This window comes from Heloderma suspectum, chromosome 1 (assembly GCF_057233095.1).
Source record: "Heloderma suspectum isolate Gila_16-S chromosome 1, 16-S_ref, whole genome shotgun sequence".
Taxonomy (NCBI): Eukaryota; Metazoa; Chordata; class Lepidosauria; order Squamata; family Helodermatidae; genus Heloderma; species Heloderma suspectum.
In genome coordinates, this window is record NC_139458.1 from 409,233,153 (window position 1) to 409,478,275 (window position 245,123).

A 245,123-nucleotide genomic window follows, 5' to 3' on the forward strand; every position below is an offset into this window, starting at 1 on the left:
TTTGTTTCAGGTGTATGTGACTAAAACTGCACTTAAAGCAGAAAAATATTTGGGTTGAATGCAACTACTATGTTAGACCAATTTACTGAAGTTGCATTGCTCCTGTAATATTTGTGCAACTATTCAGTTATCTTGAACATAAGGGAATATTGGGTGATGGATTAGTTTTGTAACAAAACATGTAGTATGGCGCCATCTACTGGGTCATTTAGAAAACATAAAAATAAAAATATTCACATTTCAGGATGTTGTCTCATACAGCCAATAATGCCAAAAAACCACAACCCACCTTTCCAACTGGGTTACCTTTGAGGTACATGAAACTGGCACACAGTCATAACACACCACTTCACAACTGGAACTGCTACCTTGATATTCATCGGTGTTGTTGTTCAGTCGTTCAGTTGTGTCCGACTCTTCATGACCCCATGGACCATAGCACGCCAGGCCTTCCTGTCCTCCGCTCTCTCCCGGAGTGTGCTCAAGTTTATATGCATTGCATCAGTGATGCTATCTAGCCATCTCATTCTCTGCAGTCCCCTGCTCCTTTTGCCTTCAATCTTTCCCAGCATCAGGGTCTTTTCCAGTGGCTTTTCTCTTCACATTAGGTGGCCAAAATATTGGAGCTTCAGCTTCAGTATCTGTCCTTCCAATGAGCAGTCAGGGTTGATTTCCTTTAGGATTGACTGATTTGACCTCCTTGCAGTCCAGGGGACTCGTAAGAGTCTTCACCAGCACCACAGTTCGAAAGCATCGATTCTTTGGCGCTCGGCCTTCCTTATAGTCCAGCTCTCACAGCCATACGTTGCTACTGGGAAAACCATAGCTTTGATTATACGAACCTTTGTCGGCAAGGTGATGTCTCTGCTTCTTACTACGCTGTCTAGGTTTGCCATAGCTTTCCTCCCAAGGAGCAAGCATCTTTTAATTTCATGGCTACAGTCACTGTCTGCGTTGATCTTGGAGCCCAAGAAAATAAAATCTGTCACTGCTTCCATTTCTTCCCCTTCTATATGCCAGGAAGTGATGGGGTCAGATGCCATGATCTTAGTTTCTTTAATGCTGAGTTTCAAACCAGCTTTTGCACTCTCCACTTTCACCCTCAACAAGAGGCTCTTTAGATCCTCTTCACTTTCTGCCATTAGGGTGGTATCGTCTGCGTATCTGACGTTGTTGATCATTCTCCTGGCAATCTTAATTCCGACCTGTGATTCATCCAACCCAGCGTTTCTCATGACGTACTCTGCATATAAATTAAATAAGTAGGGCGACAATATACAGCCTTGTCATACTCCTTTTCCAATTTTGAACCAATCGGTTGTTCCATGTCCGGTTCTTACTGTTGCTTCTTGACTTTCATACAGGTTTCTCAGGAGACAGGTAAGGTGGTCTGGTACTCCCATCTCTTTCAGAATTTGCCACAGTTTGTTGTGATCCACACAATCAAAGGCTTTAGCGTAGTCAATGAAGCAGAAATAGACATTTTTCTGGAAGTCTCTTGCTTTCTCCATGATCCAGCGAATGTTGGCGATTTGATCTCTAGTTCCTCTACCTCTTCGAAACCCAGCTTGTACTTCCGGTAGTTCTCGGTTCGCATACTGCTGAAGCCTAGCTTGTGGGATTTTGAGCATCACCTTGCTGGCATGTGAAATGAGCGCAATTGTACGGTAGTTTGAACACTCTTTGGCATTGCCCTTCTTTGGAATTGGAATGTAAACTGACCTTTTCCAGTCTTGTGGCCACTGTTGAGTGTTCCAAATTTGTTGGCATATTGAGTGCAGCACTTTTAGCAGCATCATCTTTTAGGATCTTAAATAGCTCAGCTGGAATACTGTCATCTCCTCTAGCTTTGTTGTTAGTAATGCTTCCTAAGGCCCACTTGACTTCACTCTCGAGGATGTCCGGCTCAAGTTCAGTGACCGCACTATCATGGCTATCATGGACATTCAGATCTTTCCTGTATAGTTCTTCTGTGTATTCTTTCCACCTCTTCTTAATCTCATCTGCTTCTGTTAGGTCCCTGCCTTCTTTGTCCTTTATCATGCCCGTCTTTGCACAAAACATTCCCTTGAGATCTCCGATTTTCTTGAAAAGATCTCTAGTCTTTCCCATTCTATTGTTTTCCTCGATTTCTTTGCATTGTTCATTTAAGAAGGCCTTCTTGTCTCTCCTTGCTATTCTCTGGAACTCTGCATTCAGTTGGATATATCTTCCCCTTTCTCCCTTGCTTTTCGCTTCTTCTTTCCTCAGCTACTTGTAAAGCCTCATCAGATAGCCACTTTGCTTTCTTGCATTTCTTTTTCTTTGAGATGGATTTCGTTGCTGCCTCCTGAACCATGTTACGGACCTCCGTCCATAGTTCCTCAGGCACTCTATCAGGTCTAATCCCTGAAATCTATTCCTCACCTCCACTGTATATAAGGGATATGATTTAGGTCATACCTGAATGGTTTAGTAGTTTTCCCTACGTTCTTTAATTTAAGCTGAAATTTTGCAACAAGAAGCTCATGATCTGAGCCACAGTCAGCTCCAGGTCTTGTTTTTACTGACTGTATAGATCTTCTCCATCTTTGGCTACAAAGTACATATCAATCTGATTTCGATATTGACCATCTGGTGATGTCCATGTGTAGTCGCCTCTTGTGCTGTTGGAAAAGAGTGTTTGCTATGATCAGCGTGTTCTCTTGGCAAAACTCTGTTAGCCTTTGTCCTGCTTCATTTTGTACACCAAGGCCATGCTTGCCTGTTATCCCGGTGATTGCTTGACTTCCTTCTTTAGCTTTCCAATCCCCTATGATGAAGAGGACATCTTTTTTTGGTGTTAGTTCTAGAAGGTGTTGTAGGTCTTCATAGAACTGATCAACCTCAGCTTCTTCAGCAACAGTGGTTGGGGCATAGACTTGAATTACTGTGATGCTGGATGGTTTGCTTTGGATTCGTACTGAGATCATTCATTCTATCGTTTTTGAGATTGTACCCCAGTACTGCTTTTCCCACCCTTTTGTTGACTATGAGTGCTACTCCATTTCTTCTAAGGAATTCTTGCCCACAGTAGTAGACATAATGGTCATCTGAATTACATTTGCCCATGCTTGTCCATTTTAGTTCGCTGATTCCCAAGATGTCGATGTTCAATCTTGCCATCTCATGTTTGACCACTTCCAGCTTACCTTTGATCTTACATTTCAGGTTCCTAAACAATATTGTTCTTTACAGCATCGGACTTTCTGATTCCAGATTTAGTCATAGGTAGAGTAGACCCACTGATATCAGTGGGACTTAGTCATTTCATTACTAACTTAGTTCCAATTAACTGGAATGGGTCTATGCTAAATATAACTGACTAAACATGGATTCAACCCTACATCTCTCATAAAAAAGAATTTTATTTCATGCTACACTTCTTGGCTATCAGGAAAAAAATCCCTCATTTGTTATATGTTTCTTAACAGATGTGAAAAATATTTTCATAGGCAATATACCTTGGTACAATACATTTAATGTAAAAGTAATAGCAAAGTACATTATGAAAATTATTAAGAGGTTGCAGTCAACCATGGTTCATATCTAAAGAAAATTTCTAACATGCAGGTCCTGCTGAATAATGTTTAGGATGGGAGCCTTATTTTGGCAGTCCCTCTGGTAAAGTAATACTGAGCTGTTTCATTGCTGGCAAGTAAATAGTAGCCTTACTTGCTGAATGGTTCTGGAAAAAGGCATGTTTTATTTTAAGCATTGTGATTTTCACTTAAAGTTAATAGCAAACTAAGCTTTTGTGCTGAAAGCATACAAATGATAGCATTCTAATATTGAATTGGTTAAGGTGCAAGGGTAAAGTAGTTACATGTGGAAAAGCTGGTATTTGTGGCTACAAAGGGAACAATGCTTCCCAAAAACCCAGCCCCTATATTCAACCATGATTAAAAACAGAAGTAAGTTATGAACTCTCAGTCCAGCATGGCAATGGTAAAGGCCAGCATTACTTATTTTAGGGTTCTTTTAAAACTCTTGACACACAATTAGGTACATCTGTTTGTGCATAGATCCTGGTACACAATGAAAAAAGCAGTATGAAGTAAAGGATTGTGACATCAGCGAACAGGAAGAACAACTTATAAAGTAAAATCAGCATATTAAATCAGCAGGTGGCCAGCACCTGGTGCATGGAAAGAAACAGTTTGACAGTTTACTTCCTACAGTAGCTGCAACAAAACCTTGCTGGGTCTGATTGAAAATGAGTGCTTTCACAGATGCAGTCTTCCACATTATATTTGATGAAGATTCAAGTATGAAGAAGTATGTAGTACTTGTTGCTATAATTCCTTGCACATGTATGATGCACAAAGTAAATGCACCAGTTTGTGTGTTCACAGTGTGGTTAAGCTGCAACCAGCAGTGAGCAAATGGTCAGTAGTTGTGTTTTCAAGTTTTTCTCGTTTCTTGGAAAGTATCATTTCCGGCTCCAAGCAAGCTTAATATCTTAAAGCAAACTGATATTCTTTCATTCTGAATAGCTAACTTTGTGAATTCTACAGACTGGGAAAATTCTGGAGTTGGAGACATGTCTTTAAAAAGGTGTGTCACAAGTTTGGCTTGATCAGATGCTAAGGTTGCCAACTGATGCAGTTTTTCTTGATCACACGGACTGATGCGAGTCACTGGTATGAGCAAGAGGAGATGCTTACTGAGTTGACGCACCTTCGTTAATTTCTCAGCCCAAAAATTCACTTGTCCTTTGTCAAAGAGGTAGTCATTTCCTATCTTCAGAAAAAGAAAAACAATAATAAGTGTATTGACAGTGGTATGTGATAAACAACCCTATGCAAGATTGTTCATATGATGTACTAGAAACCCCCACTCCCAAACTTCAGTAACTGCGCAATCATATGTAAACTTACTTGGAAGCAAGTCCCACCGTGTTCAATGGGACTTACTCCTTGATGAGTGTGTATCAGATTGTATCCTAAGAAAGTCAAATCAATACTATATACATATATTCTTGTACTAGATAAATCTGAGCAGTATGACAAGTTTTTGTGGAAAATGTAGAAGTGTGTGTATATGAACATGAATTCTTCACACAATGATGAACGTGCCTTGTATGTATTTTTGTGGCAATGAAGAAATGACATGTGGAGAAACCATGTGTGAAGCACCCCTAAGAGGGAGGTGATTGGAAGCCATGAGATGGGGACATTTAGTCTGACAAAACGCAGTGGCTCACAGCTTTCTATCACTTGTACGTTGTTAAACATACTCAAATAGTGCTAGTGGAACTCCACTAAATCTTTCTATTGCACAAGCAGTTGAACAAATGTAACTTTAGTTGGATTCTTTTCTTGCACATAGTTTGGCACTTTTTTCCATTAGCACAACGTCATTTGTGCTAGTGGAATGACACAATTGGATACTGCCCTTAACCATGAAGAGTAGATACTTTTTCTTTTTGTTTGTGTGTATGTTTGCTTGTTTAAGAAAAAAAGTAAAGAATCCCAAGATTAGATTCTCCTATGTCTCTGCAAGATTTCAGAATCTGAATAAAACACTACATCATGGACTATTACGAAAGCAAACAGTTGTGACTGTTTGCATGAGCAAGGGTAACTAAGGCTGAGAAAACAGTATTCTCTATCCCTCCACCATTAAATCAATGTTTTTATGGGATACGGGACCAATGAAATTTATGTATTATGTATGAGTGCACAAGGGTCAAATAACTGAAAACTGCTTTGTAGTGTTCTGGTAATGTAAGTTTCATGATTATATATTTATTCTAACATTTATATCCTTTTGTTAAAATACACGCCCAGGATGGCTTATATAAGACCCTATGCATTATTTACCCTTCTGACATTAAAAAAAATGTTTTAATGACTGTTGATGAGGGATATGCATGAAGAATGCTCCATAAAGACAACCCATTCAACATTCTGGAAGGCCTGTCACCATTCTCCAGAATCTGTTCATGCTAAAATGAAAATCTCCCTGGAAATGTTGCATACAAGCTGAACTCTTTAAATAATGGACATCAAATAGTGGCCCAAAACATTAGAATATGCCTGCTTTAGACACGCAGACTCAGCTTGGCCTCCAGTGTAATGCTCTTGTATTTTACACTCGTATGTGATCAGCACTATTATTTAGTGTATCAGCCTTCCCCAACTTGGTGCCCTCCAGATGTGCTGACTTGTTGTTCAGTCATTAAGTCGTGTCCGACTCTTCGTGACCCCATGGACCATAGCACGCCAGGCCTTCCTGTCCTGCGCTCTCTCCCGCAGCATGCTCAAGTTCATATTCATTGCATCGGTGATGCTATCTAGCCATCTCATCCTCTGCCGTCCCCTTCTCCTTTTGCCTTCAGTCTTTCCCAGCATCAGGGTCTTTTCCAGTGATTTTTCTCTTCGCATTAGGTGGCCAAAATATTTGAGCTTCAGCTTCTGTATCTGTCCCTCCAATGAGCAGTCAGGGTTGACTCCCATAATTCCCAGTCAGCATGGCCATTCATGAAGCATTTGGAGTGGATTTTTTTAATATGAAAGTTACAGCAGTAGTTGGTAGTACTTCTACAGCTGTAGTAGCACAGCGGCAGTAATAGGTCAGCAGAGAACTAGTAGGTCAAACAATGCTACTAACGCAGCCTTTCCGAACCTTGTGCCCTCCAGATGTTTTGGACTATAACTCCCAGGATTCCTAACCACTGGCCATGATAACTGGGGCTGATGGGAGTTGAAGTCCACAACATCTGGAGGACACCAAGCTGGGAGAAGACTGGTTACCAACCCATAGGCCTATGATTTATTTAACAATATTTATGAATCGCTTATATTAAAGAAATTTCTAAGCGATGTATAGAGGACAAGATTACCTTCCTCGGAATGCCTCTTGGAAAAGATGTTTTTAGTAGATGCTGAAAACTCAAACTATTATAAGTTTCACAGTACATTTCCAGGGTTCATATAAAAGATGATCACTCAGAAGTGCAAAGCTACCACCAGTTTACGTCCTAGTGGTGTTTCTATTGGTGGACCTATTAAAATGAAGCTAAGTTAAAAGACATATGGATTTTAACCTCCAGATATCCTAAATTGCAGGGCATTGCATACTTTGCCCTGTTGGAGCGCCTTGGATTATTTGAGTAACACAATGTTCATCCACTCACTAAGATGTTGGTGCAGAGGGGAACTTTGGGGCTTCTATCCTGGCTTGTTAACCCCCCCATTTCCCATAACATCTGGACCAGGAAACTATGGTTTAGCAAGTCAGGATAGAAATGCCAGTCAGGACAGAAGCACCAAAACCAGAGGCAGAATTCAACTATGACTGCCCAAGTGCGGCCAGCCCTGCTGATTCTTGGTGCTTCTGGGGGCAACCCAAAATGTGCAGAAATGCTCATTTTTGGAATGGGGCAGGCTGGTGGAGCTTGCATAAGGGAGCTCTGCTGACCTGCCCTGCTCCAAAAACAAGTGTTTCTGCCCATTTGGAGGCTTGCCCCCAGAAGCGATAAATCCCTGATGCACAAGTGCTGGGTGCTGCTTGCACAATGGAATTGGCAGGGCTGGCCGGTTCCACTGTGATTCAATTCGTGATTCAATTTGTACTACATTAATGCAAAAATGCATTAATTAAATGCAAAACATTTTTAATATACACATTTGCTCTATACCAATTAAATTTTCTAAAAGAATGGCTCTATGTAGTTGGGTAAGAAATCCTGTAAAAGGTCCACTGATTGCACTGGGAACACAACATTCTAACTGTAGACAAATACTGGTTAGTTGAGTTACCAAGGCTGTAGTCTCTAAATCTTGTAAATCATCTTTTTCTAGCAACCACTCTACTAAGATCGAGACCCCAGGACTGGTCTGCTCCCACTGCTTTAGCAGTTCACACAGTATGGAAAATGTTAAATCCAAAGCCATTGGTGCGTTTACTACATGGAAGTCAAGCTCTGCAAAGAGAAAACAAAAGTGGGTAGTGAAATATATGCCTACACACATGTACTCTGCAAAAAAGGCACAGATTACAACTATTAGGTTATGCAAATTAAATAGGCATTGATATATTTAGATGTTATATTATTCTACTTCCATTACTGACATTTTAAAATAGTTTAGACCTTATTGGCAAGAAATAGACTGGTCAGTTGTTTGGCTTTTTGTGGGGTGGCCAAGATCATCTTAACTTTCAACACTTTGCTTAGTTTTCAGAGATAGGACTTGAACCCCACTCTCAAGAGTCTAACAACTTGGAGGACAAACCTGGACAAAAGTTGGGGTTGATTGCAGTATGTCTCATGACATTCAAATGCTTCCTACACATGTGCATTTCAGCACATACAGGCAAAAATCACATGGATTATTTTCCAATTTAAAATCAGGAAATCAACCATACAGTCTCTGCTTATGTGCGCAGTATTGTACATGGATAGGCAGAATCTGAACATTCCATCCCTGTGTATATATGTCGGCTCAGCAAAGAGAGGCTAAGGCAGTATCCCTCACTCCTGTCCATCTTTTGGGCCAGACCAAGGGCCGGGGGTGAGACATCCAGTCAAAAGAAAGGAAGAAGTGGTCTAAGACATGTAAAAAAATAACCACATTTCAGCAATACGTAATTTCAATGCTGACCTTTCACCCTCATTCTCAAGATTCATATGGCTCTATTTGCAACTATAATTTTGCAAATTACACTTTTCAGAGTTAATTTTATTTATTATGGGACTGCTCTTTAATAATATTCTAAGGGCGGTGTACAATACAATTTGTGACCTGCATCCATAATGCCATAATTAAATATTTTTAAAAAACTTTTTTTTCCGATTATGTTTCTAAATTGTCTTACATTAAGTTACAGAATTACAAGCACTGGGCTTCTAGAGATCGTATGTTACTCGGATCTTATTCTTTTTCTTCACACTCCCTCCATAGATGTTAAACACTAGGTGGCTTTGTCTTCTTTTTTTTTAAGTGCATTGTCTGATAAATAATGTTAAGCTCAAAATTTTCTAGTTGGTTTTGGATGTATAAAAATGACCATTATAGACCCACCTATTTGATTAATCTTCATTTTTTCTAAGCTTAGACACGCCTTCATAACTATCTGTTTTTAGATGATACCATTGCCCATGATTGATGACCGATACCTTTGCACTCTTCTAGTGCAATGTAGATGTCTCTGGAATTGCTGAGATAGATCTCCCACACTACATTTTATTGTGTCCTGTCTATTTGGAACTTTTTAGATAGTATTTTATTGGGACTACAGGCAAAAACTATCCCAGAAAATATATGTTATCTATTGTCAGGTGTTGTGACTTACAGGCAGGCCCGATGTGAGGGGTTGGCATTGATGGGCACCTGCCAAGGGCCGAGAGGCTCATCCCTGAACCTGCTGCAGCTGCCACCATCCTCCTCCTTTTCATTGACCTTCTAGCCAGCTGTGCTAGCAAAAGGAAGCACGTGGGTGAGCCTGTAGCCCCATAGTTGTCGGGGCCTTGTAGGCTATAGCTAGGCTTTAATTAGAAGTAGTCTGGAAGGATGTGGGCCTATTTAGTCTCTGGAATGTCAGAATCTGTGTGAGCTGATCTCTGTCATTGTTCTCAGAACAGAGCCGGGGCAGTCACCTGACTTCCTGTCAACCTGCTGGTCTGGCCTTGGCAGGCAGGGAGGTTGGAAGCTGTCTGTGAGAACCTGACAGAGGTGGGGTGGAGTTTGCAGAAGGGTCACCCAGGTTGAAGCGTCACTGTTGGAGGGCTGAGCAGTGATGCCCTGTTTAGATAGGGGCCTCACTGAAAGGGTAAAGGCCCTTGTCTGTCAAGGGATTTGGAGAGGGTGTCTTACAGTCACACCTTCCCTTTTAAGCAAAGAGCTTTTGCTAGGAACATCTCATCTTCATTGCCTGAGGCCTTCTCTGTTTGGATCCATCATCGTCTGGGCTTTTGGAGGCACTCTGCACATGGACTGGAACTCTGGATTATTAAAGACTTGCCATGAAAAGTACTGTGAGGCTTTTCTTAGACTTGAACTCTCAATGCTGTGGATTGTGTGTGTGTCATCAGCTCAGTGTACTGGCAGGCTGGTTTTGATCTACGACTTTTGGATTTCCTCTGCCTGGACGCGTGCAGTGTGGAGTTAACAATGCGAAAGCAGTGGCACGGAACTCCCTGCGTGTCTGGGTTTACCCTTCCTTTGATCTTGATAGGCCTTGACCATGTAGCCTGGAGTTATCAACAATTCAAAGCTGGACTCTCTATGGGTGTGGTTCATTTAGGCCCTTCAAGAAATAATCCCTTGATTGCCTGATGGGTTCATTCCAGCAATCATTCCCTTTCCATGTCCAGGGTTGGAACCCCATGAAAGGATTCCCAAGAATCCAGAGTCCCTTCCCTTGTGCTCAGAACCATGGAGAATGACAATGGGGAAACCACGTTGATGAGGATTTCAGTCACAGTAGTAGTGTTTAGCTTTGGACTGTTCTGGAATTACATAGAGCCTATTGCTACTGACCATCAGCTATATGATTTCTGAAGAGTGTAACCATTAAGCTTTTGCCATGGGATTTCCTGCAATAAAGAAATTGCACTGATTTGGGTCACCTGTGTCAGACTGCCTGAGTGTGTGTGCTGAAGGGAATCAGGAAAACTGACAACAGTGCCCCATTAAAAAAAAAACACATTTTGAGTAGCAGTGATCTGAACTAATCAGATACTATCTTTGGGGAAGAAATGGCCAATGAAGGCACAGGGTGCTCCTGTGCCCACACTGGCCATGTGCCCCCACCCCTAAACAGCATCTGAGCAGTTCAGATCGCTGCTACTCAAAACAAAGGTAAAAAGAACATCTTTTTAATATTGTGCTCTGCAGGGCCTGTAGACTTGGCCAGCTGGGCAAGAAGTTGCTGTCTCCCCCACTCTCACTGCCCCTCCCCCAGCAGGTAAAAAAAAAAGTGTTGGCTGGCAGGGTGTGGGCAGTATGGAGGGGTGGGAGCAGTGGGCCCATTGGCAGCACTATGCTGAGGCCCCACTGGAGTCTGGCGCTGGCCTTGCTTCCAGGGTGTCCTCTCTTCTACTAGCTGCTGCAAGGATCCATGCAAAACTGTTTTAAATTGTTTTAAATTGTATTGTTATTGATCTGATTTATTTATGATTTTATTATTTATGTTCACTTGATCTTTGTTTTACTGCTTGTTAGGCTCTTTTGACTCTGATTTTTATTTATGGTGTTTATAGCTGTATCATTTCTAGTAACCGTATTTGCAAATGTAACTTCTTGTATTATATATTTCTGAGTGTCACTGAAGTTTGACATAGGCCATGGCTTCTAAGCGATAAAAGTTTGAGTAACAATACAATTCCTTAAACATTTGTTTTCTATTGAAGGCTTAAGATTAGATGATGTAATGATGATGAAGATGATGATGTTATAAGAATTTAAGCCACAAAGTAAAAAAAAGAAAAAGTCAATTTGTCCCATGAAAATAAAAGCACCAACTGACTAACAGATAATGGCACAAAATGATATCCCAGGAATGACCAGTATGCAGTATATGCAGCACATTCACCTCCACTTCGCATGAGTGGGTAACACCAACCAAGCTGGTGCCCTCCAAATGCTTTGGACTTTAACTCTCATCAGCCCCAGCCAGCATGGCCAATGGTCAGGATTGCTGGGAATTGTAGCCCCAAACATCTGGAGGGCAGCAGGTTGGGGAAGACTGCATTATTGTGATGTCCGAAACCAGGATCCTAGTTTGTTGCTCTCGAACAAGCCAGGATTTGTAAGCCAATAACAAACTTGGGTTGTTTCTAGCTTAGAAATCCTCGCTTGTTTAGGAACAACAAACTAGGATCCTGGGTTCAGACATCAAGATAAGCTATCCCTTCCTGGTTAGTTTTACTTGCTTGCACGAATGAGCTGCATGTGCCAACACACTGTTCATTCACAGTAAGCCTGGAATCCTGACTTGGGCTTATATGCAGAATATACCCAATGCAGAATTTTTTTAAAAGATCAACACTTAATCGGTCTGTGAAGGAGAAATTATATTGGATTGTTTAAAATAAATGATTAAATGTCTTGGTTATCAGATTCTAGAGCCATATAGCATGAATTCCAATGTGCAAAAATGTCAGTCAGGTGTTGATCTTACTTAATCAAGCTATTTAATTTGTTAAATAGAAGGCAACTTTTGTTTCTTCAACCAGCAATTACATGAAAAGTTTAAGGATGCATACCACACACTTCAATTAAAAACAATGGAAGATAAAAAATTTTAAAGAAGGTATTTTAAGCTTCAGGAAGAATGTTTTTATCAAAGGTAGGAACTGCAGTGTTTTGAGTCATCTTTGTTAATCCATTTAATGTAGAACAAGACCTCCCACACACGCATTCATACACCAGAAGACTTTTGATCATGCCAGATGTAAATATTTCTTTTGGTAGACTATTATGTGCCTTAAAAAATACACAACCATTTTCTTTTTAATTTTTTTCCCCCAAGGAGAATTGTAAGAACATTACCAACAGGCTATTATCAATTTACTGAAGAGCCAAATATAAACACTAAGAAAACATAATATATAACCCGCAGTTTTGAGAATGGGATCTAGTTAATGCAAACGAAGAAATTCTACAGTTCTGTTTACTAATGTTAGCTTATAAGAAGAACTGTCAAATCATAAATTAATCTTAGCACAAAGAATAGTGTTCAGGGCAGACAAACATGTTGTATCGAATGGAATTAGAGACGAATAATGAGGCCAACTATTTCAATTTAAGAAATCTATGATAGGTTTAAAAACAGCAGCATAGTATTCTTTAAAAGAAATACTTTCCCCCAAACAAATCACTGGATCCCCTGTTACCAGGGAGTAACAGGGTGGTGGGAGGGTGAAATGTTTCCTCACTGACAGCTGGGCAATGGTCTAAGCCTCACCTACTTCAAAGGGTTGTTATGAGAATAAAACGGAGAGGGGGAGGTCACGTAAGCCACCTTGGGTTCCTTGCATGGGGGAAAAAAAGTGCGATATGAAAGAGAGAGAGAGAGAGAGAAAGGGCTGCCATCCAGGTGCACTGTGGCCCAGAGCCTACTCTGACAGCCAATTGGCTGTGCCACTTGGTCTCTGAGGGCAGGGCATAGGAGCAAACCTCTCTGGACTGCTCTTGGGCCATAAAGGAGGGTCCTGGCCTGGGCTTTGCCTGCAGTAAGCCACATTATTTATTTGCTAATATTAAGAGTATTACTGTAGTTAAATTATATGGGATTCAATAAAAAAGCTAGCTACTTTTAAATCCTAGCAATATCAAAGGGTGGAGCTGACTGGACTCATCACTGCATCATTATAAGTATCTTACCAACACTAACACCCCCACCCCACATAATCCACAATTCAGTTCAGATTTAGTTCTTGAATTAAAGCCAGTTCAATGTTACTGAAGTTAATGGAACTAAATGGCCTTAAATCTAAACACTTTGTCACGTGGGTTCTAGCTGTTTTTCAAGGGGACTGCTACTACTTTTCCAAAGATGCAAAGCTATATCACAAAGAAGCATGTCCCAGACTTTGTGGAAAATGTTGCCTCATGTATGCGCAGTAGCATCAAAAGGCCCTGTAGAGCCAGGAGCTTTCAGGATACAGATCGGGCCCTCTGCCACTCCAGCTACTTCTGTTAAGTCCAATAAGTCATCTGGAGGGTCAGGAATTGGGGGGGGGGGGCATTGAACCCACTGCCTTCAGGCCACATTGGTGCTGAGCTCTTAATCCCTGATTGTGTGCCAATGTCATTGTTGTTGCACCTGTGGCCTTGGCGCCTGGGCATGCCCCAATGTTGCCCAAGATCCTTTTTGGACTGGAGATGGACTCTGAGTTTCAAGTCCAGTTAAAAAATCAATCTGAAAAACCTGGGCCACAGAATCAATTACTGGCATTTGGCAGCAACTCCAATTATCCATGCACAGGACTGATGTGTTGGGCTGACAAAGCCAAACGACACTCCAATCAGGCATGTGCAGATTTCATAGTACCACTGAAAAGGTTTTCAGATTTAGAATTACTGGGATATGCTATTGGTTTAACAGAGAACTACAGAAAAATCAATCTTATTTAAATCTACCATATTTTACTCATTCCTATAGCATGATTTAATAAAACCTTTCAACTATAATAACAGCTAAGAGGGTTCAACAGCATAAAATACTCAACCCTCTCCATACTGTGTACATTTTTTTTTAAAGTCTTGCCACAAAATGAATGCAGCCAGTAGAAATTCCAGAGAGGACATGCTTAGGACATTTTACTGCTTACCTCTTTTATAATTTTAAATAAAATCTAGTTAGTCAGCTGGAAAAAAAAATCAATATTTCTTGCATGTTTGACTTGCTGTTAAAAATGTTTATTAAATTTCACTGGTGAGGAATTTTTGTGGATCTCATTTGCCCACCTCACTCCCCTTTTGAAGCATTCACTGGAATTAGCATTCATTGGAAACTAAGTCATGAAAAAGCACAGCTTACTATAGTTTGCTAACCCAAACAAAGAAATGCTGGAGAACAACACAGTTTAAAAACAGAAAAGAAAATGGGAAAATATTTGGTCCAAGACTTCAGTTACCAGATTGTTTCCTTTTTGCTTGGCACCATATTCTGTGAGCCAGAAACACTACTTGTCAAAACTTAACATTTGTACTTCCAATGCCAACACCATTTCATTAATACCACCAGCAGCCATAAGTGGAACACACACAGATAGTGTGAATTACTTTCTACCCTCCAACTTGATGGTTTTAACTTCATAAGCCATGGAGTTGGAAGGGAACCAGTGGGTTATGTAGTTCCAACCACCTACGCAGGGGCAAAATGTTCTACTTAAACTGTCAAATAAGAATTGCAATGAACACAAACTTCAAGTATAAACAAATTTTCTATCTGGTAGACAGTAGTAATACTGTCTACTCTAATCGCAGGTATTTCCAGAATACTTGGTGCAGGGTAGCCATGACAGAAAGTACTAATAATATCAGCCTTCAGGAAAGTGTCATACACAAACCAAAATATAGAAGTAGGCCAAGTTTTTGGTCATGATGCAAAGAATTTGTGTAAAGCACACTCACTCACTCACTCACTCACACTCTCTTTTGGTAGTGTAATTAGTTCTGGATCCATCCCAGATAGGATAAAGAAAGATAATCCACTTATTCTGAAATATATTTATGGGAGAAGCACATAGCTGCAAATAACTTTATGATGAAAATCAAAGATGATTTCTATATAAATGTGTAGTCCCATATACTAAGGGCAACTTGTGGCCCTCCAGATGTTTTGGCCTACAACTCCCATCAACCCTAGTCAGCATGGCCAATGGTGAGGGATGATGGGCGCTGTAGGGCAAATATGTAGAGGGCCACATGCTGTCCACCACTGCTATATACAAGGAGGTGCTGCAAGGAGAGCCAGTAGTCTCTCATCATGCTATCTATGCTCCAGGTCTTCATAGCAAAGATCAGACACATGATCTCAGAGGCTGTACTTCAGCTAAAAAACTAGAAACACACACTACACACACACACACACACTATGAAGACAAAGAATATTCCACTGCAGTGTACGGAGACTTTCTTGTTTGGGCTGACTGGTCATTACAGATTACACAGACGTAGGGAAATTTGAATTTGATGTGGTACACAGTGACTTGATTCCATTGGTTTCATTTACTGCTTCTTTAAGTGACTTTATTCCTGATGATGGTCTAAAAAATCTGACTAAAAAGTAACTTGCAGTGATGTTTATCGTAGTTCAACACACTGGATGGAGCACACCTGTTCCATTAAGTCAGGGATGTGGACAGGGGATTCCATGCCTCTCTCAGAATGGAAAAAGCAAAATGGGCAGGGTGGTGACACCATTCAGCCCACAGAGGGCCTGGTGAAGGCAATTCAGCCCCCTACCTCATTATGGTTCTGCACCCCTGCTTTAGAACACACAGCACAATCCTATGTGTATTTACTCAGAAGTAAGCCACTATGTTCAATGGAGCTTACTCCACTACTGTGAGTTTAGGATTGTAGCTTTAAATCCCTGTTTACCAATGAGATCCTCTTTTCCTTAATAGTTTTAAAAATATTTTAAATAATTATAAAACCAGCAATCCACTCTGCTTTGCTGAACTGTTTTTCTTACATGACAGCATACATTTTCACGATGCCATGCTTCAGCTGGAGAAAGGGTCTTTCACTCTTCTCTCTTAATCAGCTGCCATTTCTCTGAAGGAATCTCATTTTATTTTTAATTACACACTGAAGTGGCACTAAACATATCTATACAAGTCTTCAAACCTTTATTTTCATTTGTCATCAAACTTTCTTATCTGAAGTATGAGCTTTTAATAATTCAGTGTGCATTTAGCAAGGAATTTTTGTGCTAATAATAAGACAACTTAGCAAAAATACGTATTCCAGGTTGGCATCTGCCTTTGTTTATTACAAAAAAATGTTTACTCATTGCACATGGATAAACAGTGTTGCACTTAATAACTTCTGATACACTCCTGCAGTAAACACAGATTTAATGATAACATTAAATTCTATTCAGCTAACTGGGATCTACACAATGCTCTATAAAGAACCACCAATTATTCTCTATAATTGTGTTATCCAATCAACAGCAGAATATGAGTACCAGTTTGCTATCATACGTTAAACAGCATTGTCTTTCATGTAGTCCAGGGGTAGGCAACCTTTTTAGGCCCTGGGCATATTTGGCAATTTGATAAATTGTTGTGAGCATCACCATAAAATGGCTGCCATGGGAGGCATGGCAAAGGACAAGTAACCTACTTAAGTGACTTGAGTATTTATTATTTCTTACATTTCTATACTGCCCAGTAGCCGAAGCTCTCTGGGTACAAGGCAGAGGTGAGGTCTGATCCCCAATATACTGAGCAACTCCTTTCAACCCACAGTTTTCAGCACCAACAGAAACCTATTTCACAGATGCCAGTAAGAAAATGTGTTAATTTGGGGAAAAAAAAAAAAAGTGGGAGGAGTAGGGCACCTTGGTGGGTGCCAAGAAAAGTGTCTGGGGGCACATTGGTTGCTTACCCCTGATGTAGACTATGTTAGTCCGTTACAGCAAAAACACCATGCAGCCTGACCCTATGTGTTTTAAATCATAAGGAAATCCTGCTAAGTACAAGGGTAAATACTACCAAGTATGCAAAGAACTGTAGCCAGAGTTTTGTGGTACTTTAAATACTAACACATTTATTGTGGCATGAGCTTCTGTGGACTAATTCCCATTTCATCAGATGCAGGAAGTGTTATCCTCAGTTGGAAATTACACACACCGGTATAGTGGGGGGGAAAATCATAAACAGAAAGGCCATGAAATGCAATAGATACAACATGTGATATTGCTATGCAAAGCTCACATTTCTATGCAAAGCTCAAATGAATGGTCACTGTGCTTATCTTGGATACATTTGAGTTTTGCATATTAAAGTGTGACAAACTGTAGCTTTTGCATTTCATGGCCTTTTGGTCCCATTATTTCCTTTCTCTCCGTCTGTATATCTGTTTACAGGCATGTAGGTATATATTCAGGCCAATTTAGGATAAAAACTATGCATCTGATGACATGGGCTTATGCTATAATAAATATGTTAGACTTTATGGTACTGCAAGACCGTACTCTTTTTCCTATTATAACTGAGTTGGTCTAAAGTCTGCAGAACTCCTTTAATCATGTTGTGAAACAGGAAAATTAGCTGTTAACTGCAGAATGAAGCTGTAAAACCCTCAGAATCCATTCATTTAAAAAAGTAGGCACTGTTTTTGAAAATTAAAAAATGAAGGGAAAATTAAGTAGGACTTCTAGTCTTCAGTAAGTAGAACAATGCACAATTCCTGTCTATCGTATCTCACTATTTCCACTGGCACATGTTTTCCTAAGCATCCCTTCCACTACACCATATCAATGTCTGACCAATAAATTCCAGGTTCAACAGCAAGTGCATGCATGTACTCTCTGCAAAAACTCTTTGCTATCATAACCAAGTCAGTTTTTCTAACAGTGGTAAAGCAGTAAATTAAGACAATCATAGTTACCTATTTTCATAGTTTATTCGGCTTACAGTGTGTGTTTTCTGATCACAGAATTCCAAGCTTTATGGCACAAACATACAGCTTCTGCTGCTAAAATCAAAGTATTGCTCCAATACATTTGGCCTACTGGACTGATGTGGTTAAAGCATACCAGTTTCTACAGTCTCTGATGACCAAAGAAGGGATGAGGTCTGATTGCCTTTTAACTGCCTCAACCCCAGCTTACATACCCTTTTCACCTCCCTTCCTAAGCCCTTCTCTAGTCTTAATGTCTATCTGAGCAGAGGGTTTTCACACTTACACACCCTTGGAAGATCTAGTAAATCACTTAAAAGAAAGATAGGAACATCTTTGCAATGTTAGAGACTGGCTCTGGAACTCATCACTGCCACCACAGAAGATGTTGTCAAGTCATGAGTAGCAAGTGTGATTTCCAAACTTCCAGCTGTCTTCTAGCACTGAGTTATTTATTTATTTATTTATTTATTTTAAGTTTCAGAAAAAGCACCTGAACTCTAGATAAAATATTCCACCTACACCCATATTCTATTAATTTTTTAGTCTACTATATTGTTTCAATTTTCTTGTAGTTCCTGCTGTGGTTTTAACACGCTTATATTCTTGGTTATAAAAACAGGGCATTACATTATCAGAGACTGGCACAGCAATTGCTGTAACAGCAAGGCAATTAATGCACTCAATATTTCTTCTCTTCTGGCCTCTAATACCCTGGTATTCACTGCAAGACCTGTGAGCCATTGGCGGTTTGTTAAAGCTCCATTAGCAGCTCACAAAAGCTCCAGTGATGGAGCAGAAGGAATGGCAAATTGCACACTCTCCCTTGCCAGGAGGACCTTTGTGGGAGGAGGGATGTCCCTGGAGATCACCCACAGTACAGGCAATATCCAGGGACACCGGTCCTCCCACAATGCCTGACTCTAAGGAAGGACCCTTCAAAGCTATGCATTTGGGCATGGCTACCTCTCTGAAGAGCCACACCAGCTGCTTTTCTGGCCAACACAGCTCTTCAGAGAGCTCGGCTGCCCTTCAGTACGGACAGTGGCGGGGGGGATATACTGATGCAATGGGTGGGCAGCTGGGGAGGAAGGAGACACACTGAGGGGGCAGGAAGGAGGAGGGAGAAAGACCTGGTAAGCGGGAGACAAACGCAGGTGAGGGAGAAGGGAGACAGATGTGGTGGAACAGGGAGGGGCACATCGGCGGGAACATGGGCAAGCATGTGGGTGGGCAGGAGAGAGAGAAAGGAGACAGATGAGGGAAAAGATGGGAAACAGATGAGGAGGCGGGGGAGACCGACATGGAGGATAGAGAGAGGAGGGAATTAGATGCAGTGGACAGGGCTGAAGGGCAGCTCTCACACTGATTTCCCGCCCCTCAAACTGGCTTCCACTTGAAAAACAGTGAATACCACTGTTCTAGTATAAAACTCTTTTGCAGCAATAGGCCAAAGTCAGCTTCTTCAGCATTCGCTCTCTTCACCAGACTTTCGATTGTTTGTTGCAATGTAAAATGCCCTTACATTCTTTTGTAAATATGACTGTTCCAATGCTGGAAACAAAATACACAATTGGCATAAGTCTATCGAATGGAATTTTTTTCTGTATTATTGAAATCTTCCTACAAATAGAACCCCTTCCTCCTGTAATTTGTTCACAAACAATCCTAATCTAATGACCAATCCTAACCCACAATGCTTCCTGGGAGGGTCTTCCCCACTGATGGTCAGCATTATCAATTTTGGTGGTACTGATTCACCTGTTGTTTTTTTCAGGGGGAAGTGGGGGGAGTATAATTCCCACCAAAATTATGACCAATGCGGTCAAGTGCCAATCACCTCACTCCTCTTTGGCAGTGCAGGAGCACAGTGTGTACAATCCATGAACCAAACCCTCCCACACGCCATCTAGAAGGAAGATCTGCTCACAGAAGCCTTCAGATGACTAGTTGTGTTAGTCTGGTGGCACCTTAAAGATCAACAGAAGCTCACCCTGGCCCATGCCATCTGCTAGGGGACCAAGGGTTGCCGTGGTGTGTGCATGTGTGCGCGTGTGCATGCATGTGTTAGTGTGTCCCACAACAACAGGTAATACCACAACCCCTGCAGCAGGGTAGGGATGGTCAGTGGATCACTGGGAGATGCATTCATCTTCCTAAGGAACTGTCAATGTCTGTATGCCTTCCCCCTCCTCACCTGTCAAGATTTGAAGAGACAATGTGTGTACTCATAACTGCCTGGTAGCCTAGGGCGCCCTGGTTCACCACTGTGCTGATGTCTCACCAAACCTACTGGTGGCTGCCTCTCTTGCCCAGTCGCCTCTCCCTCCCCCAGGGGAACATATGCTACTCAGACCTCGCCACTCTAAGACTCACAGTGTGGAGGATACAGCCACTTTGAACATTCCACAAGACATACTGCAAGTATTGGAGGAAGCTAGAAAACCTTCCACTACAGGCCCTATGAGACTAAGTGGGTTTGGTTTCAATCCTTTACCCCAAATCCTGCACACATGGCCACTCAAAGAACCACAGTTAAAGGTAAGCGACCGGTCCATAGTCCCAGTCTCTCTGTTCTTTATATGGATTAGAAATAAAAGCAGAAACCAGAACTCCTTACATGGTTGTCATGGAAGATCCTTTCCATAGAGGCCAGTGTAACAATGGGCTTGGGGACACAGCCTCATAATGCTCAAGACCCAGCACTCCCCCCCCCCCACAGTATTAGAACACAAACTGCTGAGATACGGAATAGTTTATTGAGGACTAGGATCTTGGGTACACAAGGTAGGGAGCCATGCAGTTATTTCAGCTCTGTTTATTGCCTGATACCAAAGCAAGGAAGCCTGTTTCTTCGTAGGGTTGAAATTCTACGTGTAAAAGCCTGTCCCTCTTGAGACTGTAAACAACTTTACTGCAACATTTTTGCAAGCTACCTTTTATTATGTAAACTGCTTCTTGTTTAAAAGCAGTATATAAATATTCTAAAGACAGACAGACAGAAGCTTTGGACACGAAAACTTGTCCTGATCAGGGAAGTGTCAGTAAATTCAGATTATGTGATACAGAAATAAAGTCAGATTCTTCAAAAAAATAAAGCACTAATTAAATATTTAGTTAAGCACAATGGTTTCTTTAAAAGTTATTTACTGTTTTACACAGAGAACAAAGTCTTGTTTACAGTTACCTCTTTGAACCAACACCACCGTATTCTCAGTAACTGAGGTGGATACGAGGATTACACCATTGGAGGCCTTAAATCTCAATTTACAGGGGAACATAAGCATGCTCCAGGAGGAAGGGGTCAATGTTCAGCGCCTGCCTGCTTAAAGTCTTCTATGGAGCCCCTCTTATTCGTTCCAAACTCAAGATGGTTTGAGACAAGGCAAAGCGCGTTCTACAGTCAGGGCCAGAAATATTGGAACAAGGATAACTGTTTTGTCAGTTGGCCTCTGTACACCACCACATGGAAGTTGAAAGGAAACACACCTAGATGGGAGTGAAGTCAGGACTTTCAGCTGTACTTCAAGGGGGCTGACAAAAGTGGGGCACTAACCATTCAAGAAGGACAGCCAGTGGCATACAGACACACCCATCATTGGTGGCTCATAAGTAATGGAACAAACCAACATCTTTTCAAACTTAAGGATCGCCTTGAATACCTGGATGAAAATCCTTAGCGGTCCATGACTGCCTGAAGTCTGGAGCCCATGGACATGACCAAATGCTGAGTTTCCTCCCTCGAGATGCTTTGCCAGTCCTTTACTGCAGCTGCCTTCAGCTGCTGCTTGTTTGTGGGTCTTTCTGCCTTCAGTCTTGTCTTCAGTAAGTGAAAAGCATGCTCTCTTGGATTGAGATCAGGTGACTGACTTGGCCATTGAAGAACATCCCACTTCTTTGCCTGGAGAAACTCTTGGGTAGCTTTTGCTGTATGTTTTAGGTCAGTATCCATCTGCAATATGAAGCGGCGTCCTATCAGTTTGGCAGCATTCGGCTGAATCTGAGCAGAAAGTATAGCCCTAGACACTTCAGAATTCATCCTGCTGCTTTTATCAGCAGTCAGGTCATCAATAAACACCAGTGACCCAGTTCCACTGGCAGCCATACATGCCCATGGCTTAACACTGCCTCCACCATGTTTGACAGATGATGTGGTATGCTTTGGATCATGAGCTGTTCCTTTCCTTCTCCATACTTTTCTCTTCCCATCATTCTGGTACAAGTTAATCTTGTTTCATCAGTCCAAAGAATCTTCTTCCAGAACTGGGCAGGCTTTTTTAGGTGTTTGCTGGCAAAGGCTAATCTGGCCTTTCGGTTCTTGAGCGTTACCAATGGTTTGCACCTTGTTGTGAAGCCTCTGTACATTCATAAAGCTGTCTCTTGACTGTAGATGTTGACAATGACATGCCTACCTCCACAAGAGCATTCTTGACCTGGTTAGATGTTGTGTTGTCCCCTTCACCATGAGCAGAATTCTGCAGTCATCCACTTTAGTTGTCTTCCAGGCCTTTTGCTGTTGCTGAGCTTGCCAGTTAATTCCTTCTTTTTCAGGATGTTCCAAACTGTTGTATTGGCCACTCCCACTGTTTTTGCTATCTCTCTGATGGGTTTATTTTGTTTCCTCAGCCTAATGATGGCCTCCTTCACTTGCATGGACACCTCTTTGGACCTTATGTTGGGAGTTCCAGTGAACAGCTACCAAATGCAAATGTAACACTCAGAACCACCTCCAGGCCTTTTATCTGCTTGATTGGTCATGGGGTACCTAGGAAACAGGCCACACCTGGCCATGCAGCTGCTTGTCAGCCATTTGCTCCATTACTTATGAGCCACCAACGATGTGTGTGTGTGTGTATGCCACTGGCTGTCCTTCCTGAATGGTTAGTGCCCCACTTTTGTCAACCCCCTTGAATTACAGCTGAAAGTCCTGACTTCACTCTCATCTGGGTATGTTTCCTTTCAACTTCCATGTGGTGGTATACAGAGGCCAACTGCCAAAACAGTTATCCTTGTTCCAATATTTCTGGCCCTGACTGTATGTTGCTGTACCCAGATTTTTAAAATCCCTGCTTTTTGGCCTTCCGCTGCAACATTAAGATCTTCCTATTGAAATGGAAGGCCTTTGGGTTTTAGAGGCTGGATTTTATTGCTTGCCCACCAGAATTATATGCAATCCTTCTGGTCTGTTACTTTTGTTTGTTTTTACCTCTGGCTTTTTTGCTCATAAACTGTGTTATTGCTAGCTTTTACTGCTGTTTATTCCTTTTTATTATTTTTGTAAGTGGTCTTGAACTAAAGGAGGAAAGGCGGGATACAAATGTTTTAAATTAAATAAGAGGCCTTCTCAATAAAGTTAATCTGACTGGATGAGTTGTAGATGAAGCATTCAGGAGCCATTTGTATATGCTTTCCAAACTAGAAAGAAGACAGAAAGAAGAGAGACAGAGACAGACTTGTGGTGATGTGGCTGGGTCCCCGACCTTAACCAATAGACTTGGTAGTGGCAAGGACTTATCTGTTCCAAATATTCTCTGACCAAGTGGCAAAACTACTCACAGCCTTGTATCCCTGCTGATGTCATAAAGGGCACTAAAGGGGCACTGGCCACATGAAATGCTGCCTTAAACCCCACCGATTCCTGATGCTGTACTTTCAGCCAATTGAGGGCTGTTCAAAACGTTAGGTATGAAGAAACACTCCTCATCATTACCACATTAGACATAAGAATTGCCTTGTTGGATGAGACCAAATAACCATCTAGTCTAGCATCAAGTTTTCGATAGTGGCCGGCCAGATACTTTGGGAAGCCTAAGCAGAGCCAGTTCTGGAACTCCTTTGTGGGAGACAAAAAGCTCAGTGCTGATTACAGACTGAAATTCCTCTGTCAGCTTCCTTTTTCATCCCAACTTGCAAACACTCCCCTACCTCCATCCTAAAACTGAGCTGCAACCAAACACTGTGTCAGGAATCCCGAAGCAATGACTCCTGCATATGGGGTGAAGTCCTCTGGCACACCACAGGAGCTTGCAGCCATGGTGAAACAGCCCAAGAGCATCCCAATTGCTCCAGCAGCAGAGCCATGAGCAAGGCTAGCCAAGGGCGAGTGAGATGACAGGGAGGCAAGCATCTGTTGACATGGTGATGGAAACACTTCCTCCTCTGCCATGGGCTGTACATAGGCCAGCCAGGGCTGTGGATGGAAGGACCTGCCCCAGAGCTATCCAATAGCCTAGAGAGAACAGGAGAAAGTGGAGGCAAGAGCCTGGGAAAAAATAAGGAAGACATCAAGGTGATTTAATCCCCTCCCCTTTTGCGACTGAGGCCAGAGGGTGACTGAGCCATGGGGAAAGTTGGGCTAGCTATTCCCCACTCGCTACACACTGGAACCTGCAATCTTACCCAGCCGCAGCAACGGAATGACTGGGTTTAGGGAGCAAATGGAAGGCGACTCACCCTGGCCTCTTACTGGACAGAGAGGAGTATCTAGTGTTTGGACAATTAGGAAGCAACGAGTAGGGAGAATGGTTTTTCTTCTTCTTGAGTTTGAATTATTCTCAGAAATACATTCTTGAATAAGCAATCTTACTCTGAAATAGCCTACATTTTACAAACTCATGAATTTCTAATGCAATTAGATTTCAAGTAAGTTGATTAGTATTTACATCATTCCTTCTATTTCCGACATTCAGGTGTGAGTGTCATTGCATATTTAGCCAAAACAGCACCACCTGTGTACAAGAGGGAGGTATTAGTAGCCTCAAGGGAAACCAAAAGTTTGCAGAAGTACAAAAAATATTTAGAAAGAAAACTAAGAGGGGGAAAACCCCAAGGCACCCCAGTGAGGACTGAGTGTGCTCAGTGGTTATGGAATGCTGACTGATGGGTGAAGAGTGGGTGTGGTGGAGGGAGGGAATGCAAAACCAGGTGGGAGGGGGAAATGGAGTGCAGTATCATGGAGGAGGGCATGGCTGACTGACTGGAACAGGAACTCTCCATGCTGCATTTTGTTGCAGTTCTCACTTGTTACATTCAACACTTTAAGTGCGCTCCCTCACATTAAAGGGACTTCAAAAAAAAGATCCTACAGAAGTTTATACCACAATGAATGCAAAAGCAATAAAACTTGTCATCAAGCCTGAGCTTGTACTGCAAAGTTCATTAGCAAGACTTTAACTACCTGACAAGTTATTGTTTGTAGGCAAACAAAACAATAATTAATCTTGCTCCTAATTAGGCAGTTTGTATGTGGGTTAGGATCCTGGGTTAGAAAACTGGGGGCAGCTAACCACATCTGAATCCATTATTTTTGCATCAAACTGAAGCTGTTGTTTTCAACATGATGAAAGATGTCCTATATAAACAAAAATATCACAGCACTTGAAAACAGAAGTGTGTGTGTGTGTGTGTGTGTATTTTAGTATGTTTTTTGGTTTTTTTTAGCCGCTAGACAGCAGCTAGATGGCCATAGGATTGTTTGGTTTTGGGGAACCAACCTCAGAGCCCACCTCCCCGCCTCCTCATAGGCAGCACAGATCATCATCCCTTGGCTCCGCGCTTGGAAGAGCAGCATGGAGTGGGGCAGAAGGGGGTGTTCCCAGAGGAGGGACGGCGAGTGCGGAAGTGCTGGTACAGTATTTCCTATGCATCGCCTGGCCTCCCCCGACCTGCTCTGAAGTCCAGTGGCTAGGCAGCTGAAATTGGCCATCTAGGCACGAATGCAGGGCGGCTGGAGTGCGGTGGAGAAGACCCCCTCCACGCTCCGCCCACCCTGCATTGGATAGGCGGTCGCCTCCGAGTTCAGAGGCAGCTGCCTATCTCGCTAGGATTGCTCCCTCCAATACTTTTAAGTGTACGTTTCTTTTAAAAGTATGGGTCATATTAAATTTTGTAATGTCCTACATACCCTTACATCTTGAGAGGAACCATTTTCAAGCACTCATTAAGAAGAGACCAAAATTATAGACATACTTTAGGGGACACTTTCAGTGCTATCCACAGCCATATCGTCTGTATCTCAACAAGCATCTAGGCAGAGTAAGCAGGATATACCCACCTAGCACTTTCCCAGGTGCACTTTACAAGACCCTCCAACTCTCCCCACCCCTGCTTAGGTTCTGGCTCTGTGAAGGCCGATGAACAATTTCTTCCCCTGCCCCCACCCTCCACTCAACCTCATGTCCCAGCATTGTGTATGGCCTTTTTGCTTATGACTGTTGCTCTCTGGCACAATGAATGGGGGCCGCATTTACTGCTTACACAACCAACAACATACCCCCTTTCGTTGGCTTTGGGATCCTGGCACCCAATCCCTTTGCCCTATTGCTGTTATGCAAATATGAGCAAATTAAGCACTGTTCCCACACTAATTTCTCAGAAATCATATTAATTTAGGCAGATAAACAAAAGTAGAAAGGCAGGAATAAAAATCCAGTTAAACTGTGATGAAGAGCAAGTTACAAAGAAATTTTCTGAAGGACTGAAGATAGGCTTGTGGTCTATGCAAACAGAATGCACTTCTAAACACGCTGGATATACAGATGAAAGCCCATTTTATCCACTACAAAAGATAGCCTTGCGATTAGTTCACACTGAGCATATAAAACTAGGTATCAGGCAAAAGAGCTAACCTACCCTTCTCCCTGGTATGCTAGTTTTCTACATGAAGGGAATAAATTTTGAATTAAGGTGTATTCAACTATGTGAGCCCTTCACTTGCAGCCTGAGGATACAGCCCAGACTTAGGTTTATCACATCAATAAGAATTAGGCCTTAGTCATTAACTGTTAAGATAAACTGATACTAAGTGACTAGTCTAATGTGAAAAAGCAAACAGTATTTCTGAGTCTGAACAGAAAGAAAAAAACCTGATGCTGCTTATATATCCAGCTTTAGAAGCAGAGACTGTACAAAATGCCAGATGATGAATAAAACAAACTAATGATTTTGAGAACACCCACAACACTAGAGTAAAGGGGATGCAGCATGCACTGAAAATTCCAAAATGCGAGAGAACTGATACATTTTAGAACAGGAGTAAAAAGCACACTATTCCTGGAAAAGAAGTCCACATTAGTCTTGGTGTCACTGTAAACTAGGTGACACAAGAAGAACTAGAGGAAGGGGTCCAAGTAGTTTGAGAATTCAAAAACTTGGGTCAAATATTAAATTCTGTTTTGGTTTCATATCAGCTTTGTCAGATGCAACAAACCCAGGCAGAGTAGTTGAAGGGAGCATGGTATGTCAAGGAGCATGTAAATCCATGGCCTGTTCCCAATCCCTTACAGTCAGATAGTGTTACGTCTGTATTGGGCTTAATGTTCTATGCTCCAAAAATAAAATGTCTGCCCCTGGGATCCTTCTAACGGTCTGTTGCCCCCAGGCAATTTATCAGCAACTATCAACTTCTGAATAATTGACTGATTGAATAATGTTATTTATCGGGGGGGGGGGGGGGACAAGCCTGTCCCAGCCAAATTTTAGGTTTTCTGCAATATACGACTCAAAATTATACAAGATGGATATACATAGCTCCTAACCATTTTTTTAAATGTTAAAAGTTCTAAAATGATGCACACACACAGAGCTATGCCATTGCAAAAACATATGAAAACTGACCACTCACAAACACTTCCATCAGTAGAAGTTGGCTGAATAAGAAGAAGCACCTTCCTTACTTTTTTTGTTTGAACTATCAGTAGCTCAGTGGTTATGAGCTACAAAGTTGAGATTCATTGGTTGTTACTCTTCCCAGTTGATCCATTCCCCATACTTACATAAACCAACTGAGGAAGAACAAATATGATCTATATGAGCTCTTTTCTGTAGAGACAGAGGTCACATATGTTACAAATGTAGGGCTGTATCCAATGGTTGCAGACATGGAAGGCAGCTCTTGTGACGGATATCTTTCCCTTCTCCCGCTGCAACCCCATGTATCCCATGGAAATCCTCTCCAGATGGTCACTAGCCCCTCCTGCATGGTGGGGATTGCAGTGCAAGGGAGGAATCATCCAAAATTGGACAAAGCAATCTTGCTCCAACGGTAGCTCTGCTAGCACAAGATTCCTCTGTCCGATTTTGGGCAATTTAACCCCTCCTTTTGCAGCCCCCACTGTTCAGGAGGTCCCCATACCTCCTGAATAGGATTTGGGGGAAGGGTACAGGGAGCTGCTCAGGGAGAAGGGAAAGAAAAAGATACTTTGTGAGACCTGCCTTCAGTTTGCAGCATTGGATAGAACCCACAAACCTGAACATGCTGCCATTTGAACTGAATCCTTGTCACAAATTCTGATAATCAATGGATAAGAAGAGTTTCATACCGGTTTTCCTAAGAATATTTTCTTGAGACTTGGCCACTCTTATAACATCAGCAGCTGTATCTCTTACTACCTGCTCTTCGCTCTGCAAAAGCTGAACAACACATTTCCAAAGGAGTAGTGTATCAGACAGACCTGAATATTTAAAAAAAGGGATGTTAGGGTGAGTTAAAAAAACAAACAAACCATACCTGCAAACAAACATAGCTTGCAACTGTAAAAAAAAAAAGGTTTATTTTTTAAAGCAGAATACAGATCCCATCAGAAGCTTTTCTGTACATCACACATTGCTATAATGCATTCTCCCTTGATTTTCACCTCAATGGCTAGAATAGTTCAAATTTTACTAGACTGGACTCTATTAAACATAATGTAATCCTATAAGTTACTGTTACCCAAATCACAGAATACACATGCAGATTGATCCATTCTCAGTGGAGGGGGCAGATCTGAATGTGCAAAGTATTACTTGCTCTATTACAAAACTATGGCCCTTTCCCATAGCTCTATTACAAACTGTGGTCCTTCCCCTATGCACAAGACTTTAGGATTCACCATAACTTCTCTTCCTGCTTCCAAAGACTTGTTTGTTTATTAAATTTCTTAATCGCCCATCTGGTCGGTCACCTGGCCACTCTGGGCGATGTACAACAGTACAACTTAAAACAGTAAAATCACACATTAAAACATCGTTTAAAAATACCCTAACCCACCCCAAATGCCTGCCTGAACAACTAAGTTTTCAATGTGTGGTGGAAGCTCATTAAAGAGGGGGCATGGCGGACTCCCCTAGGGAGGGAGTTCCACAGAGTGGGGGCCACCACAGAGAAGGCCCTTTGCCTCATCCTCACCAGCCTAGCTGTCCTGGCTGATGGGACAGAGAGAAGGCCATCCGAGGCTGATCTTGTTGAGCGGCCTGTCTGGTGTTGCTTGAGGTGCTCCTTGAGATAGGCCGGACCGGAACCGTATAGGGTTTTAAAGGTGAAAACCAACACCTTGAATTTGGCCTGGAAAACAACTGGTAACCAGTGCAACTCCTTCAGCACCAGAGTGATGTGATCATGCCGGCAGCTGCCTTTAATCAGGCAAGCCACCGCATTCTGCACCAGCTGCAGCTTCAACCGTCTTCAAGGGTAACCACACGTAGAGCACATTACAGTAGTCTAGACGAGAGGAGACCAGGGCATGTACTACCAATGGGAGCAGATGGTCAGGAAGGGAGGGGCGCAGCCACTATATCAGATGGAGTTGGTACAACGCTGTCCAGCTCACGGCTGACACCTGAACCTCCATGGACAGCTGGGAGTCTAAAATGACCCCCAGGCTGCGGACCTGGTCTTTCAAGGGTAGCCGTATCCCATTCAATACCAGGACAACATTTATTTATTTTTTTTATTTATTTATTGCATTTATACCCCGCCTTTCTCCCTCTCGCAAGGAACTCAAGGCGGCTTACATTATCCTCCTCCTCACCGTTGTATCCTCACAACAACAACCCTGTGAGGTAGGTTGGGCTGAGAGTCTGTGACTGGCCCAAAGTCACCCAGTGAGCTTCCATGGCCAAGTGGGGACTAGAACCCGGATCTCCCGGCTCCCAGTCCATCACTTTCACCACTACACTACACTGGCTCTCCATCCCCCAACCTCCTCTTGCCTCCCACCAAAAGTATCTCAGTCTTGTCGCGGTTCAGCTTATTCAGCCACTCACTGTCTTCAGACATTTAGACAGGGATTCTACAGCCAACCCTGGTGAAGATTTGAACGAGAGGTAGAGCTACGCGTTATCCGCATATTGATGACACCGCACCCCAAACCTCCTGATGATAGCCCCCAGCGGCTTCACATAGATATTAAATATCATCAGGGAGAGGATGGAACCCTGTGGCACCCCACAAGTGAGCGGCCACGGGTCCGAAACCTCCTCTCCCAGGGCTACCCTCTGGTACCTGCCGGAGACGAAGGACTGGAACCACCGTAATACGATGTCTCCAATGACCAACCTCTCCAGGCGGCCCAAGAGGATACCATGGTCAACGGTATCAAAAGCCGCTGAGAGGTCGAGGAGAACAAGGAAGGAGCATTCACCCATATCTAGAGCCCTCCTCATATCATCCACCAAAGCAACCAAGGCCATTTCTGTCCCATGCCCAGGCCTGAAGCCCGAATGAAATGGATCCAGATAATCTCTGTTGTATAGAAACAGAGACCAACACAGCCAAAATTAAGCATAAATTCTGCTGATTTTGGTGTCGGAGTTTAGCATGTACTTTATTCACATACTGAAGAAAGTCAGAAATGCTTAACTTTGGTTTATTTGTGCTCATAGTGCTTAATTCTGTCTAATGACTTACCCAAGAGAAGCTTCTGACTGGTCAGGAAAAATGGTGTAACACTCACAAGAATCTCTGCAGCGGCCAACCTGAGATCTGTTTGCTGTTCATCCCCACAGCAAGAAGCAACTCTTTCAATCCATAGTTTTATCTCTGATTTCATCTCCTATAAGAAAATTAAAATACTGACATTAGAAGCCTGAAGTGAAATAGCAACCAGCTCTAAGAATCACATAACACACAACTCTGATTAGGATCAAACATCCATGTTAATCGACTTCCAAAATCAACAGCTGAAGTGCACAAGAATGGTAAACACTATACTGAAACTTGTTTTTCTGTGGCACTTTGAAAAATCAGTAATAAACACAAAAAGACATTCAGCCCTGCTGGCTTCTATAGAATCTGAAATTCTACACTGAAAAGGAAACCCAAACCACTGCATTAAGTTTTGTTTTTTAAAAAACAGGTTATCAAATATTTTAAAGGAATAAAAATTAAAACTGAAGTGCATAAATCTGCATTGGACTTCTCCCCTCACTGGAGCGGTCCTAGTGGTCATCTTCAATGTAGTACCTAAGGGCTTGAGGGCTGCAGTCATAATCTCAGGTTTTGCATACATGAATCAACTAACTTTACTGGTTCATCAAAATGAAGAGAGTGTTTAAAGGTCTTTCCACAGAAAGATGGTTCTTAATTTCTTTTATCATAGCAAATATAATGCAAACATTAATGGTAAATGAAATTCCCTTACCGCCTGCCGATTTTGGACTAGATGGATGACCAACTTTGAGGCAAACTTAAGGGATATACTTTGAATTTCAATGCTGCAAAGATAAAGGTTAACAGACAAAGTTAAATGTGAAATACATACTGCTGTAGCTTTGATATCTAAGTCAACTGGCATTCCGTTTAGCAGCGAAATACCCCTTCCTCACTTGTTACACACATTATGCTCTGTACCCTGAAGCCAGGATGAAATTATCCATATTCTAAAGCTAGAATGAAATCTAACTTAGTTCTGTCTGTTATGGCTGCTGTTAATTGGAATATACAACCAGATGAAGAATTATTTTGCATAGGAATGAGGAGGTTAAGAACATAAGAAGTGCCATGCTGGAACAGATCAAGGTCCATCTAATCCATCAATCTGTTCACACAGTGGCCAACCAGCTGTCGATGGGAAACCCACAAGTAGGACACGAATGCAACAGCACCTTCTTGCCCATGTTCTGCAGCAAATGGTGTACACAGGCATACTGCCTCTGATACTGGAGGTAGCATATGGTCATCAGGACTAGTAGCCATTGATAGGATAAATTAATGGAGGATAAAGCTATCTCCTTTTTTAAACCATTCATATTAGTGGTCATTACTACATCTTGTGGTAGTGAATTCCATAGTTTGACTCTGCAATGTCATAGAATCATAGAATAGAATAGTAGGGTTGGAAGGGGCCTACAAGGCCATCGAGTCCAACCCCCTGCTCAATGCAGGAATCCAAGTCAGAGCATCCCTGACAAATGGCTGTCCAGCCTCGTCTTGAAGGCCTCCAGTGTGGGAGAGCCCACCACCTCCCCAGGTAATTGGTTCCATTGCCGTATTGCTCTGACACTCAGGAAGTTTTTCCTGATGTTCAGTCGGAATCTGGCTTCCTGTAACTTGAGCCCATTATTCCGTGTCCTGCACTCTGGGATGATCAAGAAGAGATCCTGGCCTTCTTCTCTGTGACAACCTTTCAAGTACTTGAAGAGCGCTATCATATCTCCCCTCAGTCTTCTCTTCTCAAGGCTAAACATGCCCAGTTCTTTCAGTCTCTCTTCATAGGGCTTTGTTTCCAGTCCCCTGATCATCTTTGTTGCCCTCCTTTGAACCCTCTCCAGCTTGTCTGCATCCTTCTTAAAGTGTGGTGCCCAGAACTGGACACAGTACTCCAGATGAGGCCTAACCAGTGCTGAGTAGAGGGGAACTAGTACTTCCCGGGATTTGGAAGCGATGCTTCTATGAATGCAGCCCAAAATAGCATTTGCCTTTTTTGCAGCCACATCACATTGTTGGCTCATATTCAGCTTGTGATCGACGACAATTCCAAGATCCTTCTCGCTCGTAGTGTGGTTGAGCCACGTCTCCCCCATCTTGTAACTGTGCATTTGGTTTCTTTTTCCTAGGTGCAGAACTTGGCATTTGTCCCTATTAAATGCCATTCTGTTGTTTTCTGCCCAGCACTCCAGTCTATCCAGATCACTTTGAATTTTGTTTCTGTCTTCCAAAGTATTAGCTATCCCTCCCAATTTTGTGTCATCTGCAAATTTGATCAGCATTCCCTGCACCTCCTCCTCCAAGTCATTAATAAAAATATTGAAGAGCACTGGGCCCAGGACTGAGCCCTGCGGTACCCCAGTCGTTACCTCTCCCCAGCTTGAGAAGGTCCCATTGATAAGCACTCTTTGGGTCCGATTCTGTAGCCAACTGTGGATCCACATGATCGTTGTTTCATCTAGCCCACTTCGAGCTAGTTTGCTCATCAGGATATCATGGGGCACTTTGTCGAAAGCTTTGCTGAAGTCGAGGTATATGATGTCTACAGCATTCCCACGGTCTACAAGGGAGGTGACTTGATCAAAAAATGAGATCAGATTTGTCTGGCAGGACTTGTTTTTGACAAATCCATGTTGGCTTCGAGTAATCACGGCATTGTTGTCAAGGTGCTTCCAGATGGATTGCTTTATGATCTGCTCCAGAATTTTCCCAGGGATTGATGTCAGACTGACTGGTCTGTAGTTCCCAGGTTCCTCCTTTTTACCCTTTTTGAAGATAGGGACAACGTTAGCCCTCCTCCAGTCATCTGGCACTTCCCCGGTCCTCCATGATTTCTCAAAGAGAATAGACAGCGGTTCTGAGAGCTCTTCTGCCAGTTCCTTTATGACTCTAGGATGCAGTTCATCTGGCCCTGGAGATTTGAACTCATTCAAAGTAATGAGGTGTTCCTTGACCATATGCCTGTCGATCTCAAGCTGCAATCCTGCCCCTTCAGCCTGTACTTCGCCTTTGCCAGGGGGGTCATAGACCCTCTTTTGGGAGAAGACTGAGCCAAAGTAGGAATTGAGCACCTCTGCCTTTTCTTTGTCCTCTGTTATCATTTTGCCATCCTTATTTAATAGCTGAACAACCATTTCTTTCCTCTGCCTTTTACTATGCACGTAGCTGAAGAAAGCCTTTTTGTTGTTTTTAGCATCCCTCGCTAACCTCACCTCGTTCTCCGCTTTAGCCTTCCTGACGCCATCCCTGCAATTCTGTGCTACCTGCCTGTACTCTTCCTTTGTTACTTGGCCTTCTTTCCACTTCCTATATGTGTCCTTTTTTGTTTTCAGGTCATCCCTAAGCTTTTTGTGAAGCCACATTGGCTTCTTCTGTTGTCTTCCACCTTTTCTTCTTGTTGGAATTGTTTGTGATTGTGCCTTGAGAATTTCCTTTTTTAAAAGTTCCCACCCATCTTGGACTCCTTTTCTCGCTAGCATTGCTTGCCATGGGACCTTACTGATCATTGTTCTGAGTTTATTAAAATCAGCTTTCCTAAAATCCAGGGTACGCGTTTGAGTACACTCGGCTTTTGCTTCCCTTAGAACCAAGAACTCAAGTACAACATGGTAGCTTTCCCCCAGAGTCCCTGTAACTGCTACTTTATCCACTAAGTCATCTCTGTTGGTTAGGATCAAGTCAAGGATAGCCGATCCTCTAGTTCCTTCCTCTACTTTCTGTAGGAGGAAGTTATCCGCCACACAAGTCAGGAATTTCCTGGAGGGGCCATGTTTTGCAGAATTTGTCTCCCAACAAATATCGGGGAAATTGAAGTCCCCCATTACTACTACATCATGCTTCCTTAAAACATTGGCTATTTGCTTTTCAAAAGTTTCATCCTTGGCTTCTCCTTGATTGGGTGGCCGGTAGTAGACTCCGACCACCAGGTTCCTTTTATTCTTTGCTCCATTTATTTCAACCCAGATGCTTTCGATGGGGCTACCAAGCTCCTCCTCCTGTATTTCTGTGCAGAGATATGTATTTTTCACATACAGTGCAACCCCGCCTCCCTTTCTGTTCCTCCTGTTCTTTTTGAACAAGTTATATCCTTCAACTGCTGTATTCCAGTCATGAGAGTCATCCCACCAAGTCTCAGTTATACCTATCAAGTCATAATTTCCCTCCTGTATTAAGAGTTCAAGTTCGTTCTGTTTGTTTCCCATACTCTGGGCATTAGTATATAGACATCGAAGACCATGTGCTTCATAGTCTGGCTTTCTTCCTACATGTGTCTGAAGACTATTATTGGGCGCTATCAGCGCTGTTCTCTCCATTGCAGTGCATGCGCCTACGTCCATTGTTACCCCCAACATTACATCTCCCTTCCCCGTAGGATTCAGTTTAAAGCCCTCCTGATGAAGTTCTTCATGCTGTGGCCAAACACATTCTTCCCAGCCTTTGTGAGGTGCAACCCATCCCTAGCCAACAGCCCATCTTCCAGGAAGTATAGCCCGTGGTCCCAGAATCCAAATCTCTCTCGTCGGCACCACCTTCGTAGCCAGTCATTCACCCGGAGTATTTTTCGTTCCCTTTCTATCCCTCTTCTAACTACTGGAAGGATGGATGAGAAAACTATCTGGGCCCCAAAGTTCTTGAGTTTCCTTCCCAAAGCTTCAAAGTCTGACGTGATCTCTTCGTAGCTCCGCTTGGCGGTATCATTTGTTCCCACATGGATGAGAAGAAAGGGATACCTGTCAGTGGGCTTTATGAGTGCAGGCAACCTTTCAGTCACGTCTCTAATCTGTCCTCCCGGGAGACAACATACCTGGCGAGTCCACGGGTCTTCGCGACATACTTGGGTCTCGATCCCATGCAGCAAGGAGTCTCCCACTACTACCACTCTTCTCTTCTTCTTCTTGTAGGCCTGGGTTTCATCGCCTCTGTTTGACTGACCTTTAGCCTCTTGCTCACTCTCATGCAGGGTCCCCTGTGATTCTTCCTCTGCAGGCTGTCCTCCAGTCTCATCTGCAAGTACCTGGAATCGGTTCCACAGCTCCACCGCTTCCACTGGTGCAGAGTGGCGTCTAGTTCTTCTTCTCCTAACTGTCACCGTTTTCCAAGGAGTATCCTCTACTCCATTTTTCTTCACCTCAGCATTTCCCACTGCCTCATCTTGCTGTTGCTCTTCAAGCTTCTGGTCTGCCCTTTGCTGCTGTAGTTCCCCCATTCTGTCCAAGAACTCTTCGTGTTCTCTTATTCCCCGGAGGGTTGACAGTCGCCGCTCCAGTCCACTTACTTTTTCCTCCAGCAGCGTGATCAACTTGCACTTGTTGCAGGTGTAGGCCATGTTGTTCTCAGGCAAGAAAACAAACATTGCACACACCTTGCAGGTCACCACCACTGGAGAGTCTTGTCCTTCCATAGCCTCTTTTCCCTTTTTGTGTCTAGCTTTGTGATTGTTCTAGACTAGCCTGTGCCTGCTCCTCTACTCAGTAGAGGTTAAAAGCAGAGTCCCACTGGTGTGGAAGTGTGTGTTACAAGACAAATAAATGGGAAAAAGTTAGTTAAAAAAAAATGTTAGGGGCCTCCCCCTTGACCTCCCCTGCCGAACTCCCCTGGCCAACTCCTGTTTGCTCCCCCTGTTCGCTCGCTCTGTTCGCTCGCTCTCTGGGAGCTTGCCTGCTTCTGTAGTCCCTGGACCAGCTGGAGCAGCTTGCTCTGCTCTGCTCTGCTCAGCTGGGAGGCGGGAAACAGACTGAAGCTTCCCGCCCAGTCAGCTGCTGGGAGTACTCAGGCCACACCCCTCCAATTCAGTTGGAGCTCTCAGAAGCTCCTGGTGAGCTCACAGCCAGTCAGAAGGATAAAGGGCAGCGCCCTGGGCTTCCTGCAACCCACTTACCTCTTAGCCTCTGTCTCCTTTGTCTCCTTTGTCTCTTCAACCACTGCAACTCCCCTGGCCAACTCCTGTTTGCTCCCCCTGTTCGCTCGCTCTGTTCGCTCGCTCTCTGGGAGCTTGCCTGCTTCTGTAGTCCCTGGACCAGCTGGAGCAGCTTGCTCTGCTCTGCTCTGCTCAGCTGGGAGGCGGGAAACAGACTGAAGCTTCCCGCCCAGTCAGCTGCTGGGAGTACTCAGGCCACACCCCTCCAATTCAGTTGGAGCTCTCAGAAGCTCCTGGTGAGCTCACAGCCAGTCAGAAGGATAAAGGGCAGCGCCCTGGGCTTCCTGCAACCCACTTACCTCTTAGCCTCTGTCTCCTTTGTCTCCTTTGTCTCTTCAACCACTGCAACTCCCCTGGCCAACTCCTGTTTGCTCCCCCTGTTCGCTCGCTCTGTTCGCTCGCTCTCTGGGAGCTTGCCTGCTTCTGTAGTCCCTGGACCAGCTGGAGCAGCTTGCTCTGCCCAGCTGGTGTGAAGAAGTCCTTCCTTTTATATGTCCTGAATCTCCCATCAGCTTCACTGGAAGAGCCTGAGTGCTAATATTATGAGAGAGGGCGAAAAATGTCTGCCTATCCACTTTTCTCCACACCATGCGTAATTTTGTACTCCTCTATCATGTTTCCCCTCACTCGCATTTTCAGTCCCAGACGCTGTAACCTTTCCTGAAAGGGGAGCAGCTAGCTTCCCTTGATCATTTTAGTTGCCCTTTTCTGCACTTTTTCCAACTCTACAATATCCTTTTTAGGTGCAGTGACTTGAACTGTACACAGTATTCTAAGTGTGGTGGCACCATAGATTTGTATAAGGCAGTATGATATTGGCAGTTTTATTTTCAATTCCTTTCCTAATTATGCCTAACGTGGAATCAGCCATGCATTGGGTTGTCGTTTTCATTGACCTGTCCACCACAACCCCAAGATCTCTTTATTGGTCAGTCACTGCTAGTTCGGATCCCATCAGTGTACACATGAAAGCTGGGATTTTTTTTGTCCCAATGTGCATTACTTTACACTTGCTTACATTGAACTGTAATTGAATTTGTCATTTTGACGTCCATTCACCCAGTTTGGAGAGATCCTTTTGGAGCTCTTTGCAATCCCTTTTTGTTTTAACCACCTTAAATCATGTGGTGTCTTGGCCACCTCACTGCTCACTTCTAATTCCAGATCATTCATGAACATGTTTAAAAGTACTGGTCCCAATACAGATCCCTGTGGGGCCCCACTTTTTACATCTGTCCACTGGGAGGATTTACCGTTTATTCCTACTCTCTGCTTTCTGTTCTTTAACATGGTACTGATCCATAAGAGGACCTCTCCTCTTATTCCATGACTGCTAAGTTTTCTCAGGAAACTGAGCACATGGGAGGTGCCTGCTTGGTGAGGGACTTTGTCAAAAGCCTTTTGGTTGTGCCTTAAGGTTATAGAATTGTATTAAGGTACATAAAGTCCTGATGGTTCAAATCATTTATAAAAACTGGTTTGTGATTTGCAGTTCTGGATTTTTGAGTTATTTATTTATTATTTTACTTATTATATTTTGGGATTGCCCTTCCACTCAATGAGTGCTTGAGGCAATGTACAATAAAAATGCAAAAATGAAAATACATAAAAACACAAAAATCTAAAGCACATTTTAAAACCGGGAGAGTAGTAATAAAAACAGAGAGTGACATTAGCTATTAGAAGCTCAGTGGAACAATAGCTATCTTAAAAGCACTAAGGAGAAAGCTGCCTCACCTTCCTGGGGAGGGTGTTCGACAACTGGGATGTTGCTCCACAGAAAGGCCCTGTTATGAGTGCCCACCAACCAAGGCATCAGATGATGTGCACAAGTTTGGGGCAGGTCCATACAGAACTTTAGACAAATTCATGGAGTATAAATCAATTGCTACTAGTACAGGTGTGAGTCAGATTTGTCCAATTCCTAAATCCAGACACAAATTGGGCTGACTTGGACAGATTCAGGAGATGTCCAAATCAAAGCAGGGCTCCTCTGAAGTGGACTGAATCTGAATATTCCTGAAGATTCGGAGGGACACACGGAAGCAGACAGCATGTCTCCAAAAACTGATACATTTCTCCCCAAACTCTCCATATAAGGAAAACACCAGAGTGGGGAGAGGGAGAGAAAGGAGTGTATATTTGTTACCGGCAGCTCTAGCTTCTAATCACAGTGAATGGTTTTACCAGGGCTCTCCAATCCCAGTGCTTTGGGGGAGGGATATTGAACTAATATATTACAGGACAGAACCAGTGTTTGGTGTTCTTTGCTAGTTCTCTCTCCCAGGAGCAGGAGTGTTAAAATTGGTGTGGTGGAGTCTGTGGGACATGGGAGGTGCCTGCTTGGAAAATACTGGATGTTCAAGTCCTTCTGTCTATGTCACTGTATGATCCACTTCCATCATCCACCAGTTGCACTGCACTTTCTGCGATTTGGTACCAATTGAGCAGAAAACAAAAAAGCCTTAAATGTTTTTTTCTTTTATCATAATTCCCCATCCCCTACATGCATTCTTCTAATATTTTGCATGTTTCTTGCCTACAGATCCCACTATGACATATGCCATTTTCATGCAAATTGCAAAAAAAAAACAACCCATGGAGGAGGAGGGGTGTGTGTGTGTGTGTGGGGGGGGGGTTAAGAGGAAATGATTCAATCCCCACCACAACCAAATTTGAACACACCCCTTACACAAAAATGTTTCACCTATCCTTCTGAAACTTTGCAGGTTTCTTAGCTAAGGTTACCTCTATGTTGTATGCCACTTCCATAACAATTTCCCAGAAAGAGCATAGGGTGATATTTGTGTCCTTGTTTTGAAACACCCAAACTGTAAAGGCTGATCTTACACAAGATCTCCTGCACCTATTCATCTGAAATTTAGCAAGCTTGATCCCTGCAGAAGGAGCAAATAACCTGGAAAATTTCTTCCAATTCTGCCAAGAAATAAAAAGCTATTGGCAGTTTGTTTTTAAAAAAATCAAACTTCAAAAGGTACATAGCACAAAAACACCTGCACTTAATTGCCTGAAAGATCGATAGGCATATGAACAATGCAAAGAAATCGAGGAAAACAACAGAATGGGAAAGACTAGAGATCTCTTCAAGAAAATTGGAGCTCTCAAGGGAACATTTTGTGCAAAGACGGGCATGATAAAGGACAATGAAGGCAGGGACCTAACAAAAGCAGATGAGATTAAGAAGAGGTGGAAAGAATACACAGAAGAACTATACAGGAAAGATCTGAATGTCCCTGATAGCCATGATCGTGCGGTCACTGAACTTGAGCCGGACATCCTCGAGAGTGAAGTCAAGTGGGCCTTAGGAAGCATTACTAACAACAAAGCTAGCGGAGATGACAGTATTCCAGCTGAGCTATTTAAAATCCTAAAAGATGATGCTGTTAAAGTGCTGCATTCAATGTGCCAACAAATTTGGAACACTCAACAATGGCCGCAAGACTGGAAAAGGTCAGTTTACATTCCAATTCCAAAGAAGGGCAACGCCAAAGAGTGTTCAAACTACCGCACAATTGCGCTCATTTCACATGCCAGCAAGGTGATGCTCAAAATCCTACAAGCTAGGCTTCAGCAGCATGTGAACCAAGAACTACCGGAAGTACAAGCGGGGGGGTTTCGAAGAGGCAGAGGAACTAGAGATCAAATCGCCAACATTCGCTGGATCATGGAGAAAGCAAGAGAATTCCAGAAAAACGTCTATTTCTGCTTCATTGACTACGCTAAAGCCTTTGATTGTGTGGATCACAACAAACTGTGGCAAATTCTTAAAGTGATGGGAGTACCAGACCACCTTACCTGTCTCCTCAGAAACTTGTACGAGGGTCAAGAAGCAACAGTAAGAACCAGACATGGAACAACTGAGTGGTTCAAAATTGGGAAAGGAGTACGACAAGGCTGCATATTGTCACCCTGCTTATTTAACTTATATGCAGAGTACATCATGAGAAATGCCGGGTTGGATGAATCAGAGGTCGGAATTAAGATTGCTGGGAGAATTATCAAGAACCTCCGATATGCAGACGATACCACCCTAATGGCAGAAAGTGAAGAGGATCTCAAGAGCCTCTTGTTGAGGGTGAAAGAGGAGAGTGCAAAAGCTGGTTTGAAACTCAACATTAAAAAAACGAAGATCATGGCATCTGGCCCCATCACTTCCTGGCATATAGAAGGGGAAGAAATGGAAGCAGTGACAGATTTTACTTTCTTGGGCTCCAAGATCACCGCAGACGGTGACTGTAGCCATGAAATTAAAAGACGCTTGCTCCTTGGGAGGAAAGCTATGGCAAACCTAGACAGCATAGTAAGAAGCAGAGACATCACCTTGCCGACAAAGGTCCATCTAATCAAAGCTATGGTTTTCCCAGTAGTAATGTATGGCTGTGAGAGCTGGACTATAAGGAAGGCTGAGCGCCGAAGAATTGATGCTTTCGAACTGTGGTGCTGGAGAAGACTCTTAAGTCCCCTGGACTGCAAGGAGGTCAAATCAGTCAATCCTAAAGGAAATCAAAACTGAGTGCTCATTGGAAGGACAGATACTGAAGCTGAAGCTGAAATATTTTGGCCACCTAATGCGAAGAGAAAACTCTCTGGAAAAGACCCTGATGCTGGGAAAGACTGAAGGCAAAAGGAGAAGGGGACAGCAGAGGATGAGATGGCTAGATAGCATCACCGATGCAATGAATATGAAGTTCAGTACACTCCGGGAGAGAGCGCAGGACAGGAAGGCCTGGCGCAGGAGCGCAGGACAGGAAGGCCATGGACCCCTATGGTCCATGGGGTCACGAAGAGTTGGACACGACTGAACGACTGAACAACAACAAGGAACACCTAACTACTTTGAATGAATTCAAATTTCCAGGGCCAGATGAACTGCATCCTAGAGTAATAAAGGAACTGGCAGAAGAACTCTCAGAACCACTGTCTATTCTCTTTGAGAAATCATGGAGGACAGGTGAAGTGCCAGATGACTGGAGGAGGGCTAACGTTGTCCCTATCTTCAAAAAGGGTAAAGAAGGAGGAAACTGGGAACTACAGACCAGTCAGTCTGACATCAGTCCCTGGGAAAATTCTGGAGCAGATGATAAAGCAATCCATCTGTAACCACCTTGAAAACAATTCAGTGATTACTCGAAGCCAACATGGATTTGTCAAGAACACGTTCTGCCAGACGAATCTGATCTCATTTTTGGATCAAGTAACCTCCCTTGTGGACCGTGGGAATGCTGCAGACATAATATAACTCAACTTCAGCAAAGCTTTCGACAAAGTGCCCCATGATATCCTGATGAGCAAACTAGCTCAAAGTGGGCTAGATGAAACAACAATCCGGTGGATCCACAGTTGGCTACAGAATCGGACTCAAAGACTGCTTCTCAATGGGATCTTCTCAAACTGGGGAGAGAAAATGAGTGGGATACTGCAGGGCTCAGTCCTGGGCCCAGTGCTCTTCAACATTTTTATTAATGACTTGGAGGAGGAGGAGGTGCAGGGAATGCTGATCAAATTTGCAGATGACACAAAATTGGGCGGGATAGCTATTACTTTGGAAGACAGAAACAAAATTCAAAGTGATCTGGATAGACTGGAGCGCTGGGCAGGAAACAACAGAATGAGATTTAATAGGGATCAATGCCAAGTTCTGCACCTAGGAAAATGAATCCAAATGCACAGTTCCAAGATGGGGAATACGTGGCTCAACAACACTACAAGCGAGAAGGATCTTGGAATTGTTGTCGATCAGAAGCTGAATATGAGCCAACAATGTGATGTGGCTGCAAAAAAGGCAAATGCTCTTTTGGGCTGCATTAATAGAAGCATCGCTTCCAAATCCCGGGAAGTACTAGTTCCCCCCTACTCAGCACTGGTTAGGCCTCATCTGGAGTACTGTGTCCAGTTCTGGGCACCACACTTTAAGAAGGATGCAGACAAACTGGAGAGGGTTCAGAGGAGGGCCACAAAGATGATCAGGGGACTGGAAACAAAGCCCTATGACGACAGACTGAAAGACCTGGGCATCTTTAGCCTTGAGAAGAGAAGACTGAGGGAAGATAGGATATCTTCAAGTACTTGAAAGGTTGTCACAGAGAGGAAGGCCAGGATCTCTTCTCGATCATGCCAGAGTGCAGGACACGGAATAATGGACTCAAGTTCCAGGAAGCCAGATTCTGGCTGAACATCAGGAAAAACTTCCTGACTGTTAGAGCAGTACGACAATGGAACCAATTCCCACACTGGAGGCATTCAAGACAAGGCTGGACAGCCATCTGTCAGGGATGCTCTGACTTGAATTCCTGCATTGAGCAGGGGGTTGGAATCGATGGCCTTGTAGGCCCCTTCCAACCCTACTGTTCTATGATTCTATGAAATTTGGTAGGTGTAATCTACTCGTAAAAGGTAAATTGCATCCAATTCTGGCAAACAACAATTTTATAGCCATTTGTTGGTTTCCAATTATAGTTAATAGGAGACATGAAGATTTTGATTTCCAAATCGAGGACCGAAGTTGAAGAGTGCAGCCTCTGAATCAGTCCAAGCTGAATCAGGGTCCGAACCAAATCTTGTGGTTGCTGCACACCCCTAGGTACTAGTCATATGGCTATATACTACCTCCTGGATCACAGGCAGCATGCCCCTCAATAATGGTTTGGGGAACATGAGCAGGAGGATGCTGTTGTGCTCATATCCTGTTTGTGTGCTTCTCAGAGGTATCTGGTTGGCTGCTACAGGAACAGAATGCTGGACTAGGCAGGCCTTTGGTACGACAGAGCATGACTACTCTTATTGACTACTGGAATTTATTTAAAGAAGTCATCATTTCTCAGCCTCAGTATCTCACCTGTAACAACGTAGTATCTTATCACAGGTTTGTGAATATAAAAATTACAACAGAAGTGCATTATAAAATATATGGCAACATTTGAGGTATAACAAGATAGCAACAGCAAATTTCTTATCAACGATTATTTCTTTTCATTGGGTAGTCTGCTATTAGTAAACATCTATAGACTGGCAAAATAGAAAAAGGCAAGAGAGTATACCTGTCAGAGCCATCTGCACTTTTCATAACCCAATGCAAGAAATTTCTTGGATTCATTTTTATAGTATCTTCTGTCTTTGGAAGCACATTTTTGAGGTCCATATAATATAGAGCCTCTAGTACCTATTAGAAAAACAACAAAAGTCAGCTAACTACATCCATTTTATCTGAAATTATTATCCTTTTATTGCCTCTGGAGACAAATGTTTAAAATATATTGTCACCTTGCAAAAACATTCTGGATGCTTTTCCTTTACAGCTATCCTAAGAAGGATCTCTTCCAAACTAGACAGTAGACACAAAAGAACTTTTCTTCCTTCTTCCGTCACATGTTTAGAATTCACTTGATTCAGCCACAGCAGGGTTGCGTCCAAGATCAAAAAACGCACTTCATAGAACTCAGAATGTAGCAGATGTGCAACTGACAAACAAGGATCCACTATTTTATCTTTGGCAAGTAAACTGCTGTTTGCAAATCCCGGATCTGCAGTCATTGAACACACAGATATGAAAAGTTTGGTGATGCTTTGGAGATATTGAGCAAGTCCTGGCACTGCGCAGGAATAGTTGATACCCATTGCCAGTTCGGAATCAGAGATAATTGTGCCTATTTTCTCCCAAAATCTGAGCAACTGTGTTCCTGAAATGAAATGGAATAGGTTAGTGAAATGAAGAAGGAAAAGGGAAAATTATCTACACATAAATACTTAAAACACAACCCAGACAAATTTAAGCACAGTTAAGTTTCACTGATTTCAACAGGAGAATTGGACATCATAAGTCCACATAATTTAACCACTAAAGGTATTTCAAACTTTGAGGCACTGAGCCCCCAAACTCCATTTTTTCAGAATTACACATTTGAAGTTTAAAATTTGTTCCGGACTCTTCAGTAAAATAATATCTTTCTACATCAACACTGACTAAAATACTAACAGGTAGGTTTTGAAGGCTCCCCTCCTCCAACTTGGCCAATCAAGAAGGGTGATATAGTTTCTTCAGGACTGGGAATTAATACAGGAAAAAGAAGAAAAAAATGGAATTGCATTATACATGGCAAACATTTCAACTTTTTTTTTTTAGTACCATTACTTTCAGGTATCTTCATGCATCTATAAGTTGAACGACTTGAACCTATTTTTTCTGTTTCAAGTAACGACCGGGGACTGGAAGACTGAACAATTACACCTAGCCATGGGACCAATTGATACAATCATTGTTCCAATCTAGAATGAGTCAAACTCTGTAAGGCAACAGATGCCTGGTATACACTGCTTACATTGTATGCACAGGAGAGACTGCTATGGGGACATGCTGGAAATCCCCACATCTACAACCTTCATGTGGTTTGGCTGCCCTGAACAAGCAGAAGACTGGAAATTCTTAAATCCAATAGCCCAGATGTGGATTGCCCAAAACACATCGGTAGAAGACTGCTGAAGGGGGATAGGAGATGAGAAATACAAGAATCCAGAAGCTCACATGGGTAGTTTGAGTTCTAATTCAGACATCTACATCCACTATTGCACTTGTGTAGCACTCCTGCCAATTTACCCTTTTGGAGAAAAACAGTGCAGGCCCCCCTTTTTCCCCTCCCACTGCTCATCCGTTTATTTGGTGGGGGGGAGACTATGCAAACATAAATGTTCTCACAGATCTTTGGATTACTGTTTACACGTTTCTATCATCTCAAGCCATAGCCAAATGTTTCTGATTTTCCAGATACATTTTCTTTAAAAAAATTATTTCCCAGAAAAATAAGAATCTCATCTCAAATGAGTGAAAAGCATTCATGTTTTTACCTTTGACGAAAAATCTTTCCCAACTTCAATTTACATATTTACTTTTTCTACCTAACTTAAAACAAACTCTTTCCCTTGGCCAATGCCATAACTTTTTATTAAATCAATACACACATTAATTTCCAAAGTAAATGTCTGGCTCCGTTCTTAAGTTGAATTAGAGAAGCACTTCTATTTACAGAGAAAACTATGCTGTGAGAAGGACCAGCTATTGAACATTTTCCCTATACCAGGATGAAGAAAGATGGAACAGGAATAGGAAGGAAAGTAAAGATCCTAATCATACACACTGATAATTTGGGCTTGGCCAGAAGGTATATCTTCAGCAAAGGAGATCGTTACTCTTGTCATGGTGCTGGAGCTTGAGCACCTCAATGACATCATGAGCTAAACCGTGAAGGGACACCCAAGACGGGAAGGTCACGGCAGAGAGGTCAGACTAAATATGATCCCTGGGGAAGGAAATGGCAACCCACCCCAGTATTCTTGCCATGAAAACTAAATGGATCAGTACAACCAGAGATATGTTCGTATACCATCGGAAGATGGGACTCCCAGGTCGGAAGATGGTCAAAATGCTACTGGGGAGGAACAGAGGATAAGTTCAACCAGCCCCAGATGTGATGACGCAGCTAGCTCAAAGCTGAAAGGATGGCTAGCAGCCGATGGTGCTGGTGGTGAACGACGAATCCGATGTTCTAAAGATCAACACACCATAGGAACTTGGAATGTAAGATCTATGAGCCAGGGCAAATTGGATGTGGTTATTGGGGAGATGTCAAGATTAAATATAGACATTTTGGGTGTCAGTGAACTGAAATGGACTGGAATGGGCCATTTCACAACAAATGAGCACCAGATCTACTACTGTGGACAAGAGGACCACAGAAGAAATGGAGTAGCCTTCATAATTAATAATAACGTGGCTAAAGCAGTGCTTGGATACAGTCCAAAAAATGACAGAACGATCTCAATTCGAATTCAGGGTAAGCCATTTAACATCACAGTGATCCAAATATACGCCCCAACCACAGATGCTGAAAAAGCAAAAGTAGATCAGTTCTATGAGGATCTGCAGCACCTACTGGATAGTACGCCAAAAAAAGATGTTATTTTCATTATAGGAGACTGGAATGCTAAGGTGGGTAGTCAAACGACACCTGGAATTACAGGCAAGTATGGTCTGGGAGAACAAAATGAAGCAGAACGTAGGCTGATAGAATTTTGCCAAGACAACTCACTGTGCATAAGAAACACTCTCTTCCAACAACCCAAGAGACGACTTTATACATGGACTTCACCAGACAGTTGACACCGAAATCAGATTGACTACATCCTTTGTAGCCAAAGGTGGCGGACATCTACGCAGTTGGTAAAAACAAGACCTGGAGCTGATTGTAGTTCAGATCACGAACTTCGTATTGCACAATTTAGAATCAGACTAAAGAGACTAGGGAAGACCCACAGATCAGTTAGATATGAGCTCACGAATATTCCCCATGAATATGCAGTGGAGGTGAAGAATAGATTTAAGGGACTAGATTTAGTAGATAGGGTCCCGGAAGAACTATGGACAGAAGTTCGCAACAGTGTTCAGGAGGCGGCAACAAAAAACGTCCCAAAGAAAAAGAAAACCAAGAAGGCAAGGTGGCTGTCTGCTGAGACACTGGAAGCAGCCCAAGAAAGAAGGAAAGCAAAAGGCAACAGTGATAGGGGGAGATATGCCCAATTAAATGCAAAATTCCAGAGGTTAGCCAGAAGAGATAAGGAATTATTTTTAAACAAGCAATGAGCGGAAGCGGAAGAAGATAATAGAATAGGAAGGACAAGAGACCTCTTCCAGAAAATGAGAAACACTGGAGGTAAATTCCAGGCAAAAAAGGGTATGATCAAAAAGAAAGATGGCAAGGACCTAACAGAAGCAGAAGAGATCAAGAAAAGGTGGCAAGAATATACGGAAGATCTGTATGTTGTTGTTCAGTCGTTCAGTCGTGTCCGACTCTTCGTGACCCCATGGACCATAGCACGCCAGGCCTTCCTGTCCTGCGCTCTCTCCCGGAGCGTGCTCAAGTACATATTCATTGCATCAGTGATGCTATCTAGCCATCTCATCCTCTGCTGTCCCCTTCTCCTTTTGCCTTCAGTCTTTCCCAGCATCAGGGTCTTTTCCAGGGAGTTTTCTCTTCGCATTAGGTGGCCAAAATATTGGAGCTTCAGCTTCAGTATCTGTCCTTCCAATGAGCACTCAGGGTTGATTTCCTTTAGGATGGACTGATTTGACCTCCTTGCAGTCCAGGGGACTCATAAGAGTCTTCTCCAGCACCACAGTTCGAAAGCATCAATTCTTCGGCGCTCAGCCTTCCTTATAGTCCAGCTCTCACAGCCATACATTACTACTGGGAAAACCATAGCTTTGATTAGACGGACCTTTGTCGGCAAGGTGATGTCTCTGCTTCTTACTATGCTGTCTAGGTTTGCCATAGCTTTCCTCCCAAGGAGCAAGCGTCTTTTAATTTCATGGCTACAGTCACCGTCTGCGGTGATCTTGGAGCCCAAGAAAGTAAAATCTGTCACTGCTTCCATTTCTTCCCCTTCTATATGCCAGGAAGTGATAGGGCCAGATGACATGATCTTCGTTTTTTTAATGTTGAGTTTCAAACCAGCTTTTGCACTCTCCTCTTTCACCCTCAACAAGAGGCTCTTGAGATCCTCTTCACTTTCTGCCATTAGGGTGGTATCGTCTGCATATCGGAGGTTGTTGATAATTCTCCTGGCAATCTTAATTCCGACCTCGAATTCATCCAACCCGGCATTTCTCATGATGTACTCTGCATATAAGTTAAATAAGCAGGGTGACAATATGCAGCCTTGTCGTACTCCTTTCCCAATTTTGAACCAATCGGTTGTTCCATGTCTGGTTCTTACTGTTGCTTCTTGACCCTCGTACAGGTTTCTCAGGAGACAGGTAAGGTGGTCTGGTACTCCCATCACTTTAAGAATTTGCCACAGTTTGTTGTGATCCACACAATCAAAGGCTTTAGCGTAGTCAATGAAGCAGAAATAGACGTTTTTCTGGAATTCTCTTGCTTTCTCCATGATGCAGCGAATGTTGGCGATTTGATCTCTAGTTCCTCTGCCTCTTCGAAACCCAGCTTGTACTTCCGGTAGTTCTCGGTTCGCATACTGCTGAAGCCTAGCTTGTAGGATTTTGAGCATCACCTTGCTGGCATGTGAAATGAGCGCAATTGTGCGGTAGTTTGAACACTCTTTGGCGTTGCCCTTCTTTGGAATTGGAATGTAAACTGACCTTTTCCAGTCTTGTGGCCACTGTTGAGTGTTCCAGATTTGTTGGCATATTGAATGCAGCACTTTAACAGCATCATCTTTTAGGATTTTAAATAGCTCGGCTGGAATACTGTCATCTCCGCTAGCTTTGTTGTTAGTAATGCTTCCTAAGGCCCACTTGACTTCACTCTCGAGGATGTCCGGCTCAAGTTCAGTGACCGCACTATCATGGTTATCAGGGACATTCAGATCTTTCCTGTATAGTTCTTCTGTGTATTCTTGCCACCTCTTCTTAATCTCATCTGCTTCTGTGAGGTCCCTGCCTTCTTTGTCCTTTATCATGCCCGTCTTTGCACAAAACGTTCCCTTGAGATCTCCAATTTTCTTGAAGAGATCTCTAGTCTTTCCCATTCTGTTGTTTTCCTCGATTTATTTGCATTGTTCATTTAAGAAGGCCTTCTTGTCTCTCCTTGCTATTCTCTGGAACTCTGCATTCAGTTGGGTATATCTTCCCCTTTCTCCCTTGCTTTTCGCTTCTTCTTTCCTCAGCTACTTGTAAAGCCTCATCAGACAGCCACTTGGCTTTCTTGCATTTCTTTTTCTTTGGGACGGATTTCGTTGCTGCCTCCTGAACAATGTTACGGACCTCCGTCCATAGTTCCTCAGGCACTCTGTCTATCAGGTCTAATCCCTGAAATCTATTCCTCACCTCCACTGTATATTCATCAGGGATATGATTTAGGTCATACCTGAACGGTTTAGTGGTTTTCCCGACGTTCTTCAATTTAAGACGAAATTTTGCAAGAAGCAGCTCATGATCTGAGCCACAGTCAGCTCCAGGTCTTGTTTTTACTGACTGTATGGAGTTTCTCCATCTTTGGCTGCAAAGGACATAATCAATCTGATTTCGATATTGACCATCTGGTGACGTCCATGTGTAGAGTCGCCTCTTGTGCTGTTGGAAAAGAGTGTTTGCTATGATCAGCATGTTCTCTTGGCAAAACTCTATTAGCTTTTGTCCTGCTTCATTTTGTACACCAAGGCCATGCCTGCCTGTTATCCTGGTGATTTCTTGACTTCCTACTTTAGCATTCCAATCCCCTATGATGAAGAGGACATCTTTTTTTGGTGTTAGTTCTAGAAGGTGTTGTAGGTCTTCATAGAACCGATCAACCTCAGCTTCTTCGGCCTCAGTGGTTGGGGCATAGACTTGAATTACTGTGATGTTGAATGGTTTGCCTTGGATTCGTACTGAGATCATTCTATCATTTTTAAGATTGTACCCCAGTACTGCTTTGCCCACCCTTTTGTTGACTATGAGTGCTACTCCATTTCTTCTAAGGGATTCTTGCCCACAATAGTAGATATGATGGTCACCTGAATTAAATTCGCCCATGCCTGTCCATTTGAGTTCGCTGATTCCCAAGATGTCGATGTTCAATCTTGCCATCTCATGTTTGACCACCTCCAGCTTACCTTGATTCATTGATCTGACATTCCAGGTTCCTAAACAATATTGTTCTTTACAGCATCAGATTTTCTTTTCACCGCCAGACACATCCACAGCTGAGTGTCCTTTCGGGTTTGGCCCAGCCGCTTCACTCTTTCTGGCGCTACTTGGAAATACCCTCTGCTGTTCCCCAGTAGCATATTGGACACCTTCCGACCTGAGGGGCTCATCTTCCAGCGTCATATCTTTTAGCCTTGTGATACGTTCCATGGGGTTTTCTTGGCAAGAATACTGGAGTGGGTTGCCATTTCCTTCTCCAGTGGACCACATTTTGTCAGAACCCTCTGCCACGTCTTGGGTGGCCCTGCACGGCATAGCTTATGGCTTCACTGAGTTACGCAAGCCCCTTCGCCACAACAAGGCAGTGATCCATGAAGGGGAAGATCTGTATAGGAAGGATAATAATATTGGGGATAGATTTGACAGTGTGGTCAGTGAGCTAGAGCCAGATATCCTGAAGAGTGAGGTTGAATGGGCCTTAAGAAGCATTGCTAATAACAAGGCAGCAGGAGATGATGGTATCCCAGCTGAACTGTTTAAAATCTTGCAAGATGATGCTGTCAAGGTGATGCATGCCATATGCCAGCAAATTTGGAAAACACAAGAATGGCCAACAGATTGGAAAAAAGCAACTTATATCCCCATACCGAAAAAGGGAAACACTAAAGAGTGTTCCAACTATCGAACAGTGGCACTTATTTTACATGCCAGTAAGGTAATGCTCAAGATCTTGCAAGGTAGACTCCAGCAATTCATGGAACGAGAATTGCCAGATGTACAAGCTGGGTTTCAAAAAGGCAGAGGAACTAGAGACCAAATTGCCAATATCCGCTGGATAATGGAGAAAGCCAGGGAGTTTCAGAAAAACATCTATTTCTGTTTTATTGACTATTCTAAAGCCTTTGACTGTGTGGATCATAACAAACTGTGGCAAGTTCTTGGTGGTATGAGGATACCAAGTCATCTTGTCTGCCTCCTGAGGAATCTGTATAACAACCAAGTAGCAATGGTAAGAACAGACCACGGAACAACGGACTGGTTTAAGATTGGGAAAGGAGTACGGCAGGGTTGTATACTCTCACCCTACCTATTCAACCTGTACGCAGAACACATCATGCGACGTGCTGGGCTTGACGAATCCAAGGCTGGAGTTAAAATTCTGTTCTGGGCTCTGGATAGGGGTGAATGCTCCTTCCTTGTTCTCCTCGACCTCTCAGCGGCTTTTGATACTGTTGACCACGGTATCCTCCTGGACCGCCTGGAGGGGTTGGGCATTGCAGACACTGTATTGCGGTGGTTCCAGTCCTTCCTCTCCGGCAGGTACCAGAGGGTAGCCCTGGGAGAGGAGGTTTCGGACCCGTGGCCACTTACCTGTGGGGTGCCACAGGGTTCCATCCTCTCCCCGATGCTATTTAACATCTACGTGAAGCCACTGGGGGCTATCATCAGGAGGTTTGGGGTGCAGTGTCATCAATATGCGGATGACACGCAGCTCTACCTCTCATTCAAATCTTCACCAAGGTTGGCTGTAGAATCCCTGTCCAAATGTCTGGAGACGGTGAGTGGCGGAATGGGGAGGAATAAGCTGAAGCTGAACCCTGACAAGACCGAGGTACTTTTGGTGGGAGACAAGAGGAGGCTGGGGGATGTTGACCTGGTGTTGAATGGGGTACGGCTACCCTTGAAAGGCCAGGTCCGCAGCCTGGGGGTCATTTTGGACTCCCAGCTGTCCATGGAGGCTCAGGTGTCAGCTGTGAGCCGGACAGCGCTGTATCAACTCCACCTGATACGGTGGCTGCACCCCTTCCTTCCTGACCATCTGCTCCCATTGGTAGTACATGCCCTGGTCTCCTCTCGTTTAGACTACTGTAATGCGCTCTACGTGGGGTTACCCTTGAAGACGGTTCGGAAACTGCAGCTGGTACAGAACACGGCAGCTCGCCTGATTAAAGGCAGCCGCCGGCGAGATCACATCACTCCAGTGCTGAAGGAGTTGCACTGGTTACCAGTTGTTTTCCGGGCCAAATTCAAGGTGTTGGTTTTGACCTTTAAAACTCTATATCGTTCCGGCCCAGCCTATCTTAAGGAGCGCCTCCAGCAATACCAGACAGGCCGCTTAACAAGATCAGCCTCGGATGGCCTTCTCTCTGTCCCATCAGCCAGGACAGCTAGACTGGTGGGGACGAGGGAGAGGGCCTTTTCTGTGGTGGCCCCCACTCTGTGGAACTCCCTCCCTAGGGAACTCCGTCATGCCCCCTCTTTAATGAGCTTCCGTCGTGCATTAAAAACGTGGTTGTTCAGGCAGGCATTTGGGGTGGGTTAGGGTATTTAAAAAAAAAAATTATGGTAGAATTTTATTGTTTTAAATTGTTTTATGGTATGTTGTACATCACCCAGAGTGGCTGGGTGACCAGCCAGATGGGCGATTAATAAATTTAATAATAAATAAATAAATAAATAAATAAATATTGCTGGAAGAAACATTAACAATCTCCGATATGCAGATGATACCACTTTGATGGCTGAAAGTGAGGAGGAGCTGAGGAACCTCATGATGAAGGTGAAAGAAGAAAGTGCAAAAGCTGGGTTGCAGTTAAACCTCAAGAAAAACCAAGGTTATGGCAACCAGCTTGATTGATAACTGGCAAATAGAGGGAGAAAACATGGAGACAGTGACAGACTGTCTTTCTAGGCGCAAAGATTACCACAGACGCTGACTGCAGCCAGGAAATCAGAAGACGTTTACTTCTTGGGAGGACAGCAATGACAAATCTTGATAAAATAGTTAAGAGCAGAGACATCACACTGACAACAAAGGTCCGCATAGTTAAAGCAATGGTATTCCCCATAGTAACCTATGGCTGCGAGAGCTGGACCATAAGGAAGGCTGAGTGAAGGAAGATAGATGCTTTTGAACTGTGGTGCTGGAGGAAAATTCTGAGAGTGCCTTGGACTGCAAAGAAGATCAAATCAGTCCATACTCCAGGAAATAAAGCCAGACTGCTCACTTGAGGAAATGATATTAAAGGCAAAACTGAAGTACTTTGGCCACATCATGAGAAGACAGGATACCCTGGAGAAGATGCTGATGCTAGGGAAAGTGGAAGGCAAAAGGAAGGGGGGCAAACCAAGGGCAAGATGGGTGGATGATATTCTGGAGGTGACGGACTCGACCTTGGGGGAGCTGGAGGTGGCGACAGCCGACAGGAAGCTGTACCGTGGGCTGGTCCATGAAGTCACGAAGAGTCGGAAGCGACTGACTAAATAAACAACAACAAAAGAAGGTATATTCTTCCCAAGGAAAACTGGCACTGATTCAAATTGAGATGAGTGATTTCTAAATGTCAATACAAAGAACATGGCTAGGAGGTTGATTATCAACCAGCAACTCAATGAAAATTATGCTGAGATTGTTGTTGTTGTTGTTCAGTCGTTCAGTCGTGTCCGACTCTTCGTGACCCCATGGACCATAGCACGCCAGGCCTTCCTGTCCTGCGCTCTCTCCCGGAGGGTGCTCAAGTTCATATTCATTGCATCGGTGATGCTATCTAGCCATCTCATCCTCTGTCGTCCCCTTCTCCTTTTGCCTTCAGTCTTTCCCAGCATGAGGGTCTTTTCCAGAGAGTTTTCTCTTCGCATTAGGTGGCCAAAATATTTCAGCTTCAGTATCTGTCCTTCCAATGAGCACTCAGGGTTGATTTCCTTTAGGATTGACTGATTTGACCTCCTTGCAGTCCAGGGGACTCAGCCGAGGATTAAATCATCTGGGTGGCTATTGTTGAAAACAGGATAATGAACTAGATGGACCTTTGGTTTGATCCATCAAAGCTCTTATGTTCTTATGCATTATTCCTACCCTATCAGATTGATCCCTGCCACTCTTTCTTATTTATTTATACATTTCAATATTGATTTTCCACAAAGCTCAAAGTGGTTTAGACTAAAGACTACAAAATATGAACATAAATACATTATAACTCACAACAGAAGCACATATAAGATGAACAGCCATATAATATTTACATCCTCACTTAAAGGCCTGGCAAAACAGGAAGGCTTTACAGGGTTTTTGAAAAAACAGCAACGTTGGTGGCATCCTAACCTCTCGTGGGTGGATTTTCTAAAGTTTGGGAGTGGGATTTGCTGTAAAAACCCTGATTAGAGATGTAAAATTTCCAGAAATTTTGAAGCCATGGAAAAAAAAAATTTTCCAGGAAAAAATGGGAATTTGGGGGGGAAATTGGGGAAAAAAGCAATACTAATTTTAAGCACTCTTAAAAATGAAGCTGATTGGTGGGAGATTCAGGACAGATCAATGCAAGCATTTCTTCACACAGCACATAGTTAAAACTATGGAATTCATTTCTACAACACGTAGTGACGGCCACCGCTTTGGGTGGCTTCAAAAGGGGTTTGGACAAATTCATGGAGGATAAAGCTATCAATGACTACTAGTCCTGATGGCTATATGCTACCTCCAGTACCAGAGGCAGTGAGCCTATGTACACCAGTTGCTGGGTAACATGGGCAGGAGAGTGCTGTTGCATTCATGTCCTGCTTGTGGGTTTCCCGTGGGCAACTGGTTGGCCACTATGTGAACAGAACGTTGGGGCAGATGGACCCTTGGTCTGATCCACCATGGCTCTTCTTATGTTATTAGCTTTGCAAACCTGGGTAAGATGGATTCTGGTATCTTAAGAGAGAACCTGAGAGAGGCATACAGTTACATGTACTCTTAAGCAGAATACTTACATATGAGGTAGCCTGTTTTGGGGAATTAGAAGAGGACAGTGTTTAATGATTGATAAGCATGTGTTACCATATGTGCTCAGAACATGAATTCCTACACACACCTGAAAGCTGCTTTTCTGTCTCTCTGGGATAAGTCTCTCAAAAACAGAGAAGTAAAATTTCCAGAAATTTTGAAGCCATGGAAAAAGACTGTTTTTTTCCCCCCAGGGAGTTTCAGGAAAAAAACAGAAATTTTGGGGAAAACTGAAAAATAAGCAATATGTATTCTTTAAGCACTCTTTACAGATCTAAAGTCACTGTGTTGCTTTAGGACAGCCTTCCCCAACCTGGTGCCCTCCAGATAGTTTGAACTTCAGCTCCTATCAGCCTCAGGTAGGATGGGCAATTGTCAGGAATGCTGCCCTTTGCAGTCCAAAACTCCAATGTAAGGCACCAGGTTGAGGAAGGCTGCTTTAGGAACGTAAAGCAGCCTCTTCCTAAAGTTATATTATGTATAACATGGTTTGCTCATAAAATTATCATTATATTTGAAAACTTTAAAAAGTGAGCACAGTAAATTTGAAATTATTGTCTGAATAAACTATATTTTTAAAACTTAATATACCAAAAATGATTAATTTTATGAGCAAACCAAGTTATATACTGTATATATAACATATTTTAGATCCCTAGTTTATGTCTGACCAGAGGGAATTTCAGCAAGTAGTCCTTGAAACATCTGAATCATGCTAGAAGCCAGAAGAAGCAGGAAGAACTGGAGGCAGAGGAAGACAAGTCCAGAAACACAGGACTCTTGTAGAACAAAACCCAAGCTGTCAAGAATGTACATTTTCTTCCATATTATGATATGGTGACTCTATTCACATGGTGGGAAATTGAGCATGACCTGGCATCTCAAAATGTATAACAGTAAAAGATACATTGGATCTATAATTTTAACAAGAAATGGAAGAAATAACTATGCTGAGAATATTATAGAGAGGATTAAAAGACATTTTACCCCATGGCTTCATTATTTCCAGACACTTTTCTTCTCTAATCTTTCTATAAAAGTCTTATTACATAGTTTATAGAAATCATTTGGAAGGGAATAAAAGCTTGGTAACAATATATATATAACACCTGGTCTTAAATTCTAATAGAAAATATTTCATAATCCAAAGCTGTTCAATTTTTCCAGTTTTTTTTTGTTTTTTTTAAAGAAAAAAACAAAAACGGTCCTTGGAAAAAAACTGGGGTGTTTTGTTTTTTTTCAAATGTTTCTGTTTTTTTTTTCCAGGCCTTCACATCTCTAAGCCTGACTTCAGGCCACTGCCATCTACTGTATGGAAAGAACGGACAGGAAGGCTGACATACTTGCAGCTCAGATGGGTTACTATGGCGAGTGGACACAGCACTCTCATAGTACCTTAATAATCAGCAGAGCATCACAAAGAACACCTTTGCCATTTTTTGCACCAATGATGGTGAGGGAAATGAGATGAATTCTCAGATACTGGTGATCTCTAATAAAGAATTAAGTCCTTGTTTTGGACTACAGCTCTCATCATCCTTGACCACTGACCATACTGTTGGGTAGATGGGAGTTGTGGTCCCAAAATATCTGGAGGAAACCAGGATGGGGAAGGTTGGATTACAGACAGGGAAGGATAGATTTATGAAAAGCAATACTAGCTTGGGATATCAGAGAAATCCGCAATGAAATCAAAGAAGTTTGGGTTTCTATGAACCTGACCCATGGATTTTGCAGTGGACCAGCTTTTCCTGAGTCACACAGATTCTGTGGACTTGAAGACTGGTTCTTTTACTTTCTGGAATTTTACACAGATTTAGTCATAGAAAAATACGTAAAATAAAATAAAAAAAACACCTGCTGAAAATGTGCACTTCCCCCATAGACTAAACCATGAAAATGCATGTTTCAAGGGGATTCATGCATTTGGAGGGGATTCGTGCACTTTTGCAAGTGTGAATTTGTTCATGTGAATTTGCGCAAATTTGAGAAATTTGAAAAGATCCGCTTTGCCTATGAGCAAATAACAAAAAGGAAGGCACCTGACAATCCACAAAATGCAGACAGAACAAATTTTACAAAATCTGTACATCCCTAATACCAAGTACTAAGTAATGTGCTGAAGACCATTTTGGAAATGTTTGTGATCATCTCAGTAATTATGAGGGATGAAAACTGTCAGAATAAGAATTCTGAAAATTTAAAGATGATCTCTTGGGGTGCATTGAAGATTCTAAGGAAGCATAGGTCAGCCACTTTCAAAAAGTACAGAATTGAGTGTGGCATCATGAAATGTGAATATAGTGACATAATTAATGTACTATAAGGCTATGTCCTTGATCTAGATGCAGTATGACTTGGGACCAGATATCATATCTTTGGGTAAATTAGTTACAGAAAATTCTGTTACATCTAAGCATTACACCAAATGACTCCTCATAAGGATTTTAAGAATAATTTTTTTAAAGTATTTTCGTGCGTTACAGAGCTCACACCTAAAATTCAAAACACATTTAGAAATACAAATTTAAAGAGACTTTTGGAATGAAGAGAGCTCTATGCATCTAAGCAACAACAACAGGAATCTGCAATAAAATGTATCTTAACCTCCTAGCAAGAGTGTTCCTGTTCATGGTTCCTACCAGTCAAGCAATGCTTTCCTCCAGGATACTACAAGCTGTAATGACCTCAATCAGGACTTTCCCACTTTTTTTTTCCTTACCAACTAAGAGTCAACATTCCAGAGCTACTGAGCATGCCCAATCCTCAGTGAGCTTTTTCAGGGTTCCCCGAGCATACTGATACTTCTTTCTCATTTCTCAGTGGCCGTTTTTGTTACAATCCTTTCAGCACTCACCACTAAAATTCGGTATGAGAGTGAGTGCAATTCATTATAATACCCTCTTATCAATGAGTGCTATATTTTAAAAAATAATTTCAAGTTCAAATTAAAAATACACGCCAAAGTCTATATAACTAATCTACAAACCTGTTAAATCAACTGCTCAAACACATAAGTAGTCAGACCAGGGCTTCAGTCCTTTATACACTTACCTGGAAGTAAGCCCCACTGAACTGAATAGGGCTTACTTCTGAGTAGACATGTACAACAGTGCACTGATCGTACTTCACTGTCCTTGACATAAACCACAAGAACAGATTGTCATTTTATTCATAGGATTTTATTAAAACAAAACCCAGAAATGACAAAACAAGGTGTTGATAAATGGGGGCAGGGGAATATAGACAGAAGACAAAAACCCATGAGCAAGCATATTGTATGCTACTCCAATTATTTAAACTTTTATATTTATATGTACATAAACAAGATACTCTTTTCCAAGATAAAATCAACTGCAGTTGCCCAAGAATGCAAGCTGTCTTTGTTATCAAGAGTGAAGAACTACTATTCTTAAGTTAGATCCAAAGTAGTTGCAACAGGCTTTGATATTAAATGAAGATATTTGTGCCTAGTTATTTTTAGTATATGGCAAATGAAACATTTTCTGCAAAAAATGCTTTGATCTGAGAACTTAATATAGTTTTATCTACTATCTGTTCTCCTTCAACAAAATGCAGATACATTCCTAAATTAGAAACGCTCTAGACATTTAGTATAGAGATGACCCTAAGGTAGGTGAACCATATTTCATTTGCATAGAAACAGCTGTCTGATGTTTGGCATTTTTTGTAGTGCATATTTTAATGCAGTGGTGGGGTTAGAATGCCTTCTGGCAAGTATGTCATAAAATGAAGACCAATGAAAGTACCCCTCTAGCTCTGCAGTATATATGCAGGGCCCCATGAGCAACAGACAGCATGGGAGAGAAAGGTGGGCAGGCATAGAAACTGCTATGCTACCCATAAGGAAGGGAGCTCCTGGCTACAGGAGCTTCTTCCTATCTTGCTTTCTCCCACTGCTGACTGGTTTTAAGAGTCAGTCTGAGGGCCAAACTATGTCACAACCAGGCCTAGGGGCTCTTCCTGCTATCATCCAGGATGCCACAGGCTCTTGCTGCCTGTGCCACTTATAGGTTAGCAACTCATGTTCTAATGTACTTTACAGAACTAAAAAAGGCTAGTCACACAACAGTCTGCTCAATATCTGTCATAGAAACCTTGCCTGGTATTAGGAATGAAATGCTCATACTGATGTAAAACTCTCACAAACCTCTTCAATTTTGTGCTGCCAAATTAATAGCACATAACCAGTCTTCCAAATGCCCAACTGACTTTTTTAAAAATGTACCATCTAAAAATACATTGATGTGCTATGTTCAATATCATTCAGTTACAATCTGAGGATTGACAGAGAACTTTAAGCAGTTGGATTCATTGGCTTCAGAGACTAGAAAAATATTTTAAAAGAAGCTATTAAATTGCTATGTAAAAATGAGGATGGTTATAAAGAGATGAAATACATACTCCAGTTGTCCTTTCTTTTAGTAGCGAAGAGTGGGTGGGTATCTTGGATAGAACATTTGCCACATCCTCTTCCAAATCTGTATTTCTGGAGCCAAAAGGCTAGAGGGGTTTAAACATGAGACTGGAGAGCATGAAACTCCCATTAAGGAAGAAGCTGCTTTAAAGAGTATCCAAGCCAAGATGATAAAGTAGATTAAAGTTGTGGTTCTCACAAGTATGAGGCAGTGCTGCCCCCACGGGGTGGGATACAAGAGAGACTTAAAAGGTGGGTGTGTGGGGAGAGGATCCTGCAGCGAAACAGCCAGAGGAACTTTTTCTTTTGAGCAGCAGAGGCTTAGTGTTACAGCCCCTAAGACTCCTATGCTAACCATAAGGAAGGGAGCTACTGGCTACAGGAGCTTCTTCCTATCTTGCTTTCTCCCACTGCTCACTGGTTTTAAGAGTCAGTCTGAGGGCCAAACTAGATGAGATGTGGGAGTTCTATGATTAGTTCTCCTGCCGCCTTTTTCAAAGCTTAGATGAAACTGGAGGGGGCAGCCCCAGCTGGTTTAGGGCCACTGCACTGATCTTTTCCTCTTTTTAAAAAATCCTTGCTTCTAGCGCCATGTTCCCAATTGAAATTGCCCCCTCAACGCTGTTAGCTCCACTGCTGGAAAAAGGCAGGTACCCATCTTTTTCCTTTTTCTCATGAAGGTTATTAGTTTCATTGATAGATTGAGATTCTGATCAGGAAAATGGCTTCAGAGGGGAGAGTTCGACACTCCTCCCACAGCACTCCTGCTTCAGTCCAGTTTGCCTCCTTCCTGCATCTGCTTTTAAGATTTGAAAAAGATGTCAGGAGATCCAGTCAAAGTTTTGCCATATAGTATCTAGTTTGGGCCTGTGTTCTAGTTCACTTCTACAATGTTGGATTAACAGTCCAATCCACAGATCCTTACACAAAGCAGTAGGCAGCTTACATGCAGTAAAATATTTTAAAGATTATGAACAGATGTTCAAGGAAAACCTCTTAGAAAGTTACAAAAACAAGAAAGATGGGTGCTGGTGCAGAATCTAACAGAAAGGAACACAGTCGTTTTACAAATGGCAGTTGCTCCTTCTTGTTGAGAGCCATTCCCATGTAAGATGGGGGGAAAGATCTACTTTTTGAAATGTACACATAGAAGATGTTGAACGCCAATTTCCCACTGTTCCCACTTTTGAAATGGTGACAGAGAAAAACCATCATGATACAGGAGAGTGGGGGTGGTAAGAGACTGATAGAATCTATTTAAATGAAATTCTAATTTTACTGAAGATGTACATTTTGCCCTCAGCCATCACATCAAAAGTCACCACTTTTAAATATATATACACTTAGGGCACAATCCTATTGAGATAGTTGGTTGCCTCCAACCTCCTCTGAAGTTGGAGGTGACCACCTATCCAATGCAGGGCAGCTGAAGTGTGGAGAAGAGGATTCCCTCCGTGCTTCAGCCGCCCAGTGCTTTGCCTTAGACGCCTGATTTTAGGTGTCTGAGCAAAGCTTCAGGGAGGGGGTGGGAACGGGGCTGGAGGCCACATAGGAAACTGTCCAAAACAGCTTCCATGGTCCCTGCCCCGCCCCCGGGAACACCCCAGAACACCCCATTTTTGTCTTCTCCATGCTCTGTGTTACGAGCACAGCGAGGCATGGAAGGGTAGCTGGTGCAGTTCTCTCTGCGCCAGCTATAAGGGGGAGGGGAGCGTGGTTTCCCGGCTCCGAGCTCATAGCACTGTCTATGAGCTTGAAGCCAGGAAACCCAAAAAGCTTATTAAAGTAACATTTAACTTCTTTTGAGATCAAGTACTACAAATTTATTATTAAAATTATATACAACTAAGACTGGCTCATCATTTAAACAAACAGTTAAAATTTTCACTACTATTCTCAATATGGGTCACAGAAACCCATATTTGGGGTTAAGATAAAATAGCAATACACCTGAAAAATATTTATTATAGTTGGCAGAATATCAAGTTAAGAATCACACATTCTAATTAATCAAAATGAAAAAATGTATTTACCTTAGATAGGAACACTGGACATTGTTTTTAAGGATAACATGACTGAGCAGTGGAGAACTTAATATACCACTTTTGAATATTTATAAATCAGTGATGGGAAAAATGCAGACAGTCTAATTTATCTTGTTTTTCTAGGCTGTCAGACACTTTACAATTTTGCTGTTAAGCAAAAGATATCTTTCCTTACACTTTTTCTGGGAAGAATATGGCTAAGAATAATATTTTATTTGGAAGTGATGACTGTTGCTTTCATGTTTGTAAGAAAAATAATGCATTTGGCAAGGTTTTAGAAAACAAGTGTTCATAAAGACATCATGGGGGATTGGCAAATGTGATGGATCAACTGGGTTAGGAAATAATGGCTATATTTGCCGTTGTTTGCATCTTTATATTTTATTGTTGTTTGAATGCATTTTCTGATCTGATAATGAAGGGCGGTATATAAATATTTTAATTAAATACATACATATTTAGGCTAACTGCTATTCGTGTTAATTATTAAATTATCATCACTCTTAGTGGATTAAAAATCACTCTTCACTGTGCTGTTATATAACTTCTATTCAGTTGCTCAAAAATCTTTGTTCCAACGCATGCCTTGTCAGCAAGCAGAATCATGCTCCCTGAAAAGTGATTCTCCTTTGAAATAAGGTATGGTCTCAATGCCTTGTTTCACCTCAGTTTTGCAGCTGCAGTGGCAATTTCAGCAGCAGCAGGGTGGGGTGAGGGCCCCAGTGGGTTTGGGGGGGCAGTATGGCCTCCCCACCCCGGAACTTGTCCACCCCTGCTTTAAAGAGAGTACTTTTAAAGACAAATTACATCAGTGACAAAAATGACGGTAAGCACAAGTCAGACAAATTCTGGAAATGTTTTTGTAGCTATAGCTTCTCTATGGCAGGCATAATTAAGCAGAAGTAATCCATATTTAACCAGTTATAGGCTCATTATGCTGAATTCCATTTTGTGCTGATTAAGCTCACTCAGTAGTCTGGAAGCAACACTTCCCAGAGCCTTTCACACAAAAACATCAAGAAACAGTTTCATTTTTGTTTTCACATGAACAAACGCACCCTACTTAGTTTCAAGAAACAACTTTACAAACAATACAATACTTGTCCATGTCTGGAAATACACCCAAAGGAATATAATAGTTAAACTAGGAGGAACATTGAAAGCAACCAGGACTGGAAGTAGTTTTCAATTCATTAGTTCTCTCTACTTGGAAAGTAGAACTTAATACAATAGCACTACTCCTCCCACCAGACTGCATGCTACTTCTCGATTGAGAGTGGTCTTTGCCTCTTTCTCAGAGCTTGGAGACAGTGTTCAGTTCAGAGCAAACAAAGGACAGGGCTATGGTGTAAAAGGAGTTATGGCCACTCCCACAGCAATCATTTCCATAATGGACAAGAAAGTGGGGAATGGGGGTACAGATGTAGGAGAGTGGTGGGACCCAACAGATATTTGGAGCTGGAGAAAGGCCTTGAACTTTCCATCACTTTAAACTACCTACATGACTCATGTAGAAATAAAACTTTTCTCCTTGTCCTCTTGGAAGTGATCCCAGTCATACAGTATTTTGAATGCAATTGAGTAGATATACCAGCTTACCCAGGACTATTATTCCTACTATTATTTGATATTTATATAACATTGATAATGTGCTTATTGGTATACAGAACTGAAGAGTGATGTTGTCAGGGTTAACAACTACATTATACAGACTCTGAGGGACAATTAAGAAAAACAGAGATGACTATAGCTGTTTACCCTAGCATTAAAACTATTAGGAGATAGTTTTTATTAAAGGTTCAGTAAGACCCAGAAGCAGTTCTCAAAGTATGATGCTGGCCTCTTCAAAGACGTTTAGGGAGTTGTCAAGCAAAGTACAAACTCTTTGCCCAACCCAATTTTCATGTATGCTATAAGCGGGCCAAGAAATGGAGACAGCCCAGACAGTGTCTTTCACTTCTTTTATTTATTGATATTGCTGGGGCAAGGGAAGGGGGAGTTACGAACATTGTTTTCCTAAGTCCCCCCTTCACAGACATGTAAATCACATTGTCTTACTCCTTTCCCTACTTTTTATGACACTTTGGGCCTTGACATAAGATTATCTTTGCTTTGTCTTCATCAAACCTGAGAAGGCTCTGTTTTTCCTCAACATAGGTGTTTTATATTAGGAAGAGAAGCCCATGCATAGTGAATCTATCCCACTCATTAAAGTACTGGTTTCAAAGTTCTCTTACTGGCAGACAAGTGATACATTAGCTCAAACTTACCTTTTATTCTGTATTTCCCAAGGTAATTATTCAGCAGAACAAGGACATCAAGATATGTCGCTCTAGTCACCAAACAGGGATTTTGCCTACAAACAAAATCAGTGGCAGAAGTTAAATGGTTATATTTTTAAATTGTCCCTTAAACCGATAATTCAACACAGGATTTGCTTGGCTTCCAACACCAGTTCATTTAAGAGTCTAATGTTGTTAGTTGAACAGCTTTTGCCTATTTGGGGGCCAAGAGGATCCAAAACACATTAAAACAAACAAAGTGCCCTCCCCCAAATCTTGTTTTTCATATTTTGCATGTAAACAAAATTGTTTACAGAGCCCAAAATTTTGGCCTATCTACTGTTTATTATACACCAAGATTTTCTTCATGTAGCTTTCTATCGGGTACTGTGAAATAATTGTCCAAGATTACTAGACACAAGAGTGACCTGAAGAAGCATTCCTGTGACTTAAAGCTTAGAATGGGTGATAGTTCTTTTAAAAAAAATCTATGTTGTTTTTACTTTCTACAAAATTAGTGCCAAACTGTTGAGCTGATATTTTGGTGAGTATAGCCAATGTGTTAATTGGAGCACATGCCATCACCTCCCCCTTACAAATGTGTAGAATATATTTGAAAGAATGTATTTCAAAGAAAGAACCCTTACGAACTCCCCCTGCCAAATGTTGAACTCAAGGGAGGCAAGACTGTCACCTACAAGGGCCTTCTTGATGGTAGTACCCATTCTGTTGAATTCTCTCCTGAAGAAGACTACCCAATCTACATCCTTAGCCCTCTTAGAATGATAGTTAACCCTTTTGATTTTGCCAGTCTTATTTTGAATTGTTCTAGACTGTTGTTTATATTATATTCTGCTCTTTTTTATATATTTTATAGTATTTATTGTATGATTGATGATATGGTTCATTTGTTCTTTTTATTGTTTTAGACTAATGTAAGCCAAGTGGCATATATCAATGAAAAGAAATATAATACCATACTGTCTGAACCTGGCTGTCCACATTTATGTGCATACTGGAACTCCTTAACCCAATGATTCAAAAGATGGACAAACTGCATTTAAGGAAGATCACATGTACAGATTCAACATGGTTTGAACATTATATTCTATGTGTAGTTAAGTGGGTGGGGAAGATACACATAAGCCCCCTATTGTTCCAATTGTTCCTACTTTGTATTTCAGTAGCATAGAATACATATATCCCCATTGTTTTGGCATTAACTTAAGTAAAACAAAAAAGAAGAAGCACAGATTCATAAAAGTCCTTCTGTAAAGTCACTCTCATACTGAGTAATATAATACGATCTAACCAAGTTAAATATTATGGTCTGCTAAGAAAAAGCTTTAGATAAAGATAAATTTTACTTTCTGTTGAACAGTTTTAAAAGGAAACCCAAACTAGAGGTGATCAGAAAACTAAGAGCTGCCATAAACACAATTTTTAGTGAAAATGGTGATATTAGCTAATTAATAAAGACCATGAAGGCCTAGCTACATGCTAACTTTTATCCAGAATAAGCTCGTTTTTATCCTCAATGTCAACAAGTGTGCTTAAAGCTCTTGAACATATTGTTTGTAATATAAAGCAAGTATTCTATTAAAATTTTAGAATGCATAGAAAAGGACAGTTTGTGAACACCAATTCATGAGTAACATTACATATCCTTCACTTCGTAGATGTTATAGTTGTGCTAGCCAGGAAAGTGAAATACTGAAAAGCAAAACAAGAGCGGACTATTTAGTGAATGTAAATATTTGCTCACAGAAAAGATGCACATCATTAAATGCCATGCCCATAGGAAGTCATAATTTTAGTGGAGTGGTGCCTATTTTAATAGTCATACAAAACTGGTCTTGGCAGTATCTTAATGGTCTCCAGTTTTTACACACACACTCACACACATCTGCAAGAGGAAGCTGAAAAAAAATTGGGTCTTTCATGTTTTTAGCCTGAAGATGGAGAGTTACACACTTTTCACTGGGACACAGACACATGATGAATTTCGGGCCAGGACTAATATTAAGGACCATACCCTTCTGCTAGATTGACACTCTCTCTCTCTCTCTCTCTCTCTATATATATATATATATATATATATACACAGCTATATTGCCATTGATAGAAAAAAAATTGTCCAGATACTGGCTCTACTCCCTCTGAGGCTGCAGCCTGTTTGCCAGACCTATTGGTGCACTTCTTTCCATATATGACCTCACTTCCCTGATGCAGGTCCCTTTTCTCTCATACTACCAGGGTCCATTTTGCGTGAATATGGCACTGATGCAACCAAGGGTGTGATGCTATGCATATTTCGACAGAAAAGAGTCCTACAATTCCCAGCATTTCCCAGCCACCATGGCTGGCTGTGCAGTATTGGGAGTTGTAAGACTTTTTCCTGCCTAAATATGCATAGGATCGCACCCTAAAGGGCTGGGAGACAGCACCTTCTAAAATAGGATGTGGTTCAGTGAGATCAAAGCTGCACCCCACCCTCACCACTCACACTAAAAAAGTGAGAAGCTGTGTAAGGGGGCAGGGGCGAACTGAATCTACTTCAAGAGTGTTGTCTTAACACAATTAGCGTGTCCTTAAATATCCCTTAGGAAAATTATGCATAGAGATTGTCAGAACAAATACCAGACTCCAGTCTCAATATAAACACACAGAAACATACATTTAAGTACTATTCTAACAAAGTAAGTAGAGGGGAGTGGGAAGAGAGGGAAGAAAAGGTATTCCTTAAGAAAAAGGCCATCTCTAGTCAGGAAAATAAATGGCGATGGCAGTAATGTTAAGGTACAGGTAGCACAGAGGAACTTGCACTGTTCTTCCAGATGCTGAAAAACTTGCCCCTATTTTTAAAATAATTTTGTTGTTTATTTGTTCAGTCACTTCCGACTCTTCGTGACTTCATGGACCAGCCCATGCCAGAGCTTCCTGTCAGCTGTCACCACCCCCAGCTCCCCCAAGGTCGAGTCCGTCACCTCCAGATATCATCCATCCATCTTGCCCTTGGTCAGCCCCTCTTCCTTTTGCCTTCCACTTTCCCTAGCAGCAGCATCTTCTCCAGGGTGCCCTGTCTTCTCATTATGTGACCAAAGTACTTCAGTTTTGCCTTTAATATCATTCCCTCAAGTGAGCAGGCTGGCTTTATTTCCTGGGGTATGGACTGGTTTGATCTTCTTGCAGTCCAAGGCACTCTCAGAATTTTCCTCCAACACCACAGTTCAAAAGCATCTATCTTCCTTCGCTCAGCCTTCCTTATGGTCTAGCTCTCACAGCCATAGGTTACTACGGGGAATACCATTGCTTTAACTATGCGGACCTTGTTGTCAGTGTGATGTCTCTGCTCTTAACTATTTTATCAAGATTAGTCATCGCTCTCCTCCCAAGAAGTAAACGTCTTCTGATTTCCTGGCTGCAGTCAGTGTCTGCGGTAATCTTTGCGCCTAGAAAGACAAAGTCTGTCACTGCCTCCACATTTTCTCCCTCTATTTGCCAGTTATCCATCAAGCTGGTTGCCATAATCTTGGTTTTTCTGAGGTTTAACTGCAACCCAGCTTTTGCACTTTCTTCTTTCACCTTCGTCATAAGGTTCCTCAGCTCCTCTTCGCTTTCAGCCATCAAAGTGGTATCATCTGCATATCTGAGATTGTTAATGTTTCTTCCAGAGATTTTAACTCCAGCCTTGGATTCGTCAAGCCCAGCACGTCGCATGATGTGTTCTGCGTACAGGTTGAATAGGTAGGGTGAGAGTATACCACCCTGCCGTACTCCTTTCCCAATCTTAAACCAGTCCGTTGTTCCGTGGTCTGTTCTTACCGTTGCTACTTGGTTGTTATACAGATTCCTCAGGAGGCAGACAAGATGACTTGGTATCCCCATACCACCAAGAACTTGCCACCATTTGTTATGATCTTTAAAATAATACTTAGACCTAAAACAAACTCAGAAAGGATCAGTTTATAGCTCTTTATTTCTGTACATGTTCTTAGACTTGACTGTGGTGGTTAATGAGTTTGTTCATGGCACGTATCATCATTCACTTTTATTTGTGAAATTTCAACCATTAAGTGCCTGCTAGAGTCCTAAGTGGAATTTTTTGTTTAAAGCTACAGGGAAAAAGAAGCTTGTGTTACTTTATTGGGCACACTTTATCACCACCACTACAAAAATTCTCATATACCCTCATACATTTTAGCCATGTTTGCTACTTAATAATAATACCCAAAAAAATATCAGTAAAGCAGAGACCTCAGTCCGAAACTGACCACATATTTTTATATTTTTATTAGTATTTCAAATATTTATATACTGTCCTTCATTATTACATCACAGGGCAGTGTATAAAATTAATTAAAATGACAATAAAAATAAAATACAAACAGAAAAATCTACTAATTTAGGTATTAAAATTAGTAAAATTATATACATTTTATTGTTGTACACTGCTTTGGGAGGGCTCCTGTCCTGAAAGTTGGCCTATAAATACCTTAAATAAATAATAAAATCACCAAATGCCTGATTTAATAGGCACTGAAATGTTATCAAGGATGGTGCCTATTGCAATGCAGCAAAATATTTTAAGCAAAACACAAAGACGTTGTAGCATAACAACTTCAAGACCATCCAACAAATAACATGAAAAAAAAACCCTGAAGTTGAAAGACAAATGACAACACAAGATGAATTTCTGAAGAAATCCCATGAATGCATACATGTGAAAAGTTATGTTGGATGTGGTTTTCTGTGTCATTTTTCTTGGAATAATCTGATAGCATGATCCTAAATTCCTGTCAAATCCTGCTCATAGAAAAATTACGCAGCCAGTCAATGCCTACTTCTCTACATTACACTTCTAAGTAATCCAAGGATTACCTGCAGTATCCAGTATGGGCCATATGTTACAATGAAAAAAGCCACACTATACAGCAAAGCAATCTCCTACAGTAAATCCACACTCTTTCCAAGATAAAACCACCTTTTCCAAATCAACTTGTGCTCTTGTACATAAATAAGGCAGAAATTCTATTTCTAAAGTTGCTGAGGTGGTCCTTTTCCTTACATTGCCCTGCGTTTAGGAACCTCCCTCCTACCATGCATATTCTTAGAAACAAAGGATGGCTCAAATAGGAACATGAAATAGAAGCTGTATGAGGGACCTGGGATTGGGAGGTTTGTATATCTACGAGGAAGAATTTATCAAGATTCCCAATGAAGGGCACAATCCTATGCATGTTTAGACAGGAAAGGTCCTGCATCTCCCCATTCCCCAGCGAGCCAGCATAGGATGCACCCTAAATGTCTGAACTTCTATATAACATGTAACTTTATACAAATTTCCAAAATCTATGGAATCAATTATTAGGATTTCTACCCCATGTTTTCCTTAGAACTCCCTGGAGACCTTGAAGGAGAACAATCTATTCCTTGATCAAGCAACTTTCCACAGACTGATGAACCAATCCAGAGAACATGGAATGTCAAGAGGAAACATTCTTTCCAAAACACCTGGAGGAGATTTACAGTGGGGAAATGTGGGACAGCCCATAAAGATGTTGAAGACCTTCAAGTCCTAGCACAAACATTCGTTTTCTTACTAAATTTACAAACATCTGGAAAGAACTTAATTGAAAAATAAAATGCTTTTGCACTAATCATAAATCCATCTAGGAGAATGAAACCCTGAGATGAAGTTTAAGGTAGTACATCAATAGCCTGATGTAGCAACACTAAATCCTAATACATCAGTGAGTAAAAATACAGTGACTTTTGTCATACTGAAGACCCCTGTGAGCATTTTTAGTTTTCTTCAATGACAGTGATCAAGGGCAATTTTAGCTCAGGTTTTGATGTTTTAGTTGTCTTGTTGAAAATTTTATTGGTAGTACATTTGTAAATTATAACAGAATATATGTGTGTGATGTGCACAGATCACAAAGAACAGTACAAACCCTCATATGGAGGAAAAATTACCTAGACTATTGCTACACATGAACATTTCTGATTCATACCCATAGTATTTAGCTGAATTTAGAGGCAGTATCCAACAGGGCTCTTATGCCCCCACTGATTCCCTTCTGCCCTGCCGATTCCCTTCTGAAAGTTGTGGGCCCCACAGATTCCATTGTGCCAGTGGGACCCACCGCTTACGCAGGGGAGATTCAGCACTAGAGGAAGCCCTGAAACAAGCAGAAATGCTTGTTCCTGGAAGGAGGCAGGCTGGCAGAGCTCCCTTATGCTCCACTGACCTGCTTTCTTCAGAAACAAGGGTTTCCGCTAGTTTCGGGTTGCCCCTGGAAGGGCTAAATCTTCTTTGTGTAAACAGTGAGCGCTGCTTGTGGGGCGCAGAAGAATCAGCAGGAGCATAAGCACCCCATTGAATACTGCCCTAGATCACCCTTTTGCAGTGAAGTGTGTTTTGTCAGCATGGTTAATCCATGTATTCAATGAGGGGCTCCTTAACTGAGAAAGACCACTTCAATACCTGAAAAAAGTTTACACGGGATACTGACACTGCAATCCTATGCATCTCTACTTAGAAGAAATCCTACTGAATTCAATGGGCCTTACTCCCAGGTAAATGTCTGTTTGTTAGTTTTAGTTAGTTAGGGCGCAATCCTATGGGGATAGGCAGCCACCTCCGAATTCGGAGGTGACCACCTATCCAATGCCGGGCAGGAGAAGCACAGAGGGGATCGCCCCCTCTGCGCTTCAGCCATCCGGCCTTTGTGGCTAGACAGCCGATATCGGCTGTCTAGCCACAGGAAGGCAGAGCAGGGGAGGAGGCTGCTGGACGACGCATAGGATGTCTCGTACCGGCATTTCCACCTTCCCTACCCTGGAACGCCTCATTTTGGCCACTCCACACTTCTCTTCCGAGCACAGAGCCATTCTGAGCTGCATGAGAGGTAGCGCAGAAGGGGGGAGGAGTCAATTCCTGGAAACCCACATATCTTGTGGCCGTCTAGCCACTGACTAGCGGCCATAGGATTGCTTCCTCCATTAGTTTATTTATTTGAGCCCCACCATTCTACCAAGAACAATGACACTCAAGGCGGCTATAGGACTGTATCCTGAAACTGTCATCATATCTGTTAGCTGTCATACTTCAGTCTATTTTGGCTCTTCTAAGTACTGGAATTTCATCTCTCCTCTGGCTTCTGAAAGAGAAGCTTGGCCTTATTTTGAATTTATAAAAAAAGAAGAAAAAAAACCAAACACATCTTCATTCACATAAATGAAAATCAGCTATTTGACATGGCAGTAGAAGTGAAGTGTTTGAAAAACAGCAGAAGTTCATGACCGTAACACTTTTTTCCATACTTTGAAAGAAGCAGCACAAAAAATGGTTTGCTGATTGAAATAAAAGTTCTTCATAATACTGGCTAGGGTTATGTCACTTGCCTGCACAGACATTTCAACCATACAATCCATTATCAACCTGTGATAAGTTTGTGTTTTTAACCTACCTCTTAGCCAACCACAGCTTGGCTTCAATACAAGTGATGATGTTGCTCAGGCCTTGCAGAAAGTCTGAATTAGCCCTGTGTTTGGAGTCCAAGTAGGAATGCAGCAAGTGAAAGACCTAAATTAAAAAAAAGTTGCAGACTGCTGTGATAATATTTTCCAAATATCCAGTTCCTCAGCTTTTGGCTTTGCTCAAAAATAGCTCTATGGGGAAAAGTGCCGAGCCACCTGCAGAATGACCCTCTACAACTTGTACAGAAAGAGCTTGTTGGCTCTGCGTTAAGTCTAAAGATACATCCTTAGTCATTGTACTGTGTCTTCCACTAATGCACACTTCATTGAGCATACTTTTCAACAGCATTCACTTTCCATAATATCAAAATTATAAAGACAGCCTTCTATCGCATCAAGATAACTTACACCAGAAACAAATGTACTATATTTACCAGGACAGCCACTCTGAATATGTCATTTGTATAAAATAAATTATCTCCTGGGGGAGTAGCTTTTATGAAGTTATTTGGGATTATCTGTATTAATATGATACCTTTTCTCCAATGAAAATTATAGGAGTCATATTTGGATATATATGGACTCTCCTAAGGGCAACGAAGGCCAGCTTCACTTCATTTTCATACTTGGACATGCACACTCATGTACAAAATACACACACGCATCCTATCAAAAAGGAAGAGTGCATGCATTTTTGCACAAATTCTCCACATGCAAGTGATGAATGGACCATCCCTCATATGTGTTTTAAAGGGTGAGCATTCCTGAATATGAAAGAAAATATAAATTCCAGCATACATAATATAATGCAATTTGTTCAAAAAACAGCTTCAAGAACTGCATCTAAAAGTTCATATTTTATCTTATATACAAGATAAGTTGTAATTCTTAAGATCTTAAATCAAGAGGAAGTGTGAAGATTCCATTATCTACCAGTAAATCTCCAAAGTAAACAACATAGATGACATAGTATGCAAAGGGAGTACAGAACTACACGAAACATAATACCTTGTGGGAAAGGGATTAGGAATTGCTTCTCATACTTATGTGTTCATGCTAAAGTACAAATCCAGAAATAAGGGAAACCACAGGGAGACATGTTGCCATTATTTCCGGTTAGTCCCTTCTATTTTGGAAGTAATATCAGTTTAACAATATTACTGAGGCCCAAATCAGACATTCATTGTAACCATGATATAGGAACAGAGCGCTAGAACGTTAAAAAGATCTGCTCTTCCTCTCCAGGTTCTCAAAGAGAATTGAGGAGTATATCTGGTTTTGGCAATCCTCACACAGAACACCAAACCTGGTTAGAGGGGGTTGTTGGGAATTTACGGGTGAGAAGGGAGATTACAAAAGTTCGGAAGGCCCTATTCCTAAGCCCCAGTCACATTCTATGTCTGCACCAGCCCAAAGTCATATAAGCACTTACTCAAAATTAAAAGCTTCATATACCCTCCTTGGAGTGCAATGGTTTTCAAAAAGAGTAATGTCTTCTAAACACCATTTAAAAAAAAAATCAATTTAACTAAAACGACAACTTGTTGATGGATGTGTAAATAAGATCCATATTTGCTCAGCATACTTGGAAAAAGAACAAATGTGTTTTTGTGAATCATGGTAGGCTTCAGTTTGACTTTTGAAAATAACAGTGTCTTCTTTCAGCTGTGCTATCCAGACTGAGTGAGCATCATTTTCTAAAAACACTAACAAGACCATACTGAAATTGAGATTTGTAGTTTCCTCACCAAAAGTTAGAAACCTAAAATGGTGAGTGTACATGGATAAGCCACCAGGAATGACAGTTTTAAGTAACAAATAAACCACAAAAAACAGAAACTGGTTTCCTAGTTCACTGAACATTAAATAGTAAGAGGAAACATAAACCATGATATGTGTTTGTTCTCAAGATTTATTTCTTCTATGAAATTATGACCATGGCAGAACAGTTTTGGCATCTAAAAGAAACTGTGACTTCCTGTTGGATCACACGTTTCCGCCTTCTGCCTTGCCACTCTCTATGTCTTTTGCAACCTATCATTCATAATCACCTCCCTCAAACACACCCTCAAACCCTACATATACATAAAGCCATTCAGGAACCACTATTGTGTCCTCTTTATATACCTTCTATTACCAATTAGCCTTCTATTTTTGCTACTCCTGATCAAGCCTGTTCTCTTCCCATATCTTGGTCAATCTTAAGCGAATATCTGTTGCCCCTAGAGTCTCTCATTATTATTGGAGGGGTAGCTGTGCTAGTCTTTTACAACAAAAGCAAGAAGGAGTCTTGTGTCACCTTAAAGACTAACAATTTTATTCTGGCATAAGCTTTCATGGTCACTGTCCATTTCATCAGATGCACTACTCTTTGTTGTAGTTATTATCTGTCCACTGGGTGTTGGTGCTGCCTTTCTATCTTCCATATGCTAAAGTAGCTGCTAGGTAGGTATTCAAAGTGCTTTATCAGACAAGCCAGAATCTATACTGGCATCTTGCATGCCATTAATTGGATCCATAGGATTCACACACTGAGAAAGCATGTAGGCACACCTCTTTCTCTCTTTGCTTGGCAGGTATTACCCCACCCTAATGATCCACATTACAAGACCAAATATCAAAGCATTCATATTGTTTCAGGTGAGGTACCAGGAATGAAATACACATATGATCCAAGTACAAGGGAATATTTCTGAGTTTTCTCCTCTCCAACTTTTTAAAGAGAGCAATCAGGTACCTCACCTGAAACAATATGAATGCTCTGATATTTGGTGAGTGGCCCAGGGACCACAGGATAGGTCAGATTCCGCTCCGACCTCAGAAGGGGGAGTCAGAGATCTGACACCCAAACCTGACCCCTTGCAGCTGACGTGGAAAGAACCACACCGGCTGCCTCTCCAAGGATGGAAACCCGACCTTGGAGAGAGGGAAAAGTGGCTGCTCCAGTGGGCAGGGAACAGACCGGAGAGCCCAGGATAGCAGTTATCCTGAGCCTTTGCCAGCCTTCTTCCCTCCCCCGCTGAAGCCAGCTTTGGTAGTGAAATCTGCAGAGCAGTAGGATGGCAAGGTGAAGATCACCTCCGCCACTCCTCCTGCCCTACACTCAATGATTGGATGCCTCTGAGTTCAGGAGCTTCCCATCACTGAGGTTGCAAGTGATAGGACTACACCCTCAATCACACAGGCATTCTCTCCAGCATTTCAGTGATAAAATCGAGACACGTGTATTTGTAAGACCTACCCTTATACCAAGAGCCACTGCCAGAGCACCTCCAATCTTTCAGCTCCCCCTGATGGATGTTGTCTCCATTACTGTGTAATAGTCTACCTAGCACAGGACTATGAAGCCAGGTATGTTAGTAAACTGACCACAGCAGTTTCCTTAAAAAACACACCATGAACATATTAGCAGCTTAATCTTGCAGTGGATCCTATTATACTTAAAAACTGTCTGGGCTCAAACTCATTCAGCAAAATTTATGAAGTGGAAAGGTGATTTAGGTGGAAGAAAAGATGGAAGAGAAGCAGTCCGCTGGTATTGTGTGTCCATCTGCATACGTTTACCAGTATATGCACTAGAGTCTAGTGACTAGACTCAAGATGCAGTTCCCCCACTCAGTTATGTCTAGACAGACAGAAGAGGGGGCTGAAGTCTGAATCTCCACACAAACACACTCGCTCGCTCTCGCTCTCTCTCTCTCTCTCACTCACACACACACACACACACACACACACTACTTTTAAAGAGGCATCCCAAATATCTCTCCCAAAGGTAGAACAGTGATAAAGATTTACCAGGGACAAGTACCAAAAACTGATACTATACCTGGTTAAGAGGTACAATTACAGTGTATGCAGAGATCAGTTACTAGTACTACCATCTGTATTACCACCTCCTCCCCAAGTCCCAGTCATATACAGGAGTCCTTTTTAACATGCCATGGGTGCAAGTCTACTTAAGCATAGAAAAACAGCACACACTAACCAGAGAGTAGCCTTCAGCAACATGTAAAAGTATGAAGGGGCACTCAGGCAGTGATAGCTGGAGTGAGAAGAGAGATATTACAAGTACACAGAAGTGCCTCTATTTTCATCTATGATATGCTGGAGGCAAGTTTCCACGAAGAACCTCTGCTAGACTAACATTGTTTACAGTGACCCTGTTCAAAAATTCATATTACTCAATGCCTATTTAAATGCAAAATACCGAGCACAGAAAGAAAATTGTTTCATAAAAAGTTGAACATTAGTATCGCCTTCAGCCACAGATATGTGACTCCCAAGTTTTTTAAAAATGCAAGTTTTTTGCGAACCAGTTTTTAGAAAAGAAAGCTTTCTCATAAACATTTGTTTAATTTAATAAATTCACATTATGAACTGGCATCCATTTTCTTCATTTAAATTGTAGCTTATTGTGCATGTTTCCAGGGACAGGGGCACCTCAAACCCTCCTTGCTACATCACTTCCATGTTCATACACCACACTAGCAACCTTTGGGGCAAAGGTATTTCCACCTTTTTATTTACAGCTTCCAGGTAGCTACACCTCGCTCCTGATAAGTCCCAATCACTTGATAGTCTTCAGGAGAGAAGATAGTTGATGATGCAGTCCAGGTAATTAGTCAGGTGACCTCAACGGATGCTCAAGGATGCACTGGGGTAAGTGCTACTATGAAAATGATTGCAAATAGAATTAGGGTCTGGCTTCAGGAACTGTAGCCTATGCCCTTGTCCCTGGGACTCAGTAATGTCTGACAGGTAGATGTGGACAGATGGTTTTCTGATGCCACATGGGAGGGGGCTATGGTCAGTTATACCAAAGGTGCTGCCACCACTATTTATTGGATCCTTGCAGTCTCGAAAGCCTTTTCCCCTATCCAACTCCACTTTCACTCCTCACTCTCTTCTCCTCCTTATATCTCACTCTGCCCTCTTCCCCACTCTCATATAGATCTTCCCTGGCCCTTCCTGCACCTTTTCTCTTCAGTCCCCTGCCTCTGCTCTGTCTCCTCTCTGTCTCTCCATCAGGGAAGTTTGTAGGTCAGTGTTGAGCCCCTCCCTCACAATACTTCCCCTGCCTAATTTCCCTTGAGCTCTCCTATCCCCTCCCACTCTTATCTCACCTGGTTTCTTCCTGTATTCCAGGCTCACCTGTTTCCGTCCTCTTCTACCACCTGTTCCCTTGTCTTCCCTTCAACTCCTTGTTTCTCCCTGCGGGTTTCCTTCCGGCTGTTCTTCTGGGGCTTCACTCACTCTGTTATTTCTGACCTTCTGTACTCCTGCTTTCATCTCCTCCTCTTGTTCTTTCTTCAGTCTCCCATCTATCCTCCCTAGTGTGGTTTAAATCCTGGCAGGTTTTTTGTCAACTCCTCTCCAATCTCATTCCTGGAGCCCCAGTGATTGGCAGCTTCCAAGTTGACGAGTACTCCTGGGGCACTGGTCATATGACCTGCAATGGCTACTAGGCATGATGGCTATATATTACCTCTAGTATAGGGGCAGTATGCCTCTGTATGCCAGTTGCTGGGGAACATGAACAGGAGGGTGCTGCTGCACACATGTCCTGCATGTGGGCTTCCTATGGGCATCTGGGTGAACAAAATGCCGGACTAGATAGGCCATTGGTCTGATGCAGCAGGGCTCTTCTTATGTTCTTATGACTCATGCCCAGCATCCGCCAAGCCTTGTCAGTACCTGATCCCTTCTCTCTGGACTGCAGACACCAATGGTAGGTGACACTTACAAATTCCATATTCCCGTCCTGCACCCAGCTACATACCCATTTGCAGTGGAGGACACACATAAACAGGTCCCCAATTGCAGCTTGACATGCAGCAAAATTATTCCAGGTTTACAAAAAGATAACCCTGCAGCAGAGGAAGATTCCATCCACTCTGCTGAGAGACTAGCTGCCTTTCGCTCTTCCTTTCCCTAAAATGTGATCTAGCAGCAGCCATTGCATCAGGCTGTAGCAGAGGGAGAGATAGCGGGGAGGAGCAGTCCATTGGCTCTGCTGAGACCAGCTCCATCAGAACTGTCACCTGCCAGCAGCAGAGGATAAGATGAGAAGCAGAGCCATTCCATTTATTCTGCTGGAAGCCTAGGTGACTTTGGGTAGCATCCAATAGGGTCGACACAAGCCTAGCCTCACCAGCACAGGCCCTCGCATGGCTGCGATATAGTGCTACCAGCGGCAAGCCCTGATGAAAACATTATTTTCTGGAAGGGGCATCATCCGCCCCTTTGAGAAACCAGTGTTTTCATTCGCAGCAGGGCTTAAGCCCGGAGGCACTATATCGCAGTTGGGCACATGCAGACCGGGCCAGTGGGGCTAGCTGCACTCACATGGGCCCCTACTGGATACTACCCTTTGACGCCTCCTCTTCCTGAATTGTTTTTTGCCAGCTGGTGTTTTTAAAAACATTGTAACTGTAAGGAGTGGTGCATCTGTTTGCGCTCCCCCCCTCCCCGTTCCTTTTTCCTTTTCTGTCATGGCTTTTAGATTCTAAGCATGAGGACAAGGGCAGTCTTGTTTTATTTATCTGTAAGCCACTCTGGGAACCTTTTGAGCTGAACAGTGGGGTCAAAATGCTTTTAAACAAATAACATTGAGAACAAAAATAATCAACAGTTTAACTTCAAAAAGCATATTTTATTACATTTTAGTCCACTCTTCTTCCAAAGAACTCAGGGCAAAGTCTCCACCACCACCACCAGCATCTTATCCTCACAATAACTCTGTTAATAAGAGGGTGTGAAACTGGCTCAATATCACCTAATGAGCTTCATACATGAGTGAGGATTCAAATTCGGGTTTCCTTAGTTTTAGTCTGATGTGCAACTCGCTAGGCAGTGCTGTTAGTACTAACGAGCGCTTGTGTTTGGAAACATCTGCATTAGTAACAGGTAACCAGTGGCCACAATTTTGCTACGCAGGAGGCAAGTTGCCCTCACTCTTGCTCTTGCTAACAAATGACACCATGAGGAAATTTTTTAAAAAGCATGTTACCATCTGAACAAGCACATTCTTGGAATATTTTGATGTTGTCAAACAACAGGAAGTCAGTTGACTGGCATGCCATCTGTAATTAACTACAATGCCAAGGTATAGTTTTCCTTGTCTGTCAATACTGATGACATACTAATACGTATTATAGACCAAATGCAGTAAAATCAAAATTGTATTTATTAAACAAACTTTTCTAACGGTACAGCCAATTCTATGGAAGTAGTGAATTTTTTCCTTCTCTTAGAGCTCACAATAGACGGAGTATGCATGGAAGTTGGATGATACAGCTTTATTTAAATATAAGCACAAGAGAATAAGACATGAGTATGTAAAAAAAAAGGAAGTTGGCAATTTTTTCCTCAAAGAGTTTCATACAGAAACAGCTTATTAGACTACAGATAATTTTAAAAGTTTCCTGATTTCTGTAATTGTCTTTCTATGAATTAGAAGAGGTTAAACATTCCTCCATTGGAGCTAACCTGGAACCATAAAACTTCTGCTTGCAAGTCACTAGCCTGTTTGTAGGAGTCAAGTATACAATATAAATATTCACATTCCTAGCTGGAAGAATGAAACAATACTATAATTGTTCAGCTCAGTGATTCTTAGGGGAGAAAAAGCAAACTGACATCACCCTACACTGTACATTTTTAGCACAGAAAATTTATTTGATTTCCTGGAAAAATACAGATGTTCAACAGCTGAAATAAAACACTGTGTAAGTATTAAGCTGGAAAAATGCAGCACTGTTGGAGGGTGGAGACTATAGCAAGAATGGGAGGGGCTATTTGTAAAATAGCAATGGTGATAATATATTTAGTAAACTTATGGCAGCCAACTTGGGCCCATACAAGTTTATTAGGTACAAGATTCCCAACATTTACTCAGATGATTTGTTCTTCATGGAAATGATATCCAGTGAGAAAACAATTTTTTCCATATGTAAGTCCCCACATGCTCCAGTCATAATTGGAGACACTATGTCAGATCCCGTAGCCTCATGAAGTTAGGCGGCCAGCCACAAGATCTAAAGCCATCTCTGTGGTTGCACTCACCTTGTAGAATACCCTGCCAAAAGAGATTTATCACAGCCAGACACTGTGCTGTTTTAGGCAGTATGTAAAAACTTGGGTCCTTGGATGTTTTTAGCCCTTATGGTTAACTGCTGTTCTTACAAACTCTTATTTTTTATTGCTTATTAATGTCGGTTTTAAAGATTGCTTTAAAGATTGCCGATTGTCTGTTCACCTTGAATTCCCTCTGGGGAAATAGGTGGTATATAAGCTTAAAAAATAAAGAACACAACTAGCCAAACCTTTTTGAGGAGAAATAAAAGAGTTTTCACACTGCCGTTCACCTGAAAACTCTGTTTAAAATGCATTGGGGAATCTTGCACCTAATAAATGCCACAGAGTAGTTGCTTGCCATTGTCACATATTGGGGATGTTGCCCAACTGTCTGGCCAAGCAAAAATGTGGCAGAAGTCACAATCCTCCAACAATTCAAAAGTAAACATGCTTCAAATAAAGGAAGACTGCTACAATATCGACTTAGGGTGTATCCACGGGTGTTTCTCCACTGACAAAAAGTTCACTGTGCATATCCAGTGTCATTCTGGAGGGTGCCCCAGCCCTTAGAAGTAGGGATAGAAAAACCAGCAATTTTGGAGCTCACCCAAATTCTCCAAAATGCATTTTCAAGCTCGTTTTGCATTGCTCCCATTTTTGTTTTTCAATCTATTTTTCAGCTTGTTTGAATGGGAAAAGTGCACATTTTCAATGGGAAAAATACATACTTCTGTGCATTTTTCAAAAGTGTGCACTCCCCCCATCAACTAAAGCATAAAAATGTGCATTTTTCGAACATGATTGCAATGTTTGTGAATATACTAACATTTCTTGAAAAATATTCTACTGCTTGTGCTTGCATTTGGGATTGCAGAAGGAAAATTTGAACTTTAAATTTCCATTCTCAGGGGTTCTGGGATGGGGCAGCCGAAAAGTATAGACTGCCCCACCCAGGAACCACTGGAGAACATGACATTTTCAGATAATTTGTGAACATGAACGAAACTCTCGTACATCCCTACTTAGAAGCGGTTTTTCAGGAGTACAACGGGCTACAGCAGGAAGGAGAAGACGGATCATATGAGAGGTGGGGCAAAAAAGCTTCCTTGAAAAACAACTCATCCACCATTGCAAAGCTTCTCCTGCAGTGTGGAGAAGAATGTTAGATGTGCTCTAAAGTGTACACTCCATTTACATGAGGCAATGATGAGGCCCCATAGTCCTGTGTCCAGTGCTTCACATGGATTGTATGCGTTGATTACATGCTCAAGAGTTCTTTGCAACCCACAAAGGGCTCCCTAAAGGAAGCTTCAGCTACTGAAGTTGAAGGTAAAACACTTACGCTGTGGAGCAAGGAAGCTGGTGAGTGGAAGGTCATTCACTTTGCCCCTCCCATGTAAAGTGTCTGGGAAATGGTATAAACATAACAGCAATGCTCCAGGTTCAGAGGCAGTATGTCAGTGAACACCAATTTGGGGGGGGGGGGCCCACAGGGAACAGTGGGTAAAACAGTGGGTTAAAATCTGACATCCTCTCCCCTGCAGCCCTCCATGACACTGGAAAATTGCTCCAGAGGGTTTCCCAGCCCTCTGGAGCAGATTTTGAGGGTGTGGGGATTCAGTTGGATACAACCCAGTGGGTGAGGGTTATTGCCTTCATGCCTGGCTTGTGGCTACACTGTGAAACTGGATACCATACTAGATGCATCTTTGATCTGATCCAGCAAGACTCATGTTATTAACTGTGGCATCTGGTATCCAACATTTACTCAGGAAATATATACCACAATGAAAACCATTCATTTCCTTGGTTCTTAATTTCCTAGCTACTATATAATTTTATTTTTCATGATCTGGATATTTGCTTATCTTAATAACTATACGAGAAAAAGTAAATAGTTAGGAAAATATACTTGTTTGGATGGTAACTTGAATTGAATGAAATTTATGAAGGATATCTTGTGGTTTTATTCTGATGACTCACTGGTGTCTGACTTGGTGTCAGGAAGGATTTTTTTTTTTTAATTGTATATCCTTGAACATATTAAATCCTCTTCGTCTTGGATATCGAAGGCAGCAACAACTAGAGATGAGCTGTTGGGTAGCACAGACATATTTCCCTTTAGAAATTCCAATGGTGGCATTTGACTCAAGTTTAGTACCTGACCAATCATCATATTTCATGTTAGGAAGGAACATTTACACACATTACATTGACTATTATCTTTGGGCTAAGGAATGGAAAGAGACAAGATGCACCCTACTGTCTGACCAGGGAAGATTGTTGTTTGGCTTCCATTTTGGGTAGCTCTGGCTCCTGCAGCCAAAGGGATGGAATTGATATAATTTTCATCTCTCCTGCCTCTATGTACAAAATAAAAAACCTTACTGGATGTTGATGCTTCTGGGGGCAATATTCGTAGAAATGTTTACAGATAAATATTAGACAATGCAAGATTTCATCTGCTCTCATTATTACTGCATTTCTTCAAGAATTATTAACTCACACTTACAGAAAGGAAGATAACCCCCAAAGAAAGTCAAGCCCCAGCAATCAAATGAGCCACATAATAGTAGCAGTTGCTAAAACTCAGCAGATTTTCAGCCTATGCATACAAACGAGACTATTTATAAATTTTACTTCCCATCAGGCTCAGCATGTCAGCTTACAATAACATGTTAATGTTAATGTTTTCCAGTAATTTTCACAGTGGCATTTAACTGCAAACGCCTCAGCCAAGGTAAACGTAAGGGCAATCCGAGGGCTAACGGCATAATCAAAAGAACAGCCTTAATGAGTATTGTGTTAATGCTGTGAAGTAAACATTAAGAGTAGCTCTAGAACGCTACGGTGTTTTGTTTTGCTTTTAACTTTGCACAGCAATTTTAGTGAAATCATTAGGCATCCTCAGAAGTAGCTAAAAATCCATTCATCTTATTGTTGTTATTTACAAAAGTCCACATCATTTAAAAAATGGTAAATGAATTCTGTGGATTTTCATTATGCAAAGCACGAAGCACTGAAAAAAATAAGGTTCCAACTTTGGAAAATCTCTTGAGAAAGACTTGTGCCAAGATTCCTAAAATTGATTGCTAAAAATTTACTGGTGAACAGTTTAATACACAAGTCTGTACAAAGTTATTTGTGTACTTTACCTACTTTCTGGGTAGTGCAAAAATGGAAGGAATTAATAGAAAAACTAAATAACTAAAAGGAATACTTCTATAGTGTTTTCCTACATGCTTACAATTATTTGCAGATAATCTTAGTAATCCTGATCAACTATCAGGTAGAAGTAGTATTATCCACAAACTATAGAGGCTGAGTTCTTAGACAGTTCCCTGCTCCCCCACTGTTTACACATATGACGCTTAGCAACAACAGAGGCTTATGCTCATATATGCCCACTGAGTAGCCCTCCTGACGTGTGATCCAACAACACCTAATTAATGCTTTTCAACTTGTTCATAAATGATCTGGAATTAGGAGTGAGCAGTGAAGTGGCCAAGTTTACAGATGACACCAAATTATTTAGGGTGGTTAAAGCAAAAAGGGATTGTGAAGAACTCCAAAAGGATCTCTCCAAACTGGGAGAATGGTAATCTAAATAGCAAATACGGTTCAATGTAGGCATGAGTAAAGTGATGCACGCTGGGGCAAAAAATCCCAATTTCAAGTATAACCTGATAGGATCTGAGCTAGCGGTGCCTGACCAAGAAAGAGATCTTGGGATTGTGGTGGACAGCTCAATGAAACTGTCAACCCAGTGTGCGGCTGCTGTAAAAAAGGCAAACTCCATGTTAGGCATAATAAGGAAGGGGATTGAGAATAAAACTGCCAGTACCAGACTGCCCTTATACAAATCTATGGTGCAACCAGACTTAAAATACTGTGTACAGTTCTGGTCACCACATCTAAAAAAAAAAGATACTGTAGAGCTGGAAAAAGTGCAGAAAAGGGCAACTAAAAGGATCATGGGGCTGGAGCAACTCCACTATCATGGGGCTGGAGCAACTCCATTTCTTCCCCTTCTATATGCCAGGAAGTGATGGGGCCAGATGCCATGATCTTTGTTTTTTTCATGTTGCATTTCAAACCAGCTTTTGCGCTCTCCACTTTCACCCTCAACAAGAGGCTCTTTAGATCCTCTTCGCTTTCTGCCATTAGAGTGGTATCGTCTGCATATCTGAGGTTGTTGATAATTCTCCCGGCAATCTTAATTCCGACCTATGATTCATCCAACCCGGCGTTTCTCATGATGTACTCTGCATATACATTAAATAAGCAGGGCAACAATATACAGCCTTGTCGTACTCCTTTCCCAATTTTGATCCAATCGGATGTTCCATGTCCAGTTCTTACTGCTGCTTCTTGACCCTCGTACAGGTTTCTCAGGAGACAGGTAAGGTGGTCTGGTACTCCCATCTCTTTTAAGAATTTGCCACAGTTTGTTGTGATCCACACAATCAAAGGCTTTAGCATAGTCAATGAAGCAGAAATAGACTTTTTCTGGAATTCTCCTGCTTTCTCCATGATCCAGCGAATGTTGGCGTTTTGATCTCTAGTTCCTCTGCCTCTTCGAAACCCAGCTTGTACTTCTGGCAGTTCTTGGTTCACATGCTGCTGAAGCCTAGCTTGTAGGATTTTGAGCATCACCTTGCTGGCATGTGAAATGAGCGCAATTGTATGGTAGTTTGAACACTCTTTGGCATTGCCCTTCTTTGGAATTGGAATGTAAACTGACCTTTTCCAGTCTTCTGGCCAAATTTGAGTGTTCCAAATTTGTTGGCATATTGAGTGCAGCACTTCAACAACATCATCTTTTAGGATTTTAAATAGCTCAGCTGGAATACTGTCATCTCCACTAGCTTTGTTGTTACTAATGCTTCCTAAGGCCCACTTGACTTCACTCTCGAGGATGTCCGACTCAAGTTCAGTGACCGCACTATCATGGCTATCAGGGACATTCAGATCTTTCCTGTATAGTTCTTTTGTGTATTCTTGCCACCTCTTCTTAATCTTATCTGCTTCTGTTAGGTCCCTGCCTTCTTTGTCCTTTATCATGCCCGTCTTTGCACGAAACGTTCCCTTGAGATCTCCGATTTTCTTGAAGAGATCTCTAGTCTTGCCCATTCTATTGTTTTCCTCGATTTCTTTGCATTGTTCATTTAAGAAGGCCTTCTTGTCTCTCCTTGCTATTCTCTGGAAATCTGCATTCAGTTGGGTATATCTCCCCCTTTCTCCCTTGCATTTCGCTTCCCTTCTTTCCTCAGCTACTTGTAAAGCTTCCTCAGACAGCCACTTGGCTTTCTTGCATTTCTTTTTCTTTGGGATGGATTGAGTTGCTGCCTCCTGAACCATGTTACGGACCTCCGTCCATAGTTTCTCAGGCACTCTGTCTATCAGGTCTAATCCCTGAAATCTATTCCTCACCTCCACTGTATATTCATAAGGGATATGATTTAGGTCATACCTGAATGGTTTAGTGGTTTTCCCGACGTTCTTCAATTTAAGCCGAAATTTTGCAACAAGAAGCTCATGATCTAAGCCACAGTCAGCTCCAGGTCTTGTTTTTACTGATTGTATAGAGCTTCTCCATCTTTGGCTGCAATAATCAATCTGATTTTGATATTGACCATCTGGTGATGTCCATGTGTAGAGTCACCTCTTGTGCTGTTGGAAAAGAGTGTTTGCTATGATCAGCGTGTTCTCTTGGCAAAACTCTATTAGCTTTTGCCCTGCTTCATTTTGTACAGCAAGGCCATGCTTGCCTGTTATCCCGGTGATTTCTTGACTTCCTACTTTAGCATTCCAATCCCCTATGATGAAGAGGACATCTTTTTTGGTGTTAGTTCTAGAAGGTGTTGTAGGTCTTCATAGAACCGATCAACCTCAGCTTGTTCGGCATCAGTGGTTGGGGCATTGTTGTTTACGGGGCATTGGGACTGTTTAGCTTGGGGAAAAAGGCGAGTAAGGGAAGACATGCTAGAGGTGTACAGAATTTTGCATACTATGGAGAATGTGGATAGGGAGACATTTTTCTCCCTCTCTCATAATACTAGAACCCGGGGTCATCCCATGAAGCTGATTGGTGGGAGGTTCAGGACAGATAAAAGGAAGTACTTCTTCACACAGCACAGAGTAAAACAGATGTAGTGATGGTCACCAATTTCAATTACTTTAAAGGGGGGTTAGACAAATCCATGGAGGAAAAGGCTATCAATGGCTACTAGTCCTGATCACTATACTACCTATGTAGTATAGGTAGTATAGTCATAGGCAGAATGCCTATGTATTCTGTAGACCAGTTGCTGGGGAACAAAGTAGGGAGGGTGCTGTTGCACTAGTGTCCTACTCACGGGTTTCCTGTCAACAGCTGGTTGGCCACAGTGTGAACAGAATGCTGGACTACATGGACCCTTGGTGGGATCCAGAATGGCTCTTCTTATGTTCTTAATAAGGAGTAATATGATTTAAGCCAGTTTAATTCAGCAGAAGAATGGCTGAATTAAGAAACGGTGGCTTAGGACCCTCTCTTGTCCTGCTAGTTCTCTGCTGTTCATTGTCACTCTGCCAAGCATATGCCAATATGTCAGACCATTACCAGCAAAAGGGGGCAGGAGAGGCTTCAGCGCTTCACATACATATATTCAATAACACACTATTCTTTATGTCCCTGGTGCATAGGCAACTCTCACAAACAGCATAAATAGTGAAAACGCCAAGACCCTAGGAGTAGGGGTAGGCAACTTTTTCAGCCCCAAGAACTGCATGCAGTTTGGGTTGGGAATGCATGCACACATGGGATGAGATCACTGGGGGAACAGGAAACGCCAACTGCTGGCCCATCCAATTAGGAGCAAAGAAACAGTGATCCCGGCTGTATCAGGATTGACTGTGCTGTGGAAGAAGGCATGCGGAGATGGCTCTCCCCACACACTCCCTTTCAAAGCAAAATCAGGTTCCCAACAGCTTAACACACAGCTGTTTGGCAGGCTGTCAGAAACACCACTTAGCTGGGGAAGAGGTCCCATAGGGAGTTTCCCTGATGGTGCAAGAGAGACAATCACCATCTCTTTAAGCTCACTTATCCTGTTCTTTTTGCAAGCTTTCTTGTTCTGGTGCCTCCCCTTTTTGGCTTTTGTTCACGCATGGGGAATGTCATCCCCACGTACCCTCTTCCCCAGCAGAATCGTGCCTCCTTGACACAGGAGAGGAAGCCGGGGGGCAACTTGGGAACCCACAGCAGGCTGCACAGGCAGCCTCCGACATCCACATGCAGCCCACAGGTTGTCCATCTCTGTCCTTGAACAACCAGCAAACAGCCAATGGGAGGGAAAGCTTCTCAGAAGGACAGCCATGACAATATATTATTTATACTTCACTAATGTACATATATGTAAGCTATATTACGTAGTTTATTTGTAAACCAGGCGGTTCAGCCACATTTGATTGTGCAGTACCTGCTTAAGAGACCAACTTTTTGGACAGCTTGGAATCATGATATATATGCACACGATTATATAAAGACTGTGTATAAGAATGTAACCATAAGGGCAAAGGACAGATACACAGCCATTATTATTTTTATTTAGGTGACTGTTTTCCCTCCTCATTTGACAGTAATATTCCTCTTTTTCAACTTCAAAGAAAAGCTTATCTTAGTCAATAAAAACTGAGCTAAGAAGAGAAGCAGCTGCAAGGAAGTTGCAAGGGAAAACATTTAATTATAGTGGTTTTACTGCTTTGATCTCTAGGTACTATAACATTCATTCACAATATCAGCCTTTATAAATCAGCTATGAAGTAGTATGCTTTAAATGCTGCTGCCAAGTCAAATAAGAGAAGTAATACATAATCAGCAATATTTCTATTCCAAAGGGACAAGGCAGTTAACAGAGAACTCTAAAGTACAAGTTATGAGCTGGTATGCATATTATATGGAGGACGTCCACAGAAGATGCAACCTCTTGCTGAAAGATGTTGAGCAGTCCAATAAACCTCTGGTTGTCCTCATCTCCCAAACATGACATTTTTCATAGTGTAAAACTACTCGCAGATCCATCAAGAATTCATATGTACTTGCAAGATATTTTCCTAATTGCAAAAGCAAAGTAGCAAAGAAAAACTAGACGTTATATACTGTGTGCTCTGCAGTACTCCTGCAGTACTCGGTACAGTTTCCAGATGGATTGTGCCCACAGTGGTTTCATATCAATTAAAAAAAAAAGATTTCTAACTGAATATGCCTATTTAAGGTAAGGGTAGAACTAGCAAATTAATTACTACTAAGTAGACCAGACTAATTTTTTCGAACAGTGATAAGCACTGGTGTATTAAACAAGTTTAGTAGTCTACCTCAGTACAAATGACCATTATTTTTTAAGTTACTCTAAATTTCTACAGAGCTGATCACCAACTAGAATAAGACAACATATTATGACACTAATTACTATAAATTCATGATTTCTGCCAAGTGTCAGGGTGGACACTGAGCCCATAGAATCCCAGAGTAGTTCTGATTCTGAGGAAGAGCAGTCGCTCCTGGGAGGGGAGCGCGCTCCTCTTTCCCAGGGCCAACAGCTGACAGAGATTCCTCCCACCAGCATTCCTAGCTTAGATAGCAGTCCAGGGAGTGACAGAGCGCGGGAAGCAGACTTGATGGACGTGCGACGCCGACGCAGAGAGCGGCGTAGAAAGGAGGCGTAGTGCCCGGTTGGCGCACAAACAGCGGCTGCGCCCAGAGGATCCAAGGGAAAAGGGGAGGGACTCTCCCTAGTCCTTAAGTTCACGGGTCTGCCAGTAATTCCCTTTCAAACGGGGACCAACTGTTCCCACTTAGGGCATAGGTACTCTGCTGCTCATATCTAGTTGCTAACGGTAGAGTTGTTAAGTTGTAAAAGAGGAATAAAGCTTTGAAAATAATCTATTTGTCTGTGTCTGGACTTGGCTACTGGATTAGACTGAGAGAGGCCTCCAAGGAGCCCTTGACACCAAGAATCTCAAAACACAAGGGCTCTGATCTGAGCCATAGTACATATTTCAGGTCAGCTCAGGGCAAAACCTTGTTTAGCATGCAGCATAATGGATCCAATAATACGATTACTAGTCTGGCAGTGGGTAATGCTCAGTTCTATTCCAGTGGCTAACATCACCCTAAAATACGTAAATGTTCAATGTGATACCTCTCCTTAATCAGCATTAGTGACCGACAAGGAAGATGGAAAAGGAGCAGGAATGGAGCAAGCATATTGTCAGAATAATTTATATCAATGTTAGTGACATATGCTAAACTCAAGGGCTTGGATTGAAAAGGTGACCTGCACATTTGGAAAGCCATTTCTGCTTGTGCAAGGTGGCCCCCTGACTTCCCCATTCCATTCTAGACGGCCTCCCAACTGTCAGGAGGGACTCAGCTGATGCTTGGAGAAGCTGATCCTCTAAGCAGTAGGCAAGTTGGGTGCCTCCTTCATGTGCCATTCCAGTTGGGGAGGTGAGCAGCAAGCAAAGGTAAGGGACTCCAACGGTGCTTAGAGAACTCCTCCAAGCACCATCTGAGTCCCCTTTCTGTACAGAGAGACGTACAGAATCCATACCTCTCCCTCCACACAGAAATATAAAACTGGCTGGGGATGACATCAGGAGAGGGGGAGGGGCTTGGGATACAGGTGGGACCAGCAGAGGTTCCTCTGTTGGATGAATTGGAACCTTTCCAGACTGAATTTGGCCCACAGGCTAGAGGTTCCCCACCACTATTTTAAAAAGCCTGACTACCTGAAGTATCAGGATTTTGCTGATCGAGGTTTTCACAGTTATCCTCACATTCCCACATAAGAATATGAAAGGGATACAACATATCACAACAACTTACTTTGGAATCCATTGTATACTTGAAAATGGTATCAAAATTATCATCTTCCAGCGTTCTGGCCACTGCATAGAAAGGCACTGGGATAACTGACAAGTGGTAGCCCTTATTTAATAAATTTACGTTTTATACAATTTCATGCAATGGAATAATTTCAACATACTGAGTCACCTGTATTTATGTTCTGATTATTCTGGGATGATTCCTTCTCCAGAAATTTGTGACTACAGAGCCTGCAAATTACACTAGTTGCATGTATCTTAAATACGCAAATTTGATGAACCTCTAAGTTCATGATATATATCTGATAACTGCGGCATCTCTGAAAATTGTAGTTTTAATTTTAGCCTAGTTTTTAATTGGATAGTTTGTTTTGTTTTGTTTTAATTTGAGTATTTTATAGAAAGATGGGATAAAATGTCCTCAAGAGTGAAGGATTTATCTATCCTTGCTATAAATACTAATGAACAAAAGTGATGACAATTGAATCTCACTCTGTTACTCGTCTGCACTTACAGTCAGGGCCAGAAATATTGGAACAAGGATAACTGTTTTGGCAGTTGGCCTCTGTACACCACCACATGGAAGTTGAAAGGAAACACACCCAGGTGGGAGCGAAGTCAGGACTGTCAGCTGTAATTCAAGGGGGTTGACAAAAGTGGGGCACTAACCATTCAGAAAGGACAGCCAGTGGCATACACACACACCCATTGTTGGTGGCTCATAAGTAATGGAACAAATGGCTGACAAGCAGCTGCATGGCCAAGTGTGGCCTGTTTCCTGGGTACCCCATGACCAATTAAGCAGATAAAAGGCCTGGAGGTGGTTCTGAGTGTTACATTTGCATTTGGTAGCTGTTCACTGGAACCCCCAACATGAGGTCCAAAGAGGTGTCCATGCGACTGACGGAGGCCATCATTAAGCTGAGGAAACAAAATAAACCCATCAGAGAGATAGCAAAAACAGTGGGAGTGGCCAAAACAACAGTTTGGAACATCCTTAAAAAGAAAGAACTGGCAAGCTCAGCAACAGCAAAAGGACTGGCAGACCATGGAAGACAACTAAAGTGGATGACCGCAGAATCCTCTCATGGTGAAGAGGAACCCTTTCGCAACATCTAGCCAGGTCAAGAACGCTCTTGAGGAGGTAGGTATGTCATTGTCAACATCTACAGTCAAGAGACGGCTTTATGAATGTAAATACAGAGGCTTCACAACAAGGTGCAAACCACTGGTAACACTCAAGAACAAAAAGGCCAGATTAGCCTTTGCCAGCAAACACCTAAAAAAGCCTGCCCAGTTCTGGAAGAAGATTCTTTGGACTGATGAAAGCAAGATTAACTTGTACCAGAATGATGGGAAGAGAAAAGTATGGCGAAGGAAAGGAACAGCTCATGATCCAAAGCATACCGTATCATCTGTCAAACATGGTGGAGGCAGTGTTATGCCATGGGCATGTATGGTTGTCAGTGGAACTGGGTCACTGGTGTTTATTGATGACCTGACTGCTGATAAAAGCAGTAGGATGAATTCTGAAGTGTATAGGGCTATACTTTCTGCTCAGATTCAGCCAAATGCTGCCAAACTGATAGGACGCCACTTCACTTATTGCAGATGGGTAATGACCCAAAACATACAGCAAAAGCTGCCCAAGAGTTTCTCCAGGCAAAGAAGTGGGATGTTCTTCAATGGCCAAGTCAGTCACCTGATCTCAACCCAAGAGAGCATGCTTTTCACTTACTGAAGACAAGACTGAAGGCAGAAAGACCCACAAACAAGCAGCAGCTGAAGGCAGCTGCAGTAAAGGCCTGGCAAAGCATCTCGAGGGAGGAAACTCAGCATTTGGTCATGTCCATGGGTTTCAGACTTCAGGCAGTCATTGACTGCAAAGGATTTTCATCCAGGTATTCAAGGTGATCCTTAAGTTTGAAATGATCTTGGTTTGTTCCATTATTTATGAGCCACCAACGATTGGGGGGGGGCAGTGTATGCCACTGACTGTACTTCCTGAATGGGTATTGCCCCACTTTTGTCAACCCCCTTGAATTACAGCTGAAAGTTCTGACTTCGCTCCCATCTGGGTGTGTTTCCTTTCAACTTCAATGTGGTGGTGTACAGAGGCCAACTGCCAAAACAGTTATCCTTGTTCCAATATTTCTGGCCCTGACTGTAAATGTCAGTATTCCATCTCGGAGCATCCCACACTCCTTTCAAAGAAAAGCAACATCCACGTTACTGATACACATTTAATTAACACAAAATGAAACTCATTTATCTTTCTTCGCAAAACAGAAGAGCTGATGATTTCAAAAAATTCTGCTCTTCATAAAAGTACCACAGAAATGTCAGTTTTAATTAATCTATTAAATCTGTCCAAAATATTACTGAGAGCTTTCTAAGCGTTCTTCTAAAACACTCTGGTGGTGCTGTCACTCAGTCTACAGTGCTGTCTTTGGAGACAGGGGCTGTACATTCATCCAGCTGTTGTGCAAGGTCCATGGACAAACAGGAAGGCTCTAAAGGTCAGCAGGGCTGTGTGAAACAACATGCCTCAAAGCAGTAATGGCACTTTTGGTTCTTATGATTTGGACTAGCAAGGTGCTCACCAAATGCTCAGAGAAATATGACTTAGGTTCAAATGATGAGTCAGTCCGTAACAAGCAGAGTTTGAGAAAGTGGGAGATGTTTGAGAAAAGAGACTGCAGATCTCCTACATCATATATAATATTAGGGTTAGAAGGGGCCTACAAGACCATTGAGTCCAATCCCCTGCTCAATGCAGGAAGCCTGATTCTCAGGCAGTGTCCCATCCAAGTAGTAACCAGGGCTAACTGCTTAGCTTCCGGGTCCTGCACTGTTACAAGCTTAGGGCCTCTATGAGCATGGATATTTGTTTCCCTGTTTCCATCATTTTGACTAGCAGTAATTTCTCACCAGAGTTATTAAAAAGCTGTTTTATCATTCTGTGAATGTCATTGCTACAGTACAGGAGGGTCCTTGAGAACTGGTCCAGAGACTATAAAATGCCTAAAAAAAAAGCAACTAAACTGGCCAGAGGCCACACATATGTACATAGCTTTGGCCAAGGTGATGGAAAAACTGGTTGCTAGGCCAGTTTAATTTGATTTACCAGCATGGAACACGTACAAAGCAGTTTGTCAGCATGGGGGATTATAATCCTATTGATTATATTTCTAAATTGCCCATCAAAAACTTTTACGGATTATCCTGAAGAATCTAATACTTCACTGTGAGACAGGATAGGATCTAATTCTGTAGGCCTTCTACCCATTTTACAAATCATTACCTTTTCTACTTTGTTACTGATAAGAACTAGATCCCTGCTTTTTCCCTTCCAAGTAATTATTAAACCATACCAGCACTATAAACAAAAACTATCTATTTACTGTTTTCAATTACTAGCAGTGGATTATTCAAATTAATGAGCTCACTAAAAGAACTGTAATTAAATATGTTCTCATCATTAAATTATTATAGTACACAACACATAATACAACGTAAGTACTGTGAACAGTTTTGGTACTGTTTGACAATTCAAAAATAGCACAATCACATTAAAAGCTAATTGTTAAGTGGTTTAGCCAGAAATTTTATCTGTTGCAATTTATTTTTAAGCGGAAGAAAAGTTTATAAATCTAACTACTCCACAAAATCACTGTGGGAAACGAAGACCTGTCCCCTTGATCCTATTCCTCCCAAATTCTTGCCCAAATGGTAATTCCTTGCCCCACCCCTGCCCTCATTATCCATGTTCGCTATCAGATAAACAACTTAATTCTTTCCTGTAGCTCCTTCTCCTGTTCAACTCCTTCCCAACACCTTCACCCCTGCAATCCCTATTGACCCATTCTGCCCTGCTATCATTTGAATTCTTATCTACCCCCCTCCTACCATCTATTATGACCAGGGGTGGACAACTTGTGGTCTTCCAGATGTTTCAGCTTACAATTCTCATCAGTCCTAGCCAACATAGCGAATGGTGAGGGATGATGAGAATTGTAGGCCAAAACATCTGGAGGGCCACAAGTTGGTCATCCCTGATCTTGACTCTCTCTTCTAATCCTTCTTTTCCCTTAATCTGCTACAAGATGGCTTCTGCCATCTGCACTTCACTAAAACTTCCCACGCTAAATTATAGACCATACTAAGACTGAGTTCGCATGACACGCTAACCCACAATGATTTGTTTTCCCGAACGTCGTGTGAACCCAGACCGTGCTTCTCAGGCTGTGTTTTCCCAGACAACCCACCCTGAGAACCCATGGTCTGCAGAATGAGTTATTTTACCCATGATGGGTTGGTGTGTCGTCTGCCAGCCCATCACGGGTATAGGGCATTGGGCAGTGAGCCGCTTGGCAAGAGCAGCAGAAATACCTGTCACCCTTGCCCAAGTCGCTGCCCATGCCCTTTCCTCTTGCCTCTGACAGCCCCTCCAATGGTGCCCAAACAGCACCATGGAGGGGCTGCCAAGGGCTCCCCCTTCGCCCCCACCGATCCCCCCCTTCCCGGCTCCAATTGTGGTCTTCAACACAGTCACAGACCTTTTTAAAATGTTCCTGGCTCCCTTTTGTGCAAAAGGGAGCTGAGAAAATAAAAAAGAAGCCAAAAATCAGGGGTGGGGGGACAAATCCAAAGCCCCCAAGGACTGTGGGGGCAGCACAGTTCTTAGGGGGGCTTGGATTTCCCCCCCCCCGATTTTCCGCATGGAGCACCTTTAAATCCCCATGCAAGGCAATGGGATTTGAAGTGTCCCATGCACAAAAGATGAACCTCTTTTTTATGGCCAAGAGGGGGGTGCCAGGGTGGGGAATAGTGAGCCATGTGGGGGACCCACCAAGCTCCCCCCACTCTGGCACAACTAGGAAACTCATAGGGAATTGGGTGATTTTTAAATGGCGTGGAGGGGCCTGGGGGGTCCCCCACATAGCCCCCCATTACCCCCAGCACTCCCTCCTTGCCATAAAAAAGAGGTTTGTCTTTTGCACATGGGAGGCTTTAAATCCCAATGCAAGCAAATGGAGATCACCTCCACTGCCTTGCATTGGGATCTAAAGAGACAATTGAAAGAAACAAATGGGGGCTCTTCTTATTTCTTTTTCCCTTGGTTTCCCAGTGCTACACAGTAGCAGGAAACCGAAGGATACTAGATTGCCCCCCCCTTCACTCCCAGCACGTTGCCTGAACATGCAGGGGTGCAGGTGGGGAGAGCCAGTATCCAGTCCTGTGATTGCTGCCTCTGCTTTCCTGCTGTCAAAACTGACAGCTGTCAAAATCAAGAAAGAGACAGCAATCACTACGGGGAGGTGGGAAAGCGCCCCTTTTTTACTTAAGAGGCAGATGCCTGGCATGGGGATAGGTGTGCGGGGGTGCCCGCATGGGGATGGGTGGGAGGGGGCACTCCATGCCAGGCAACCCCGCTTCTTCAGAAGAAACAGGGCGCTGCAATTTTCATTTCATTTTTTTGTTCCGATCTTGTGCAAGATCAGAATGAAGAAATGAAACAAAAATAACAATGAAACAAAGCCACCCGTAGGGTGGTGGACAGGAGAAGGGTCTCAGAACACCCACCTACCTGTGTGTCAGGGTGGGGGACACCCTAGGGGGGTGCTACACACACCCCCATTGTCCCCCCAAGAAAACATTTACATCCCCTTTTCAGGGAAAAGGTGTTTCTTGTGGGTTGCCTTTTAAAACTCAAGCCACAAGAAGCATCTTTTTCTAGAACTGGGGGGGGGGATTTGGGGCAAGGGGAAGGTGTGTCCAAGTGTAGGACTACCTCGAGGTGCTCTCACACCCTGGCATAGATAGGGAACCCACAGGTAAGTGCGTAACTGTAACCCTTCTGGATAGGGGAAAGAAGGACCCAAGATGGGGGGTTAGGTTCCCCCCCATCCAATTTTCAGAGACAAGGCATTTTTTGGTTTGTTTTCACAGCCCTTTTTGCACAAAAGGGGCTGAAAAAATAATGATTTTTAAAAGGGACCTGACCCTGATTGTGATTGGAGCCAGGAAGGGGGTCTTGGTGGCAGACAAGATGGGTCTGCCACCAGGTCCCCCGGGATGCAGGGTGGAGGACTGAAGGGGAGGAAAGGGGACAATCAGGCAAACAACCCACCCATTGTGGGTTGCTTCCTGATCATGTGGTGGGTGTGCTAACCACCCAGGGTGGGTTGTTCACAAAACAACTTACCCTGAGTGGCTAGTCACCCACCATGGGTTAACATGACTTGGGAAAAAGGCCCTAAATCTCTTTGCTGCAAAATCCAAAAGGTTTCTACTCCTCCTGGAACTCTTTCCTGCCTCAGATAAAATGGGCCATCTTCTCCTCCTCAACTCTTTCCACATGTTAAGCTTCCATCTCTGTTCTCAGCTGGCTACCTTTCTACCTATCAAATCATCAGTTCAGAGATGCTCTTCCTTTGCTTTCCTCTATCTACTGAAATCTTCAAAGTTCTGTTCCTGGTCTCCCATTGTTTTCTCTCTATGCTGGATTCGGATTATTATCCAGTGGCTTTCAATACCACATAAATGACACTACCCCACACTTTCCCTTCTCTGTGTGATCCTGCAAGTGCCTGATATTTCTACCTGGGTGTCTCATCTAACGGCTGAATTCAATATTACCTAGATACACTGATTACCTAGATCCATTCCAATCAGGTTGCAGGCCTGGTTATAGGACAGAAACAGCCTTGGTTGCCCTGGTTGATGATGTACGCCAGGGAATAGATTGGGGAGGAGTGCAACCCTGTTGGTTCTTCTGGACCTCTCAGCAGTTTCCGATACCATCAACCATAGTATTCTTCTGGATCCTTTATCTGGATTGGGATTGGGCTTGGGAGGTACAGTTTTAAAGTGGTTCCAGTCCATTCTGGAGAAGCGCTCTCAGAAGGTGATGCTGGGGGACTTGTTTCACCCCATGGTCATTAGCCTGTGGGGTGCTGCAAGGTTCTATCTTGTCCCCCGTGCTTTTTAACATCTACGTGAAACCGCTGGAGGAAGTCATCAGGAGGTTTGGGCTGAAATGTCATCAGTATGTGGATGATATTCAGCTCTTCTTCACATTTCCATCTGCACATCCCAGGGAGGCTGTGGAACTCTTGAACCAGTGTCTGGAGGCTATTTTGGGATGGATGTGAACAAGCTGAAGCTTAATTCAGACAAGACGGAGGTACTGTGGGTTGGGAAACCAACTACTTCAGGTGGATGGTTTACAACTGGTCTTAGACGGGGTTGCACTCCCCCTGAAAGACCAAGTACGTAGTCTGGGAATCCTCCTGGACTCTGAGCTAACTGGGGAAGCCCAGGTGGCTGCAGTGTCCAGGAGTGATTTTTACCACCTTACACTGGTACACCAGCTGCAGCCCTATCTGGAGAGGATGGACCTGGCCTCAGTTATCCATGCACTAGTCATTTCCATGCTGGATACTGTAATGCACTGTACGTGGGGATGCCTTTGAAGATGCTTCAGAAACTTCATCTGGTGCAGAATGCAGCTGCCCGAATATTGGTGGGGGCAAGGCAATTTGATCACATAATGCCTATACGCCAGCTGCACTGGCTACCAGTGTGTTTCCGAGCCCAATTTAAAGTGCTGGTTTTGACCTTTAAAGCCGTAAACCGGTTTGGGACCAAGTTGCTTGAAGGACTGCCTTCACCCATATCAACCTGCCTGCACTTTAAGATCAAAAAGAGAGGCCCTTCTCCTTTGCCCGCCCATGAGAACAGTTAGGTGGGTCACCACACATAGAATCATAGAATAGTAGGGTTGGAAGGGGCCTATAAGACCATCAAGTTCAACCCCCTGCTCAATGCAGCAATCTAAGTCAAAGCATCCCTGACAGATGGCTGTCCAGCCTTGTCTTGAACGCCTCCAGTGTGGGACAGCCCACTACCTCCCTAGGTCATTCGTTCCATTGTCATATTGCTGTAACAGTTAAGAAGTTTTTCCTGATGTCCAGCCAGAATCTGGCTTCCTGTCACTTGAGCCCATTCTTCTGTAGCCTGCAGTCCAGGATGATCAAGAAGAGAGCCTGGCCCTCTGCTCTGTGACAACCTTTCAAGTACTTGAAGAGCGCTATCATATCTTCTCTCAGTCTTCTCTTCTCAAGCCTAAACATACCCAGTTCTTTCAGTCTTTCCTCATAGGGTTTTGTTTCCAATCCCCTGATCATCTTCGTTGCCCTCCTCCGAACCCTCTCCAGCTTGTCTGCATCCTTCTTAAAGTGTGGTGCCCAGAACTGGATACAGTACTCCAGATGAGGCCTTACCAGTGCTGAGTAGAGGGGACTAGTACTTCATGGGATTTGGAAGCTATATTTCTATTAATGCAGCCCAAAAGAGCATTTGCCTTTTTTGCAGCCACATCACATTGTTGGCTCATATTCAGCTTGTGATCGACAACAATTCCTTCTTGCTTGTAGTATTGTTGAGCCAAGTATTCTCCATCTTGTAACTGTGCATTTGGTGTCTCTTTCCTAGGTGCAGAACCTGGCATTTATCCCTATTAAATGTCATTCTGTTGTTTTCTGCCCAGTGCTCCAGTCTATCAAGATCACTTTGAATTTTGTTTCTGTCTTCCAAAGTATTAGCTATCCTGCCCAATTTTGTGTCACTGCAAATTTGATCAGCATTCCGTGCACCTCCTCCTCCTCCTCCAAGTCATTAATTAAAATGTTGAAGAGCACTGGGCCCAGGACTGAGCCCTGCGGTACCCTTCTAGTTACCTCTCCCCAGTTTGAGAAGATCCCACTGAGAAGCACTCTTTGAGTCCGATTCTATAGCCAACTGTAGATTCACCGGATCATTGTTTCATCTAGCCCACTTTGAGCTAGTTTGCTCATCAGGATATCATGGGGCACTTTGTCGAAAGCTTTGCTGAAGTCAAAGTATATTATGTCCACAGCATTTCCACGGTCCACAAGGGAGGTTACCTGATCCAAAAATGAGATCAGATTCATCTGGCAGGATTTGTTCTTGACAAATCCATGTTGGCGTCAAGTAATCACTGCATTGTTGTCAAGGTGCTTACATACTGATCACTTTATAATCCGCTCCAGAATTTTCCCAGGGATTGATGTCAGGCTGACTGGTCTGTAGTTCCCAGGTTCCTCCTTTTTGCCCTTTTTGAAGATAGGGACAACATTGGCCCTCCTCACATAATCTGGCACTTCACTCATCCTCCATGATTTCTTTTTTTAAAATATATTTTATTTATTTTATCTTTATAAATGAAATAAACAATTCCAAAATTACTAGCAACCTGATCAGTACTACAATTTCCCAACAATACAATAATCTGATAAGGACACCACAATAACAAAAAGAGAAGGAAAAAGAAAAAGGAAAAGGGAGGAGGAAAGGAAGTGAAGAAAAAAGAAGATTCTTTCCCCTTCCCTCCCCCTCCCCTTTAAAGAATTAAGTTTACCTTAACTTAAGATAAGGTAAGATTATTCCCCCTCCAATACCCCCCAGCCTCCGATGCCATTCTATTTTAAAAACTATATCTATAACCTTAACAATCTTACAATTTAATAAACAACCTTACATTTCAATATCACATCATCAATCTTATATCAAAGAAACAGGTCTACAGTTCATTCCCAGTAGCCTATATTAAGGAGAAGGAGAAGGAGAAATATTTTTAAAATATATTCTATTTTGAAATAAAAAATATAAAGAAAAGCAAGAAAAAAAGAAAGATGAAAGAGAATAAACAAATCTATGTATAATCATTTATCTTCTGACCTAGCCTGGATCATGTAGACTAAACACAAACAGTTAACAAAGCTTGTTTAAAGATTCCAGTTCATGGGGTTGTAATAGAATTCTCACGCATTTTTATGTTCAGCCATGCCTCCACCATTTCATGATTTAGAAACTTCTTCAACAGACCTTCAGACACAATACAAAGCGTAGCAGGATATTTTAAGTAATATTTTAAGTTCATTTGTTTTGCCATACTTTTTGCTTTGATAAATTGCCTTCTTTTATTCACCACCTCTTTGATGTAGTCTGGAAATAACATAACTTTATCTTGTTTCCAGGAAAGGCTTCCACCCTGGACTATGATCACGTAATCAGTCCCTTTAGCATTTGGCACACGAAATGCACACGAAATGCATGCTCAATATCAAGTAAATAATCAGATGGGATAGGGGGTATCTCATGCAAAAGTTTATCCACAAAAATAGGCAATTTTACATCATTAGACAGATTTTTAATTCCAATAATACGTACATTGGATCTCCTTGTGAAGGCCTCCAGTTGAGAAATTCTACCAGAGGCATTTTTAAAACAAATTTGTGTCGCAGTTTCATTTCCTGCCACTCGGTCTTCTAGCTCATTAATTTTCGTCTCCATTTTTTGCTATGACACATTAATTAAATCTACAGCTCCTTGCAAGACGGTGATGGAATTTTGGATTAAATCCAATCTTTTGGCTTGCTCCGTAAATTGCGAAGATAAAGTCTTTATCACAGTAAATAATTCCCCTATATCTTCTGTTCTCAAAACTACTGACACAGGGGGTGCGGGGGGAGTTGATGCAGGCTCCTTTCTTCTCCTTGGCGCAGACATGTTTCTCTCAAACAGATCTTGCAGGTCCTCAGATGTTCTCAAATATTGTTAACATTTCTTAAATCATCCCTCAGAAGTTGTTGATATTTCTTAAAGCATATATTATTATGGAACACGTCAGCCCTGTTTTCTCCTATGAAATAGGAGTCTCAGTACAGCTTTTTGCATTTGTAAAGCTCTGGAGAGATAATCCTGGAATCCAGCCCCCCCCCCCCCCGGCACTATCTCGAGGGGGGTACTTTTCTCCAAGATACTATTCAGATGTTGCCTTGCCCCCCTTTTAATTCCAGGGGGGATGAAACGGTTTTTAACCTTTAAAAAAGCTGTTTGAGAAAGTTCCCATGGGAGCACCCAAGGGATGCTACCAGAGCGACATTGGTTCCAACCAAAAGTCACCATCCTCCATGATTTCTCAAAGATAATAGACAGTGGTTCTGAGAGCTCTTCTGCCAGTTCCTTTATTACTCTAGGATGCAGTTCATCTGGCCCTGGAGATTTGAACTCATTCAAAGTAATTAGGTGTTCCTTGACCATATGCCTATCAATCTCAAGCTGCCATCCATCCCCTTCAGCCTGTACTTCACCTTTGCCAGGGGGCTCATAGACCCTCTTTCGGGAGAAAACTAAGCTGAAGGAGGAATTGAGCACTTCTGCTTTTTCTTTGCCATCTGTTATTTTTGCCATCCTTATTTAATAAATAGCTGAACCACCATTTCTTTCCTCTGTCTATGCACGTATCTGAAGAAAGCCTTTTTGATGCTTTTAGCATCCCTCGCTATCTTCAGCTTGTTTGTTTGTTTGTTTGTTTATTTCATTTCTATACCGCCCAATAGCCGAAGCTCTCTGGGCGGTTCACAAAAATTAAAACCAAACAGCACACAATAAAACAATTTAAAATATATAGAACATTAAAACCACAATATAACAATACAACCACAATAAAACCTAGCAGCAGTGCAGGAGTTTAAAATACAGATTTAAAACAGCAAAGCTAAACATTTAGAAAGCTAAAATGCTAAAATGCCTGGGAAAATAAAAAGGTCTTCACCTGGCGCCGAAAGGAATACAATGCAGGTGCCGGGCGAACCTCACTAGGGAGCTCATTCCACAGCCGGGGTGCCACAGCAGAAAAAGCCCTCCTCCTAGTAGCCACCCGCCTCACTTCCTTTGGCAGGGGCTCACAGAGAAGGGCTGCTGACAATGATCTTAAGGTCCGGGCAGGCACATATTGGGAGGAGGCGATCCTTCAGATAACCTGGCCCCAAGCCGTTAAGGGCTTTGAATGTTAACACCAGCACTTTGAATCGGGCCCAGAAATGGACTGGCAGCCAGTGCAGCTGGAAAAGTACTGGCGTAATATGAGCTCGCACGCCAGTCCCTGTTAACAATCTTGCTGCCCTATTTTGGACCAGCTGAAGTTTCCGGACCGTTTTCAAAGGCAGCCCCACATATAACGCATTGCACTAATCCAGACGAGAAGTTATCAGAGCATGGATAACTGTAGCTAGGCTATCTCTGTCCAGATAAGGGCGTAGTTGGTATACCAGCCTAAGCTGATAAAAAGTGCTCTGTGCCACTGAGTTCACCTGTGCCTCAATTGACAGTTCTGGATCCAAGAGCACCCCCAACCTACGAACCTGATCCTTTAGGGGGAGTGCAACCCCATCCAGAACAGGTTGAATATCACCTAGCTGGGCTGACGAACCACCCACTAACAGTACCTCTGTCTTGTCTGGATTGAGTTTCAGTTTATTGGCCCTCATCCAGTCCATTACCGTGCCCAGGCCCTGATTCAGAACAGCCACTGCCTCACCTGGTTTTGATGAGAAAGAGAGGTAGAGCTGGGTGTCATCCGCATATTGATGGCACCTCAGCCCACACCTCCGGATAACCTCCCCCAGCGGTTTCATGTAGATGTTAAACAGCACGGGGGATAAAATAGAGCCCTGTGGAACCCCATGGCACAATTGCCATGGCACAGAGCAATAATCCCCCAGCACCACCTTCTGGCATCTGCCATCCAAGTAGGAGCAGAACCACTGTAGTGCAGTGCCTCCAACTCCCAACCCAGACAACCTATCCAGAAGGATACCATGGTTGATGGTATCGAAAGCTGCTGAGAGGTCCAGGAGAATCAACAGAGTCACACTCCCCCTGTCCCTCTCCCGGAAGAGGTCATCCCACAGGGCGACCAAGGCAGTTTCTGTTCCAAAACCAGGTCTGAAGCCCGATTGAAATGGATCTAGATAATCCGTTTCATTCAACAGTGCCTGGAGCTGTCCTACAACCACCCGCTCAAGCACCTTGCCCAGGAAGGAGATGTTGGCCACTGGCCTATAATTCTTAACATCCTCTGGGTCCAGGTTAGGCTTTTTTAGGAGTGATCTAATTACCACCGCTTTTAAAGCGGCAGGCACCACTCCCTCTCTCAAGGAGGAATTTACAACCTCCTGGACCCAGCCAGACATCCCCTCCTTGTTTGATTTAATAAGCCATGAAGGGCAAGGGTCAAGCACACAAGTGGTTGATCGGACTTGGTCAAGCACCTTGTCCACATCCTCAGGCCTCAGTAACTGAAACTCATCCAATAAAACTGGACCAGATGGTGCTCTGAACGCCTCTACCAGTGGAACTGCATTAATGGTGGTGTCCAACTCATGACGAATCTGAGCGACTTTATCTTCAAAGTGCCGTGCAAACTCGTCACAGCATGCTACTGAGGGTTCCACTGTCTCTCTCCCTGGCCCAGAATGTAACAGGCCGCGAACCACTCAGAAAATCTCCGCTGGACGACACTGAGAAGATGCAATGCTGGTGGAAAAGAACTGTCTCTTTGCCACCCTCACCGCCACAGAGTAGGCTTGATAGTGGGCTCTTACCTGTGTTCAGTCAGACTCAGCACGAGTTTTCCTCCACCTGTGTTCTAGCCATCTCCGCTCTTGCTTCATTGCCCTCAGCTCAGGTGTATACCAAGGAGCTGGCCAGGCTCTGTTCAGAGGCAAAGGGCGCTTCAACGCGATCGTGTCAACCGCCTGAGTCATCTCTGCATTCCACAGAGCGACCTGGGCTTCGACAGGAGCACCAGCCATACCAGCAGGAAAATCCCCCAGAGCCCTCTGGAATCCATCAGAATCCATTAATCTCCGGGGGCAGACCATTTTAATAGGTCCCCCACCCTTGCAGAGGGGGAAGGCTGCCATGAGTCTAAACCTCAGCAGGAAGTGATCTGTCCATGACAAAGGGACAGATGTTAACTCCTCCACTTTCAGATCACCATCCTCCTGCCCAGCCGAGAAAACCAGATCAAGCATGTGTCCTTTTATATGCGTTGGGCTGATGACATGTTGGGACAGCCCCATGGTTGTCATGGCGGCCATGAAGTCCTGAGCCACCCCGGATACAGCGGCCTTGGCATGGAAGTTGAGATCCCCCAGGACCATCATCCTAGGGGTCTTCAACACCAAGTCCGAGACCCCTCCGTCAGCTCAGGCAGGGAATCTGATGGGCAGCGGGGTGGGCGGTACACCAACAGAATCCCTAATCTGTCCCAGGTACCCAGCACAAGATACAAACACTCAAGATCTGCACTCGAATGAGCAGGAAGCCTGGAGAGGGAGATTGAATTCCTATAGACCACGGCAACCCCCCCTCCCCAACCTTCAAGTCGGTGTTGGTGCTGCACCGAGTACCCAGGAGGGCACAGCTGGGAGTGACCCCTCCCAGTTCCCCCACCTAGGTCTCAGTAATACATACCAGGTCAGCCCCCTCATCCACAATCAAATCATGGATGACGGAGATTTTATTTTGGGCCGACCTGGCATTCAGCAGCAGCGCCACCAGACCCGAGGGCAGACTGGTAAGGCTGCCAGGAACCATCAGGTTGGGGGAAGAACCAGAAGAGGGGACAGCTGTAAGGTGTCTAGCCCCTCTTCTCTTCAGCTGGCCTGTTAATTCCCCAATGCCATACCTCCCCCTGCCTGTGACCACAGTTACAGTGACACCTCCCCGACCCCCTGAGTTGCCCTGAGCTTTAGCCTTCCTGACACCATCCCTGCAATTCTGTGCTACCTGCCTATACTCTTCCTTTGTAGCTTGACCTTCCTTACACTTCCTGTATGTGTCCTTTTTTGTTTTGAGGTCATCTCTAAGCTTGTTGTGAAGCCACATTGGCTTCTTCTGTTGTCTTCCACCTTTTTTTCTTGTTGGAATTGTTTGTAATTGTGCCTTTAGAATTTCCTTTTTTAAAAACTCCCACCCATCTTGGACTCCTTTTCTCATTAGAGTCGCTTGCCATGGGACCTTACTTATCACTGTTCTGAGTTTATTAAAATTGGCTTTCCTAAAATCCAGGGTACACGTTTGGCTACACTCAGCTTTTCCTTCTTTTAAAACCAAGAACTCAAGTATAACATAGTCGCTTCCCCCCAGAGTTCCCGTAATTGCTACTTTATCCACTAAGTCATCTCTGTTCCTTCCTCCACTTTCTGTAGGAGGAAGTTATCAGCAACACGAGTCAGGAATTTCTTGGAGGGGCCATGTTTTGCAGGCTTTGTCTCCCAACAAATAGTGGGAAAATTGAAGTCCTCCATTACTACTACATCTTGCTTCCTTGAAACATTGGCAATTTGCTTTTCAAAAGCACCACACCTTTGGAACAAGTTGCCACCAGAGGTCTGCCATGCTCTGTCATTGCAGGCTTTTGAAAAGGCCTTGAAAATGTATTGTTTTACCATGACCTTCTCTTGATATGACTGCTGTTGTTGCTGTTATAGCTGGTTTTATTGTTGCTTTTATTGCTATTTTATTGTGCTTATGTTTTTATCATTTTTAATATTTTAACTGTTTTTATGTATTTTATTGCTGAGAGTTGCCCTGGGAGGGCTTCTGCCCTGAAAGGCAGCCAATAAGTTTTTTAAATAAATAAAATAAATAAAAAATATGTTTTGAATTGGATGTTTTGGACTTCAACTTCCAGAAGCCATGCCAGCATGCCCAATTCAAAATATTGAACTTTCCATCTTCTCTCCCAAATGTGACAATAATCTGAATTAGTCTCTTTGCTTTCTGTATTCACCAGTTAAAATGTTCTACAGCTATCACTTGCAGGTAACTTCCTTTTCTTTTTCTGTACAAAGTCCAAAGCATACAGATCTGCTTATAAGATAGGAAAAAAGCTCAATGCAGTCAACAATTCTATGAAACTATTATACTTCTATATTTCTGTATTTTCTGTAATTTATACAAGGATGACTACAATATGGTTTGGAAACTACAACTGGTAACAAATGCCATCACTGGGCTACCCATAACTCAAAATGGTCAGCACAAATTACACTAATTTTGTTCCAGCTATACTGGCTACCAATTTCATTCCAGGCCCAATTTAAATTGCTAGTATTAATCTTTAGAGTCCTAAATCAGGGATGGGCAGAAGGTAGATCTCTCCAGAAGCTTTGGACTTTAACTCCCAGAAAACCATGGGAGTGGCCCAAAACATGTGGAGATCTACTTTCTGCCCACCCCTGCTCTAAGTGACCTAGGACCATGCTATTTGAAGGACTGCCTGCTCCCTTATGGACCTATAAGGGCATTAAGATCAGACTTGGAGGCCCCACTCTCTATCTTGTCATTGTTAAAGTCGATGATGACAGGGACTAGAGACAGGACCATGTTAATGGTCACCTGACAATTGTGGCATTCTGTTCCTCAGGAACTACACAAAGCCCACTCGCTGCCAATCTTTAGACTGGGGTGCACAACTTTTTCAGCCCTGAAGACTGCACATGATGCTGAGTCAGGGGTTCCACAGGTGCACATGCATGTGCACACACACACAGAGCCCAGCAACCTGTACCAGGATCTTTCAGGGAGGGAGTGGAGAGCCTTCTCTCCACCCTCTTCCCCCAGTGATTCTGATACAGAAAGCTCTTTTCTGTGCTGGCAGTGACAGCAAAAGAGCCATGTATGAGGATCTCTTGGGGAGGGGGTGGAAAATACAGATAGCAAAGAGTTTGGCACTGGTGGGCAGGGAAGGCCCTCCTTCAGAGGGCCTGCATTCAAGGCCCTGAGGGGTTACATGTGGCCCATGGAGAGCAAGTTGTGCACCCGTGTAGCGTATTTTCCCCCCCACATCCATAAGCCCTTTAAAAAAAGGAGGAGGACAGGTTTCTTACCTGTGGGCTCTGTGCCTGTGCAGAGCCTTGATTCAGGAAATTTCCATAGCTGAGAATTTTGGCAGGAACCCTCCCCTACCATCCTACTGTGCATGTCTAGACAGGTTCCCACCTGTTCTTTCAGTTCGATTGAGTCCTCATCGTGGCCTCGGAACCCGGGCAATGACACTAATGCCTCAGTATTGACACTCATCTGAATATCGATACCGAAGTGGGGACAGTAGGTGGATTGTGTGAATGCACAGATGGCCATTCAAAAACACAACTACAGATAAGCAACCTGTCCTCCTTCTTCCTGGTCTCTGTGCATCACACATATGGGCGATTACCGAGTTCACTTAGCGGAGGTGGGGAAGGTGTCCTGATGGAGAACCGATAATAATACAGCCCTTCCGGAGGAACAATCTACCCAGGCTCTAATGTCTAGACTGTAATGCTTAATGAACGTCGGTCTTGACCACGTTGCCACACGACAAGCATCCGGAATGGAGACTCCCCGCTCAAAGGCCAATGACGTTGCTATCGCCCCAGTCAAATGCACTTTTACTGGACCTGACTTAGCTAATTTATAAGCTAGGACTATTGTCTGTACTACCAAGGAGGAGATTCGCTGGCACGACACCAGTGAGCCCTTCTTGTTCCACCCGTTGCAATTGTCTGAACCTTTCTCTATGGGACTTCCAGGCCCCCAGGTACTGAGCCAGCTGTGCTGACTGTTTCCACCTGCCCCTTCCTGGAGGGGCTACATAAGCTGGCTGGCTGAGGTGGCCTGGGAGAGCCAGGGCCTGCAGGAGAAGCTACCACCACCCGGGGAAGAGGCATGCCTGCTGCTGGTGGGCCTGCTGCTGCTGCTGGGCCTGCTGCTGCTGCCGCCACCGCCACCAACATCAGCCCTTCCCTGTGGACTTCTGCCTGGCGGACTGCCAGTCCCTGTAGGACCAGGCCCCCAGATACTGAGCCAGCTGTGCAGCCTGCTTTCACCTGCCCCTTCCTGGAGGGGCTACATAAGCTGGCTGGTTGAGGTGGCCTGGGAGAGCCAGGGCCTGCAGGAGAAGCTACCACCACCCGGGGAAGAGGCATGCCTGCTGCTGCTGGGCCTGCTGCTGTGCCGCTGCCACCACTATCACCACTGTGGACTCCTGCCTGGCAGTATTTTTAAAGGGGATTTTTTAAATTGTTTTTTTTTAATTTTGGGGGGATTCTGTTGTGTTTTTAGGGGTGGGTAGCCTGCCTGATAGGCAGGAGCAAGGAGGCATGTGTCCACCTGATGGAAGCAGTGGGGGGAGTGTTCAGGGCCAGAACATACCAAGGCTGGGTGGCAGGCACTGGCAGAGCGCTAGGGGCAGGCCATGCCAGGTAAGGGGAACAAGGGGGAGATGTGTAATATCTGTCCCCTGTTCTGGGCCTGTCCAGAGCCAAAGGATGGCTGGGGGAGGTGTGACTCCATCCTCTGGCCTCCGTTTGTTGCTTTGCAATGCCTGGTCTGTTACCCAGAAAACATCCCTCATCCATGACATGATCCTGGATGAGGGTGCAGACCTGGCATGTATTACAGAGACCTGGCTGGCTGAGGCCGCTGCTCCAACTCTTGTGGCCATGTGTCCAGCCGGATTTTCGTATGCACAGCAGCTGAGGGCTGGGGATTGGGGAGGGGGAGTGGCTATTATCTACCAAGAGTCCTTGGTCTTCACCAGACCCCCTCTCCAGGAGACCAAGGTTGCTGAGTGCATGTACTGGAGGTTGGGCCTGAAGGGCAGTCTGGGGATTCTGCTGATGTACTGTCCACCCCGCTGCACGACTGACTCCTTGTACAAGGTGCTTGAGGTGGTCTCTGATGTGCGTGTGCAGTCCCCTAACTTACTGGTGTTGGGGGACTTCAACGTACATTCAGAGGCTGTCCTCACAGGAGCACCTCGGGACTTCATGGAGACCATGGCTTCTTGGGAGATGCACCATATTCCAACTGGGCCCACCCATGTCATGCACTAGACCTCGTGTTTGTTTCTGGAGAAGCAGGGAGTGATCTGGAAGTCGGGGGTATATCCACCACCCCCTTGTCATGGTCAGATCACTATCTGGTGACGTTAGACTTCTTGGTTCGACAACCCCTCCGCAGGGGTGGAGGACCCATTAAAATGGTCTGCCCCAGGCGTCTTATGGATCCGAATGGACTCCTGAATGCGCTTGGGGATTCTCTGGAGCATGCCAACGGCCACTCGGTCGAGACCCTGGTGGGTGGCTGGAATGCCGCAATCACTGGGGCATTAGATCGGGTGGCTCCAAAACGCCCTCTCCCCCTGAACAGGGCTCGGACTGTACCATGGTTCAATCTGCAGTTATGAGCTCTGAAACAGGAGGTGAGACAGCTAGTGCGCCGGTGATGGAAGTCTCGCTCCAAAGATGATCAGACACGGGCTAGAGCTGTATCTTCAGCCTATCACATGGCGGTGAAGGCAGCAAGAAAGGAATATTACGCTGCCTCTATCGCGTCTGCAGAGTGCTGTCCCAGGAGGCTGTTCCAAGTGGTCTGGAGCCTGGTCGGTCCAGTTGCTCTGGAACCACTGGAACATTCTAAGGCCTCCTGTGAGGCCTTGGCAAGGTACTTTGCAGATAAAATTGATCGGATTAGGAGTGTTATTCCGTGTGCTGTGGATACAGTTAGTGAGCAAGAGGCGGTCTTTGGCAAACCGGTTTTGTGGGATCAGTTCCAGCTTCTTCCTTCTGATGAAGTGGACAAGGTGCTTTCATCTGTAAGGCCGACCACCTGCTTACTTGATCCTTGCCCATCTTAGCTCATTACGAGCTGCAGAGAGAGGCTGGGTGAAGGAATCAGGGCTGTGGTGAACGCCTCCCTTGAGGAGGGAGTGATGCCATCAGCCCTCAAGGAGGCAGTGATAAGACCACTTTTAAAGAAGCCCTCCTTGGATCCCCAAGTTTTGAACAACTTTCGCCCAGTCTCGAATCTGCCATTTTGGGGCAAGATCATTGAGCGGGTGGTGGCGATGCAGTTGAAGGCATACTTGGAAGAAGTTGATTATCTAGATCCATTTCAGTTGGGCTTCAGGCCTAGGCGTGGGACAGAAACAGCCTTGGTCGCCTTGGTAGATGATATGAGGAGGGCTCTGGATAGGGGCGAATGCTCCTTCCTTGTTCTCCTCGACCTCTCAGCGGCTTTTGATACCGTTGACCATGGTATCCTCCTGGACTGCCTGGAGGGGTTGGGCATTGGAGACACCTTATTACGGTGGTTCTGGTCCTTCATCTCCAGCAGGTACCAGAGGGTAGCACTGGGAGAGGAGGTTTCGGACCCGTGGCCACTCACTTCTGGGGTGCCACAGGGTTCCATCCTCTCCCTGATGCTATTTAACATCTATATGAAGCTGCTGGGGGCTATCATAAGGAGGTTTGGGGTGCGGTGTCATCAGTATGCGGATGACACGCAGCTCTACCTCTCATTCAAATCTTCACCAAGGTTGGCTGTAGAATCCCTGTCCAAATGTCTGGAGACAGTGAGTGGCTGGATGGGGAGGAATAAGCTGAAGCTGAACCCTGACAAGACCAAGGTATTTTTGGTGGGAGACAAGAGGAGGTTGGGGGATGTTGACCTGGTGCTGAATGGGGTATGGCTACCCTTGAAAGACCAGGTCCGCAGCTTGGGGGTCATCTTAGACTCCCAGCTGTCCATGGAGGTTTAGGTGTCAGGTGTGAGCTGGACAGCACTGTACCAACTCCAACTGATATGGCGGCTGCGCCCCTTCCTTCCCGATCATCTGCTCCCTACATGCCCCACACGAGACTACTGTAATGCACTCTGTGTGGTTACCTTGAAGATGGTTCAGAAGCTGCAGCTGGTACAGAACGCAGCAGTTCGCCTGATTAAAGGCAGCCGCCTGCGAGATCACATCACTCCAGTGCTGAAGGAGCTGCACTGGTTACCAGTTGTTTTCCGGGCCAAATACAAGGTGTTGGTTTTGACCTTTAAAACCCTATCTGGTTCCGGCCCAACCTTTCTCAAGGAGCACCTCCAGCAACACCAGATAGGCCGCTCAACAAGATCAGCCTCGGGTGGCCTTCTCTCTGTCCCATCAGCCAGGACAGCTAGGCTGGTGAGGACGAGGAAGAGGGCCTTCTCTGTGGTGGCCCCCACTCTGTGGAACTCCCTCCCTAGGGAACTCCGCCATGCCCCCTCTTTAATGAGCTTCCGCCACGCACTAAAAATGTGGTTGTTCAGGCAGGCATTTGGGGTTGGTTAGGGTAATTTAGAAATGTGATGTTTTTAATGTTGAATTTTATTGTTTTGAACTGTTTTAATGTTGTACATTACCCAGAGTGGCTGAGTGACCAGCCAGATGGGTGATTAATGAATTTAATAAATAAACAAACAAACAAACAAACAGTCTGGATTCTAGCAGTGATGTGGGAAATAGGAAAAAGAAAGGCAGAATAATGTGTTGGTTACGGTGGAAATCAGACACCCTTTTGGTAAAAATTGAAGGTCTGGCCAAAGCACTGCCTTTATCCTGATGAAAAACTAGGTAAGGCTTGTCAATCCGAAGAGCAGAAAGTTCACTAGCCCACCTAGCTGATGAGATTGCTATGAGGAAGGCCACCTTCCATGATAATAGCCACAGGTCAACTGTTGCCAATGGCTAAAATGGTTTTGATGTTAGAGCGTGCAAGACTACTGAAAAGCTCCAGTGCTGCACGGGTTGTCGGGTTGTAGGCTTGAGATTCTGCATCCGTCGCAAGAATTGACGAACCAGAGGGTCAGAAAAACTAGATAAACCATCTGTCAAAGCATGAGATGTGGAAATTGCTGCCAAATGCATTTTAATGGTGGCTAACTGAGGCAATGATGGTAAGTACCTAAGCATCCAAAGACAGCAGAAAACTCAAAATTTGATGAACTGAACAGTTAACAGGCTCAAAGGCGTTCGAAATAGTGAAGGCAGTAAACTTCTCCCACTTACAGGCATAAGACAGCCTTGTAGCTGGCTTCCTTGCAGCACCCAGGACTGCTTGTATCTGAGACAGAACATATTGGGTACCTACTGGGGCCTCAGCCTCCAAGTTGAGGTCCGGATGTTGAACTCAACCCTGGTTGCGGTGCAGACAATCCAGTCTCAGAGGCAGACGGTAATATTGTCCCCTCAACCGAAACAGCAGAGGGGCAGGCCATCCTTGCCTGGGCCACCAAGGTGTTATTCGGATACAGTCTGTGTTGTCTGTCATAATCTTCGCTAGCACCCTCGTCAGCAGAAGACTCTATTCCAGAAGAAATGCATCCTCTTGAGATCTCAGTCCTATCTCTGCCCTGCTGCAAAAGTGTATTTTCAGTTGTTGCTAACAGGTTTGTTGATGTGGGGGCTCATTCTTGAAAGATGTCGCATAGTATCAGTGAATTTGCCATTCAAGGGACGAGTGGAAGGACCTGCTCAAGTGGCCCGCGAACTCATTACCTATCCCTGCGCTGTGAGCCACTATCAGGGAGATGTTGTGACAGATGCACCACTTGAGGATCTTGATCGTCAAATTGACCAACAGTACCAATCTCGTACCCACTTTTTTTGTTGAGGTAAAAAACAACAGTAGGATTGTCTGAAGTCACTTGGATATGACAGTTGTGGAGGGGTATCGAACGCCCTTAGAGTTTCTCCATGGCTAGCAACTCAAGAAAATGTATGTATTCCATCCTCTCTCTCTCTCTCTGACCAGGATCCCTAGATCCTTAGTGCTCCATAGTGAGCTCCCCAAACCACTAGGGAAGCATTCGTAGTTAACATCCTTGTAAGCAGTGGCTGACAAAACGGTATGCCTATGAAAAGGTGCAATGGTAATCCACCATTGTACAGACACAGCTACTTCCTGTGGTACTCAAAGACAGGTGTTTCTAGTGTTTGCAGTAGGGCTGAAAACTCGGGTGAACCAAAGCTTGAACCGTCACATCCAAAGCTGGGAGAAAGGGGCAGCTGTCGTAGTTGCAGCCATAAATCCAAGCAGCCACTATACGGTGAGGGCTCTGATGATCCAAAGGTGGCCTACCTGGTGGGCCAATCTGATTGATGTAGTTGCTCAGTCTGGAGGTGGGTAAGCACGTCTATATATGGGTACAGAAGGACTCCCTGTGATCTTAGGTGAGTGCACACTACCGCCATGCATATGGTGAAGACACGGAGAACTGTCGATAATCCGAATGGTAGCACCCTGAACTGGAATGCTCAATGTCCTATGGCAAAACATAGGTAGTGTTGGCTCCCCTACTCTACGGTGATATGGAAGTACATGTCTTTGAGGTCAATGGATGCAACCCAATCCCCTCTTTGCAGTAGCGGTAGAATCGCTAATAGGGAGATCATCCAGAATTTCTTGGGAGTTACAAATTATTGACATCTCAAAGGTCCCAGATCAGTCAAAGCCTTCTGTCCTTCTTTGGTATAATAAAGTACCAGGAGTAAAATCCCTAATGGATCCAATGTGGTGGAACAGGGGCGATCCCTCCCTTCTGTAGCAGAGAAATTACTTCTGCCTCTGTAACCAGTGATGGGGGTATGGAGCTAAGAACACCTGAAGGATACACTTCTATCTTGTACCCTGAGGCAATGATGGTAAGTACTCAAGAATCCAATGTTATTTGAGTCCATGCAGGAAGAAAGAAGAACAGACAAGAGCCAAAGATAGGGGTGCAGACAGCTGGACAAAGTGAGACAGCTGGGGAGTCAAAGACAGCACTTTTAGTTGAAGTCGCCTTTGTGGCGGTTTGCCCAGTATCAAGAAGAGGAGTATGGCACTTTGGTTGTGACAAGGCCTGTTGTTGTTTGAACAAAGATCGGTCCCCTTGAGTGTGTGGCTACTGGAATGCTGAATGCCTGAACCACCTTTGTGGCTTAAACTGAGGAAGCGACTGACCCAAGCCCATCTTTTTTGCTGTAGACTTTTCCTTTCAGACAGAGTCCATTGCTTCATCCATTTTGGTTCAAAACAGGCAGCAAGATTGTTAACGGCGACTGGCCAACATGATCATATCATGCCAGTACTTTTCCAGCTGCAGTGGCTGCCAGTCCAGGTCCAGGTCTGATTCCAAGTGCTGGTATTAATATTCAAAGCCCTAAACGTCTTGGGACCAGATTATCTGACGAATTGTCTCCTCCCATGTGTACCTGCCTGGACCCTAAGATCATTTTCAGCGGTTCTTTCTCCGGGAGTCCCTGCCAAAGGAAGTGAGGCAGTTGGCTACCAGGAAGAGGGCCTTTTCTGCTGTGGCACCCCAGCTGTGGGATGAACTCCCTAGAGACGTTCGCCTGATGCCTACACTGTGCTCTTTCCAGCACCAGGTAAAGACCTTTCTATTTTCACAGCATTTTAGCATCCTAGTCTCTTAGCTTTGCGGTTTTAAATCTGTTACTGAATTTTAAATCTCTGCATTATTGTAATTTTGTACTGTAGTTTTAAGCTTTTATATTTTATATTGTTTTTATGCTGTTCTTTGTGGTTTTAGTTTTTTGTGCACCACCCAGAGAGATTCAGCTGTAGTGCAGTATAGAAATGTAATAAATAAATAAAATAAAGACCCTGTACATTTTTTCAAATCTTTTTGAATTTGGGGTCATCGATGCTGGAGCTTTCCAGCATTGTTGTACTCTCTGTAGTTGTGCAGGTAAAAACTGGATGGCCACCAGCAGCTCCATCTCAACATATATAACATCTAATACTTGATCATTGATTTTTTGATCAGGTTGGTGTGTTTCTATTCCTAACGATTGCACCATCTATTGACTATACTGATGGAGCTATAGGATGCTATATGAGACTGATAATCATCTGTGGCTGAGCCCAATGAAGCATCTAGTTGAGGTGTGACCTCCTAAGGGTGGCCGGGGAGCCACTGGCAGTGGAGGGGCTGTCGGTTTTGGAATCGACAGAGTTGGTATCAGGCCTGACACTGGATGCTGAGTCAGTATGGGATCCATGACTGGCTTTGGGGCTAGAAGGGGCAGAAAAACGTGCTCTGATGGAGGGTGAGAAAGCAAAGCAGATGGAGCTGTCCTTCTCCTTGGTGAGGGAGCAAACCCGTAAGCATAACAGTAGGGATCGTCTTTGTCTCTGCTGCCAATCTTCCCAATAATAGGTGGGTCTGGGCAGTAACGACCACTCAGATTGCCCATCCCAGTCCACACACAGCGAGCGTAATCAATGCCAAGTGTAAGTGTCAGGGGCATTGTTATGGAACGGCACACCTGGGCACGGGCCCCAGATCTTTGGAACTTTCTGAATTGCCATTTTTTTACATTTTCCCATTGACTTGCATTGGAAAACAGAAATGGCCATAACTTTTTTAGTTTGTATGATAAATACATAGAATCATAGAATAGTAAGGTAGGAAGGGGCCTACAAGACCATCAAGTCCAACCTTGAACCTGCCCATTTTCAGGCAATTGGGTCCAGTGGCTTTTGTGCTAGTCACAGGTAAAATTTGCTATTTCCAAGAAAATCTGTCAAAGCAAAGCGCTATATATTTTTTTGTGCTTCCACATTCATTCATGGAATTTGGGGACCCGGCAGCCCCTATGGAGCTGACTGAACCTGCCAAATTTTTGGACAGTTAGGTCCAGCAGCTTCTGTGCTAGCCATGCGTAAAATTTCCTTTTCTCAAAGACTAAAACAAAAAATAACAACTGCCAAGCCACACAGGGGATTAGAGATCCTAATCAGAAGGTATTTAAGGTGACCATTAGGAGGTCACTATTCCTAATCTCTGGTGTAGGGGTTTTTTTTTGAGGTGCAAAGAAGCTTTCTTCCCCTACTTTTCTGCTCTTACATGCCCACTGTTGGGAGTCTGCTTGCAAGAACATTTTGAAGAGGGAGAAGGAAGGGAAGAAAGAGCTTCATGTGAAATACTGGTATTTCACACAGCACCTGATTTTACTGCCCCAAACTGGAACCTTTGGCTTCTGCAAAAGTTTAGTAGCTTCAGTACAGCAAAGGATCCAATCAGCCTCCACAAACTTCTTTCTCCCCCTCCACTTTAATTTCTCCAAAATAGCTGTAGGACTCAAATTATTCCAAAAGGAGGGTTAGAACTATGTGGTGTCATGATTGAGGAACTGCTAAGGCTTTTAAACAGGTTCTACATTTTTTTAAAAAATGTAAAAAGAAAAAGCCCTCCGCCACCACATCTCATAAAGGTAATTTAAGTACATGCAATCCTTACAAACCCCCCACAGCCTCCTAAATTCCTCTGAAATACTACCTCTCTGAAAGGAGCCACTTGGCTTAGGGAATTCTCTCTACCCCCCACCCCTGTGCACATTTCCAATCACCATTCTTCTTTTCTTCTCCCCTCCCCTCCCCTCCCCTCCCCTATCCTGTTCGTTCTTTCTTTCTTTCTTTCTTTCTTTCTCTTCTTTATTCCACCCAGAGCATATCTTGATGAATTCGTAAAGAGAATTCTCTTTGGTGGGCAAGAAAAGTTCTGAACTGTATTTGACTTTATACAAACAGACAAGAGGGTTGGTTTTTCTTCTCACTCAAGTCTTTGAGAAAAGTGGGTTCACATGGTTTCAGAGAAAAAAAAACTGGGGCTGTTTTGTCAGTTGCCATTATCCAGCAATAGGAAGGGCTGTAGCTAAGTGGTAGAGCACATGCTTGGCATGCAGAAGGTACCTGGTTCAATCCCCAGCATCTCCAGGTAGGGCTAGGAAAGAATCTGGCCTGAAACCCTGGAGAGCTGCTGCTGCCAGTCAATGTCAACAATACTGCGCTAGATGGACCCACGGTCTGACTCAGTATAAGGCAGCTTCCTATGTTCCTGTGAACAGAAAGCTTTAATAAAAACAGGAGTTTTTGGTTTGTTTTTTAAGTGGAGGGGAGATAAATACTGCTCATTTATCCAATCCTATGTATGCCTACTCGGAAGCCCCATCATGTTTAATGAGGCATACCCTCAGGAAAGTTAGCATAGGTTTCCAGCACAAGTTACTTTTGCAGGGAGGCTTGCACCTTGATGTTCTGCATGTTTACTCAGAAATAAGTCCTGAGTTGTGAACATGGTATTGCAGGCTTAATACAGTGCCTACCCAATTCCATCTAATAAATTAACTACCCTTTCAGCTCAGTCCTATGCAAGTTTTCTCAATTGTGTTTTGTCATTTTGCATGAACTCTAGCTTCAGTGGTGAGGGAAAGGCACTTAGTATATGCTCAGAGTTTCTCCATAAATTAGCTCTAGTTTTGAAAACAGACTCATTGGATGAAACCTGGTGAAGTCTTGGCACAAGTGAAGTTATGGGGAGGAAGATACAATGAGATCTTGTGTATAACAAGGAGGAGGTAGAGGAGAGTTGCACAAAACAAGATACCTGTTTTTATGAAGAGTTGCCGGAGGATGGTAGGATGAGGTGGGATGGTTGCACAGAGGGGAACAGGATTGGTAGGGGGAGAATGTAAGTGCTCAGTGGTGAAAGAAAAGCATTCTACATATGCTCAGAGGCACTCTATATTTAAGAACATAAGAAGAGCCATGCTGCATCAGACCAAGGTCCATCTAGTCCAGCATTCTGTTCACACAGTGGCCAACCAGATGCCCACGGAAGACCCACAAGTAGGCCATGAGTGCAATAGCACCTTCCCATCCATGTTCCCCTGTTGCTAATATTGGTGAAATGTAAATAAATTCCAGTAATTCTAAACTTGCATGCACGTATGTCCTTCAGAAACTTTGCAGGTTTCTTGCCTGGGGGACACCTCAAGTGACCTGTACATTTTCATACAAATTTACCCAAAAAACGATTGGAGAAGGGGTGAAGAGAAAGCAAATCACTCCCCCCTCCCAAATTGGAGAACTCCCCTTCCACATGAACTACTGCACCTATCCTTCTGAGACTTTGCTGGTTCCTTACTTAGGGACAACTTTGGGCTGTCTGTAATTCTCAGAACAATGGTCCACAAGGAAAATAAGGAGAGAAGTATGTCCTCTTTTGGAGACCTCAAAATGTTTTGTGCCACTGTTGCACAAAAACCCTTCCAGCTAATTCTGAAATGTGGAGATATGATCTCCTCTGATGCGGCAATAAATCCTGAAAGGTTACCCAATTCTTCCAAGTAATAAAAATGTTATTGGCAGTTCCCTTTAAAAGAAAATCAAAATATAAACCCTGCACCTATTTTTCTGATATTCTGCAGGTGTAATCTCCTTCTAGGGGGCTACTATGCCTGAAATGATCATCCAGTTCTGACTAAGAGATAAAGTTAGTGGGTTTTTAAAAAAAAAAAATTCCAGTGGTAGGAAGGATAAAGACTCATTTTTCCAAACCTTGACTTGGGTTTGGTGCTGAGCTGAAATGGTCTGACTACAAATTGGCCCGAGCAGAAGCAGGATGTTTTCCAAAATGCTGAATTGGGGTCTGAGTTGAAGTGGGGTGGGGGTCAGTGCACACTTCCTATGTATGTATGTAATCTACACATACACACAAGCACACCACATGCATACACCACACACATATATATGTTAGAGGTGCGCTTAGACTCGGATATATTATATTATATTGCGTGTGTGTGTGTGTGTGCGCGCAAATTTCTGTTATGGGCCTGTGCCCCGGATCTTTTAAGAACCTAGCAATGCCCCTGGTAAGTGTGATCTGATCTGCAATCCTGAGCATAGCCTGCTGACATCATGGATTCTGGGGATCCTCTACAAGAACAATCCCAAGGCAATCGTATCTGGTATCCTCGCTCCCTCTCCTGTCTGGGCAGTGAGTCCTGAATTTCACCTTCCGAAGTCGAAGCGATCTGCACTGTGTCAACAGCCAGTACCGAGGGCTCCGGTCTCATTGGGATTGATGAGTCTGTCAAAGGTGGAGGAGTAGGGAGTCTGAGGGCCTTCGGTATGAGCTCTTCTGTCTGTTCGACTCCTTCTTTCTCTTTTTCTTCTTTTTCAGGTCTGATAACTTAGGCATACGTGCCTTTTCAGCCAACTTTTTTGCTTGTGAAACAGCCAGCAACTTCCCCAGTGTGGAAGGGTTGTCCATCCGACCTGTGTCTAGGGTTGGCACAGTAGGAGAAGCAGGGTGTGGGGTACTCACAGATGCTGTTGCCCCTTGGCCGGATGCATTTGAAGGAGTGGTAGCTATTGAGGTCTTAGGTGTCTCCACAGCATCGAGCACAGCTTCCACAACACTGTCCTGAGATTATCTGAGCAGTTTCGTCTTGCTTGTTTAAAGAAGGCCTGACAGGCAGGCAGGCTTCCACTACGTGCCCTTCACCAAGGCAAAGCAAATATAGGATGTGCCCATCTAAGGGTTGTAATTTGCTCCCACAGTGGGTACACTTTTGGAACGGTGTCCTTAGGACCATATGCCTTCAGTTATGGGACACAATCACTAAGATTGCCGAAAATTAAGATAACGAAAGTAAAATGTTAGAGAAAGTTAGAAACAATGATAGCAAGACTACGATAGAATAGAAAGACTCAGCAATTTTGTACTAAACACAGTCCAAAGACCAGAACTTTCCCAACAAGGCAGTCACAATGACAGTTGAAGAACTGAGTGAACAAGCAGGAACCTGCCCAAACATTCACCATAGGACAATGGGTCAAGGTTCCCAACAAGATTCTCAGCAACAGAAGTTTCCCGAATCGAGGCGCCACACAGGTGCAGAGCACATATGTGTGATGCATAGAGACTATGAAGAGGAATGACTGCTTTTATGCAGGTTCATATATTTTACTGCTTCATTTTATTTTTGGCAATTTGCAGTATATTTTAATCTGTTGTACACCACCTTGGGGGGATTGTAATTCTTAAATAAGAAATATAAATAGATGGGAAGAAAGAGCAATAAAAAGGCTGGGTTCCAGTCCTGATCCTTTATCACCACCAAGCCTGTTCTGTCTCCATGCCTGAACACAGTTGTCAGTAACTTCAACATTGAGGCTTTATTATCCTCTGAGCACAATAAAGGTTCTCTTTGTCAGTGTACATGTACACACCCCACAGAGTACATTGTGTGTTACAGACCAACCACATTTATAAAATTATTGTCATTTGATAATGCAAGCTAGATTTGCTTTTTTCAGATGAAGGCAACTTTTACAAGAACTATTTCTTTTCATCTAAAATAAAATCAAGGCAAAAGGAAGAACTATTTTCCAGCAAGTGGAGAAGAAATCATTGGTGATCTGTAAGCAATTATATACAGTACTGACAGAAGAAATATTGCATCTCATACATCATGTAGAAAAGGAAAAGCTGAAGTCCACCATCTAGGGACTTTCTCCATTCCCCTCCAAAGCCTAAAGTTGCTAACCATAAAGGAAATTTCAAGAGGAAAAACAGTATGAACATCATAATGAACTCACAGCAGAAAAATGGGCCAACATTTGTTGGAAGACACAGGCAGAATCAAGGAAATAAAAATAGATATGGCCTATAATGATTTTTCAGATTTTCCATAAAAACCGAAAACAAGAAAGGACCAGAGCTGCAATGTAAAAATAAGGCGAAGAACTATGGTTACTTCAAATTACAGGAGCATTTCTGTCTCCAAATGGACAGGAACAGTTTCTGAAGCCACTTACAAGATCATCAAGACGATCAATCATAACTGGCTTCAGGATGAATACTTAAATACTGTTTTATTGTGATCTGAAGTGTTTGTGTTTCAAATGCAAACAATTTTACAAATCTTTCACAGTCTTTGCTTATTTAAAAACAAATATGGTGACAAAAGTAGGTACATTACAAAGCCCATAATATCCTACTTATATCATTAGATTTGTATTCCTTGGTGGAAAATTCATTTTTACCAGGATCCATTTTTCAAATGAACAAGGACTAAAGAGCCATCAACACCCATGGAAGCTCTTGTGGAAACTGCCTCAGAAGCAATGGGCTTTTGAACCCGCTCCTTCAGTGTGTACAGAGACTTTGGCAGAGCCTTCCCATTATGATGTTCATTCATACGCATGAGAGTCAGCATCTGAGGTACATAAAGGGAAAATTCTAGCAACTGCTGTTTTTATTCACACTAAGAAGAACCGAGTTGTGTGTCTCTGTACATGGGAGAAAGTATCAGAAGTACATAATAACAGTTTGGCCCTTGGGATCAAGCGGAACATCCCTGGGCTTCCTAAGTTGCCTATGTCCATCCCAGGGATGGGCAACTAGTGGCCCATGGACTGCATGAGGCCCCCACTACCACCTAAAATTGTGTGTGTGTGTTGTGTGTGTGGGGGGCTTAATCTGGAAAAAAGGCATCCATAGCGGCTACAGAGAGCCAATATTAGCTTGTTTGGATGCTAATTTTGATCCTTTTAGCACTCTGTATCCACTACAGAGCACCAAAAGGGTCAAAGCTTTCTTGCAGACAAGCTACTTTTGACCCTTTCAGTGCTCTGTCGCTGCTACAGATACCTTACTATTGTTTATTTTGGGCATCCACACAGTCGCACACCCCTGCTTATCCTTTTGGGTACATAGAAATCAGAAGGATCGGCTGGATTGGGATATGAAACCTTTCACGTTACTCTGTGCTGATCAGTATATGCCACTATTTAAAACTGCTCTAAGGGATATTATGGTAATCTGCATTCTGTCAAAAGAAAAAGATAGTTCATAATCTCATGCAAGTCAGTAGTAAAAGCTTGGAACAGGTGAGACCCAAGGGTCTCATTAAGAAGAAGCTGTTTTGGGTTCCACTGACAGATCATAAACTACTCCCATCACTCTAGTTACTGAAAATATTTAAATAAAGTTTTTGCCTTGAGGCAAGTGATAAACCTGTGGTATCATATCAAATTATCTACAGCATTTCAAAAGGCATTCACAATTCTTCGTGTAATACCACTGACAGCAATTGTCACATGCCTCCTGCCCTTTACCATTTCTATCCTGAACACACCATTCATTCTTTCAATCACCTTTATGCTGATAGGCATTACACTGAATTTTATTAAACTGGCAAAAGAGTTGAGTTGTCCTGTTCAATTTGTGGAGGTACCGTCTTTCCTAACTTTGCTATTTACTTATTATTGAGATTATTTCTTTAAAATAATCATAATAAAGTTCTGACTGTACCACCAAGACTTATTTCTATGAGAAAAGCCAAATAGCCACCTTGAGCACCATTTTTTGGCAGCAAATCAAGATACAAATTAATTAAATAAATAAAATACCTCTGCAGAACTAGTAGTGACAAAAATGGTAAGAAACCAAGCCATTCAGAAAACCACCAGGTGCTTTCCTAAGCCACTGGTCTCCATAGGGGGTGTGCATGATGATCAACTGGGGTGCACGAGCCACCTGACAACTGAGCGGCCTCCTGATGCCCTGATGAGTTGCCACTGTGTGCAATGACGGCAGAGGCAGCATGATGGGATGAGAGCCAAGAGGGAAGGTCCATGGCATTTCTTTCTCAGCTCCAGTCCTATCCTACCTTGGCCACGGCACTGGAGCAGCTGCCATCCTGCCAAAGGAGAGCAAAATTGTTCCAAATTTGCTGACCTTTTCTGTGATGACAACTGGCTGTCAGTAGTATGCTACCTAGCAGACATTTTTAAAAAAAATAAACACACTTAATCTGTCCCTTCAAGGTAAAGGTGACGTTTTAACAGTGAGTGAGAAAGTAATTACTTTTCAAAAGAAACTCATGCTATGGAGAGAGCATTTTGAAAATGGATGTTTGGAAATGTTTCCATTGGTATGTGATTTTGCTGCCAAAAACAATGTAAGTGTGTCACCTATAAAAACTCTCATATCTGCACACTTTAAAAACTTGGAAACTGAATTTTCTAACCTGTTTAAAAATCTTCCAAATGAAGAGTTTCTGTGGGTTTTGAACGCATTTGTTAAAAATATAAAAAATGCAACACCTTCTGATTAGATTAAAACAACTGACTGACACCAGGGAAGATGGAAGTTTACTAGCTGACTTCCAAAAAAACCTTTGCATTGATGGATGGAACTGAAAAATATGTATCATGATTTAGTAAGTGCAGCCAATGATGCACTGCTTCCATTTGGATCTATGTATCTTTGTGAGGTGTCCTTTTCAGCTATGACAGCCATTAAAACCAAGTATTGAAATAAACTGAACTTAGAACCAGATCTTTGAATCGCTGTATCACAAGGTGTTAAACCAAGATTTTCCACAATAATGAAGCATCTTCAATCACATTGCTCTCACTAAAAAAAATATTATTAACAATAATTTTTTAGTGACAGCAAAAAAGTTTCTTATACCGTTAATAAATTATTCTAAATATATTGTTTATTTTATCTTTATCTCATACTTCTTTAATTTCTATTCTTTGTGTATGTTTTATAGTGTACATAATATATTAGTAGAGTAGTGCATGTATATCATTTATAAATAAATATACATATATCGGGGGTGCATGCTCAAAATTGTTTTTACTGATAGGGGTGCACAATCAAAAAAGTTTGGAGACCACTGTCCTAAGCTACTGCAGGGAAAGAGTGCTATCATGAAATAAAAAATGTGAAGGTAAAAAACAAGGTGGTAGCAAGGAGGAATATAGAACATGAGCAAACAGAACATGCACAGGGCAAATTGGGAATCAAAGTAATCTTTGCATCATGTAAATTCCATTAAACTTTGCCTTAACTCTACTACAATTTTAATCAAGGAAAGTTGCCCTTCATGGTATGGCATTCCCAAGTTTCAAACTATTCATGCATCTCTGTCCAGGTAACTTTTATAGTAGTATTGCATAACTCTGAGTTATGTGCCTCTTTGCCAACAGAAAAATCAAAAGAAGGGGAAGGTAATATATATTGGCCCGGTTCACGTCTCATGCTAAACCACTGTTTAACACAGCATCCATGCTGTGTTTAACACAGCATCCATAGCTGTAATGAGCCCAAATAAGCCCTGGATTTATGCGTTTCCCCTCACCCCTACTTTTATCCAGTGCAGCTGGGATGATAACTTTAGTATCAAAACTTTAGAAACTTTTGTTTCTCCTAAATTTTGGCTTCTCATTCCACCTGAGCCTGGGATCATGATTTATAACAAAATCCGGTCAGTTTCAAAACAAGCCAACTTCAGACGGTGGGGAGTGTGCAAGCCCAAGGCTCACTCATACAAATGCCAGCTCATACATCTCACACGAAACCAAATGCAGCCTGTGTTGACAAATCTTTCACTGGAGAGCCATTCCCCGCCTCCATGCCCTCCCCCCTAAAAACTGCACACGGGGATACTGCTGCTTTCTTTGCTTTAGGGAGCTATTAAAATCGCCCCTACGTGCATATCAACCAACCAATAACCCCACACTAAAGAAAGCAGCAAAGACTGCTATGCTGAAAAGGTCTACACACAAAGAGACAAGAATGGAAGGAACATACAGAGATGAAACCAGGAAGGCCACACCACATGCTCAATTAAGAGAAAGCAAAACCACTGGCAAATGCCTATGTGGAATGTGGAGTGAGCAGCTTTCCATAAACAGTAGATCTGAATGATACTTAAGGCTGCTGAATTAGAGAACTCAACCTGGAGTAAGCAAGAGAATGTTTGGTTTTACCAGTTTATTTATCTCCTAATTTACATGACAGAATTTCTCCTGCAGAAGACCATTTACATTCAAAGGACGTTGGCTCAGTTTGGAAACCAGCCTGTAAATATACTGAAGTGGACAACAAAAATCTAGGAACATAGAAAGCACAGGAAATTGCTTTACATCAAGTCAGATCATAGAAATATAGGAAGCTGCCTTATACTGAGTCAGACCATTGGTCCATCTAGCCCAGTATTGTTGACACTGTCTGGCAGCGGCTCTCCAGGGCTTCAGGAAGGAATTTTTTCAGCCCTACCTGGAGATGCCAAGGACTGACCCTGGGGCCTTCTGCTTGCAAACCATATGCTCTACCACTGAACCACAAACCGTCCCTGATCACTGATCCATCTAGCTCCCTACTACTTCCTCTACTTCTCTAAAGGGTTTAGGTAGGAGCCTTTCACGGCTCTAGTGGAGGAAGCCCAGGGATTGAACCTGGGACCTTTTAAGTGAGCTCTGGGCCTTCCCCCACCCAGCTACTTCATATGCATCCTCACTATTTGGTGGGTATTTTTAATGTTTTCATGCTAATTATAATCCTGAGACTTGAAAAGCATGACTGCCATGCAAAGCAACATTATAATGAAAACATAAAGGTACTTCAGATCACCTGTGCCCATCATCTTGGGAAAAACAACTTTGTGAACTGTTCAATATGCATTGCCTTGATGGATGCTACATGGCATTATGCAAAAAGGGAAACTTACTTGTAGCAGTGTTCCATGAACAGCATTTTGTCGTATACAAGGATCAGTGTAATCTGGAAGCCCAGCCAACAAAGACGACACTGTCTGTGGCACCAAGTTTAGCATAATAAAGGGGACAAGAGCTCGGCCAGCCAACTCACGTGAGCGGTACTCAGGTGAGTGACCACATCTGGGGAAAGCAGAGAAAGAGACAGAATCTGTTAGATCTCAACCATAGACAGTACATTTTACAAAAAGATAATTCAACTATGGAGAAATCTTTTTGAAGTCTTTATAAACATGCATACTGTACTCTAAAGATGACTTGCGAAATGCATTAATGTTTATGCTCATATAGCACCTTTCCCGATAAGGGGGCTATAATGGCAGCTCTGCGTTCATGCTTCCTCTTTTCATGCTTTCAGAGAGCATATGATGAAGCTACTTGGGAAGTTTGCTTTGCCCACCCTGGCTCATTCCCTCTATTGCAGGAAGGAGGCTGAGTGGGCAAAGACGGGGCAGAGCCAACCTAGTCCCCATCTTTCCTAGTCTCTGGTGATGGAGACTAGGCAGCTCAGCTGTGCATGGGGCTTCCCTAACCAGGAAAGCCTGCATGCAGTGAAGCTTGGCCCATGGACCACCCCCACACTTGGGCCAGGGGGCAAATAATGTCAACTGGGTAAGGCCATGGCCCCTAATGTCAGGGGTGTGACCACACCACCTGATGTCATATGGCCCGTGGAGACCTGAGGGGGATCATCCCCCGCACCCACAAAATTACTTCAGTACCCCTGATATGAAGAATGCTTACAAATCAGGAGTCATCTGGCAATAAGCAGCAGGTGCCAGGGGAGACCTTCCCACAATGGGGGAAGGATGCAAGGTGGGAGAAGCCAGCTGAGTCCCCTTCATTTAGATAGATACAGACATTTGTTTGACAATGATCAGATCCCAACTGTGCTGCTAAATCAGAAGTTTGCAAGCTTTGTGGGCCTGTGGGTACATTTGGAATTTTGAAAAAGTGCCCTAGGCACCACCATAAACTGGCTGTTGTAGGGGGGTGGAGGACAATCACAAAAAGTTGGGAGCTCCTTCCTTATCTGCATATCTCCCCCCACCCCGGTTCTTTCTCTCTCTCCCCATCCCCATGAAAGTGAGTGGAGCTATTTCTCCATTCATTTATATGGGGTGAGAAGTTTCCCTGCTGAAAATCAGCAGGAGGGTGGAGAAGCCCCCCACCACTACCAAGGACCCTGTTGCCCCAAGGGTGGGGGAAGGGCTTTGCACGTACACCCACCCAGACATTTTTTTTTTGGCAAGGAGGACTTTTCTTCCTTACAGAAGTGAATGCAGGAATCACTCTGTTCACTTTTAAATGGGGAAAGACGCTTGGTGGGCACCTCAGCCAGGCTTTGTGAGTGCCACATTAGAAATCCCAGTCCTAAATAGTGCTGCTGATAGTTCAAGATCCAACCTGCCATGGAGAGCTACCATTAACTTAAAGGGACAGAACCCTGGCTTGGAGCTGTGCACAGGAGCATAACTGGTTAGCCTTCAGGTGTACCTTGTTTTGTCAGCCAGGAGCTTCCAGCGAAATGATTGCCCTTGGGTGGTTAAAGTGAGGTGGCAATGCTGCAGATTGAGCTTCCTTGCTTGAGGAGTCTGAGACCCTCAGATGCAGTGGCAGGCTTCAAGTCTCTTCCCCAAGGAATGTTCTCCCATAGAATGGGCATGGGAGGAAGGAGTCCTTGAAGCAAACTCTCGTTTTCCCACCGCTACAACTGTCCCTGGTGTCAGATTTCCCTTCCACAAAATCTGTAAATGGTTTCACATCTGCAGAACTACAGGTTCAGAGCTTTATAAATTCTAGAAATAATTGCTACAAGTTGTGAGGTCTACACTCTCAATACCACATCAGTAGAAAACCAAACTATAGCTTGTATTGGAAAGAAACGAGAAATAAGTCACTGAGCTAAAGAATCAGACATGTTACAGCAAGAAATTGCAACTTAGTGCCTTGCTGCAGTCTAACTACTTTCCCCCAACTCATTTATTGGGTTATATGCAGAGGCAAAATCTTTAAAGCTAAATTTCTATAGGAAGGAAAATATGCAATTTAGTAGTAGGAAGAATTTAAATTAATGAGAACACTTTACCACAACACAATGCAAAATAATTTGCCTGCAAATGCTCCTATGTTTGTGCTACATAATGCTTTATTTAAACTGAACAAATTCTTGTGTATAAGTGTTTCTTTTCAAATACAATTAACCCTGACATAGTTGCAGATGTTTAGTTTCCAATTAGTAATAACTGTACACTTAAGAATGTCCCTCTTTCTGTTCACAACCTTTTACAAATGATGATTTCCCAAAGGAATCTGGCTTCGATTCAGGAGAAAGAATGGAAAATGGGAACAATGCCAGCGTTTGTGACTGCCAGATATTTTGTGAAAAGGTACTTTCCAAAAACATGATTCAGAGGGCTTTTTTCACATCCAGCTCTAGAACTGCATTCCATTTTATATAATTGCATTAGTTTCATTCTAGTAACATAATCAAATACAGACAACGGGTCAAGTAACTTGATTTATTGTGTTTTATTGAAGGTAATTTTAAACAGAAGCATAAGCATTTAGAAGCTCATAATTGTTTATTACATAATGGCAAATAACATATGTGCCAGTGTGTATAAACACAATCTAAAGTAACAAAACTAACATAATTCTAAATGATGTACTTGACACTGCAAACACAGGGATATGTAGAACAGGGCTTCTCTCAAACATCAAATTTAGAAAATTTATGCCAGTGACTAAATATATATATATATATATATGTGTGTGTGTGTGTGTGTGTGTGTCTTCATTATTTTTTTCCCTGTGGATCTTTTTCTTCACAATGAATTGGTTTAAAGAGTTAATTTATACCAGCAATTTCAATTACTGAATCACAAAAGGAATTTTTACTTATTGTAAATTCCCTTCCTTTCAGAAAAAGAAAGAGCCAGTCTGGGAAGGGAGGGAACTCCTTCCCCATGTGAAGTAAAGTGTTTACCTTGTCTTCCCACCAGGAAGAGATGATATCCCAGATATACAGACTAGTTTCTATATACCTGGAGACAAATCCTAAGTTTAAATTGTTTTAGCGTGCAATCCTATGCATATTTAGACAGAAAAAAGGCCTACAACTTCTAGCATTCCTCAGCCAGCCATGCTGGTTGGGAAATGCTGGGAGATGTAGGACTTTCTTCTGTCTAAACATCCATAGCACTGTGCCCTTAATCACAATCAACTTCTATTTGAATAGCTGTTTCCTAAAGCCCAGATTTTAAAAACAGCAGTATACCAAACCCCTGAAAAACAGTTTGGGGAGGCTGAGATTTTGAGTAGACAAGCAGCAGGAGAGAGGAGGGGGAGAACAGGTTGCTTTAAACTTTCCCTACAGCAAACTGCTCATTTCCCCTCCTTCTTGGGTTCTGGATTTATATTTACCAACCATAGATGAAAGCAGGTGCACAGGCAACGGGAACGAATAAAGAATAAGAGGAAGAGGAAGCAAGCCAATCTGAACTGGACCAGTAGCAAAGGACCACCAGAAAAACTGGGCTGATTTGATCCAAATAATTAGTATAGGACTCCTTGGGCAAGAAGGGGGCTAGAAAGCAGGCTACCAGCTTGAAAACACAGATATTATACCACCAAAAGTTTGTTTCAGCAACTTATTGGCGAGCTTCTTGACTAGCTGATTGGGAGCTGCTGTTCTGAAGAAATTCTGCTTCATACATCAGCTACAAGAAAAGTTCGTCAAAACATAACATTGCTTGATATTGTTTATTTCAAAGCATAAAATAAAATATTCAGGCTCCACTGAAGTAAGTGGAAGGGTAAAACATCCTTTTTCCTTCCCAGAAAAGAATTTTCCCCTTTGATTGCTACTGTATGTCACTCAACCATTACCTGTTGTCAGTACATTTAGCCAGCACAAATTTATTGAAGAAAAGCAGGAAGAGAAAAGCGTTGAAACACAATAGTCCAGCAAATGTAAACAAGTCATAAAACTTCAGATTGGGGTGCCAGTTCTTGCTTCCTTGTTATTGAAATCACAAAGAAGCCCTTCAACAATACTGTATCTGATTCTAGAGTTCCTGTCTATAAAAAATACTATTTCCTCCTGGCAATTCACAATAAACATGGGAAATCATTTGACTTGACAAATAAAGTCTCCCAAGATTAAAAAGTGCTGGTGGCAATCAAGCTAACTATGTTTGCATATATTCTAAAATGAAACATAGTTCCTTCAAGTTAAAAAATAAACAGTCTGCCCGCAATAAGTCTGGAGTTAACAACCAGGATTACAATGAAATCACTCTGTGATCTTTCTTCTCACTTGAATCTGAGTTGTGTGTGTAGGGGGGTGGGGTATCCCTTCAGATTAATCTGAAGGGATTTGCCTTTTGATAGTGTATAAACAAAGCAAAATATACAAAGTGTATCATGAAACAGCTGGAAAATCTTGGGATGAAACCATAAATTCTATTATTCAAATGAGTGTTCTCAGTGTTTGGGCTCTAAGTATTTAACCTTTGCATAGCCAGACTGAACTTTAAAACTATGAAATGCCTGACTATTATAAAAATTAAAGTATAACTAGCGAAGGCTTTCCTGAAATCCTGGCAACCCTGAAGAGTGTTTTTGCTGGAAGAAAAAAAAGTTAGTTGTTTTTCTTTTCTGCTTCCCTCCTTGGGAAGTCTAATTTAGAGACTCATAAGTGATTCAATACAGCTGAAATGTACTCAGCAAAAGTTTCTATAACGAACTCTTTTTATATGTACGGTAGATTTATGTGATAAGTATTCTTTTTATCCACACTATTAAGTGTCATATTTCTCATTTTCATCTAGTCTTCCCCATGCAAAATACATTACCAGCATTGTATAAAAGAACATGTAAGCTCATATATGTCATACAGGAAAAATTAAAGAGATAATTAGCATTATGCATATCTATCTAATGTGATTTGATTTGGAGGGGAAGTTGTAATCCAGGATCCAAAGAACTATGTGACTAGTTCCACATGCCTTCAAGGGCTCTCAGAGAGCAACCCTATCATGCTGCATGGCAAACCACTTTTGAAATGGAGTGGAATTTATAATGTAACATAGGGGACTGCTGTTGAAAGTGGACAAAGTGTGTATCAATTTTTTTACTGGATTAAATGGCCAACACCAGCACCCTGGAAGCCTGAGTAGCTGCTGGAGTACATCAATAAGTGAAATGATGATTCCACTAAGTCATACCCAGCACAATTCCTAATCTACCCTAGCACTTGCAGCTCATCCAGCCTTTGGAAGGCCTGCAAAACAATAGATTAAGGAACCTGGATCAGTTATATGTTTACTCCTCCCGGCAATCGGGAAATGGCTTCTTACCTGGGATAAAGCATTGCCCAGGTGTCTAGCAATGCCAGCTAAAAGTCCCTTGCAATCTCCCCTCCCAAAAAGATGAAATCAGCACTGCTGGATTAGCTGATCCCTAGAAATCATGATCTGATATTTCCTTCTGAAGACATAGAAAAAATTAAATGCTCTATAGATAACACTGAGTTGTATCCAATGGTGGTGTCATCCCAGTAGCGCAAAGCTTCTACCACTTCTAGAAACTATTTTTTATCTTTGTGCAGACATCAAATCCAATACTCCAATACTGCTTGTGCAAGCCATTGCACACAAGCTGTTGTGCAAGACATTACACAAGGTATCGCACAACTCATTATTAACTTCATTAGAATAGGTGATGCTTGAACTAGTTGTGCTTGTTTTGACAGCAGTTGTGCAACCACTACCAGAACAGTGCCAACTCTTGTAATTTTTCTGCTACCGTAACATTAAATATAACTATTTTTCCTCAAACAAGTATATTGAATAAAGCATTTACATTCAGCAGTTCATGACTACAATGGGGGAAGGAGACTATAATAGGGGAAGGATAAAGCAGAGCTGCCCAGGTCCCTGTCACTCCTCTGACAACAGAACAGAGATGACTCAGCCGGCTTCGCCCACCCTGTCTTCTTCCTGCAATAGGAGAAAAACGCAGGGTGGCCAAAGCAAAGCCAGTCAGGTCCCCTTTGCTCATCTGACTCAGCCCCAGCATCATCCACCCCACCTCCTTCCTGCAAGTCAAATCAGAGGCAGTTGGGTCATTCCTCTAGAGGAACAAAGGAGCTTTGGTTAGCTTGGCTTCACTGCACATAGGGCTTCCTTGACTTGGAAAGCTAACATGCAGTGAAGTAGCACAGGGAAATCCCCACTGTTATCTCTAATCTGTGATCAGAGGCAACAGTGGAGATTTCTTTCCCTGCCAGTTTCCCAACCCCCAATGGGGGCAGGGCTTATGGTGGGGGTGGGGTTTGAGTCGCAAGGGGGTGGAGCTTGTGGAAGTGGCACAAGCCTCTGTGGGCTGGATGAAGAGTCTCCATAGGTTGGATTAGGCCAGCAGGCCAGAGGTTCTGCATCCCTGCATAAAAGAACAAGTCATTCAGAAAGAGGGCAAAATACATTGACAACAGAAGCATCCATAATGGCTATGTGGATATATAAATCTGCTTTATATGGAGTCAGGGATGGTTAGTTTAACGTCAGTTCCGGCTAAATTGGTGGAAAGCATTATTAAAGACAAGATTTTCAAGCATATAGGAACACAAGTCCTGCTGAAACAGATTCAACATGGCTTCTGCAAAAGTTAAGTCCTGCCTCACTAACCTTTTAGAGTTCTTTGAGAGTGTCAATAAACATGCAGACGGGGTGATCCGGTAGATATTGTTTACTTTTAGAAGTCCAAAAGGCTTCCAACAAAAAGACACTCACTAAAGACTCCTAAGAAAACCTGGCAGTCCTGGGATAAGAGAAGTCCTCTTATGGATAGGTTAGTTAAAGAACAGAAAGCAAAAAAGAATAAATAGTCAGTACTTGCAGTGGAGGGATGTAAACAGTAGGGTCCCCTAAAGATTTTTAATGGGACTGGTGCTTTTTAAGTTGTTCATTAAAGACCTGGAGTTAGGTGTGAGCTGTGAGGTGGCCAAGTTTTCTGATGACACCAAATTATTTTGGGTGATTAAAACAAAAAAAGGTTGTGAAGTCCTCCAAAAGGATTTCTCCAAACCGGGGAATGGGCATTAAAATGGCAAATGTGGCTCAATGTAAGCAAATGTAAAGCGATGAAGATCCGAGTTGACAGTGACTGATCAAGAGATCTTAGGATTATGGTGGATAGCTCAATTAAAATGTTGACTCAGTATGTGGCTGCTGTGAAAAAGACAAATTCCGCTGTTGGACATAATTAGTACAGGGATTGAAAATAAAACTTCCAATATCATAATGCTCTTAAACAAATTTATGGTGTAACTGCATTTGGAACACTGTTGACAGTTCTGATCAATGCACCTCAAGAAAAAAAAAGTACAGCTGAAAGAGGGGGAGCCAAAATTATCAAGATGCTGGAACAACTCCCCTATGAGGAAAGGTTGTGTTTGGGACCGTTAAGCTTAGGAAAAAAGCAAGTAAGGAGAGATATGGTACAGGTGTAGAAAGTTATATATATATTATACTAGATCCCAGGATCACCCAAAGAAGCTGAATGGTGGGAGATTCAGGACAGATAAAAGCAAATACTTCTTCACATAACACATAGTACAGCTATGAAAGTCACTATCACAAGATGTAGTAATGGCCCCCAGTTTGGAATGTTATTAGGCAAATTCATGGAGGAAGAATTGGCTCCTAATCAATGGCTAATAGCCATGATAGCTATATATTAACTCCTGTATCAGAGGCAGTAAGCCTTTATATGCCAGTTGTTAGGGAACACAAATGGATGTGTAAGTAAGTGTGCCTGGGTATCCAATACCAGGGACCCTGAAATTTTAGCCTCCAGTTTTTCCCTTACAGGTGGATAGTGCTATACTCATATCCTGCTTGTGGGCTTTCCACAGACATCTGGTTAGCCACTGTACAGACAAAATGCTGGACTAGATAGCTCCTGGTCTGATCCAGCATGGCTCTTACGGTCTTAAGGGTCCTCCTCCTTGGAGGACACTCAGCAGAAATAGCAAATTACTATTTGCTGCCTGACTTTTACATTTGTTATGATTTTGGTTTTGATGCATATAGCTCTTAAGAAACTGGAAAGTATTTTAAAACTCACAGGTTTCTCAAACTGTGGAGCAGGCCTCCCTCTGACCCTAGGGATACCTGAAATTCCAGGGAGGAAAAGGATCCTGAAGCATGAAGAGCCTTTTTCCTCACACCACCCAAAAACTTGGTGGCTTGACTGACCCTTCACGGAGGACCCTCACCAATTTACTACAGATGGGAGGGAGGTAATTGCACCCCACTGTCTCATCATTTTACTGAGTGGGAAAGAAGGGAACTGTGGAAGAGCTACTACTTTGTTCTAATGATGCTTTCCTGTGCATATTTAGGAGAGGTTGAAAGTTGTCCTCTTCTGTTCTTGCTTGCAAGGATCTCTGCACATTCCCCTGTGAGGTTTGGTGGCACCCAAACAATTTTGTAATTTAATGATTATAAAATTACTCATTATAGTTAGGTTTAACTGGAGATGCCAGAGACTGAATCTGGGACTTCCTGCAGGCAAAAGCATGTGCATTACCACTGAGCTATGGTGCAGCCGCATGTCGTGTTTAACATATTTATTTGTGATACTTGTATACTGCTAAATATAATAAAATCCCTAAGTGGTGGGAAACTTAACCAAAATATCCAGAATTCCATGGTTCATAATACTGTTAACAGGCTCAATTCTGAATATACATTAATTGCACAAGCTCACCACTACTACTACCACCACCACCCACAAGGTGGGCTAGGTGCAGCCCTAGTTCCTTTAAAAATGACAAGCTCTACAGGCTCTGTTTGCAAAGCTTATCACATTGAAAAGCCCTATTTTCTTCTCCACTCAAGATCAGCTTTTAAAGAATGGTGGGTTTCGCTTCTGAGACTGATAGGAATTTGGCTGTTATTTGAAGTGGTCATTTAACAAGCAAGCAGAAATGGAGGCACTCCTTAGCCACTTGTGTCTAACATTTCTAAGAAAAGTTATCTCAGTAAGATTAAAAGCTGCACTCACCCCCGCCTTTCTGCATGTGTGCATATGCACTCACCCTAGAGAAATATTTTCCCATCGTATTTCAGAGGCATCATCAAGCCTGCTGGGATTCTCTGCTTCACCTAGATGTTTATTCCATTTTACAGAGGCTATTTCTCCAAGCAACTATGACTTCAACTAGCTTTGTTTAGCAATTTGTCGAAGCCACATGGGGTTCATTACAAATTCTTCTATTATAACTGTTTAGCAAATACTGTTCCAAATAAAGAATAATTCTGCCAACTTGAAGTCATTTAGAAACTATCATGAAACTGAAAAAATGCTTGCTAGTCATAACTATATTTTATCAGGCTCAAGAAATGAAGACTGAGAGAATTGCATGAAACCTATTAACTAATAAAAACTTTAAAACAATGGTAGTAGGGAAAACACTGTTTTTTTTTTCTTGCTTAGGGTGTTATCCTGCAACACAATGACCAATGCCTGTCTCCAACAAAAGCCACAGACATTTACAGATTGGGCAAGTAGACAAAACAAGGGGAGGGGGCCTAAAAATGGCAAAAACAATTATCTTGTTTGGACAGAATGGCCCCACTTCACATTGAGCCCAGACCCCCTTGAGTTGGGTTTAATTTAAAATGAGATTCGCACCCCACCCTTTCTGCTCCCCCACCCTGCCTGCCAGTGACCCACTTCGCCAAGGAAAAAAATCCTTCTAGAAGGAAATGATACATAGAGTATGTCACTTGCCACTGTGGTGACAACCCACAGGACCTCACCTGGGCCCTTCCACTGCCGCGTACATCTTTCCCCTTCCCCAATATAAAGATTGTTTTTCTTGGGGAAGGCAGAGCAAAAATTTGGCTGTTCAAGTATTCTAATTGAGCATAGGAAAAAAAACTACCAAGGTTTCCTAACCTGAATATCCAAACATCCCAACTGATTTTCAGGACAAACAAGACAGGCTCATTTATCTACAATAAGACATCTGATTCTCATGTATCTGGGCAGCATTTCAATTTTGAGTGGAAATCTACATAAATATCTTGAATATTCACTACAAAGATCCCAGCCCAAGTAAACCAGTTTCCTCCCAACCACTGGAAGGTAACTGTTCTCTTTTCTATATACACATTCCTACTCCCTCCCCTTCCCTTCTACCCCTCTTCGTTTACTAGTTCTACATCATAATATTAAATAGCCTGTACAACCAGAAGTTACCCAGCAGACTTTTATATGTATCTCTCCGTTATTAGAATTTGGATAAAAAGTTACCAAGGGGAGGAGGGAGATACAGAAATGACATCACAGAGCTAAAACTGTTAACTCATGTCCTCCTTGTGGGTTTCCCATGGGCAGCTGGTTGGTCACTGTGAACAAAATGCTGGACTAGATGGACCCTTGGTCTGATCCAGCATGGCTGCTCTTATGACCTTAACCAATTTTTAGTTGAAGTAAATAAATTCAACTAAAAGAACATTCCACCGGTGGTAAGGCAACACAATTAGGATGGACATATTTAATATCCAAACACTTACAGCTATCAAAACCAAATCTACCCTATATGTAATGTTAATTTTATATCAGAAACATATTATTCGCTCTACCTATCAAAAACTTCATTCAGATGGAGAGGATTCTATTTTTAAACAAAATAAAGTAGAGCTCAAGGACAATGCTGTTTGAACATCTCTCAAGGTAAGATATGGCTTGCCTCAGCAAACAAAATAACCTATTAAATTACAACAACTAAACCCATGCACATTACTATTCATATTTGTATTTCTACCAATATTGGCAGAGTTATTAATTTCGATGATACAAAAACAATGTTTCAGGCATAACGTCATGTTATTTGAAACTGCTCATTAAATATTGGCCCAGTCACACCCCAAAGACTATTTGGATATGAATAGTTTTTGTTTGACTTTCAAGAATAAACCTCTGAACACTCCTTAAGAGCTGGAGCTTTTTAAAACAATAAGTCATAGGCTCCTTCTAAATTGCTAACCCACAAAATATTTATAGAAGTCATTCAATCTTCCTCCTTAAGTATTTTAGAGCCTCAAAAGTCTGAAAATAATTAGCCGTTTTTTGCAATTTTATCTTAATATTGTACTTAATCAAAAGTTGCACATTTACTTTTAGACCCAATTACACAAGCTAAATTTAGCCCCCAAACAAAACAAATATGAACACCATAAAATAATTACTCCTTCACTAGAACATAGAAGGACTTGATGCCTTGGCCTTGTAAGAATGCCTTATCCAGTCAGTAGCGGCAAAGCATTTCGGCTGTCTTGTAAATCAACTAACTCTGCCTGATACTGTAGATCACTTAGGGCAGCATCCAACTGGACACATGAAGTAATGTAAATTACATTGCGCAAGAGTAAAGGACTTCAAATGCAACACCAATAGTTTTAGCTGGTGCAGTGGAATTCCCTGGAAAACCTGTTGCACCAGCTAACATTATTGGTGCTATGCCAAGAGGTCCCTTACACTAGTGCGACATAATTTACATTATCGCTCATGTCCAATTGGATACTGCCCTTAGGCCCCTTTCTCTGGTATTCACCACAGATAAAATTATTTCTGGTTTGTAAGAAGTTTGTTAACATTTCAATACTCCCTACTTATCTGCCAAGCTTCCCATTTAAATACAGAGACAATGATTATGGGTACATATGCAGACAATGCATCCTATCACTGCCCTTGTCACTCAAAGTTCTTTATGTTCTGACTTATTGAAACCTAAAAGGAAAACACAAAACAAAAAGATATTTGTTGTGTTTCAGTTCCATTGCATCCATTTCCTGATCTAAAGATTCTGGTAGCTATTCCAAGATTTTCCATGCTTTTTATTAATTATATGAATTACTGTTATGCACTCTAAATTCTCATGGTATTTCACCTTGGAATTAGTAGCTGAATAGACCATGAATCGAATTCAAGGGATCAGAACCACTATAGTAATAATAATATTGCCATCACCACTGCCTTACATGGTGCCTTACAGAGTTACACAGTCAACATACACAGGTTTCTGTCCCCAAGAAGTTTACAATCTAAAATAGACAATGGCAAAAGCGATAGAGGGAGGGAGGAAGAGAATCTGGCAAATGTCATTACAGGCTCTTAAAGATTGGTTACAGTTAGGAATCTGGATTAGGAATACATATTTGTCATTTCATACAGCGCGCTGCAAAACTAACAAGCCTTTAAGATATTCGTGAATCAGACTGAAATATCTTTATTTCACATTTCTTTTGATGCCCTGCTGTATAACATCAAAAAGGTTCAATGATATGACTTTGGGTGTGTTACCGTTGGCTTTGTTCTACCCATAACTCTATAGTTTTACATAAATTGTATGGATGTAGGTGCAATGGTTCATGAGATAGCTGTCCTGGGATGATGGCCAGAGACCATTTTGAAAGATGGCTTCTACAGCGTTTTACCAATCTGCTCATGTTGTCTATCCATTTTTCTTTTAATTTTTTTGCATTCCAAATCATGTACTTTATGTCATCTAAAAGGAAATTGTTATCAGTAATGACTTTCCCACAGAAGTCTGTAATACAAGGACTGTATTATAGGATTTGATAGAAGGGAAATGAGTGGCACCATCTAGAAATTCAGAGAAAGAATTCCATGCATAGGGAGGAGCAAGGAAAAAAAGGCAGCCATTTAAGGGAACAGGAGACATTTGGTCAGCTGAGCATAACAGAGCTGGAGAAATGGAGGTCACAGTGCAAAATATAGGGTAGGGATAGATGAATAGCTTTAAAAGGACAATAAGTTTGTGCTGGATATGGAAGCAGATGGGAAGCCAGTGAAGAGATCGGAGGAAGGGCATCAAGTGGTCAGAGCGACAGGAAGTGTGAATAATTCTGACAGTTTTGGATAGATGCGAGAGGACGACCAGGCAGTAGAATGTTGCAGTAGTCAAAGCAGATATCAGCGCGTGAACATGAATTTCAGTAAAAGAGTCAGAGAAGAAAATGCTGATTTATGCGATGTTGTTCGGTAAAAAGGAATTTGGAAAGTTGCTTAGGGATAACTGAACAAACTGCACAAGGCTGACATTTATGGTCACTATTTTGTCATGTTAGAGGCAAAGCAAAACTATTAATTTATCACAACGTATGACGTTGGGTTTATGGGGAAGACACTGGCTTTTCAGAAAGAGATGCCAGATCTAGTAAGGGAAGTAACAAGGTTCCTCAGGACATCATTATGTGAATTATTGTCAGAAAGTTGCAATTTAAAATATTAGAACAGATGTGAAAACTGGAAAACAAATCAGAAAATGAAAATCATTCCAATAGTAAACTCAGGTGGTTGAGTGTTGGCAGAAATTAATAAAATCAGGAACACTGAGAAACGAGAGAGGTATTTACCACGTTCAGGGGAATCCCAAAGTTTGCAAAAGTACAAAAAATGTTAGGGCATGGCTGGCTGTCAGGAACCCTGAATGTAAGCACTCCTCCTAAGAAGTGAGGATACACTGCAACACTTGTAGCAAGCCCCACTTGTGGTAAATATTGGCATTTATGTTGAGTGCAAAAATAGAGGTGACTTGATTTGAGAGTGATATTCTCAACGGGGGAGGCAGAAGAGGTGTTATATATCAGGATATCACAAGAGAAAGGGAGGAAGGGAGAGAGGGAGGGAATGAGTATGTTTAGTCTAGAAGCACAACCAATGGATATATTAATAAGGTAAACATAAATGCCAACTGCAGATTAAAAGATCACGAAACTGAAATATAAACAAATTGAAAAATGGATTGCTAAAACTCGTTGGAATTATGCTTCCTTCACTATGGAAGTTCCAGATCCAAGCCTTTTGAGGTTCAAGCTCCAAGGAAGCAGACCCTGAGAGAGACAGATGACCAAACAGGCAAACATGGAGTGTGCATGCCTATGTAAATACCCAGAAGGGATTTATTGGCTCAGTTCAGATGTAACACCCTGCTCCAACAAACTGACATTTGTTGCAGTTGGAATAAGCAACAACCTTGAGCATTCTTTTCTGCCCCACTCCCCTTCCTGTCATATGCCTAGCTTCAACAACAAATTTCCTTGTTTGTCAAATCAGATTTTCTGATGATATCCAAACTGGGAAGCTGTGATTCAAAGGAGCTCCTATGAACTACTTGCCCCTTGTTTTGGGACTTGCCCCCAGAAGCGCTATATTGCAGCCATGTGTGGACCAGAAACGGCAGTGCTGGTCACGTGCACAAAGCTCCTATTGGATGCTGTCGCAAAGTTTGATCTTGGCTTGTTTCAACAGACCATAGTTTAGTCTAAACTAGCCACAGTTTGGCCTGATACACACATAATGACAATTCATGTTTAGTTTAAACCAGGAGGCAAATGCTTCTGTGTTTGCACGTAACGCTAAGCAATGGTTTATGTTAACCATTGTTTATAGCCAGGAATTGTCTTTCAGATGAACAAACAAACCATAACTTACTTCCCCTATTTTTGGTTTGTTTCTCTCTCTCGCCCATTTTGCCAGCCTTCAGAGCAGTTTCCTTTTCAGGTTGCTCTTGCCAGATGCTTGTTTCAGGGTAGACAGCAGCACAAACAAGGCAGGGATAAGCCTCATTTGTTTTTTCTAGGTTCAGGCATCTTGACAACAAATGGTTTAAACAAGCTAGACTTGGTAAACCAACAAGAAACCATTACTTCTATTTGTGGTTTATATCTGGTTAAGAAACTATGTTTTATTTGTGGGGATGGGTTCAGACACAATGACAAGCCATATTTCAACAAACTACACCATAACGTATTATGTGTGAACCCAGCCAATATCTCCTTATGGCCACGTTGAAGGAGGACAGGGAGTGGAAGTGCTTGAGCAGGCTCTTTTCTGTAACACTAAACTATGGTCTGAACTGGGCTTAACTAATTTGTTTCCGGCTGAACATCAGGACAAACTTCCTGACTGTTAGAGCAATATGACAAAGGGACTAATGACCTAGGGAGGTGGTGGGCTCTCCCACACTGGAGGCGTTCAAGACGAGGCTGGACAGCCATCTGTCAGGGATGCTCTGACTTGGATTCCTGCATTGAGCAGGGGGTTGGACTTGATGGCCTTGTAGGCCCCTTCCAACGTTACTATTCTATGATTCTATGAAAGAAAAATTGATAGAATAAACTGACTGACATAATTAATTAAATACAAGAGCATATTAACAAAGCCTAATCATATACAGTAAGTATGTTTTTGACATACTGAAGTGTAAAACAACTAATATTTGCTAGATTTCAAGTTACCACTCTTTCGCCTATCTTCAATACTTTCTATTTCATTTCCTATTACAGGAATACAACAGAACAAAAATAGACTAAAAAATAAGCAAGTGGTCCTTAGCTCTCACTTCCACTGATTAAAATTGGCCCCAACTGATTAATCAATCAAGACTTTTGTTTGTTTTTAAAACTACTAATGAAAGCTGACAGCCCTATTTAAATCTAAGGTTCATCATGCATGTGACCAAGAATAAAATATGCTTTTGTGGAAGTATATGAGGTCTTTACTTAAAGCAAATAACTGATCACTCAAAATAAATTTATGATCAGAATCTGCCAAAATTCGGATAGGCAGGTAGATTTTTCCACAGAAATCCACTGCTGTTGATCAGGAAACTGAGCAACCAAATGAAATCCATCTAAGTGGATGTCTCACATTCTTATTTTCAGTTAACATATTACTTTCAGATTACCTCTTTTCATCAAAGGTATTACCTAGGGTGCTAAAAATCACTAGCAAAGGTAACACATTTACAGCCCTAACACACATTTAAAGATTTTCAGAACCAGCAATATATTATTTTACAATTAAAATACTGAGTTAAAATGTGCTCAGTGAATGGCTGATAAAAGTCTTCTCATTTAACATGGCGAAGCAAGTGTGGAAACTGAGATTTGTTCTTATAAGCATTTAATTTGACTCATGTGTAATTTATTTAAGCACACTCAAGCCAACTAACTCAACTCCCACTAACTAAATGGAAAATTCAACTTAAGCTGAACTGAAAGCATTCAAGGCCTAATTAGAATGTTTACAACCCAGTGCTGTATTGTTTAAGACTCGAGGTACAGAACTCAGATCAACAAATAATTGATACTTGGTTCTATTTATACAGGTCTACCATGTCTTTAAATGTTCACTACAGTAAGGAGCAAGCAACTACCAGGCAACAGGCAAAGCAAAGCACTCTGCCTCTGCAGATAACCAAGAAGCTTGAACAGAACTTATATAATAAAGCGGAATGATTTTTGTTGTTTTTCTTAAGGCAATTTAACAGAGCATTTGGTTCAATCTGGAACCACACAGTACTTTCTTGTTCTCCTTTATCAAAGAGAAATGTGCCAGAAAGGGGGGGGGGGGATTCCTGTCTTTAAAATATCTATTTATTACATTTACTTATTTGTGCATTTATTAGTTTATTTGTTTGAATTATATCCCACCTTGTTTCCTTTTGCAAGGAATCCAAGGTGGCAAACATGGTCCTTCTCCTCTCCGTTTTATCCTCACAAAAACCCTGTGAGGTAGGTTAGGCTAAGAGTCAGTGACTGGCCCAAAGTCCCCAATGAGCTTCATGGCCAAGTGGGGACTAGAGCCTGGATCTCCTGAATCCTTGTGAACACCCTAACTACATCACACTGGTTCTCTTTCCTGCTCTTGCAGCAGTCTCTCATCTAAGGGGTCAGTCAAGGCCACATCTACTTCCCTTCAGCAATGCTGCAGCTTCACATCTCTCCTAGGGGTGGACGAAAGTCCCTTACCTGTCGTTGAAGGACGTTCGCAGTGGGGGGGAGGCGCTTCGCTGGTCCCCCCGCGAAGTTCAGGCCGGGGGGGGAGGCTTCCCGCCTCGCCCCGGCCGAAATTCAGGCCGGGGAGGAGGCTTCCCGCCTCGCCCGGCCGTGAACGCGAAAGTTTTTTTAAAAAAAACCAAAACGCCCCCTGATAGGCTACGTGACGATTCACGTAGCCTATCACGGCTAGATCTGCAAAGTCAGCCGTGATAGGCTACGTCAATCGTCATGTAGCCTATCACGGGTGACTTAAAAAAAAAAAGCGCGTACGCAAATGGCGGCCCCCATAGGGAGCCGCCATTCGCGTTCCTTATTTGGTCGCTGTAGTCTACGTAAATGTTTACGTAGACTACGGCGAAAATAAGGGCAACGCAAATAGCGTTGCCCTTATTTTCGCCATAGTCTACGTAAACATTTACGTAGACTACAGCGACCAAATAAGGAACGGGAATGGCGGCTCCCTATGGGGGCCGCCATTATCCGTACGCGCTTTTTTTTTTTAAGTCACCCGTGATAGGCTACGTGACGATTGACGTAGCCTATCACGGCTGACTTTGCAAATCTAGCTGTGATAGGCTACGTGAATCGTCACGTAGCCTATCAGGGGGCGTTTTTTTTCTCTTTGATTGCAATGGCGGTGGCGGCAGCCGGTCAAAAGACCGGCTGCCGCTCCCGCCCCGCTCGAACACGCGCCGAACCTCCGGCCGGACCCGCCACCGGGAGGGACATTCGGTGAAGGTAAGTCCCGTCCCAGGGGAGGGGTGCGGGGGGCGGGGGGGGGGTTCGGAGGATTTCTCCCCGAAACTTGTTCGGGGGGCCGAACACGTTGGCACTCGGCCCCCCGAAGTTTTGGGGAGAAATTCTGCGCCATCCCTAATCTCTCCTAGGCTATGCACTGGGCCCTGGCCATTTCCCTCCTCATCCAAAAGGAAGGGAAGACTTTGCATAATTGGATCTGCACTAGGGCTGTGGACTGCCTAGTTCTCAAGCCCGAATAACAAGGCAAAGCGGGCTTATTCGGAGCAAAATCCTCATGATATGAAGTGGGTCAGAGCAGTACTGAGGTGCTCCGGGGCGAAATGCCCCCCCCTCCACGAAGCGCCTCCTTCGCCTCATATATTTGGAGCGCTACTTAATGCCTGAGCAGTCCAGACAGGCTGCCTCCCAAATATATCAACTTCTGCGTAGGAGCATGAGGAGGAGGAAGAGGAGGGAGGGAGAAGACAAGCAGACGTGGGAAGGCGGGGGGAGGCAGGAAGGCGAGCACAGGAGGAGCTGTCTCTTTGTGTGCTTTGTGTGCTTTGGGGAATAGGAACTCTCAGCCAGAACAGACGCCAGCAGTCTCCAATCAGAGAGAGTGGTGGAGGAAGGGGTATATATACTTCGGCGAAAGGCCGCATTCAGTTATTGTGCTAGCTGTGTCTTTGGGAGAGGGCTGATGTGGGTAGATGATCGTGTGTGTGTGTGTGTGTGTGCGCGCGCGCGAGCACGTGTGTGTGTGTCTCTGTGTGTGCACGTGCCTGCATTCCTAGGAGTTGTTCCTTCAATTTATTCCATTTAGATCGCCATTAGGCTTTCTTCAAAATTTAAATTGAAAGGAAACAGCTTGGTTGTACTGGGAGCGTTCCCTCACTCCTTGAGCATCCACCCCCTTTGGAACAGTGTCTTTTGCAGCACCTCTTCCAACAGCCTTCTCCCATTTCTTTCTACCTCCGACTCATTTGTTATTTGTATTTCATTAGATTCATCTTTCCTTTCCATATTTTTTCAAACTAACATAGCTTTTCCTCGATTGTTGGTGCTATGCTCTCCCCTCCCCCGCCATTCCTGTGAGTGTTTGTTTATCTCAATTTTCGACTCCGGAAAAGGCTGCGTTTGTTGTTTAACGGTGACCCTCACTTCTGTTTTCTCCATTCTATTTCCTTGTCATTTTTGTCTGTCAACTCTGTCTCTTCTAGATTTTTAAAAACTCAATCTTATTTCAATTTTTAAAAGCAAACATTGACCTCTGGGCACGTTCCTCCTCTCCTCCCCCACCCCCTTTAAGTCATATGCAAGCATTTAGTTTTTTCTTTCTTTCTAAATTCTTAAAGAAAGGCATATTATAGCAACCTATGTGTGTAGTGTTTGGTCCCCCCACCCCCATGCTGAAGTGAACCATCTGTGTCTTCTCTCTGTGTCAATCCTCCCAAACCAGAAATTAAAGGTTTTCTTAAATTATTGTTTGATTTCTCTTGGCTCTTATCTTATTGCCTGCGCTGTCCTCTATTACCCTGCCTTCCATAAAAGAACATGAAATATAAAACAATAAATTAAAGACACTCATCAGAACTTAGATAGTTCTGCTTTTCTTTATCTCATGTGTGTCTGTGTCCATGTATGTGTGCGTGCTAGGCTGTTGTTCCACCAATACTATACATCCACATTTCCAGGCAGTGTTGAAAAAGCACAGGACACATAGTATTTATATTAATTACCTTCTTATTCCAATAACAGCCCACTGTGTGGCAAAGCAATCGAGCGCAATATGAGGCATCTTTGGGGTGTAGGCAGGGCCAAAGGTGGGGAGATGTTACAGCTCTTTGCTTTGGGAGTTTTCCTGGAAAAATTCAAATATTACCTGTACCTAGCACACAAGGCAGTGGGCCAAACTGGGGCTTTTGGGGGTGCGATGCCCTCAAGGGGGGCTGGGAGAGGCCAAGGTGTCATGTGCATGTGTGGAAACAAGGAGAAGTTACTTGGGAGTTTTCCTGGAAAAACTCAAATTTCACCTGTGTGGGCCATATTGGCTGGGCTTTGAGGGGTGCGATGCCCTCGAGGGGGGCTGGGAGGGGCTAATGTGTCACACCTGTGCGTGGAAACAGGGAGAATTACAGCTCTTTGCTTTGAGAGTTTCTGTGGAAAACATCAGATTTTAACTCCGCATAGCACAAAAACTACTGGGTCAAACTCCCTGAAATTTTGCAGGTGGCCTCCTCTCCTGGGGTGGTGGTGGTGGAGGTGGAGAGCTCCCCAAATTTCATGCCTGTATCATAAAAACTAAAACAGTTATGACTGTTTGGGTTTTCCCATGCAAGTCAATGGGAAAATGTCTGGATTCGGATACTAGTTGAAGCGGAGGGGGTCCTAATCAGTCCGAGGTGGATAGGGGTCGTTTCTGAGGATCCGAAGTGGCATCCGAAGCAGATCAGGGGATCCGTGCACAGCCCTAATCTGCACATCCTACCGGACTGCAGTCTCAGAGTGATGCAGGGGCAAGAAAATGCTCTTCGCACTTTTCTCCAACATTTTACATGCAAAATGCTGTAAAATCATGTTTCATTCACCTCCCAAGAGACCTTGACTTCTCTCATTCAGATAGAACACTATGTACTGGAACACACTTGTTCTTCGGTTGTAGAAAAACTAAAGGAGTGAGTGAGTGAGTGAGTGAGTACACACCTTGAATTAATAATATTTCTATAACTAAAGTTTAAAGTACTTCAGTTTAAAGGCAAAACTGAAGTACTTTGGTCACATCATGAGAAGACAGGATACCCTGGAGACGATGCTGATGCTAGGAAAGTGGAAGGCAAAAGGAAGAGGGGCCGACCAAGGGCAAGGTGGATGGATGATATTCTGGAGGTGACGGACTCGACCTTGGGGGAGCTGGGGGTGGCGACAGCCGACAGGAAGCTCTGGCATGGGTAGGTCCATGAAGTCACGAAGAGTCAGAAGCGACTGACCGAATAAACAACAACATAACTAAAGTAATTTGCAATATTCCCAAGCAAAGTAATGTATTTATTAAATGAAATATGCAACTCACCTTAAAATAAATGGGGCAAAGGGAGCCATGCTAAGGGCAGAAAATGCGCCATCCATTGGTGACGGATACAGCTTACTCAAGATCAAAAGCAAGAGGAACAAGCTTGGATGGAGCTTCACCTCACTAGTTTCACTATATTAAAAAAATTATGAAGTTTGTTAAAAGTATCCATAAAAATACCTGCCTAAACCTGTAACTACCTCATGATACATCTACCAGACAGTTAAATAATGTGTTATTACAGCATTAAAAAATGAAAAACGTCCTCCAGGTGTCAATAGTTCACTATAAACTTTAATAGTTTAATATTTGTTCAAGTCACCAAACAAGAAATTAATGCACTGTATTCCATATTTCTTTAGACAATCAATATATTTTATTTCTTTAAGCATTTTAATGTTGCATTTTATGGCTATTCCCTCACAAAGCGACGTACAATGAAGAAAGGCAAGAAACAAAAGTTAAGTGCCACATTAGCAAACACACAGGAAACTTGTAAATTGCCCTGTGGGCATTAGCCAGTTAGGCAATATTTAAATTTAATAACTAAATAAATACTGCACTGAAAAACTGCTTTCAGATGCGGAAACTAATTGCAATCTCAAACCAACAGTAATGCTGAAGAGGAAGCTCTTCAAGCCTCACCTGAATGCCTGCGAGAGTCCCACAGTTAAGGACCATAATGCTTTACTTCTGCACGCTTCCTTTTCACCCACAAAAACACAACTAAAATGTCATTTTATTTCTTTTATAATTAAAAAAGTCTAATTAATACTATGGAAAAGCTGAACTGCAAAATGACATGCATAAAAGGAGTGGCTAGTAGATACACAGATATCGCAGAGATTACGGTGTCTGCCTTGTAAGATTTTTTATAATTTGCTTTTTGGCTCTAACAAAGAAGAAGCCTCAATCCCAAAACATAATTTTTTTAAATTTTATGATGGCTAGTAGTTCTAAGCAGATTTTGAATTCAGAGTGCCATCTTTTCTGTTCAAAGAGGATACGGACAACTGGAACACAATAAACTGCTTCTTGAAAAAATAACCCCATATTCAATAGTTATCCTACCAATTCTTCCTCATCTCCAACACTGAGAGCCTAAACATTTGGTGAATAACAATGGGTTTTTCTTACCTGTCCACTAAGCTGGCTGCAAGTTCCAGCTGACTGAGCAAGAACGGATAAAGGTTTGGAAACCGAGTGAAGAACTCCCTCCCTGTCATTCTGTAGAAGAGGAAAAAGATTTAGCAATACATAATAGCATGCTAGTTTCAAGACTAGATGCTTAAGATGTATGTGCAATTAAGTACCACCCAATAATTTCACTTTCAGTGATATTTAATGCAAGAAGATGGGCAAGTTTTTAAAAAGGCCATTATTTTAAAAACTATTTCTTAAAAGTAGATCTTTAATATGTATGTATGTGTGTGTTCAAAGGCTGATTCATAAAGTATGATTCTCCTGTTCAGGTATCATTTCTTTGAAGAAAAAGTCACCTATATCCATTTCACCATGTTTATATGTAACAGGGCTATGGATAGGAGGTGGTCCCAAGCTAGAGCTCTTTCGTTCATCTAAGGCATGGTTTAGAAATCTGTGGCCCACCAGATGTTGTTGGACTCCCAACTCCAACCAACACCAGCCAGCAATGGTCAGGGATAAAGGGAGTTGTAGTTCACCAACATCCGCAGGGCCACAGCTTCCCAGCCGTGACATAAAAGCATAGTACACACAAACAGATGTTGAGGTGGTAAAATATTGCTAGACTGAACCACTTCAGACTGCTGGTGGAAGATAACATGCTTCCTCTGTATGAAAAATTCCCAGCACATAGAAAACTAGATGCCAGGGACAGATGTTCTAGCTTAGCCTTCTCCTCAATATGACAGTTTTGTACAAAAGTAGGGTATATTTTCCAGCCATGGGATTTCCCCACCCACAACCCACTCTCTGAAGTGGTACAGTTCAGAACCGTTACACCATCTCATCTGCTTGTTTATGTGAACTAGGCCTAAGATCTTAGAACACTTGTCAATACTTAACAAGTCTAACTTGTTTCATAAGCAAGGTAAGAACTGTAATGCAGCTAGCACATACTGAAAAGTGCTGTAGAAAATGTACCCCTTTTACATCCATCCTAAAGCTTAAAAAAAATCAGCCAGTATAAAGGGGTTTACAACCCAACTTCAAAAGGTAACCTAAGAGCATCTTCTATACAACAAAAGCTAAATGCAGGGTTTTATAATTGCATACCTTTTTTTTGCAAAATACAAATAGGCACCATCTCACAGTGTGTTTTCTTTTTCTTTCTTTTTTTACTCTTATATTTCATGGTAGCCATGGTTTAATACAATAAACACAAGAAAATATCCAAGGGTAAGGAAATAAAGTTGACAGTAAAACCATCAGCGGGAAAAAGAACACTCTCCATTTAAAATGGGTTTACCAATAAACGTCAAGTGCCTACACTAAACACACTGCATATTTCCATTAATATGTAATCAATGAAAATAAGTAGAGTTTTAATATACAAGTAAATTGCCACATGGCAAATACCAGCGAAGGTTCTTCCAGCGCTCAGCTAACACAACATGCCTTAACCACAAACCACTGGGCAAACATTGCAAAACAGATCAAAACAAATCTTTTAAAAGAAGCAAGTACAGGAAGCTTTCAGTAAGTGCACAGAAAATCAGAAGTCTTAAACTGTTCAATACTATAACCGTACTGGCAGAGGTTCACAATACCTTCACATCTGTTAATGTGACAAAACTTGATTAATATCAAGTTTATTGTTCATAACCATATGTAATCACAATACAAAACCACAAAGTAAAAAGAAGAAATCTGAAACACTGCACTACAAAGTCCAAATAAAATACTCAGATAAAATCTATAGTCATTTGGACACAAAAAGAAAAAAAAAACAGCAATCTAAAAGCAAAAGCTGTATCAGATTATCACCAGTAGAGGCACAGGTTTCACACTGGCTGGAACATAGTCTGATTATTCCTACATATAAGAAGAACAGTAAAGTTGATCTACGTAATTATTCTGCCAGGAACCACTGGAGCTAGATTCAGTGAGGATTTCTCAGACTATGAACTGACCATACCCACCAAAAATGGGTAATGAACCTGATCAGGAAGGGCTATAAAGGATTCCCGTTTGGTGCTGAGTGTTTGCCTGGGCATCAACAGTCTTGGTGTGTTTTGGCTTTGACACCCTGGCACAACTCCCTGCTCCCCTCTGACTGCTGCCTACGATTGAGCCCAGACATATATTTAATGTATAGCGATGAGCAGAACCATTTTAACAAATTGATCATCTCCCTAAAGGTGTGCGAACCAGCCACTTCTTCTCTCTACTTGATTCCTCTTAGGTATAAAAGGAGCTCCTACAATCACCAAAATGCATGCAAGTTGTTTCTCTATAGAGACTGGTTTATACAGATTTCCCCCCAACAAAATTACATATACTGGAGGTGTAAAATGAACTGAACTAGGATTATGAATCAGACTGCAACTTCTAACAGACATTTTAGCAACGATATCCCTGAATTTCCCTAACTAAACCTAACAAGGGTTGTGGTTCAGGCTGCAAAATTTAAATTGTCCCAACATTTTAGCAACAATATCCCAATGTTTATTGTGCAACACAGATTGTCCAATCCCAAATCTTACTTCAGGCCTTCCTTTCTGACAAACATATCAAGTTTGATTATGTCTTCAACATTTCTTACAGTAGAGTATTTTTAAATTGGAAAATTCAAAGGTAAATAACACAGCCTTTCTACAGAGTGCAAAATAAGAAGATATATAATTTTAGTTTTAATAGTGTGTTTCAAACAGAGCAATTGTTTTCACTTAGTCCTAATATTTCAAATATATATTAGGAGGAAAAGATACTTTTGGTTTTTATTCATTTGCCCCCCCCCCCTTCCTCCCCACCACAGGTATATAGACCATGACATTTAAAGTTCATGTATAATCACATTATTTTGATAACATCCATGGGAGTTTTGGTTGAGGCAGGTGTGGAAAAATACCACTACATACATTTATATAGGTCTCACATACATCTAGCAGTTCCATGGCTGATAAGCAATTTTAAACAAGGACTTCCAGCTCCTACCTTATGCTCTTGATCATTGTGCTTCACTCAACTGAGGAGTGTTTTGAGAGTTACTATTTTAGTTTATGAAACAGCGTTTAAGCTGAGGCTCAACTCTAAAACTTTAGTTCAGAAGATCCTAGCATCTCCAGTCAAAAAAGAATCAGGCAGAAGGTGATGAGCTGCTGCCAGTCAAAAAAGACAATACTGGGCTAGATGGACAAATAGTCTGACCTGCCATAAGGCAATATCGTATGACCTGGTTTTCACTGCCAAGACTCATATGAAATACCATAGTCATGTTTTTGTATTGGGATTTCCCACTGGAGTATACTGAAGGAGTTTCTGTGAGCACTATTTCCTGAAACTGGTATTCCAATTCTAGGAGATATATACACAATAATGAAGTCTAATTCATCTATCCTATCACTCCACACCCACCAAGAAAATGTAACATTATCAATTATGTTTTATACAGATCAAATTTAGAAGTAGATCAAGATCAGGCCTGAAGCCACAATGTGGTTAAGATCTACAGTTTGTTTCAGGCATCATGTATTAGTCAATACCATTTCCTTCTGCACTTGCTGATTGACTCAGAGAAGGCTTGTCTCAGCAATGTGCAAAACACCTTTCCTTCACCACTGAGTGACCACAGCCAGCTGCAGGCATCTGAGATTAGACAGGACAGCTTCTGACTAATCAGGCCGTTGCTTCCAGTAACCTTGAGACCTGGTACCCTTCCTCTTTTGAATGAGGAAGAAAAGTGAACTCAATGAAGAAAAATGCTTGATAGACATTTACCCAATAAAGCAAACAGAACCAAAAGTGAACATATAATTACTAGTATTGTCTCCCCTCAAAGAGGTAAAACAATAGTATGTGTGAAAAGATTCAAATCAAGGCTGCATTAATTGTACATAACAAAAGACTAATCTACCACATTTAAAATGAATGTAGAAAATCTTCGGTTGTATCCAATGCTAGTCCTGCTTAGAGTAGACCCATTAAAATGAATGGGATTTAAGTTAGTCATGACTAACTTATTCCCATTTATTTCAATAGGTCTACTCTAAGCAGGACTAACACTGGACACAACCCCGTGTCCATAGTCAGTTTGCATACAATTCAAGAGTTCAAAGATGGTTGTAACAAATACAAAGGCCTTCAGCTTGAGTGCCAGTCTCATGCATAATCAATGCAAGTACTGATCTGCTACTTCTTTTATTTGTCACATTTGTATCCTAGCCTTCCTCTAAAGAAGTTCAATTCACTCAAACAAAACCTGTGAGATAGGTTAGGCTATGACTTTCCTAAGGCTACTTAGTGCGCTTGAGGGCTAAGCAAGGATATGAACCAGGTCTCAGTAGCATTTCAAACAGGTTGCTATACAAAATGTTACTAGAAGTATCTTTTCCATGTACTAAACAAACAACCTGGGCTGAAACAATCCAGAATGACTGCAAACAACTCACACGGCCAATTTAATTTTGGGATTCTAAGATTATCAGATAAAGAGACTACATAGAGATGACAAGTGTATGGAACAAACAGTTAGTGATAAAATTCAGATACAGAATTTGGCACTAGGGCTACTTTTTGAGTTTTCAAAAAGTTTGTCACAAAGTTCCTCATCAAAGCCTCCTGAGGAAATTCAACTGTCATGAAACAAGAGGAAGCACTGAGTGGTGAATGACTGGTAAACTGTGGAAAACAGAACAACTTATAGAACTACACAGACAGTTTTCATAGTGGGAAATAGTAAACAGTCCTTCAAGAATCTGTACTCTGACTGGTTCTTTTAACTGATATGGGGGGCTGATAAAATTTCCCCTCTGCACACTTGAAACAGCTTCACTGGAGAGGGGAGATTTGCATGGGCAAACACAAAGACCCTACAGAAAATGGGACAAGCCACACAGACATGAACTTTCCAACTTCAAATACTTTAACAAGCCTTGGGCTGGGAGAGGGAAAATTTCCAGCAGCAGCTAGGAATTTATCTATGAGTACAGAATAGAAGTGAACTCTCCACTTCCATCACTTCACTTTGGACACATGAGCATTACAAAGTGGAGAACAGGCTGAGGAGAAGGTTAATGGAGGAGGATGGTGTTGTGTCATCCTCTTCCTAGCCTCACCCTTCCTCAAAGAAGCAGCATCTGGCCTCTACCCAGGAATCTCTTCAACATAAACAGAAGCAGGTCAAATCTTCTGTTAGGCAGGGGTGGGAAAGAGGGTGTCATGGTTCCCTACACTACACAAACTAACAGAGGATCACAACCTTTGGCAGAGAGCAAAAGTGGAGCAAAACCTTAGTTCAGGCAGGATAGAGCTACACCCCCACTAACGTACACCTTACAGCAGTGGTTCTCAACCTTCCTAATGCCGCGACCCTTTAATACAGTTCCTCATGTTGTGGTGACCCCCAACCATAAAATTATTTTCGTTGCTACTTCATAACTGTAATTTTGCTACTGTTATGAATCATAATGTAAATATCTGATATGCAGGATGTATTTTCATTGTTACAAATTGACCATAATTAAAGCATAGTGATTAATCACAAAACCAATATGTAATTATATATTGTGAAATATTTATTTCTAATTACAAATAAATGAAATTTTGTCTTGAAGCATGGTGTAGCATGGGTAACAGTCTTAATATAACAACCCCAAATTGGGACTGGAGTATTGGACTGGAAAGGAGCAGACAGCATCTACAACTTACATAACCCATCAGATCAGGCATGAACTCAGCTGGTGGAATTCAAGATGGTCAGAAAATAAGACACTTGGGTCGGGAAGTCCAAGAGCCTCCTCCTTGATTAGGTATCTCCCCGCTTGATTAGGATCTCGGCAGGATGAAAGACATCCTCTGTGGTGAAAGAGACTCACCTTCTATCTAGGCCACTTTCCCCAACCTGCCGCCTTCCTGATGCGCTGAACAACAACTCCTAGCATCCCAAGCTGGCTGGGGATGATGGGAGATGCTGTGCAACACATTGGGAAGGCACCAGATTGGGGAAGGCTAAGCACCTCATCATATTCTCAACACATGGAAAGAGACTTTGATTGTTTCTTTATTATTTATTTCATAGATTTATCGCTTATCATATTTTTAAAAAACATCTCTGAGCAGTTAAAGATGTCAGGAGTGGGGGCTTTGGAGAAAGGAGGTGGGGCTTCAGGAGAGAGTGAGCCCACCCCAACATCATCCTGCCCCCAGAGGTTGTCCCAGGAGGCAATCCAGCCCCTGGGGCCAGAACAGTTCCCCATCCCTGGACCAGAGTTCATTCCACCTCTGATGGTATGATTTTATCCCTTTGCATCTTTATGTTCTCCTCCCGGTCTTTTCCTTCTCCCTTACTCCCTCACCCCACATCTTGCCATTTGCTTTGTGTCATTGCTCCCTTAAAAAACTGAAAGTTACTATTAAACTTTATAAACTAAAACACACACAGCAGTTGGAGGCAGATGGTCTGATCTCTGGCGCACAACCCACCAGGGCATTCCCCTGTGTGTGCCCCACACTGAAAGCACTTGCACTTTCAATGGGGCTTGTGCAGGAGCATGTCTTGGTGGGTCAGGTCCCATGTTAGCATGAATTTGGTAGAAGGAAGAATTATGTTTGGATTTTCTGCTTCAGGCACCCAAATACCTTGGTCCTGCTCAGGAAGTGAGCCCCGCTGTCAGTTCAATAGGGGCTTACTCTCAAGTAAGCTTACTCCCACATAAGCACACATTTAATTGCAGCCTTAATGACACCCATAGCCCACTCACCCCATTTGACTGCCTCTCCAGTGTTCCCTTCCAACAGGGCCATTTTGCACATGCTCAAGAGGCCCACTCTGCATCTTCTCACAGCTGCAACTCTGCACACGCTCAGAGACACCGTTCCTCTCTTTACGTAAAAGGCCAAGACAGGGGCAGGAAGCCAGGCAATAACTTCAAAATCCACAGCGGGGCAATTGGGCAACTCTGGATAAAATCCAACTAAAGCCCTTCTTAGAGTAGACCCATTAAAATGAACGGGACTTAAAACCGTCATGACTACCTTGGGGTTGGACTCGATGGCCTTATAGGACCCTTCCTACCCTACTATTCTATGATTCTATGAACGTCAGTCCCATTCATTTCAATGCGTCTACCTTAAGTAGGGCTTTAGTTAGATTTTACCCAAAGATTTTGGACTTCTTTTGACAGTTAACCTCGAAGGGTTGGCTCAAGACCGACCTCCTCATCCTCATCCCCATCCCTATCCTCTCTCGCCTCCTGGATAGGCCCGTCTCCGGAACTCTTCACATGGTCGGAGGCAAGCCCTGGGCCTGTTGCGGAGCCTGCCCACAAAGCCTGCCACAAAACCCCGCCGGTCCCATCCAGCGCCTGGCGTCCCTCCGAGCTCACCCCAGAGCAGCGGGACACAACAGCGACGCCTTTGTGTAGCGAAGAGATGAGAGCGAGGCGAGACGGGAGCGGGGTGGCAAGGGAGAGAGAAGCCGGTGGGGGCGGGCAGAAAAGCCCCCTTGGGGGCGGCAGCTCGCCATCGGCCCGACGCCTCCTCCACTCACCGTCGGAGCTGAACGTATCATAAGCATCGCGCTGGCGAGACACATGGCGCGCCCCGTCGGAGCCGCTGGGCTCGCTGTAATCCACCCAGCTGAGCCCTTCCAAGTTGTCGTAGTGATGGTCTAAGGCGACCCCTGTGAAAGGGTTGTTCGACCCCCAAAGGGGTCGCGACCCACAGGTTGAGAACCGCTGCCTTACAGAGTTTTCAGTTTTAGTGGCAATAGCTACATGTTATATTTAAATGCCTGAGTCCAACTTTAAGCCAATATGCGTGCCACGGATATACACAGAATGTAGTACATACACAAAAGCCTCTGAGGATTCAGGAGACTAACTTAGCCTACTTTTCCAGACAATAAAAACATAATTGAAAACGAATGTTGCACTATGTTTTCTTTTTGTCCTAGGACTGCTCACTTACTTTTTCCATGCACACATTATGTAATTATATGGATTTAAATGTCTTCAAACGACCAAACACAACACTGGCACTCTTTACTAAATGGTCCTCTATTACATGACCATAGCATCCTGTAGGAAATCATTAATTGCTATGACAATTTGTATGCACCTATCATTTCGCAATGACATATATTGCATGTCATCTGTTCTACAATTTATCATATTTCATATTTTTCAGAATAAAGGAGGATTCCATGACCTTGTTCCCCGAAACATATTAACAGTAAGGACAGGAAGGCCTGGCGTGCTATGGTCCATGGGGTCACGAAGAGTCGGACACGACTGAACAACTGAACAACAACAACAACAATGTGTACAATCTGCGAATCAACTGTCCCATTTCTGAATGGGAAAAGAGGCAACTGTTCAACACTTAAGGAATGTTTTGCCACCAAATATCTATGTAGATGCTTACCAGCAATCTCACAAAGACATCAAATAAGTAATGAAATAATAGGACATACAGTTGGTACAGTAATAACAGGGCTCAATTAATTATTATGCTTCCACTTTCCACAACTGCTTTATCTATGATGAGCTGCTATCATTTTACCTGCTGATGTTTTGGACATTGAATCAATCAGTAAACTGATAAATATCTGCTCAAGACTAACTAGATCTTGACATACCACCACGGGTTGAGGTCACAGTTGCAAACAGGTCATGTAAAACTTTTTCTTTTGAAGGTTTGTGATGACAAGATAAATCTAACCTTAGCTGAAGGCAGAAGTCTCACACTACCAATTCAACATTGGTTAAAAAAACAACAACACACCCACCAGAGAGCAGTATCCAACTATGTCATTCCATTAGCGCAAATGATGATGCACTATCAGAAACTAGAGTCTGAACTATGTGCATCCAACTAAAGTTACGTTTGCGCAAGCACGGTTGTACAACCCATTTCACATATCTCTTGTGCAACCCATTGTGTAACTACTTGCACAATGGGTTGCACAAGCATAATGGCCAACCGCTGGCGCAATAGAAAGAGTCAGCAGACCTCCACTAGTGCTATTTGAATTTGCAGAATGACACCGTTGGATATTGCCCAGAACAAGCAATCTGCCATGGGCAAAGTTGTTGTAAGAATTGGCCCTAAATATGCTACAAAGCAGACAATATCTATGAAAATATTTTGTGGAAGCTCTGCTGACCCCTTCTCTCTTCTTAGGCCTTGGGCAACCAGCTGGCAAGGAAAGGAGGAGAATATTAAAAGGTTGTGAAACACTTCACATACACATCCTATTCTTCTCACCCCTGCTGTTCCACTGCACATAAAGCTCTACACAGTTGGATTCTTATTTAAACCTTCTCTTTTTGTCAGGCAGTTGGTAAAACAGTATGTAAACATTCAGTTTTCATGCAATCTGCAGAAAGGAAAAGTAGGTAATTCATCACTACATTCAGTTCCTGGTTACATCAAAATGCAAATATGTTTAGTACCTTAAAGGTACACAGTAGTCTAATCCCTAGTGTTTCAGTATTTGGATTAGACTATCTTCCTTAAAGTAACCACATCCATATGGTCGGTACACAATGGATTAACCAGCAGAAAGTTAAGATTAATTTTATATAAGGAAATTCTTATGAACAAAATACTTTGTGAATTGCAAGTGACTGTTCCTTTCAAGATAACCACTCTTCCTTTGTCAAAACTAATCCTCTTCTTCAAGTTAATTTGCACAATTTCTCCTAAAACATTTTTAGGAATAAGAAGACCTTGATAAATACAGAAAGATCCACAACTGAACAGCTAAAAAGTTACCTTAGTTCATTGCAATCATTTGTAAATCTCTGGTTGCTAAGGTATTAACATACAAACCTCTTCGAGGATAGCATCAATTAACTCTTCCTGCTGATGAAATGGCAGCCATTAGTGGAATCGGGAAAGGGGTGATTCCAATACCTGCCTGCAGCCTCTTACATGCCCTCAAAATCTACTCCAGAGGGTTGGGTGATCCTCTGGAGCAGATTGGGGAGGTGGTGGTTGCCAGGGGAGAGAGCAGAAGTCCCATTGCACAAGTGGACATCCACTCATGCAACATTACGGTATTAGGTATTTTGATAGGGATCTGAAGGGCCATGCACAGAACACCATGCATGCACTGAGGGGTTGGCAGCCCTACTTCTTACTCCCATGGCTTAGATTACAGTCCCTTAATTTACAAGAAAGCCTGAAAGGTTGGCGGCCCCTCTTGAGTGGAACTCAATGAATGCAGCACAAGCTGATATAGCTGGAAAAGAAAATTAGCAGCCTCCCCCCAGTCCTTAAACGCCAAATAGTGTGTGCGTGTGTGTCGTTTACAACAAAAATGGTCAGTTTTGTGTTGCTTTGATAAAATTATTACAGCCATTGCTGTAGTTAGTGGTGGGAATTACCTTCAATTAAAAAAACCCCAACAAGCTAGATATATGAAAATGCTTGATTAATCAAGTATAATGTTTCTTTCCCACAATTCTTAAAGGAAAGTTTAAAGAATTTCTACCTAGTTGGCCACTTTTTGTGCCAGGACTAAAAATGTTGATATTGCTTTAATCTTTTTCAGACAGTGTTGCATTTTCCTGGCAAAACATTACCTGTTAAGGATGCACCAAAATGTGGTGCCAGGTGTTAAGAAAGAAGAGCTCTATCAACACAAATATTTCAGCTTGAAATCAGAGTGCTAAAGAGTCATGTTTGTAAAAGAACTCTTGGAGTTTTTGTTGCAAAGAGTGCTTTCTGCAGGAGCACTCATTATTCAGCATCTGCAGGCCATTAGTTACTGAAGTTTCAGTAAATGTATACCTTTTCATGAAGGAGAATGAACTTCTTGGGACTAACAGACAGTTAAAATATGTTTTTATTCCAAGAATGAAGAAAAAAACCTCCTGGCAAGAATTTAATGGTAAAACCTTTAGAGGAAAAACCCTACTCAGCTAGCTACATGTTTCTCCCCTGAAAATAAAACCCCAGGCCAGTTCACGTGTATATCACTTCATTAACTCAGCATATTTAATGTTACTCAACTAAAAGTGTGAAGTGCTTTGATTGAAAAATAGTGTTTGAGTTGACATCAGGTGACAAAGTTCTGCCTTTGCTAACTAATTTGCAAGGACTCATTAACACCTTCAAGTCATCATTTGATGCTATAGTCAAGTGATTAACATGCAGATTTGAACCAGGCCATCGAAAGTGAATAATATTTTCATAGTTCATACGGGGGGCCAAAATAAAGTCAGATGGTTGTATCCAACGCTGGCTGTCCACCAGCGAAACAGAAACAGCTGCTCAAACACAACACACACAAACACCCCACACAGCCTCCAAATCTATTCTGGAGGATTAGGGGACTCCAGAGCAGATGGGCGAGGGGAGGAACAGGACTTCAGGGGTAATGAGAGCAAGTGGAAATGCACAACATGCAGAGTCCTAAAATGAAGATACATGGGGGACAACTCTCAAGTTGAATAGATTTTTATCCTGCCCTTCAAATAAGGGTGGTTACATACAATAAATATACAATTCATACAATAAAATAATGTGTACGGACAAAAAATATATGAAAAAGCAGCGGGTAAAAGCAACAGAAAACCAATCAGCTGAAAGTGGTCATAAGTTCTTATAAGACCTAGGAAAATAAAAAGACCTTCACGTTGTGCTGACAAAATGATAATGTAGCTAACAGGAAAGCTTCCTTGGGGAGAGCATTCCAAAGACAGCACACCACCATCGAGAAGGCTCTCTAAAAAGGTTGAGATATAGATTGACATGATCCTTATGCTCCCATCTCACCATTCCTTCCCCTATTTTGTCCAGCTGAACATATCAGAAGGAGGGTGAGTATATGGGAGCAACTGTGAAGTGGACCTCCCAAAACATGACATTTCACATAAAGGGGAATTTCATGCATTTCAAGTAGCTACACCTATGTAAATGTTTAGATTATGGGGAGAGATTCTAGTCCTCGGTAACTTCAGGACTGAAAGATAACGAAGCTAACCACTCCAATAGTAGTAGGATAGGGATTGGCAGAAATTTAAAATCTAGTGAAAGTAAATATGGTTAGGCCCCTGCTGAACTTAACTATGGAACACATCTTTACATAACACTTTAGTAGGGATGTGCATCGGATTTTGCCGAAGCCTGAGTTGAACTGGGCCCCTTCAGGTGCTTCCTGAGGTGAAGTGGGCTTCCCTCTGAAGTGATCAGACCCAAAGCAGGATCCTGCACAAGGCTTTGTTCACAATTCAGCTTCTGAAAGGCAGACAGCGTGTCACCAAAAATAGTGTTTTTTGCTTTTGTTTCCTTAACCTGATAAGGGGGGAGGGGGGAGGGGGGTTCAGTGCACTTTCTAATCATAGGGCACATTTTATGAAGAGTTCTCCAATCACTTTGCTTTGGGGGTGGGCAAGGATGGGATCGTGAGATGGCCATCCTTCCAACGCTACCAGGTTTCATTATGAAAAAAACTTTAAAGTGGGTTTGAATCATCATAACACACTAGCCCCTGCGCTTATCCTTCTGAAACTTTGCAGTTTTCTTACTCTATGTCATTTTCAGAACAATGGTCCACCAGAAACAGGGGGATACAGACATCATTTTTGTGTGTTGACACCCTCAAAAAACAAAGGCTGCTCTTGAAGAACTGCCCCTGCCTTACTGAAACTTTGCAGATTTGATCCTGTCAGAAGAGGCAACTATCCCTGCACATTTCATCCAGTACTACGAAGAAATAAAAAAATGTTATCAGCAGTTCCTTTAAAATAAATTAAAACATAAAGGTGGATAGCACAAAACGCACTGCACCTATTTTTCTTAAATTTGGCAAGTGTAATTCACTCCTACTATGCCTGCAAACACGTCCAGGTCTGACAAACAGAAGAAACATTATAGGGCTTTTTTTTTTATTTCCCATGAAGTCAATGTGGGGCATGAAGCCCCAGAATTCAGAATCTCAACTGAATCAGAATCCCACTACCAGAGTCAAAGTGGGCAGTCTCCAAATTGGTCCAAGGAAAATCAGGTCATTTTCTGAAGTCCTACATTGGGGTCCAAGTCTAATCTTGTGGTCAGTGTACACCTCTACACATTAGAAGCCAATTATTTCTCTTTATGCATGTTCTCAACAGTTTAGATGTATTATACCAAGAAAAAGAATGACAGGGGAACTAGAAGGATCATTAAGCATCACTGAAATGAAAAAAGATTGATAAATGTGGCATTTGTTTTCCAAGGAACAACAACATACTTAAATACCAGAAAGCAAGCAACATTGCTTAAGTTCATTGACTTGGGAAAACATTCTTTTATACTGCATAGTTCTAAAATAAATACTTTAGAGAAACAGAGAGCAAGCCATTATACCTTGGTTTTCATTTTCTTTCAGATAGAAACTGCTAGAGCAAACATTCCTACTAGTTTACGTTGCCTGTGTTTTTATGAAGTTAATAACTGAACTGTCAATCAAGGCCTATATAAATACAGTAGTTGAATGCTTTCTGCTTTAGAAGCACTCTTATTTACAAGAGCAGCCAGCCAAAATTTTGAAATGACTGCACGGTCTGTTTGCTTTGATCTCTTTTATGCCCCAGTCTCTCAATACCTGTTAGTTTGCTATTTATGATACCTTTGTGTATTTAGGCATGAGAAGAGCAGCTGTGGAAAGCCCGCACTTCTTAAGAAAATCAGTGTTTGAGGGGGGGAACTGCATCAGATGGTGCACAGGAATTTTTTAACATCTCAAGATAAAGTCCTTTTTTAATGCAAAGGGACTGACAGCTATAATGTTCCAAAAATAAAGCTCAAAAGTGTTATTTAGGCATACGCCAGCTTTGTGGCTGCACAAACAACACTCATACTGTATTTACTGTTTAAGAAGTTTCCAGGAGATCCCAAAGTAATCTCAGCTGATTTACTTCCTTTGATTACTGCCTTGAAGGATTATCATAGCTCTACCACCAAATAATGTACTCTTGGAACAATAGTGCTTTTAGCATTCTGAAAGAGCTTTCTCCAACAGTGAGGCACAAAGTTTTATAAAAATTGCAGCATGTCTGCTTGGTAAATTTAAGGAAATGGGTATATCTGTTTACCTTGCACCCCTCTCCCAAGCAAATCAAATAGTGGTTGTAGCCAAAGAGGAAATTTCCCCCACAAGAACAGCAATGTTTAAAGGAGACCCAATGCACACAGGCACCTGGGCAGCCAAGGAGGAAAAAAATATATTAAAAAATACAATGAGGAATGATGTTCCAGACTAAAGAAAACAAAACAGAAAAAAAGAACTGAGAAAGCTTCCGCTGAAAGAACAAATGACCAAAGATATGGAAACCCAGAGAATGTTCTTCCGGTGCTGCTCCTGGAACAGCTAGAAGAGAACGGAGTAGAAAGGCGCTCCCCATTTCAAGGTATGTGTACACACAAAATACTTCTCCTGAAGAGGGAGAAGGAATGGGTGCCAGCTCCATGGCTAGAGCTCTAGTCTACAATGTTCTAAGACTAATTCTGCACAGCCATAGATCCCACAGGTGAGACTGCAGAGACTACAAATAAGGTAAAAAAGAAAAGAGTACAGTGGAAACCATCTTCAGTATCTAAAGAACTCTAAAACAAGTACCGTGTGCCCAAAGTGATTGTGGGGTTCAGTTTCTGCTTTTGAAACTAAGTGAAATTTCAAAGTTGTTTTTGATATGGCATGTGGGTCTACTGTTGTTCTTTTAAGTTTTTAAAAATCCACAAAAAATGATCTGAAGTAGCAGGCCAATGGAGCTCCCTCAGTAGCAGAGTACATGTTCTACATGCAAAACATCCGAGGTTCATTCCCCAGGATCTCCAGAGAAAGATGTCTTTCTGAAACCCTGGATAGCCACTGCCAGTCACTGCAGAGTGCAGAGTCTATACTGTAACTAGTACTCAGCTAGATGACCAATGGTCTGACCCAGTATAAGGCAGCTTCCTATGTTCTTAATGTTCTTGCAGGGAGGACATAAGCACCACTAATTCAACCAACATGTACTCAAAGAAATGGACATGTAACCCTCTTAAAGCAGCCCTAGAGAATATGCGATCTTCAGCTTGTATCCAAATTGTTGCTAGAAGCTGAAACTGCCTCCCTCCACTATGCTGCCTGCTATTCAGAATTCTTATCTGTTCCCTATAATTGCATTTAATATTATGGGAACTTAAGGCATGTTGTTTATTTGTTAATGTTTTGTATCTCGCTTACAAAAATAGCCTTGTTCCAATAAACTATTTTTTAGCACCCATTTTTTTAAATCTTCAGATAGTAAAAAAAGCTCTGGTTCAGAATTACTGAGAGACTGGTCCCAGGCTTCTATACAGGAGAATGTTATCAGTAAGAGTTTAACCATTTAAGCATGACTTCAGGCAAGCAAGAAGAATTTACCTGTGCAGTGTTGCATGCAGTCATTTAAGTCAGGCTGGTTCACATGGGCATGCAGTTTTATCATACCAGCAATGGGCAGTGCACTGGTGTGCAAAGACTACATGCATAGTGGTTGAGGACACAGTTTGAATAAGATGCCCATAGGCACTGGGGATAATGAACATGGCGGCAGCAGCAGGTGGCTCACCCAGCTGACTGAGTACCAGGCAACCCAGCTGCACTGCCTGCAGTGCTGCCACTTGTCTCTACTGCTACCCAGGCCACCCGTCCCCAGTGCCATCACTCATCCCCAACCATCTCCTCTGCCCTTGGTAAGCTTTAGGTGAGGGGGACCAGGGGCCAGCTTCCCCTGAGCCCCCTCAAACCTGATGCCATCTCTCGCTGATTTTACCTCCCACAGTATAGACAGGTTGCGACCTTTAACTGTAGTTCTTTGAGTGGTCATCTATGCATTGACACATATGGGCTCTGCGCCTACGCGGAGCCTCGATTCAGGAAGCTTCTACAGCTGAGGAAGTTTTGGCAGGAACCCCTCCCCTGCCTTCCAGGGTGCATTTCTCTAGCAGATGCCCACTTATTCCCTCAGTTCTCTTTCGACCACCATTGTGTACGCCTCATAAGGAAGGCTCTCTTGTCGTTTCGCTGTTAAAATAGCAATTTTGACAAAAGCTAAGGGTTTTTTCACTTTCTTTCTTCTTGTATCAGAGTATTTCTGTCTTCTTACTGTTGTTAATTTCTATTATTTTTTCGCAACTTTCGCAATTGCCCTCATGGGTGTATGGCCCTCAGGCCCCCTTCAAAAGTGCGCCCACTGAGAAGCAAAACTGCCGCCCTCAGACAGCCACTCTCTCTGCCTGTTCTGCTTTGGTGAAGGGCATATTGTTGATGCTTGTCCCCACTGTAAAGCCTTCTCGAAGCAAGAGAGAAAAAATAGGTCAGATCGGCTGAAAGCCACACTTTGGACAAGGGCTCCGGAATCGATAGAGGAGCCAAAAGATATGGCAAACCCACCAGTTTCGCCCTTGCATAACCTGCCTGCCAGTATAACAACCTTGGTAAGCTTTAGGTGAGGGGGACGAGAGGACAGCTTTCCCAGAGCCCCCTCAAACCTAGTGCTATCTCAGATTGATTTTATCTCCCATAGTACCTGGGTTTTTAAATCAAGTTATTATGAATTAAAAAATAAAAGACTAAGTTAATATAGATTCAGTTTCCAAAAAAAGCCGCTAAAATCTGATTGAATTAAGATCTCAAACAGTAATATAATTAGAACATACAGTAAAAGTGAACTTATATCAAAGAAATTCAAAGAACTGAAATATTCACTAGAAATGAAATATTTTAATGATTACAGATATAAGTTGCAGACCAGCAGTGGGCATGTACTCTTGAACTATGCATGCACTTGCTGAAGGGAAAAACAATAAACCCTAATGAGTACTAGGCTTGAATACATAAATCACTTCATTATATTGTGGCTGTAATCCTGATATTGTTTAGCATCTCACACAGATAGAGTAACTAAAAGTCTCACACTTTGTACCAATTTTTTTTTTTTAAACAACCTATCAACTTCATCTTCCAACAACCTTTGTATGCATTTGAATTATACAAATTCAGCCTCTGAAACACTGGTGCTTCTTTCCATAAATATTCAATAGAGAATCTACTCTACCAGTCTGCACTCTCTTAGCGGGGTACAATGTTCAATAATTAGTAATGCCAGAATTATTTTATCCGCTAAACTCATTCTCTCTCTCGCATGCACGCACATGCACGCCCACAGGGCTTTCTTCCAAATCTGTGACAGCCACATACCTCTCTCTAAAGCCTGTTTAGAATCCTGTACTTCGTGTGAATTTGCCAATTCAGTTTACAACATAAAAGTACACAGGACAGAATGAGAACTGCCATTAATATTCGGGGGTGAGGGGTTAAGTGAAAAAAAAAAAGTATACTCAGCACTTACAGCATTCAGAACAAAGAATGGTGGCTGTGATCAAAAACATGGTACTACAGAATAGATGGCAGAGTTTCGGAGAATCTGCCCTGCCAAGGGGAAAAATGTTTGTCAATATCTGAACAGTTTTCCTGATCAGTACTACTAAGGCATTAATTGAAATTCACAGAAGTCTGTACTCAACATGCCAGTAAAGGAAGGATCATTACTCATTGCCCAAAGTTGTAAACAGAAGATAAGTGTGCTTCAGGAAGTTACAGGTAGGCCCTGCTGGTATCAAAGTTCAATAGTTCAAACCATTTTTTTCCATCCTCATTCCTCAGCAGGTATTTTTATACAGCTGTCCAAAAGCACAGATGATTATTTGCACTTAAACATCATTCCTCAACCTTTACTAATGTATAATACAGATTGTTTTACACATTAAACAACAACTCTGTGGCTGCTGCTACTAAGCATACACTGAACAGGGAGCCACAGTTCTCTGTACCTGAAGGAAATATGTTTTCAAGCACCTGTTTATCTTATTCACATGTTACATCTTAAAATGTAATGTATGAAGTGAATCTATGTCGAAGCAGGAAACCCCATTGTACCATGAAGCCCCTATAACAACTCAGAAACAGGGGGAAATCTGCCACCCACAGTGGAGATTAAATCTTCCTGGCTCTTATGGGTTTAGAGACACACAATTTAAAGTTTAAGTGCAACTCTTGCTAAAGAATGCGGAATGAGAACGCAAAAAAAATGCCCCAATCCATTATATTTTTCATTTCTCATGATTTCTAACTGCATATATATAGTTTTTAAAGGTACATTTTTGAAGGCAATCTGGGAAACAAAAACCACCCATGTTTAGGTGTAACACACATCAACCATGTTCCCCAAAGTATTATTTCATTACATGTTACTGAGGCAGCTAACCAGACTTCCAAAATGGCTCTCAATGGCACATAATTTGCCCATTCTTGCATCATCTCAGGTTTCAAGGAACTGAGATAAGCATTTATATCAAAATGTTGTTGTTGTTCAGTCATTAAGTCGTGTCCAACTCTTCGTGACCCCATATATCAAAATACTTGCTAGGAAACGAGGATATAATTTGTTTTACATAACTAAACTTCTTTATCAGTGGGATTTACCGCACAGAAACAAATATGAAATTGTTACCAGGAATCAATTGGGAGTTATGGGATTCCTTTAAGTTTAATTCGGTAGATGTTCCTGTGTGCATTAGTGCGTGAACTGCAGCTTACACAACAAAAGTCTTTCCTCTATATACTCTTGTTTATCACGTTCTACAGGATAAGGAAGAAAACGTGTGTTAGACTTTCAGTTAAGCTACGCCCATCCCATGCAGAGTTGAGAGGTATGAGAAGGTCAAGAGGAGTGCAGAAGTAATGAGCCAGGGGAGAGCTTTAGAGTAGAGTGGAGGGATTGTTCTGTTGAGTAGGAGAGAAGGGAGTGGACGTCATCTGGGCATGAATATGTTTTCCACCAGTTGTTTTAAATCTATCTACAAAAGAGTTTGGCTAAGGGAGGGAAAGATAATGTTTAAATGGTGTAAGCTACCCTGGCCTGCACCTGTGTCAAGGGTAAAGCAGACATGATTTAAACACACATATGAATCAAATGTAAAACTGTAGTTTTAAATGGGTTCAGAAGGTGCTCTTTTGTTATTCTTTATCAATGTGAAGCGTAGTACTACTGCCGTAGGTTCTTCTAGGAATTAAAAGAAATGTTTTAAATTGTCTGACCTCTTCGTTTCTTTTCAAAACATTCTGTAACATCCTCCTCTAGATTTTCAGCCTTGGATATGGAAATACTAACTTTATTGGAATGATCCCCAAAGTAACATTCTGGCACAAGCCACAACTACTTGAATGAGGCTTCCTCTATCATCACACAGTCTGGAGGATCAGGCTTCCCATTCATTTTGATTACACCTGCCCACGTGGCCTACTTTTAAGAGGCACCCATGGCTGCCAATTAAGTCAAAAGGCATGGGAGGTGCATCAACACAACATCTGTGGAAACAAGATCCACCTTTATGAAAAAGTTCCTGCCCTCAGGCTTCCCAATTCTAAAACGTTGGCTCATTTAAAATGACCCCGAAAGTTATATAAAATCTATCTGACTGTATTCCAAACACAGTACAGCTTAGAAACAAAGGCTGCCTGAAGGGGGAAAAAAAATCACATATAGTTGATGTAGATACACAGCATTTATTCTGCAACAAAAACCATGCATCAAGAGAGACATCTAGTGGTTTTTTATTACAAAAGTGACCCAAATGCCTAACCAAGATACATACATATAAAGTGTAGATTTCCCGAAGCAGAGATTCCCGTTATAATTTTCAGGTAAAGGATCAGGTCCCAAAAGTCATCCTTTAAATTGCGATAATGCAGTTTAGAGCTGCTTGGAGGGCTCATACATGCTATTTATTCCTCAAGACTCTTACGAACTGAAAACCAGGTGATGTCAGAGCCACCAGCCACAGGATGTCCAGATTTGGGCTGGAGATTTGCTTCCTGAGCCACTGCTCATCCACTGAAGATTTTGGGATTCCTAGGTCTCAGCCAACTTCCCCTTTTTGCCACTGCATAACTGATCATGCCCTTTCATGTCTTCCTAACAGCACTTTGTACAATAAGACACCATGGCTACAATCCAATGCAGTCTACTAGCTTTTTCCCATTTAAATCAAACCTATAGGCTTAACTATGTCTAACTCTCATGTTGGATTGTGGCCCTTGTGTGTATCTTCCTTGGACCCTGTGCTTTACACTTGCTCCTTCCTCACTCTTTGCCCTGCTGGACCTCTCACTTTTGCTCCATATCTGCTCTGTTACCTACTCCTGCTCAGAGTGCACTTAGGAATTAGACCTTGGTCTATCTTCCTGAGTACAAACCAGCCACTTCTAAGCTCTCTCACATGCAGGATCTGCTCAGTGTTTCCTCCCCAGTCTCCCACCCCCAACTCAAGAGACCCTGTCCTGCAGTGGGACTGCAGATGTGTGAAATCCATGGGTTCACACCATTCACAAAAATGACTATAGCTAGTTACTAAAAGCTCTGGGTAAATTCATCCTTCTATAGAAATTATAGCATGTTCGATTTTAAAAGCGAATTCTAAGTAATGTCAGATATTACATGTACACCTGAGTTGAGTCTTTGCTCTTTCAAATTTTTATTTTGCCATATGACCAATGCCTTTCCAACACAATTAAACATTAATGGGGTAATACATGTAGATCAATCACATCACACTGAATTGTGAAATAGTAATGTGTAGCACCTTCCAGTTACCATGTGCAGATTGTACTTTTTAAAAAGAGGTTTTTTTAATGTAAAACTTTTGAAAGATTATAAAGATATTTAACTAGCTTCTTATTTAGTTGTTGTGGGGCACAATCCTACATATGTTTAGCCAGAAAAGTCCTACAGTTCTCAGCATCCCTCCAGCCAGCCATACTGGCTGGGGCATGCTGGAAATTGTAGGATATTTTTCTGTCTAAACATGCATAGCATTGCACCTTTGGGGGTGCAATCCTATCCAGATGCCCATCAACCTCCAAATTCAGAGGCTGAAGGGCACTTATACAGAGCGGGAGGAGCACGGAGGTGATCTTCGCCTCCGTGCTTCTCCAGCTCTGCATTTTTGCTATATATTTTTTGCCGATCTAGCTAAGGGAGGATCCCCTCCACGCCCACAGAACCACCTCCTTTCCCTCCTCTCCGAGGTCACTTTTGCAGCATCGGAGAGTGGTTCTCTCCGCACCAGCTGGGAGGGGGAGGGGGCAGGAAGCTCAGACTCCTGGGTTTGAGGTCAGATCACTGTCCCCGACCTTGGATCCAGAAATCTGAGCTATCCTATGGGTCCCCAGACCCTGTCTAGGGGCCATAGGACTGCTCTCTTATTAACTTATTTTAAACCTGGAATTAAACATGATACATAACATCTAAAACATATTCAGACCTCAAACCCATTTTGTCATCACCATTATTTCTCCACTTACAGATTAAGTGTGACTTCATCTGAGCCAGATAAAAGGGTCAGATTTAACTGATAGTCCTTTACAACTAGGGAGCAATACATGCAGAGCTGTTCTACATCTGGCAGAAGTCACAAATTACAACCTGTCAGCCATTTTTAAGACTCTTTGCACAACCCATACCAGCAATGAACACAACTGCCCCACTCTTCCCTGTCACTCAGACAATATACCATAAACACAGAGATAATCCCCAAGTGTGCCCAGTGTAGTTCCTCGTCACAAAAACATACTCACAGCTCCATGCGTTCCTCCTAACATGCACATGGAACTGACTAGATCAAAATGTGAGGCCACTGCTGAAGTACAGCAACGCGAAAACAACCAAAACCAAAAGAAGCACATATGCAAAGGTTGCTGCTATGCTTGGAGTTTTAAGTGCATCTTTTAAGAGATGGGAAAGGTAGCATTTGTGAAACTAGGGCTACAATCCCATGCACACCTACCTGGAAGTAGGCCCCCTAAACTTAATAAGAATGATTTCTGAATAAAAATGCTTAGGATTGCACTTAAAAATACAAGTCTACAGTTAACTGTAGATTAGTTCCAAGTTGCAGCAAGCACAAATGTCTGAGGTCTACTCTTGAGCAAAGTGGAGAAACAGAAAAACAGCAGTTCAGTGGATAAGCAAAAGGTAAAAACACTGCAATGCGAGTATTTGCTTTCAGCAATTATAAAACTCAGTCATGTCATCAGGGCCAGACATCACGACATACTAATAAAACAGGTTTGCTAGATCCACAATATAGTCATATAATGTAGACTTCAGAGATTGGAGTCTTGGACATTCATCAGTAAAATACTTAGTATTTAGTACTACATTCTGAATTTCCCTTTGGTGGATCTTCAGGTAATAGCATCTTTCTCACAGTCTTTATATACAGATGTCTAAATGAATCTCTCTCTGTATATACACCTATATACATATAGACAAAGGTCCGCATAGTTAAAGCAATGGTATTCCCCATAGTAACCTATGGCTGTGAGAGCTGGACCATAAGGAAGGCTGAGCGAAGGAAGATAGATGCTTTTGAACTGTGGTGCTGGAGGAAAATTCTGAGAGTGCCTTGGACTGCAAGAAGATCCAGCCAGTCCATACTCCAGGAAATCAAGCCAGACTGCTCACTTGAGGGAAGGATATTAAAGGCAAAACTGAAGTACTTTGGCCACATAATGAGGAGACAGGATACCCTGGAGAAGATGATGATGCTAGGGAAAGCGGAAGGCAAAAGGAAGAGGGGCCGACCAAGGGCAAGATGGATGGATGATATTCTGGAGGTGACAGACTCGACCTTGGGGGAGCTGGGGGTGGCGACGGCCGACAGGAAGCTCTGGCGTGGGCTGGTCCATGAAGTCACGAACAGTCGGAAGCGACTGACCGAATAAACAACAACACATATAGCCATGTTCCTCAAAAAGATATTTGAAAATGAAGAGGCTCAGCCACACTCAACAGCTGCCCTACAGCTTAATTTTAAACCCAATTTAACACTTGCTGCTCACAGTAGTTATTTTTTTTTACCACAGAGCTTAATTCTTGGCATCAGATCTGAAACAAGTCTAGAAATGATTTAGTAACATTATGCTTCATATATATCCATAAAAAGTAAACAAAATTTCTCAAATTGTTCTTGGCCATAGTATATTTTACAAGGGCACTTCTTAGCATCAGAAGGAATATACCTGTTTTTTTTTGAGTTCTCATCCTTTCCTCTCTTAACTCCAAATATTCTTGTAATTAGGGTACTGAAGAGAAGTGTAGATGAATTCCTCACCTAATATATCAAGCAACATAAAGATTAGTGTTAATCAGTGTTTTAGTTTTTCCAGAATGTTTACATTCTATATATTATATTCTTGCTAGAGAAAAAACCAAGCAGACAATGAAAAACAATGTTCCTACATGAAGGAAAAATATTTTGCTTTCAAACCAAAGTTAAATGACAGCATAGCCTTTTAAAAAATTAGCGTTCAAGGCAATATACAAAATATAACTAAGCTATGATGACCTACAGAATTCGGAGAGAACTGGATAAAGCCAAATTTCAGAGGTTCTGTAGGCTGTTTTTAGCATTTGTTCCATGCTAGCATGTTGTCCACTCAGCATACATCCCATATAACTCTATAAAAAGAATTCATAACATTTCAATCAGACATTGTAGCGTTATTGAGAAACGCAATCAATGTCCTGGTTACCATTATTAACATGTGGCTTTCCAACTTAATATACTCAAAGTAAAGGATCAACTTACAGCCCAGACAGAAGATGTAAAACCTAATATTGCTGCTCGCACTCCATCTGCCACATAAGGAATTATGTTTTCTCCTAAGCGGGTATCCTTGAATAAAGCCCTCAAGATATTTAAAGCATGGACCTGGGGTTGGGGGGAGGGAGAAAAATCAATATAGCCTACTTAGTTGTTGCAAATGGCCTCAAAATTATGTACTACGACCTCATTTACTAGAATGATGAAAAGATAGCCCCAGTTCTAAGATAAAGCAGGGTTTGCGAAGTCGATAATGCCTATTGTTACACCGAACAGAACATACTATAAAAGGAAGAGGTTTTATGGCAATTTCCCCACTGCTCTTCCTACATTCTTTGTTTGCAGGATCCCACCTTGGTGTTATCTTCAGAAGTGAAGAACTTTGGAGGGAAAAGTTTCACTGAGTTGCTTCTCTTCTGCCGAGTATAAAATTTTATACAACAGACAGATTAGGATATCCTTTTTTATAAATTACCTAAATTCATAAAGGGGTATTTCCTCTTCTTCGTTACCCCGTTGTTCTGAGTAACAATACTAGTTCAGAGCCTCTGTCGCACAGCGGCTGTTCGCATGTAATGGCAGCGCTTGGCGACAAATCAAGGATTGCGAGCTGCTTCCCGTTTATAGGTTGTTAGTATGACATACTAACACGGACATTTTGGGTTATTCGTGGGGTAAATGACCCAAAGTTAACTTAAAAGCAAATTGTAGGTTAACTTTGGGTTGTTTAACCCACAACAACCCAAAGTGTCTGGGATTGGATGTCACACTAACCACCTACAAACAAGCCAATTGTAGGTTGTTGAGTAAAAGCGGAAGTGGCAAGGAAGTAGGAGGCGGCACACCTGCTGTCACCCACTCATGCACAACCCATGGGTTTTTTAAACCATAAGTTGTTGTTACGTGCAACCAGGTCAATATGTAGATTTCTTTTTGAAAACCTTTATGCCTCAAATACATTCAAATATGGGATTCTTTGGAGTTTGTTGCAAATTGGGAAGAATCGAAATGAGAGAGAGGTCATGACAGTTGTCACTGTAAATGAGCACTCCACAGGAGAAAGCTCTTTGAGATACTTGCATACACTCTTGATGGAATTAATTATGGACATCCATCTGCCAGGTCCTCGCCCTGCGGTACTGCCTGTTTTGTGCAGGAGTGTTGCTTCGGATGTTAGGAGAAGCTGGCATAACCAGCAAGAGGAGAAAACCTCTCCCTGCTAGTTGATAACATGAGCTAGCTGTACTTAACTCTGGGGAAAGGTCTTTATTTGCTCGGCCAGAAGTGGGGTGACAACTGCAGCTCTATTTCTCTTTTCATCTTCATCAGGTGAGGCTGTGGATGTGCTAAATCAGTACCTGGCTGTGACAATGGACTGGATGAGGGCTAATAAATTGAAGCTCAATGCAAGACAAGACTGAGAGGCTGTTAGTGGGTGGTTCTTTTGACTAGATGGAGGATGTTTATCCTGTTCTGGATGGGGTTGCACTCTCCCTGATGCAGCAGGTTTTGTAACTTGGGACTTCTCCTGGAAGCATCTTTGTCACTTGGGGCTCAGGTGGCCTCAGTGGCTCAAAGTGCATTCTACTACCTTCAGCTTGTGGCCCAACTATGCCCCTATCTGGACAGGGATAACCTGACTTCAGTAGTCTATGTGCTCTATGTGGGGCTGCCCTTAAGGACTGTTCAGAAGCTGCAGCTTGTGCAAAATGAGGAAGCCAGATGAATAACAGGGACCAGAAGGTTGGAGAATACAACACTAATTCTGGTCCATTTGCATTGGCTGCCTGTACGTTTCCAAGCCCAATTCAAGGTGGTTTTAACCTATAAAACCTTACACAACTCAGGACAGCAGTACCTGATGGAGCACTCTCCCCACATGAACCTACCTGGACACTACAATCAACATCTGAGGTGTTCCTCCGAGGGAGACTCGCAAGGTGGCAACAAGGAAGAGGGCCTTCTCGGTGGTGTCCCCCCCCCCTTTATGGAATGCTCTCCCCACTGAGGTCTGCCTGGTGCCAACATTGTCATTGTTCCAGCACCAGGTTAAGACTGTCCTCTACTCCCAGGCATTTGACGACATACAATGGGGCATTTATGTCAGTTGTTTTTATCAAGTCCAGTATCTTATTGTAATTGTTTGTAGCAGTTTGAAATTGTTTTTTAAATTTTGTAGGTTAAACATGTTATATTATTTTTATTGTTTTGTATTTGTGGCTTATAATTTTTGTGAACCGCCCAGAGAACTTCAGCTATTGGGTGGTACAGAAATGAAATACACGATAAATATAAAATAAAAATCTACCTCCAGTAGCATTAATGTAGTTAATGTAATTAAGGCTACAATCATATATCCCCTTACCTGGGAGTAAGCCTCATTGAACTCACTAGGACTTACGGCTGAGTAAACACGTATAGGGCTGCACTGTAAATGTCCTTGTGCCAAATTGTATATTGACCAAAACACCAGAGCCCTGACAAGATGTACAAGAGAACATTTAAGCAACACCTGTAACTCAAAATCAGGTGTTCCCTTGTGGATCACTTCATAGAATACAATCACACCATTCAAGATCTCTCATTTGGGGGGGGGTATCTGACACCTTCATTTTTCAACAAGCTTTTATTTGTTTTTATTTTCCCAAGGTTTACATTCTGTTTTGGAAATCATACTTTTTAAAATTTATTCTTTCATTCCCCTTTTCAGGTATATAAGTGTGTTTATGGAATATGTGTTGGGACCTATACTATTTCATTGATACCAGTTTTTATATAGACCCGTGGAGACCTGAAAATGCAAATAAAGGGTTAATTCCCCAACAACTCTGCACGTTTTTTTTTTAGTGCTTAAAGTATATTATATAAAGCTCATTATAGGAAAACCTTGAATTCATTTGGTTACAGAGTGCACTAGGGATGGTGTGGTGTGCCTTTTAGGGCCAGTACTTCACTGACCTTAAAAAGCATCCAGAGGTTTTTTAAACATCTATTTTGTTTAGTTCTTATTTGTAGAGAGGAATATTTCCATATTTTACTATCTATTTATGTGTTATGAACGTTTATCATCCTTTTCTACTGATACTTTAGTATTAGTTTTACCCTTACAGTTATAGTGTATAATTGTTTTAATAGCTTATGAAATCCTTATTGTAGTGTCCCTAAAGAAGAAATGTATTTTGAAACATATTGGGCCGATTTACCTTTCTTTAACATGGGAAATCACTGCGCACCATAATTCAAGAGGTAGTCAATTCTGACTTATCCCAAATGGAAATTCTTTTATTGATGCATCCAAAAATTGCATTTGCTTTTTTGCAGGTGCATGATATTTTATAAATCATATTGTAACTGACCAAGATTTACAGATGTCCCTGAAGTTGGCCTAAAGCTTGTACTGCCTCACCAATAAAAGGTTATGGTGGTAACAAGTGCTATGCTAGGTAAGTGACTGTATGGTCAAGCATTTGGTCCTCAGAGAGTACCCACAAGATGTCCTGTGAGATTCCACAAGGATAGCAAGATGACAATAACCATCCCCTGATGTTCATCCCCCTTATGATTCATTAATCACAACATCCTGTGAGAATGAATTCTACAGGTTAATTGTGCATTATATGTAGAGGTACCTTTGGCCTGAATCTGCAGCCAATCAACTTCATTTAGGACCCCAGGAGCTAGCCTAAATTGCACTACAATTCTACAGCAACAATATCCTAAACAAAAAAGAATACTTTTACTGATTTTTGCATTGTGATGCAAGATATGTATTACCTGAGGGATTGTGCTTGGTGGTGCATTTGAAGGTGAAGCTAAATATATCAATTCTTTCATTGTCATTTTTAACAGGGCTGTTTTACCCTTCTTTGGTTCTGAAGCTAGCAAAGCCTAGAATTTAAAAAAAAATGATATAGCATAAAAGGTACACATTAATCTTTTGCAAACAGATTGGATCCAGCAGGTTTCTTCAAAGGCCGGATACAAACATGTGTATTACACACATTTACATAACACAAACAGGGAGCATAAGACCTACTTCTCAAGTCCCTAGAAGGGGGGGGGGGGGAGGACGTTTAAATATTAAAATCAAAACCAAAATCATGCTTTGCTGAAGAGCCAACTTTTGTTGAGATGAACAGCCAGCCAAAGAAAAAGCAAAGACCAAGAAGACAAACAGAAACTGACAGATGTACGAACAAGCAGCAGAAACAAAGTCCTCAGAGTAAAGAAAAAGTGTTACTGTAGCATATAGTTGTGTTTTTTATTTCATTCTCTACCTCACTGACTGAAGTCTGCACACACTCCGTGGATTACTATGGGCACGTTTTATTAAAACTGACAATGTAATGCTGATGTGGCGCTATTTGAGATGGGCCCAGTTTTCAGGTGAAGCGGCAATACCCAGGTACCCTTTGTGAAAGTGAAGTAATCGTCTCATAAAAAAATAACAAGCTGTCTATGCTAAATACACATAGGAAAAAGGAGGATGAAGAAAGAAATGAGTGGTGATGTGGGGCACCACCTGTTGTACCACTGTTCACAATATTCTCAGTTATAGATTATGAGAAAATGAGCTGTATAGGAAGTAGAGTCCATGACATCATCTGCCTCAGAAACCATTACTAATTTGAGAACCAACACTTGAAGGATGCCGGCAGGCAAAGGTGCCCTAATGAGAGCTGTAGAGCTACATCAGCTATTTTTGCATTTTATTATTCTAAACTATCCTTTAAGGCATGAGCTATTCTGTGCGCTGTCTCATCTCGGGAAGCAAGTTTCTAAGGACATTTTAACTCTACGAAACACCACGAGTGGGGGGGGGATTGAGCTTTACTTTTCAACTCCCCTATATCCTGCCATCTCCCTTGCAAAATGCTTTGAATAAAAATATTTGAAACATCTCTCTTAGCACAGACAAGCATTTCTACAGGATTAACATGCATACATAATTTTTACTTGGTCATTTAAGCACTGCGTTATTTATTTAAAACTTTTGTATCCCACCCTATCTCATTAAGATCTCAGGGCAGCATAGAGATAAAATCAATTTAAACAGTATGAAAAAATAAATAATTTAAACAGCTACAAGCATATTAAACCATTAAACAAGCTAATATCAATTAGAAAATATAAAACAATAAAAACAGTATGCATCTTTAGGGAATTTAATTAGCCCTCAAAGGCTTTGGTGAAACTTGGCGCTGAAATGAAACCAGCGTCTGCACCAATCGGGCCTCCAAGGGGTGGGCATTCCACAACTGGGGTGCCTCAGCAGAAAAGGCCCTCTCCCACGTCTCACCACAGTGTATATCTCGCACTGGTGGGACGCAGAGGAGGGCTCCTCCAACAGATCTCAATCCTTGGGCAGGCATATATAAGGAGAGGCGTTCCTTCAAATATTAGGTCAAGGCATGTATTTATCTGCATTTCCAGCATTCCATATTCCAAGCTTCCAAGACACTGTACTTTACAGTGCCTTTATTTCTTCTTTTACAAAGGGTGTATATTAAATGTATTTGCATTGCCCTTAGCTAGCCATGCCCAGCCTCACTTGGAAGGAGCTGGAGAATAAGAAAGACAGGAGAATAAGAAAATGAAAGATACATGTACTGTATATGGAAGTCACACAATTTTACTGGGATTTTCAAGGTGTTTTTACCCTGCAGATTTTACTGGTTTCAAAAAGCAACCTGTGACGAAATCTACATCCCTTCGAAAACATAAAAAAGTAATCTGAAGGTACATAATACATACTGAGGTGCATACTGTACTGAATCAATGGTACAAGTGTTAAACAGCTATGGCAAAACTCCAAGGGACATATTTGAGCTCCAATGAAACAGGCTCTCACCGGTCTTCATACTATATTAGTTTTTCATAATAATAGATATTATTATCTCTGTTTTGGATTATGCAACTGTAGAAAGCCAATAAATATTTGATTCATTTTACTGGGACTACAGCTCAGTTTTGAACTATGTAAGGGAGGAGGAACAGCAGGAAAGTTTAACCTTTTGCACAAACATCCCAAGACATCATACATACATCCTGTTGCATATTATTTCTTCAAGCTGAAGTCGATTCCTGATCTTCAGTTCTAGTTTTAAATCTCCCTAGATGGCTCTCATTTAAAAAGCGTTTCGCTTATTTTAGGAAAAAGAATGAGCCATCCAATCCATCAATTTTCAAAACTAAAGTTTCCAGGTAACTATGTAGGAACACTTTCTAAATACAAACATGTCCCAAAATGCTACTTATCCTCATTTCGGTATGAACTGTAACATTGATAAGCCCCAACACAATGCCCTAGAACAAGACATTTTCCCTACACAGAAAATAGCAATGGCAACAAGTGTTGCCCTATCATCACACCATAGCTTAACTCCTTAGAGATCAGGGTGTAAAACCCACTCATTCTCCTTCAGGACTTTGAAATGCTTCTATCTTCAGTTTAATAACTGCCTTCATAATATGCTTTGTAGAATGTCTGTAACACAGGCAACAGTGGTCAGGATCCAACAGTGCCCTTGCGCTGACGGCAAGGTCCACTGGTCCCAATATGCACACAGCCATTCCCTCTGGCCCCAGCATACGCACAGCCCCTACCATGGGCAGCCACACTGTAGTGCTTCCAGGGGCAAGCCACGGAACAAGTGAAAACACTTGCTTTTGGAAGAATCATGACCTGTCCCTTCCAGAAATGAGTGTTTCTGCTCATTTTGCGGCTTGCCCCAGGAAGCACTACATCACAGCTGCCAGCAGTAGGGGCCATGCACCGGGGCTAGCAGGGACAACCGTGTGCGTACTGGGACCAGTGGACCTGGCTGATGGCACAAGGGCACCATTAGATCCTGCTCAGTAACACAGCTAACGCTAACACTGATAATAACAATTATGGGTTCCAGGTAAGCAGACTTCCACTTGCACAATGGAATTTCCCCCTCCTGTGTTCCCCCCTGCACCCTACCAAATCTTCCCTGGAGGGTTTCCCCAACCCTCCAGAACACAGGCTGGGGACACCAAGGGTGGGGACCATTCCGCCAACGGTGTACAGATGGACACAATGGGATTTCATCCAATATATGAATAGTACTACTATTAGCAGCTCAGGGAGGCTTGCTATCCCTGTTAAGCTTTATATGCCCTTCCAAAATACTGAGACACAGATCCCACTAGAATGATTCTATTCTCAGTAAATGCCAGTCAACTGCGCTGCACTGCATTCCAGATTCTGCTTGATTTATGTTTTGTACAATCCCAAATGAAGTGTATAAGATTGCATAGTTGTAAATGTGTTCAGAATGTGTTATTTTGCTTGCATCTCGACTGACAAACATAGTTGCACTGGAAGTAAAACAGGTGCACGGGCTGAAAAACAAAAAGCCCACCCCTATGCATTTAATTAGCAAATAGAAGCTGTTTTACTCAGACTCAATCAAGAAACTCCACCCATATTAAGATCAGATGCCCATCTATTTAAGGTACCTGTATATAGAATGGAATTCCAGCACTCCGTCTAGTGGCACAAAGTTTAGATGAAGGATCACTCAATTTAATTTCTTCCAGTACATTGTATAGCCATTGCTGCGGTAGCTTGTTCAGGCTTTCATTGTTACACCTGTAACATAAACAAGCATATAAAAACAAATGAAATACTAGAATTTAAAGGGAGAATTTGGTGAAGGAAGGATGGAATGTCAGAAACAATATCCCCCCTTCTCAGACAGACACAAATCAAGTGCACCCCACTGGCAGCATCACCATTGCCAAGTATGATGTCCCTCATGTTCACAGACAATTGTAAGGCTGTGTGTTATCGGAGAGCATCAGGTCATCTCCATTTTGTCCCCACAGTTACTATTCCTCTCTTAGTCTCCTTCTTAGCTTTTAATGGCTAACTGGCAAGATATGGGTATTCAAGACAGTGTGTGTTTGCAGGACCAGTCACCACCCCCTACTGACATGGACGAGAGAATCCTGGTTCCATTTTCTTGAGCTAAGGAGCTCTTGGACACACCAAAGCTAGTCGCTTACATCTTAATGCAATCAGGACAACGCCTTGCCACTCATTGGACCAGGTTACACAATCAATGGAGCCCAACATGGGTTATTTGAGGATTGTTTAACCCTCAAACAACCCCTGCTGCCTGGGTTTGAATTACATGACAAACCATGGCAATCCCCCACCAGTGTCTGAATATGCAAAATAGCTGCCGGCATGTGCCACAATCCACTGTGGCTTAAATAAGCTACAGTTGGCTGCGGTGATTGTGCGAACCCAATCGTTGACTACAGAGAGCTCTGACAGAGTTTGTGACCTTCCAACTTGCACCAAAACACACACACGTAGTATCTATCACACTCCCTCTTTGTTCATTTGGAAATCCCCCTTTCAGTTACCAACTGATCTTAGACCCCTGAACCTAGAATTCTTCGTGGTTTGTTATCTTTTCTGAATGCTCCCCATGTGTTGGTGTCATGAGAGAGATCCTTCTAGCACCTATGCTGTCCATGACCTCTTCTCCTTCCCACTCCTTTACAGTGGTCTGGCAGTCAGCTATTCTGCCCAGCTATGTCTTGGAAGCCCTGATTTGGGCACCTTCTGTAGCATCCTTACATTCTGTAATCCTATCTTGCCGTTCCACTGCAACTTCTCAATTTTACCTTCTTCCACTCCAGTTCCGCTCTAACTTTTTCGTTTTTATGCTGATGCTCTACTTCCCCGTTTGAAGTGCTTCAAAGTAGACTAAACGCACTCACTTTCTCAATCTCATTTTTTCTTCTCCTTCCCTCCCCCACTCTTCTGGGAAACCCTTCGACAGTAAACTTGCAATTTGCCTTTTTATTTAATCAATAAAAAAACCTTTTCTGGAAAAGCTGTGGCCTCATCTCTGTTGTTCCCTCCCAAGTACCTTACAAAAGCACTCTGCAAGCTAGATCAAAGTTCCTAACATTATAAATGTTGTGATCCTGTGTATTTCAAACCATTTCATGCTAGTTTCTGAGACATTTCTACCAGAATGACAGCAACCTGGCTCTTGGTAGAGCCTTGGCCACAGAAGGAACAGGTTCTCGAAGCACCAGGGTAATCCCCCCCACCCAGTCATTCATGTTTCTGAATAGAGATGTGAAGGCCCGGGGAAAGAAAACGGAAAAATTCAGGGGAAAAAACAGAATTTTTTCCGTTTTTTCCCAGGGACCGTTTGTTTTTTTCTGAAAAACTGAACAGCTTTGGATTATGAAATATTTTCTTTTAGAATTTAAGACAAGGTTTTCATATATTGTTACCAAGCCTTTACTCGCCCTCAAATGATTTCTAAGAACTATGTAACAAGAAGACTTTTATAGAAAGACTAAAGAAGTAAAGTGTCTGGAAATAATGAAACTATAGCAAGAAAGATTCTCAGCATAGTTGTTCCTTCCATTCCTTATTAAAATTATTGATCCAATGTATCTTATACTGATAAATATTTTGGGAGGCTCCAAGTCACAATAGGGAAAAAATGTACATTCTTGACAGTTTAGGTTTTGTTCTACAGAGTCCTGTATTTCTGAACTTGCCTTCCTCTGCCTCCAGTTCTTCCTGCTTCTTCTGCCTTCTGGGATGCTTCAGAGCCTACTTGCTGAAGTTCCCTCTGGTCAGACAAAAACTCAGAATCTAAAATATGTATATGTTATGTATAACTTGGCTCATAAAATTAATCGTGTTTGGTATATTAAATTTTAAAAGTACAGTTTATTTAGACAATAATTACAAATTTACTAAGTTCACTTTTTAAAGTTTTCAAATATAATGATAATTTTATGAGCAAACTATGTTATACATAATATAACTTTAGGAACATAAAGGCTGCTTTACATTCCTAATTCAGCCTTCCTCAACCTGGTGCCCTACAGATGTTTTTGACTACAATGGCAAGCATTCCTGACAATTTGCCATCCTGCCTGAGGCTGACAGGAGCTGATGTCCAAAATATCTGGAGCTGAAGTCCAAAATATCAGGTTGGGGAAGGCTGTCTTAAAGCAACAAAGTCACTTTAGATCTGTAAAGTGTGCTTAAAGAATAAATATTGCTTACTTTTCAGTTTTTCCCAATGTTTTTTTCAGAAACCCTTAAGGAAAAACCATTTTTTTCCCATGCCTTCAAAATTTCCAGAAATTTTACATCTATTCTTGAGAGATCTGCCCAGAAAGACAGAAAAGGCAGGTTTCTGATGCATATCACTGCTGGCTCAGATGCCATCGGTTTATACTTGAAGTCTGGATTTTTTGCCCCAATGTGCATCACTTTACACTTGCTTACACTGCTACTCCAGCTACTTCAAACCCTGGTTTTAAGTCCTGGTTAAGATGGGGCCATGGCTTTTGCTGAAAAGGAAAGGGGGGGGGGTGAATTTGCACTACAGAGGGGAAGAGTGCACGCAATCCAAAAGCTGGCTCTTGACTTGCATACCATGGTTTGTAGGCTTGCTCCATTCCATACCCAACGTGCTGTGTGGATGAGCCTGCCTGGCTTCAGGCTGACATGCTTCCCGCTTTCCTTTCCTTTCCTCCTCTTTTGCATGCTAAAGGAGCAGGGAGCACATGAGCCAGAGACTCATGCAAGCTCATGCATACAGGAGACGCCGTGTTTTCCAATTACACTGGAACCAGGTCACTATGTCCATACTGGAGTTTGAAGAAAAACAGGTGTTGAGTTGCAGATGTTGTTTACAGCATTTTCTGGATATATCATATGAAAACAACTGATGAAAACAAACAATACATGCAGTACAACTTCCCATTTCTTTCTCTGGGACAGGGGTCCACAACTTTCTGGCCCCAAGGACTACATCCCATGTTGGCTTTAACCTTGCCCCCATCCCAGCGAATCTGCACAAGATCGATGGGGTGGGGAGGCTGCTTTGGAGTCACTGAGGGAGGAGGAGGTTAAAGCCTCCTAATTCCCAGGAACCACAATGGGCATTGCTACTTCTGCACTGCCATTCATGGTACGGAGCCAGCCATGCCAACTGTTTCTGGCTCACTGCAGGGAGGATGAGGCTTTAACCTCTTTCCTTCCCAGCAACCCACACAGTATTTCTGCTTTTGTGCTGCCATTAGAAGCATGGAAGCAGCGGTGCCAATGGGAGGGGGAATTTGGCAGGACCAGGAAAGAACATGGGGTCCACAAATCTGTCCAGGGCTGCAGGTTATGCACATCTGCTCTAGGCTGTAAATGTTGTTGCTAATTAATCCCTTACAATGTTGCTCTAAGGCTATTTTTTCACCTTAAACAGCCAAAGCTAAACCACAATTAATTTTCTCAAAGTTTCTAGAGCTAAATGCAATTTGATTTAGTGCAACAAGTTCAGACTTCATTGAGAAGCTATATTCCTTAGCTTTTAATCAAGGGTTCATTTTCAAAAGCTTCAGAACACCAAGTCAAGCCCATTCATAGTGAGGCTTATGCCTTCAGAAATTGCTCCTATGGAGAATGTGTCATATAATTAATTAAAGCCCAGGGTTGGGTTATAGCTATATTAAGGGTGCACAGCCCACGGCCTGCATGTGATCCACGGATGCTCCCAGTGCAGCCTGCAGAGTCATGGGGACCCTGCCCAAGGCTTCCCTTGCTAGCGCTAACACAGGAACCTACACGTAGCAAGGAACCCTTTGGGTGCCTATGTATGTGTATGTTTGGGCCCCTAGAGGCCAGAAACCTTGTGCACTCCAGAGCTAGATAATCACCATGAGGTTTATTTTAATAATTCAAATTGATTGAACATAGCCAATAATAGAATTCAACAGTTAACTAATACTGCTTTTATGCACTTTTTACTATATATAAATCTGAAGACACATGTGTTATGGGTGCATCCAGTCGATGGGGCAAGATCCCCACATAATTGGGTTCCTTTTAAACAATGTTTATATATAAACGAATGTTATCTACATTTAGGGTGCAATCCTATCAAGATAGGCGGCCACCTCCAAACTCAGAGGCGACCACCTATCCTAAGCAAGGCAGGAGAGGCACGGGGGGGATCGTTCTCTCCACACCTCTCCTGCCTGCTATTTTCCGCTGGACAGCCATTTTTGGCCGTCTAGCCATGTGGGACTGACCTGCAGAGGAGGCTGCATGTATGACGCATAGAATGTGTCGTACATGCAGCTCTGCTCTCCCTGCCCCAGAACGCCCCCAGACCTGCCCCTTTTCAGTCGCTCCGCGCTCCTCTTATGAGTGCGGAGGATGGGGCTTCTCCGCCCTGTCCCCGAGGCAGTGCAGACATGGGGGGAGATCGGTTTTCCAGGAGGCAGCCTCGGAGCATGGACCCAAGGTCGGTGCCCAGAAAAGAGCATATCCTATGGCCCTCTAGACGGTGTCTAGTGGCCATAGGATCGCTCCCTTAAAGTATTGCAGAAAAGCTAGCATCTCATTTCTAAACAGCATAAGAAGAGGGACTACAATAGCACAATTTATTACTACAACTTTGCCTTATCAAGGTGTCAGAAATGTACTTTTGCCATGAAAATATTTTCCTCTGAAGTTATACAATTTGGAATTCCCTATAAAACTTTTGTTCATAGCAAATGGTCTTAAAAATAAATATTGCTGTCAGAACTACAGTAACACCTCAAGCAAAGGACTTTTGATCAAGAGCAAAACCTCAATTGTACTTTGATCCCAGGTGTTGCTCAAACCTAATTTAGCCAGCCCCTTAGACAGAAGTATCTAACCATTTTGTATACTTTCCAAAATGTAATGTAGATAATATTAGAGAAGCAGCTAAACACATTAACTTAGCTGCAGGAGACCAAAATTGTTTTTAATTGTGCCTGCAATTTCTATTGCAGAATAGTGGTCCAAAAAGCAAACGGAACACTATTTTGCAATAGAAATTGCAGGCACGGGACGGGGGATTCCAGATCAGGCCCATAGGAAGGGAAAAGGATTAAAACCTCCCTACCGTCCTGACCTGGATCAGGCTTCCTGCACCTACTCTAGAGGAAAAAGGAAAGAAAGACACAGCTACTACATAAATATTTAAAGTAATATCTCTTGGGCCTCAGGTAACATCCTTAGTGTGAGTTTTACTCCATTTCTTGAGACTTAACTCATAGCAACTTTTTTTCTAAATATAAACAGCAACTAGAATTCACAAAAAAGCGACCCAAAACGAAATACATCCAAGCTACCATACAGCTGAAAAGAAAAGTTGTTGTACTTATCTTTGAGCAAAACATTTATTTCCCTCCTGCTAGGACTAGCAGAAAGAGAAAAATATACTGAAATGAAATCTGACAAATCCCTAACACCATAACATTGTGCTGCTTTGATGATGCCAGAAGTAATACAATCTTGTCCAGTCACCCACTAACTCCCACATTTTTGTGCAAGCAAAACTTTGGTTGTCCTGAAGTAATAAAAACATTAAGAACTATTGACTTTGAAAATGGAGGAGGCTACTCCCTTTAACTTGGCAACAGCACAATCCTCTGGGCTGGCTGAAAAGGTATTCCATGAGAAACAATTTGCCCTAAAATCTAGAGAGGAAAATGGAGCTTTAACAACAGCAACAGTCACCAAGTCGAGCATGTCCTTCCCCAAGTTAAGAGTCCTGACCCATATCAGGTGGAACAAGCAACTAATTTTATCATACTTAATCTTCAAAGCCACTAATTAAAACATTGTAGAGTTAGCCAATGTGTAAGTTACTCTGGTTCCAATTCAGCCAATGGTTTTTGTGGTTTCTCTGATTTAGTTTTCCTCTTGCCAGTTAAAACAATCTCCTGCATAGTCATAATAGCAACTCTGATCGTTTTCAATGAATACAATAAATGTCCCACACAATCTGCATCCTCCCTCCATACTCAAAACATAAATAGTGTGCTAAAAATAATTTAGCAGTCTTCTTCCAACTTAAATTCTGCTCTAGACGAATTTGCAGCAAACCCCTAACATAATTAAAACAGCACTTTATCTGTGAATATCTGGAGAAAAATCAGTATCTACTTCTATTCTTCACCCATGTAAAAATACGTACTTTACTTTGTAATGTCCCACTGTAATGTATCAATTCATGACATACACTACTTTTCCAACTGAAATGCAGAGTCCATAGAAGAGGACTGGAAAACCTCTGGCTCACAGACCAAGTGCGGACCTCGAGGCTTCTCAGTCAGTGCCTCTGGACTCTCCCCAGGCTACACCCTCTCACCAGCCCCCTCCAGGTCATCCAGCTACAAAGCTGATGGAGGAAACCTTGCACACATTTGGGAAGAAGAATGCCTGGATGCAAATGTCTTTTTTTCAGCTGTATACAGAACAAAAGTAAGAATCATGTCCATAACTCCACCCACTTTTGACTGTAGCCACACCCTCTTCTGGAATGTAGACCCAGACAAGTTTTGACAGAGATAACGTGGACCTCACCAGGAAAAAGGGTTCCCTACCCCTGCTATAGAACTATGAGTGGTATCCAATTAAATCCGCCTGCAGATGGAATAGCTTCCGTCAGTGGAAAAGAAAAGGAGCAATTCCCTCTCCCCCTTTAGCCCCACATGTGCCCTCAAAGTCTGCTCTGGACAGTTGGGGGACCTACCAGAGCAGTTTGAGGGGCTGAGGCAGCAGAGGGCAAGAGGAGGAGGGGGAATCTAAATGCAGAAGTGGTAGTCTGTTCGTGCAATATTGGATTGCGCCCTATGTGCCCAGAAGTCTATTTTTGTAAAAATACCGGTGCGTTTCTCAACAGGATACTATTTGAGACATAAATCCATTTATAGGCAATGAGTTTCTGCATGTATCAGTTGTAGAAATAGTTATTTTTGTTAATACCACCACAAGCTCCGTAAACCTCATAGGAGAAATAAAAGTATTATTTGTTTTCTTTTGGAATGCCTCTATGATAGAGCCCCTCAGTTTTTAACAACAGCAGCAGCAGGATTTTTATCATGCTATTTTTAAGTAACGCTTGCCAAAGGCCCATAAGACAAGCCTGTAGTAGCATCCCCACAATGGAGGGGGAGAGCAGAAACTAAGAGATAGAAATTTGCCGCCTAACTAATTCATAGTGGATTTAATATTTGAAACATGGACTTCCCAGTGCACAATCTTAGCTGCAGCAATACACCAGCTCTGCATAAAAGAATTCTACATGGCCTTTGAATGGCCCAGAAAACACTGGTCTACAGTATACATGGTGGTTTAAAAAATAGCAAATCAAGCTTCCTATCCCAAGGTAGAAGTAATTCAAAAGGTTGCTCCCCTAATGCTATCCGCATTATTATGGTAAAACCAGGTGTATAAGAGTTAATGAATGTATTCTGCCAGGGCCAGGATTGGGAATCGGCAGCTCTATATCCAGATGCCCTGTATGGTAAGCCACTAGAACTGCAGATTGTAACATCTTCAATCTAGGGCACTGAAGGATGCTCATACTCTGGACTCACAGCCATCCAAGTTTGCCACTGGATCCTCCTTGACAGGAAGAGCTATAGAAGGCTTCCTCTTTGGGTTGGGACTTTGCCTGAGCAACAACTGTCTTCCTGGCTCTGGTGCATTTCTGTGTTCTTTGGCTCCAAATCCTGGCTTGGTTCCTCAGCTCTGACTCCCTGACCCAACTCCTGGCTCCCCTCTGACAGCTGCCTACAGCTCAACCCTGACAACATGGACTGTACCCAAATGAATTTTAGTTTGTTTAGTTCTTATGTGGAGAACAAATTAAAATTAAATGGAAAAATATTATGTATCATAGTTGGTGTAAGTCTTCCTTTGTACACCTTTATAAATTATGAAATGCATATATCAGCCAATGAAAAGCAGTGAGAATTTCCAAACAAAACTGCAGGACTTTCCTGAAAGTAGTAAACTTACTACTCATTTTCAAAAATGGGGGTGGGTGGGGAGGAATTATTCCACACTTCCCCAAAACCTCACTAGGCTAATACCGACAGTAGCTTCTTTTGGAATTAGCTTAAACTTTTGTCAAGCTTACTAAACTGCCAGGATACCTCCCCCCGCCCCCCCAAGAAGAACCCATTCTAAATGGACAAACCAAGGCAGAGTAGACTCAGTTTAGGACCCATCATGCATATGTCTCATTGCAGTCTCTAAGACCAAGACCCCCTCTTGGCCATACCATTACATGGGGCGAGCCCACAGGCTGAGTCCAGAAGATGGGGTGGCAGCAGCCAGCAATCAAGTTGTGGCTGCCCTTGAATCCAGCTTAGAACCCAGTTATCCTTCACTGATGCAAATATTTACTATCCTGTATGCATATAGCTGTGGATACAGTTCAACACTCTTTGCAGCAAGGATGCTACCAAACAGTTAGAGCCAAGCTACACACAATTGCAGCGGACCCTGTCTTTAAGTCAAGCCTGCTTCAGTTCTGTTGAGGAGCAGCAACTGAAAGTGCAAAAGGGCATGTGGACAAGGGATGTCGAACCCTGCTTTCAACCACTGCTTTTCCCCTGCAGACCATCTCCTCATATCATCTGTACTTGGAGGCACCTTGCAGATAACCACTAAAGGACCTCCACATTTATCGTAAGCTGCATTGAGTATATTTCTGGAAAGGTGGGCTGAACATTTATTAAATAAGAGATGGGAGGGAGGGAGGGAGGGAGGGAGGGAGGGAGGGAGGGAGGGAGGGAGGGAGATGCCTTCTTGATGACTGCCCCTTAGAGACTCATTCTAGCTTTAAGTATATTTTGGAAGTACTGCAAGACCACTTGCTTTGGACTGGTTTTCAATTACCGGAAAGCAGGTATATAGGGGAAGATGTGCCAAGACAGGACTGAGATCTTGGTTAAGGAAGATAGTAGGTGGTGTTCGGGGTGGGGGGTTAAAATGCTGGAGGCTCCCTCAGACCTCTGCGAAAAACAAGGTAACATCCAGATAAGTGACTCCTGTCTGTATGCAAGGGAGAGATTAAACAATAAATATGTTAATGACTGTTGGTGCAATTTACCTTGAGAGTACTTCAGTGAGCTTTACAAAGCCAGCATAAGCTAGCTCAAATGCCCCTCTGTGCCTGGACTTCAGAAGATGATGTCTGAAATATTGCCCAATATCTTTCACCTAAGAAAAACAAAAACTTTATACACACAAACACTTTTGACGATGAAGTTTTGAATACAGACCAATGATAAAGTTCAAATACAGGGCCATATAAGCTGAAATATAACTATCCTACAGGAAAAGAGGTAAACGGTTGCTGTTATTCTCGTCAACCATTTCACGTTTTAGATGTTGAAAGGTGAAAAACAAGAGAAAGGGATAAATCACATGGAGGATATGTAGAGCTAACAGATGAGCAGATGGCCCATGTGATCTCTATGGCTGTACCACTTCCGACAGCAGGTGGAAGGATCAAATGTTTAAACGCTTCTCCACGTAAATAAAACATGACTTCACATACAAATTAGCATGTGAAGGAAAAGACCTAGAATTTCTGCCTGATATGCTAATTTTCTATGTATATGGAGTATTTCACATAGAACAGCTTTTAACGTTTGATCACCTTTCTGCAGTTTGAAGTGGTACAGCCCAACAACTGATAGCCCATGTGGAGTTTTGGCTCATTTTTTAGCTCTAGTTCATCAAAGATTGCTTTTAGTAATTCTGTTTGGGTTTTTTAAGCCAACATGCACTTTTTAAATAAAAGGTGGGATATAAATATTCAAATAGAATATAAATTTATTTGCATTAGCCACAAGCCATTGCAACATTGTACATACAACACAAGAAAACTGATAAAATTATCAGAGTAAGATTATAAAAATTATTTACACCAGCTACAACATACAAATATAAAACACTAATAAGCAAAACTGGCAGACTAAAAAAAATTACTATTATTTTTAGAAAAAATTAAGAGCCAGTTCACCATAATAGACCTTATTTTATGGCAGCTGCCAAAAAATCTGCAGACTTTACTGTCACCCGTTTATCTTGGTCTGCAAGTAGAAAAGACACATACAGATCAGAGAAGTGCCTTGGGAGAGATACTAAAAGTGGGGTAATTAACTTTTTCAACAAATCTTTACAGAAGGAGCAAAACAGTAATACATGAGCAATGGTTTCAGTGCTGTCACCATATGGACATGCACAGTTTTCCAATGGAATTCTCTTAAAACGACCCTAAAATAATTATTTAAATAAACTTTCAAAGACATCACTCTTAATGCCAAAACTCCTATCCAAAGCAAGGCAGGAGAGGCACAGGGGGATTGTTCCCTCCGCGCCTTTCCTGCCCTGCTATTTTTCGCTAGACAGATATTTTCGGCTGTCTAGCCACGGGGGGGGGCCGACCAGGAGAGGAAGTTGCCATACATCACATTGGATGTGTCGTATGCGCAGCTCCGCTCTCCCCATCCCGGAACGCCCTCAGCGCCACCCATTTTCAGTCGCTCCGCGCTCCTCTTCCAAGCACAGAGGCCGGGGCTTCTCCACGCTGCCTCCGAGGCAGCATGGACAAGGGGGGAGGTTGGTTTTCCAGGAACCGACCTCAGAGCATGGGCTCTGAGGTCGGCTCCCAGAAATCAGCATCTCCTATGGCCCTCTAGACAGCATCTAGTGGCCACAGGATTGCTCCCTAAGGGCCAGTGCAAATGTTCATATGAATCCTACTGAAATCTATGGGGCTCTGCTCTATAGTTTATTCATGCAAGATAACTGCACATGCAAACATTTCCCTGGCAGTACCTTCGCATGGCCTGTTTGCATAAGTTGCAAAACTATTTAAAAATCATTTTCACGGATAGCTATCAGGCAGTTCATGCCTATATGCATGTAGTCTTTTTTCCCAATGGGACATCTAACACGTGGAGGGAAGGCATGATCCTGATCCTACAATGCATTGAAGTGCTAATCAGGCAGAGCCACGTGTTAACAGCAATTATACAACAATAAATGAGGCTGGTGACATATGCACTTCTGTGGGCACCCTTGACTCTGGGTCACATTCCAAACTGGAATGTTCCTGGACAGGTGACAAGCCATGGTAGTGGACGGAAAACATGGCACACATTTGGGGGAGATGGAAAGAAGGCTGCCCAGGGCATTGAGAAGATGCATATTTATGCACCCACTCTAAGCTGCTGCCTACACTGTAATCTTGTGTATCATTTCAAATCCATGAATCATAATTCTTAAGCTTCTTAACTTCATTAGAACCACCAACTCAGGTGACTGGCCATATTCTTTTAAAAATCTCCCCACAGAGGAAAAACAGTTTAGAAAGCAAGCCATTCAACGAGCCACTGCCAGAAAAGTGTGTACACACTGTTGTCTTATGTGAGTAAACTTGAGAGCAGAGCCCCATAGATTTCAATGGGACTCACATATATGTAACTGGATGGGAACCTTCAGCCAAATATGCAGTAATATATCTCAACCATGTATTTGTAGTGACTAAAATTTGTTTTCCTGAAGCCATAATTGATCAGAGAGTGATAAATAAGGTTATAGTAGCAAATATAGTCAATACATAGAGTGCTAAGTGAGAGATTTCGAAAGAATTACTATTAACCAAAGAGCCAATATTTATAGCTATGTTTTCATATGAAGCTTGTGGCACCGGCATCAAAAGGTGAACATAACTCTATGAAACCAATTCCTGTTTGACTTGGAAGAGGACAAGGAACTTAATGGTGGAAGTATATTGCTGGTCACTTCTCTACACTCCCAGAGCTTTGCAAGAGTACAACCACAGCTGTCAGCCAGATGAAAACATCTGCTTGAAACAATGTGCAAATCAAAATATTAGCATTATTTCCATGGCTCTGCACACAGGGCAGCATTAGTGGATCATCAGAACACTTTGAAAGTAGTGTTTCAGTCTAAAATAGTTCAATACTTTAGTAGAAGCAAGATTTTTTCCCCTGAACTCTCCCCATCTGCACCTTCCCAAAAAAGAATGAAAGAAAAAAAAATGCATGCTGTGTATGTCAGTCTCCCAAGCTGGAAACTGGTTGGGTTGAAACCATATGGAAAAGGGAAAAGGTCATCAATTAAAAACAGAAATCTAATAAATCCAAAATATTTCCAAATGAAATACTTGTGGTAAGCTAATTTCTTGTAAACACTGCAATCCGTTCTCTTGAACAGTCCCAGATGGTGTGCTAGCCTTTGTGGGCTTAAGAAAAGGGGGGGGGGGTCTTAAAAAAAAAGACAGGCTTGAATGAGTATAATTCTGTCGACCAGCCTGTGAGGAACATGATATCCTCAATCAATCAATCAATGTGTTTGCTGTCCAAAATTACAGACCATAAAAGCTTTACTAAAATGGCAATTTCATCAAATCTCACCTTGCCGTCTGTCAAATGAAAAACATATAAGTGGAAGTAAAGCTGAAGTCAGTAAGTGAATTCTAAATGTTTAATGGGTATACATATAACTATCCTCCATTAAATGGAAGACTAGCCAAGTGTGCCTGTCTTGAATACCAACTGCAGACTGCAAATGAAAACAAAACCTTTAAAAAAAAGGTTCTTCCAAGAGGTTATCCTATCTGGTAACATGGTAAACAGTAATTAAGATGGAAAATTAACAAACAATTTGCACTGCTGCAGTACTAGTTCATTCAACAGCACTCTCCTAGTGTATGTAGTCTTGAATTCTCCCTGAGTATTTTGTCTCTTAAAACAAATCTTTGAGGTACTTATGAATGCCAAATTATAGAGAAGTGAGCCAGTTAAGAGAATCCTAAATTGAAAGTAAGCACAGCTGCTGCTAACATCCAGCCAACACCTTTCTTCCTCTCTCTATCAATAGAACATCAGCATTACTTGGAAAACAACAGAGCAGCAAAGAAAGCCATGATAGAGAAAAGGCCCACAATAATTCTTCCAGTACTTGAAACATTGTTTTAGATACAAGTTTTCAAAGCAAAAAATATTAAATACACCTACCTGCTCTACTGTTATCAGTGCATCTAAACTGGGAAGTGCCTGTAAAGGCAGAAGTTGACACAACTTCCCTAAAAGTAATGATATTTCCTTCATACTTCGCCAGCAACATACCAGCACCATCTGAGCAGTAACATCACATGTCTGCTGTTCTTCACCTTAAATTAAAAGCACAAAATATGCAACATCGTACAACTAAGACTTTAGCAATCTAAAAGCAATTCTTCAATCCAAAGTTATTTTTAAAATGCTTTCATAAAAACAGCTTGGAGACAAAATCTTTTGAGCAACAATGGAGAATCAACATCAACCTGTAAGCAAATCAGATTAAATACATTGTCAGGATGGCCATGATGACCCGGTTCGCACGGCATGCTGAAATTCTTGGGTTGTTTAACCTAGGAATTGCCAGGGACGAGCAAAGCGACAAGCCTCCTCATGCTTGTCATTTCCGCTTTCAATTACAACGGACGAACTGCCCACCCCATTCCCGGGTTGTTTCGTGGCGTGCGAACCCGGAAACTCTGGGTTGTTTATGGGTTAACCAACCTGGAGCTAACCCAGCAATTGCCCGTAAGCCATAAACAACCCAGAGATTCTGGGCTCGCATATCGCAAAACAACCCAGGAACGTTCCTGGGTTGTTAATTGAAAGCAGAAGGTACCAGGTTCAATCCTTGGCATCTCTAGCTCACATGTTCCTAGAGAAAAGGATTGCCCTATATCCACTACCAGTCAGAGTAGACAATTAAAGGCTAGATCAAACAAAGATCTGACTCAAAAACCTACATATATTCAACACACAGCAGTGTTAATGGACCTGCAAAGGCACAAACCCATTGTTATGAAAATACATGGTGATGCTGTGGCCCGATTCACACGTAACAACCCGGGGGGTATTTAAACTATGGATTGTCAGGGCTGTGACCAAGGGAACAAGCATGCTGCCTCCTGCACACTCGCCACTTCATTTTTTAACCCCACAACAACCCAGAGCTCCAGGTTTGGACATCACATCAAACAACCAGGGGCATTCCTGGGTTGTTGATTAAAGCTGATTGAAACTGGAAGTGACAAGTGCACAGGAGGCAGAGCACTTGCTCCCTTGCTTCCAGCCCTGCCAATTCATGGGTTAAACAATCCATGAATTAGCATTATATGCAAACCAGGTGTCTCTCTGGGGGAGCAGGAAGTTGTCAGAAGAGGGCTGATGGCTCCATGTAAAAGCACATACTTTACTTGCAGAAGTTCACAGAAACTCTCCAGCATCTCCAAGTAGGGCTGGAAACCCAGTACCCTCCAGATGTGTTGGTCTGGAACTCCCATAATTCCCAGCTTGCACTGCCAGTGATCATACTGGCTGAGAATTATAGAGTTGCAGTCCAACACATCTGGAGCGCACAAGGTTGGAGAAGGCTGATATAGACAATACTGAGCCACACAGACCATGGTCTGGCTCAACATAATGTAGCTTCCTATGTTCCAAACTCCTGCCCAGATTTTCAAAAACCAGAATTTGTAAACATCTTGATAGAACCAAGAGGTAAAACATCAACCACACACTATGTCAGTGCGGCGAGAAGCTATTGGGTTAGGCTCTCCCTCCACTTTAAGGTCACAGCATATGACCCCAGGTGGTGGCAGCAAGCTCTGCGTTCTACAAGAACTCTCAGCTTTTCTCTGCTGCTTAACAGCTCCCTGCTAATCTCAGGGTCTCCACTCTGAATAGGCGAGCAGCACTGTCTGAGTTCACAGAACTGACAGTCTGTTTGGTACCACATGTACTCAATGCTGGGTGCAGACGTTTTTCTATTTCCTTCAATACCCTTTGCACGTTCAGCGAAAGATCCAAAAATACAGTGCGAGCATAAAAGCCTGTTTTCACACATGAATTACCCACACTGGACCAGGGTGACTAAACAGTGCAAGAAGTTGATTGAGCTCTCCCTCTACCCAAACACCCTACAGACCTAGAGAGCCCTAAGCAAACCTACTTGCTCCCCTAGGAGAAGAGCCATGGCTCAGTGGTGGAGCACCTGCTTTGCATTAAGAATGTCCCTGGTTCAATCCCCGGCATCTCCAGGTTGAGCTTGAAAAATTCCTTCCTGAAACCCTGGAGAGCAGGGCCAGTCAGGGTCAACAATACTTGGGTTGGATGGACCAAGGGTCTGACTCGGTATAAAGCAGCTTCCTACATTCCTATGTTTCTCTAGAGAAAACATGCCATTGCTGTTGTGTCTTTGTTTGGCAAATGTGGGGATTGCTGCTGTATCAACAAAAACGTGTCAAAACCTAAAATGTAGAGTCAGACCTCACCTATGAGAGGCTGAAATAATTTGACTAAGACCTGGTTCGGATATGGTGACAAATCATAGTTTAATTAATCCACAATCTGTGGGGAAAGATGGTTTGTTCTTTGGTTAACTTTGGGTTGTTTAACCCATAAATAACCAAAAGTGTCCAAGATTAGATATGACACTAACAACTTACAAATGGGGTGCTCATAGGTTGTTGCCGAATACCGGAAGCAGCTTGCATGTAGCATTCAGTTTAAGATTTTTAAAGAATTAAATAATCTCCATTTTAGCCAATATATCTATTTCTATTAAAAGCTACATGTATGAACATGAAACCATAGGATTAAAAGGAGGGAAGGATGTTTAATTCTCCAATTGAATGCAGACTTCTTTTTAAATCCCACATTCCTGGCATTTTACTTGTTTTGAAATGCAGGTTCTAATAAAAAGGCCATTTATACCTGTGTGAAATTCAACTACCCCATCTAGTGGTCTTTATGTGAACAACAATTAAAACAATACATTCAAAAACAGACTAAAATTGTAGGTCGTCATGCTGGCCATAAAAAAAAAGGTAATGCGGGTTAGGTAATAATTATAGTTATTTGAGACAGGCAATCATATTTCATTACAGTAAACTAGGGATCCTGCTAGCACTCTGCCAGAATGTCACAACACTCCAATGATAATTTATTATTGAAATGTATTAAAGTATTAGAACACAAATAACTTACTATGGCAGACTATTCAAATTAAATAAAATATTTGTATTTATTCAACTTATGAATAAGTTATTCTACAGCTGAAGTTCTCAGGGCAATGTATATAAAATAAAACATAAGTAAAAAAATCAAATACAATTAGCATGGTTTAATAATTTGTAATAACAAATTTATTACAAACTACTTTGTAATTTAATATTGCCTGTCCTAACCTAAAATGTATGTAATACATACTGTGGTAAATATTTTTAAAGCAAAATTCTAATAATTTTAAATCTGCATAAAATAGATTAAAACAAAATCTAATTTCCTGGGTTTAAGCTCCGGATTAGTAGTGAAAGTGCAACTGATAAGCCCAACAGATAATGCAACACAATCAAGGACTGCAACAGAAGCAACTTGAGAGGTGACAACAAGAATATGGTCCAACACTCAACTGCCTTTCGATACTCAAACCACCAATTCAAATATGCATTTGCACAAGGAATAGGCATTCAAGACGATAAGGGCAGACAGACAAACCATTCACCAAGAGTGTGGTCAGGCACCTTAAACTATTTGGCTGTTACCTAGTCAGAATTCTGGTGGTGATAGGATGCTCAGGGAAGTGCATCCAATCAAAGGCCTACTGGATCCACACTTTCTTTGTCTGTAGGTATAGGCTGGCAGCCCTGAAGGCTCACTGGATGCCAATTTCCAACCTTCCCTTTACTGGGAAGGAAACAAAACATGTAATGGAGAAATGGCTCCAGGCAATTCTGGATGACTCAAGTATTTTTAGATCCTTTCAAGCCCTGTTTGCAGTTAGCATACTTATGGCAAAACTCCCCAAATCTGTTGGTTGACAGTTATGGGAGTTGCAGAGGAACACATCTGGAGAGCACCAGGTTGGGGAAGGCTGGTCTAGGCAACCATACCCAGCAGCTTCATATGGGTATTAAACAGCATGGGAAACAAGACGGCACTCTGGAAACCATAGACAGAAATCTCCTAGCAGGAGGACAGATGCATTCTCTGGTAGAATTGGAACCACCATAATGCAGTACCCTACAACTCCATCCCAGGCTTGCTGAAAAACCTGAAAAAGACATCCCTCTTTATTATTCTATTTAATGTAGCAAGAATTCTGATGAATACATTTCAGGTGCTTTAAACTGAGGAGAATTATGTGACCGATTACTTTTAGGTGGTTCTATTTAGGAAAGCTATGGCAAACCTAGACAGCATAGTAAGAAGCAGAGACATCACCTTGCCGACAAAGGTCCGTCTAATCAAAGCTATGGTTTCCCCAGTAGTAATGTATGGCTGTGAGAGCTGGACTATAAGGAAGGCTGAGCGCCGAAGAATTGATGCTTTCGAACTGTGGTGCTGGAGAAGACTCTTACGAGTCCCCTGGACTGCAAGGAGGTCAAATCAGTCCATCCTAAAGGAAATCAACCCTGAGTGCTCATTGGAAGGACAGATAATGAAGCTGAAGCTCCAATATTTTGGCCACCTAATGCGAAGAGAAAACTCCCTGGAAAAGACCCTGATGCTGGGAAAGACTGAAGGCAAAAGGAGAAGGGGACGGCAGAGGATGAGATGGCTAGATAGCATCACGGATGCAATGAATATGAACTTGAGCACACTCCGGGAGAGAGCGCAGGACAGGAAGGCCTGGCGTGCTATGGTCCATGGGGTCACGAAGAGTCGGACACGACTGAACAACAACAACAGTTTAGACTGGATTTACTAATTGTATTATTCTTTAAATCAAAATTTCTAAGGCATCTAACATTGCACTAAGTGCTTTTTTTTTAAGTTTTGTAAGCCACTTTGGTTTACAATGAAAATATAATACTTTTAAAAAGTTATATTTTTCAAAGCTCTACAGCATCCTCTATATTTTCAGTGTTTATTATGGTGCTCTGTGTTGGATTTCGCTAGAATACAAATTCTGTATTGTTAGCATATATTGGACAGGGACACCATACCATTACTAATACCCAACAATGACAGTGGTACTGAATCCAAGCTGTCTGGAAAGATGCTGGAACAGAGACAACAGAAAATGGAGCAAAGTGTATTTCACATCTAAATAAACCTACAGGAACCCAGCAGCAGTAAGGCCGCACAAAGCAACAGCTGGCTGTTACAGCTGTGGTAATCGGGTGGGGAAGAGTAGATTCTTTCAGGAATTCATATGTCACTGCACCAGGTGGGCCAAACAAGAAGGCCAACCCTGCCTTTTATAGATGAAGGCTGTGGAATTTTAAAGATGTTCTAACTTCCCGGCAACTTGTAACCTCCACCACCACAACCCTCCCTTACGCACACAGCTTTCACCCCAAATTACCTCTAATTTCAGTGCAAATGTTTTCAGCTCTCTCATCAGCACAGTCTAGCCTGCAATGTTCTTTCAACAATTTTGCTTCTGAGAAATAATCATTTGTATCACATGGCTGTATCTCACGCAGAATCATCTGCAAGCGCTCTGAAGTGTCTGTGGGCAAACAGAAAGTTGGCTTAGAAACAAACATTCTTCCAACAAGAGTTGATTCATCAGTATTACTTCAGCACTGAGTGAACTTCTCTTCCCTTTTACATAACCTAGCAGGACACTTAATTCAGTCATGTCCAGCCCAAGTTCCTTGGCCTTAGCTTTAAGGTTATCAGTGACCTCACCCCTTCCTATCTCTCTGCCCTCATATCCCAATACAATCTTGCCTGTGACTTTTGCTCCTCCAAGTCTACCATCACAGTTACCTGAAGGTTTCCTGCTCCCTTAAATGAATCTGTTCATGCCCTCTTGCTGCGCCCCCCAAAAAACACTGGAACATCCTGCCCCCCAAAAAACACTTCTCCCCACGCCCTACCACTAAACCCTTTGGCTCAGCTCTCTAGTCTTCATCCTCTATACCAGGGGTGAACAACCTGTGGCCCTCCAGATTTTTTAGCCTACAACTTCCATCAGCCCTAGCTATCAGGAAGAGGAAGAGGGCCTTTTCTGCTGTGGCACCCCAGCTGTGGAATGAGCTCCCTAGAGAGGTTTGCCTGGCACCTACGTTGTACTCCTTCCGGCGCCAAGCAAATACTTTTTTATTCTCACAGTATTTTAGCTTCCTAGTCTTTTAGCTCTGGTGATTTAAATCTGTATTTTAAATCACTGCATTGCTGCTAGGTTTTATTCTGATTGCACTGTTATACTGTGGTTTTAAGCTCTCATATTTTATATTGTTTTATGTGGCACGTTGTGGTTTTAATTTCTGTGAACCACCCAGAGAGCTTCAGCTGTTGGGCAGTATAGAAATGAAATAAAAATCATGGTAGTAGGCCAAAACATCTGGAGGCCCATAAGTTGCCCATCACTGCTCAATATGAGCTAAGTCTAAATATTTACACCTGTATTCACCTATATTCTTCCTTCATTGCTCCTGACTTGCCTCCTTGTAAGTTCCTCAGGACTGGAATGTGCCTCTTTGCTTAGGATGGTACATGTCGATCACAAGCTGAATATGAGCCAACAATGGGATGTGGCTGCAAAAAAGGCAAATGCTCTTTTGGGCTGCATTAATAGAAGCATTGCTTCCAAATCCCGGGAAGTACTAGTTCCCCTCTACTCAGCACTGGTTAGGCCTCAGCTGGAGTACTGTGTCCAGTTCTGGGCACCACACTTTAAGAAGGATGCAGACAAACTGGAGAGGGTTCAGAGGAGGGCAACAAAGATGATCAGGGGACTGGAAACAAAGCCCTATGAAGAGAGACTGAAAGAACTGGGCATGTTTAGCCTTGAGAAGAGAAGACTGAGGGGAGATATGATAGCACTCTTCAAGTACTTGAAAGGTTGTCACAGAGAGGAAGGCCAGGATCTCTTCTCGATCCTCCCAGAGTGCAGGACACAGAATAATGGGCTCAAGTTACAGGAAGCCAGATTCCAGCTGAACATCAGGAAAAACGTCCTGACTGTTAGAGCAATACGACAATGGAGCCTATTACCTACGGAGGTGGTGGGCTCTCCCACACTGGAGGCGTTCAAGACGAGGCTGGACAGCCATCTGTCAGGGATGCTCTGACTTGGATTCCTGCATTGAGCAGGGGGTTGGACTCGATGGCCTTGTAGGCCCCTTCCAACCCTACTATTCTATGATTACTACTATTATTTGTGTATACCACAAATGTACATCGCAATCAGGTAAGTGCCAAAGAGAAATTTAATATAATTATGTGGCTCCTTTCCATAACTTGAAGCATTAGTGATTAAGAGAGCAATACTATGCCCCCTAGACAGCATCTTGGGGGACATAGGATTGTTCAGTTTCTGGGATCCGAGGTTGGGACTAGGGCTCCGAAACCGCACTCCCCTCCCCCTTGCAGCCGGCACAGTTCTTTCCATGCCAGCTAGGTCTCTGTGCTCAGAAACAGGCTGTGGAGATGGGGGAAAGGGGGTGGTCCCAGGGGTGAGGAGAGGAGGAGACACTGCTTTACGCAGCTCACTATTGGGTCTTCAGGCATCTTCCCTCCCCCTTCCAAAGTCGTGAGTAGACGGGCAATACTGCCTGTCTAGCCAAAACGCAGGGTGGCTGGAGCACAGAAGACAGGATCCTCTTCATGCTCCTCCTGCCCTGCATAGGATAGTCGGCAGCCTTCGATTTCAGAGGCTAGCAACAATACGGATAAAATATGGGGCTGCACCCTAAAACACCTTAATTCTAATGAATGTTCAGTGCTCCTCAGCTCAAAACAGTATTTGAAGATTGTGGTACTTTCTTTCGTAGCTGGTATTATACATATATAGAGAGAGAGTTCCCTGCCTGGCCGAAGTATCAACTTTTTCAGTGGGTGGGGTTATGGAAGGTACGATAACTTATCTTGAACCAGCTTCCACTAATGAAAACAAACCAAATGGTTTATGACTGGAGATGGGGAAGCAGACTGAAGAATTAAAACGCTAATGTAATTCAAGAACTAAAGAACTGTGCGTGACTCATAGTTCAGTGTTCGACTTTGCCTCTCATTTGGTTCCCACAAACAATCATACCAGGGACACAATAAATGAATAAAACTGTGTTGGTGCTTTTTACATCTTTGCCCTGCTGCTGCCTTTTATTCTGCTTTTTACTTTATTTTTATTTTGTTGTTTTAAAACTTTTTTAGGTTTATGTTTTATTATGTTTAGTATTTTATGGTTTTAAGTTTTGTTTTGTACACCTCCCAGAGACGGTGTATTGGATGGTACAGAAATGTAATAAATAACAAAATAAAACAATTCTCTGTCTCAAGTCTAACGGTATGGTAAAGAAAAGTAAGTACTACAAAAGAGAAGTGGAAGGAATTTGTCTTCCCACGTATGTTATTGCCATGCTGCACTTCCTCTGGTATTAGAAGTAGCAAGCCTCCATTCTCCTTCTCTTATGCCTGCTTGAGGAATATGATTGTCCAGAAGCCTATATGCACTTGCCAACTCTGCACTTCACACGTGCTTTAAAGTAGCAAAGGAGGTGGAGACAGGGCACTGACTACATCAAGTAAATGATTTGGATTATCTTATGTGGCCTTATTGGTACAAAACGACCCTGAGTTTGAAAGTACAGGAAGACTCCCTGGCCCACAAACCTGGATCTTGGTGGCAAGGAATAGAGGAAAGTGTGATGGGCAGGGGTTGTGCCTTTTTTCAACTATATTCCATATTGCAGCCACCTTATTTTATGCTGCAGAATACAATAGGAACTACTGAGATTTGAGCCAACCCTTGCATATCCCTGCCCTGGGTTCTGTTTCTTAGGGTATGTTTGACCATATCTTATCAAACACCAGTAGCCTACTCAAGCAGTAATTTTAGCAATAAAAAAATAATCTGCATAAAATGTATTGAAACTTAGATTATCACTCCAAAAGTTTCAGGATTTTTAGAAATGTTCATGTGTTACCCAAGTCAGTATCCATTGGAATAAGGCCTTCTGGTGATGAACTCTGAACTACTGGAGATACTACAGCAGAAAGCTTATAGGACATCAGAATAAGCTTTGCCACCATCTCTTTCCATTCAGCAATCAATGTCATATTACTGTAAGAAGATAATTCAGGGAATTCAAAGTGAATATGTCATTCTAATAAAACTAATGCAGGCCTTGTAAAAAACACACAAATAAGTTAAATGTTAGCTAACACTTATTACAGTGGAGCCCAAATCCTGCCCCTGCCCCACACCAGGGCCAAGGGTTAAAAAGCTTTGCTGCAGCATTCAGTCACCAGGTCCTGTCTTCATCTATCTCCCCATGCAATAACACTTGAATCCAGTGACTTCAGCCTGCTGCATGGCAGGGCCAAGTCTGCTAGTTGTAACTGGATTGTGATGAAGAGGCAGAAAAACTGGCCTCCAAAGGGTTCTCTTTGTTAACTGGCACAAGAAAACCTTTACCACATCACAGCTACATGTGTCTAGAGTGACAAGAAAGCGTATTAACCTCATCAATGTTAACAGCAATTTTTGGTAAAGTTACTCACTTTAAAGGTAACTGACCCAAAGCTCCAGTTATACAATGTACTCTGCCATACATTGGGAATGAAGCAGCAGCTTGCAGTAAAGATTTTTCAGCTTGCAATATTTCTCCTTCAAGATTTTCCAACAAGTATTTTATAACTGGAAATTAACACAGACACAGAAAAAGCAGAGTGATCATTATTAACGTCTTGGTAAAATGCTATTCTATATATAATCTTATTGTATGTTAAACAGAAAAGTGAAGAATGGATCACAGCAGTGCTAACAAGTTGCTGACAGCCACTTACAGAGATAAAGCAGACTGTGAAAACAGAAGACACACAAAGAAAGGAAGAGTGATTGAACATTTGGGGGCAGCAATGACACATTCTCACTGGTGTGTGTGAGATTTGCTATGAAATACATAATCTGAATATAGTTTCATGGTGAAAAATGAAAAGTGGCACTTGATGTCAAGGACATTATAACAGGCCAGACATAATTTGTGGCAAGGTGCATGTATCCTTTTTGGTTATTGAAGGCAGATTTATTATATATTTAGATACCCCCTTTCAATACAAAATTCACAGGGCAACAAAAGACAGTAATCAATAAGTAAATGGCCAAAAGCAGGACATTTTAAGAAGCTGTTAACTTTTACGGATAGTCAAATGCAATAATGTTTGAAAATAAAGTACATGATTGCCAAGTTATGACATACTGTTGGTACCACCTGTACTTCTAGGTGTATTGAAAAACTATGTTAAAATTGTACATTTGAAACTAGCTGGAAGTTTAGCAAAAAGATGAAAAAACTAATCTATTCCTACAATTAAGGACCAGTTAATAAGTAAGGCATGGGAGACCTGAGATTGTATCCATGGGTGGTTTTACACTTGTAGAAAAAACTTTTGTTTGCTCAAGGTGGGGCACTCATTTTCCCTCGATCACCTCTACCCAATCCAGCCTCCCATTTACCCTGAAAAGCTGCTCTTGAGGGTTGGGTGACCCTCTGAAACAACATTGGATATAGCACAGATAGCTGCAGTAGATAAGGAGAATTGGTGAATATTGGGCACTTCGCCCTGCACAAGTGGAAGTGCTTTCCACTAGTGCAAAGTCAACACCAAATACAGCCCCATGTATATGAACAATTCACTACCATAAAATGATCACATGAAACTGGAAGCCCACTGACAGACCTTAAATTATAAACCTAAATGGTTCCCATCTTAATCAGGAATGTAACAGGCCTCAAACATCAAAATATATGTCTTTTCTCTGTGTTAATGCTATTGCCTTCTATAGACACAACAGCAGCCTTCAATATAAAATGGAAGTTTGAAAACAGGTAACAGAAAGCTTTCCTGCTTAATACCAACCAGCCAAGGTGTTCTCCTCTACCAGTTCAGCAGGCATATTGTCATCTGGCTGAAATGTGTTCAGAAGTAGATGATTTTTTAAGCAGACCTTCAACAGGTCTTTCTGATGTATCAAGAAGTTCAGTAAACAGGAAGCAGTAACACAGTCATAGGGCTTGGTACTTTTGCTAAGCTGCAATGCTACTTGAAACAGTGGCTGAAGTTTTTCAGGATCCTGAAATATGAAATGAAACATTCAACAGTTCGAAATGTAAGTTTGTTGAGTACAGCACTGATCCAGTCTTTTTGTTGACAAGCAGTAGAAATAGATTATTACTATTAGGTCAGAACAGAGAAAATCTCCTGGAAAAGAGCTTTCCAAACCAGTCACCAGGAACCAGTACAACAGATACAAAAATAGATCTCAATACACAAATCCTCAGATATGAGCAGCTGCAAAGGCACAATAAAGGGTTCAGCAACTGGAGGGCCCAGCACAAATCATGACTGCTGCTTAGTACTAGCCTCCCCAGTCACCAGCCTGGAGGTAAAAATGGTATATGGAACAAGCAACGACACTTTGGGGGATGGTGGTTGAGGGGTCCCAACCCACATCTACCAGCTCCAACTTCAACTAGTCCACCAAAAGACCTAATTGATGACCTGCAGATTAGTTTCAATCTGTGCAAAATCTGTCCATCCCTCCTTCAATGTTACATTAAAAACATGGTTGGACAGTGGTAAACATCCATCTTTGAAGCATTCAATAGTCATCATGTCTACAGAATTAAAAATTAATCTGTTTTGCAGCAAAATGGCCATTAGTCTGATGTTCTGTTTGATATATCTATAATAATAAAGGAGGATGTGTGTCCGTCCGTCTGTCAGTGCCATAGCACCAGGATTGTGAAACATAGACACCTGAAACTTGGCATGTATACTGAAGGGGACCTTAGGGGTGTGCACTTCAGGGTTATTTTGTTTTTATTTTATTTTATTTTATTTTATTTTATTTTATGTATGTATGTATGTATGTATGTAATTTCTATACTGCCCAATAGCCGAAGCCGTCTGGGTGGTTCACAAAACTTTTAAAATGCGTTAATTTTAATGTGTCTGTGTGGCCAAAGCCTGTAATAACATCAGTTATTAAGGGCAGACTACCCTAACCAGTGCTTTGCAGTCGATCTAATTTGAAGCCACGGGAGATTAGCAGGCTGAGAGACAGAATGAGCCAGCACCCCCATGGGGGAATGGAATGGACAGACCCCTCTCCTGGGGGACACAAGGGTGCATCACGGCACAGGCTGTGCCCAGCACTCAGATTGGGCAGGCACAATGTGTCCAATTCTGACAGCTGCATAACTTTGCTTGAAGCCTTGTAGTAACAAAGTAAGGGCTGTTCCAACCCGTGTGACGCCGGGACTGTTCACCAGTAATTCCTTTTTGTGACTTACAAAATAGAACGTGTTCACATCTATGAACTGTGTCTGTACCTGAAAATAAGGTACAGCAGGATGAAGCTTCATCAGCAGATCAAACGCCAAGATCTTTACTTCCTCAAAAGTGCTGGCAAAACAGTGGAGTAGAGATTCAATGCGAGTAGGCTCAACCTCTTGAGCTATCAGAAATAATTCTTTGCTCGGGCCTGTTCAAAAAGAAAATCAATTCCACCCCACCCCCGATGATATTTTGTTACAACTGTGGAAGAAAACAACCATATTCTCTTTTTTACATTTACAGACATTTAGAACTTGATTATACCATGGCAGGAAGTAATGTTGGACTGGGACTCTAGAGATCTGGGTTCAAGTCCCCACTTGGCCATGAAGCCTACTTTAGACCAGTCACTGACTTTCAGCCTAACCTATCACACAGGGTTGTTGTGAGGATAAGAATGGAACGGACAAGGAGCATGTAAGCCACCTTGAGTTCCTTACAAAAGGAAAAAAGGCAGGATATAAATGCAATAAATAAAAATATAGTAGAAATAATTTCAACACTTGCTTTTTAGCTTTTTAAAAATGTACATGATGCTTGAATACTTTTACAGGATGCTCTGATGCAAGGGCATGCAACGAGGCAACCTTTGCACACACAGGTGATATCTGGCATGGCTGGAAAAGAAATGGAGGGCAGCTAAGCATGAACAGCCTGAACATTAGGGGATGCTTTGAACTGAACCACTTGGTGTCGCCTTCCTCATGGTGAGCCACTTATCTGAAACTATCTGCTGTGTGAAGAATCCTAGAATTATCATAACATCATGGCAGTAACAGTGTGGTAAGAGAAAGAGCTGTCCTGAATTAAGGCTGGTTCTCACTTGACTTTTTGTATTCCAGTTCACATACATAACTGCCAAATATACCTGTGGCCCCTACCTATTGTGAAGAGCACATGCATGTATTTTTCACTACATTCCAATTTAACATGCATGCAATCATTAGGCCCAAATTGAGCCTCTGCTCATGTGCATTTTAAAGTAGAACACAGTAAACACACACATATATACAACTTCATATATTTTTATGCAACCTATGAGGGAGTTGTTCTTTTACTTTATGGACTATCAATAATTAGGTTAGGGTATGGATACACAAAATGCGGCAGGTCTACAAAATTGCCTCAGCATGCATCAAGCCTCCTGTTTTCCACCTCTGTGTGTACATGGTTGGCTAATGTCTAGGAAAGAGAGATAAAACCAGGCAACTCTGATGCACCAATTTCGTCCCATTCACATCAGCAACAAACAAGCAAACCTACTGGAAGAGCAAATGTGCTCTTTGGCACTTACATTCTGCATTCTCCAAGTACTGGAGTACTTGTCTACTAAAATTAACTACTGTTATTCCTTCGAGCACTCTTCATTTTTTCTTAAGAGAAAGGAAGAAAAAGCAAGTGATACCTGAATTTTATAAGACAAATCAAAGTTTGAGAAAAGCCACTATCTTCAATTACAATATAACCTGTGAAAGCTTTTCAAGAAACTCCTTCCCCATGCCGTTCTCAAGACAACTTACCTTCTGAAACAGGAAATATTTCAGCTATTATTCCCAAAAGAGTCAGTGCAGTAAATCTGGTTGGATGGGATGAACCAGGAAACAGGGCCTCAAAAAGTATACTACAGAAAGTGGACATGAAATCCTAAGGATAGGAAAAACAATCAAATTTGTAACACACAAAGGCAACCACCGGCGTGATCGCTTCACTCGGGTGCTGAAGGAGTTGCACTGGTTACCAGGTGTTTTCCAGGCCAAATTCAAGGTGTTGGTTTTCACCTTTAAAACCCTATATGGTTCTGGCCCAGCCTATCTTAAGGAGCGCCTCTAGCTACACCAGACAGGTCACTTAACAAGATCAGCCTCGGATGGCCTTCTCTCTGTCCCATCAGCCCTGACAGCTAGGCTACCGAGGACGAGGGAGAGGGCCTTCTCTGTGGTGGCCCCCACTCTGTGGAACTCCCTCCCTAGGGAACTCTGCCATGCCCCCTCTTTAATGAGCTTCTGCCACGCATTAAAAACATGGTTGTTCACGCAGGCATTTGGGGTGGGTTAGGATATTTATAGAAATACGATGTTTTTAATGCAGAATTTTATTGTTTTAAGCTGTTTCTATTATTGTAGATTGCCCAGAGTGGCTGGGTGACCAGCCAGATGGGCGATTAATAAATTTAATAAATAAATAAACAAACAAACACAAACAGATCAAATTAAAACTGTGTTTGATTGAGGGGAGCGATGTTTTGACCCACCCAAGCACAGTTATAATTCAAACAAATGCTTGAAAAATTGACTGAATGGCATGCGAGATCACAGTTTAATTCCTTCTTGTACCCTGACCTATGAGTTAGCCCCATTATCCAGTTATCCCTTCCTGGCAGCCTGAAGATTTTGCCTAGCCCTAGCAGGGTGGGCCAATTTAAATTGAGGCGATTTAAATCGTGGTTTTAGAATGCAATCCTAACCCCCAGAGCTAGCTTGCTAGAATGGAGTTGCAGTACCCCTCCACTGGTCTCCATTGACAGAGAGGAGTTCCATCAGTGGGGAGGGCTCCGTTGCCCAAGGAGACCCACTCCGCCTCCGGGAACCTCCACAGGCAGAAAACTGCCAGCAGTGCTCCCACCAGTGGCAGCAAGTAGAAGTCGCCAAAACAGGGTGTTTGGGGGGCAGGGTGCTGGCAGCTTTGGATTCACTGGATCCAAAGCCCGACAGATCTCCCCCCCCCTGCCCCACGGGGGCCCAATCTTTGGGCCCCAACTATGCCAGCTTGGAGCTAGAGTAGAATAGCAAAAAAGAGAAAGGGAGACACACACTCCCCTTTTTACCCTGGCTGACACAAACTGGCAGGGTGTAGGATGCAGCAGGAGATGCAGGAGTACTGCATCTACTGCTGCTCCTCCCTAATCCCACTTTGGATTGCTGTGTCCATCAATAAGAAAAAAGGCCAATTTAATTCATTCATTTAAATCAAGTTTCCCATTGATACTTCATATATTTCCTAAAGACTTGTGTAGATCTGATGACTAAAACATGCCCATTTTAGGTCCCAGGGCATGGTCTGAAGGCACATGAGGCAGCCACCTTGCTGAAGCTAAGCAGGTCTGGGTCTGGTCAGCGCTTGGAGCGGAGATCACCTGGGAACCACATGTAGCCTCCTTGAGTTCCATGATAGAAGAAAGGTGGGGTATAAATGTAATAAACTAAATAAATAATTTACAACTAGAGTAGCCTGCAAGTTTTAATTTCTCTTTCCTCCTGGAGGCCAGGATAGGGCCTCTCTCTCTCTCTGCCTCAGTTCCAAGATCTGCACTGTGTGCCATGCAGCTCCTCAGAAGTTGTTATAGTATTGTGGCAATATAGAAATCTGTTGTCAAGGTATCTGAGTCTCTTGTGTGTTGCCTGGATAGCAGAGCCAAGGGGAGGACTGCAATCTGAGCTGGTAGGCTCCCCCTTCCCACACCATGTTAACCACATACGATACCTCTGTAATTACCCTTGGCCCAAGATTGTTACAGGAGTTCCAGGCCTGCCCACTGAGAAAAAGAAGAGGAGTAGATCTGGTATACAGATTTCTCAAGGGCCAAGTCTGCCTTATCTCAGCAGAACTGTTGCCCAGGGCTTGTCACTACTCAGTCAGACCTGATACAAAATATTAGAGATTTTTTTAAAAAAAGTGCAACCAGACACAAAAAGACAGATTGCTTTCCTGCAACTGCAGTTCTTCGAGTGGTAATCTGTGCATTCACATATGTGAACTCTGCGGCTGCGTGGGGCTCGATTCAGGAAACTTCTATAGCTGAGAAGTTTTGGGCAGGAATCCTCCCTCACAGCCCCAGTGTGCATGTCCCTAGAGGGCTCCTGCCTATTCCTGCAGTTCCTGGAGACCGCCAATTGCAGCCTTCAAACCAAGCAGAGCCTTGTTAACAACATCCATTTTGATATCAGCACCAATGCAGGGACAGTGGGAGAGTTGTGTGAATGCAAAGATAACCACTTGAAGAACTACAGTTACAGGTAAGTAACCTGTCTTTCTTCTTCATGGTCTCTGTGCATCACACACATGGGCAAGTAGCAAGCTGACTTAATGGTGGCAGGTCGGAGTCCTACTATAAGACGGCGGACAAAACTGCACAGCCAAAGCAGCAGTCCACTCTGACTCGCACATCAAGTCTATAATGGCTGATGAAGGTCTACTGTTTTGACCAGGTGGCCACTCAGCAGAGTTCAGGAAGGGAGATTCCTTTTCCAAACACCACCAGCGCAATCACCACACTTTAAGAAGGATGCAGACAAACTGGAGAGGGTTCAGAGGAGGGCAACAAAGATGATCAGGGGACTGGAAACAAAGCCCTATGAAGAGAGACTGAAAGAACTGGGCATGTTTAGCCTTGAGAAGAGAAGACTGAGGGGAGAGATGATAGTGCTCTTCAAGTACTTGAAAGGTTGTCACAGAGAGGAAGGCCAGGATCTCTTCTCGATCCTCCCAGAGTGCAGGACACAGAATAATGGGCTCAAGTTACAGGAAGCCAGATTCCAGCTGAACATCAGGAAAAACGTCCTGACTGTTAGAGCAATACGACAATGGAGCCGATTACCTACGGAGGTGGTGGGCTCTCCCACACTGGAGGCGTTCAGGATGAGGCTGGACAGCCATTTGTCAGGGATCCTCTGACTTGGATTCCTGCATTGAGCAGGGGGTTGGACTCGATGGCCTTGGAGGCCCCTTCCAACCCTACTATTCTATGATTCTATGAACCATGACACAAGTCAAGTGAGCTTGGACTGGACTGGAAAACTTGAGACCAGCCAACTCATAGGCCAACTTGACAGAATGGACCAACCAAGATAAAAGTCTTCGTGCCAACACCAGGTGTCCACACCACTTGCCCCCATAACAAAAGAACAAGGAAGGACTCTGATGAAAAGACTCAGTCCTTGACTTGTAGAAGGTGAGCACCTGCCAAACATCCCAACTGTCTAAAGAAGACTCAGGTGGAGAAGCAGGAGATGACAACAAAGCCAGAAGGATTGTGTCCTGATTAAGATGGAAATCAAACACAACTTTGGGCAGGAAGGTGACATATGGACAGTGTACCACTTTATCATGATGGAATATCAAATAAGGTGGGTCGACATATAAAACACTCAGTTCTCCAGACCAGTGAGCAGAAGTAGTATCTACCAAGAAAGCCATTTTCCACGAAAGGAGTCGGAGGTCTACCATAGAAAGTGGTTCAAATGGTCTGATGGTCAGAGCTTGCAGGACAACTGACAAACTTCAACTCAGGACTGGATGCCAAACTGGTGGACCGAGATTCCGCACCCCTCAGAGAAACCGATTCGCAATCAGATGGGAGAAGACAGAGAAACCATTCACCAGAAAGTGAGAGGTCAAGACAGCTGCCAGATACACTTGTAGAGAAGAAAGCTTTAAGCTCTTGAGAAACAAAGAGAATAAGAACTGCAGAACCTGGTGCAATGGGCACCGAACAGGATCAAAACTGACAACAGTGGCAAATACACAAAATGCTGCCCACTTATGGGCATAGGAAGATCTCACAGTGGGTTTATAAGCCGCATCAATTATGCGCTGCACCGATGCAGGCATAGGACTGCACACATGGCTTATCAGATCCACCAGGCTAGGGCCCAGATGTCCGGGTGCCGAATTATGTCTCAATCCCGAGTAAGCAGTCTTGGGATCGATGGGAGTCGAAGGTATTCCCTCTTGGGGAGATGAAGAAGGGGAGTGAACCAAGGGTGCCTTGGCCACCACAGTGTTATCAAGATACAATCCGTCCCATCTGTCCCTGTCTTCTCCAGAACCTTGATGAGAGGAAATGACGGGGGGGGGGGGCAGATAAAACAACGTTGGAAGATGACAGCATCTCCCAGAGACTTCACATCGACTCCGACTATGTTGCAAAAGTTCTGCAAGCAGTATTTCCTGCCCAAACAAACCTACTTCTGGGCTGCCCCATCGGTGGAACAGGCCTGCCAATACTGTCCTGTCCATTTCCCACTCATGGGATACTAGGTAAGTACAACGCAGACAGTCAGCAATCACACTGACCACCCTAGCAATATGCATTTGCGACTAGTCCAATTCAACAGGGAACACACCAGTTGAAAATGCATAGGGTGCGACTGACAATGCGGGGAGGTCTTGTTTTTCCTTGCTTGTTCAAGTAGCAAATAGTGGTGGTATTGTCTGAAACTACTTGAATGAGAAGATCCCTGAAATCCAGACTGAATGCCTGCAGGGCTTTCCTGACAGCCAACAACTCCAAAAAGTTGATGCGCCATGCTGCCTCTGTTTCCATCCACCCCCTTGTACTGTCAATGTCACCCCACGTCTGTGATGCACACAGACCACGAAGAATGTCTGGTTCCAGGAAAAAAATCTTCCAAAAGAACATTTATGCAGTTCAAAATTCAAGTAATGCATATGTTATATTATATTAGCTTATGTAAAAAGTTCGACAATATATTAGCTAATGTGAAAAGTGAAGTGAATATAGGTCTGGCTCCTCTAGAACTCTAAATCCTGATCAAGCATACCCATTTCTACTCCCACTGCCAAGACACTCCCCCGTAAACTTCCACTACTGGTCTCTGGAATGTTCACCAAAGTTTTCAAGATGAAGAAAATAATTCTAAAATATTGTAATTTCTTTCCTGACAATTCATATAAAGTTGTCATTGTGATGCCAGAAAATATCCAATATGATGTCCTTGGGACTGCTGTACTACGCTTGTGCATCTTTTTTTCTTTTTTTAACATCCTTCATTCCAAATTATGTTTTCTTGGCGATCATGATGCCTAATGTGTGAAACGTGAATATAACACTCTTCTGCATTAGTGCTGCCAAAGCCACAGGATTTTCTGCTACTCTATGTATGCTTCTGAATGTCATGGAATGTGATTCTAAGCAATAAAGCACACACACTAGGAAAATACCCATCTGTATTGCAGCAGTACTTGCTATGCACAAACTAATTACAATCACACACCACTTTGGAGCACTGCCTCCATCCCCAGAAAAAATCCTGCAGATGCCCATATCCCCACAGTTCAAGCAGCTTCTGCTCTCTCCTCAGTTGCCTGCACTAAGTTTGCTCAGCGATAGTTCAGTGGGGTAGTTGGCTGGAATGCCAGGTGGCCCTTCAAGGCCAGTGAGAGTTTGAATTCCCACTGGAAGCAGTGCCCAATTGGTTGGCTGCCTAGATATTAGGGCCTGCAGCAGGATGAAGTTTACCATTGTTTGCAGACAGGCCATAGGTTAGAAACAGAACACATGAATCGTATGAAAAAGGGTCCTAGGTTAAATCCCTGGAATTTCCAAATAAATAACTTTTGAGAGCCGCTTCCAGTCAGTGCAGAGAATACGGATTAAATGGACCAGTAGTCCAAGTTTGTAAAAGGCAGCTTCATATGACTCCTTTCCTATCTCATATCTTAATGTTCTTTACAACAAACTAATTGCACTCTCCACCCTCCTCTTCTGTAGCTACTGGATTATTTGAGAACTGCTCAACAGTCATTAGATTAATTATTTATATTTTAAAGCAACTTATAACACATACCTTATACTGTTGCAAAGTCATTAATGGATCCCACAGAACAGAGTGCTTAACTAGACTTCGTTTGGATTTTATTTGCTGCACTTTATGAATGGTCTGAGAGCTTTCATATATCCGGCAGAACAACTTTTTAAAAAGAAACACAAAACACCACCCAATTAGAAACAATGAAGATATTATCACCACTTATTTCATATTTAAAAGACAAAGGCAAGGCAAAGAAATCTGACTTGCAGACCATTTTAGTATAACGGCATACAGAACTTCCAAAGGGTTGGACAGGGAGTTTCAAGTTCACACTTAGAGGTTACCTTTTTCAGTAGGGAACAGATCTGTTGCCTCACTGCTGGAGACTGGCTGTTCAAGTTGTATCTAATAAAAAACTGTATCAGCTGCATTTCTTCTACAGAGATCATTTCTGTGCTGCGGTGACTTTCACAAAGCAAACCTAAAGCATCTATTCGCACCTTTAAAAACAACGACAAGCGAGTTTTTAATCAAGCCTAGTATTTTGCTGTGATAATGTAAAAATTAGAACAGTGAATGCACACGCACACACACGCACACAAATACTTGTACCTGATCATGCTGATGAACTAATCCTTGTTTTATACATCCAATGGATACAAGGCCATCATGCATTATGTCTGTAAACTGCAGATGTCCATGGGCTCTGGCTGTTCTCAGGCATGCCATCAAGGCTCCAAGTGCACCTCTGGTATTGCAAGATCCTAAACAAAATATACATTTCACATCTTATTAACAAAATTGACTGTTAGTCATGAACTTCCTTGCAATCCCACTGAACATATCCACCAAAAATTATTCCCTTATTGGAGCCAAACTGGTTACTGTATTATGTTGACAAATAGTTCATTTGCATAAGCTATAGAAATGACTCAAACAAAATACCAACAAGCAATACCATGGCACCTAAACATTTACCAATTTACTGTAGCACACATAAACACAAACACCTTCAAAATCCACTTCATGCACGTGGTCAAGCAGATCCTTGCCTATGAAAGCTCACACTAGTTAGCCTTTAAGAGGCCATAGCACTAAACTATACCATTTTCATGGGGAACACTTGATTGTATTTCTCTGTATCTGAAACCAATGATTGTATTTCTCTGTATCCGAATGTAAAATGAAACGGCTGACCACAGTGTACGTTTAACTTTCAAAAACAGCTCTCTTCTGCTTTATGTGTTATTATTAAGAACATTCATGTGTTACATATTCCAGATTAAAATATGTTCTTCATGTCACTGGTGAAAGCACGCTTCATCTTTTATGCTGCTAAAAAACAGTATCTTACAACCACTAAACCTCAATTGCTTAGGAACAACACTGGTAAAATCTAAACATATTAGCCATCATAATATATTTCTAAAAATACCCTGTATTACACAGCTTTATATTCCTCCTCTAAATTCCCAGCATAGGTTTTTATATAGCATAGCAGAATAGAAATGCATTCTGTCAACCATTCACTTTAATATAAAAATAAAACTTTCAATGAAAACATTCCTTTCTGTAGTAGGAGTCAAAATTGGGGGGGGGGGGAGGCCAAATTGTGTAACTAAGTTCATTAGTAAGAACTTAGTAAGAACATAGATATTTTTAAAACCTGACAAACTTTACATGAATCTATAGCAAAGGACAGTATGAAATTTATATTTCTTTATTGCAAGCATGAGGAGGCATCAGAAAGGGAATTCTAAGGTATGTTCCCAGTCATCTAGGTGCATGCTTCTCACCTATGCTCTCTGAGCAATTAAGACCCTGGAATTTCCCACACCCTTCTTTGCTGACAAATATCTGCCAAAACAAGTCAAAGAGCACCGTCACTGAACTCTTTAAATATACCTTAAGTTCAAGATAAAGTTTGATCTTACCAACATTCGATTCTGCAGAAGCCTGAAGGATTTTAATCATGTAGTTTAAGCTTTCAGGGCTACATTTCAGCAGCTTTGGTAGGTAAAAATCCGTTACATAGGTGGCTTGCTCTGGATTCCCATCACACAAAATTAAAAGCAAAGGAGACACCCATGTCTCATGCCAACTGTCAATCCAGGTGCCTCTTTCCAAAATGGATGTAAGATGCTTCTTGTGATTCACAAACATGGTTTCCAATAAATCACTCGCATAAGGTGCAAAAGACTGATCACTCATTACACCCAAGATCTGTGAAGGAATTGTCCTGTCCATTGCCAGAATATTTTCAATGCCAACACACTCCACAAGACAGCCAAGTGATGAGTATTTGCCTTTAACGTGCCATTCTAAGCTTAGCAGGCTATTGGTTAACTCCAAAAAGAAAGGGTCTAGTTTTATAACGGATCCTTTCACAGTAGCCTGGTGTATTTGGAGGATATTCTTAAATATCAGTTTGGTTTGGTGCCTAACAGCATCCAGAGGATGTTCCCAATGCGCGTACACATAATCCAGCATTTTTCCAATTGTGTCCAAGTTTCCACTGAGACTGAACTTCAGGTTTGTAGAACTTGACTGAAGAGCATCCAGTGCTGCATTAGTCCAAATAGCCAAAATTCTGGACAGAGATGCTGCCATAACCGATTCTTTTAGCCTTCAAGAGACAAACCGTAGTGGGATGGAGGAAGATGACCATATTTAAAATTTGACATGATTTCGATCGCCAAATGTTGCACAGCATTACAAAGCTGCAATTACTACTACACACATTACTAGCATACTACTCCTAGGTATTGTAAAGATTTACAAGTAATCCCGTTTAAATACTTTATTCTCACAAAAGTACTACAGTACAGCATTTTATCGTAGCAGATCCGATTTTATCGAGATCAAAGAGCGGATGATGGATGAATCAAAAGCAAATTAACCTTGGTCAAACTATCTTCTCTGATTGTAAAGCATGTCTTTACCAACAGTTATAGATTACTCATTTAAAAGTAAGCTTTTCTTAAATCTATTTTATAATTTTGCTATTGCCAACAAACTATAGTTTGACCAAGGTTAATTTGATTTTCTTTTATGTTAATATAGCACAAATAAGGTATATTAAAAGTTTATTTGGAAATAAAATTAGCAAAATATTGATAGACAAGACAGTTAAAAAAATACAGCAAGAAACAAATGGGTTACATAGCACAATTTACATAAAGTAGCTGGTAAAGTAAGGATTCGCAATGTTTGTCAATATTAATTTGATATACGTTCGAGATAAAGATTAAGTATATATTTCAAGTTTATAATCATTAGATTCAATAGAAAGAACAACTTAAGGAACTATGTCTCACTCCTCATTATTATATGATATGAGTATGGTTTTCATCAAGTGTATGTGTTGTAAAGAAAAACAGCTCTAAATATCGTGGTGGAGAATTAATTTTTAAGATTTGTAGGAATAGTACATGTAAATTTTATTATACAACAAAATATGTATTGTATATATTTTAAACAGATCAATTGCTCCTGAAGAAGAGACATAGTCTCAAAACACGTCGAGCATTTTAGTGACCTGCTTAAAAAATACATATTTGTATAGTCCATTAATATTTTAGAGCTCTGCACAACAAATAAATATTACAGTCCATATGCAGTGGTGCTTCAGGATTTTTTCCTCTATGGCGTTTATTGGCAGTCAGCAGCCTCCTGGTGGACAAGATAAACATCAGCTAGGGATCTGTTCCAATGCTTGCCTGTTTCCTGGGGCCAAGATAGACCTTCTGGCTATTCATCTCGTGTGGTGTGAAGTTGAGGGGCGTCTTTGCCTCTCACCAGGGGGCAACCTGAGTAAGCCATCATCTAACCTACTCCATCGTGGCGATAATGTTAATGGTCTAGTCAGATCCTTGGCAGCTGCCTTCCTGGCTTCAAGGCAACTTAGATAACAACCTGAAAAGCACAGTTTTATGGTACCCAAGATGCTTTGCACTTAGGACAGATGGCAGTACCAAGAGATCTAGCCAAGAAATCCTTTTATTTCCCACCAGACCCATACTGCCTAACTAAAAGAAAAATTAAGTCCTTAATCCACAACCTGGTCAAGCCAAAGTTCTAAGATATAGGCCAAATTAGTTCTTCACCTATCATGGGTTAAGGATTCAGCTCTAAGTCTTTAGACAGCAGTACTTTCACCTATTAGAAACATATGTAAGACAGAAGTGGGTGGGGTCTCACAGAGGAGCTCCAGATGTACTGGCTCTCCAACATGTGTATTGTGTGCTATGGATTTTTAAAATTATTTTTCATTTCTATACTGCCCAATAGCCAAAGCTCCCCGGGCATTCACAAAAATTAAATTGACATTAACTTGACACCTTCGCTCAAGAATGCATTTTGTTCTGGAAGGTTGCTAGGAATGCCATTAAAGCTCTGGAAGTACTGCAGAGGAACAAAGGCTGTAGAATATACTTGCTTCCTCCTCGATTAAATTAAAGAAGGTTGTTCCCTCTGTCTGGGGAAAACATAGCTGATTGTCCAGGGAAAAAATGCCTGTCTGGTTGCCCTGCCACCACCCAGCCAACTAAGCTTTGAATATTGTCCTATGCCACTTTGTATAGCCCGCTAGATGGAAAAATAATCAAGAGGCAAGGAATCTCCCATTCAGTTGCCAGAATCAAACTTTTGTTCTTTGTTTGACCCCTCCTGGGTCCAGCCTCTGAGCCATCGAGCTCCCTGTCCCAAACCCGTAACTGCCTTGGAATTCAGGCAGTTGACACTCATTCTTTCTGCTTGGGCATCCCTCACATTGGTGTGTCTCAGCTGTAAGACTAACTCAGGGTCCAACTGATTTTTATTATTTTTCTTGGTGACTCTTTCCTAGCACAATCCCTCCATCTACTCTGGCACCTATTACACATTTCCAGGGCCAGTCTCCAGCTTTCCTGCATCATTTATCCCAGATAGATTTGTTTGCCTCATATACCTACAAAGAAAGCTTTACCCCTGGTAAAGTACCTTATTGATTCCAAAGCAGGTCCCATGCTTTTAATGCAGCACAACCTTCTAGCTCTCATCCAACTGTTCCGATGTCTGGTAGGGTACGGTGACCTATGCGTGAGTTGGTGGTTCCGAGTCCAAAGGTGGAATTTATCCCACATAAAGCACTGGGAAGCAGCTACCAAAACTTTTTGAGCTGAAGGCACAATTTCTAATTAGAAACTCTAAGGAGAAGCCCCACTGGAAAGTCTCTCCATCAAAATCAGTTTTTAACCAAAACTGTGGTGGTTCTGGGGTCCTTAATAATGGCTTAGTCTCCATTTGGTCTCCCCATCATCACTCACCAGACACCTTTCTTTTGGAGCCCTGTGGACAACATAGTGCAGCCTGCTGTCCAAAAGGCCAGAGTACTGCAAGACTAATACCTGTGACTACAGGCCCCCTAGACTCACATTGGTTGCTACATGTGCATACATAGATGTTATGTGTCCGTGTGAACAAGGACGCACAGCAACAGGGAGGAGAGACACCATGAAGCATATTAGTCTAACACAGTGCTACTAAGTGTATCAACATTTCTATTCCTATCAAAATTCCCCAACACATACCTTACCTCTCACAATTTGTGTATTTCCCCTCATCTTACTGGCTACCTATTTACTGTAGTTTTTCTTCTGTTCAGCTCTCCTATTTCCCAAACATCCACAATTTGGAAGGATATGGAAAGAGAAGATGATGTGGTTCAGAGAACTAAATAACCCACAGTTAACAAACTGTGGGTTGTTTGTGAGCAGTAAGGAGCAAGTGAGCTGACTCCTGACCTCTCATCCATTTCACTAAACAACTCAGGAACATTCTTGGGTTGTTCGTTGTGCCATCCAAACCCAGAACTCTGGACTGCTGAAGGAGAAACAACTTGGAGTTTTAACCCAACAATAAACCATGGTTTAAAACTCTGGGTTGTTTCTCCCTCAACAACCCAGAGTTCTCGGTTTGGATGTTATGGCAAACAACCCAGGAATGGGGAATTCCTGGGTTGTTTAGCAAAGCAGTACCGGACAAGTGGTTGGGAATCAGCATGCTTGCTCACTCCCATGTACTCACAAACAACTAGTCTGTTAACTATGGGTTGTTTGATCGTGCGAACTGGGTTGATCTGTTTAGATCTACTAAGAGATATTTTGAGGGCAGCTACTAAACTAAGTTTCAAGTTCAGCTTTGGGTGAAGTTCAAAAAGTGTAGGCACAAACAGTGCAACCCTATACATGTCTACTCAGAAGTAAGCCCCATTAAGTTAAACGGGGCTGATTCCCAGATAAGTGGACATAAGACTGCAGCCAGAGTGTGGCATTCTCTCTCCCCAACTGTCTTCCCATAATGACCAGCCAAAGCCTCCTTCCAAACCATTAGGAGGTCCTTCTACTCAGGTAGGCTCGTACTGGTCATGTTTAACATTTTAATAGGATATGATTTCGGATGTTTTAGCCCAATTTATACTTTAACATTTATGGTGCTCATTTATAACACAACCTGAGCTGTAGAAATGGGGAACCTGAGTTCCATCTAAATGGATAAAATATAATTTTAAAATGTAGCTTTACCGTGTACTCAAAGTCAACAAAGTCAAAGCAATATCCAAAAGCAGTTTCTCTGCATTCTGGCCCATGCTCCCGTTCTTCCACTCTAACATAGCAAGTGCCCCATGGCAAAGGAAAAGGAGGACTGAGTCAGAAGGTTCAGCATTACAAAGACTCCCACAGCTGTTCACAAACCACTCTGGTATGTCAGAACATTTCAATGAGCCACAAAGCAAATCACTGATCTGCAAAAAGTCAATATAATGTTACTGAAATAGGAGGAAAAAATTGTCATGCTTTGACAGACCATTAGAAGACTGCAAGAAAGTATAATACCAATTATAAGATGCAAAGAGCGTTCTTACAAGGTTTTCCCTTTTTGTCCTGGCAATAATGAGTATGAACATGATAGAGGGAGTACTTACGTCCATGTATGATGACTAAGTTTAATCCTGAAATGGTGCCTGCTGTCTACAGGTACCCTGATCATTACTAGACTTATAAAAGAGAGCTACTTCTCCCAAATTTTACTTTCAGAATATATGTCAAATCATTCTAAAAGGAAAACCAGCCAAATTTGTTGCAACATTTTCCAATACCACTCTCAGTTATTTTTTCTTAGGATTCTCACAGCAGAACAACCCACCAAAACCATGTCTAGTCCCACTTCTATTAGCATACCATTACAACAATAAGTTATCAGAGATATGGAAAACATTAGATTTAAGGAATGACTAGAAGACTGGTAGCTTGATTCTATGAATGTTTGGTAAGAGGTAATGAGGCAATCCAACGGAAGTTCCAATGTACATAGAACACAATGGGTGTTACTTCTTAGTAAACATGCGTAAGACTGCACATCCTACCAAGTTCAGTGGCACTATCACCCAAGCGTGTATAGGACTGCAGCCTAAAATGCTTAAGCATGGGGGAAATTATTAAGTGTGGTCTGAGTAAAAGAGAACTGAGACAAGTTGAGTAATAAAGTGACTAAGGCTGCAATCCCATACTTACTTACTTGGGAGCAAGCATTAAACTCAATCAGGCTTACTTCTCACCAGGCGTGCACAGGACTGAACAGTAAAGTGACTAATATTTCCTATAATAGGAACTAGATCAAATATAAAATATGAGATCTTGTAACCAACACTAAATTGACTGCTATATTTCAGTTACGTTTCCCGCAACCATTAACTCAGTACATTATTATTACACTTTCAAATTTAATTTAAATTTTTACTTTTACAAAGGAAACACACATACCAAAGAAGGTAGCTTTTCAGCTGGTTCAAACATAGTCTTAATAAAGAGAACAACAGCCAATCCTGCTGTAGTCTGGACAGTCTGTAAGAGATCTTCTGTGTAATAGGGATATATATTGGTATTACAAATGGTTCTTAAACAGCATTCTCATTTTTTTAGAACAGTTACACATTCCTAAAATATTCCATTCTTATCAATCCTACCAATACTCACAAGGATACTTAAAAAACAGGGAAGAATACAGTGATCCAGTTCGCACATAACGTGCATGGGAATCGCACAAGAGTGAGCAAACAAGCTGCTTCCCACCCCCTTCCCATCAGGTTTTGCCTCTGGCTTAGCAAAGAACCCAAGAATGCCCCGTTTCTGGGTTGTTTGGCATGACATACAACTCCAGCACTCTGGGTTGTTGATGGATAAACCCAGTTTGAACCCAACAACAAATAATTGGTTAAAACTCTGGGTTGTTTCTCAGTCAACAACTTCACTCACTCAAGAGTGTCAGGTTCGGACAACGCAGCAAACATCCCAGGAATGGCGTGTTCCTGGTTGAGCTTTGTTTCTCCATTTTTAATTTGGGACACACAGCAATGGGAAAACAAGACAATCCTCTTCCAAAGTGTACTGTTATAGAATGTAAAAAAAATGAATAGGTCAAACCACCAAGATGTTTTCTCGCACTGCTCCTCCTTCAAAAGAATTATCTTGTTACTAAAAAGCAATTATCAAAACAGTAAAAACAAGCTTTAAAAAACTTGAACATTGACACTACTTACCATTATTTAAGAAGCATGTAAAACTGTTCAATAGCCTACACATACTTTGCCAAATAGGAGAATCCAATTTCTTCCAGAACCTTTCGTGAATATTTTCTTGAATTTTTTGTATCAACATCATTGAAACTTTAACACCAATCAACAAATCATGCATCAGCCGAGTCTGAGCAAAGCGATTTCCATGGAGCTTTCTTTAAAATAAATAAATCAGTAGTTGTATTAGTCTCTTCAAGAAAAAAGCAAACTGTCTTGGGGCAGATTAAAGATTGACACATTTATTGTGAGGCAATCTTTCATTCTGTAGGCAAGGGCCTACCTACTTCATCAGATTCAGGAACTGGACCATGAAAATGATGAACACACACATGGGATGGGCAGGTTGGGGGAAGGTTATGGGGGAAAATGTACAATGGGACCATTACAGAATAATCTCAAGTAACTGATTATTAATGCGGTCTTCTGTTTCTTATTTTTTATTACATTTCTAATCCGCCCAATAACCAATATTCCCTCCAGAATTTTATCAGAGAGATAACACTTGACCATGTGTCTACTGAAATCTAATGTTGTGCAAATGGATTTCTGCCTGTGCAATGGGACTTTCTCATCCTCTCCTACCCCTGGTCCCCCAACCCTCCAGAGCAGATTTTGAGGGCACAAAGAGAAGAGGGGGGACTCATCCGCCTCCTCATCCCACTGACAGAAGCCATTCCATCAGTGGGAGGGGCTAATTAGATATAACCCCATGTCTTAACCTGCCATGTGAACCGCACTAATGATTTCCTTTGGAAGAGACTTCCAGAATGTAGGTGCCACCACTGAAAATGCCCTTGTCGTGCATTCCCGCTCACTGCACTGCAGGTTGGGTAGAACTTAACCGAGCCTCAGAAAATGATCTAAGGAGGCAAGTAGGAGAAAAATTCCACAGAAAGAATATGTATACAGATATAATCAAAGGTTCTAAAGTATTTTAATTATTTATAAGCTCAGAAAATATTAGGAAGTTCTTTTCTTTTCGTACACATTAATGAATACTATTTTTTTTTTTACTATAACATCAACTTTTCCCAAATTAAGAACATAACAGCCGCCATGCAGGATCAGATCAAAGGTCCACATAGTCCAGCATTCTGTTCTCACTGCGGTCAACCAGCTGTTGACCAGGAAATCACAAGCAGGACACAAGTGCCAGAGCACCCTCCTGCCCATATTCCTCAGCAACTCTTATTTCATGCTGATATAGTACCTGTGTTTTCATTAAAAGAACAGGTTACTAATTGGTTTTGCAACTGCTGTTAACAACAGTTAGGCCTAAAAAAATAAGTGACAAAGTTTTTTTATATGCGATTAATCACTTATTGTTAAAAGGTACACTTTGGCCAGCAAACATCTGTGGGATGAAAAAACAAGTTTTCTTTCTCCAATCAGTTGGTTCCTTACTTTTTCATTAACATCTAAGGAAATAACCATGATATTATTCTGTATATAACCAAACCTGTAACAAAAGCGAATTCAAAATTGTAGGTCATTCACTGGAACAGCTTACTGAACTGAGCACGAAGTATCATGCACTAGTGTCTTGAGTATTCGCCATTCCAAAAAAATGAAACCCACCCAAACCCTGGTCTTAGGATATTATAAAAACCTAGTGTGTACCAGCATGAGCAACCCAAAATGGAGGAACCCGCCCAATTATTGGCAGATGTTGCAAAAGCCCTACTCATCTTCAAGTTCAGCATGGTCAACTTAAAAAACCCAAAACAAGGTTTCTTCTCCACAAAGCACAAATGAATTCAAGGTACATATCTACAAATCAAATTGCTACAGCTCATCCCGCTTAGGAAATTCAAGAGATAAAAGACATCCTTCCAAATGGTTCTTCTTATGTCTTTAACTCTACACTTTTCATTCACCCCTTCCCATTTTATACTGAATAGTGGTACTCACCTGTTTTCTTCCTCTATTTCAAGTACAGATTTTTGCAGAAACTGAAGAGCTGTAAAATTATATTTGGGAAGCATATATGAGCTTTTATTTGGCCTCACATAAAAAATGGATGCATAAAAAGCTAAATCAAATTATAGAAGCAGGACTAAAATGAAATGTCTGAACTGTAAAAAAAAAAAAAAGCAGTAGGCAACTAATTTCAAAAGCTCTCTGCATGCAGTCGTTTCAGGCTTCTGGCTAGACCATCTCTCCCTTCTCTGGCGGGAAGGAAGAGGGAGATAGAGAAAAGAGGGAGGCAGAAAAAAAAGAAGGTAGCAGAAAAACAAAAAAAGGGGTGACAAATCCACTTTTGACTCTGGGTCCTGCCCACCGCTCACTTCTACTCTGCCCACTGCGGACATGTGGCCCTCGACATAAAAATATTGGCAACCCAATTTTAAAGCGACAAATATGCATCTCAGTGGAGAGATGGCACATTTTTCTTCTTTGAAATCTGGTAGGGAAATGGGGAACCTGCCACATCCTCCATTAGCCATCAAGCATGACCCTGAGTTCTCCATAAGAGCCCAATTCTACAAACTAGCTGAATAACCTACTAATTAACTGAATGAATCTTGAGATAGTATTTATTTAATAAAAATTACTGGGCGCCTTTCAGAGCAGAAGCCATCCCAAGTCAGCTCACAGCAAAAAAATATATAAAAACAGTTAAAATATTAAAAACGAAAAACATAAACACAATAAAATAGCAATAAAAATAAAGGCCGACAATAAAACCAGCAATAACAGCAACAACAGCAGTCATATCAAGAGAAGGCCATGGTAAAATAATACATTTTCAAGGCCTTCTTAAAAGTCTGCAATGACAGAGCATGGCAGATCGCCAAGGACAGCTTGCTTCAAAGGTGTGAGGCCATTGCAGAGAAGGCCCTCTCACGTGTGGTCACCCACCTGACTGCTCTCATGGGTGGGCAAAAGAGGAGGGCCTCTCTTTCTGATCTTAAAGTGCAGGCAGGCTGATATGGGTGAAGGCAGTCCTTCAAATAACTTGGTCCCAAACCATAAAGGTCAAAACCAGCAATTTGAACTGGGCTCGGAAACACACCAGTAACCAGTGCAGCTGGCACAGTATAGGTGTTATATGATCGAATCGCCTCACCCCCACCAATACTGGGGCGGCCGCATTCTGCACAAGCTGGAGTTTCCGAACTGTCTTCAAAGGCAGCCCTACATATAGCGCATCACAGTAGTCCAGCCTGGAGAGGACAGGTCCATCCTCCCCAGATAGGGCTGCAGTTGGCATACCAGCCTAAGCTGGTGAAAAGCACTCCTGGACACCACAGCCACTTGGGCTTCCCCAGTTAGTTCAGAGCCCAGGAGGACTCCCAGACTACGCACTTGGTCTTTCAGGGGGAGTGCAACCCTCTCTAAGACCAGTTGTAAACCTCCATCTGAAGTAGTTGGTTTCCCAAACCACAGCACCTCCATCTTGTCTGAATTAAGTTTCAGCTCATTCACCCTCATCCATCCCAAAACAGCCTCCAGACACTGGGTCAAGAGTTCCACAGCCTCCCTGGGATGTGCAGATGGAAATGAGAGGTAGAGCTGAGTAACAAGTATTCCACATCTCAGTGGATTTTGCTCAACCTCTATAGAAGGTCTGTCCTTGGACAGAATATAAACAGCTATATTTTCGAGCTGGACATTTGAAGGGCTGCCTGTTTACAAACCTGCCAAATTGTTAAGCCCCTGCCAGGAAAGGGAGAAATCCAGAAGTATAAACTGATCACACGCAGACAGCTTTTGAAATTATACTGAGGGCCACAGGTTGCCCACCCCTGTGCTAACAAACCAGTTTAGGATGCAATCCTATGTATGTTTAGACCCATGCTGGCTGAGGAATGCTAGGAGGTGTAAGACGTTTTTCTGTCTAAACATGCACAGGCTTGCTCCCTTAATGTTCCATGCAAACATGGCCTGTGTCACTTTTTCCTGTAGTCAATGGCAGCTAAAGTCACTTTTTTAGATCTCCCTTTCTAAATCTTTTGAATACTACTAAAAGTAGGAAGCCCTTTAGACCTATATACCTATTCAAAGACAGAAACATGTTTCCCTTAATCTCTCTGGAAAGTCAGACACCACGAATTCATATCTTACTATCAGAACATTATAATCAATGTAAAAATTTACCTTCTTTGAAGAGGATATTCACACTTAATTTACCTGAAAGATTAAAGTATGTATTTTAGCAGCTTATACTGCCCATATCAGTATAAATTCTTTTTTAATTTATAAATTCCAAAATGTTCACAATTTATTATACCTATATTGGTATTTTCCATACAGCAAGCAAGATTGTCCATAGTCTTTCTATAATGAGACAGGTCTGTACTTTTTAATTCCTCCTTAAGGCAGTCAACAAAACTGTGTGTAGCTTCTGCCATAAGAGGTTCAGGAAAGCAGTTTAGAGAGCTGGAAATGAAGAGAGCATTGCCAAGTTACCTGAAATGTCAATATCAAAACTGTTCCAAATAAAGAAAGGTATAATTGAATTGTCTGGATACCATGCTTCCATGGCTTTAATAAATGTAGAAGAATCTTATTTCAGGATAAGAACCTATGGCACTGTGCTATTAACATTAAACACACTTTTGAATCTTTACATTTCTTCTAACATCAGGCTACGAAGGAATGGATCAGATGGTAGCAGAACTTCTATGTATGTGAAGCTGAGTGAGAGGACCTTCAATTAAATATCTCATTCCATCTCCGGTAGAAGAGAGGCAACTGTTCAACATCAAGACTCATACCAAAATATTCACCATTTCACATCTCTGCAACCTCATGGTCCACAACTGTGTTTTTTTTAATGAAAATGTGATGGGATTCTAACAGAAGTCCCACCCCAACTGCACACACAAAAAATAATATTCAGAAGTTGCATAAAATCTGCACTTTGTTCTCTCTGGGGAAAAACAAAAAACTACAAGACCAGAAATTTGCTGGAATACTAAAACATTCCATAAACCTAGTTAAGATTACTGTACAAACTATCTTTGTTTTAGGTTTTATTGAACACATTTAAAAGTTGCCACTGAAGCTAGAAACTGGGATAATGAAAACTATTATGAACAATTAGTATAACTTACAGGGATTCAAAGGCCTCAATTGGGAGTTTTATTTAAAACAGCAGGGTTTCTGACTCTCCAGTTCTGAAAACTACCCACTGACCACTTCAAAACTGCGAAACTTTGACTGGGATGACAGAAGGGGAAGCCCCACTGGTATGAGCTCATATGCACCTGAGAAACTCTGCAGATATTAGCATTTTGCAAACAAACAAAAAAAGTTATTTAACCCGCAGTGAGACTGCAGCGTGACCAGCTTCCATTTTGAATATGCAACCCCTGCTTGGGGGTTACCATGTCCTGGGAACAAAGCAAGCATGGGTTATGCAAGCGTTAAATGAAAAGCAAAAGGAGGACAAATTCTCAGATTTACCAGAGTGCAATTTGTTTATTCTAAGCCCAACACATTGTGGAGACTGTGGCTCCTTCATCAGGGACAATCTTATAAAATGCAAATGCTGCACACAAACTCAGCCAGTTTACTAAGGTGGTAGCCTTCATGAACCTGACCAGCTGTCAGGTGCATGAAGGATAGCCACCAACTTAGTAAGCTTGATGAGTTTGTGTGCAGCATTTTCATGTTTTAAGATTCCCCTGACAAAGAAGCCTCAGTCTTCACAACGTGTTGGGCTTAGAATAAACAATTACACTCTGGTAAATCTGCGAATTTGTTCTCTTTTTGCTTTTTGTTATGAGAAGGTTCAGGAACCTTCGCATAAGCCATGCTCCGCTCTAGGGTTTGTTTAACTCTCGCGTAACTCATGCTCACCAAGTCACACAACCTGACAACCCCAAGTGGGGGCTGCATATGCAGCCTGGAGCTCATGGGTGCCACAGCTCATCATGAGATAAGCCACTATGAGATGCAGCATGTCATCCAAACCCAGTCATTGTTTTGTCCAACTGTGTACCAGTACTTCTCATTGATTTCCTCAAACTACCAATGTCAATCTCCTTCTAAAGTGCAGACTACAAACTGCAGGCACTCATTTACGTAAAATTGTCTCATATGTGTTACCTTGCCAACACTTTTTTCAAAGGGTTCTTTATATCCAGAGATAAGAAGATCACTCCCAAAGTATCTAAACAACTTTTAACCATGGGCTCACATAATGAACTTGTATCCATCTTCTCCAGTAAAGGCACAATCTATACAAAACAAAGGAAGGTGATTTTGTTTAAAATGTAATGGTCTCACTTAAACATACAGACTGAAATTAAATATATGCAATGAAATATTACACTGATTATTTCATTGACGATATAACTAATAAGTAGATGATGTAAAGTTGGCAGGAACAATATAGATAATCCAAGTGGGACTTTTAACAAAATGCTGAAATGTGGAGCGATCCTGTTCAGTGTTCCATCTAGCCATGTCTTCCTTCAGGATACTCTACTGCACTTCCTCTCATGATTTCTGTGTATGTTTCCCCACCACCACCACCAATGCTCAGCATTCCATAGCCACTGAGTATGCTCAGTCCTCACTGGAATGTTGGGGAGGAGGCGGGTGCTAAGGTTTTTTTCTTTAAGATTTTTTCTACTTTTGCAAACCTTGGCTTTCCCCCAAGCATGACATAACTGTCATAACTCAGCACCTGAGTTTGCTATTTGGATAAAGTTAAAAGAAGAAATAATGCTCCAGCTCCTGCTCTGTTTACTATTCATGAATTAGATAGTATTTCCCAAGAAATCCCTCAAAAATCAAGTTGCATATGAAACCCAGCCTAAGATTCTCATGCACAAAACACCCAGCATTCTGAAGAAAATCTGAAAAACAGAACTGATTTTAAAATGTACATTTAGCAGACATGTGTAGCAATGTTAGATAAGTGCAATCTTCTAAATCGTCTTCATTCTGTTTTAAGCAAGTTATACATTTAAATATAATGCATGTTGCAATGTCATATAAACAAATGACATATAAATGAGCAAACAGAGCCTCAACGTTCCGAGTTGCAGGAAGAAGAACAAGAGAATCATAAAAGTTCATAAAGGAAGTGGAACTGAGCTGCAGAAATCTCAGCAGTACATAAGGTTTAGTTCAGAACAGTTTTTGAAGCTTGTTGGTTTGCTTGTTTTTTCATGGGCTCCAACCCTTCCTAATTTGTAAACTTAGCCTTCATTAACAGAAAAATATGTGATGCTCCTTTAACTTATTTCCATGTTACTGTTTTAGTACTACCAAAATCAAACCTGTTTAATACAATGGATTTGCTGGATGCCATCAGTCAACCGTGCACAGTGCAATAGAACACAGGCTAGATTTTGTCCTTCAGTATCTGCAAAAACTGTAAATGGAGAAATAAAAATTTCCCTTTAATGCTCTATCATCACACAGATATTACAAAGCTGATTCCTATGCTTTTTCTAATACATTCTACCATGATTTAAGGCTTAAATTTTGAGCAGAGACTTGTGCAGATTAAGGGCAAAGCTATGCAAATAGGGGAGGATTCATTACCAATGGTTCCCATTGAGTTTTATGAGAATCAGACCTGATTTGCATGTAATGCCAACCTATGGTTTATTTAACCCCAGGGTTGTTGAATTCTGAGTTGTTGTGATATGCGAACTCAGTCATTCTAACAAACCACAGCTTGTTAACCAGAATCAACCAAGAAAGCAACCCCATGGTTTATTTTCGGGTTGTGAACTCTGGGTTGTTTAAAGCATGGGCTGTTGTTACATGTGAACCCAGAACCATGGGTTGTTCATGGGTCATTTCAGCAGGCTACAGAGGCAGCGGGCAAGAGTGGTAAAAAAAAACCCAGCTGCTCTACATGACAGCACTACAATGCTGCAAAGGCATTTGGAATACAGGGAGGCAGTGGCCAAAGGACAAAGTAACAAATAATCCAGGGACTGAGAAAACAAACCACAGTTTGATTGTCTGCTAGACAAACCCTGGATAAGACAACATACCAAGCCAAAGTTGAGGTTAGCGTTATGTGCAAACCAAGTCAGAGTTGGGAGTGGGGGATCCGTTCCTGGGATCAGCTATTAACAATTACACTTCAGTTTTCTGTTACAGTGATATAGTTGCCAGACAGAACAAGTAGAATGGCTCATGTCTTTAATAGGACAAATTTCAAAAGGTGTTTTTTCCCCCACCACTATTATGGGAAATAATGTATTTGCTAAAATTCTTATTTCTGTGCAGTTATTAGAGGCATAGAAGGCATCTTCTGTATTGGATCTGACAACTCTTAGTTAAAAATCAAGTCCTCTCAGGAGGCTTCAGAAGATCCAATAAATCACTGAAACTTGAAAACCTATAATCTGGGTTCACAGAAAAGAAACTTCAGGCAGATAACAACTCAAGAGTTCTCTGAATACGTAGTAATTTAGCCCAATCCTATCTTAAGCTGTAACAGTGCCACATGAATTACTATGGCACACCGAACAAGGTGAGTGTGGCTCTTAGCTTGCTTTCCACTAAAAGGAGAGAACCTCTTTAATAAGTTCCCAGCAGTTACAAGCTGCCTGTAAGCTGATCAACTGTAGGCCTGAGGTGGAAAATGTGCCTTCAGCAAGATGCATTACGGTTGTATATTGCTCATACGCTGTATAGGTGTTATCCCCCTACTCCAAAGCTAATGGGTCAGATCCAGCTTGGTCCTTTCATTTGCAGAAGGAGCCAGGAAAAACTGTCTGCAAAGTGACAGTTTCCACAAATAGAAGAGGAGAGCAAATTCCCCTTTAATTTCCTCCATGGCATCTCTGACATTGTTCCAGAGGGTCCCACAGTGCTCCAGAGCAGACGGGGGGAGGGACTGCAGGGGGCTGAAGGAAGGAAATTACCCTCCTTTGTTTCGATATCTCTTGATTCAAGCCCCTGACTACTGTGGCATTAACACAGGGTGAGGAGATAGCTCCCAGAATAAGAGCAAGGAGTGTGGTCCTGTTGGGTCAGCACTGATTGTACAAGCGTGACTTTAGCCTGTACCTGCCACTTGTGTTCAGCACAGCACTAGATTTGTTCACTTACAATATTTAGAGGATTCAATTCTTCAACAGCAAGATGACCCACTTTCTACATAAAACCAGAAAATTAGGAAACTGTCTCAAGGGCATCCTCAATACATGCTACATGGAGTGTAATACAAAATCAAAAATTCTGGAAGGTTTCTCTTTAATTTGATCTTCAGTGCAGAAACTCTTATTTCAAAATAGGATGGGAAGAGCACATAAACCACAGTATATGAAAAGTGCTGATTTTTCTTTTAACTTAAAAGGTAGCATCAAGGGAAACTCATTTAAAAAGTCATTATAGCACCACTGAAATATGTCTGCAGAGACAAACTAAACAACTTAATTATACTTACGCTGAAGTCTTTCAAGCTGTTGGTGATCAAGAACAAAGGCATCAACCTGAATCTCTTTCTTCTTCTTTGAAACCATTTTGGTAGATTAAAGAATTACCTACTAAAAAAAATTATATGTTGACACTTGGTACCAACATTGTTTTAAATGTACAATTTAAAAGTAAAGACCATTCAATTTCAGTTCACCTTTGTATTTCGCAAAACGTTTGTTTCAGCTCATTTTTTTATACATGCTGCACAAGAAGTTTAGAAAAGATTTTTATCCATAATTCACTGCAGGCTAAGACTTCATCTGAAATGTAAAAACTTGATCACATACTCCAGCAAAGTATAGAGTGCCAGGGTTTTCAAACCAAGCCTCCTGGTGGTTTGGGTACAGCACCTTGGGCAGTATCCTATGCTGCCCGTGCGCTAGCAGGACCAGAAACGAGCAGAAATGTTCCTTTCCAGAACGGGGTAGGGCAGGTCAGTGGAGCTCACAGAAGGCAGCTTTGCTGACCTGCCTCATTCTGGAAGTTAGCATGTCCGCTAATTTCTGGGGTTGCTTTAGGAAGCGCTAGTTCTTGTTGCACTAGTCCCTCTGATGCAACAGAACTAGTAGAGGGGAACAGTGGTATAGAATACTGCCCCTTACCTACACACTCAATGTGAGTAAATCCCATTGAATTAGCGTGGACTCCGTAACCAAAAAACAAACCAATAAACCAATGCACCTCTACCTGCCTAAACTTTAGTCTGATCAATGTCTTCTAGTGAGCTGATTCTGCCAGACTGAGATCCTGCTTGCCACCCTTCCTTACGCTACTGTTGCTTCTAAAACATGACCTTTGCCAGACTTGCTGGTGGCTGATACTACTTGCCCCTCCTGGCTGACTGCTTCCTGCCTCATGACCTTGGTGCTTGATCCTGTTATCACTTGGGATACAGACCCTCAGCTTTTTCTAGCTGCAAGGAAAAAGTGAGGGGAGAAAAGCAACTCTGTGGGAACCTACAATACCAATACTAGTACACAGAACACATTTATACTCTATATAACTACATGAAATACTAATTAGAAACTTTGGTGAATGCCAATTAAATAGTTATGCAGTAGACAGGTACTATAATGCTATCATCTAACATATATACCCAGAAAGTGAGATTCCACAGGCAAGCTGTGTTGAAATATACTGGCTTCATTTATTCAGAATAAAATCCTAGGCATGTCTTGCTATTCAACACATATTTTCCATTTAATTTGTGCAAGGTGATTCCAAGAATGCTTTCATACATTAAAAATTATTCTGAATCAGCCAAACACAATGTACATTTCACCTAACCCTTTTAAGAGAGCAGAAAGTGGCTGAAACAGATCAGATATGAATCCGAGGCAGGCATTTCCAGGACTACCTCCAGAGTTCACATGTTATATAAACTCACATACGACAACAGAGGCACACCTTCGGCCATTTTCTAGATGCTCCACTCAAGAGCTTTAAATTTAAGAAGCAGCACTTCTTTGGTGATAAAAGAACAAACAGTCCACCGTTTCTAGACTGTTTCTAGACTTCTAGTGCACAGCAAATAGTGGGGATAGAGATGCTCAGTGGCTATCCACACCATCACAGTACATATTCCAGTTTTAAAAAGGCCAGTCACAAGCTTGAGTCCATTGCTGTCATTCCACCAGCAGAAGGGAAAGCGCCATCAGAACATATTTCCCCTACCCCCTTGCAGCCACCAGTGCACACCCCAAATCTGCTCGGGAGGGCTGGGGAGCCTCCAGAGCAGATCTGGGGTGCACAAGGGGGACTGCAGGGGGGAAGACAAGACTGGGAAGTTCAGCTGTGCAAACTGACTTCTGCTCTTGCAACACTGGATCCAAGTCACTATGTTTAATTTATGTTTTATTTACCTCCCTATCCCTCTTAGTTTTGAACAACCAGTGTGGGATAGGCTTGTAAATCATAACATTGTAAATCAGCTCTTAGTGTTCTGTGGTTATGCTCTCCAATTAAATATTGGAGACACTGCCATAAATAACTTAGAAGTCATCTATTTTATGTTCTAAACTTGTAAGACATTAATAACAAAAACTTCCACCTGACATTGGCTCAATACAGAATCAGCATTTCTGGTATGGAGGCTTTCCACATAATACAGGGAATCAATGGACCAGTTCACATCACGGTGGCAAATTGTGGGCTATTTAACCTGAGCCACTTCCATGTCCTGTAAACAACCTCCAATCAGTGCAATCGGAGGTTATCAGTATGACATCTGAACTCAGACCAATGGGTTGTTTAGCCCCTAGAGAGAGCCAACGTGGTGTAGTGGCAAGAGTGTTGGACTAGGATCTGGGAGATCCGGGTTCTAGTCCCCACTCGGCCATGGAAGCTCACTGGGTGACTTTGGGCCAGTCACAGGCTCTCAGCCCAACCCACCTCACAGGGTTGTTGTTGTGAGGATAAGATGGAGAGGAGGAGGATAATGTAAGCCGCCTTGGGTTCCTTGCAAGAGGAAAATAGGCGGGGTATAAATGCAATAAATAAATAAATCACTCTGGAATCACACATCACGCTGACAACCTCCAACTGCGGACTGGAGGCTGTGTACAGTACACGGAAGTGGCTCACAGGCAGCACATTCTCCCGTGAATTGTAGGTTAAATAGCCCACAATTTGCCACCATGACATGCAAACCAGGCCTATATGTTACTGCTGCTGTATAGAGAGAAATTACCACACTAATTATATTTGCAGGAGTCTCCATCTAGGGGCTATATAGATCTGCCCTTATATCAATTCTGGGACATTGACCTAGTTCGCACATAATGCTAACCTATGATATATTTAACCCATGGTCTGTCCATGGTCTCACTCTGCTAAACATATAAACTGCTCTTCCTCTTTTCAATACCAGGAAGCAGCATGAAACATGTAAGTAATATGAACAGAGTCCCTTGGAACATATGAAGAACCTGTTGGATCAGACCAAAGGTCCATTTATCAGCAGTTTCCTGCAGTGTCCAATTGGATGACTTGGGAATCCAACAAGCAAGACATGAAGGCAGTAGTTTTCTTAAAGGAAAATGTTTTTATCTGCTCTTATGTTATTGTTATTATTCATTATTTACTGTATTTTATTGTAGGCTGCCTTGGGCGCTACATATGGAAAGGCAGGATGTACGTTGCCCTTAGCAGTGGGTATTCAGAGGCATGATGCCTCTGAACCTAGAGGCCACATACAGCCATCATGATTGGTAGCCACTGAAAGACACACGCTATGAATTTAATTCCCCCATTAAAGCCATCTAAGCTAGAGACCTGCACTGCCACATCTTGTGGGCGCAAGTTCCAAAAATTACATGGTTGTGTAACCCACACACACTGCCTCTCCTTCACCATTACCTACACAACCAGCCCCACCACACATTAGAGCAAAGGGAAATACTACAAAGCACTCTTGAGCCCCAAATGTGTCACAAGGACATAAAAAGAGCCCCACAGGATCTTCTTATCCATCTAGTTCAGCAGTCTGTTCACACAGCGGCCAACCAGCAGCCTGTGGGAGGAAGCCCACGAGTAGGACAGGAAGGCAATGCCACCCTCCTGCCCATGTTCCCCAGCAACTGGTGTATACAGGCACGCTGCCTCTGATACTGGAGGTAGCATATAGCCATCAGGACCAGTAGCAATTGATAGCCTTCTCCTCCATGAATCTAATCTGCTTTTAAAGCCATCCAAACTGGTGGCTATCACCACATCTTGTGGTAGGGAATTCCATAGTATAACCATGTGAATTCCCCCCCCCCCCAATCAGCTTCATGGGATGACCCCAGGTTCTAGCAGTATCCACTTTCCCCACACTATGCATGCTTTTGCACACCTCTATCCTCCTGCCTCTCCTTACTCGCCTTTTTTCTACGCTAAACAGTCCCACATGTTGTAATCTTGTCACGCTGGGGGCTTGAGCACTCTGCGACACCACGTGGGGCCGAGTCTTCCTGCACTCCCTTCCGCACGGGATGTGTTAACAGTTCCTGAGGGAAAGAAATCTTTTATTGGGCTCAAAGTAGAATCAGAAGCCCAGCTCCTTTAAGGCTCAGCAAGGAAGGAACTTAGCACCCCAGTGCCCTTTACTATCAGGATAAAACACACAAGACGCCCCAGTTACCAAATGATGAGGGGGGACGGCGGCAGCGCCACAGCTTGGAAAAACTCTCTCTGTTTAGCGGGTAGACCTGAGGGAAACTCCGCTCACGCCGCGCTTTTTACATCCCCCCACCCCTCCCCGTGCTTACCCCCCAGATAGGCCCAGCTGGCTTCTCCTTCCCTCTCCCGCCGGCTGCTAGCACCGCCCCCTTGCCGCGAGAGGGCGGGGCAAACGGGCAACCCGGCGGAGCCCCGCCCAGCAAGCCACGTCTCCCCGCTGGGGCAAGAGAGAACAGGCCGCGCTGAGAGTGGAGCGAACGCTCGCGGCGGCTTCCCACCGACGTCTGACGGCTCAGCCGGCCAATCAGAGAAGAGAGCGAGAGACAGGCTGCCCTGTTACGGGCATGGAGAGGGCGGGCCTTATGGGGAACCTTCATGTAAGGGTCCGGGTTGTTGTTGTTCAGTCGTGTCCGACTCTTCGTGACCCCGTGGACCGTAGCACGCCAGGCCTTCCTGTCCTGCGCTCTCTCCCGGAGCGTGCTCAAGTTCATATTCATTGCATCGGTGATGCTATCTAGCCATCTCATCCTCTGCCGCCCCCTTCTCCTTTTGCCTTCAGTCGTTCCCAGCATCAGGGTCTTTTCCAGGGAGTTTCTCTTCGCATTAGGTGGCCCAAATATTTGAGCTTCAGCCTCAGTATCTGTCCTTCCAATGAGCACTCAGGGTTGATTTCCTTTAGGATGGACTGATTTGACCTCCTTGCAGTCCAGGGGACTCGTAAAAGTCTTCTCCAGCACCACAGTTCGAAAGCATCAATTCTTCGGCGCTCAGCCTTCCTTATAGTCCAGCTCTCACAGCCATACGTTACTCCTGGGAAAACCATAGCTTTGATTATACGGACCAGCTTCGATTATATGGACCTTTGTCGGCAAGGTGATGCCTCTGCTTCTTACTATGCTGGCTAGGTTTGCCACAGCTTTCCTTCCAAGGAGCAAGTGTCTTTTAATTTCATGGCTACAGTCACCGTCTGCGGTGATCTTGGAGCCCAAGAAAGTAAAATCTCTCACTGCTTCCATTTCTTCCCCTTCTAGATGCCAGGTAGTGATGGGGCCAGATGCCATGATCTTCGTTTTTTTAATGTTGAGTTTCAAACCAGCTTTTGCACTCTCCTCTTTCACCCTCAACAAGAGGCTCTTTAGATCCTCTTCGCTTTCTGCCATTAGGGTGGTATCGTCTGCATATCTGAGGTTGTTGATAATTCTCCCGGCAATCTTAATTCCGACCTGTGATTCATCCAACCCGGCGTTTCTCATGATGTACTCTGCATATAAGTTAAATAAGCAGAGTGACAATATGCAGCCTTGTCGTACTCCTTTCCCAATTTTGAACCACTCGATTGTTCCATGTCTGGTTCTTACTGTTACTTCTTGACCCTCGTACAAGTTTCTCAGGAGACAGGTAAGGTGGTCTGGTACTCCCATCACTTTAAGAATTTGTCACAGTTTGTTGTGATCCACACAAGAGCCCGGGTAGTCGGGCTCAAAGGCGGGTTGACCGGCCGCCTCTCAGTAGAGTTAGAGGGCCTGATTTTGTGCATGTACTTGTTTCAGGAGTAAGTCCCACAGAGTTCAGTGGGATTTATAGGATAGCATTCAATGTTAGTCCTACTTAGGAGTAGACCCATTGAAATGAATGGGACTTAGGTGAGTCATGACTCACCTAAATCCTACTCATTTCAATGGGTCAACTCCTAAGTAGGACTAACGTTAGCTACTACCCATAACACGACCGTACGCATGTTTATTTGAAAGCGTGATTGGACTCATCACGGCAGACCTCATGGCCATGTTTTACTTATTTATGGCCATTTTAAAACATTGGTTTTATTTAAAATATTTCTTGACCACCTTTCAGGGCAGAAGCCCTCCCAAAGCAACATACAGCAACAAAGCACATAATGCATGATATTAAGGGTGATAAAGACACAATAAAAGCAGTACAGACACAATAAAAACAACAATGACATCTGGCCACATTTTGTCACTTTTCTGTTTCTTCCCCCATTCCCTGTTTTTTTCTAACAGCTAGCCCAATGAAGAGTTCTGAAGAGCTTGAAAGCTTGAATATTTTTGTAGAATTTGGGTTGGTCCTAATTTGTCCAACTGTGTTTTGTGTAATCCTGTGGCTGCAATTCCGTCCATGCTTCCTGTGGAGTAAGTCCATTTGAACTCAGTGGTTACATCTGAGTAAACATACATAGGTTCAAGCTGTCATCATATATGATTTGATGACATTTTGGGACCCAAGTGGTTTTGAAATGTTTATTTTAAAAATAGAACTCTTTTTAGCAGGATAGAAAGCAAAGTATGTTTCTCAGCTTGTAAAGTATGACATTTTGTGTATCATTGGTGTTACACAGCGGCTCACTCCCAGGACAAAGTACTGCAACTTCAGAGTGCAGGATACAGATACGAGACAAGTAAAACTGGATTTCCAAGACAGAATTGCCAGCCAAAGATTGGCAGGTTAGCAGCCAGGTTAGTTTTTTATTACCTACACCAAACTCAGTTGATATCAGCAACCTGGTCATGTGCAACCTGATCTTATGCATGATTATTTGGAAGTAAGTGGGGCTTAGGTTACAATCATATACTTACCTGGGAGTCAGTCCTATTGAACACAGTGGGAATTACTTTTGAGACATGCAGAGGATTGCACTTTTAACCCTGTCTTCATAGTTAATTGGGCATAGGTCCTACTGTGTTCAATGGATCATTCTACCAGGTAAGTATGGATAGCACCCTTATACGTGAGTTACTCCTGCACTTCCTAGACCTATTTTGATCTGTCACATGTGATGCTGTGCTCCCTAATAATAGGACAAATATGTGGTGCTCCCTATTAATAGGACAAATTCAGTTTTTCATTTTACCAGTGCATTCAAGCAAAGTTATTTTTCCCCTCATCTTCATTATTTATAAGTTACAAACCTTATTCCATATGCTTTAGTTAATGCAATGATTCCTACTTAGGATTTAAGAACTGCAGGTAATGAAAAGCATTCAGAAAATGTTCAAAAGTCTGCCACAACCTTCCCCATTTGCCAATGTTCACATTTGTCAATAACAATTACAACAAGGTCCATTTATGGGGAAAGGGGAAATTAAATACATTTATATTTTTATTCAAACATTTCATTTGGCCTGATTTCTATAATAATCCAGAAGCAATTGAATAAAGGCACAATCCTATGCATATTTAGAAAGAAATAAGTCCTACAACTCCCAGCATTCCCCAGCCAGCCATTCTAAAATACCACAGTATAATGTATCTTTTGATTTCTTAGTCAGAAAGTAGCATTATAATGCAGCTCAAACCAAGAACTGGAGGCGTATTCTTGTAAGATTATTAATTGCATTAAATGTTTGGAATACTATTTTTAAATGTGTGTCTAAGCTTATTAATATATTCACTTTTGTATGGTAGAAAGAGGAAAGTACTTTTTAAAGAGCTGGTATGAAATCAAGGTTATTATTTTAGATTTGTTTCACATAATGCAGAGTTTTTCCACTTTGTGGCGCCAAAGTATTAAGAAATCTACACTCAGCTAGTCACACTTGTTACATTGTTTTTAACTGACTTTTGTCATGAGTCTGGACTCTGGATTGGAGAGCTATGACAATAATAAGATCTATGCAAAAGAAATATTTGTTCCAGTGCTAATTTCTAACTGCCTCTGAGGGGCTTTTTAAAAGCCTTTGTACAGTTGTAGCATGTGAACACTCATCTAATCTATTTTTTGAAGCGGCAAATAGCAGCAAGGTGCTCACAAATATAGACACACAACAAATGCCCCATCATTTTGCGAACCATTTCTTTATTCTTATTTTCCATTTTGAGGCAGCTGTACTGTCCCTTCTTACCCTCCTTGGACTGTTCCTGTAGCCAGATTGATTGATTGATTGATTGATTGATTGAAAGATGAATTAACAGCTTGTTGTTGTTCAGTCGTTAAGTCGTGTCTGACTCTTCATGATCCCATGGACCACAGCACGCCAGGCCTTCCTGTCCTCCGCTCTCTGCCGGAGCATGCTCAAGTTCATATTTTCTCTTTGCATTAGGTGGCCAAAATATTTGAGCTTCAGCATCTGTCCTTCCAATGAGCAGTCAGGGTTGATTTCCTTTAGGATGGACTGATTTGACCTCCTTGCAGGCCAGGGGACTCGTAAGAGTCTTCTCCAGCACCACAGTTCGAAAGCATCAGTTCTTCAGCGCTCAGCCTTCCTTATAGTCCAGCTCTCACAGCCATACATTACTACTGGGAAAACCATAGCTTCCATTATACGAACCTTTGTCGGCAAGGTGATGTCTCTGCTTCTTACTATGCTGTCTAGGTTTGCCATAGCTTTCCTCCCAAGGAGCAAGTGTCTTTTAATTTTATGGCTACAATCACCATCTGCAGTGATCTTGGAGCCCAAGAAAGTAAAATCTGTCATTGCTTCCATTTCTTCCCCTTCTATATGCCAGGAAGTGATGGGGCCAGATGCCATGATCTTCGTTTTTTTAATGTTGAGTTTCAATCCAGCTTTTGCACTCTCCTCTTTCACCCTCAACAAGAGGCTCTTTAGATCCTCTTCGCTTTCTGCCATTAGGGTGGTATCGTCTGCATATCGGAGGTTGTTGATAATTCTCCCAGCAATCTTAATTCCGACCTCTGATTCATCCAACCTGGCATTTCTCATGATGTACTCTGCATATAAATTAAATAAGCAGGGCGACAATATACAGCCTTGTCGTACTCCTTTCCCAATTTTGAACCAATCGGTTGTTCCATGTCTGCTTCTTACTGTTGCTTCTTGACCCTCATACTGGTTTCTCAGCAGACAGGTAAGGTGGTCTGGTACTGTCATCTCTTTAAGAATTTGCCACAGTTTGTTGTGATCCACACAATCAAAGGCTTTAGCGTAGTCAATGAAGCAGAAATAGACGTTTTTCTGGAATTCTCTTGCTTTCTCCATGATCCAGCGAATGTTGGCAATTTGATCTCTATTTCCTCTGCCTCTTCGAAACCCCGCTTGTACTTCCGGTAGTTCTCGGTTCACATGCTGCTGAAGCCTAGCTTGTAGGATTTTCAGCATCACCTTGCTGACATGTGAAATGAGTGCAATTGTACAGTAGTTTGAACACTCTTTGGCATTGCCCTTCTTTGGAATTGGAATGTAAACTGATTTAGTTGCTGTCAGGAGACAGCAACTAAATCCATCCCAAAGAAAAAGAAATGCAAGAAAGCAAAGTGGCTGTCTGATGAGGCTTTACAAATAGCTGAGGAAAAAAAGGAAGTGAAAAGTAAGGGAGAAAGGGGAAGATATATCCAACTGAATGCAGAGTTCCAGAGAATAGCAAGGAGAGACAAGAAGGCCTTCTTAAATGAACAATGCAAAGAAATCGAGGAAAACAATAGAATGGGAAAGACTAGAGATCTTTTCAAGAAAATCGGAGATACCAAGGGAATGTTTTGTGCAAAGACGGGCATGATAAAGGACAAAGAAAGCAGGGACCTAACAGAAGCAGATGAGATTAAGAAGAGGTGGAAAGAATACGCAGAAGAACTATACAGGAAAGATCTTAATGTCCCTGAATTAACAGCTATCCTACCACAAAAAGATTTCCCCCCCTATTCCATCTGTTATGTTCGGACAGGATATCAGTCAATCAATATTTCTTTACTGCACAGCAAGAAAATTGCCTTACAAATACAGATGGGATATCACATTACTGGCACTAACTGGAAAGGCACCTTTGAGAATATCAGGCAGAAAGTAAGGCTTAGTTTTCATAAACAGCAGATTAGGTGGTACATTTGTTTCTAACCTATACCACTTCAGACTGCACGTTTGGATTCCCATGACTGAATGTTCCTCTGTACAAAAATAAAATTAAAAAATCCCTGCACATAGAAATCTAGCCTGTGAAGAGGGCTAGACAAGAACTCCTTCCCCAACATCTCATTTCAATCATTTTGAGCCTCCAGTGGTACAGTCCAGGTGTATTTCCTCATCTGCTGTTCTAGTAGAACAAATCTACCCACTCTTCTGCTCTCAGTGAAAACTAGTGGGTCTCTCATTCAGTTGGGGCATGCCGTGAATGATGGTCTATAAAGGCCCACAATCAGAGTGATCAAAGGATATATGCAGTAGTGTATTGGAGCCAGGACTTGCCAGGATGCAGCACCAGGACTTTTTATTAGCACGGACGCTGACTTCATCAGCCACCCCCTCAAAATTCCCTATTCCCTCTGAGTTTAGCTCAAATTCTCAGTAGCTGGGGGAAAATAAAATTTCTGAACAATAATATATTATTCTTTGTTGTGATGCAAAGTATTTTGTGGTGGTTTGTTCTTGAATGGGCAATTAAGAGCCCTTTACTTTATAAAAGACCTCCTGGTGGAGATATAACTGTGTTGATATGAATCAACACAGCTGCCTGAATTTTTGGAATCTCCTTGGTGGTGTGGCTATGCGGACTGTCATGATTACACCTGTACTTCAGAATTTACCATAACATCACTGGATGTTTACACACACACACATTCGGCTGGTTTGCACAATCGCACCCTGCACATGACGGTTCTGAGCCAGCTGGATTTACATAATTACCCTCACTGACACAACTTGTTGCAATATCTGAACCAAACAAGTTGGTTAACAAACCACCCAGGACCCATGGCCTGTTTTAGGCAAGAGTAATTATGTATATCCAGCCGGCATGCAACCAGCACCCGCGGGGTGGTTAACAAGCCACTGTGGCTTGTGTGTGAACCTTTCAGATGTGTGAAGGTGAAGTTGGAACTGATATTTATGAAGGCAACTGGGGCATGGTTGGACATTTCTGCACCACATGCTGTAAATAAATTTAATGTTGTTTCTGCAGCAGCATGAGCCTCCGTTCATTCCATCACAACTGAAGTGGCCACTTCACAACAAACAGTAACTCAGATGTATTACAAACTTCTGAAGAAGTCTGCATAAAGATATTTAAAATGAATTATTCTCATTGTAGAAGTGCTTAGAAGAACTTTGGAGCCTCATCATGTATATTACAATATAACTACATTTTACACTTGATTCAGGAATGAAGTCAATAAAGTAGATGCCCTTTCCGAAAGTTTTCTCTTTGGAAGTTTCAAGCCACTTCAGTGAGGGAGGATCAGTCACATTTCCTACACTTTGAACAATGCTGTGATCTCAGAGCTATTCTGCCCCCCCCCCCATCTCTCAGTTCTATATGGCATAAAAGAAAACAGGCAAGGCAAGCACAGATATATACATCAGTTTAAATTTAAGTTGCTTGGATACTTCATTTGATATGTGGGTGGAAAAACTGATTGCCATTCAGAGAATAATAGGAAGAATTGAAATAGCAATGGGTTTTCTCTGAAAACAAGAAAAATATATTTCAGTTGACCAGAGGCCAATAGGGGTAGCAGTAATTCATACAATAATCTACGCCAACTGTTAATAATCACTTAGAATGAATTGCTGTACTGTACAATTTTTATCAAAATCAATACTGATAACAATTTATACAGCTAGAAGTTTTATTCTTACAGTGAACTACATATATTTCTTAAACCAAAGTTTAAAGCTGGAGTCTCCAACGTGGTGCCCACCAGGTTCCCTGCCCCTCCTGATTTTTATTTTATTTCTTAAGATTTTCTTAATTAAACGTTAAAAACTGGGAGGCTGCAAAATGCAGTGCTTTATTTTAGTTCAAAATAGTGGTTTTATGTTTTGGAGCTCAGACCCCCACCTCTGCCTTCTATTAGATACTTGGGCAAGTTACTTTCCTTTTAGTCTCACCAGTTTGCTTTCTGGGAAATTAGTGTTTTGTGAACAACCATGCCCACCATGGCAGCCACAGGGTGGAAGTTTGCCCATTTGTGAATAGGCAAACTTCCTCCCCGTGGCAGCCATTTTGTGAGAGTACCCACAACACTCAGAATTCCAAACGTGCCCACTGATCCAAAAAGGTTGGAAACCACTGGTCTAAAGTAAGCCTGTATATATGCATTCATGTGCATGTGGTACACACAATGCTAGTAATCTTGCTTCTTTCACATATTTTTAAATCAATATTTCAAAGGAAAGTACTCCCACTTCATACTCCTAATATTGACACATCCATGTTTAGTATTGATCTCCACCATGGATGTTATTTTTTATTATTATTTTGGGTGAAAATCTGGTAAAACCAGAAATTTCTCCGGATTTGGGAAGCATATCCTTGCCTTTGAGGGCATCCCAATACTCTCCCAGATTTATATTGCCTAATATGGTTTGGTTAAAATCTGCTGAAGAGCAACAATTTTCTGAAATGTAGGTGAAATATAGGACAGCCTTGCCCAACCTGGTGCCCTCCAGATGTGTTGGACTACAACTGGGTGGGGATCATGGGAGTTGTAGTCCAACACCACTGGAGGGCGTGAGGTTAAGGAATGTTAAAGTAGGCATTTTGCCATCACAACATTAAAAATGCAGGGATTTTCTCTGCTCAGAATTTTGCTGAATTTTATAATCCAGCCCTTTATTTCTTCAGCTGCTGCTCTTGTATGTGGTTTGTTGCTATGGTGCTTTTTTACTGTATTTTTGTCAGTTTGGGTTTAAAATTTTTAGCTTTACCTGGAGTTACCACCTGAACAGCAGAATAAAAATATTCTAAAGAAATAAATACTTGCTTAAATTGGTCTACAGCTCCAATGTAAAGGCTTAATTGGCTATAACGGACATTTATTTCCTCTTCCACATTCCATCTTGCATTAACAATAGTTAGATGTGACACAAATATGGGAGAGACACACACAATTAAGCTTCATTTGTGAAACAGTGCCCTAGAAGTTCTTTTGTATTCCCTAGGTCTGTAATGCAAATTTAAAACCCACATTAGCTACAAATGTACACTCAATTTTAAAGTGGTTATCTTCAGGCATTTCCACAGCCCATTTGAGCCTCTCATACTATTTATGCCATATATAAATGCTGTCAATGTGGGAGAGAATGTGGAAGATAATTTGTTCATTGTAGCCAATGTAGGTTTTACAGTTAGATTACAGAAGATGGCAATACGAAAATAATATTTCGCCTTTTATGTATAAACACCTTGATGCTTTCTATCCCATAATAACAACATTCCCATGAGACTTTGTTATAGAATATTTTTATACATATCATATAAAAAAAGGGGGGGAAAGAGCAGTGGTGTTAGAGAGGCTCAAAAGGTTTATCGTTATCCTAGTTATTAACAGAACTTGGGATCAACCAACAAAATTGATTGGCAGTAGTTTCAGGGCAGGTAAAATAAAGTATTTCTCCACGCAATGCATAATTAATTTATGGGATTCACTGCCACAAGATGTAGTGATGGTCACTAGCTTAGTTCACTTGAAAAGGGGATTTGACTGTGACAAATTCATGGAGGATAAGGCTATAAATGGCTACTACTTATGAGGCAGAAGCATTATTCCAGTGAATACCAGTTGCTGGGAAGCATCAGCAGAAGCTTTCCTGAGGCATCAGCTTGGCCACTGTGGAAAGGAGGATGCTGGATTAGATGGACCTTTTTCCTGATCCAGCAGGGATCTTTTCCTGGTGCTGTGTTCTTACCCTATGTAAAAACAAAAACAAAAAAAACACCTCTTTGTTGGGAGCAAATTCAGAAATAGTTGGGAATAACCTGGGGTATTCCATTTGCCTCAAAAATTATGAGGAGCAGTTTTTAAAACATAGGTTCAAGTCAGGGACATGCATGCACAATGTTTACAATTATGGGGCCAGCTGATGATATTTGCTTCCTGAGGAGCAGCAGCAAATGGTGCTTCCTCACCCTCATGCCAGTCAAAGTGCATAGCAGCCATGGCTGGTCAACTTATTTTGGCACCTGTGACAGAAAATCTCACACAGGCATCTTTCCCTCCCTCCACTGCAAATACAATAATAAACTGGAGTGTGATCCTATGCATGTTTAGACAGAAAAGGCCCTACAATTTCATGCTAGCTGGGGAAAACTGGCAGCTGTAAGACATTTTTCTGTCTGATCATGCATATGATTGCATCTTAAATAATCAAAGTTTTATTGCCCTTTCAAGATACCCAAAATTAGCTACCTAAGGCAAGCCCTGCTACTGAGTCCTACTATGGGAGACTTCACAGGATCCATTGTTAATTTCAAAGAGATCAGTCCTTAATTTCAGACAGGGTTCACCAAGGCTTGGAACATTTGGAAATAATGAAAGCCAAAGTGCTCTTGAGCCTGTGCAAAGCTCCCTTTCCTTACCCACTCAGATTTGCCCATCTCTAGCATCTTCATACCATCACGTGAGGCCTTCCTGTGGGTGCCACTACCATCTGAGGTTAGGCAGGTGGCAACCAGAGAGAGTTTCTCTGGAAGTGGCACCCCTATTTGAAATGCTTTGGCCAGCTTTGATTTATTTCCATGATAGGTGGAGTCTTGTCATTTGCCCAGGTGGCACTCTTATCTCATGTGTTAGAGCTGGTTTTAATGGTTGCTTTATATAGGACCAGCTTTTAGTGATTGATGTTTCATGTTCTCTGTGGATTTGGTGCTTCGATTGCTGCATGTTATTGTATTCTTGGATTCTTTGCGATTATATGTTGTCCTGCCATGGGAGCTTATGCTGAAGGGCAGCTAACAAATTTATTAAGGGTCCAATCCTATGCACAGCGAAAAAGATCTAAAGAGCCTCTTGTTGAGGGTGAAAGAGGAGAGTGCAAAAGCTGGTTTGAAACTCAACATTACAGAAACGAAGATCATGGCATCTGGCCCCATCACTTCCTGGCATATAGAAGGGGAAGAAATGGAAGCAGTGACAGATGTTATTTTCTTGGGCTTCAAGATCACCGCAGACGGTGACTGTAGCCATGAAATTAAAAGACGCTTGCTCCTTGGGAGGAAAGCTATGGCAAACCTAGACAGCATAGTAAGAAGCAGAGACATCACCTTGCCGACAAAGGTCGTATAATCAAAGCTATGGTTTTCCTAGTAGTAACATATGGCTGTGAGAGCTAGACTATAAGGAAGGCTGAGCGCCAAAGAATTGATGCTTTCGAACTGTGGTGCTGGAGAAGACTCTTACGAGTCCCCTGGCCTGCAAGGAGGTCAAATCAGTCAATCCTAAAGGAAATCAACCCGGAGTGCTCACTGGAAGGACAGATACTGAAGCTGAAGCTCAAATATTTTGGCCACCTAATGCGAAGAGAAAACTCCCTGGAAAAGACCCTGATGCTGGGAAAGACTGAAGGCCAAAGGAGAAGGGGACGGCAGAGGATGAGATGGCTAGATAGCATCACCGATGCAATGAATAAGAACTTGAGCACGCTCCGGAAGAGAGCGCAGGACAGGAAGGCCTAGCGTGCTATGGTCCATGGGGTCACGAAGAGTTGGACACGACTTAACGACTGAACAACAATCCTATGCACGTTTAGGCAAAAAAAACTACAATTCTCAGCATTCCCTAGCCAGTATGCTGGGAATTGTAGGACTTTTTTATCTCTAAATATGCATAGGATTACGTCCTGAACAACCCACCACATTCATCTGGTCCCCTACGCCTGAGCTGGGTCTTCTAGGGAGGCTTGAGCTATTTATTTATTTATTTACAATATGTATACACCGCTCCACATTAGAAGATTTTCAAGCAGTGAACAAGGTAAAAAAATTAAACACCAAGCTAAAAGAGTTAAAATATTTTTTAATGTTTTCAAAAGATAAGAGCTATGGTACTTCTCAAGGGGGGTGGACGGTGCTGAGTGATAGAATCATAGAATAGTAGGGTTGGAAGGGGCCTACAAGGCCATCTGATAGCTGGATCCATTTATATCACGGGGCGTTTATTGTTGTTGTTCAGTCATTAAGTCGTGTCCGACTCTTCGTGACCCCATGGACCGTAGCACGCCAGGCCTTCCTGTCCTCTGCTCTCTCCCGGAGCGTGCTCAAGTTCATATTCATTGCATCGGTGATGCTATCTAGCCATCTCATCCTCTGCCATCCCCTTCTCCTTTTGCCTTCAGTCTTTCCCAGCATCAGGGTCTTTTCCAGAGACTTTTCTCTTCGCATTAGGTGGCCAAAATATTTGAGCTTCGCTTCAGTATCTGTCCTTCCAATGAGCACTCAGGGTTGATTTCCTTTAGGATGGACTGATTTGACCTCCTTGCAGGCCAGGGGACTCGTAAGAGTCTTCTCCAGCACCACAGTTCGAAAGCATTGATTC

The 245,123-nt window shown here is 42.2% G+C and overlaps 1 protein-coding gene across 16 annotated transcripts; it reads right to left on the reverse strand.

Annotated features, from left to right (window-relative positions):
- Nucleotides 1–3,754: 3,754 nt before the first annotated feature.
- Nucleotides 3,755–233,186, reverse strand: THADA (THADA armadillo repeat containing). Of its 16 annotated transcripts, none has more exons than XM_084828928.1 (39): nucleotides 232,990–233,150; nucleotides 232,603–232,728; nucleotides 228,708–228,804; nucleotides 226,576–226,670; nucleotides 225,395–225,525; nucleotides 223,572–223,720; nucleotides 223,439–223,471; nucleotides 221,249–221,297; nucleotides 219,302–219,492; nucleotides 218,526–218,620; nucleotides 217,287–217,507; nucleotides 212,658–213,349; nucleotides 211,336–211,487; nucleotides 211,068–211,223; nucleotides 210,760–210,882; nucleotides 204,694–204,817; nucleotides 203,170–203,321; nucleotides 201,695–201,908; nucleotides 200,336–200,471; nucleotides 199,759–199,895; nucleotides 196,188–196,334; nucleotides 190,838–190,992; nucleotides 186,895–187,004; nucleotides 177,425–177,557; nucleotides 173,714–173,827; nucleotides 169,925–170,047; nucleotides 169,356–169,447; nucleotides 146,255–146,344; nucleotides 145,118–145,249; nucleotides 124,378–124,546; nucleotides 71,372–71,487; nucleotides 63,885–63,970; nucleotides 43,994–44,409; nucleotides 43,771–43,892; nucleotides 31,511–31,583; nucleotides 30,778–30,922; nucleotides 28,430–28,561; nucleotides 7,785–7,948; nucleotides 3,755–4,761 (listed from the first exon to the last, which is right to left on the reverse strand). In XM_084828928.1, the coding sequence occupies exons 3-39, from the start codon at nucleotides 228,781–228,783 to the stop codon at nucleotides 4,423–4,425; spliced, it is 5,784 nt and encodes a 1,927-aa protein (XP_084685054.1). In that variant the 5' UTR covers nucleotides 228,784–228,804; nucleotides 232,603–232,728; nucleotides 232,990–233,150; the 3' UTR covers nucleotides 3,755–4,422. The 16 variants fall into 16 exon arrangements, with proteins under 16 accessions (XP_084685054.1, XP_084685056.1, XP_084685055.1 ...); XM_084828930.1 differs by having other exon boundaries at nucleotides 228,708–228,807; nucleotides 232,990–233,057; XM_084828929.1 differs by having other exon boundaries at nucleotides 232,863–232,993.
- Between the last annotated feature and the right edge of the window lie 11,937 nt (nucleotides 233,187–245,123).

Excerpts from the sequence above, each read along its gene's own strand:
- THADA (XM_084828927.1), bottom strand. The coding sequence starts at position 228,783 with ATGGTTTCAAAGAAGAAGAAAGAGATTCAGGTTGATGCCTTTGTTCTT. Across the intron at positions 190,993-196,187 it reads CATTTGCACTGAAATTAGAG|GTGAAGAACAGCAGACATGT; the intron begins GTAATTTGGGGT and ends TTTTAATTTAAG. Across the intron at positions 146,345-169,355 it reads GAGAACTCAAAAAAAAACAG|AATGACAGGGAGGGAGTTCT; the intron begins GTATATTCCTTC and ends CCTCTTCTACAG.